General features: G+C 42.1%; 3 protein-coding genes across 10 annotated transcripts in view; 2 read left to right on the top strand and 1 right to left on the bottom strand.

Annotated features, from left to right (window-relative positions):
- Window positions 1–50616, top strand: part of LOC142651752 (uncharacterized) — a 296323-nt gene extending 245707 nt beyond the window's left edge. For both annotated transcript variants that reach the window (XM_075826806.1, XM_075826805.1), the window contains 6 exons: window positions 817–904; window positions 27051–27125; window positions 33448–33693; window positions 44118–44840; window positions 47619–47774; window positions 50474–50616. In XM_075826806.1, coding sequence (XP_075682921.1) covers window positions 817–904; window positions 27051–27125; window positions 33448–33693; window positions 44118–44840; window positions 47619–47774; window positions 50474–50559 — 1374 coding nt within the window. In that variant the 3' untranslated portion in view covers window positions 50560–50616. The remainder of the gene's footprint in view (window positions 1–816; window positions 905–27050; window positions 27126–33447; window positions 33694–44117; window positions 44841–47618; window positions 47775–50473) is intronic.
- A 32089-nt stretch (window positions 50617–82705) lies between these two features.
- LOC142651751 (uncharacterized) lies at window positions 82706–183573 on the top strand. Of its 7 annotated transcripts, none has more exons than XM_075826800.1 (16): window positions 82706–82921; window positions 90472–90503; window positions 111092–111173; window positions 112853–112876; window positions 128618–128680; window positions 134833–134860; window positions 155014–155142; window positions 155859–155981; window positions 156847–156978; window positions 158815–158854; window positions 169186–169237; window positions 169851–169901; window positions 171358–171465; window positions 178366–178435; window positions 179990–180253; window positions 180662–183573. In XM_075826800.1, the coding sequence occupies exons 3-16, from the start codon at window positions 111114–111116 to the stop codon at window positions 180751–180753; spliced, it is 1236 nt and encodes a 411-aa protein (XP_075682915.1). In that variant the 5' UTR covers window positions 82706–82921; window positions 90472–90503; window positions 111092–111113; the 3' UTR covers window positions 180754–183573. The 7 variants fall into 7 exon arrangements, with proteins under 7 accessions (XP_075682915.1, XP_075682912.1, XP_075682914.1 ...); XM_075826797.1 differs by having other exon boundaries at window positions 155011–155142; XM_075826798.1 differs by lacking the exon at window positions 82706–82921 and adding an exon at window positions 83040–83122 and having other exon boundaries at window positions 155011–155142.
- A 14756-nt stretch (window positions 183574–198329) lies between these two features.
- On the bottom strand, window positions 198330–215461 carry CHMP5 (charged multivesicular body protein 5). Its single transcript, XM_075826796.1, has 8 exons — window positions 215243–215461; window positions 212295–212399; window positions 206383–206429; window positions 205452–205545; window positions 200512–200583; window positions 199572–199680; window positions 199358–199470; window positions 198330–199092 (listed from the first exon to the last, which is right to left on the bottom strand). Exons 1-8 carry the CDS (start codon window positions 215309–215311, stop codon window positions 199042–199044), a joined length of 660 nt encoding a protein of 219 aa, XP_075682911.1. The 5' UTR covers window positions 215312–215461; the 3' UTR covers window positions 198330–199041.
- Between the last annotated feature and the right edge of the window lie 1377 nt (window positions 215462–216838).

The raw sequence follows: 216838 nt of genomic DNA, 5'->3' as shown, positions 1-216838 counted from the left end.
CTTGCGGCCGAAATTCGTTCCGTCCATTACGGACGTAACATGGTCGTGTGAACCCAGCCTAATAGTTCAGACTTTTACAGACGCTGCGATAACAGTTATGTTAATTTTTATTTATTTTTTTACATATCTTTTGGGGGGAAAATGGGAAAATACTTATTTTATTTAACTTTTAATATTTTTTTATGTATTAAAAAAAATTAACTGTTTAACTCTTATTAGTCTCCCTTTTTATTAGTGGACTTGAACCAGCGGTCGTTGGATCGCTTGCTCGATATACTGCAATACTAATTAGCTATCCACAGGATAGGTGATTATTTTCTGATCGCTAACCCCCAGATCCTCCACTCTTCACCAGCAGCAGTGATGGGAAGCTTAATGGAGTGTCTGAGAATGATCGAAACATCTGAGAACTATACTCTGCTGTTTCTGTCATTCCAGTAGACTCTTAATGGAGCAGCACCCTGCATGTTTGACCGCTGCTCCATTCAATGTTCTCCTCACTTTGGTAGAGCAATGTGGAAGAAACGGGGGGGATGGGGCACCTCGTTCTTGCAATCGATGGGGGATCCATTGGTGGGGTCCCCAGCGATCAGACAATCCTCCCCTGTCCTGTTTATTGGTGATTCATTTTTGATAATGGGAAAACCCCTTTAAGCCTCTCCCTCAATATGTTCCTTTGAGTGCGGTCAGCGAAAATTTTTGAACACAACATATAAAGTGCACTTCATATGCTGACACTGTAATATTCATTTGTATGTAAACCCTTTAAGTCATTTGTAAGGAACTATTACATAGTGACTGTTTTTCTGGTTTCAGACAACCTCAGATTTAAATGACGACAAAAATCAGGAGAAAGGCAAATTGACAATTGCTGGCCCTTTGGAGAGCTTACTTCAACAAGCAGGTATCAAATATTAGATTTTTGTTTCAGGAAATGTACTATATACAATTTCCAAAGTGTTCTGCTAAACTGCACCATACACAATGGAGCAAAATTAGTGTCATTAGATGTTTAATTTTCTGCATGCTACATAATATATTGGCCCTGGAGAACTGGGTGTAACTCAAGCCTTTAAGGCTATGTAAACCTTTGGAGACAAACTTTAAAAAAACAAAAACTATTTTTGAAAATCTTTTGAATTGTTTTTTTATTAAAAATTAGTTTTGCTTTTTGAGAAACCGCTTCTTTTGTATACTTTATACCTAGAAGCTGTATCTTGCGGTCAAACCAAGTCCGTCAGGTCATCGGGACTGACGGCTTTGGTGACCCCTCGCATTATTCCGCTATTATCGGTCTCATCGAAGTTCATAAAACAGCTTTCACCGAAGCATTCAGTCCCGCTGACCTGACAGACTCCTCTTTAATCCCTTCCCGAAATCCGTTGAATATATACGGCGCTGTCGGGAGGTGCTCCCCGCAAAGCGCCTTATAGGTACTGTGCAGCAGGAAGTGGTCACCGGTGCGAATTGCACCGTGACATAGTAAAGGTGGCTGCTTTCCCTGACAGCAGGCCATCTTTACTACTTGCCCTGGGTGCCGTTTTGGCCCCCCCGCATTGGAGATTGCTGCTATTGGTCGGTCAATTCTGACCGGCCAATCGCGGGCATTTTTGTTAAAACTGTGCCCTGGAGTCACAGGGCACAGTTAGACAGTGGTGATTGGTGCTGTCTAAGAGAACACCCATCACCACCAATGTCATCTAGGGAGTTGGCAGTGATGCCACCTCTAGGAGCGCTCTGATTGGTCGGTCTGTAATGACCGACCAATCAGAGCAACGGCGGGTGTTTTGAACACCGAGACCGCTCTGCATGCCGCCATTCCAGTTTGAGGCGGCATGCAGAGCGGTTGAGATACTATCTGTGCGGTCCTGCTGGGATTTGTAGTGCCGATCACTACAGTGTGTAAAATAAGAGCCTTTTTTGCAGCTTCTGTCTGATAACCATCAGTCTTCTCTTTGTTTTTGTTTTGTTTTTTTGGCCCTTTCCCTGTCCTTGGTCCTATCCGTCCCAAACCACCCCCTCCCTGTCCGAGTTCTATGCCCACTGAATGCTGATTAGTGACCACCATTACTGATCAGCACCTGTACAAAATTTTGGGATTTTTTATCTTTATTTTATTTGAACAGTCTCCCTGTGGCCATGAAGTGCTGGTTAGTGACCACCATCACTGATCAGCATCCGTGTTTTGTTTTTCCACAGGTACTTTCTTGGTACCTTTTTTCACCCACACCAAATACCTGTGTCTCCTGCGACCGCTGATGAGTGATAGGCATTTGTGCTCCATTTTTGGTCTAGGAATTATTTATTTTTTTCCAATTACAAATTTGCACCATTTACCTGTGTGCAACTTGCGGCCACAGACTGCTGATTAGTTATCAGCATCTGTGGTAATTTTTTTTAGGTCTTTTCTTTCACCCGCACCTTTTCATAGTGTGCGTCCTGCACTGCGTGCTGATCAATGACGCACATCACTGATCAGCATATTTTCTGGCGCAGGTTTTTTTTTCTAAAACCGTATAACATTTAAAGTATAATAGTAGTTAGGTGTAGCTAGTAGGTAGAGAGTTAGGGGAGCATACACCATCCTTAGAAATGTTAATTTAGTTTTAGATCTAGATAGATATATCTAGAAAATTTCTTCTGCAGTTTTAGTATAAATTTACCGTAGTTCAGTTAGGCCTCATTCACACGACAGGGTCCGAGTGTCGGCCGATAAAAACGGCCGTTTTGCATCCGTTCTGATTCCGTTCTGGGCCATGTTGCCGTTTTTTGACCTGTTTTGCATCCGTTTTTTTCCCCTGTCCATTTTAAAATTGGATGAATTTCATTTAAATTTGTTGCCACACACAGCCTTCTGTAGATAATGCCACCCAGCCCCCTGGAAGGTAATGCCACCCAGCCCCCTGGAAGGTAATGCCACCCAGCCCCCTGGAAGGTAATGCCACCCAGCCCCCCCTTCCAGGAGAAGTCACTGACTTCAATGTCCATATATGGACAGTGTAGTAACTGAGTTTTCCTGGAGAGAAATTCCCGGCCACAGGTCGGGAATTCCGCTTCAGAAGTCCGGCCACAGGTCGGGAATTCCGCTTCAGAAGTGAGTGACGTCACTGTGTCCATATATGGACAGTGTAGTCACTCACTGCTCCTGTAGCGGAATCCCCGGCCACCGGGTCTGGGATTCCGCTTCAGAAGTGAGTGACGTCGCTGTGTCCATATATGGACAGTGTAGTCACTCACTTCTCCTGTAGCGGAATCCCCAGCCACGGGGTCAGGGATTCCGCTTCAGAAGTGAGTGACGTCGCTGTGTCCATATATGGACTCTTACAGGGAGCAAAAAAGACCCTCCTCCTCACATGCACTCTGCACTAGAAGGAGGAGGGGAGAGACCGCGAGTGACGGAATACATGGCCATCACTCGGGACACATTCCGGTGATGGCCATGAATTACCTGGCCCCATAGACTTCTATGGGAGCCGGGCGGTTGGGTAAACGCCCGAAAATAGGGCATGTCCCATTTTTTCACGGCCAGGTTTCCCGAGCCATCAAAAAATCGGTTGTGTGAATAGCCCCATTAGGGGTCTATTGTTCCTAATGCAGACGTGTGACGGCCGATTTATGAACGGCCGTCACCCAGCCGGGAAACCCTGTCGTGTGAATAAGGGCTTAGACTACAGGGTTTTTTTTTTTAGTAATAGCTAGTGTCAGTTACCGATGGACGTTCAGTTGTTTTTTTTAACAGTTTTTTTTTTTTTAAATTCTATTCTTTTTCTTTTATTTTCATTTTTCTTTTCTTCTCCTCCTTTTTTTTAAAATTCTTATCTTCTAATTTCTGTTCACTATACACGTGTAAAAATACTACACACACACACACCCTGTGTTTGTGTAAAAATAAAAGTTGATTACACATGTTAAAACACCACACAACCCCCTGTACTAAATCAAAATGTCTCAATCGTCCAGAAGGATGTATTCAGTCGAGGAGGCATACGCCATCATTGCCTCTGACACTGATACGGCCAGCGAGGGAGACGAGGAATATGCCCCACTCCTTTTAGTTTCCTCCTCTTCCACCTCCTCCAGTGATGAGGAACCCCCTGAAAGGCGATGCAGGAGAGTAGCTGAGGCAACCCCAATGATTGATCCCGTGTGGACGCCACCCCTCAAATTATGAGCCTCAAATTCCTGATTTTATAGGCAGCTCAGGAATTCAGTTTGAGACTGAAGGCCTCACAGAAATTAACTTTTTCAAGGTATTTTTCTCTGAGGAGTTTGTTAATTTAATGGTTACCCAGACTAATTTGTAAGCCCAACAATTTTTAACCCAAAACCCCACTTCATCATTTGTTAGGTGGACCCCTGTAGATGCAGTGGAGATCACATTTTTGGGCCTTGTGCTGCATATGGGACTATTGAGGAAGCCAGAGGTTAGGCAATACTGGTGTGCGGATATTTTGTACAACACCCCAATTTACCGCATGGCCATGTCCCGGACTCGCTTTGAAGCGATTTTAAAATTCTTGCATTATAATGATAATGCACAGTGTCAAATGTGGAATCATCCTGGTGCAGGCAGTCTATTTAAAATCAGGCTAGTCATTAATCTTTTCAGCACCAAATTTTCACAAGTGTTCACCCCCAATAAATCTATTTCCATAGACGAGTCCCATGTTCATTTTAAGGGGAGGCTTAAATTCCGCCAATACCTGCCCAATTAGAGGGCAAGGTATGGAATTATATTGTACAAACTGTGAGAGTACATCTGGGTATACACACAGGTTTAGGGTTTACGAAGGGAAGGACTCTATTTTTGAACCCCAATAATGCCCCCCCCCTGTCCTGGGAGTTAGTGGGGAAAGTAGTGTGGGATTTAATACACCTATTGCTGGACAAGGGTGATCACCTTTTACGTGGATAACTTCTATATCAGCATCCCACTATTTAGTTGCCTTTCCGCCAGAAGTACTGTAGCATGGGCTACTGTGCGCAAAAATCAGAGAGGCTTCCCTAAAACACTGCTTAGCCAAAGCCTCAGAAGGGGTGAAAGCAGGGAACTATGCAGCGAGAACATGCTGTTCGTCAAATAATAAGCACAAGAGGGATGTCCTTATATTGACCACAATTGATGGCAGCAGCAGCACCCCTGAACGAGGTACCACCATAGTGACCCACAAGCCAAATTGCATCCTGGGCTTCAATAAGTACATGGGCGGGGTTGATCTCTATGATCAAGTACTGAAGCATTATAGTGCCCTACGGAAAACAAAGATATGGTCAAAAAAACTGGCCGTGCACGTTGTACAGATGGCAATGTAGAACGCTTACGTGCTATCCCGATGTGCAGGCCGGATAGGGACATTCCTTAAAGAGGCTCTGTCACCAGATTTTGCAACCCCTATCTGCTATTGCAGCAGATAGGAGCTGCAATGTAGATTACAGTAACGTTTTTATTTTTAAAAAACGAGCATTTTTGGCCAAGTTATGACCATTTTCGTATTTATGCAAATGAGGCTTGCAAAAGTACAACTGGGCGTGTTGAAAAGTAAAAGTACAACTGGGCGTGTATTATGTGCGTACATCGGGGCGTGTTTACTACTTTTACGAGCTGGGCATTGTGTATAGAAGTATCATCCACCTCTCTTCACAACGCCCAGCTTCTGGCAGTGCAGACACAGCGTGTTCTCCAGAGATCACGCTGTGACGTCACTCACAGGTCCTGCATCGTGTCAGGACACATCGGCACCAGAGGCTACAGATGATTCTGCAGCAGCATCGGCGTTTGCAGGTAAGTCGATGTAGCTACTTACCTGCAAATGCTGATGCTGCTGCAGAATCAACTGTAGCCTCTGGTGCCGACACGATGCAGGACCTGTGAGTGACGTCACAGATCTGCACTACCAGAAGCTGGGCGTTCTGAAGAGAAGTGGATGATACTTCTCATCAGAAAGCCCAGCTAGTAAAAGTAGTAAACACGCCCCGATGTACACACATAATACACGCCCAGTTGTACTTTTACTTTTCAACACGCCCAGTTGTACTTTTGCAAGCCTCATTTGCATAAATACGAAAATGGTCATAACTTGGCCAAAAATGCTCGTTTTTTAAAAATAAAAACGTTACTGTAATCTACATTGCAGCGCCTATCTGCTGCAATAGCAGATAAGGGCTGCAAAATCTGGTGACAGAGCCTCTTTAACTATCAAAAGGTGGTGATGAAGGCACTGCTATTTGGAAACCAGGCAGGGGAGGGCCCAAACACATCTGGTAGCGATGGTCCACGTATTGTACCAGGTCAACGTTTCCCCAATGAAGTGCCCCAAATTGCAAAGAAGGTAAGGACACAAAAAAGGCGCAGAGTGTGTTCCAAAAGGGGAGTTAGAAAATACACTATTTACCACTGTGAAACCTGCCCCGAAAAGCCAGGCCTGTGTATCAAGAATTGCTTCAAAGAGTACCATACATCCATAAATTAGTCATTTCATGCTTCATTAAACCCTTTATTATACCAAAAGCAACATTGCGTCCACACACATATCCAGCTAAATCCTAGCTTCAAAAGTCAAAAGGTGCTTCTGAGCTCTGTAGTGTGTCCAAACAGCCGTTTATGACCACATATGGGGTATTGTGTTACTAGGGAGAAATTGCTTTACAAATGTTGCGGTGCTTTTTCTCCTTTAGGCCTCATGCACACGACCGTATTTTTTCCCACCCGTAAATACTGGCGTAAATACGGGTCCGGTGTCACACGTATTCCGCCCGTTTTGCACCAGTATTTACGAACCCGTGCTCGTAAATATGGGTCCGGTGTCACACGTATTCCACCCGTATTTACGAGCACGTTTTTGGCGGCAAAATAGCACTGCACTAATCGGCAGCCCCTTCTCTCTATCAGTGCAGGATAGAGAGAAGGGACAGCCTTTTCTGTAATAAAAGTTAAAGAAATTCATACTTACCCGGCCGTTGTCTTGGTGACGCGTCCCTCTCTTCACATCCAGCCCGACATCCCTGGATGACGCGGCAGTCCATGTGACCGCTGCAGCCTGTGATTGACCTGTGATTGGCTGCAGCGATCACATGGCCTGAAACGTCATCCAGGACGTCGGGCCGGATGTCGAGAGGGACGCGTCACCAAGGCAACGGGCGGGAGACCGGACTGGAGGAAGCAGGAAGTTGCCGGTAAGTATGAACGTCTTTTATTTTTATTTTTTACAGGTTTATACTGATCGGTAGTCACTGTCCAGGGTGCTGAAAGAGTTACTGCCGATCAGTTAACTCTTTCAGCTCCCTGGACAGTGACTATTTACTGACGTCGCTTAGCAACGCTGCCGTAATGACGGGTGCACACATGTAGCCACCCGTCATTACGAGAGCTCCATAGACTTCTATGGACTGTCCGTGCCGTTATTACGGCCAGAAATAGGACATGTTCTATCTTTTTTAACGGAACGGGCACCTTCCCGTGAGAAAACGGGAAGGCACCCGTCGCCAATAGAAGTCTATGAGCCCGTTATTACGAGTCGTGATTACGACCCGTAATAACGGGAGTTTTTACGGTCGTGTGCATGAGGCCTAAGTCCTTGTGGAAATGAGAAAAATTAGCTAAACCTAAATTTTCTTTGAAAAAAATTAGATTTTCATCTTCACAACCTACTTCCAATAAATTCTGCAAAAAACTGTGGGGTCAAAAATGCTCAACACCCCTAGATAATTTCCTTAAGGGGTGTAGTTTCCAAAATGGGGTCACTTTTTGGGGGGTTTCCACTGTTTTGGCCCCTCAGGGGCTATGCAAATACAACATGGCCTCCGCAAACTATTCCTGCTAAATTTGAGTTCCAACAGCCAAATGGCGCTCTTTTCCTTCTAAGCCCTGCCGTGTGTCCAAACAGCAGTTTATGACCACTTGTGGGGTATTGTTTTCCTCGGGAGAATTTGCTTTACAAATGTCGTGGAGCTTTTTCTCCTTTAGTCCTCGTGGAAATGAGAAAAAAATAGCTAAACCTACATTTTCTTTGAAAAAAAATTTCAATTTTCATTTTCACGGCCTACTTCCAATGAATTTCTGCAAAAAAAAAAAAAAAGAGTTTGTAAATTTCACCTCTACTTTGCTTTAATTCCTGTGAAACGTCTAAAGGGTTAATAAACTTTCTAAATGCTGTTTTGAATACTTTGAGAGGTGCAGTTTTTAAAATGAAGTGTCTTGTGAGGTTTGTTTTGTTTAGGCCCCTCAAAACCACTTCACAACTGAACTGGCCCCTGTAAAAATAGCCTCTTTAAATTTTCTAGAAATGTGAGATATTGCTGCTAAAGTTCTAAGCCTTTTAATGTCCTAGAAAAAAAAAAGGCTGTTCACAAAACTATGCCAATCTAAAGTAGACATATGGGGGATGTTAATTAGCAACAATTTTGTGTGATATAACTGCCTGTCTTACAAGCAGATACATTTAAATTGATAAAAATTCAAATTTTTGCAATTTTTTACAAAATTTGGGTGTTTTTCACAATTAAATACTGAATATATCAACCAAATTTTACCACTAACTTAAAGTACAATGTCTCACAAGAAAACAGTCTCAGAATAGCTTGGATAGGTAAAAGCATTCCAAAGTTATTACCTCATAGAGTGAAACATGTCAGATTTGAACAATGAGGCTCTGTCAGGAAGGTCAAAAGTGGCCAAAGCAGAGAGGAAATTAAACGCATGGAGGACCTCCCTTCTCAGTTGACTGATCGACATGACATTTTCTCCAAAACATGGTACCACTGGATTGTCTATCAAGACACCCAAGAATATAGGACCATCATGGCCATCTGAACAGAGATTTATGACATTCTGAGTTGTGATGTAGATCTAACTACAATAACCCCATCCTCCTTCCCCTCCATAATTTTATTTATTTTTGTTATTTTTTTCCCCTCCTTCTTTCTTTCTTTGATTCTGATTGCCGAATTCTGTTCGTTGTTTGATGTAATATCTTGGACCTGCGTGTCCTTTATTTGGCATATGTTATTCTTTTTGTCCCGCCCCGTTTTTCTTTTTGTACCCCTTAATGACCAGGCCATTTTGCCCGTTAATGACCAAAGATTATTTTTTGTTTTTTCACGGTCGCATTCCAAGAGTCGTAACTTTTTTTTTTTATTCCGTCGAAGTAGCTGTATAAGGGCTTGTTTTTTGCGGGACGAGTTGTATATAATAAGTTGCTTATGATATATCGATTAACTTTTATTAACTTTATTTTAGGAGAGAATTGAAAATAAGCAGCTATTCCAGCGTTGATTTTCACGTTATACATTTACGCCGTTTACTATGCAGCGTAAATAACATGTTAACTTTATTCTATGGGTCGGCACGATTAAGGGGATACCAAATATGTAAAGGTTTTATGGTTTCCTACGTTTGCGCAATAAAAACCCTTTTAGAAAAATATTATTTGGAAGGCGGCAATGCAAAAATAAGAGCCGTAACAGTTTTTTATTTTTATGTCAATGTGGCCGTATGTGGGCTTGATTTTTGCGGGCCAAAGTGTAGTTTTCATTAGTACTATTTTGGGGTACATAGGACTTATAGATTAACTTTTATTACATTTTTTATGGGGGGAATGGGAGAAAAGAGTTCTGCGATTTTTTTTTTTTTTTGATTTTTTTTTGGGACGCCGTTCATCCGACGGTTTAAATAATGTGTTCATTTTATTAAGTCGTTACAATCGCGGGGATACCGTGTACGTGTTATTTGTTTTGACACTTTTACTAAATAAAACCACATTTTTGGGAAAAAAGTTATATTTTATTTTGCCAAATTTTTTTTTTTTCACAAACTTTTTATTTATCTGATTTACTTTTTTTTTTTTTACTCCTACTAGGGGACTTCACTATTCGATCTGCTGATATACTTAGTATACCAAAGCATTATTGCCTGTCAGTGTATAACTGACAGGCAATCTATTAGGCCATGCCTCCCTCCCTCTGTCAAACACATTAGATGTCGCTATCGTATACCAGAGCATTATTGCCTGTCACTGTAAATCTTACAGGCAATCTATTAGGCCATGCCTCCCTCCCTCTGTCAAACACATTAGATGTCGCTATCGTATACCAGAGCATTATTGCCTGTCACTGTAAATCTTACAGGCAATCTATTAGGATTAGAGTTAGATGCTCTGCTCAGGAACTCCAGCTATAGGAAATCCCTGAAGTCACTGACCAAATGTCGGGAGCAGTGCTGGAGTCCCGAGCAAAGCGCTAGCTGATGCTCTGCTTTGGGACTTCAACAATAGGCAATGTGACAGCCCCTTGCGGTCATGCCATTGATAACACGCCGACACGAACAGCACAGGAAGCAAGCCCTCAGTCACGTGGGGCCGTATCGGCACGTCATCGATATTTGAAATGCTCCTGGACTTATGGGAACAATTCACCGGGTTTGAACTGCACCATTTAGTACTGAATTTTGAATTAAAATACAGTAGTAAGTGACTACTTTTTACATAAAAATATTAATGCAATGCAATTTTTGGTCCCCGGATAACCCTTTTAATAGATGAAAACACCTCCTCCTCAGTTACAGGCAGAATTAACTTGTTTGAGATTAAGTCCTTACCGAGATTCTTATCTCTTTCACAATTCTCCAGTGTGGCTTCCATTATCCCTGTTCTCCAACATCTATAAGGATCTTAGATCTTTTATTTGGGCTGGTGGTACTCCTAGAATCGCTCTAGGCACACCACAGTTGCCCACTGGGCAGGTTGGACTTCTCTCCCCCCCTGAATTTATACCTCCACTTGCTTGCCAGTCAACTGGTGTATGTTTGGTGGTGGTTTACCCATAGACACTTTAATCCCTGTACTGAGCTGGAAGCTTCACCTCTCGGTTCCTATAAAGCCCTGGTGAACTCTATAGATAGACAGCCCCCCCCCTCCGGGATACGTACTTAGTCCCAATAAAAACTACTCCGCAGGTCTGGCAAAGATCTTTGTCGCTCTTTGATTTAGAAGAAGATTCCTGATCACCTAGGACACCACTCTGGCATAACCCGCTTCTGACACAGTTGAGGGGCCTCCCTAACCCCAGTGAATGAGCAACCCTGGGTATATTGACCTCGGAGGATGTAGTAGTAGAAGATAAAGTAGCTACTTTTGCACAACTTCGGTCCAAACACCAGATCATGACTCCTCTCAGGTTCCGCTATTTCCAGCTTAGATATGCCCTCTGGTTGCAATTTGCAGGATATAACGTTTAGACTTTGTACGTACCCGGTGGAGGATTTGGTAATGCAGGAGACGTTGGCTAAACCATTATCCACGCTTTATAGGCAGTTGTTAACTGTATATTCTAAAGAAAACTTGATAGAGCCTTGGATCGTTGTTCACAGACTCTTTCCTCTGTATCCGCTATCCGCTCTAACAGGCCCCTTAATATCTACAAGGGACCGACTTTTTCAATTTAAATTTTTTCACCAAATTTACCACACCTCTTCCAAATTAGTTAGAATGGGACTTATACCTACTCCTGTTTGTCCGCGGTGCCACGAAGCTGAGGGTTTCTTCCTACGTTCTTCTGGGAATGTCAAATTATTATTGCTTTCTGGGCTGAGGTATTATTAGAATTTCTTGAGCTTAAAGTAGGACTTCCTCATATACTTGATCCCAGGACGTCTTTTATTATTGGTAGAAGAGATTATACCTACTGTTGCTGTTAGATCTCTCCTATTGTTCTATGCTAAAAAAAAAAATATACTCCTGCATTGGAAACATCCAAAGGTTCCTACCTTGTCAGCATGGACTGTGTTGGTTAATTCTATCTTGCCACTTCTTAAGCTCACTTATGAAGCATGTGGGTGCCCAGATAAATTTCTGAAAGTGTGAAGCTCTTGGGTAGCCAACCCTCATACTAGCTCATAAATTGCTATTGTGAGTGCAATTTAGCAACCCACTACGCCTTGAGTTCCATCCAGCTCCAAATTAGTTTTTAAAAATCAATTTATGAATACGAGCAGCTCGGAGGAGCAAAAACTGTATGAAAATGCTTCTACTTTATTCTTATCAGCAGCGGATATTTGTAGTCCGACAATAACAAATGAGTCAAAGTTTAGATATAGTTCCACAACTCAATTGGCTCTTAGAGGGGCCGTTCCCTCATCTTACCTATTATTGCTGCGTAGTGTTTTGCACACGGCACTATGATTCTCCATGTTACTTATTTATTGCTGCGTAGTGTTTTGCACACGGCACTATGCCTTAAAGTCCCAGAGCACCTACCTTCTAATATAACTAACTTGTACAAGCCTATAAGGATATGAGTATATAAGATATACAGTAGGTATAAAACACTTTGGAAAATATATTTCCTTTCACATTTCCCACCTTTTGTGATTTTATAGGTCTGGTAATCATTACCTGCCTCTAATTTCACAACAACCTGTCACTTCTTTCCAGGCCTCGCTGTGAAAGCTCTCCGTATCTTATAAAACACATAACAATAAAAACAAGTCATAATGACAAAGACAATCATAATACATATTAGTGGTTGGAATAAGTAGCTTAATACTGAACTGGCAGTCGGTGAAAAGCCTGTAAATATATCATACCAGTGATGAGCCGTGTCATCCTTAATCTGGGATCCTAAATGTCGCAACGTTTTCCCACTTATAACAGTATTCATTTTGACGGTTTGTAGTGTAACATTGTCTCCTAACCATCTCTTTTACCTCTTCTGCGTCTTTTAGAACTTTGTTCAACTCATCTAAGGGGAGGCTAATATTTGGTGTTGGCAATGGGTCCGGTACCCATACTGTGCTTACAATCTCATCCAAATCCGGGAGAAATACAATAGTCTGGTTCTTCCATTCTATATGGCTAACATTAAGTATACATCCGAAAAAGGGTACCTGTAGTGAAAAAGGTTTTAGTGTGTTGCGTCATCCGTAACCATACATATACTCTGTGGTTTTATCTCTATATACAAGAATGTTCCTGTAAGATGGGGGAGGCATTCCACAAGCATATTTGCCACCCTCCCTTCTCACTCCCTGTGCCTTCTCTGCAAGCTTCGTATGGGAGCCAAGGTCAAAGATAAAACATACGAAATCAACATAGACATTGTTCCTTTAACATAAGTTTTCTTATTCACTACAGAAGAACCAAGATGGGAACTCCAGACAAGATGGCTGCTGAACAAAATTAAGTCATTTAAACATTATTATAATCACTTTCACATAATACATATCTTAGTAATTCGGCCTCCTGCTTGATAATTCATAATGTAATTTCATACAGAGAATATAAGCAAATAAACCATCCTTCACAAACCCCCCTTTTTCTCATATTAAATTACAGAAATTATATATTATGATTATAATACTCAAACAATATATCAATAGGGCCACAACTAATATGATGCCATCACCAATGTCCGGTTTGGGTATAGGGTCCCACCAGTGTATTGACAAGTCCTGTACATCATCATCATCCTCTTCTATCTTCTGCTCTTCACTGACTGTCGCCCTCAGGGTAACCCACACAATTAGTAGTAGTCTACCTAAATGGAGAACACCATAAACAAACAGATCCCTGAATACATTAGTAACCATGTGCCATACCTAGTGCATCGTATCTCTATAGGGACCTAGGCATAAAAGCCCATAATGAACATGGTGGTAATGGTGAAGCCCGCTGATAACTAGCAAAACCTAAAAATTGGAGTCTGACACACCAAAGTAAATGTAAAACCATATATCTTTATTGGACAAATAAAATAACACACGTTTAAAAACAGATGATTTCCACAGTGCGGAAAGACAACCAGATTTGTACAAAAGGAATAAGGTAATCAAAATGCCACAATGTGGCCCCAAGAAATCAAAATTACAATATGTTGGAACAGTATTGTGTATATGTAGATAACTGACGTGGTAAGAGGACCTGCTCAGCAAGCAAGTGTGTAAACTCACAATAGAATCACTATACAATCAAACAGATGGTAGAAACTGAGTTTGTACTGATACTATAATGACAATAAATTTAAAAAATATGCATCAAAAATAGACTATCATATGGGGCACCCAGGATAATAGTACCTGTATAGCTATATGATCAATTGAGAGAGAAGAATTATATATCATATATCATATAATAGGATTACATGCTGGAAAGGAACTCATCACATAGGTCACCGTCTCTGGTGTCAACCCCGACGCGCGTTTCGGCCCTCAAGCCTACGTCTGGGTGACGTATGTAGTGCAGTGTATTAGAATTGCGATCAGGGCCTCCTGCCCTCAAGTCCCCTAGTGGGACAAAGTAATAAAGTGTAAAAAATAAAAGTTTTAAAACTAATAAAAGTAAAAATCCTACTTTTTCCCTTATCAGTCTTTTATTATTAATAAAAATAGATAAATAAACAAACTATACATAATTGGTATCGCCGCGTCCATAACGGCATGAACTATAAAATTATTTCGTTATTTATCCCGCGCGGTGAACGCCGTAAATGAAGAAAATAAACTGTACCACAATCACAAATTGTTTGGTCACTTCACCTCCCAAAAAATGGAATAAAAAGAGATCAAAAAGTCGCATGTAACTTAAATTGGTACTGATCGAAACTACAGTTCGTTACGCAAAAAATAAGTCCTCGCGCGGCTTTCTTGATGGAAAAATAAAAAAGTTCTGGCTCTTAGAATAAGGTAACACAAAAAGTGAATGATTTTTTACAAAACGTATTTTATTGCGCAAACGCCATAACACATAAAAAAAACTATAAACATCTGGTATCGCCGCAATCGTATCGCCGCGCAGAATAAAGTGAATAGGTCATTTATAGCGCACGGTGAACGCTGTAAAAAAATAATAGTAGAATTGCTGTTTTTTTGTCACCACGCCACCTAAAAATAGAATAAAAACTGATCAAAAAGTCGCATGCACCCCATGAAAACTGCAATGAATTCCTCAAGGGGTCTAGTTTCCAAAATGGGGGTCACTTTTGGGGGGTTTCCACTGTTTTGGCACCACAATAACTTCAAACCGGACATGTTGCCTAATAAAAAGGATGCCACAAAATCCACTAGGTGCTCCTTTGCTTCGGAGGCCGGTGCTTCAGTCCATTACTGCACTAGGGCCACATGTGGGATATTTCTCAAAACTGCAGAATCTGGGCAATAAGTATTAAGTTGCGTTTCTCTGGTAAAACCTTTTGTGTTATAAAAAAAATGGTATAAAAAGGATTTTCTGACAAAAATAAATATGTACATTTCACCTCTACTTTGCTCTAAATTCCTGTGAAACACCTAAAGAGTTCATAAACTTTCTAAATGCTGTTGTGAATACTTTGAGGGGTCTAGTTTCTAAAATGGGGTGTTTTATGGGGGTGTCTAATATATGGCCCCTCAAAGCAACTTCAGAAGTGAACTGGAACCTAAAACAAAATAAAAGTTAGGCAATACTTCACTTCTCCTAATGAGCATTGCCTACTCCAAGACGACCCCAGTTTTGACCGTTTGTATAAACGGAGACCCCTATTAGACCGTTTCGGTGCCCGGTTTTCCCAAGCATACACCACCGAGACATGTATTTCTATTGATGAGTTCTTGGTACATTCTAAAGGGAGGCTTCAATTCCGCCAGTACCTGCCGGGTAAGAGGGCAAGGTATGGCGTGAAGATGTATAAGCTGTGCGAGAGTGCATCAGGGTATACCTACAAATTTAGGATATATAAAGGGAAGGACACCAGTATTCAGCCCCCAGAATGCCCCTCCTTACTGAGAGTTAATGCAAAAATTGTGTGGGATTTGGTGTACCCACTGCTGGACCAGGGTTACCACCTCTACCTGGATCATTTTTATACCAGCGTCCCACTCTTCAACTGCCACGCTTCTAGAAGTCCTGCGGCATGTGGCACTGCTAAAAGAAATCCGAGAGGCCTCCCTAAGACTCTACTTGGGCAAACACTTCGAAGCGGTGAGAGCAGGGCACATTCTAGCAGCAACATATTGTGTGTCACGTACAAGACCAGAGAGATGTCACACCAGTACCCATGTACCTGTACGAGGTACCAGTACAGAGACCCCCAAACCAGACTGCATCCTGGACTACAATAGGTACATGGGAGGGGTGGACTTGTCAGATCAAGCCCTGAAGCCCTACAGCGCCATGCGGTGTGGTATAAGAAACTGGCCGTGCACATCCTACCGATGGCATTGTACAATGCATATGTGCTACGTCGATGTACAGGCCAGACGGGAATTTCAAGAGGTGGTTATCAAGAAACTAATTTTTAGGGACCAAGAAGGGGGGGCACCCAGTACTTCTTGAAGCGAGGCCACACGCATCGTACCAGGGCAACACTTTCTAGGAGAAGTTCCCCAAACTGGCAAGAAGGGAAAAAGTCAAGCGGTACAAAGTCTGCTATAAGAGGGGGATAAGGAAGGACACAATATATCAATGTGACACGTGTCCAGAAAAACTAAGGCTCCGTATGAAAGAGTGCTTCAAAATGTATCATACATCCCTTGATTTTTAATCGACCCCAGTTTTACTTACCCTGTTGCACTCCGCACAGCTTATCCCCCTCATCTTTCCCTTCTGAGCCCTGCTGTGTGCCTAGGCAGCTGATAACAGCCACATTGAGGGTATTTCCATACTTGTGGGAACCCACATTACAGTTTTACGGGTTGTATGTCTCCGTTCAAAATGCTCACTACACCTCTAGATGAATGCCTTAAGGGGTGTAGTTTTTAAAACGGGGTCACTTCTTGCGGGTTTCAACTGTACTGGTACCTCAGGGGCTTCTGCATACATGACTTCGCCAGTAGGCCAAATGGTGGTCCTTTCCTTCTGAGCCCTCTCATGGGCCCAAACGGCAGTTTATCACCACAAATTGGGCATTGCCGCACTCAGGACAAATTAGGCTACAAAATAGGGTATTTTATTTCTTGTGAAAATAAGAAATTTTCAGCCAAAACTACATATTATTGGAAAAAATTAATTTTGTTTGAATTCCCAGCCCAATTCAAATAAGTTATGTGAAAAAACTATGGGGTCAAAATGGTGACCACCAATAAATGAATTCCTTGAGGGGTGTAGTTTCCAAAATGGGGTCACTTCTGGTGGGTTTCCATTGCTTTGATACCTCTGGGGCTCTGCAAATGCGACATGGCACCCGAAAACCAATCCAGCAAAATCTGCTCAAATTAAAAACACACAGCGCTCCTTCCCTTCTTTGCAAATTTCACCTCTACTTTTATTTAATTTCTGTGAAATGCCTGAAGGGTTAAATAAACTTTCTAAATGCTTTTTTGAATACTTTGAGGGTCTAGATTTCAAAATGGGGTGTTTTATGAGGGTTTATAATACAAAGGCCCCTCAAAGCCACTTCGAAACTGAACAGGTACCTTAAAAAAAAGGCTTTTGTAATTTTCTTAAAAATATGAGAAATTGCTGTTTATGTTCTAAGCCTTGTAACGTCTAAGAAAAATAAAAGAATGTTCAAAAAACGATGCCAATCTAAAGTAGACATATGGGAAATGTGAACTAGTAACTATTTTGGGTGGTATAACCGTCTGTTTTACAAGCAGATGTATTTAAATTCTGAAAAATGCTATTTTTTATAAATATTCTCTCAATTTTGCAATTTTTCACCAATAAACACTGAATATATCGTCCAAATTTTACCACTAACATAAAGCCCAATGTGTCACGAGAAAACAGTCTCAGAATCGATTGGATAGGTTTAAGCATTCCGACGTTATTACCACATAAAGTGAAATATGTCAGATTTGAAAAATGGGCTCTGAGCCTTCAGGCCAAAACAAGGCTGCGTCCTTAAGGGGTTAAAGATAAGAACATACAATATAGATCTGCTTTATTGTGGCCACTAGTTTCAAACTTAACACGTTACATTACACTCCCCCTGTTCTGACTCACATTAGTCACTGCAATGTACCCGGCTGCTCCGTTTTCTTCACTCTTCCTATCAAAATGTACACCTTTTTCTTGTAACCACCTGTAATCACCTACTTTGTCATTTTAACTTCTGCCTTGTCCTGGCCACTCCACTCCCTTTCTCAACTTTCCACAAACCATTCTATTTATCACATGCAAACATCCATCTTACGGCTGCCAGCCTCTTCAACAAATTATTATTTTTTTCTACAGTATTATTTTGCCTTCACATACTTTACAAACCTCCATTGAATCAAACAGGAGCTGGTGACATTCATTTCAAACATCAACAAACCCCTCACTGCCGGGGTATAGCTTTTGGTACTACAATCCTTTCATTTCAAATACTTCAACTTTTCTCCACCATGCGCTACGTCACTGCATTCCAAAGGGGGGGTGGGAGGTCTTACACTTCTCACAATTTTTTTTCTGGTTAACAATGTCATTGCTGGCAACAATTCTCATGTGTTTCATATTAACAGTTCAAGATCACGTACGCACCTGCAACCTTTCATCACACAAAAAGTTTCAACGTACCTTTTTGGATCCGTCTTTCATTCGACTGCTGGATAAAGTGCCAGCTAAATTTTGAGGTTTACGCAATACATGTGTGAATGGTGTAAGAATAAGCTCCTTACCTACCGCGTTTTTTTGTTTTTTTTGTAATCCACAGATGCAAAGCCAGATCTCTCTATCAGACCAGCAATCTTCCGGGTTTTATTTTTTCAGCACCATTACGGTCGTGGAAGTCAATGGCTCAAAATATATTTTAGACTGAAATTTAGACGAGTCCAACAGACACGCACGCTCATGCAAACAACTTCTAATACTACTACTCTGGGTCTCTTTCAACCCCAAAAATCTTCGGTCACTGATAGACCGGCAAACAACTTCTAATTCTACTACTCTGGGTCTCTTTCAATCCCAAAAATCTTCGGTCACTGATAGACAATCTCTTACTGTCTATTTTCGACCGTTACCGGCAAACAACTAAACTAAAATTGTTCTGGGTCTTTCAACCACAACAATTTTCGGTCACTGATAGACCGGCAAACAACTTCTAATTCTACTACTCTGGGCAGAGATTTACATGTTTTTTATGGGTATCCTAACAAAGCAATCATCACACAAATGGAGATGGAAGTCAGGCACTTAGTTTCTAAGGGAGTACAGGGTTCTGCAACTGCGGCTTTATACATTACTCCCTAAGGTGGAGCCTTAGTCATCCGAAAATAGGGGGGGCCAGACGGGAAAATGCAGAGCAAAATATAAGAATCAAATCTTCTTCCATTATGCTGCAGCTTTTGGTCTACACGTTCCCGTCCGGTCTCCTCTGCCTGGTTCGGGTGGTCTCAGGGTCCTAGTGCCGCAGTCCCTGTTCGGGCGCCATAAACTGTGAGTGAAATTTTGCAACCCACTACGCCTTGAGTTCCATCCAGCTCCAAATTAGCTTTTAAAAATCAATTTATGAATATGAGCACTCGGAGGAGCAAAAACACACAGACACGTTCCTGTATGAAGATGCTTCTACTTTATTCTGATCAGCAGCGGATATTTGTAGTCCGACAATAACAAATGACAATAACAAATGAGTCAAAGTTTAGATATAGTTCCACAACTCAATTGGCTCTTAGAGGGGCCGTTCCCTTATCTTACCTATTATTGCTGCGTAGTGTTTTGCACACGGCACTATGATTCTCCATGTTACTTATTTATTGCTGCGTAGTGTTTTGCACACGGCACTATGCCTTAAAGTCCCAGAGCACCTACCTTCTAATATAACTAACTTGTACAAGCCTATAAGGATATGAGTATATAAGATATACAGTAGGTATAAAACACTTTGAACAATTGGGTCGGGAATTGGCTGACGTGCCTCTGCGGTCCCCCGTTCCTTCGTTAACCGCTGCTATTGACTGGTCCTCACCTAATTTTGTCTCACATTTTCTTCTGATAAGGAAAAGGCTGTTTCGTTTTTGTTTTCCATTATATATATACTTACTGATATGTGAATTTTTACATCCGTATGTTTTTGTTAAAATTTACCTTGTACTCTCGCTACTGCTATGCTATTTGCAAAATTTGTTTTCTACTTCATTTTGTACCGCTATTTAATATGGGGTTTTAAAGCTACCTTTAAAAAAAAAAAAAAAGAAGTTATCTGGTTTATCCCAAAGACACCGAAAGTCTTCAATGACCATATTGTGGTCTGTCCAAGAGTATGGGATAATTTTGGCCTAAACTAACTGGGCCAGTAAGCGTGTTGGCACAAATATGTGGTCAGTTCTGAAATATGCCGCGTCATCTGAGAAAATGGAGAAATAGTCCCATTTAGTGGGAATAAAGTTCCTTCATGTATCAGTTAAATCATGATTAAACAGGAGTTTAGCTAGCTGATGACCTACCTTTTAAGAGTGGGCGCAGGCACGAATAATCCGGATTTGATTTATCCAAGATGTGATCCAGAGCCAATTTAGAGCCACTATCAATGAAAAAGGAGCCCTCAACTTGAGGGAGTAGCTCTCTGAACAGCTCATGAAGAAAAAAATTAATCTGATGAGAGTTGGGGGCATAATAAGATAAAATAGAATCCAAAATCTCACCTGTGACCAACGTATATCTACCCTCTGGGTTCTTAACCGTGTTGTGAAGTGTAAAGGAAACTGTTCGATAAGCAAATGGCTACTAGATTCTAGGTAGATGGGAGTTAAACCTTTTGGGATGAAGGTATAGAGGAGAGAAGACATACGTCCCAGCAAGCAGGTCGGTCTCTAGTATACAACATATACACAGTCGAGTCGCATTGTTATGACCACCTCCTACTTTAGACGTCGGCAGCACCTAGCATATGAAGAAAGTGATGTGACATGGGTGTTAAAGGAGACTGTGGGTATCTAAGGTGTTCGATAGGCTGTCTGAACACATATCACTCGTTGTTGCCATGGTTAAAGGGCGATTTATCAGAGTTGCAGAAAGGGATGATTATTGGCTTTCGGTCCAAGGGTGGCAGTCTTTCTCAAACAGCGTAGTTTGTGAACTGTTCGTGTGTTGCTGTGTTGAAAGTATAACGTGAGTGGACAAATGGCACCATTGGAAATAACAGACGTGGAAACTACGGAGCACCAAGTGCCATTGATGTGAGATGTGAACTTTGGCTACGAAGGTGCGCGAGGGCCAAACGACACGCTACGTTGCAGCAGCTCACCGTGAAAATCAACCAGGAGGCTACCAGACGTCTGTCTTAAACAGTTCAGCGAACCCTACTGCTTATGGGGCAGACGGATGGTCACTGCTCCTATGCTAACAAAGGTGCATCTAAAAAAGGCTTCAGTTTGCACGGCAGTATTGGATTTGGACCACCGATGATTGGCAAAGGGTTGCCTTCTCCGATGAGTCACATTTTCCGTTTTATTGAACGGATGGACGTTGGCGTGTCAGGCGAGAAACATCCGAGAACAAACACCCTGCAACCATTGCTGGAAGAACACAACCTGGTGGCGGCAACGTTATGGTCTGGGGAATTTTTTCATGGCACCCTCTGGGCCCACTTATCCATGTGGAAGGCACTCTGAACCGATTTTGGTATGAATCCATAGTTTCAGGTAATGTCCACCGATACATGCGGTTTGTCTTCCCTGGGGCAAATGGAATCTTCCTGCAAGACAATGCGACATGTCACATGGCTAGAAATGTCAGACAGTGGTAGGAAGAGCACGACCAAGACTTCACTGGGCCCCTAATTCACTGAACTTAAACCCAATTGAGCATCTGTGGGACCACCTCGATCATCTTGTTTGCTCTATGGATCCTCCCCCAAGCACCCTCCAGCAAATTTGGCATGCACTGCAGTCAGCATGGCTCCAGATACATGAGACAACCTACCAACACCTTTATTAAGTGACTAATAGCCCGTCTAGCTACTGTCCGTGCTGCACATGGCGGTTACTCTGGATATTAGCTGGTGGTCATAATAATGTGACTTGACTGTCTATATCATCCATCTGAGATGCGCACAGAGTGCCCCCAAAAAAGATAAAGTAATAATGAGAACATCAAAATGCAAGTAATGGTACTAATCGAAAGAGATATTAAAAAAAAAAAACATTTGCTGTTGCTTCGCTTCGCAGGAAGGAACCATCACAAAACAATCACCGAGTGGTTAACATAAGTATCAGGTTGGAGAAGAAAGAGGAGAAGCTAGTCTTGAAACAAACCTGATCCAACGAAGGCAATGGACTATCAAAAAGTAATGTTTTACCGTCCAGAGCAAACTTAAATTTGGCCGGATACAAGAGACTGAAGCGTATATTTCTTTCCAGCAGAATTTTACAGGCTGGAGCAAACTCTTTGTGCTTCGTCTCCACTGCAGCAGAAAAATCCTGAAACGGTAGCAAGTAGTCATTTTCAAATAGCAAAGATTGCATATTCCTGTAAGTGTTCATTAGTTTTATTTTATACTGGAAACTGAGCACTTTAAAGATCACAGTCCTAGGTCTATCACAATCTCCCCTTTTCAGCCCGATTCTAGTAGCTCTTTCCACAGTAAAAGATCCTGAAGGATCCACAACATATAAAGTCTGAGGGAGCGAAACGGAAACAAATTTAAGTAATTGCCAGGTCGCACCGATTCAGGTACACCAATGAGGCGAAGGTTAAAACTACCAGACCTTGTCCACTCCTTATCCTGCTGCCTTTCGCCGCTGATCAAGCAATACAATTGGAGCTGGCGCTATTATTCTCCTTCAGGCACGGGAGCTAGTCTAAGAAGCAGCCAGACTGAAGTCATTTTTATTTATTTTTTTATTACATTTTAGGAAATAATGTGTCCCTAGCGTGCTACTTGACTTACATACAGGTCTCAAAAACAAATGAGCATGTTGTGGATTTTAAGACATCTTTTTTTATTAGGATGTTTACCTTCATGTTTTAATTTAATGTTAATTTCATGTTTGAAGAGGCCTTGAGGTACCAAAACATAAACACCCTAAAGAAATACCCCATTTTAGAAACCACACCCCCTCAAGAAATTTATCTAGGTTTGTAGTGCGCATTTTGACCCCACAGGTGTTACAGTGAATTTATAAAAATTGGGCAATAAAAATGGAAAATCTAAATATGTAGTTTTAGCTCAAATGTTTCATTTTCATAAGTACTTTTGAAGAAAAAGCAACACAAAATTTTGTTAAGCAATTTGTCCCCAGTACAACCATACTCCATATGTGAACGAAAATTTCTGTTTGGGCACATGGCAGGGCTCGGAAGGGAAGGAGCGACAGTTGAATTTTGGGAGGCAGACTTTTGCTTGAATGGTTGTCTTACACTACGTCATATTTGCAAAGTCCCTGATGTACCAGTTTAATTTTTCACAGATCTCTAATTTCAGTGCCACTGTAGACACAAACCCCATAAATAATCAGGTTCTTCAGAGTATGGTAATACCTCGTATGTGGTCATAAACTTCTGTGTGTCACGATCCGTGGGTATGTGGACCCGCTAGGCCGTAGCGGAGTAGCAGCTGGCCAAACAACGGTCCTAGTACAAGAGTACCTTTTAATAGTCCAGACGGTAATGGAGGCTCGGCACAGATGAACTTGCAGACACCAGACGTTTATATCAGCAGGCGTGACAGGTGGCACAACACGACTCCAACACTCTAAGGCACAGGAACAAATATAGCACGGGATACAGGTAGCAGGGCACGGGAACAGGATAACACTAAGGCACCATTTGCTAACACTAACATGGGTATCCACAACAACGCTCAGGCAATGAATAAAAGGGCAGAGACTTTTTTATAGTCCAGGGTGATCATGGGCTAATTACAGATTTTCCTCATGTGTGTGCACTGGCACTTTAAGGCCGGGCACGCGCGCACACCCTACGGGAACTAGTGCAGCAATGTGGCAGTGAGTGAAGGCCTCGCCGTCGGGGGGCAGGTAAGCATGACGGTCCGCGGCTTTTGACGTTACACTGTGTCCTTCCCTTGTTTGGGGAGATTCAATCGTAAAGTGTTGCCCTAGTACAATACGTGCGGCCTTGCTTCCCACAGAGATCATGACCTTTTGGGGCAGATGTGCTTGTTCCCTCCCCTTCCTGGTTCCCAAATATTAGGGCCTTAATAACCACCTCTTGAAACTAAAGGAATGTTCCTCTCTGGTCTACATATCTGGATAGCAAATAAGCACGATACAATGCCATCTGTCACGATTCGTGGGTATGTGGGCCCACTAGGCCGCACCGCCATAGCGGAGTAACAGCTGGCCAAACAGTCTAAAGTCTATGCAAAGTCCTCGCACAAGAGTACCTGTAAGAGTCCAGACAGTAGCAGAGGCTTAGGCACAGATGGAACTTGATGTGGTAGATGACGCCAGACATGGCGTATGATACTAAGTGTGGCCGATGAAACCAGACGTGGTGTATGACAGCAGGCGTGGCAGATGGCACAACATGACTCCAACACTAGAAGAGGCACAGGAACAAACACAGCACGGGATGCAAGTAGCAGGGCACAAGAACACTGGAAACAGGATAAAACTAAGGGACCATTTGCTAAGACTGACTTGGGAATGCAACAACAACGCTCGGGCAAAGAGTGAAAGGGCAGGGCCCTTTTTTTTTATAGTCCAGGGTGATCTGGGGATAATTAATGATGATTTGCATGTGCGCTGGCACTTTAAGGCCGGAATGAGCGCGCGCACGTACCCTAGCGGATACTACAGCGCAGAGCGGCCGCATGTGCTGGCGTCTCCATGGAGGGAGACGTCGGCAGGAGGAGAGGGATCTGCGGTCACGGCCGTCAGCATGTACAGAGGGGCGGCGGTCCACGGCCGCTATACCATCTGTACAATCTGCACGGCCAGCTTTTGGTACCATGGGACGTGGTTAAGCGGGAAATCGGGGTATTGATTAAAATATCTGCACTCCAGTATGGCTTAATCTTCGGCTTTTTCACTAGCCCCATATGCAACACAAGGCCCCAAAACATCCTCATCTCTGCTGCATCAACGTGGTTCACCTGGGGGTTCTAGCAAACGTGGGTTTTTATGTGAGGAAGTGCTGGACATTTAAACAAGTCTGTGCCATCAGCTTGCATTGTGTTCCTGAAGTCATACTGGATTAATTTTTCCATCTACTTACCAGTATGAGTTTTTTTGGTTTATTTTTGCGGGATGTGTTGTATTTTTAATGTATTACAGCCGGCTCCTGCTGTGACCAGTGCAGGCTGAGCCTCACGTGTGACATGTCCGATCGTGCAAACCCCTTTCCACCCATGACGTATCCTGTCGGTCGAGAAGGAGTTAATATAAAGTTTGGCTACATTGAGAGGTCTTGATCACAATTTACAATAGTCTAAATATGCAGGAGGCAGGTTTGTTACTGTCGGCAATTAAAAATTTGAAATCATTGGTGCTTAAATGAACAAAATAAAAATGTATGCAACTTTTGTAATTTTCACCTTTATCGATAGGATTTTAGATTGCATATTGTTGAAAATAAATTAATGCTTCTCAAAATTTGCAAGTAACTAATTCTGTTGCTAAAAATGCATATTGGAAGCATGAAATCCAATATACAGTATGTGATAGAATTAAATAAGAAATATACATTTTGTTTTCTTGTTACTGGGTATTTACTGTTGCTCTTTTATATCATAGGAGAATTCGAAGCTCATGATAGGATTTGTATCTAAATCACAGCGGTGATGGGATTGCAAGAAACCGATTCAATGATTTCTGGCACTTAATGATTTATTTATTCATCCTCCTAATTTTTGTTTTCTTACCTTTTTTTTCTGGCTACCGATGACGGCACATTAGTGGATCAATTTAAAATTATTTTTGGATTTATATATATAGTTAATTTTCTTTTCTTTTTTTGCCACAAAAGTTAGATGATTGTCATTTTATTCATTTGCAGTTTATACTTATTCTATTGCCATTAGTGTATTGATTGAGCTGGTCTTGCCTTAGGTTAAACTTGTGGATGCATCCCTTTTCTCAATATTATTTTTTCACTGTGTTAAATGTTGATTCTTAACAAACCACTACCATAGATGTTTTGCTGTTGGTTATTTATGTAACAATTTATGTAAGCAATCATGTTTTTGCTTTGTACTTATGGTCCTATGTATGCAGCAAGTGTTTTTTGAGGTTTCTATCTTTCAGCCCTTAGCAGCTTTATTAATATGTCTAAACCATAATGTAGAATTGTATTGTGCTTGTTCAGCTTTACATAGTAATGTAACAAGTAGAAGTTGTGGCACTCACCGATTTTAGTTCTAAACGTTCTTTTTTTTTTTTTTTTAATCCGTTCAAATATACAGAGTGCTAGACACTATTCTCTGACACAGGTGGCAGTCGCTTCTCGCTATGCGCACTTTATCGTAGCGCTCAGATCCAGGAGTGCCGCAACTTCTACTTGTTTGGAGTGCTGCACTTATTCTCCTAATTGTTGTGCACTGCTGAAGCTTATCCCTGTTTTACATAGTAATGTGTTACACTGAAAAAAATAATTCATAGAATAAAGCAGTATTTAAGTGGATTGCTTCCAGTCTTTCTTTACAATGTGATTAGTTTCATACTAGCCAACCAAACTACACGAAAATGTACTTGTAAACATGCTCTGTTTCACACTTAGGGTATGTTCACATGCAGTGTTTCGGGCATTTTACGCCTCGAATTACGCCTGAAAAAAACGCTCTTAGGGAGAAAGCTGCTGCCAAGCTCATCTGGCAGCGGCTTATCTAATAAACAAAAGGATTGGGCATGCAGAAATTCAAATTGCTTGTTACTGGCCACGCAGTGTTATGGGTAAAAGCTGCTGTTTACCTGTAAAATCGTGTAGTCATTAATCAATAGATCCTAATGGCTGCACGGTTTTGCAGGCATCGCGACCACGTCAATGTTGCTGCCTGGGGCCTTTTAATTACTGTGCACGTTTATATTCGAGATATGTGTCATTTAGTCTGCCTTTTCCTACAAAATATCTCCATATTTCTGATTTAAAAATTTAATCTAAAACAACATGGTTTCTTGTGACAATAAAAATATGAAACCTAAGTAGGATCCAGAAGCAAATTCTTGAAAATGTATAATTTTAACTGATTTTGTGTTTTTGTTTTTCTAGATTCTACAACCACTTCAAATGCAAAAGAAAGTACTATATCTAAAAGTACTGAAGATATAGGGGATCACTGTGAAGGTGAATTTACAGCAAGGAACATTAGTAATTCAAAGCTGTGCAATCATATGATAACAGGAAAAAGACTAGAAGATGTGCATACAATTTATCGTTTACCTGAAATGAATTCCTCAAAAATAACTACGACCAAAGGTCAGTAATTTAACCCGTTAGTGACCGGCCCATCGTGTTTTTACGTCGGTCACTAACGGGCCTTATTCCGATGCCATAGACTTTTTACGTCGCGGCATCGGAATAAGTAAACAGAGCAGGGAGCTGTCAAATCTCCCTGCTCTCAGCTGCTAGAGGCGGCTGGGGGCGTCCCTGCTCTGCCGGGTGAGATCGATATTGGTATCGATCTCACCCGTTTAACCCCTCAGATACGGTGCTCAATAGCGAGCACCGCATCTGAGTGGTTTTGGAGAGAGGGAGGGAGCTCCCTCTCTCCCCCACCGACACCCGGCGATACGATCTCCCATGGCAGCCGGGGGCCTAATAAAGGCCCCCAGGTCTGCCAGTAATGAATGCCTTCTAGATCATGCCGCAGGCATGACCTAGCAGATGCCTGTCCGTTTTAAACGGACAGGCAGTAATGCACTGCAATACAGAAGTATTGCAGTGTATTATAATAGCGATCGCAGAATCGCATATTAAAGTCCCCTAGTGGGACTAGTAAAAAAGTTTTAAAAAAAGTTTAATAAAGTTAATTTAAAAAAAATGAAAAACCCACTTTTTCCCCTTACAAACTGCTTTACTATTAAAAAACCAAAATAAAGTAAAAAAGTTACACATATTTGGTATCGCCGCGTCCGTAACGACCCAGACTATAAAGCTATTACATTACTTAACCCGCACGGTGAACGCTGTAAAAAATTAAATAAACAACGACAGAAAAATTGCTGTTTTCTGTGAATCCTGACTTTAAAAAAATGTGATTAAAAAGTGATCAAAAAGTCGCATCTACTCCAAAATGGTACCAATGAAAACTACAAGTCGTCCCGCAAAAAAAAAGCCCTCATACAACTGCATCGGCGAAAAAATAAAAACGTTACGGCTCTTCAAATATGGAGACACAAAAACAAATCATTTTGAAAATAAAGCGTTTTTACTGTGTAAAAGTAGTAAAACATACAAAAACTATACAAATTTGGTATCGTTGCAATCGTAACAACCCGCTGAATAAAGTTATTGTGTTATTTATACCACACGGTAAACGGCGTAGATTTAGGATGCAAAAAAGCGTGGCGAAATTTCAGATTTTTTTCTATTTCCCCCCCAAAAAAAGTTCATAAAAGTTAATGAATAAATAATATGTACCTCAAAATGGTGCTATTAAAAAGTGCAACTTGTCCCGCAAAAAACAAGACCTTATACAGCTATGTCGACGAAAAAATAAGAGTTATAGCTCTTGGAATGCGACGATTGAAAAACGTAAAAAATAGCTTGGTCATTAAGGTCTAAAATAGGCTGGTCATTAAGGGGTTAATAAAAGATGACCTAATATTAATAATTTAGTACTAACATATTCTGCAGATCTTTGCAATTTAAAGGGTACATGTACAGACATCGGATATTACAATGAACAATTCAAACAAGAGGAAAGAGGACCTGCTTGCAAGAACTTACAATCTATGAGAATAATTGGCTACTGCAATCCTGACCAAGCTTTCTGCAAATATCCCCACCATCCTGCCTCCGTGCTTCAAGTGAGGTGACCCAGTCTGCTGGGAGTCACTTACTTTGTTCCGCAACTCTCCCTGCCCCCCTCCCCTCGGCACTTTCTGGGAGACAAGAGTGCCTGACTGTTCTGGGCTGCAATCCTCCACTGTTGGACGCCTCGGTAGACGTCACGTCGGCGGGTCTACACAGTGGACAGTGTGGTAAGGGGGGCCTGTGGGCCCCCTGGCTTAGGGACCCGGTCGCAGCTGCGACTCCTATAGCTATGCCACTGTCCTTCCCGCTGCAGCCACTTTTGACCTTCCTGACAGCCTTATTTTTCAAATCTGACATGTCTCACTTATGTGGTAATAACTTTCTAATGCTTTTACCTATCCAAGCGATTCTGAGAATGTTTTCTCGTGACGCATTGGACTGTTAGTGGTAAAATGTATTCGATACATTCCGTATTTAATTGTGAAAAACACCAACATTTTCTAAATTGAAATGTATCTGCTTGTAAGGCAGATGGTTATACCACACAAAATAGTTGCTCATTAACATTTTCCATATTTCTACTTTAGATTGGCATCATTTTTTAAATATCCTTTTATTTTTCTAGAATGTTACAAGGCTTAGAACTTTAGCAGAAATTTCTCACTTTTTCAAGAAAATTTCAAAAGGCGGTTTTTACAGGGACCAGTTCAGTTGTGAAGTGCCTTTGAGGGGCCCATACAATACAAACCCGCATAAATAACCCCATTTAAAAAAAAAAACTGCACCCCTCAGAGTATTCAAAACACATTTATAAAGTTACTTAACCCTTTAGGCATTTCACCAGAATTAATGCAATGTAGAGGTGAAATTTACCCAAAAATTTTTTTGCAGAAATTCATTTTTAATCCATTTGTTGCTGTAATACAGAAGGGTTTACCAGAAACACAACTCCATATTCATTGCCCAGATTCTGCAGCTTTTTCCCACATGTGGCTTTAGTGTGCTAATGTACTGAAGCACAGACCTCAGAAACAAAGGAGCACCTAGAGGATTTTAAGGCCTTGATTTTATTAATTATTTTAGGCACCATGTCAGGTTTGAAGAAGTCTTGTGGTACCAAAACAAAGGAAAAGCCCCAAAAGTGACCCCATTTTGGAAACGACACCCCTCAAGAAATTCATCTAGGTGTGTAGTGAGCATTTTGACTCCACAGATTTTTCATAGATTATTAGAATTGGGCCGTGAAAATGAAAAATTGTCATTTTTTTTTTCCCAATAGAATGAATTTATTTTTAATGGAATGGAAGGAGCACCATTTGATTTCTAGAGCTCAAATTTAGCTGGAAAAGTTTGTGGAGGCCGTGTCGCATTTGCAAAGCCCTTGAGGGGACAAAACAGTGGAAGCACCCACAAGTGACCCCATTTGGGAAACTACACCCCTCAAGGAAATTATTTCGGGGTATGGTGAGCATTTTGACCCCACAGGTTTTTTGCAGACATTTTTGGGAGTAGGCCGTGAAAATGAAAATTTTTATTTTTTTCCAATAAAATGAATCTCCCAAAAAGTGACCCCATTTTGGAAAAACCACACCTTTCAAGGAAATTATTTAGGGGTATAGTGATCATTTAAATGATTCAATTAATAATCCATGAGTGTGAGATATATTTTAAAGCACTCCTTTATGCACAGGCCTGTTTTTCAGGGCCGTTTCGCACTTATAAGTTGTGTCTCGTCTTCACCCCCTTTTGTAACACACTTTGCACCTTTTTTGGGTCCTTCCCTTTTTACCAGTGGATGGAATTTCGCTGGGAAACTTACCCTGGTACTATACGTGGACCATCGCTTCTAGAAATACTGGTTCCCAAATACAAGAGCCTTGATAACCACCTCTTGAAACTGAAGGAATGTCCCTGTCCGGCCTGCACTTTTGTATACAATGCATCTGTACCATATGCACGGCCAGCTTTTTGTACCACACCTGTTTTCCGCACGGCACTGTACGGCTTCAGTACTTGATCAGAGAGATGAACCCCTCCCATTTACTTATTATAGCCTAGGATGCAATCTGGCTTGGTGGTCATTGTATTGCTACCTTGAACAGGGACGGGGGTGCTTCCGCTGCTTTGTATTGTGGTCAACATAAGGACATCCCTCTTGTCCTTATACTTGACCAGCAACATGTTTTTGCTGTTTAGTCCAGCTGTGGGTGCACCAAATTCCACACTATTTTCCCACTAACTCCCAGGACAGGGGGGGCATTCTGGAGGTTCTATCCTGGTATCCTTTCCTTCATAAACCCTAAACCTGTAGGTGTACGCTGAGCTGCTCTCACACAGCTTGTACATTTTAATTCCATACCTCGCCCTCTTGCTTGGCAGGTATTGGTGGAATTTTAGTCTCCCCTTAAAATGTACAAGAGACTAGCCTATTGCAATGTTCTTTTTAGGGTGCATGATTGTTCAAATGTGGTGCAAAAATGGTCAATGACTGGCCTGATTTTCAATAGGTGGTCATATGTGGGGTTATCATTATGATGCAAATATTTCAGAATTATTTCAAAACGTGTCTGGGGCATTGCCATGCGGTAAAATGGGGTGCTGTATAAAATGTCCGTACCCCAGTATTGCCTAATCTCTGGCTTTTTTACTAGGACCATATGTAGCACAAGGCCCCAAAATGTCATCATCTCCGCTGGCTCGATGGGGGTCCACCTAGTAAATGATGACCTGCAGTTTTGGGCTAAAAATTGTTGGGCGTGTAAATTTGTCTGGGCCATCATTAAATTAACAAAATCTTCTGAGAAAAAGACCTTGAAAAAGTCAATTTCTGTGAGGCCTTCAGTCACAAACCGAATTCCTGAAGCTGATTATAAAATCTAAAATATGAAGCTCATCATTCTCACGGGCGGGTTCCACATTTGGAGGGGTTGCCTCAACTGTTGTATTGGGGTGCGTTTGCAGAGGTTCCTCATCACTGCATGAGGAGGAGGTCAAAAGAAATGGGGCAATTTCTTCTTCTGCCTTGCTGGCCGAATCCATGTCAGAGGCCACGATTGCGTATGCCTCCTCGGCAATAGACCATTTGGGATGATTGGGACATTTTTATTAGGGGGGTATGTAGTGCTTCAACACGTGTAACACTAACTTTATTTTTACAGAGGTTATTGTGTGTATTGTGCTTTTACACATGTATATCAAATTTCAAAGGAAGAAAATAGAAAAAGAATAAGATAAAAATTTAGGAGAAATTTACTGAATGTCCAATATAAGGTCTTATTCAGATGAAAATGGTATCCATGGTGACGGAAACATTGCTAATGGTTTCTGTTCGTCACCATTTTGGCAGGTTTCCGTTTTTCCGACGGAAACAATCGCGCAGTCGACTGCGTTATTGATTCAGTTGTTAAAACGGAAACCTGCCGAAATGGTGACGAACGGAAACCATTAGCAATGTTTCAGTCACCATTGATATCAATGGTGACGGAAGCTGTGGTTTCAATTTGACTTTCCGTTGCGGGGTTCACCCGACGGAAACCTCCGACGGAACCTCGGAACGGAAAGCCAACGCTGATGTGGAACAGGCCATAACGCTGTCAATTTACATTAAAACTGTCGCTACGCTATCAAAAATGTAATTTAGTTTTTAATGAACTTTATTTTAAAAAACATAATACTGTAAATTTACACTATAAAACTGTAGAAAAATAAATAGCTGAAACTTTTGCTATATATTTTTTATTCCAAAACGGATGTCCGCTACTCGAACGCCCTACATATGCAGATACTAGCTACAGCTAGGTAATAATTTATTTTTTTACAGCTTTTATATACACACACAAAAAAAAGCCTGGGTCAACAAATTACCGCTGAGGCTGATTATGGACTCCGCACTCAGTGGCCGCAGGGCGCACATAGGTAGATCGTGCAGTAAAAAAAAAGGCCAAAAAAATAAAAAACCTGCGCCAAAAATTGAGCACGGATGCCGATTAGTGATGGCGGTTACTGATCAGCAGTACAAACTAAGAAATTTTCCTGTGAAAAAAGGTCTATTTTTTTTATTTTATTTTTTGTTAAATATTTTTTAGTCCCACTAAGGAACTTGAAGATCCAACTGTCTGATGTCTTGTGTATTATACTGGAAAACAGATTATACCTGTCAGTTTTACACTGATAGGCAGCCTTTCTTTAGATGGCAGACCTGTAGGCCTTTGTTAGGTATCCAGTTGCCATAGCAACCATTGGCACACCGCAAATGGGATGGCGTTCTAACCTTCGATATTGACTGCGGCTTCCAAGCGTTTTTGACAGCCGGGATTGGAGTTAGCTCCAGTCCCTGCCGTTACAGCAGTGTCTCAGCTGTAATATACAGCTGACACCCACTGGAGGTGGCGCGTGCTCAGCTTCTGAGCCTGCACTATAACAGTCACGTAGTTTTGTTGCATTGCGCTAACATCTAGGCAGCAGCGATGTGACTCTAAGTGACATGTCGTTGACAATAGGTAACTAGATTCCTTTTAAAGTTTTATTGTAATACAGTATTAGAAACCAGGGCTTTATCCTTTTCCCACTTGAGGATGTTTTTTTTGGGTGGTTTTTTTGTGCCCTTACTGATTTAATGTTACAGTAATTTTACTGAATATGTATTTTCTCTAGTATATTTTGTAATAGATTTTGTTTGTTTTTTCTTTAGACTCGGCCAGACATTCTGTTTTATTGTATCAATCTTCTGATATGACATGTCATTCTACTAAGAAACCTGTAATCAGGCCTTCAGTTCTAACGTCTGTGCTGAAGTCACATTGCCAGTCCATTGCATCCATTAAAAAGGAACCAGATGTTGCGGTTGAAGAACTACAGCCGGTCTGTACAAGCCAATTGAAATCCTTAACAAACGCAGACATATTTAGTGGAAATACTAAAGAAGCTATGACTACAGGTAAACATTTACTGACTTTATTTTATTAAAGTTTGTAAAGTTTTTATTATTAAGCCCTTAAGGACGCAGCCTTGTTTGGGCCTTAAAGAGGCTCTGTCACCACATTATAAGTGCCCTATCTCCTACATAAGGAGATCGGCGCTATAATGTAGGTGACAGTAATTATTTTTATTTAAAAAAACAATCTATTTTTACCACTTTATTAGCGATTTTAGATTTATGCTAATGAGTGTCTTAATGCCCAAGTGGGCGTATTTTTACTTTAGACCAAGTGGGCGTTGTACAGGGGGGGGGGGTGTATGACGCTGACCAATCAGCATCATGCACTCCTCTCCATTTATTTACTCAGCGCATAGGGATCCTGCTAGATCCTTATGTGCTGTTTTATACTAACACATTAACAATACTGAAATGTTTAGACAGTGAATAGACATTCCACGGGATGTCTATTCACAATCCCTGTACTTCGTTACTCTGTCTGTGGTAGTTACAGCAGAGGAAGCGTGATCTCGCTGTAAATGACAGGTTACAACGAGATCACGCTTCCTCTGCTGTAACTATCATAGAAACAGTAACGAAGTGCAGGGATTGTGAATAGACATCCCCCCCCCCCGTCATGCCCCCCCTCCCTGTACAACGCCCACTTGGTCTAAAGTAAAAACACGCTCCCACTTGGGCATTAAGACACTCATTAGCATAAATCTAAAATCGCTAATAAAGTGGTAAAAATAGATCTTTTTTTAAATAAAAAGCACTGCTGCCATCTACATTATAGCATCTCCTTATGTAGGAGATAGGGCACTTATAATGTGGTGACAGAGCATCTTTAAGGCTCAGAGCCCATTTTTCAAATCTGACATATTTCACTTTATGTGGTAATAACTTGGGAATGCTTAAACCTATCCAAGCGATTCTGAGATTGTTTTCTTGTGACACATTGGGCTTTGTTAGTGGTAAAATTTGGTCGATATATTCAGTGTTTATTGGTGAAAAATTGCAACATTTTGAGAAAATTTTGAAAAAATAGCATTTTTCTGAATTTAAACGCATCTGCTTGTAAAACAGATGGTTATACCACCCAAAATAGTTACTAGTTCACATTTCCCATATGTCTACTTTAGATTTGCATCATTTTTTGAACATTCTCATTTTTCTTGAGCGTTACAAGGCTTAGAACAAAAACAGCAATTTATTTTTAAAATAATTTCAAAAGCCTTTTTTTTTTTAAGGCACCTGTTCAGTTCTGAAGTGGTTTTGAGGGGCCTATGAATTAGAAACCCCCCATAAAACACCCCATTTTAAAAACTAGACCCCTCAAAGTATTCATAACAGCATTTAGAAAGTTTTTTTTAACCCTTTAGGCATTTCACAGGAATTAAAGCAAAGTGGAGGTGAAATTTGCAAATTTCATTCTTCTTGCTGAATTTCAATTTTATTAATTTTTTTTCTGTAACACAGAAGGTTTTACCAGAGAAAACTACTAAATATTTATTGGCCAGATTCTGCAGGTTTTTTTTTATAAATTCTTTTATTTTGATTTTGTAATATGAAGATCAACAGACAATCGGACAAAAATCATCAGAATACACTCAAATGTGCTATTGACCGTGGCCACAGGCCCGTTACATACAGTGCATAAATTCAATAAGAACAACAAGAAGTGCAATATCTCTGAGTGATTTTGGAAGGCATGCAGCTATGCACCCTGAACCCGCAGCGATGCATAAAACTCAATTGCAAAACAGAAATATAGTGAAGGAAACCAGAAAAGCGCAGAGACAAAAGGAAAGGAAAGGAAGGATAGACAAGTGTCTGACATACTTGAGCCTAGGGAGGGGGACCCTGAGCCATGATGACCTTGTATTCCTCGGAGGATTGAAACCTGATCCATTCCCGCCAGGTTTTGAGGAAGGTAGAATGAGACCCTTTCATTGATGCTGTGAGGTCCTCCATTCTCATGATCTCCTGGATCTTGTGACACCACATGCCAACCGACGGGGGACATGTCTGTCTCCACAACGCTGGTACACATGCTCTCGCCGCGTTCACCAAGTGGCGGACGACGGAGCGTTTGTACATGGGCAAAGGCATCTCAAACAGATGGAGCAGAAAAAGGTCTGGTGATCTTGGCAGGGAGAAGTCCGTGAATTTAGAGGAAATGCGCCACACCTCAGACCAAAAATCAGCCAAGAGTGGACAGTCCCAAAAAATGAGTAAGATTGTACCCACCTGGTCCCCACATCTCCAGCACAAAGGTGAGACCGCTGGAAACATAGCGTGCAATCTGGAAGGCACCCTGTACCAACGAGACAGTATTTTATACCCTGCCTCCTGATATCTGCTGGCCATGGAAGACTTGTGTGTCATAGTAAACAGGCGATCTCGCTGTTCAGGAGTGAACGTGAGCCCCAGATCATGTTCCCAGCTAAGCAGGTAGGAAGGGGGGTGCTGATTAGATGGTGAGACCAAAAGCCTGTATAATGTGGACAGGGAATGTCGCATTGTGCCCATGCCTGTGCATAAAAGTTCAAACGGAGAGCTATCCCGCGCATACGCCGCTGGGTTAGGTAAGCTCACCAGGAAATGTTGTAGCTGGGTGACCTGCCATGTAGAAAAGGGGACAGGGTCTGTCAAGGACTGTATGTGTGTGCCCGACATCCAACTGTCCTCCTGCATGAAGTGTGTCGCACGTCCCTGTCCTGCCCTCAGCCATAACAGGAAGGGACCACCTTCCTGCCCCGGTGGAAAAGCAGGGTTACCCAAGATCAGGTACATGGGGGAGGGGGACGGAGAGATCTCTGCCCTAGGGAATATTCGCGCCGCTACTGCCAAGGTGGGCCCGATCGTCGGGTAGATTCTGCAGTTTTTAGGAATGTCCCACATGTGTCTCTAGTGCGCTTGTGGACCAAAACACAGGCCTCAGAAGCACCTAGTGCATTTTGGGGCCTCTTTTTTTAATTAGAATATATTATAGGCACCATGCCAGGTTTGAAGAGGTGTTGAGGTGCCAAAACAGTAGGAATCTCCCAAAAGTGACCCCATTTTGGAAACTACACCCCTCAAGGAATTTTTGGGGTGACTTTTTTTAGAATAAGTTGTCATACCGGTGTACGTGAGGGAAAAATGGTTTCTGACCATTATATGAAAGGCATATGGTATTTTTTATCAGTTTTCCAAATTCCTCTTATGTGATAGCAACACTTTGAGATGCCTTTTTAGAATGAGCTGTCATGTGTACACGAGGAATACAACCATTTTTTGTCATTATATGACTTGTATTCTTTATTATTTTTTTTAGCAGTTTCTCTCTCTTCAGACTATCTGTACTTCTCTGTTTTCTCTGTCTTCTATACACTGCACATATAGAAAAGGAGAATCCTACTCTCCTATCTCTATACACAGGGGGTGCATAAGTAGGTATAGAGGGGGGGATTTTTCAACAGTCTAATTGCAATTTTGAATGTAGAAACATAAGTTGACGGCATTATTAGAAAAATAACTTGGTCCGATGAAGCCAACTTCAAACTTTCCGGTGCTTTTAACCCCTTAATGACCGCCAATAAGCCTTTTCACGGCGGTCATTAGTGGGCTTTATTCTGATGCAATAGCCTTTCTACAGCGCTGCATCAGAATAAAGTAAACAGCAGGGAGCTGTCAAATCTCCCTTCTCTCAGCTGACAGATGTAGGGCTGGGGGCATCCCTGCTCGAACGTGTGAGATTTATATTGGTATCGATCTCACGCGTTTAACCCTTCAGATGCGGTGCTCAATAGCGTGCGCCGAATCTGAGTGGTTTTGGAGAGCGGGAGGGAGCTCCCTCTCTCTCCCACCGACACCCGGCGATAAGATCACCGTGTGTCTGTGTCTAATAAAGGCCCCCAGGTCTGCCTATAGTGTATGCCTGTTAGGCTATGCCAGAAGCATGACCTAGCAGATGCCTGTCCGTTTTAAACGGACAGGCAGTAATACACTGCAATACAAAAGTATTGCAGTGTATTATAATAGCGATTGGATGATCGCATATTAAAGTCCTCTAGTAGGACTAGTATAAATGTAAAAAAAAGTTGAATAAAGTTAATTTTAAAAAAATTTGAAAATAAAATGAAAAACCCACTTTTTCCCCTTACAAAATGCTTTACTATTAAAAAAAACCCACAATAAAGCAAAAAAGTTACACATATTTGGTATCGCCGCGTCCGTGACGACCCCGACTATAAAGCTGTTACATTATTTAACCCGCACAGTGAACGCCGTAAAAATAAAATAAAAACAATGGAAAAATTTGTTTGCTGTTTAATCCGGAGTTAAAAAAAAATGTGATAAAAAGTGATCAAAAAGTCGCATCTACTTTCAAATTGTACCAATAAAAACTACAAGTCGTCCCGCAAAAAAAAAGCCCTCATACAACTGCACCGGCGGAACAATAAAATAATTCCGGCTCTTCAAATATGGAGACGCAAGAACAAATTTGAAAAAAATGGGTTTTTACGGTGTTAGGCCCCATGCACCCGAACGTGCTTTTTCGGCCGCAATTCCCCCGAAAATCCACGGGAGAATTGCGGCCCCATTCATTTCTATGGGGCCATGCACACGACCGTAGTTTATACGATCTGTGCATGGCCCGGGAGCCCGCACCGCAGAAAGAACGGACATGTCTTATTACGGCCGTCTTCTGCAGTCCGGGCTCATTGAAAATAATGGCCATGTGCATTGCCCGAGATTTGCTTGCGGCTGACAGTCCGGTGCCGGCCGACCTGAAAATCACGTGCGTGCACATGGCTACGGTCGTGTGCATGAGGCCTAAGTAGTAAAACATACAAAATCTATACAAATTTGGTATCTGTGCAATCGTAACAACATGTTGAATAAAGTTATTGTGTTATTTATACCACACGGTAAACGACCTAGATTTAGGGCGCAAAAAAAGAGTGGTGAAATTTCAGGTTTTCTTCTATTCCCCCCCCCCCAAAAAGTTAATAAAAGTTGATGAATAAATTATATATACCCCAAAATGGTGCTATTAAAAAGTACAACTTGTCCCGCAAAAATCAAGACCTTATACAGCTATGTCGACGCAAAAATAAAAAAGTTATAGCTCTTCGAATGTGACGATGGAAAAACTTAAAAAATGGCTTGGTCATTAGGGCCCAGAATGCAAGCAGGGGGAAGGGGTTGATAGGCACAACTGTGTTTATTACTCAACAGAAAACCTCCCTGCAACAGTTGAAGAACAGTTGAATCAACCCGGAGTTACAGTTTGGGCGGCCCTTTCATGTAAAGGGGTAATTGGACCGATCTTCTACAATACAACGGTTACCTCATACCTGTACCTTAACTCCTTCCCTCTTTGGCCACTTTTGACCTTCCTGACAGAGCCTCATTTGTCAAATCTGACATGTTTCATTTTATGTGGTAATGACTCCGGAATGCTTTTACCTATCCAACCGATTCTGAGATTGTTTTCCCGTGACACATTGGCCTTTGTTAATGGCAACATTTGCTCGATACCTTCAGTATTTAATTGTGAAAAACACCAAAATTTTGTGAAAAATTTCAAGAATTGGCATTTTTCTAAATTTAAATGTATCTCCTTGTAAGACAGGCAGTTATACCACACAAAATAGTCGCTAATTAACATCCCCCATATGGCTACTTTTGATTGGCATCGTTTTTTGAACATCCCTTTATTTTTCTAGGACGTTACAAGGCTTAGAACTTTAGCAGCGCTTTCTCACATTTTCAAGAAAATTTCAAAAGGCTATTTTTACAGGGGCCAGTTCAGTTGTGAAGTGGCTTTTAGGGCCTTATATATTAGAAACCCGAAAAAAAATCACCCCATTTTAAAAACTTCACCCCTCAAAGTATTCAAAGCAGCATTTAGAAAGTTTCTTAACCCTTAAGACGTTTCACAGGAATTAAACCAAAGTAGAAGTGAAATTTACAAATTTCATTGTTTGTTGTTGCAGAAATTCATTTTGAATCAATTTTATTTGGAACACAAAGTTTTACCAGAGAAACACAACTCAATATTTATTGCCCAGGTTCTGCAGTTTTAGGAAATATCCCACATGTGGCCCTAGTGTGCTTATAGACTGAAGCACCAGCCTCAGAAAAAATGGAGCACCTAGAGGATTTTGGGCCTCCTTTTTATTACAATATATTTTAGGCACCATGTCGGGTTTGAAAAGCTCTTGAGGTGCCAAAACAGTGGAAATCACCCAAAAGTGACCCAATTTGGGAAACTACACCCCTTGAGGAAATTATCTAGGTATAGTCAGCATTTTGACCCTACAGGTTTATTGCAGGAATTTATTGGATTTAGGCAATGAAAATGGAAATCCAAATTTTTTTCAAAGAAAATAATAATAACAATAATCTTTATTTATGTAGCGCCAACATATTACGCAGCACTTTACAATTTAGAGGGGACACGAAACAAGCAGACATTACATAGTGACAAAGTTCATTTACAATTCAAACCTGGGGAGTGAGGACCCTGCTCGCAAGAGCTTACAATCTATGAGGACATAAGTGAGACACAAAGTGTAATAGTGTTTGTTCTGTACAATGGTCCGGCCATTTTTATACACATGCGGTGGTAACATAAAGCTGCATGAGCCGGTCACCAGCCAGTATCCGTGTATGATGGACATGAAGAGAAGGAGTGTGAGGGAATCTTATTCTGATGACTAATCTAAAAGGAGGGCCATGGAAAGGAGTCAGATTAGGGAATGTTATAGACCTGTCTATGTGGGTTTAGCAAAATTTTTCTCATTTCCACAAGGACTAGAGGAGAAAAAGCTCTGCAACATTTATAACGCAACTTCTCCCAGGTAAAACAGTACCCCATATGTGGTGATAAACGGCTGTTTGGACACACGGCAGGGCATAGAAGGGAAAGAGCGCTATTTGACTTTTGGAGCTCAAATTTAGCAGGAATGGTTTGCGGAGGCTATGTCGCATTTGCAAAGCCCCTGAGGGACCAAAACAGTGGAAACCCCCCACAAGTGGCCCCATTTTGGAAACTACACCCCTTGAGGAAATTATCTAGGGGTATAGTTAGCATTTTGACCCCACAGGTTTTTTGCAGAAATTATTGGAAGTAGGCCGTGAAAATGAAAATATACATTCTTTTAAAGAAAATATAGGTTTAGCTAATTTTTTTTCTTATTTCCACAAAAACTAAAGGAGCAAAAGCACTACAAAATTTGTAAAGTAATTTCTCCCAGGTAAAACAATACCCCACATGTGGTCATAAACGGCTGTTTGGAAACACGGCAGGCCTTAAAAGGGAAAGAGCGCCATTTGGCTTTTGGAGCTCAAATTTAGCAGGAATGGTTTGCGGAGGCCAGGTGCATTTGCAAAGCCCCTGAGGGACGAAAACAGTGAAAACGCCCAAAAAGATACTCCATTTAGGAAACTACACCCATTGAGTAATTCATCTAGGGGTGTAGTGAGCATTTTGACCCCACAGGTGTTTTATAGAATTTATTGGAATTGGGCAGTGAAAATAAAAAAAATATTTTTTTTTCTTCAAAAAGACGTAGCTTTAGCGCCAAATTTTTCAATTTCTCAAAAAATAAAGGAGAAAAAGAACCCCAACATTTTTAAAGCAATTTCTCCCGAGTACGGCAATACCCCATATGTGGTTATAAACTAATTTTTGGGCACACGGCAGGGCTCAGAAGGGACATCAGGAGCATAGTCAGGTGGTATAATAATGGGGTAAACAATAAAATAATCCATAGATGTGTGTTACGCTGTGAAGCAATCCTTTCTGCACAGGCCGGCGTCGCACTGATAAATGGTGTCTTTACTTATCCCCCTTTTGGTCCACACTTCGCACATTTCCAGTTTGCGGAATTTTGCTGGGAAGTGTTGTCCTGGTATAATACGTGCACCCTCGCTTCCAGCAGATATGTTTGGGCCCTCCCCTTCCTGGTTCCCTAATTTTAGGACCCCGATAAATCGCCTCTTGAAACAGACGAAATGTACCCCTCTGATCTGCACGACCGCATATTTTTCTTTCCTGACATATTGGAGCCTTAACTAATTTTATTTTTTCATAGATGTAGTGAGAACCATAACTTTTTTTAATTTTTTTGTCGAGGGAGCTGTAGAGGGGCTTGTTTTTTGCAAGACGAGCATTAGTTTTTTATAGGTTACATTTTTGTATACATGCGACTTTTTGATCACTTTTGATTTCCATTTTTGTAGGGCAAAGTGATAAAAAACAGAAATTTTGGCATTGTTTTTTACAGCGTTTTTTATGCCATTCATCGCGTGGAATAAATAACATAATATTTTTATAGTTTAGGCTGCTACGGACGCGGCGATACCAAATATGTATGGTTTATTTATTTTTTTCAATAATAAAGGCCTTGATAAAGGAAAAAGGGCGATTGTGGTTTATTTTATTACTTGAAACTTTTATTATTTTTTTATTATTATTTTCTTTAGTCCCACTAGGGGACTTGAAGGGCCAACGGTCAGATTGTTTTTTCTAATACATTGCACTACCTATGTAGTGCAATGTATTAGATCTGTCAGTCATTCACCGACAGCAAGCCGATTAGGCTTCGCCTCCGGGCGGGGCAAAATCGCCTTCCGTAATGGCAGACAGGAGGCCATTGTTAGGTCTCCTGTTGCCATAATAGCAGTCGGCAGTCGTGCAATTGCAGGGCACAGCTGCCGATTTGCTAACAACCACGAAGATGCAGCAATCGCATCCGATCCCTGCATCTGAGGGGTTAATGGCAGGGATCGGAGCTAGCTCCGGTTCCTGCCGTAACAGGTGGATGTCAGCTGTAACATACAGCTGACATCCACCGCTGATGACGCTGGCTCATCTCCTGAGCCGGCGCCATCTTGCTGTCAGCTACGGAAGCCTTTCAGGCCCCGTCTCCGGGTTTTCCGTTGCTGGGGTGTCGATGAGCTGCAAACACCTTGAATGCAGCGATCGCTTTTGACGGCTGCATTTAAGGGGTTAATGGTGGGGATCGAAGTTAACTTCGGTCCCCGCCATTACTTCAGGATGTTAGCTGTAAGATACAGCTGACATCTGGGGATGATGGCACCGTCTCCGATTCTGAGCTGGTGAGATGAATTTGTTGTAAGTATACGACATTTTGCGGGAAGCACTGGCTTCAATGACGTATACTTACGACAAATGTCGGGAAGGGGTTACATGCTCCCAGAAAATGTAATGCCACAATTATAGTTGGAGCATGAAAATGAAGACTTCTATTATCAGGAAGATGGAGCCCTCCACACTATGCTTTAGCGGTGCGTAATTTTCTTGAAGAGAAATTACCCAATAGGTGGATAGATAGACGAGGCCCAGTTGAATGAGCACCAGACTTTACCCTGATAGACTTTTTACTTTTGGAGAGTTATGAAATAAAAGGTATATTCAAGAAAACCACGCACGGTTGAGAAAATGATTCGGTTCATAAAAGAATCTTGCCAAAAAATGAATGCCAATAAAGAACTTTGTGCCAAAGACAGAGCTTGAGTGTAAAAACTGGATTACAGCAATGTGTAAATAGTGAGGGCCGCCATTTTGAGCTTATGAGAGACTGTACTTAATTGTTTTGTTGTTCTATAAATAATAATTGAACTATACCTATAATATTTACCTATTTAAACTGTATATCTACTTATGCACCCCCTGTGTATATATGTATGTATGTATATATATATATATATATATATATATATATATATATATATATACACACAGATAGATAGATAGATATACACAGGTAGAGATATATATATATATATATATATATATATATATATATATATATACATACATACGCAGGACCCGCTGTCACTGAATCAGTCAGTACGGAGTCAGGATGGATTCAGTGAATAGCGCTAGATACAGCTGCTCTGTATAGAGAATACAAAGCAGCTGTATCTCAAAAAGTAAAACCATTTTTTAATAAAAAGTATTTATAAAATTGCACCAAACATGCTGACTAACTTTTTAATTTAAAACAAATGTTAAATTGGTTTACATAGCCTCTAAGGTCAGGGAGAAACCGAAAAGTGACCGCATTCATGAAGATGCCATCCATAAAGTGCAATATTTCGACCCACACAGAGGACTTTGTCAAGCAAGGGTTTGTGTGGGTCGAGACAATGCACTTTATAAGTGAGTGATTGACTAAAGACACTGGCATGGGAAATCGCAAAGAATACTGAAGCTTATACAAATGAGGTAGCTAGTACTTTGGCACGTTCATGTCTAATGCTGAGCACGTGAGTTGTGGGAGCAGAGATCAAATTGTGCAATAAGTGCATGTTCAGACTAGTAGTCACTTGGTCACCTATGCCTCATACATCCTAGATGAAACAAAGTGCTGTATTTTTTGCCATACTTTCTGTATTTATGATCTAGTTTATTTTTATTCAAGGTCAATCTCAATTACCTAGCGAAGCTAGTTTACGTTGTCTAGCACTATCTGTTAACAAAGAACCGGAGTCCGTGTTTTCACCTCCGATCCCAATTTTAAATCCAAATTTCGACCAGTCGATATTGAAGAAAACTACTAAACCTCTTTCTGCATCGTCACCCCTGTGTTCAAGAGAGTCATCTGAAAGAAAGAAGAATTTCTTCGCATTTTCTGTGCAAAACACACCTCTTGGTTTACCAGATATTGCATGTCAAGATCAGCTACCAGTAAAGAGCTCAGTCACACCCTTATCTATTAAAAAAGAACCTGTGCTGTCTTATACAGATATCACGTCTACATCAAGGCCAAAAGTTGCAAACGCTACTTTAGTGACATTAAGTCATTCAGATATCAATACCAGTGATATTTCTCCTACATCAAGTTCACATCATTCATGTTCAATTCAATCTACTGCAGAATTATACTCCTCTTTTAGAGAAGTGCCAAGAATGGTCGCTACTAACGTTCAATCAGTTCAAGATCGGTTTTACACATCACAGGAGAACTCGGATTTCTCACCATCTGTTGAAGAACAAGCAATTGCTTCCTCAGTTTGTATTTTCCCAACTAACTACAACAAGCCATCTCCAGAACCCTCTCTTAAGTTGTCTCGACCTGATAAGTTAAAACCCTGCACTGTTTTCGATGAACTACACGTGTCCATCGCTGGCTCATCTGTAACTTGTAAGTATTTTTCTAGTTCAAACTAAAGATATCTTATTATTGGATTTAGTTTAACTGCTGATGCTTAGATTCTGGTAAACCATGTCTTCATTTAACCCCTTTAGAACTTATATTTCTGTCAAAAGAGTGGTGTGAGGGCTTATTTTTTGCGGGAGGAGTTGTAGTTTGTAATGGCACAATTTAAAGTACCATATAATGTACTGGGAAACTGATTAAAAAAAATCTTTGCTGGCTGAAATTGGAAAAAACAGCGATTCCTACATTTAGTTTTTGGTTTTAATTTTTACAGCTTTCACCATGTGGTAAATACGACAATTTAACTTTTTTTCTGCGGCTCAATACGATTACGGTGATACCAAATTGATACAGTTTTTATATTTTACCACTTTTAAAAAAATAAAAACTTTGAATGACCATTCCAAGAGCCATAACTTTTTTTATTTTTCAGAGGATTGAGCAGTATGAGGGCCTATTATTTGCGATACGAGCTGTAGTTTTTATTGGTACCATTTTTTTGGTACATACAACTTTTTGATCCCTTTTTTTTTTTTTTTTTATATTTTTTTAGAGCTAAGGTGACCAAAAACAGTGATTTTAGCCTCCTAAATGTTTTCGTTTTTACAGCCTTCACCGTGCAAGTTAAATAATGGTTTATTGTAATAGTTTGGACTATTACGGACGCAGCGATATCATCCTTATTATTTTTTAAACTACTTTAGAGGAAAAATGGGGAAAGGGAACTTTTGTTTTTAACTTTTCATTTATATTTTTTCCCTACTAATCTTATTAAACTTTTTTTTTTTAAACATTCTATTAGTCCCCCTAGGGGACTTGAACCAGCGATCGTTGGATCGCTGGTACAATATACTGCAATACTAATGTATTGCAGTATATTGTCATTTTTACAGGCTTCTGTTAAGCCGTGCCAGAGGCACAGCTTAAGAGGCGAGTGGAGGCCTTCATTAGGCCCCTGGTCTGCCGTGACAACCATTGGCACCCCCCGATTGTGTTGTGGGGGCGCTGATGAGCTGTTGGAGAGAGCTGCCTCCCTCTTTTGAGTGCCTCAGATTCTGCGGTCACGATTGACTGCAGCCTTTGAGGGGTTAAACAGCCAGTAACAGCGCGATCACTGTTCCTGGCTGTTAGTGCCAGTTGTAAAACACAGCTAACACCCGCAGCGTATGGAGCGCGCTCCATACTTCCCCATAGCGCTTATCACGTACATGTATGTGATTATGCGTTAAGGGATTGTTCACATAAGCATGTTTCAAATCTGTATTTCTATCCATATTCTATTTTGGTATGCAATCGTATTTTTGAATAATAAAAATACAGAAGGGAGTACAGACCTGAAATATGCAAGCAAGAACTAACCCGAAGCCAAAGACCACATGCGTAAACTATAGACTACTATAAATAGCTATCTATAGTTAAACAACAGTTAGGTATTTTGGTTAACCCCTTTACGATCACCACCGGGTGATCCTGCTCTATACGTTTCTGGTGTCTGTTGTATATTACAGCTGACACGCTGCTCTAACTGTTGGGATTGGAGATAACACCGATCCCAGCTGTTTAACCACTTAGATGTCGTGGTCAATAGCGACCGCTGCATCTAAGCTGTTACAGGGAAGCGGCCCCTCCCAACAGCCCGATGGTTGTTATGGCAGCCAGGTCTGCCAGCTTTGTGCTTTTATTAAGCCCTTCCAATATAGAAGTATTGCAGTATATTGCGCAATGATCCATCACTGGTTCAAGTCCCCTAGGAGGACTAATAAAAAAAAGTTAATTTAAGGTTTTGTTTTTATAAACAAAAATGAAAAGAAAAAAAAAAATAACTTTTCGCATTTCCCCCCCAAAGTAATGTAAATAACAAAAACCAAACTGGTATCGCCACGTCCGTAAAAGTCCAAACTATTACAATCTAACATTATTTAACCCGCATGGTGAACGCCATAAAATAAAAATGCCAGAATTGCAGTTTTTTTTGGTCACCTAGCCTCCCACAAAAGAAACTAATAAGTGATTAAAACGTTGATTGTACCCAAAAATGGTATTCGTATAAACTACAGCTTGCTCCGCATTATATGGTACATGAAATTATGCTATTAGAAACCAACTCCTCCCACACAAAAAAAGCCTTGATATGGCTGTCAATGGACAAATAAAAAACGTATGGCTCTTAGAAGATGAAGAGGGAAAAGAGAAAATGAAAAATCGCCTGGTCAGTAAAGGGTTAATTTGATGCTTGTTGACATTTTTAGGCTAGCAACCGATACATATTTTTCTACCCTGCGCAGCATAAGGCTCCCTAACATTATCGTCTATGGCTAACAGAGCCATGACCGCTATCCCTTTTCAAAGACCGGTGAATTCCAACAGACCAATCGACTTTTTGGTATTTTTGACAGTTCGACTTCTGTTGCACACTGTGCTATTCTTGCTGTCAAAAATACTATAAAGCCCAACAGAATTTCTAAAGGTAGCAGAACCACGAACTGAAAGATCAGCGAAAGAGGAAGCCATCTGGTGCAAAGATGTGATTTAAATTTCTAAACAATGGCGGAGTTTAACTTTAAAGAAATATTGTAAATTACACAGACAAAAATGCTAATATATACCTAAGTTCTGGATGATCGTCTATGAATTTCTGTGTTTCATAAGACACACTAAAGAGTCTGGGTCACCCTTCAGTGGCAAAGTTGGGCAGAGTACAACCATCATCTGTGTACTTAGCGTCTTCCATCACTGCAAATAAAAATAAGCTTGTTCCTGCAGCGGAGAAACCAAGAATTTCTCATTTGAATTGTCCTCCTTCTCCACTCAACACATATGATGCATATCGTATAACATTTGGAGGAAAAAAGAACATGCATATTTCAGAAGTGATTGCAGAGGTTGTTAAATTTGCTGAAACCAAACCAGTTCTTAAAGGTAATACAATGTTTTTATGATCATTTTTATCACTATTATAAATTCAAAAATTATAGGGGTTGTGACACACACATTTATGCCATTTCCACAGGATATGCAATACATGTCTGATAGGTGCGGCTCCCACCTCTGTGACCAGCACCTATCTCCTGAACAGGTGTCCCCCACCCCCCGACCCTGGTTAGGTGTTCGCTAGCCGCCGCATCCAGGTGGAGCATAGATACATAGACAGAACGGCAATCCGAAAACAGCGTAACTCAATGAGCTACGCTGTTTTTGTAACTCCCATATAAGTGAATTGGAGGTTTGGAAACAGCGAAGCTCGCCCTACTACGCTCTTTCCGTAACTCCCATTCACTTGTAAGGCAGTTACAGAAACAGTGCAGCTCCGCTAGCTACGTTTCCACGTTCCCATCCTTTACCGCACCTTTGCTCCGCCTGGATACGGGGGCTAACACCCGTCCCCCCCCCAAGACATGACATGGGGTCTGGAAAACCCGTTCAGGAGATTGGTGTGGGATGGGCATCTATCAGACATTTATAGCATAAATGTTTGTGGTGCACAACCCCTTTTTAAGGGGTGATCCGACTAAAATAAAAACAATTTATTTTGCTTTTCTAAAATGTAAAAACTTTGTAATATACTTTTTATTTTTCAACCCTGTACAGATCGCAGGTATTCATTTCCTGTCACGTGGACCCAGAAGTATGGAGCTGCTTTTCTTGCTGTAACGCTCTGACACAGTCTCCTAGAGGGGGGGGGGGAAGAGTTCCCCCCTCCTCACTGCGTGTCGATGACTCATATGAAGGGGTTGGCTGCCAGGCTTAATTAATCGGCTAAGCATACTCTGTCACGGCTGAGTCATAGACCGAGAAGTAGGCTGGCTTAACTAATTAATTGAGCCAGGCAGCCAGTGCCTTCATCCGTTTCATCGACACACAGAGGAGGGAGGAGCTAATTTTCCCAGGGAGCCTGTGTCAATGCGTCACAGCGAGAACGGCAGCTTTAAACTTCTGGGTTCACGCCACGGGACTAAAAACCTCCGTACAAGTTTGAAAACTAAAGTATATTACAAAGTTTCTTCATTTCAGAAAAGCAAAATAATGTTTTTGGTTTTTTTATCAGTTCTCCTTCAGGAGAAATGTCTTTGTCTTCCTATTTCCAACAGTTATAAATGATAGTATAAACTTGTGGCGCCAGGGAAATTTGCTAAAGTTGGCCATACACTTTAGATAGCGGTCTGCCAAATTAGCTATTCCTCCCAACTCCCCATACACGTGTTTGCTCGTCTGAATGTGCATGTGTTTTCAATGGGGATATGCGAAAAGGCCGCTGCTAGACTTCACTGCTCATCTCCTGTGGGAACAATTGATGAGGCATGGTCAAAATCGATGGTGAAGAGTCGTGACACCCCATGCACTTAGATAGTCCGCCGGTCCTGCCGAAGACGGTGTATGAGCACCTATAGGCTGGGTTCACACCTCGTTTGTAAGTTGCAATGGCAAATGGATTGAAACCTATGGGTATGTCTAGACTTTGTATCCATGTGAATATAAAGAAGTAAAATAGTTGGTTAAGGCCTCATGGACACGAATGTGTTTTTGCGTCCGCAATTCACCCGCATGTCTGCGGGTGAATTGCGGACCCATTCATTGCTATGGCACCATGCACACGACCGTGGTATTCACGGTTCCTTCCAGGACCGCAAACATGAGCCGCAGAAACTCAGGACATTTCTTATTACGGCCCACAAATTCGCTATGGACTTGCCCATAGAAGTCAATGGGCCCGTGGAAACTGCGGATACACCTCCATGTGACATCCGTAATTTGTGGATTTGCAGAAGTGTTGCGAAGCGATGACAGGAAGTCAGCATCCTTGTTTTCCTTGCATTTTTTTTTTTATGATCCGCATTTTATGGATAACACACGGATGCACTATGGATGACATTTCATCATCAAAATACGGACCATGATCCGGGAATTTGCGGACCAGAAAAACACTACAGTAGTGTGCATGAGGCCTAAGAGTTGCATCCCCCCTTTCTTTTCCTTTTTTTAAAGTATAATTTTTCGATGCTTTTTTTTGGTCACATGGGATAGGTGAAACGTGTTTAATAACACTGTAATTATCATGGGGAAATAAACGTGGTAATTTGCGGTAATAACTAATGCAATTTTTGCCCGTGCCACACACTATGGGTGAGTATCGGCATTTGTGAATACACGCAATATTTTTTTTTAAACCACCAAGAAATCATTGGTGCTTTGAAAAATCGTTGCCAAGGATGTGATGGATATTTCCCATCGTTTTGATCCATGCTGCTGGCAGGCAGGTGTTTCCTCCCCGCAAGCCAGGGAATATTGTTTTTGTAAAGGGCTTTCTTGGGAGCCTGGTCTAGTTAGTAACATTTACATGAGGCATTGCTATGTGCCGCATTTACCAATCATGCCGCCAATAAAAATAATTTTCCATTGTGGCATGATCAATCAATGATAAAGAATAGTTTTATTATTCTAGCCCTGCATTCACACTGGCCAGTTATGGTCGCTCGAACAAGTGAATCGTGATGACGGTTGGCCAGTATGAATGAGAGTTTAACAGAAAAATGACCTGATGCACCGACTGCCTTTTCTTCACATTTGCATCAAATAGTGTTGTTTTGGGACAATATTCATAATTTTTCTTATTATTTTAGGAATGGACATTAACCAGGTGGTACGGATATTGATTCAAAATAGAATTGAGAAATACAGAAAAGGAAGCCACAACATTACTCCGTGAAATTCTGTTTTCCACAGCTTAACAAAATAAAGAATTTGTAGATTTTGCTTGTTATAATGTTTCATGTTTTTTTAATGTGTCTGACATTCAATATAGTTTTAATAAAGTATTTTATTTTTTCTTATTGCAATAGGAATTTTAAAACTTTGTCATGGCTGAAAATAATAATCCAACCCCTTTTTCCTCTTATCACTGTTGAAGGTCCGATATCTCATATACATCTTATTTTTCAGACTATGAGCTTATAAATGTTAATTATCTTTTATTTTTCCTATACGCTTTGCTTAAAAACTCTATTTGGTTCAATCACACTTAATAAAAACACCAAAAAGTACTGTAGAGATACAGCAGTGATCCAGGAATAGATATATTCAGGGAATGCTCACGTACTAAAACAAAACTGTAACGATTGACGTAAGGAAATATTGGCAACGCCGCAGGCAAAGACTAACATAGGTAAACACATGATGGGGAGAGTTTGTTCAAATCTCAATGCTTAGTTCATGGCTATCTCAGAGAGCCGTGTGTTAAAATGAGCTGAATTCACACATCATGTAGTTGTCGCAGAATTTGGTGCAGTTTTTAAATCTGCAAAAAAAAAACGCGATGTGTGAATACCGCATCATAGAAGCAAATCTCAAGGAAAGGGTAAAAGAACGCGTGGTTTACCATGTATTGAAATCTCAAAAATAAATTTAAAAATTCAGTCTCGTGTTTCTTGGGTCTATAGGCTTAGTGTAAGTGGCCCCCAACTTCACACTTGCTGACTTAGAGAAGTGCCAACTAGCAGTCTGTATGGCATTTAATATATACATGTAATATGTTTATTTTTTATCATCCTCAAACTTGTCAGGCCTCAACCACACATCTGTGGCCATTTATAAGGCCACAAATCACGGATCAGCAAAACACAGACCGCACACTGATGGCTTCTGTATATGGTCCGTACTTTTAAATGAATAAAAGGGCCGAGACTGATCCGCAAAAACGGACTGGAATAGGACCTGTTCTATCCTTTGCGGGTCGGCCACACGGATCCGAAAAAAAATGGATGTGTGCATGGCCCCATAGAAATGAATGGGTCAGTGTGCTGTACATTAAACAAACAGATAGCACATTGAAGCGTTTCACTGGAGTGTGCTTGAGGCCGTGGAGTGCTAGTGCTCAGACATTATCATTGTAAATCATCATTACAGTAAGGCTGTACATACGGGTCCTTTGTCACACGTTTTTAACCTCTATTTACGGACCAGCGCCCATAAATATGGGTCTGTTGTCATCCGTATGCCGCCCGTATTTACGGACCCGTAAATAAAGGCTTGGAAATGATGGCACATGATCGCTCAGACGCCATTTTCCCTTCTTCTCTTTGTTCAAAAATTGAAATCCCCTGACGTCGCCTAGCAATGCTTTCGTAATTCTGGGTGCACACACATAGCCACCCGTAATTACGGGAGCCCCGTAGACTTCTATGTGCCTGCCCGTGCCGTAATTACGGCAGGAAATAGGACCTGTTCTATATTTTTCAACGGCCCGGGAACCTTCCCGTACGCAAACGAGAAGGTACCCGTGGCCAATAGAAGTTTCCCTGGCCGCAATTATGGGCGTTTTTACGGTCGTGTGCATGGGGCCTCAGACTGATATTCCTGAGTATATGCCAAGTCCATGCTTTATATAATTATTATTGCAGCAGAATCGTTACTTTGCTCTACGATATGGGGATATTAGCAATGTGGTTTGTAGTCTGACATCCCCAATATTGCTGAGCAGTGAAGCTTTAGGCTATGTTCACACAGGGTATTTTGCCAAGTTCTTGGACGTGGAAACCGCGTCGCAAAAACGGCCCAAAAATGCCTCCCATTGATTTCAATGGGAGGCGTCGGCGGCTTTTTCCCGCGAGCAGTAAAACTGCCTCGCGGGAAAAGGCGACATGCCCTATCTTCGGGCGCTTCCGCCTCTGACCTCCCATTGACTTCAATTGGAGGCAGAGAAAGCGTATTTCGCGCTGTTTTATGCCCGTGGCGCTCAATGGCCCCGGGCGAAAAACGGCGCGAAAATCGGCGTGCAGGGAGAGTAATATCTGTCTCAAACATCCAAACGGAATTTTGAGGCAGATATTCCTCCTGCAAAATACCCCGTGTGAACATAGCCTTAAATAGTTTTAGGATTGTTTATTTCGGTACTAAATTCCTGCTGAAAAGGTAAGGGGACAAAGTGTGTGGCAGTATATTTGGACAAAAATAACTTTTATTAGGTATTTTAAAACAAGCCAAATGATTTTAAAAAAAATCTCCTACACGTCAGAATATTTGAGTATGTGTGAGTGATTCCCCACTATAACACTGTAAGGCCTCATGTACACAAATGTGTTTTTGCGGCCGCAATTCACCTGCAAATCTGCGGGTGAATTGCGGTCCCATTCATTCTATGGGCCCATGCACACGACTGTGGTTTCCACGAGCCGTGCATTGCCCGGAAGCCTGGACTGCAAAAAGATAGGACATGTCTTATTACGGCCATGTTTTGCTGTCTGGGCTCATTGAAATAAATGTGCACGGCCCATGATTTGCAGGCGGCACCGGGGGTGACACTCCGCGGCCGTCAGAGCCGCAAATCACGGGCCGTGCACACCATTACGATCGTGCGCATGAGTTCTAAGACTGGGGAAAATTGGCCAGTATAATAACTGTGTAAGACTTTATTCAAATTACATGTATATAAGATGACAGGTTAAGGCAGCATGACCAGAAAAATGTTGTAATGTCCTAGGACTAACTGCATTTAAATACAAGACTGTTGTGTAAAAAAAAAAAAAAAAAAAGTGGTATGTGAATCCAGATGTTGATTTAGATAGCATACAACGCTCTAGGAATAGTACTTAATAATAAATGTTGCCCATAGCAATGTGTGTATATATAGCATCAAACAGTGATACATTTGTCCTGTGGTGCATAGTACAGCATCACAATGTAAGTGTAATGCTTAATTTAGACACACGATGTTGTTCACTTGATGCTTGTCGTCCCCACAGTAGAAGCAGAGACCATTCTTCCTGCGGAATTCTCTGTTGTTGGGGGGACACGGAGGCCCCGAGTTGCATAGGTATCTCTGAATCTTTCGGGGAGGAACGAAGCAACGGAGCTTCGGGAGGCATCATGGGGGAGTCGGAGGAGAAAACACATAAACGTTCACGTTGTCGTTCCCTGAGACGTCGGTCAAGTCGTACCGCTAAAGCCATAACCTGGTCTAGGGAGTCAGAAGAGGGATAGCTAACTAGCAGGTCTTTCAGGGCATTCGACAGACCCAACCTAAACTGGCACCTTAAGGCAGGGTCATTCCACCGAGAATCTACGCACCACTTCCGAAAGTCAGAGCAATACTCCTCAACAGGTCTCTTACCCTGACGTAAGGTCACCAGCTGACTCTCGGCAAAGGCAGTCCTGTCAGTCTCGTCATAAATAAGTCAGAGAGCAGAAAAGAAACAATCAACGGAGGAAAGTTCAGGGGCGTCAGGAGCCAAGGAGAAGGCCCACTCTTGGGGCCCTTCCTGGAGCCGGGACATAATTATACCCACCCGCTGGCTCTCAGAACCTGAGGAATGAGGCTTTAAACGAAAGTACAGCCTACAACTTTCCCGAAAGGAGAGGAAAGCCCTCCGGTCCCCTGAGAACCGGTCGGGCAACTTGAGGTGGGGTTCAAGAGGTGCGGTGAGGGGAACTACCAGGGTAGCATCAGGCTGGTTGACCCTCTGAGCCAGGGCCTGGACCTGTAGGGAGAGACCCTGCATTTGCTGAGCCAGGGTCTCACGGGGATCCATAGTGGTGTCAGGGACCAGGGGTAGACTAGGTATGGGCTTGTGATTATGTAATGGCAGGGGGTAGGGAGACGGACAAGTGAGCCCTAATCTACCCGCCACTCTGTCCCTGCCTACTTGCAACGACCCGCCCTAGGCGACGGGGTACAACTGGGCGGCGGTCCCTGCGCTCAGTAAGTGCACGACAAACATACAAAGGAACACAAGCAAGAAAAAGGGGCCGTTGCCCACGGCAACACCGTGAGCAACCAGAGTGGTGAACGAGCCGAGTCAAGCCAGGAGTGTGCGAGGTACAAAACGAAAAGCAGAAGAGTAGTCGGTAAGCCAGGGTCTGTATGGAGCAGGATCAAAAATAGCAGGAGCTGTAACTGGGCCAGGAAACCACAAGGAAAGAATCACAAGCACCGAGGGACAGGAAGTGCAGGCTTAAATAGACCGAGGGCGGGAGCTAGCTGAGTCTGGCCAGGTTACGATAGGTTCTCCCACTCCTAAGCCTGCCAGCCTGAATGGTGGAAGCAGGAGTCAGTCTCAGGGATGTATTCTCAGGTGCTGACTGATTAGTTCTGGGAGTTAACCCCGAAGCTGTGCCTGGCAGATCCTTTACATTCTAAATGTATGATGGCTTGCTTTTTGTGGGACGAGTTGTTTTTCTATGGTACCATTTTGAGGTACATATAATTTATTCATTAAATCAAATTCATCATTTAGTTTTTAGTTTAACTTTCTTTCTTGCTGTTTATCGTGCGGTATCAATAAAAATAACTTTATTCTATGTGTCGTTATGTTTACTCCGATACCAAATATATATTTAGCGCTTTTTTAATATTTTACTTCTCTTGCTCATTAAAAGCATTTTTTATCAATTCAAAAATATCGCCACATTCCATGAGCTATTATTTTTTTTAATTTCCATCTACGTCGTTTAATGAGGGATGTTATTTTGTAGATCAGGTTATATTTTTCAATATAACTCATTGATTCATTTGTATGATTTGAATGGGACTGGACCTGCCATCCCAGGCACAGTTGTAATGGAAGTGCATAACCGCCGTGTGTCCTTAAAGAGGCTCTGTCACCAGATTATAAATGCCCTATCTTCTACATAATCTGATCAGCGCTGTAATGTAGATAACCGCAGTGGTTTTTATTTTGAAAAACTATCATTTTTGAGCAAGTTATGAGCAATTTTAGATTCAGTTTCTTAAACACCAACTGTGCGTGTTTTTACTTTTGACCAAGTAGGTGTTGTAAAGAAGTGTATGAGGCTGACCAATCAGTGACCAATCAGCCTCATACACTTCTCATTGTTCCAGCCTAGCATGATCCACAGCACAGTGGGCTGGAACAATGAGAAATTGCTCATAACTTGCACAAAAATTATCGTTTTTTAAAATAAAAACCACTGCCGTTATCTACATTACAGCGCCGATCATATTATTATACACAAAAAGGCTCAGGCAAGCAATTACAATAATAGGCTAGGAGCTAAATAGGTAAAGCATCCTCCTTGAGTGTAAAGAATAGGCAACTCCCATATATTGAATATAAACAGAAGAACAAAAAAGGGAGCTAAGATAGCCAAAGATCATTTAAATAGATATCTTTATTAACATATAAATACAAATATTAAAAAGTTTGCAACAGGACATGAAGACACTGTAATAACCACTACAACACGACAGAATAGACTCAACGTAATGATCCAGGGTAAGTCTAATACTGGTATAGGTGTGTGGTGGAAGAGATATGGCATGGAGCTAACAGGTTACTAAGATCAGTGAAGCCCTAGTGCAAAGCACAATGGGTGGGTGACACAGGAAAAGAACCAATGTTACCGACAAGAATATATAGCAAGAAATGCCCACTCATCTAGACTCAGAAGAGCTTACCCATAGTGTCGGGACCAGGAGAGTCGATCAGGCGTGTTGGTGAACCCCGACGCGCGTTTCGCCGTATGCTTCCTCTGGGGGTGTTATTGTGTCTCAGATGGGACAGTCTTTTATGTGGTACGTCATGTCTAAGATGACCAATCGCAATTCTTCCTACACACCGTCACTCCAGCGCGTCACGGCGCGCATCCCCTGCACAGAACCAGAAGCGAGGCATCCCCCACTTCCTGCCCCCGGCGCCATAGCGCAGGTCCGGCATCCCCGACGCGTACAGGGATCCCGAGCATGCGCAGTGCACCATAGGAGGCAGGAACGGGGATGAGCCAAGCACCCGACACGCACAGGGAAGGCGCGCACCTCATTGGAGGAAGATGGGAGGGAGTGTATCGCTGAGGAAAAGAAGAAAAGTAAATATAGTAATAAACATTGTATATAAAACGCAAATCCAATTAGATTTAGAACGGAAAACATGAACCATATAACTCAATAGTAAAGAAGAAAGATAAAGAACATAGAATGGTCATATATACGGTTCGTGGCCTGTGCCGTGCATGTTCATAATATACGTGAAATGAAGAACATTATATGTGTTATATGAAAAAATAATAATGTAGGATAAACTAACTTAACATAAGACTAGGGGCACAGATGTTAGTCTGGAAACCTAGATATGAGGGAAATAAACAAATATATTCCCAAATAGAAGTGAGGAAAAAATAAAATAAGTGAAAAAAAATAAATAAATAAATTTAAAAAAAAAAAACAATTATGAAAAGTGTATGTGAACATATTTATCTACAACACAGGATATGACAATAACCATAAACATAAATATTATGTCATAATTAGATACATTGTTTGTAAACAAATGCCTAAATAGCATTCATGTGTCCAATAATTACTATAATGGGCTAAAAATACATAGAAAGAGTATAATACTACTAGAAACATCATGTTCCCAGAGAAGATACATGTGCGTAAAGACACACATGCATATTGTGCGTCATAATATATTCAAATTCTCTTCTTTATTCTCGGAAGTGCAGTCAAGTATTGATGTCCAGGATCGCATCAGAGATAGAAGAGACCGTCCCAGGGTAAGTAAATAAAATGCCTATATAGCAAAAATAAGACACAACTGTTAAAAAATTAAAAACAATAGGTGGTAGGAATTTTTTTAAATTTTTTTTATTATAGAAAGGGACCGAAGTTGAGTTGTTCATTGAGTCCGCCAGGGACCATGGTTCCCAGTTTAACAATCCACATACACTCTCGCTGAGCCAAAATCTTCCTCAAATCACCCCCTCTGATGCCACAGTGTATACGATCAATTCCGCGAATCATGAGCGACTTAGGGTTACAATCGTGAAATTGTTTAAAGTGTCGCGGTAGAGTCTTCAGTTGTTGGTAATCAGTTATTTTTTTGGCTCCAATGATATCCCGTATGTGTTCCCGGGTGCGTATTCGCAGTTGTCTGGATGTCAGACCTACGTATATTTTGGGACACCCGCACATCGCGTAATAAACAACGTGTGTGGTACTACAAGAAATATAGTCCCTGATCTCAAAAGTTCTTATTCCATCAGCGGTTATAAAATCCTTAGCTCGGCTCATGTTGGGACATGCACTACAGTCACCACACGGGTAACATCCAGTCTTGGGTTTACATGGGCCAAATGGATTAACATATTTGGGCACGTAATGACTATTTGTTAGAAGGTCTTTGAGGTTTTTGCTCCTTTGGCTGTCATAGACGGTCTCGGAGGTAGGCATTGAGCCAGGGCAGGTTCCGATCTTAAAATGGGCCAATGTTGCCCAAGGATTGACCTCATCATATTATGTAGGAGAGAAGGCATTTATAATCTGGTGACAGAGCCTCTTTAAAGAGGCTCTGTCACCAGATTTTGCAGCCCCTATCTGCTATTGCAGCAGATCGGCGCTGCAATGTAGATTACAGTAACGTTTTTATTTTTAAAAAACGAGCATTTTTGGCCAAGTTATGACCATTTTTGTAGTTATGCAAATGAGGCTTGCAAAAGTCCAAGTGGGTGTGTTTAAAAGTAAAAGTCTAAGTGGGCGTCTAAGTCCAAGACTTAGTGGTATGAGGGCTGTTTTTTTGCGGGACAAGCTGTAGTTTTTATTGGTACCATTTTGGGGTACATGCGACTTTTTGATCTTTTTATCCTATTTTTTGGGAGGCCAGGTAACCAAAAATCCGTAATTTTGGCATATTTTTTTTTATACAGCGTTCGCCATGCGTTATGAATTACATGTTAATGTTATTCTGTGGATCAGTACGATTCCGGCGATACCTGATTTATAGCACTTTTTTTATGATTTACAACTTTTTAACTTTTTAGTCGACGGAGCTGTATGAGGGCTTGTTTTTTGCGAGACGAGCTATAGTTTTTATAGGTACCATTTTTGGATACGTGCGACTTTTTGATCGCTTTTTATTCCAATATTTGTAGGGCAAAATGACCTAAAAACCAAAATTCTGGTATAGTTTTTTTACTGGTTTTTTTTTTACGCTGTTCACCGCGTGCAATAAATAATATAATATTTTTATAGCTCAGTCCGTTATGGTGGCAGCGATACCAAATGCATATGGTTTCTTTTTTTTTCAATAATAAAGGACTTGATAAGGGAAAAGGGCGACTGTTTTATTTTATTACTTGAAACTTGTTTTTTTTTTCCCTTTTTTTTTTTTATATACTTTTTTTTTTCCAAGTCCCACTAGGGGACTTGAAGGTCCAACTGTCTGATTTATTTTTTTTTCTAATACATTGCACTCCCTGTGTAGTGCAATGTATTAGATCTGTCAGTTCTTTACTGACAGCAAGCCGATGAGGCTTCGCCTCCGGGCGGGACCTAATCGGCTTCCGTAATGGCAGAGCAGGAGGCCATTGGGTCTCCTGTTGCCATAGCAGCAGTCGCCAGTCCTGATTGCCTGTCAGGGCTGGCGATCTGCTAGCAACCGCTAAGATGCAGCGATCACTTTAGATCGCTGCATCTAAGGGGTTAATGGCAGGGATCGGAGCTAGCTCCGGTTACTGCCGTTACAGGTGAATGTGAACTGTGACATACAGATGACATCCACCGCTGATGACGCCGGCTCAGCTGCTGAGCCGGCAATATCTTTCCAGCAGCTACGGAAGCCGTTCAGGCGGGTCCTAAACGGCTTCCATGCTAGGCAGACCGGGAGGCCAGTATTAGGCCTCCGGGTGCCATTGCAGCCACCGGAACCCCAGCAATTTCATTGCTGGGGTTTCAATGAGCTGAAAACACCTTAAATGCAGGGATCGCGTTTGAGCGCTGCATTTAAGGGGTTTATGGCTGGGATCGAAGCTAATTTCGGTCCCCGCCATTACAGCCGGATGTTAGCTGTAAGATACTGCTGACATCCGGCGATTATTCTCCGCTTCTGAGCCGGTGCCCAGCATTTGTCGTATGGATACGGCAAAATGCGGGAAGCACTAGCTTTCCATGACGTATCCATACGGCAAATGTCTGGAAGGGGTTAAGGCAAATGATTTGTTTTTTATCGGTTTTGCTGATGGGGTGACAGAGGGCGCCTTGTGGTCAATAGCACCTGAGGGGTTAAACGTCCAGCATCGGAGTTATTGCCAATTCCGGCTATTAGAGCTGCCACCCACTGGTGATGGCACAAGAAGAGGTCCTACACATCACCATGACGTAATAGTACAGCTGTTCGCAGGAATGATCCGCTCACTGTGACATACTATTTCTGTGAGACTCAAATTAACCCATTAGTGACCAGCCTATTTTAGGCCTTCACCCCTTCCCTCTTTAGCCACTTTTGACCTTCCTGACAGAGCCTCATTTTTTCAAATCTGACATGTTTCACTTTATGTGGTAATAACATCGGAATGTTTTCACCTATCCAAGCGATTCTGAGATTGTTTTCTCGTAACACATTGGACTTTATGTTACTGGCAAAATTTGCTCGATACGTTCAGTATTTAATTGTAAAAAACACCAAAATTTTGCGAAAAATTGCAAAGATTTGCATTTTTCTTAATTTAAATGTATTGGCTTGTAAGACAGGCAGTTATACCACACAAAATTGCTGCTAATTAACAATCACCCATATGTCTACTTTAGTTTGGCATCGGTTTTTTGAACATCCTTTTATTTTTCTAGGACGTTACAAGGCTTAGAACTTTAGCAGCAATTTCTCACGGTTTCAAGAAAATTTCAAAAGGCTATTTTTGCAGGGGCCAGTTCAGTTGTGAAGTGGCTTTGAGGGCCTTATATATTAGAAACCCCCAATAAGTCACCCATTTTAAAAACTGCACCCTTCAAAGTATTCAAAACAGCATTTAGAAACCCTTTAAGGCCTCATTTACACGAACGTGATATACGTCCGTGCGACTCGTGTACTTTTCACGCGGGTCGCACGGACCTATACAAGTCTATGGGGGCATGCAGACAGTCCGTGAGTTTTGCTCAGCGTGAGTGCGCTGAAAAAAACTCACGACATGTTCTAAAATTCTGCGTTTTTCGTGCATCACGCACCCATTGAAGTCAATGGGTGCGTGAAAACCACGAAGGTCGCACGGAAGCACTTCCGTGCGAACTGCGTGATTCGCGCAAGAGCTGTCAAACTGAATGTAAACAGAAAAGCACCACGTGCTTTTCTGTTTACAAACATCCGAACGGAGTGTCTTGGAGATGAGCGAACCGAACTTCACCGGGTTCGGCCGAACTCGTTTTGACCGAACCCGGCAGGATACAGTCACTGTCCAGGGTGCTAAAAGAGTTAAACTGGTTCAGCACCCTGGACAGTGACTTCCGATCCCAATATACGTGAACGTGTAAAAAAAAAAAAGTTCTGACTTACCGATAACTCCCGGCTTCTTCCTCCAGTCTGACCTCCCGGGATGACAATTCAGTCCAAGTGACAGCTGCAGCCAATCACAAGCCAAGCACAGGCTGCAGCGGTTACATGGACTGCCGCGTCATCCAGGGAGGTGGGGCCAGATGTCAAGAGAGGAGCGTCACCAAGGACGCGTCACCAAGGCAACGGCCGGGAAGTTCTCGGTAAGTACGAACCTCTTTTTTTTTAAACAGGTTACTCGATATGGTGATCGGAATTCACTGTCGAGGGTGCTGAAAGAGTTACTGCCGATCAGTTAACTCTTTCAGCACCCTGGACAGTGACTGACGTCGACTAGCCTCATCTCTATGATGGCGGCTGCGCGAAAATCACGCAGCCGCGCATCATACACTGATGGCACACGGAGCTGTCAAGTGCCTTTTGCGCACGCAAAACACTGCGTTTTTTTGCGTGCGCAAAACGCACACACTCGTGTAAATGAGGCCTAACTGTTTCACAGGAATTAAAGGGTGAAATGTACAAATTTCGGGGGTTTTTTGCAGAAATTCATCTTTAATCCAGTTTTTTTTCACCAGAAAAATGCAACTCAATATTTATTGCCCAGATTATTCAGTTTCTAGAAATATGGCCTTAGCTTGCTTATAGACTGAAGGTAGGCCTCAGAAGCAAAGTAGCACCTAGAGGATTTTGGGGCCTTGTTTTTATTAGAATATATTTTAGGCACCATATCAGGTGTGAAGGACTCTTTTCGGTGCCAAAACAGTAAAAACCCCCCACAAGTTACTGAATTTTAGAAACTACTCCCCTTGAGGAAATTATCTACGGGTTTAGTGAGCATTTTGACCCCACAGCTTTTTGGCAGAAATTATTGGAAGTAGGACGTGAAAATGAAAATTTACATCTTACACAATAAAATGTAGGTTTAGCTATTTTTTTTTCATTCCCATTAGTACTAAAGGAGAAAAAGCACAACAACATTTGTAGAGCAGTTTGTCCCGAGTAAAATAGTACCCCACATGTGGTCATAAATGGCTGTTTGGATACACGGCAGGGCTCAGAAGAGAAAGAACACCATTTGGAGTTCAAATTTAACTGGAATGGTTTGCGGTGGCCATGTCACATTTACAAAGCCTCTGAGTGGCCAAAACAGTGGAAACCCCCCCCCCCCCCCAGAGTGACTCCATGTGGGAAACTACACCCCTCAAGGAATTTATCTAGGGATATAGTTGTCATGGCGCGGGGTGTGGACCCACTGGGCCGTACCGCGTAGCAGGGTAGCAGCTGGCCCAACAAGGTCTATAGTTCAGAACGGGTACCTAAGGCAATGTAGAATAGCGGACGCAGGACTTGACTTTCACAGCAGGTGACACCGTGGATGCAGCGGGAAGATACGACTTGACTTTCACTTGTAGATACGATAGCACAGGATACAGGGTACAGGCAGCAGGAACGGGTAACACTGGGAACTGGAAAACACTGGGAGACCATTTGCAAGACAAACTAGGGTACACAACAACGCTCAGGCAAGGAACCAGTGGGCAGGACCCCTTATTATAGTCCAGCAGCCATTTGGGCTGATAATGGATGTTTAACAGCTGGACGCGTACTGGCCCTTTAAGGCCGTGCACGCGAGGACGCGCGCGCCCTGCGGGAAACAATCCGAGGACCCGGAAGAGAGTTCCGGCGTCTCCCTGGAGGGAGCGGACGCCGAAAAGAGAGATGTTCATGGCCGGGATCGTCAAGGGGTAAGTCTGAACGACGACCCCTGGCCATAGACGTAACAATCGTGAGCATTTAAAAAAAATGTTTCAATTAAAAATCTATGGATGTGTGATAAACTTTGAAGCACTCCTTTATGCACAGGCCATGTTTGTCGGGGCACGTTTCACAATGATAAGTTGTGTCTCGTCCCCCTTTTGTAACACACTTCACACCTTTTTTGGCTCCTTCCCTTTTTACCAGTGGAGGGGATTTCGCCAGAAAAGTGTTGCTCTGGTACAATACGTGGTCCATCGCATCTAGAAGTACTGGGGCCCTCCCCTTCCTGGTTCCCAAATACAATGGCCTTGATAACTGCTTCTTGAAACTGAAGGAATGTCCCTATCCGGCCTGCACATTGGTATAGCACGTAAGAGTTATACAATGCCATCTGTACCATGTGCACGGCCAGCTTTTTGTACCACACCTTTGTTTTACGCATGGCACTGTACAGCTTCAGTACTTGATCAGAGGGATCAACCCCTCCCATGTACTTATTGTAGCCGAGGATGCAATCTGGCTTGGGGGTCATTGTAGTGCTACCTCGGAGAGGGACAGGGATGCTACCGTGTATTGTGGTCAACATAAGGACGTTCCTCTTGTCTTTATACTTGACCAGCAACTTGTTCTCGCTATTTAGTGCTTTCCCCCTTTCTTAGGGGTTGCCAAATCAGATTTTTAGAGAGGCCTCTGATTTTTGTGTTGCCGCATGCTACAGTACTTCTAGTGGAGAGGCATTTAAATAGTGGGATGCTGGTATAGAAGTTATCCACGTAAAGGTGAATGCCCTGGTCCAGCAGTGGGTGCACCAAATCCCACACTATTTTTCCACTAAGTCCCAGGACAGGGGGGCATTCTGGAGGTTCTATCCTGGTGTCCTTCCCTTCATAAACCCGAAACCTGTAGGTGTACCCTGAGCTGCTCTCGCACAGCTTGTACATTTTAATTCCATACCTCGCCCTCTTGATTGGCAGGTATTGGCAGAATTTTAGTCTCCCCTTAAATTGTACAAGGGACTAGTCTATTGCTATGTTCTTTTCGGGGGTTTACACTTCCTGAAATTTGGTGCAGAAATAATCATTGGCCTGATTTTGAATAGGCGGTCGTATGTGGGGTCATCACGGGGCGGGCACTGTGCATTGTCATTATAATGCAAAAATTTCAGAATAATTTCAAAACGTGTCCGGGTCATTGCCATGCGGTAAAATGGGTGCTGTATAAAATGTCCGCACTCCAGTATTGCCTAATCTCTGGCTTTTTTACTAGGCCCATATGTAGGACAAGGCCCCAAAATTTCATCATCTCCACTGCCTCTATGGGAGCCCACCTAGCAAATGATGACGTGGAGTTTTGGGCTAAAAATTGTTGGGCGTATAAATTTGTCTGGGCCGCCATTAAATTAACAAAATCCTCAGAGACAAAGAGCTTGAAATAGTCAATTTCTGCGAGGCCTACAGTCTTAAACCGAATTCCTGAGCTCCCTGTGAAATCTGGAATGTGAGGCTCATAATTATCAGGGGGTGGGTTCCACAGGGTATCACTGATTTGGGGGGTTTCCTCAGCTGTTGTCCTGGGGCGTCTTTGCGGGGTTCCTCATCACTGGATGAGGAGGAGCTCAAGAGGAATGGGGCAATTTCTTCTCCCTCGCTGGCCGATTCAGTGTCAGAGGCCATGATGGCGTATGCCTCCTCAGCTGAGTAGACCTTTTGAGATGATTGGGACATTTTTATTAGGGGGGGTATGTAGTGCTTCAGGCCTCGTTTACACGAGCGTGATATACGTGCGTGCTTTTCACGCATGTCGTACGCACCTATATTAGTCTATGGGGGCATGCAGACAGTCCGTGAGTTTTGCTCAGCGTGAGTCCGCTGAAAAAAACTCACGACATGTCCTAACTTTGTGTGCTGTTTGCGCATCACGCACCCATTGAAGTCAATGGGTGCGTGTAAACCACGCATGCCGCACGGAAGCACTTCCGTGCAAACTGCGTGATTCGCGCAACAGCTGTCAAACTCTGAATGTAAACAGAAAACCACCACGTGCTTTTCTGTTTACAAACATCCAAACGGAGTGTCATAATGATGGCGACTGCGAGAAAATCTCGCAGCCGTGCATCATACACGTGTAATACTCAACACGTGTAATACTCAATTTATTTTATAGAGGTGGTTGTGTATGTTGTGCTTTTACACGTGTATATGAAATTTATAGGAAAAAAAAAAGAAAAGAAGAGAAGAATAAGAAAAATTTAGGAGAAAGAAATTTATTGAACGTTCAATATAGAACTGTAAAAAAAATTGAGCTACAACTGTGTCGCTACGCTATCAAAAATTTAGTGACGGAACTTCAGTTAACAAAAACTGAATGTCGGTCTCTAAACGGACGCTGACTATAGGCTGTAAATTTATACTAAAACTGTCGCCACACTATCACAAATTTAGTGAACAAATTTCAGTTAAAATAAACAATGTCTGTCACTAAACGGACGCTGACTATAAGCTGTAAATTTACACTAAAACTGTCGTTACGCTATCACAAGTTTAGTGACCGAACTTCAGTTAAATAAAACCTGAATGTCCATCACTAAATGGACGCTAACTAGAAGCTGTAAATTTACTCAAACTGTATAAAAAATATATAGCTATAACTGCTGCTATATATGTTTTTTTACAAAACGCATGGATATTTTTGACACTTTTTTTTTTACAGTTTTATAAAAACAAAAAAAAACCTGCGGAAACAAATTACCACTGATGCTGATTATTAGACTCAGCACTCCGTGTCCGCAGGGCGCACGCAAAAAAAAGGTGCAGTAGTAAAAAAGGCCAAGAAATAAAAAACCTGCACTAATAATTGAGCACATATGCCGATCAGTGAAGACAGTCACTGATCAGCGCTCAGCGGCCACAGGAAGCACACAGTGAATTGGTGCGGGTAGAAAAAGATTTTTAAAAGAACTTGCAGCAAAAAAAATTACCACGGATGCTGATCAGTGATGACGGTCACTGATCAGCACTCGGTGGCCGCAGGGCGCACACAGGGAGGTGCAAAAATACAAAAAAAAAAATAGTCCTGTGCCAAAAATTGGCAGTCAGTGATGGCGGTCACTGATCCACACTCAGCGGCCGCAGGACGTAAGAGGGGGATGGGGGGGAGGTTACAGGGATAAGAAGTTTAGGAAAAAAACAAGTGCTGCTGCTAAAAAAAATAAAAATCTGCAGCAGCACAGATGATGATGACGGTTCACTCTTCAGCAGGAAGCAGTCGGATGAAGACGTCACAGCAGGATCGCAGCACGGAAGTCCTCAGAATCGGTATGTATGGCTCACAAACGGTCACACCAGCTCTGCTCACCGTTCCTAACCGGAATGAGGTGGGCAGAGCCGGTGGAGGGTGTTTCGAACACCCGCTATGGCTGCGATTGGTCGGTCGATACAGAACGACCAATCGTAGCGATCGGGGGCGTGGCATCACTGCCACTCAATCATCGCTACATGGCAGGGATTGATGCTGTCCTAGGCAGGACCAATCACCACCGTATCACTGTGCCCTGTAGAACAGTGATTGGCGAAAGCCGCAATTGGCCGGTATGAATTGACCGGCCAATTGCAGCGATCGCCGATGCGGGGCGGGTTAGCCACCCCCCTAGCCCTCGTGTAAAGATGGCTGCTGTTATGAACACAAGCCATCTTTACTTTGTAACTTTTATTTTTTACACTGTAACTCCTTCATTTACCGTATGGATACGGCAATTTGCGGCAAGTCATAGCTTTCCATGGGGTACATGGAATTTATTGATTAACTCTTCCTTTTTTGGGGGGGGGGGGATAGAAAAAAGGCAATTTCGCCACAGATTTTTGCCTCCTAAATTTACGCAGTTTACCGTGTGGTATAAATAACACAATAACTTTATTCAGCGGGTTATTATTGCAACGATACCAAATTTATATAGGTTTTGTATGTTTTACTACTTTTACACAGTAAAAACCCTTTTTTTCAAAATTATTTGTTTTTGTGTCTGCATATTTTTATAATACACTGCAATACTTCTGTAATGCAGTGTATTACTTGCCTGTCTGTTCAAAACTGACAGGCATCTGCTAGGGCATGGCTCTGGCATGGCCTAGCAGGCATTAACTAGGGGCAAGCCTTTATTATGCCCCCAGCTGCCATAGAAGACACCGGCACACTTAGATCTTATCGCGGGGTGAGAGAGGAAGCCCCCTCCCTCCCTCCAAAACCACTCGGATGCGGCACTCGCTATTGAGCGCTGCATCAGAGGGGTTAAACGGGCAAGATCGATACTTATTTCGATCTCACCCGTTCGACCAGGTATGCTCCCAGCCCTCCGCTACCAGAGGTTACCTGCTCCCGGCGCTTTTTATTTTTTCCGATGCAGCGCCGTAAAAAGGCTACTGCATCGGAATAAAGCCTGTTAGTGGGCGCCGTAAAAACACTAATGGGTGGTCACTAACGGGTTAAAAAATATATATTTCTTTTTTTTGCTCCTGCAAAGGCAAAGCATGGTGGAATATTGGAAATGGTATAATCAACTGCATTGGAATTAAAGCTGAGAAAATAAATATCACTGTCCACACTTCTCAAGTTGAGCATTAAAATTAAATTGATTTGGTCACTTTCACACTTGCCGTTTGTCTTGTGCTCTAGCCACTGTGGTATTAAAATGTGGTATTAAAATGGCTGTTTAATATGTCCACTCTATATCTCCCTTTATAGGCTGAAATAAAAAAAAGCTGGGATGTCAAAGAGCGGCTCCCATTGTGGTCAACCCGTTCATTTAAATGGCCACCATGTTTTTTACGTCCGAGGTGCATCCGTGCTCAGTGCTGCAAGACGCGATGTCACGCATCCCCCATAGTTGAGTCTATGGAGGGATGCGTGATGCGCGAAAAGAACGAACATGTCCTATTTTCGCACGGACCCTTCACACGGTCCGTTGAAACAACGGCTGTGTGAACGGCCACGTTGAATTACATACAGGTGTAAAGGATCTGCCAGGCACAGCTTCGGGGTTAACGCCCATAGATAATCAGTCTGCACCTGCTTCTATGTCTGTGAGACTGACTCCATCTTCCACCACTCAGGGTGGCAGGCTTAGGAGTGGGAGAACCTATCACAGCCTGGCCAGACGGAGCTAGCTCCCGCCCTCTGTCTATTTATACCTGCCTTTTATGTTCCTCTTTTGCTTGTGATTCTTCTCGTTTGGTTTCCTGGCCCTGCTGCAGCTTCTTGTACTATTGTCCTTGCTTCATATTGACCCCGGCTTGCTGACTACTCTCCTGCTCTGCGTTTGGTACCTCGTTCACTCTCCTGGTTTGACTCGGCTTGTTCACTTCTCTTGTTGCTCACGGTATTGCCGTGGGCAACTGCCCCTTTCTCCCCCTAGCTCTGTGTACCCTTGTCTGTTTGTCTGTCGTGCACTTATTGAGCGTAGGGACCGTCGCCCAGTTGTACCCTGTCGACTAGGGCGGGTCGTTGCAAGTAGGCAGGGACTGAGTGGCGGGTAGATTAGGGCTCACTTGTCTGTCTCCTCACCCCCGTCATTACAACAGGGGTGGATTAAGGGTACCATGGGCCCCGGGCACTTATTCAGGTCTGCCCCCCCCCCCCACGAACTCCGAAGACCCTGTACCATATATATTTGCAAATTTCTGTTTAGGCGGCCACAGACCTGGCACAGTTTTAATTTAGCTGTAAAAGCAGAATGAGTTATACAGAAGAAAGAAAGCAAAATACTTTGAGACACTGAAGTGGTCAGGAGCTTTACAACTTTTTTATTTTTACATCAATGGAGGGGTGTGTGAAGGATTTTTTTTACGGGAGGAGTTATCGTTTTTATTGGCACCATGTAAAGTACCATATAATGGGTGAAATGGAAAAAACTGAGATTCCTTCATGGTTTTTTGGATTTAGTTTTTACTGTATATATTTACCTTCTCTTAAGGTAAAAGTAGATTTAACATATACTTTTACCTTAAGAGAAGGTAAATATATACAGACCCAGAACCAAGCTCAGCACATATATACAGCCCCAGAACCAAGCTTAGTACATATATACAACACCAGAACCAAGCACAGTACATATATACATCACTAGAACCAAGCTCACAACATATATACAACACCAGAACCAAGCTCAGTACATATATACAGCACTAGAACCAAGCTCAGTACATAAATACAGCCCAGGAGGCAAGCTCAGTACATAAATACAGCACCAGAACCAAGCTCAGTACATATATACAGCACTAGAACAAAGCTCAGTACATATATACAGCACTAGAACAAAGCTCAGTACATATATACATCCCCAGAACCAAGCTCAGTACATACATACAACGGCAGAACAAAGCTCAGTATATATATATATATATATATATATATATATATATACACAGCACCAGAACCAAGCTCAGTACATTGGTTCTGGGGATGTATTACACTGTATACACTGCGCTCTTGAATATAATAGTACTATACACTGCGCCCCTGAATATAATAGTACTATACACTGTACTCCTGAATATAATAGTACTATACACTGTGCCCCTGAATGTGTGTGTGTGTGTGTGTGTGTGTGTGTGTGTGTGTGTGTGTATAGGAGACAGCATATCTATTGCACTACGACCCTACAAACTATGGATAGGATTAGATACAGTGGCTCAGTACAGTATCACACATGATAGGATTAGATACAGTAGCTCAACCGACAGTATCACACATTATAGGTTTAGATACAGTAGCTCAACAGACAGTATCACACATGATAGGATTAGATATAGGGACCTGCTCGCTAACATTGCGGTTCCAGCGCTGGACCCAGGAAAGGTAAGTATAAGAATTGTTTTGCTTTTTTATGTGTTACAAATTATTTTTGTGTGTTTGTGTTATTTTACAGGTTCGGGTGTTGGACTACGTCGGATTCAAGGACTACTTCAATGGTAGCGTTTTTTTAAATTAATAAAATGGTTATTGAGGGTTGTGTTTGTTTTTTTATTTCAATAAAATATTTTTTCTACGTCCTTGTATTTTTTTAAACTTTATTATTACCGCCTTGATAGCTGCTGGCTGATTGACAACATCCATTACTAAGGCGAGGCTTAATGTTAGCAGGCAGAGAGGCTAACACTAACCCCCATTATCCCGGTACCCACCGCCACCAGTGGTACTGGGAAGAGCCGGGTACGAACCAGTACCCGACCACCTGTAGTGACGATCGGGTACCGGGTCAGCCACAGGCTGATAATATCAGCCTGGGTAAGGCCAAAACTGTGACCCTTCCCCCCCCCCTGGTAATGCTATGCTGCTGCTTTTGTATCTGGCAGGGTCCCCCCCCCCCATTTTTCATAACCAGCCAGATACAAGAAAGCAGCAGCAGGTTAACATTACCAGAGGGGAAGGGCCACAGTTTTTGGCCTTTCCCAGCCTAATAATACCATCTTGCGGCCGCCCCATTGCCCGACCATCACTACAGATGGTCAGGTATTGGATCATACTCGGCTTTTCCTGACAACCCTGGTGGCGGTGGGTACCGGGGTAATAATGGGGGTTAGTGTTAACCTCTGTACCGGCTAACACTAAGCCTCGCCTTAGTAATGGACGCTGTCAATCAGCCGGCGTCCATTACTAAGCCGGTAATAATAAAATTTAAAAAACAAACACATAGAAAAAATATTTTATTGAAATAAAACCCCCCCCAGACACCCCTCATTAACCATTTTATTGATAATAAAAACGCCGTCATCAAAGTAGTCCTCGAATCCGACGTAGTCCAACGACCGAATCTGTAAAAAAACACAAACACAACAAAAATGATTAGTAACACATGTGGTAGGCTTAGGTACAGGGCCCATGTGTGATATTGTCTGTCAAGATACAGGGTCCACAGTATGTATACAGTACATGTAGTAGGCTTATATACAGGGCCCATCAGACAGGATCACACATGGGCCATGTATATAAGCCTATCATGTGCTTATTTAAGATGCTTATATACAGGGCCTATCAGACAGGATCACACATGGGCTGTCGCTGCAGAATTTAGTATGTCCGTTAACGTTGGACATTATCTGCATTTGTCTATGAGCTCCAAATTAGTGAATGCTCTCTCAATGGTGGATCTGAGAGAGGCTGGCCGGAAAGAGACCATGACACGCAGCTTCAGTGTTCAAATGATCTCTGCCCTAGGGGGCGGATCCATCTTTATTTATAGGAAAATGAGAGTAGGTGGTAACCTTATACTTGCAAACATAAACATTCTATATATGGTAATATCCCAAAACTCCACATATGGTATAATGACAGGAAAGGTGTAGGCTTTGGTTTCAGCCAATCATCTACAATATGATAATGACTCTGATTCAGCCAATAAGAATTATTTCAATGCATTATAATAATACTTCACCCTCCAAGCCCCAGGTGGCCTGAACCTTGTCCCATGGGAAGGACACACATCTCAGATACACAAGTTAATTTGTCTCTACTTCTTATCTCACTAGAGAATGGAGACTGCAGATAAGTTTAAATTAATTAAACAGAGGCCTGAATCCAAGGCTGACATATGGTAAACAGCCATTGTCCATTCCACCAAGGTTATTTGATCTGCTCCTTAAGAGTAATAAAACATTCAATTCAAGAACACATAACATAGAATTGCTTCTAGACATCTGCTGATATTTACTTTTTACTTATTAACCTCAAGATAGCTCCTTCAGGCCAAAAGATAGATTCCAATGATCCAAAATGGATGCCTACCATACAAGATGGAGTCCATGCAAAATGTTATCTTTGAAACCCATTCTAATCACTTTCACAAAAGCAATATATGTTCACACGTATAAAGATAATTAAAAATATTTTTGACAATTCCCTTCTTTTGAACATAAATTTGCTTAGCCATGTATTAGAATATTCGTCCGAGATTACGTTCTGGTTAGCTCCCCTAAACCAGGGCACCGTGTGCCATTCACCTCGAGATGAATACTCAGTATACGTGTCTAGCAATAGGTGAGTGCACAGCGTTACATACTGTACACACCTGAAGATTTAGGGAATTACAGGTTTCACAATTCGGGCAATACCATCTATCTTGGTGGTTTTCTACGGCTTGACAGATGACTTTATCAGGTATGGAAGCATTTAGTGTCACATAAACAGGTGGCTCTGAATGTTTCCTCCCTCCTCGGTTCTTAGGGTGGTGGGTGGTCTGGACCTCATGCACTTTTATATCCTGCGCTGTTTTCTTAACTGCTGATACTTTTGCAATAAAACATGTTACAAGTTTAAACATAAAATATCTCTATCTAAGTAGCTGGTTGTGGTCTGGCTCGGGTACGTACTCCTGGTCTCCTGGGTGGCAACCACTTATATGCTTTACAACCACATATATGACATACATGTTGGGTGGAAGCACATCCCTGGAGTGCTGAAACTCCTGCAATCCAGGAGAACAAGATCATGCCCTGTCCGGTGGCATTCATCGATACCACCCCCTTTATCAGTTAGATGACCTCGTGTTACACCCTCTAGAACCTGCGTCATCCATTTTCTAGCTGTCTCGGAGCACTAGGAGCTGCCAGTTGCTCTTATCCCCAGACTATACATATTCTGTGTCTCTTCCCTCACAGTCGGTGAGGTCTACAGCATCAAACAACATGTCATTTTTATTAACCTGACCCATGTTTACACATCACACACTGTCATTGGGGTAACATCTAATCATGGACGGCCGTATTCCTGGCCTGAGATCTGTTTTCCGCAGCGCTTCCCTCTTTGAATATCTTACACGGTAAAACAGCCAGGGAACCAATGCCCACGCTGCTATTACAAGAGAAACAACTCCAGGAGAGTAAGGGTTAAGCGCTAGGGAAAAGAGATGGGACCGCAAGGCCAAGGCAATAACTTCATATATCTTCACATATGGCATCGTCTTTGAATGGAGACATATACAATAGTCCAGCAATTTAGTCAATACTGATATCACTTGATGTTTGATAAACTTGTCATTAAACTCTTCTTCCAGCTCATCATTTAGACAATAGGTAATGTAGAGATGACAGGGAAGATGAAGGTCAGCCGGAGCTTGACGAGACCCACAGTTCAGCCTCGTGATTGAGGACCTTCCAGCAGTGACTGGCGTGTGTCCAAGTTAAGTTCTTTCCCTCCAATGTAACGGATGTGGAAGTCGTGAGTTGGACTTGGTACGGACATCACAGTGTGGCTGTGGTGCTTTACGATGTCTTTTTAAACACGTCCAGTCCCCGGCTGTAAACAATGTCCTCCTTTCACTTAGGATCTGGAATGGAATCATAAACATATTTATACATCTGCATGAGCGCCCACATAACGGGTGAGGTCAGAGGGCAATGGGCAGGCTCTCAGTCCATGGTTTATGGGTTTCAGCCATGACCTTCTGGATTTTTAACTTCAAGGTCCCATTCAACCTTTCTACCTTCCCACTGCTCATGGGATACGGGGTGTGAAAAGCTGCTCTATACCCAGGACCTGCAAGATTTGTTGGACTACCTCTCCAGTAAAGTGAGTTCCTCTATCACTTTCTATTGTCTCAGGGACCCCATATCTACACACCACTTCTGAGAGCCATCTTTTACTTTTGCTGTGGCCCACGTTACTGGCCACACCTGAGGCCACCTTGAGAACAGATCTACACAGACCGCTACATGTCATACTGTCCCACCTTTGGTAACTGAGTTAATCTGCAATCGCTGATATGGGTAGTCTGCCTTTAACATATGCCTTTTTGCAACCCGCATAGTTTTGCCTATGTTATGGCAGACACATATCATGCACCTCTGGACAAATCTGGCAGCAGCACTTGCTGAAACCCCGGGGGTACCCACCATTTGCTCACCATTGCACTCATTCCTTCTCTTGACACATGCGTTGGTCCGTGCATTAGTTGGGTTATCATGGGGAAGAGGACTCTGGGTAGGCACATCCTGTTACCCACCTTCCATATTCCATCCTCCCCTTCACTGGCACCTTTTGTCTGCCAATGTCCTTTTTCCTCTTTTGTGGCTAGACTTTGTAATCTACTTAATATTATCATGTCTATGGGACCAGATACTATGCTGGTCAAGAATACTACATCCTCCTCTATGAGGGACATGAGAGCCGCAGCTTTTGCAGCCTTGTCTACTAGTCTATTTCCCCTCACTTCGGGGGCAGCTTGCACTTTAGTAAGAGCTGGCACTTTGAGTATACCTACATGCTTTGGCAGTGTCAGAGCCTCAAACAGTTCTCTCACTCTCTCAACATTATGGGTTTACCCGTGGATCCAGAAAAATCTCTGCTCCTCCAGATTAGGCCATAATCATGTGCAATACCAAAAGCATATCTAGAGTCAGTATATATATATTTGCGGTTTTACCTTCAGTCAGTCTACACACCTCAGCGAGTACCTTCACCTCCACCTCCTGTGCGGACATGGAGGATGGGAGTGGTTGTTTCTTTATTACCTCTGTTTCGGTGGTGACAGTATATACCCAGTCTTGTAGCATCCTTCATGGTGGTACCTGGAACCATCTACAAAAGAAAAACTCAAAAGCTGGATTAGATATTGGATCCCCTGTTACATTTTCTAATGTTTTCATCTCTATTTTCATTAATTCAATACAATTATGTTGGTGACCTGTGTACTGGGGAATCAAATGTGCTGAGAAACCAACTTCCCACCAGGCTGGAAATTCACTGTCTACTGTTTCCTGTGACTTATCCCATTCCCTCTCAAGTCCCCCATTGACCATATAACCTATCCATTTCTTCCTCCTCTGTTGAACCCTGCGGAAGCAATGTAGTAGGGTTTAACACTGTAACACTGTACATCAATGTATGGTTCGGTTATCAATACTTTTCAACTGTGGGAGGCTCGGAGGGCACTGCTTCAACTGGGGTTTGGGGCTGTTTGCAAACAATTTTAACAGTTACAGGGGCCACAGACATGCGTCCTACATCTGTTTACCCTGTGCCCAGAAGGCTTTATTCAGACGAACGTGAAAAACGTCCGTGCAACGCGCGTGATTTGCACGCGCGTTGCACGGACCTATATGTGTCTATGGGGCCGTGCAGACATGTCCGTGATTTTTTCTCAGCGTGAGTCCGCTGAAAAAAAGTCACGACATGTCCGTTCTTTGGGCGTTTTGCACGCATCACGCACCCATTGAAGTCAATGGGTGCGTGAAAACCACGCATGCCGCACGGAAGCACTTCCGTGCAAACTGCGTGATTCGCGCAAGAGCTGTCAAAAGGATGAATGTAAACAAAAAAGCACCACGTGCTTTTCTATTTACAAACATCCAAACGGAGTGTCTTTGAGAAGAGCGAACCCGGACAACCGAACCGAACTTCACCGGGTTCGGCCGAACTCGTTTTGGCCGAACCCGGCAAAAAAATTTCCGGTACGCGACGTCCGGATATAGTCACTGTCCAGGGTGCAGAAAGAGTTAAACTGTTTCAGCACCATGGACAGTGACTTCCGATCCCAATATACATGAACGAGTAAAAAAAAAAAAGTTCTGACTTACCGCTAACGCACGGCTTCTTCCTCCAGTCTGACCTCCCGGGATGACAATTCACTCCAAGTGACAGCTGCAGCCAATCACAGGCCAAGCACAGGCTGCAGCGGTCACATGGACTGCCGCGTCATCCAGGGAGGTGGGGCCAGATGTCAAGAGAGGCGCGTCACCAAGGACGCGTCACCAAGGCAACGGGCGGGAAGTTCTCGGTAAGTACGAACCTCTTTTTTTTTTTTAACAGGTTGCAAGATATGGTGATCGTAATTCACTGTCGAGGGTGCTGAAAGAGTTACTGCCGATCAGTTAACTCTTTCAGCACCTTGGACAGTGACTGACGTCGGCTAGCCTCATCTCTATGATGGCGGCTGCGCGAAAATCACGCAGCCGCGCATCATACACGGATGACACACGGAGCTGGCAAGTGATTTTTGCGCGCGCAAAACGCCGCGTTTTTGTGTCCGCAAAAACGCCACGTTCGTGTGAATCCAGCCGAAGGAGGACAGGACCGCCCTGAATATTTCCTGAGGTGCGAGGTCTTCCTCCTCTCAGTGCAATCCCCATAGAGTGCAGCACACATAAAATTTTGCATATCATCAGTGACTTCAATCTGTCCATCAGACTTATATCGAATGACAACCTGAATTGTTGCAAGGATCTCAGAAACTATAAGATTGACTGGACACGAATCTGACACCATAAACGTGACAACAGCTCCTGTGAATGCTGTAATCTTATTTGCATTTTAATTTCATAAAATATATTCACAATGTTTCTGTGTGTATGTGTGTGTGTGTATGCGCGCGTATAATGTGCATATACCATCATTAAACAGAAAGGATACTCTTATAAATTAATAAGAGGTTTGCAAAATATTTCTTTCCTTCATTAGTTTATGTCAATTATTAAATAAACCAATCTATTAAGACAAATAATGAAACATATCGTGCACTATATGTGTCATCATATGCCAATAGAAACTTTTAATATCAAATAATAATAAACTAAAATGTAACAATTACATAAAAAAATATCTTTCTCGTTGAATCACTTATCATGTGGTGATTTCAAATAAACCATTTCCCTTTAAAAATAGTTCAGCACACACCAGTCACTCACAATACCAGCTGTTACCAGACACTCTCAGTACTGAGAATCCAATCTCACACCTGTATACCTTTTGTGTGTATCTTTGGTAAAACAAGTATACAACTAGAATGACTGTGTATAAACTCCTAATCTTGGATTATTCATCCAATGAACTATAATCTTCATTTAGTAATGCACATCATATTAAATTTAAATATGAATGAAGTTTTTCATTGTGGTCGACACATAAAACACATATAACGTAACATATAATGTTATGCCCCAGTTCCCGGCTGGCCAGCACTCTACCTCGGGCATACTTCGATCCAGATTTCCCCATGCCCTCTGCTAAATCCCAGACTTACTAATGTAGCCAACTTTATCTTGACTTTTCAGGGTCAAGACAAAGCTGGCCACATCCGCACTAACTCTTCAGTCTATTTTCCTGGCCTACTTAACCCTTCGGCCTATATTTAGTCTGTCATTGGGGTTCCCGGTTTTTTATTATTTTTTTTTATTTTTTTTTCCAGGACCCAATGCACTCTGCTAAATCATTTAGTCTGTCATGGGGGTCCCCTATGCACTTCTGCTGATCAGTAGGGCAACCGTGTATATATCTAATCAGTTTAAACAGCAGCCAATTAACTATCGTCAACAAGCACAAGTCCCTCAGTATACTATACCTTAGATTTAAAAGGGATGGGTGTGATTTATAACTATCTTACTGTCACAGGCGCCCATGAATATTCTATAAACTTTCTAGTTACAGAGATGTTACTTAATAATCAGCAACTCATTCAGTCGGGCGTCCGAGGATTAGCCCACATACATACTCTTACTTCCGGCCAGGTGCGCCTCCTATGGGTCACAGTCTGGATACGCGAAAGTCCTAACAATCACTTGGGCGGGGATGGTTACCCGTCACTTCTGCAAGGATCAATTTGCAACCTGATCTTAATACATACAAAACCCAGGGACCGGAGGGAACACTTCGGACAGGCCGTTTAGTTTTTTCTCTGTATTTGGTTGTTTCTGTATGTTTTGGGATTAGAAAACAAACGCTCCCTTATCTCAGCCTCTCACAGATACACTCACAGATTCGTGTCCACTCACACACCTATTCCTATAATTCATACATACAACTCATAGACAAATGGTGTTCATGGTTCCCAAATAGTCAAAAGAGACAATACCTGGACGGCAGCTAAAACAAGAGAGAAGTGCACAGTTAGAATAACATTTCTTACTCACCGGTTTTGTGTGCAGTTCTCCGTTATCTTAGCCGTCATCCACCTTCGATTGTCGCCTTCGATCTGTGTTGAGAATCCCGGACGAGCCCCCATGTAATGTCGCTGCAGAATTTAGTATGTCCGTTAACGTTGGACATTATCTGCATTTGTCTATGAGCTCCAAATTAGTGAATGCTCTCTCAATGGTGGATCTGAGAGAGGCTGGCCTGAAAGAGACCATGACACGCAGCTTCAGTGTTCAAATGATCTCTGCCCTAGGGGGCGGATCCATCTTTATTTATAGGAAAATGAGAGTAGGTGGTAACCTTATACTTGCAAACATAAACATTCTATATATGGTAATATCCCAAAACTCCACATATGGTATAATGACAGGAAAGGTGTAGGCTTTGGTTTCAGCCAATCATCTACAATATGATAATGACTCTGATTCAGCCAATAAGAATTATTTCAATGCATTATAATAATACTTCACCCTCCAAGCCCCAGGTGGCCTGAACCTTGTCCCATGGGAAGGACACACATCTCAGATACACAAGTTAATTTGTCTCTACTTCTTATCTCACTAGAGAATGGAGACTGCAGATAAGTTTAAATTAATTAAACAGAGGCCTGAATCCAAGGCTGACATATGGTAAACAGCCATTGTCCATTCCACCAAGGTTATTTGATCTGCTCCTTAAGAGTAATAAAACATTCAATTCAAGAACACATAACATAGAATTGCTTCTAGACATCTGCTGATATTTACTTTTTACTTATTAACCTCAAGATAGCTCCTTCAGGCCAAAAGATAGATTCCAATGATCCAAAATGGATGCCTACCATACAAGATGGAGTCCATGCAAAATGTTATCTTTGAAACCCATTCTAATCACTTTCACAAAAGCAATATATGTTCACACATATAAAGATAATTAAAAATATTTTTGACTGGGCCATGTATCTAAGCCTACCATGTGCTTATGTAAAATGCTTAGATACAGGGCCCAGCAGACAGGATCACACATGGGCCATGTATCTAAGCCTACCATGTGATTGGCTCAGATACAGGGCCCAGCAGACCGCATCACACAATCTGTGATCCTGTCTCATGGGCCCTCTAAGCCTGCAACATCGTAGGCTTAAAAGGGATCGTCCAGTCCCTAAACATTGATGGCCTATCCTCAGGATAGGCCATCAATAGCTGATGGCTTGGGGTCCGTCTCCCAGGACCCCCGCCACTCACCTGTTTTGAAGGGGCCGCAGCGCTGTTACGACAGCTGCTTCCCCTTCATTTCACTTACTCAATCACACTGTGAATCGCCGACATGGATTCACAATGTGAGCACGTGACCGGAATGAAGGGGAAGCACCAGCTCTCGTACGAGCGCTGCATCCCCTTCAAAACAGGTGATTGGCGGGGGTCCTGGGAGTCGGACCCCGCCAATCAGCTTTAAGCAGACAGGGATATGAAACTTACCCTGCTCTTCAACCGTGGCGGATGTCCTGACTCTGAACTACAGGATGGTGGTGACGTCATGCGCTGCGCACTGGAAACAGGAAGGTAAGTACTGTAGTTACTATAGTAACGGGCCCGCGGCTCCCGTTACTATAGTTACTTTTTACTGTGTAGTGCGGCCCCTATAGCTACGCCACTGGTTGGGTGAGAGGTCCCGCTTCACTCCGGTTCTCTGAACCGGCTGTAATTTTAACAGCTGGTAAGGGAGAACCGGGGCGAACTGGGCCCCCTTCCAGCCTCGGGCCCCGGGCACTTGCCCATATTGCCCTCATTATAATCCGCCCCTGATTACATAGGTCCGTGTGACGGCCGCTGTTTCAACGGACATTTACCACGCTTGTGTAAATAAGCCCTAATACTAAGTTGGTGGCCAGATATGGATTTCCTCTGTGAAAAGCAAACTCAAAAACGTCTGAAAATACGGAGCTGTTTTCAAGGGAAAACCGCTCCTGATTTTCAGACGTTTTTTAAGCCACTCGCGATTTTCGCTGCGTTTTTTACGGCCGGTTTTGGAGCTGTTTTCAATAGACCATGAAAACCGGCTCTATAAGGGTATGTTCACACGGCGGGGGTCCGTAACGGCTGAATTTACGGGGATGTTTCAGCCTGAAAACATCCCCGTAATTTCAGCCGTACCGGCATGTGCAGGCGCTTGAACGCCGCGTCAATTACGGCCGTAATTAGCGCTGCTATTCATTGGAGTCAATGAATAGCGGCTCCAATTACGGCCAAAGAAGTGACAGGTCACTTCTTCTACGCGTGCGTCTATTTACGCGCCGTCATTTGACAGCGGCGCGTAAATATACGCCTCGTGTGAACAGACAAACGTCTGCCCATTGCTTTCAATGGGCAGATGTTTGTCAGCGCTATTGAGGCGCTATTTTCGGGCGTAATTCGGGGCAAAAACGCCCGATTTACGTCCGTAAATAGGCTGTGTGAACATACCCTAAAGGTCCCAAGAAGTGACCTGCACTTCTTTTTCGTGGCTGCTTTTTTTTACACGGCCGTTTTTAAAAACGGTCGCGTAAAAAAAACGGCCCGTCGGAACGGACCGCCGTTTTTCCCATTGAAATCAATGGGCAGATGTTTGAAGGCATTCTGCTTCCGGTTTTTCGGGTGTTTACGGCCCGAAAAATTGGCCGAAAATAGGCCGTGTGAACATACCCCAAAAGGGGTTATCTTAATAAGACAACTCTGTTAAATACAGCACAGAACATTGAGAAAGATTTCTGAAAACAAATTCATGGGGCAAGGCAAAAGTGGAGCTGCTGCCAAAACCGACTAATGTAGATTTCATTTTCTAAAACGCGTCTGACTAATGAGAGAGAGAATCTGATTGTTTGATGTAGGAAACTGATCCACTCTTCACGACACAAGTTTTCATTAACCCCTTAATACCGAAGGGGTCCCACACGGTGAACACTGCAAAAAAAAACCACAACAATACCAGTATCGCAATTTTTTCACTCACCACCCCTCACAAAATAGAGAATAAAAAGTGATCAAAAAGTCACATCTCCCCTGAAATGGTACCAATAAACACTGCAAACCCTCCCGCAAAAAACAAGCTCTACCACAGCCTTTTTGACTGGAAAATAAAAGTTTCGGCTTTCAGAATATGGTGACACAAAAAAATTTTTTTTATAAAATTATTTCATTCAACCCCTTAATACCGAAGGTGTTTTAAACCTTAGGGACCAGAGCAATTTTCGCAGTTTTGCTATTCACAGATGTAACTCTGTATGTGTTTTATGTATCGATGTGAATTTTGCACTGTTCTCTTGGGACATGTAGTGCTTCCTTTTTGTGGTATATATGTATAGGTAACATTTTTGTTACTTTTTTTTATAGCCGTGGAAAGACAGAAAAAAAAGAAACATTTTGATTTTTCATCATTTAAAATGTAACAGTTTGAAAATAAATGTAATTGTATCATACAAATGTATTGAAATATTTTTTTTCATTTATCCTGATTATAAGGACACCTGACTTGAAGGTGTAGTTTATTTTTTTGGACCAGAAATATAGTAAAAAACACAAGTGCCCCTTTTTTCAATTGCGCACTAAACTGTCTTAATTTCGTTTTTTACACCATGGTAGTAATGTATGGGTAATGGACTTGAAGTCCAATAAATAATGGTAAAAAAACATTGTGTTCTACAAAATAGACACTCTAAAGTCTATTTCTAGCGGTTCAATTTCTGTTTTAACGCTTCACACTTTTTACAGAATTTGTCCAAACTTGGATTTTTTTTTACAAAAGTGTCACTTTTCTTAAGCCATTTTGAAACACCATATGACATACTGGTAAAAGTGACACCTTTCCACATTCTGCTATTTCTCCTGTATACGGTGTATAAGTCCCTGCCTCGCTGCGGGACAACTGTCCCGTACTGTAATCATGTTTTCAGTACGAGACAGTAGTTCCGTGGAGAGGCAGGAACGCCTAGCGTCGTACATAGGTATGATGCTGGGAGCCCGGCTCCCTGCACTGTGTTCGGTCCGGGACTTCCGGCCGAAATACGTCCGTCAATTACGGACGTAATGACCTCGTGTGAACATATCCTTATGGGGGTATGCCAGCATGTGTCATATTGAATGTTAGCCACACTCAGAGTTTCGCCTTCTTCAAAGGCATATTCATCGTGTTCCCTCTTCCAGAATTATAAAGCTGCTATATTTTTTACATATATGGTTCCAAATAAAACAGAAAACAATTTTAAATATAGGATATTATAGACTTTTCGATAAAATACTATATTGGAATCTATTCCCTTCCCGGGTTTCCCGTATTAGTAGAAAGTATGGAAGTTATATCATTTCCAAATCACATGCATAAAACCAAGAGATAAACGCCATGTTCCATTGGTAGACTATCGTAAATAATTTATTCCCAGTTCAGTTTTTTTACGCGGAAACTGCGTCGGAATCCGCGTCAAAGAAACTGGCTCCCATTGATTTCAAGCGGAGGCGGTTTTTTCCCATGGCGGCTTTTAGCCGCTCGCAGTTTTTTGCTCACGGGTGAAAATTGCAGCAAGAAATTGCAGGGAGGTCAAAATGTGAAGGGAGATTTTTCTACCTGCAAATAAACTTTGTGTGAACAGGGCCTTATACAGAAGATGTTAATATTTATTTTGTTTATCCCATAACTATCCAATTTCATTCCATTTATTTTCCCTTGAATACACCAGATCACAGAAGGAATATAAGCAAACGTGGCCAATATTCATTTTTGTCATCATGGGTATAAAAAGCTGTCAGTGTCTGCCAGAATGTCAACAACGTCCACAACCATCATCTGTCAGTAGATCGTGGAAGGGCGCAGAGTACAGAGTGGATCTCGGGGGGGGCGGCATTACTTCGCTCCAATAGCGTAGCATGGGAGGAGCGGTACTAAAACGTCATTCAACACGCCTAGACTTTCACGTGACTTACACCGGAAACGCCGCGCTCTAGCCCCGGATTGCGGCAGGCATACGATGGGTTGCTTGAGATTTCCTGTCGTGTGTTAGGTCAGACATGTTTTTGGAGACCAAGCTTATTTACACTTGTTTTATGGGCTCCCCCAGAATGGCAACCTAATCAGGGGAAGTATCTTTATTATGACGGACGTTTTCAGCTCTAGTTTTCGGAGGTGCTGCTGATGTGGGTGAGTTATGTGTCTGTATAAAACGTTCGTGTTACGTGATAGAAGCGTGCAGGATCTCTAGTGATTTCACATGTTCGTTAAGAGTCCGTCGTGCTGGTTTCGCGCCATGTATCGCTGGACTGGCCCTTGTAGAGACATGACCAGCAGATCTCATTGAGCGCTCTACCTGTCCTCGGACGGCTTATGTTGGAAAAATGTTGTGTGAGCATTATTGTGTTTCTGAGGAGATAATTTCGTGTCGTTCAGTTCATATTTATTTTGTAAACTTCCATTACCTACAGCTGTTATTCCCAACCCTATTAGTTGGAGAACCCATACATCTACCACATCCCTACTGTAATAGTCACTGCTGTTGATGGTTTTCAGGGGACAACTATGTCTCACAAAACCTTGGTTGGCAAATATGAATACGTAGTCCACGGCACATCTGGCACGCTGTCCACGAATACGGTCCGTAGTTCATCCGTGTTTATGGATCTGCAAAAAATGGGATTCTACAAATGTCCCAGCCCCTTAAAAAGGTCGCGTTTGCTCAGGCACCATTTTCTTGTGGAATCCCCTGCCGTCACATAGGAACACTTCCGCAATTACGAGCGGCTCTGGATGCACATCGATAGCCGTCCGCGTTTTTGACGCGCCCATAGACTTCTATGGGTGAGTCCATGTCGCTATTGCGGACAGGAATAGAACGTGTTCTATAGTTTTCTGATTTATTTTTTCGGCCTGGACACATTTTGTATATATACGGAAAGTTGTCCGTGGCCTTTAGAAAGAGGTCCACAGATTAACCGTAATTACGGTTAAAAACTACGGTCGTGTGCATGTGGCTTTACAGTCTCAAAGGATTTAAAACCAGTTTGGTGGTTAAGCAGTGTTTGTCATCAGATTTTAGGCTCCCCAATGGCTGACACCACTAGTTAACTATAGGGTAAAGGAACAGGGACATCTCCCATAATCGTGAATGGCTCACCTTTCATTCTCCCCTGGATGTGGTTGGGTTATCCCTGTTCTCTAGATACGTGCGGAGAAGCCATAAATGTCTGAGATGAGAATACCCCTTTAATCTACATACAAGGGGATCCAGCAAAAAAAATAATTAAATGCACAATGCACTATACGTTCTCTATAGTGGGAGTCAACGTATGCTACTCTATGGCATGCGTGAGGGCTGTATGGTTGGCGTATACATACGATTTTTCCGGCATGTACACAGATCGAGCACCACATTTTAGAGTGAACGGAGCCTTCCGCCTCATTCACATCACCGACCCGTCAGTGATCCAAGGAAAGATAGAACATGTCCTATCTTTCCTCGGATCATTTTTCACGGACCCGATTCACCTGCTAAAGTGAATGGGTCCGTGAAGCCTATCGGGGTCCAACTCGGATGCCGTCCAAAACGGCCCGAGTGGCACAACGGTTGTGTGCATGAGGCGTTGGGGTACGCTCACGCGCAGTTTGTTTCAGAAATTTCTGTAACGTTCCCTTTCATCTGAATGGTGCTTGCAGGAACAACCTCATTCATGAATATGGAATGGATTTTCAGTTGCATTAAATTCTGCAAAAAATCTGCCACTTGTGAATGTACCGTTATTTTCTTCAGGGACAGTACCCAAACCACAAAAAAAAAACAGGAATTGAATGGACATCAATTTCCTAATTCAGTAGCTGGACAAATCCCAGGAGCAAGACAGCCAATATGCTGATGCCTAAGGCCTTATTCACACGAACGTGTGCGTTTTGCGCGCGTAAAAGTCGCAGCGTTTTTCCTGTGTTGCAGTTCCGAGTACACAAGTATGTCACACGTTTTTTACGTACGCAAAATAAACTGAAGGAGGTGGTTTTCTTTTTTTCATAATTTCTTTAGCAACTGTTGCGTGAATCACAGACGGCACACTGATGTACATCCGTGTGCTGTCCGTGATTTTTCACGCACCCATTGACTTCAATGGGTGCGTGATGCGCAAAAAAACGCACAACTATAGGACATGCAGTGAGATTCACGCAGCAGAAACGCTGCATGAAAAACACTGAATGGCCCCATTGAATTGCATAGGTCCGCGTGACGTCCGTAGTTTTAACGTGCATAACACGGACGTGAAATACGCTCATCTGAATAAGGCCTAAATTTTTTTCTACATTTTATAGCACTGGGAGCGGTCTGACTCCTAAAGTCTACAAATCTGTATTGTGCCTCTGTAGAAGTGTCCTTTATTTAGCGCTCTACATGGTATCTGATTCCATCAGGCGAATGAAAGAATAATGGTTTTACTGCATTCCCATAAAGGGATCTAGTCCAATTTTCAGTGCTAATTCTGACAAGTTTATTATGACCATTTCATTAGTTTTTTGGGACTGTAGGATTCACCTGATGACAAGACGCGCTAAAGATTTGAAGGTATAAAACTAGAATTTTTTATTACACCATATAGATTAGCATTACTAGTGGCTTATCCTCTGACTGACAAGGTGACAGTGGGTGGTGGGGCAGCGTCATACAGTTGTCTTTACATGGCCCAGAGTGAAAATAAAATGTAACCTCCAATTTGGCTATTAGAGCCAAATTAGCATATGTATAGAAATGATGCTAACTTTTAAAATCTAATAAACTTTTTTCTAAAACCAATCACACTGTAGTTATCAGCAGAAAAGCGCCTATTAGATTTTTTTTTTAACAAATCTTTTTATTGTGATTTTCACCATAAACAATTATTTTACAATGAAACAGAAACATCAAAGCGACAATGGCATTGTGAGAACAATGAGTGATACTATAGCAGAAGATACAGCCAATCCTGTGCATAAAAATCAGAAGTATAGAGGCGTCCGCCATGTCAGTAGCTAGGTAAGGACCAATGCCCCTATCAGTACAGTAGATCATAAGAAAGAGAAAATAACTAAATAACAGCAAATCAAAAATAAATCAGCACTTTACTCAAGTGCAAGCAGGAGGAACTTAGAGCCAGCCATGCTCCCCACATTCCCCAAAACACCGCCACCCAGCAAACATTGTATACCCTATTCCCTTGCGGTAGGCACAGGCATAAATGCCCCAGAGTGCATTAATGGGAAACCTGCGGTCTCGCCTAACAGGTTCCAAACACGTAGCTCCGCGTTTCACATATATTGTGATTATGACATCGGTGGTGATCCCATCAATACCCTTTCCTGGTACCACACAGTATTCTGGAAATTTGGTCTTGATAGCCTCCCTAATTAGTTGTGGAAGAACCGAGATAAAACTACCCCAAGTGTCAAAAAAAGATTCTATGAGCGCCGTCTTACGTATTGAGGTTTCCGTCCAATCCATCTTGAACAAAAATGTGAATTTATCCAAAAACAATTGGAATGGCGGCGCTCGTTTTTGCAACCGCTATCATATGCAATAATTTACCTGCTCCCCATGTATAGTTATAACATCTTTTGTCCAGATATCCAAAAATAGCCCACAAGGCATCATTAGGAACGAAGTTAGGTGTGTTAAAGTAAAAGTTCTTATTCTATCCCAAAATTGTTGTATCACCGGGCATGTCCACAGGCAGTGATGTAGATTTGCGTCAGGCTTGCCACATTTAAAGCAATTAGAGTTAGTATATATACCCATCAGATAACCCCTTGAGGGAGTAAGGTATGCTCTGTGACATATCTTTATTCTCATCTCCAAATACCTGGCAGATGGTAAATATTGATAGGCTTGCTCTAGTGTGTGTGGAGCTTGATAGTTACGAGATATCGCTCCCCTAATACTCAGGAGTGTGTTGAATTTTGCATGTACAGCGGAGTTCCAATCCCTGTCAGTCAGTTTATGTAGCAGAGTGTTAATATAACCTCTCGCCTGAAAATACATGAAGTGAGGGAACGGTACATCCAGATATTTTTGCAGAAGTTCTGTTCTCGTGTACATCCTCTTTTCCGCAGCATGCAGCAGACACTGTATGTTCTGGATACCTGCCCTAAACCAGTTACCAAATATCGCATGGGACCCACCATCCTGAAAGCCAGGATTCTTGACGAAGGTCACATAAGGGGAGACCAGCGGAGAAACTCCCAATATGTGTCTGATTTTATTCCACCCCTTCCATGTAGATAGAAAGAGAGGGTTATCTTTTATTTCTTCCGACAGCATATGATGCTGTAAATGAAGCATGGTGGGTAGTGCACCAATCCCTTATTACCCGAAGTAAAGATGCCAAGTTATATATTCGGATGTTAGGGAAAGCTATCCTTCCATTGAGTTTGGGTTGTTGTAATAATTTGTATGCTATCCTTGGTCTCTACCCCCGCGTGCCCCCCCCCCCCCCCCCTGCCTAGATAAAAGCACAAAATGTTTTTCATCCCCGGGAGTGAGATAAAGTGAGAGTGTATGAAGTAAATTATAAAAGTCTGGGCAATTCTGTCATTTTTAGGAAGTATGCTCTCCCCAGGTATGAAAGGGCCAAGGATCCCCAAATTTTCAGTGCAACCTCCAGCTTTTGTATATATGGGCGGATATTAAGTTTATATAGATCCGATGGATTTTTCGTTATCTGTACCCCCAAGTATTTCAGCGAGTTAGGTTGCCATAGAAAAGGGTATGCAGAAGACCACAAAGGTTTTGACGGTCCCTTAAGCAAAAGTGTCTCCGTTTTAGCGATGTTCAGCGTATAACCCGAAAGGCGTCCAAATGTAGTCAGGTCCCCCATTATCTGAGGTAGGGCTTGTTTTGGGTTGGAGATCATCAACAGTATGTCATCCGCAAATGCTACAATTTTGAGTTCGGCCCCATCTTTTTTTTATGCCCTGAAATGCTGGGGAGGTTTGTAAATGTCCCAACAAAATTGAAAAGTAGGGGTGAGAGTGGACATCCCTGACGTGCCCCCCGGAACATATCTAAATGAGGTGTATTATGTCCATTAACCGTAATTGTGGTCCTAGTGTCAGTTTGTAGTAGCGCTTTGTAGTTCAGAAAAGCAGCACCGAATTTGCACTGCATTAGGGCATCGGTCAGGAAAGGCCACGCCATTTTATCGAACGCTTTCTCTGTGTCTAAACTCATAAGCATAGTTACCGGACTCTGTGGGCTCCGAGCCATCACCGTGGCCGCCACTGCCGCGCGGACATTTTTTATGCATTGCCTTCCCTGAGTGAAGGCTGTCTGTGCCGGACTGCGTATATGCGGTAGGATAAACTGTAATCTATTGGCTAGGATTTTAGACTAAAATTTATAATCCGTGTTTAGCAATGATATGGGTCTGCATGACTGAGGGTTTACCGGATCTTTGTTGGGTTTTGGCAAGAGAATAGTCCTGGAGCCGGTGAAATAATCTGATAAAGCCGACTGTGTGTAAGCGGAATTACAAAGGTTAGTTAAAGAGGCTCTGTCACCAGATTTTGCAACCCCTATCTCCTATTGCAGCAGATCGGCGCTGCAATGTAGATTACAGTAACGTTTTTTTTTTTTTTAAACGAGCATTTTTGGCCAAGTTATGACCATTTTTATATTTATGCAAATGAGGCTTGCAAAAGTACAACTGGGCGTGTTTTGTGTGTAACATCTGGGCGTTTTTACTTGTTTTACTAGCTGGGCGTTGTGAATAGAAGTGTATGATGCGGACGAATCGGCATCATCCACTTCTCTTCGTTAACACCCAGCTTCTGGCAGTGCACAGACACACAGCGTGTTCTCGAGAGGTCACACTGTGACGTCACTTCCTGCCCCAGGTCCTGCATCGTTTCGGCACCAGAGGCTACAGTTGATTCTGCAGCAGCATCAGCGTTTGCAGGTAAGTAGCTACATCGACTTACCTGCAAACGCCGATGCTGCTGCAGAATCAACTGTAGCCTCTGGTGCCGATGTGTCCTCGCTCGTCCGACACGATGCAGGACCTGGGGCAGGAAGTGAGTGACGACACAGCGTGATCTCTCGAGGACACGCTGTGTCTGTGCACTGCCAGAAGCTGGGTGGTAACGAAGAGAAGTGGATGATGCTGATTCGTCAGCATCATTCACTTCTATTCACAAATCCCAGCTAGTAAAAGAAGTAAAAACGCCCAGATGTACATACACAATACACGCCCAGTTGTACTTTAGAAAGCCTAATTTGCATAAATATAAAAATGGTCATAACTTGGCCAAAAATGCTCGTTTTAAAAAAAAACAAAAAACGTTACTCTTATCTACATTGCAGCACCGATCTGCTGCAATAGCAGATAGGGGTTGCAAAATCTGGTGACAGAGCCTCTTTAAGGTTGGATTTATTTCTGGAGACAGCATTTTATAAAATTCAGCCGAAAAGCCATCTGGTCCTGGTGTTTTACCATTCATTGAGGCCCCGACCACGCCACGGACTTCCTCCTCTTCTATAACAGAGTCTAGCATATTTTGCTGTTCCTCTGTTAAAGTGGGCACTTGTAAAGTATTGAGGAAATATATGATTGTTACAGGGTGCACCGGAGCAGCACGGAACAGATCATAGAATATGTGCGTTATTTTGTTCGGGTCCGAGGTCAAGCACTCCGTGAAAGGATCACGTAGTGTCCGGATTGGTTTGTAAGATTTTTTTCCTTTGCCATATTGGCTAGTAAATGAATGGAGAGGAGTGCATGATGCCGATTGGTCAACGTCATGCACTCCTCTGTACAACGCCCACTTGGTCAAAAGTAAAAGTACGCCCACTTGGGCATTAAGAAAGCTCATTAGCATAAAATAAAATCGCTCCTAACGTTGTGAAAATAGATCGTTTTTTTTTTAAAATAAAAAGCATTACTGTCGCCTACATTATAGCGCCCATCTCCTTATGTAGGAGACAGGGCACTTATAATGTGGTGACAGGGTCTCTAAGAAAAGAGAGCATGGCTGGCTACAAACAAACCAACAATTGAAGCATTCGTACATAGTACATCAGCAATTTAACAAGTTGAAAGGACTATGGTAAAGTGGGGACTGTCTATCCCCTAAGTGTGGATTGTCAATCTCCGCCGCCTTCCATGTGAAGATGTCGCCTAGGATCGTAGAATATTAGTGATCCTGTTCCATCTTTTATTCTCAGCTTGGCCGGATATAGTAGTTGAAATTTCGTGTTGTTCTCCACTAGCATTTTACAGATGGGCACAAAAGTCCTTCTTTTTTGCGATACTGTGGCAGGAAAATCTTGGAACATTAAAATTCGGTTACCCTGAATCCGCAACTCCCTTTGCTGTCTATACGCCCTCAGAATTCTCTCTTTCACCGACCAATTTAGATATTTTGCGATAACCTGACACGATTTACCCAATATCTGGGTCGCAAAAGGGAGCGCAACGATCCAATCGGCAATTCTTACCGGAGGTATCACAGTATCTTGTGCATATAAGAGTATTCTCAATATAAACCATGAAGGAATGTCAGTCCGCACATAAAAGTATAGGGCACTCTAATGTCAAGAGGTTCCAGGTTACATGGGTGTGATGCAATTCACCAATCAGCCACTAGATGGCGACCAACACTGCTGTGTCTGTAGTATTCGTTAAGTTGTAACTAGGGATTTCCAGCTCACACGCAGGGAACAATTATTATTTTTATTTTTTTTGCAGGAGCTTCTATTGCCTTAAACTACACAGACAAGGTAAGTTCTATAAGAGCAAATCACATACATATGATGTCATGCAATGAGGCAAACAGGGTAGCAGTGCAGAGTACTTATCTGTATCCAGGCAGTGATTCAGTGTCCGTTACCAGTGAGGTGTCTCGTAATATCCAGCCCGGTCGGTCCTGTGGAAGTCTGTAAGCCGACGTCTGAGGGCAAGCACTGCAGATCCTCCTCGTATACTGAGGGGAGCCTTGCTGCCAAGGGATCCCCACCTCTCACGGCTCTATCTCCAGCGGTCCTCTGCTTCACTTCCCCTCTAGCCTGTCAGGGGAGGAGGCCCGAGGTCTCGTGGCCTAGCGCTCAAGATTGCGGGTGGCGGCTCCTCCGCGTCCCAGAGCGGTCTCACGCCCACCTGTTGGGCAGTCTTCGGCGGTCAATATGGTGCTCCTGCGGCAGAGTAACGCGGTCACTGGGATAACCTGTCGTCTCTGGTCACAAAAAACCTGGGATGCCCAGTCTGGAGATTAGATTCTGCAACTGGGTGCAGGAGCCGAGTTAAAACGCGGCCATCCTCGTGCCTATTAGATTAGTTAGGAGATGGGGAATTCATAAACTAGTGACAGATGCTTTTGAACCTCTTGGCGATATGTCACGTACTATTACGTTGCTGTCGCCAAGGTCTTAAGGCAAAACAACCTACTAGTACGTGATGTTGATGGTGCGGGCTCAGAAGCTGAGGCCGCACCATCGCCAGCGGGTGTTGGCTATATATTACAGCTGACACCCTGCTGCAAGGCCAGGACCGTAGCTAGCCTCTGTTCTGGCCGATTAACCCCTTAAATTCAGCGCTCAAAATTGAGCACTGCATCTATGGGCTTTACCAGCAGATCGGTACCCAGCTATGTAATCGCGGGGTTCCGATAGCTGCTTTGGCAGACAGGAGGCCATTGTTAGGCCTCTGTTTTGCCAAGTACGGAAGCCTGTTAGGGCCTGCCCGGAGGTGGGGCCTAAAACGCTTCTATGCCCAGAAACAAAATGGTACAGGCTCCGAAGCTGAGCCTGCGACATCAGCCGCCGGTGTCAGCTGCATGTCACAGCAGACACCCTGCTGTAACGGCAGGCAACGGAGCTAGCTCCAATGCCTACTATTAAATCCTTAGATGATGAAATCAAAAGCGATCATGGCATCTTAGTGGTTTGAAGCAGATGGGCATCGCTGCGATGTGATCGCAGGGTTGCCGATCATTGCTATGACAATCGGAGGACTAACAATGGCTTCCTGGTCTGCCACGTATGGAAGCCCATTAGGCCCTGCCTGAAGGTGGGGCCTAGTAGGCTTGCTGTCAGTGAATAACTGAGATCTCTAATGCATTGCACTTTGTGGGTAGTGCAATGTGTAAGGCCTAGTTCACACACTTTGCAGACAGATAATTCCGCCTGGAAAAATCAGCTCCATCCTTTTTTTTTTTTTTTTTTTGCACCACACGCGATTTACATCTGGTATCGCCATAATCGTATAGACCCCAGAATAAAGTAAAATGTATTTTATAGTCCACGGTGAACACTATAAAAATAAGACATTGTCAGAATTGATTGTTCTTGGTCAGCTTGCTTGCCAAAAAATGGAATAAAAGTGATAAAAAAAAATCGCATGTACCCCAAAAAATAAAGTTCTGATTCTCAGAATATGGTGACAAAACATGTGCAGTATTCCAAAAACGCTCCTGCAAAAAACAAGCTCTTACACAGCCTTTTTGACTGGAAAATAAAAGTTTCGGCTTTCAGAATATGGTTGCACAATTAAATCACTTTTTTCTAAAATGATTTCTTTTTTGTGCCAACGCTGCAAAAAACAAACAAACTATGTACATATGGTATCGCCGTAATCGTATCAACCTGCAGAATAAAGTAAAATTTGTAGAGCAAGTTGAACGCCGTAAAAAATCATTTAGGGGGGTGCATGCGCGAAGCTCTACGAACAGGACGCACCTGATGTGAGCTCCACTCCGGCAGCACTGATTAAGCCGTATTAGCGCTGTTTTCTACAGCTCCTTCACAGCCAAAAAGTCCGGTAATGTGCAGTATGACCCGGACTAACAAATCAAAGCCACCGGTTATCGGCGACTCCAGCTCCTTCACAAACTATACCGGAGATCTTCCGCACCACGAGGCAATCCATCATGGCCGACCTGGCCGCAGCTCAGATCAGTGAGAGTTCGTCAGCGGCGGATACATCCCTGCCGCCCTCGCCTTCAGCAACCACAACTCACACTGACATTGATGATTTATTCAGGAATATTGCGGCATTGTTCCGAACGGAACTAACACAGGCGGTGGCCGAATTTTCTCGCCAAATACATGAAGTGGGCCAACAAGTCTCTGACATAGAGACTCGAGCTGATGACATGGCGGATGCTCTGGAGACGGACCGCAGGGATATTGACACACACGCAGCACAGTTGGAGGCACTGGAATTGAAAATAGAAGATCTTGAGAATAGGTCCCGGAGAGGGAATCTGCGTGTCAGAGGACTACCGGAAACCGTTACAGAACTGGAACCCACTCTCACCATGCTGTTTCGTACTCTCGTAGCTCAGGCTGCCATTGATTTATTTCGGATGGATAGGGTTCACAGAGCCCTGACGCGACCACGCAACCCGGATTTACCGCGTGATGTGATACTGAAATTTCATTATCCAGAGGCAAGAGATCAAATCCTAATGGCGGCACGGAATCTCTCACCCCTACCGGGTATGCCACCCTTAGTCCACTTGTATGCGGACTTAGCACCCTCTACACTCCAACGTCGGAGAGAAATGCAAGACATCACTCAAGCTTTACAGACGGCTCGGGTCCGTTACAGATGGGGATTCCCCTTTTTGCTTAACTTCCAGGTGAACAACAGAACCTATGTGGTTAAATCGCCGGCAGAGGGTCGAGATGCCTTGCGTTGTGCTGGACTCCCAGGGGTCCCTGCCTCAGCCCTCCCGCCCAGACCTCAACGACTGACTAGGAACTGGACGCCCGGGCCGAGAACCTCGAACTCTACTATTAGGCTGCCCGATCCCCGGGGGCTAGGAGGACAATGTATAAGGATCCTCTTCTTTTGCTTGGCATCCAGATGAGTATCATGCCCTATGGGGAACTATATTATTTCTGTATGCTTCGCCTTACTTAGGCTATGACTCCTCTTTCTTGTACCAAGGAACTTTCCGGCTAGATCCTATCACCAGGCTTAGTGTTGCTGGCCACCATGCTGGCCTTTTTTGGGAGAATTGCTGTAGCAGAGATGTGCACCCCGAGAGGCACTACCTACCTGTCTGCGGAATACTCCACAGAATGGTTGGACACTTGTCCGTTGTTTTTTGTTTAATTTGTTTATTTCGCTCTGCCATATATGAGCTTATGTGCGAAAAGTACCAGTCTCTTACTCCTGCTTCACTGTATTCCTAGTATTTCTCTGCTATATGTAACTGCCGGGCATATGCCACTTCCTTCCTTGTGCTATGTGTAGAGTACTAAGTCATAATGTGAGGGGATTCAATTCACTGCAGAAAAGGAGAAAAGCATTTCTCTCCTATGTTAAGCATAACCCCGATGTTATTTGTTTGCAGGAATCCCATTTCACACCTAAGTCTCATCCTAAATTCTTTCATCCCCAGTATACTACATTTTACTCTGCTACATTTCCCTCTAAATCACGTGGAGTGATCACCTTAATTAAGAATAGTTTTCCTATCCAGGTCACTGAGACTATAGTAGACCCCCCAGGGCAGATTTGTGATCCTACTAGGTGTGTTATATGATAGTCATATGTATAGTGAATTCTTACGCTCCGAATGAAGATCCGCTTCAGTTTTTTGACGGGTTACATGATACCTTACTCACTCTACAGTACCAACACTTGATATGGAGTGGGGAATTTAATTTTGTGATGAACACTACACTAGACCGTTCCTCGGCCGCTCCCTGTAGATGCACGCGTACTCAGGCGGCTTTGATCAATAAGATTCTGGGCTCGCTTTCTATTGCAGATACTTGGAGAGAATATAATGGGGCGCAACGGGATTATACGTACTTCTCTCCGGTGCATAGTCTATACACCTGGATCGACATGATCCTGGCCTCCACTAACTCCCTCCCCTTATTGGCCTATTTTAGACATATCCTGTCGGCCTGGTCGGATCATGATATAGTTCTAGCTGAATTTGATTTTTCTAAACGAGGCGCCTTGCCCTTCTCCTTGAGGCTCAATGAGTCACTCTTATCTAACTCTACAGTTCAACTCCAGATTCAGACTGAACTCTCAATACTTTATGGACAACTCTACTCCTGATGTTAACTCACGTACTGTGTGGCTTGCCCATAAAGCATTTATAAGGGGCAGGATAATAGCACTGGCTTCTCGCTGTAAAAAAGAACGGTCTCGGGCCCAAAATGCCCTTGAAGCTAAACTGGCCCAACTGGTTGCGGCCAATCAACGAAGTCCTTCCTTGTATCTCATTCGTGCTATTAAAGATACCAAGTTCCAGATTGATATGTTACTGACCAACAAGACAGAAAAAGCCCTTAGATGGACTCAGTCATAATACTATAAATGGGCCAATAAACCAGATAAACTTATGGCCCAACAGCTTAAGGCTCGACAGCGAATCAATCAGGTGTTTCGTCTCCAATCACATCCGGGACAGACCACCTCTAACCCGGACCGTATTCATGAGGTCTTTACCAATTTCTACCAAACTTTATATGCCAACCCTTCTCCCCCTTCTGAGGCTGCGGTGAGGGATTTTTTAGCCTCTGTCAATATTCCTCAACTTCCCGAAACGGATATTGATTTTTTGAATGCCGAGATTTCGAGCGATGAGGTGGAGGTCACTATTAAAGAGTTGAAATTGGGGAAGGCCCCGGGACCCGATGGATTCACAGCCTTATACTGCAAAAAATTCTCCCAGCATATAGTAAGCTCTTGTCCGGACCTGATGAATTTCTCTCCGCCGTGATTACAGTTATTCCCAAACCCAACAAGGACCCCTTGATGGCAGGTAATTACAGACCGATATCGTTACTTAACCTAGACACTAAAATATTTACTTCTATCCTAGCCAGACGGTTGAACAGGTATATGTCCCAATTAATTCATAGAGATCAAGTAGGATTTATTCCAGGACGGGAAGCACCTGGTAATGTTAGGAAAATCCTCAATACTATACATTCAGCTAACGCCACTAAATCCAAGATGGTCCTTCTAGCATTAGACATCGAAAAGGCTTTTGATAGCCTTTCCTGGGAATACCTATTTAAAGTATTAGAAATGGTGGGGATTGGGGGTCCCTTTCTTCGAGCTGTCAAGACAATATATCACAACCCTGAGGCACACCTTAAACTACCAGCTACCACACTTCATCCTACACGCATTCGGAGAGGTACTAGATAGGGCTGCCCCCTATCACCAGCTTTATTTGCACTTGCTATGGAGCCGTTAGCGGAGCTCATTAGATGTAATCCAGATATTACGGGACCGTATGTTGGTAATAGGGAACAAAAGTTAAAGGCATGGTGTCGCCCCAAAAACATGTTTTTTTTTTTAAATTTAAACATTTAGTGTGTGGGTGATTAAACATTGTTCAAATTTTTTTTATTTTTTTCGCGAGTCAGGAAATATTATACATTTTTTCAAATTTTTCAAAATTTATAATACTACCCATTTTTGGTCACTAGATGGAGCTGTTTGGAGCTAGTTCCCAAAATTGCAGCATTGCAACATTGGGTTAAAAGCTATCGCTCTAGTGAGCGCTCAGCATCCCCCCCTCCTTTATCCTGGCTAGTGCCGGGATAAACGAGGGGTTTGAAAGGTTTAACCTGCTACACTGTGTGTCGCCATTTTTTGAGGTAACTCACAGTGTAGTAGGTTTACATGCAGTAGTAAACACACACAAACACTAACATACATTGAAATCGCTTACCTGCTCCTGCCGCCGCGGCCCGTCCGCTCCCTTTGCTGCCGCTGTCCCATGTGCACTTGTCCGGAAGCCGCGACCGGAAGTAGTAATATCACTGTCCGGCCGCGACTTCCGGTCCACAGGAAAATGGCGCCGGACGGCGCCAATTTCGAATAGGACTGTGTGGGAGCGGCGCATGCGCAGTTCCCACACAGACGCCGTACACGGCAGTCAATGGGACGGGAGCCGTTCGCAGTCCCTATGGGACTGTGGCTGCCGTGTTCCATGTCTGTGTGTGTCGTTAATCGACACACACAGAAATGGAACAAAAAATGGCAGCCCCCATAGGGAAAAAAAAGTGTGAAAAAAAGAAACAGTAAAACACAAACACACAAATGAAAATAAACGTTTATATTAAGGCACTAACATCTTTAACATATAAATAAAATATTTGTGATGACACTGTTCCTTTAAGTCTCTTTGCTGATGACCTCATCCTCACTCACATTAAAGCCGTTGACTTCCCTCTCGAATCTGATGGCGGGCCTCGGCTCCTTCTCCGCAGTCTCTGGTTCACACGTAATCCCATCTAAATTGGAGGCCCTGTATTGTAATGTCCCACCACCCCTGCAAAAACTGATAGAACTGAATTTTGGCTTCCACACCCAAAGGCAATACCTTCCCTACTTGGGCATAGCTCTTACCCCCTCCCTAGATATACTGTACAATTACCCACCGTTATTTAAGACCATTAGGGCTGATATGGCAAATTGGACTAAACGTCCGATCTCCTGGGTGGGTAGAATTAATACGATCAAAATGGTGACCCTTCCCAGATTACTCTATTTAGAACCCTTCGTATCCCCCTTCAGAAGGGTGATCTGCAACTCCTCCAGAAAGATATTTTTAAATTTATTTGGAACAATAAACGCCCCAGGATATCGACACGTGTCATGATGTATCATAAAAGAGTGGGGGGGGCCTCTCGGTTCCCAATATGCTAAACTACTACAAGGCGGCTAGGGTGGCTCAACTGTTACTAACACATCTCCCGCCAGATAAGGCGCCGGTGTGGGTCTCATTGGAGGCGGCTCTGATTACACCTTATTCATGTTCATGGGGCACATTGCTCTGGATGGTATCACCCCTACCGACTACGTTAAGGAATATCTCCCTCCTTTCATATCATTCCCTAATCCTACGGCGATCAGTTAGATTCAGACATGGTCTGCAATCCCGATGCTCCCCACTGCTTTCTATATTTGGAAATCCGGGGTTTCCCTCGGGTCTTCAGAGCTCAAACTATCGCTGGTGGTTTTCCAAAAACCTAACAAAAGTTCATGATTTCATTAGGGCTGACCATCTGATTTCGTATGCGCAATTCAATGAGGCCCATACCCCCCCTGGCCCTGAGCATTATAGGGCTATCCAGATGTTTTCTTTTATGCGCAAACTACTACCTGCCCAAACTAATGTGTCATACACCCCTTTGGAAAAAACATTACTCTATTCACCCTCTCGACTGGGTTTATCTATGGTATATAGTATTTTTAATACTCCACACCCCGATACCAAATTACCGTATATGTTGAAGTGGGAGGGGGACATGGGTACCGCGCTCTCACCTGCACAGTGGAGACAATGCTGTGACACTATCAGTAAGGGAAGCTGGCAGGTATCCTTGGTTGAGACGTCCACGAAATTGCTACATAGAGCATACTACGTCCCGGCAAAGCTCCACGCCATTTATCCAACGGTTTCGGCCGGGTGTTTTAGAGGATGTAGCATGGATGGTACTATGTACCAAATATGGTGGTCTTGCCCACGAGTCTCAACTTTTTGGTCGGATGTCTGTACTTTGATCTCTAATATCTGCCAGTTTACCGTCCCAAAACAGCTTCCTACGTGTCTACTGGGAGCCATCCCTCCCAGAATGTCGAATTCTAAATTTTAAGCTTGCCCAGTTTATATTCCTAGCTGCTCGAATCTATATAGCGTCCAAGTGGCGTACAGCTGATCTTGATATCTTTATGGTTATTAATAGGGTCAATCGTATAGCTATATTTGAAAAACTTGAGGCTGTGAGAACTGATTCACTCCACCTCTATCGTGTGGTGTGGGACCCATGGCTTTCCTCCCCTCATTCACCCGACTTTCGGCATACTATTACCCTATAATTTGTGATCCAATACTGTGACACTAGGCTCGCTCTACAGCCATATGTCTGATATGTGCAATTTTATGGCTCAGTTGGTTGGTTTATTTTTACCCTTCCTATGTCCTTCCAAGACACTTATTTCCCTGTTAATGTCTCCCTGTTTGATGCAGGCACTTTTTTTTTTTTTTTAATAACTGTATCCTCCTGTGCGAGGATTGGTTAAATGTAATTGTGTATCACATTTCTGAACCGATATACCAATAAATACCTTTTGAAACTAAAAAATCATTTAACATGCCAAAGTCACAGTTTTTTTTGTCAAAAAAATATAATCGTAGTGATCAAAAATTTGTACCAATAAAAACTACAGCTTGTCGCCCCAAAAATAAGCCCTCACACCGCTCAATCAACCAAAAAATAAAGTTATAGCTCTGATTGTTAAAATAACCCAAATTGGTTTATTTCACCACAAAGTTATTTCTTTGTAAAAGTAGTAAAATATAAAAAAATATATATAAATTTGGTATCACCGTAATCCTATTTAGCCGCAGAATCAAGTTAAGTTGTCGTTTTTTAGCGCACTGTGAAAGCCATAAAAACGAAACCCAAAAAACAATAGAGGAATCAGTTTTTCCCAGTTTCAGCCCGCAAAGAATTTTATTTTCAGTTTCCCAGTACATTATATGGTACTTTAAATGTTGTCAATAGAAATTACAGCTCCTCCCGCAAAATATAAGCCCTCACACCGCTCTATTGACGAAAGAATAAAGTTATGGCTCTTGGAAGGCGGGGAGTGAAAAACTAAAATGGAAAAGCAAAAAGATCAGTCCTGAAAGGGTTCATTAATTTCTAATGAAAAAACATTTATAACCACATGTGGGGTGGGGGGGGGGGGTATTGCCGTAATCGGGAGAAATTGCTTTACAAACTCTTGGGTGCTTTTTCTCCTTTATCCTTTGTGAAACTGAAAATGTTAACTTTTTAGTGCAAAAATGTTGATATTAATTTCCACTGCCTAATTCCACTAAATTCTGCAAAAAATCTGTGGTGTCAAAATGCTCACTATGCCCCTAGAAAAATTCCTTGACGTAGTGCCTAAAATATATTCTAAAAAAAAAAGAGGCCTGAAAATCCACTAGGTTCTCCTTTGTTTGTGAGGCCTGTGTTTGTCCATAAGCGCACTAGGGCCACATGTTGGATATTTCTAAAAATTCCAGAATCTGGGCAATAAATATTGAGTTGTGTTTTCTGTGTTGCACACAAAATTGTATTACAAATGAATTTCAGCCCAAAAAATGACACTTTGTAAATTTCATCTATACTTTGTTTTAATTCCGGCAAAACGCCTAAAGGGTTAAGAAACTTTCTGAATGCTGTTTTAAATACTTTGAGGGGTGCAGTTTTTAAAATGGTGCGTGTATGGGGTGTTTCTAATATATAGGGCCCTCAAAGCCTCTTCAGAACTGAACTGGTCCCTAAAAAAATAGCCTTTTGAAAATGTAAGGAATTGCTGCTACAGTTCTAAGCCTTGTAACGTCCTAGAAAAATAAAAGGACATTCAAAAAACGATGCGAACATAAAGTAGACATATGGGAAATGTTAACTAGTAATTATTTTGTGTGGTATTACTATCTGTTTTCCAAGCAGATACATTTAAATTATGAAAAATGCTACATTTTGCTAGTTTTCACAAATAAATATTAACCTAACCTAAAGTACAATATGTCATGAGAAAACAATCTCAGAAACGCTTGGATAGGTAAAAGCATTCCCAAGTTATTACCACATAGGATTAACACATGTCAGATTTGAAGAAAATCGTGTGTCCACAAGGCCAACACAGGCTCAGTCCTGAAGGGGTTAAGCAGATGAATAACAGGCAGTTAAAGGGAATGTGTTGCCAGAAAAACATGTGTTTTTTTTTTTAATTAAACATTTAGTGTGTGGGTGATTAAACATTGTTCAAATTTTTTTTATTTTTTTTCACGAGTCAGGAAATATTATAAATTAATTCTAATTTATAATATTACCCATTTTTGGTCACTAGATGGAGCTATTCCCAAAATTGCAGCATTGCAAAATTGGGTAAAAAGCCCTCGCTCTAGTGAGCTCTCAGCATCCCCCCCTCCTTTATCCTGGCTAGTGCCGGGATAAACGTGGGGTTTGAACGGTCTATCCTCCTACACTGTGTGTCGCCATTTTTTGAGCTAACACACAGTGTAGTAGGTTTACATACAGTAGTAAACACACACAAACACGAACATACATTGAAATCGCTTACCTGCTCCTGCCGCCGCGGCTCCCTCCGGCCCGTCCGCTCCGTTTGCTGCCGCTGGTCCAAGTGCACAAATCCGGAAGCCGCGACCGGAAGTAGTAATATTACTGTCCGGCCGCGACTTCCGGTCCACAGGAAAATGGCGCCAATTTCGAATTGGACTGTGTGGGAGCGGCGCATGCGCAGTTCCCACACAGACGCCGTACACTGAAGTCAATGGGACGGGAGCCGTTCGCAGTCCCTATGGGACTGTGGCTGCCGTATTCCATGTCTGTATGTGTCGTTAATCGACACATACAGAAATGGAACAAAAAATGGCAGCCCCCATAGGGAAGAAAAAGTGTAAAAATAAGAAAAAGTAAAACACAAACACACAAATAAATATAAACGTTTTTAATAAAGCACTAACATCTTTAACATATAAAAAAATAATTTGTGATGACCCTGTTCCTTTAAATATAACAAGGGCAATGTTACTAAAGGGCATGTATTCATGTAGCAGGGAGGTGCACAAAACTTTGATGTACCAGGTGTTCCATTGCATAGGTCACCTAAATAAGGTAAAATAATGGATGGACAAAAAGTCTCCCGCAGACAGCGATAACAAAAATCTGACCAATATGTAGTGCCTATGAAACGATTGGTCTCTCAGGGCCAGTATGAAGTAGCGGTGTATAGTCCGATAGCTTTGTAGGGAAAACAATGGAACGATTCTGGGCCACAAGGAACATATTGATGGAGTCGCAAGGGCTGGAAACCCCCTTTTAAGTGACCATAAAAAAATAACATTCTTAAGATAAAAAGGGGGGATAAAAAAGAGAAAAAAACGGCGCTCCTCTAAGGTGATATCGTTCTGGTATTTGTAAGATATTGAGTAACTTAATGAATGGAGCTCACCTTGGTGAGTTGTGCAATGTCGCCAGCACAACTTAACTTTGTAGCTTGTACACGCTTGATCACACTGTGCTTGCCTCTGGAGCCATAACCGCATGGGGTGAATTCGTGTCAGGAACTCCTCTCCTTGCGGTTTTGAAGTAATGCAGATTAGGAAGAAAAAGCTGCTCCTCTGAACGGGCGCTCAGGTGTGGATTGTACTGATATCTTCACAAAATCGTCAGGGTGTATTTTCAACGATTTTATTATTAAAAAAGAACAATATAAAATTTGATTGCTGCAACGCGTTTCAACCACGCACTGTGGTCTTCATCAGGCATATAAATTTGGTTACAATACATCATCTTATATACTTGTATCATATGCTTCACTTCCAGGTTAAACTGGCAAGGTGAAGGTTCATCATGGGTGTTTCAGCACAGGTGTGTGTATGTTTTTTCCTCAGACTGATTTTCTCTTAATTGCTATTTCTCCTCTTTTCTACCTTTTAACCAACTATTCATCATCGTCCGCGTATTCTCGCCGCTGACAGACAGTGTGAGTACTCTTAGTTTCTTTGATAATTGTGTTTATTCTTTTTGATAGTTTTGATGCTATCCTTTATTCTAACTAAGATAATTGTATTACTGGTAAAAAATGCTTCTAGTTTCATTGCTGTTCGTTTGAATCTAATTGTCGGGAGCCAGGCGCTCCTGTTTTTTATGTATATATATATATATATTTAATTTTAAGAAGAGAAATATTCCCATTATTATTTATTCTTTGTAGGTGTATCACACTCAATCTTATCCTATCATTTTTAATACAGATGTCATTGTATTTTAATAGATCGTTCAAACTACACTTGATCAATTTTTTCATTGAGTCCGTTTGGGCTCAAGGTCCCAAATTTAAATATCCAGAAGGACTCCCTTTTATTCAGGGTAGAGATTCTGTTGTGTGTTTTAACATTTACTTGTTCGATTGGGGAAATTTTTATTTTAGAAAAATCAGATGAATGGTTATATAGTAAATGCCTTGATAAGCTATGTTTGAGAAAACCGTTTTTTGCATTAAAGCGGTGACCATTTAATCTCTTTCTTAGTGTCTGGGTTGTTCTTCCAATATATTGCAATCCGCACTCACATTCAATCATATAAATTACATAATCAGTTTCACAGTTCATATAAGTATTAATTTCAAATATTTCTTGTGTTACATTTGATGTAACTTGAGTTTTTCCTTTGTTAATATTAAAACAACACAAACAGTTTCTTTTTCCACATTTATGGATCCCTGCCGGTTTATAATAATGATCTTGGGTAGAGGTGGGGATATTCGTTTTCAACCTACTAGGTGCTAATATATTTTTAATAGTTCTCCCCCGACGGAATGTTATCCCTGGTTTTATAGGGATAATTTTATTTAAAATCGGATCGTTTAAAAGTACATTCCAGTGTTTTTGCAATGCACTTCTAATAACATTATGATCTTTATTAAATGTTGTAATAAAATTGTTTGAATGTCTTTTCTTTAAAATATCTTTGTTATGTGCTATATGTACTTTTTCTACAAGGCATGCTTCTTGAGATGTATCTAAATTTTTTTGATACGCATGTTTAAGGAGATCTTGAGGATATTTTTTCTCCTCAAACTTTGCTTTGAGGATTTTGGATTGTTCTTTGTATCCATTCACTGAGGAGCAATTTTTTCTTATTCTCCTATACTGACTGTGTGGGATATTTGTTATCCATTTTTTATAGTGTGCACTTTTGAAATTTAAAAAACTATTTTTATCTGTGTCTTTAAAATGTGTTTTTGTTAAAAATTTATTATCAGAATGACTGATTTCTAAATCTAAAAATATTATTTTTTCTTTTGATATATTTTGTGTAAATTGTATTCCCCACGTATTCTTATTTAAAATATTTATGAAGCTGTTCGCTTCCTCCCTAGTACCAGACCAGATTAAAAAAAGATCGTCAATATACCTTTTATAATAGACAATTTTATTCCGATATATATGAGCATTCTCTATATGTATTGATTCAAAATGCCCCATGAATAGGTTGGCATAGCTAGGGGCAACTCGTGTCCCCATAGCTGTGCCCCTTATCTGTTTATATAATTTAGAATTATGTTTAAAAATATTGTGGGTGAGAATAAAATGTAATCCTTCTAATAGAAAATCATTTTGTTTTTTCGGGAGTATACCTCCATGTTCTAAAAAAAAATGTATGGCCTTTAATCCAAGAGTATGATCGATATTCGAATATAAGGAAGTCACATCCAATGTTATCAATACGTAATTTTCATTCCAGCTGTATCCTTGTAATTCTCTGATCAGACTCGTAGAGTCTCTCAGATACGATGGTAATTTTTTCACTAGATTTTGCAAATGTAAATCTATATAATGTGAAAGCTGACTTGTCAGGGAATTGATACCAGATATTATTGGTCTACCTGGAGGATTCGTTTGATTTTTATGAATTTTAGGTAGATGGTAAAAAAAAGGGGTTTCCGGATTTGCTGTCATTAAAAATGATTTTTCTTTTTTATTTATAATACCCTCTTCGAAGTTAATTTTTATAAAATCTGAAAATTCTTTTTCATATTGATCTGATGGATCAGAGGTTATTGTTTCGTAATATTTTTTATCAGAAAGTATTCTCTCAGCTTCTTGGATATAAGTTTCTCTATCTTGTATTATAATTCCTCCTCCTTTATCCGCTGATCTTATTACAATATTTTTATTATTTTGAAGGTCTTTGAGTGATTTTTTCTCTCTTTTATTAAGATTACATTGGCTAGGTACGCTTTTTTTCTTATTGATTATTTTCAATTCATTTGACACTAATATATAAAAAGTTTCTAAAAAATTGCCCTTATGATGCAGTGGGTAGAAGCTCGATTTTCCATTGACTTCAAGATGTGTATATGGGTCTTCTACACTATTATCTTTTTCCGTTTGTTTGGATTTCCCTGTTTCTATAGAAAAATGACGTTGCAATGTGAGTTTTCTAATAAAATTATTTAAATCTAAAAAAAGTTGAAATTCATCAGCTGATTGTGTGGGACAAAACGACAAGCCTTTAGATAGTAACTCTATTTCTCCTGTTTTGAGTATATATTGTGATAAATTAAACACATTACTGGATTTTTCATGTATATTCTCAATTTCAATAGATTCTTGCAAGTCGGTTTCTAATCCTCCCTGCTTTTTTTGTGGGTTTCTTTTTTTCCCCCCTCTGCATCCTCTGATCTTTCTTTTCTTTTCGTAGATCTGGATAGATGCATTTGATTTGGGAGGGCTTGAAAATATTTTGTGATTACATGATTCCCTATACGAGTCTGATCAGAGAATTACAAGGATACAGCTGGAATGAAAATTACGTATTGATAACATTGGATGTGACTTCCTTATATTCGAATATCGATCATACTCTTGGATTAAAGGCCATACATTTTTTTTTAGAACATGGAGGTATACTCCCGAAAAAACAAAATGATTTTCTATTAGAAGGATTACATTTTATTCTCACCCACAATATTTTTAAACATAATTCTAAATTATATAAACAGATAAGGGGCACAGCTATGGGGACACGAGTTGCCCCTAGCTATGCCAACCTATTCATGGGGCATTTTGAATCAATACATATAGAGAATGCTCATATATATCGGAATAAAATTGTCTATTATAAAAGGTATATTGACGATCTTTTTTTAATCTGGTCTGGTACTAGGGAGGAAGCGAACAGCTTCATAAATATTTTAAATAAGAATACGTGGGGAATACAATTTACACAAAATATATCAAAAGAAAAAATAATATTTTTAGATTTAGAAATCAGTCATTCTGATAATAAATTTTTAACAAAAACACATTTTAAAGACACAGATAAAAATAGTTTTTTAAATTTCAAAAGTGCACACTATAAAAAATGGATAACAAATATCCCACACAGTCAGTATAGGAGAATAAGAAAAAATTGCTCCTCAGTGAATGGATACAAAGAACAATCCAAAATCCTCAAAGCAAAGTTTGAGGAGAAAAAATATCCTCAAGATCTCCTTAAACATGCGTATCAAAAAAATTTAGATACATCTCAAGAAGCATGCCTTGTAGAAAAAGTACATATAGCACATAACAAAGATATTTTAAAGAAAAGACATTCAAACAATTTTATTACAACATTTAATAAAGATCATAATGTTATTAGAAGTGCATTGCAAAAACACTGGAATGTACTTTTAAACGATCCGATTTTAAATAAAATTATCCCTATAAAACCAGGGATAACATTCCGTCGGGGGAGAACTATTAAAAATATATTAGCACCTAGTAGGTTGAAAACGAATATCCCCACCTCTACCCAAGATCATTATTATAAACCGGCAGGGATCCATAAATGTGGAAAAAGAAACTGTTTGTGTTGTTTTAATATTAACAAAGGAAAAACTCAAGTTACATCATAGTTACATAGTTACATAGTTAGTACGGCTGAAAAAAGACACATGTCCATCGAGTTCAACCAAGGGAAGGGAAAAGGGAAGGAAAAATTTCTACACATAGGAGCTAATATTTTTTTGTTCTAGGAAATTATCTAACCCTTTTTTAAAGCCATCTACTGTCCCTGCTGTGACCAGCTCCTGCGGTAGGCTATTCCATAAATTCACAGTTCTCACTGTAAAGAAGCCTTGTCGCCTCTGCAGCTTGAACCTTTTTTTCTCCAGACGGAGGGAGTGCCCCCTTGTTTTTTGAGGGGGTTTTACAAGGAACAGGATTTCACCATATTTTTTGTATGTGCCATTAATATATTTATACAAGTTAATCATGTCCCCCCTTAGTCGTCTTTTTTCAAGGCTAAATAGGTTTAATTCTTTCAATCTTTCCTCATAATTTAAATTCTCCATGCCCCTTATTAGCTTCGTTGCTCTTCTTTGTATTTTTTCCAACTCCAGGGCATCCTTTCTATGAACTGGAGCCCAGAACTGGACTGCATATTCTAGATGAGGCCTCACTAATGCTTTGTAAAGTGGCATTATTACATCCCTGTCCCGCGAGTCCATGCCTCTTTTAATACACGACAATATCCTGCTGGCCTTTGAAGCAGCTGATTGACACTGCATGCTGTTATTGAGTTTATGATTTACAAGTACACCCAGATCCTTCTCAACAAGTGAATCCGCCAGTGTAGCGCCCCCTAGGACATATGATGCATGCAGGTTGTTGGTACCAAGATGCATAACTTTACATTTATCTACATTAAACTTCATTTGCCAAGTGGACGCCCAAACACTTAGTTTGTTTAAATCTGCCTGTAATTCATGAACATCTTCCATAGTCTGAACTATATTACATAGCTTGGTGTCATCTGCAAAAATAGAAATAGTGCTATTAATCCCTTCCTCTATATCATTAATAAATAAGTTGAATAATAGTGGTCCCAGCACTGAACCCTGGGGTACACCACTTATAACCGGGGACCATTCAGAGAAGGAATCATTGACCACAACCCTCTGGATACGGTCCTTGAGCCAATTCTCAATCCAATTACAAACTATATTTTCTAAACCTATAGTCCTTAATTTACCCATTAGGCGTCTATGGGGGACAGTGTCAAATGCCTTTGCAAAGTCCAAAAACACTAAATCCACAGCGGCCCCTCTGTCTAGACTTCTGCTCACCTCTTCATAAAAACAGATTAGGTTAGTTTGACAACTTCTGTCCTTAGTAAAACCGTGCTGGCTGTCACTTATAATGCTATTTATTGTCACATAATCCTGTATATAGTCCCTCAATAGCCCCTCAAACATTTTCCCCACGATGGATGTTAAGCTTACTGGTCTATAATTACCCGGGGAAGACCTAGAGCCCTTTTTGAAAATAGGCACCACATTTGCCCTGCGCCAGTCCCTTGGCACTATACCAGTCACTAGAGATTCTCTGAATATTATGAAAAGGGGGACAGAAATAACTGAACTAAGCTCTTTAAGAATTCTAGGGTGTAACCCATCTGGTCCCGGAGCCTTGTGCACATTTATTTTATTTAATTTAGCTTGGACCATCTCTACATTCATCCAATTCAGTATATCAACTGATATATTAACAGCACTGGCACCGGCTACATCAGCTGCTCTTTCTTCTGTTGTATATACAGAGCGGAAGAACCCATTTAGTAACTCTGCCTTCTCTTGATCCCCTGTGATCAACTCCCCATTACCATTATCTAGGGGTCCTACATGTTCAGACCTTGGCTTTTTTGCATTTATATGCTTGAAGAATTTTTTAGGATTTGTTTTACTATCCTTGGCCACCTGCCTTTCATTTTGTATTTTTGCTAATTTTATTACATTTTTACAGATTTTATTAAGCTCTTTATATTTTACAAAGGCTACAGATGTACCCTCAGATTTGTATTTTTTAAATGCCCTTTTTTTGTCATGTATTGCCCCTTTCACAGAAGGTGTAAGCCATGTGGGGTTTAATTTGAGTCGTTTATACTTATTACCTGTAGGAATAAATTTTGCACTATAATAACTCAAAGTAGATTTGAAAATCTCCCATTTATCATTTGTTCCATTATTTGACATTAGTTCTTCCCAGTCTATATCCTGAATTGCAGCCCTCATCCTGGGGAAATTGGCTTTCTTAAAATTAAATGTTTTTGCCCTCCCAGCCTGCGTTTGTTTTTTACAGTATAGGTAAAATGTAACTATATTATGATCACTGTTACCGAGGTTTTCACGAACATTGACATTCCCAACAAGATCTGCATTATTAGAAATGACCAGATCCAACAGAGCTTCACCTCTAGTCGGGTCTTCCACAAACTGGCCCATAAAATTTTCCTGCAATAGGTTGAGGAAATGTCTCCCCTTTGCAGTTGAAGCCGAACCATGACACCAATTAATATCCCGGAAATTAAAATCTCCCATTATCACTACAGTACCCGCCTGTGCAGCCCGCTCCATCTGTTTATATATCTGACCTTCCATCTCCTCAGTTATATTGGGGGGTCTATAGATTACACCAAAAGTAATTTTTTCAGTGTTTACCTCCCTTTCTAGTTCCACCCACAAGGTTTCAACCTCCTCACAGTCTTGACCCACTATTGTCTCTTTCACACTCGCCTTCATATCACTTCTCACATACAGACATACACCACCACCTTTCCTATTTGTCCTGTCTTTACGAAAAAGTGTAAAACCCTGTAGATTTACAGCCCAGTCATGTGAAGAGTCCAGCCATGTTTCAGCAACACCAACTATATCTATATTTTCTTCCAGTATCAAGGCCTCCAGCTCCCCCATTTTGCTTGCTAGACTTCTGGCATTTGTGAACATACACTTTAACTTGCCTGTCAGTTTTTCACTTTTATTATCAGAAATGTGATTTGACATTAATCGGTCCTTTTTATTTACACTGATGTTTTGTAACGAAAGGATCTCCTTATCTTGTTGTCTAGTCCTCTCCCCACATTCTGTTTCTCCCCCCACCAATATAGTCTGACCCCTCTCTAACCTGGCTACCCCTTTTTTTTCTACATTGACCTCCCTCCTCAGCCCTAGTTTAAATACTCCGCCACCCCAGCTAGAATTCTCTCCCCCAGCACAGCGGACCCCCTTCCATTTAGGTGCAAATCATCTGCAGAATACAGTTTGTACCCCAATGAAAAGTCAGCCCAGTGCTCTAGGAACCCAAATCCTTCTCCTCTACACCAAGACTTCAGCCATGCATTTAACTCCCTAAGCTCCCGCTGTCTTTCCTGTGATGCGCATGGCACAGGCAGTATTCCTGAGAATACAACCTTGGAGGTCCTTCCCTTCAGCTTGTAGCCTAGTTCTTTAAAATTATTCTTAAGGCTCCTCCACCTACCATTTATTCTGTCGTTGGTACCGACATGGACCACGACAGCTGGATCATCACCAGCCCCTCCCAGCAATTTGTCCACCCGTTCCACCACATGCCGAACCCTGGCACCAGGGAGACAGCAAACCATTCGGTTGAGGCGGTCTTGGCGACAAATTATTCTATCCGTCTTCCTGATTATAGAATCCCCTACATCAAATGTAACACAAGAAATATTTGAAATTAATACTTATATGAACTGTGAAACTGATTATGTAATTTATATGATTGAATGTGAGTGCGGATTGCAATATATTGGAAGAACAACCCAGACACTAAGAAAGAGATTAAATGGTCACCGCTTTAATGCAAAAAACGGTTTTCTCAAACATAGCTTATCAAGGCATTTACTATATAACCATTCATCTGATTTTTCTAAAATAAAAATTTCCCCAATCGAACAAGTAAATGTTAAAACACACAACAGAATCTCTACCCTGAATAAAAGGGAGTCCTTCTGGATATTTAAATTTGGGACCTTGAGCCCAAACGGACTCAATGAAAAAATTGATCAAGTGTAGTTTGAACGATCTATTAAAATACAATGACATCTGTATTAAAAATGATAGGATAAGATTGAGTGTGATACACCTACAAAGAATAAATAATAATGGGAATATTTCTCTTCTTAAAATTAAATATATATATATATATATATACATAAAAAACAGGAGCGCCTGGCTCCCGACAATTAGATTCAAACGAACAGCAATGAAACTAGAAGCATTTTTTACCAGTAATACAATTATCTTAGTTAGAATAAAGGATAGCATCAAAACTATCAAAAAGAATAAACACAATTATCAAAGAAACTAAGAGTACTCACACTGTCTGTCAGCGGCGAGAATACGCGGACGATGATGATTTCTTTGAAATATACGGTCACCTGCATGTGGACATATGTGTATATATATATATGTATGTATATATATATATATGTATGTGTGTGTGTGTGTATATATATATATATATATATATATATGTGTATACAAAAAATCAATCCTCTTTTACACTAAAGCTAAGAATATCTACCATTTGGCAGAAAATAGTTGGTTAAAAGGTAGAAAAGAGGAGAAATAGCAATTAAGAGAAAATCAGTCTGAGGAAAAAACATACACACACCTGTGCTGAAACACCCATGATGAACCTTCACCTTGCCAGTTTAACCTGGAAGTGAAGCATATGATACAAGTATATAAGATGATGTATTGTAACCAAATTTATATGCCTGATGAAGACCACAGTGCGTGGTTGAAACGCGTTGCAGCAATCAAATTTTATATTGTTCTTTTTTAATAATAAAATCGTTGAAAATACACCCTGACGATTTTGTGAAGATATCAGTACAATCCACACCTGAGCGCCCGTTCAGAGGAGCAGCTTTTTCTTCCTAATCTGCATAAAAAAATAACAGCCAGTTGCAAACGGAGAGGTTTTTAATTAATTATTTTTCTGTTTTAGCTACTGCTTGCTAAAAAGGACTATGTATCGACCGCGAAAACGCTATGGAAAAGACATAAATGCTAGATATTCTAGACGCTATGTAAGTATTATTGTTCGTTATTTGATTAGACGCAATAAATGTAATAGTTAGCATTTATTTAAAAACATTACAGTAAATTTATAAATGTTAGAAATTCAGATATTTGATGTTTCCACCATCTGAATTTTACACAATCCACTTATTAAAGGGTTATTCCCAATTTAGGCAATTATGGCATATCCACAGCGTAAGCCATAAATGTCTGATAGACGCGGGTCTCCGCTCTGGGTCCTGCATTTATATAGCCAACGTGGGTCCCCCAATTGGCTTGATGAGGTGGCTGCCGATACCAGTCCGGGACTAGCGGAGAGGGGGCCGCGCATGTAGGAGGCTGTTCTATGGAAGTTACGGAAGGAGGTGAAGCGGGGGTCTGGTAACCCCTGTTCTTAATAAAGGTGTGGGTCCCAGTTCTGAAACTCGCATCTACCAGACGTTTATGGCATATCCTGTGTGTATGTAATAAATGTCTAAATTGGGAATACCCGTTTAAATCCTCTTAAAACACGTCTTGAAAAGCCACTGCCAATATCAAAACTGTCCAGTTATGCTGCCAGTTTGCTCCCCGAAGAGCCAGTAAAAAAAAAAAAAGAGGCCTGGTGAAACATCGAGCAGTGAAATTGATATAGGGACTATCTACCAGAATAGTATAGAAGCTCTGAGTCTGGAGGCCACTATTGTCAGAGCAAACCAGCCTCCAACATATACAGAGGAAAGGACTACAACTCCCACACAAACTAGAGGACTTGTGATCAGGGTCCAGGCCAGTGTGGGAGTTGTTTAGATGTTAGTCGGTCCAAGTGCACACAAAAAAAATGACACTAGTGGATACAGTCCTGAGACTCTAAGGGTCAGTTCACACTGAGTTTTTTGACGTGGAAAATTTGCCAATAAACGGCGGAGGCGGTTTGTTTTTTTTAGTGTGTTTTTTTTCCCACGATGGCTCGCGGGAGAAAGAAGCGACATGCCCCATCTTCGGGCGTCTACGTCTTTGACCTCCCATTGACATCAATGGGAGGCAGAGTAAGCGTATTTCGCTGCGTTTTTTGTCCATGGCGCTCAATGGCTCTGGGCGAAAAACACAGCGATAATCGGCGTGCAGGGAAAGGAAAATCTGCCTGCAAAAAACTCTGTGAGCCCTGCCTAACTCTGGTCAGTATTATATTTTAAACACTTTCACACCAGGGTGTTTATTTTTTTTGTATAGTTTCAAGCAAATCCAATAAAGGTTACGTTTTAGATTAAGGGTCACGTCCTGCCACTATTGTATGTTATTTAGCCCAGCAGGGCAATCCGTTAAGTGAACACTACTACAATCACTTAATAAGTACATTTACATCTTGAAAATCAATCAAATTGAAATGTCACTAGTGTCACCTACAAGTCATGATAAAATTGGTAGGTGACTACGAAGGTGAAGTTTTAGGGCGTGAATTATTGGTTAGGGTTTCTGGATGGGTCCTTATGTAAGCGGTATAGAAAGGTAGCTACATATAGAAATGTTGGTCATTTCCGGGCTGGTTTATCCTCCCGTTTGTTTGTTTTTTTTCCCCCAAAAGTGGGGACAAATTCCAGCAGGGAGAACAAGAAATGTGCTTTTTGTTTTTCCGTAAAATATTGAATGTTAAACAGACAACAAAACCACACTAACAATAATAATAATTATTTTTTTTATATTTCAGGAAAGCTCACGTTATAAATGTCAGGTGAGTGGATCTCTAATAACTAAACGAATTTTGGACTTGAAGTGTTTGTATGATTTGGTCATCCCATTACTACATAACCGGTCCATTTCCCTGCCCAATATTTTACTCATTTAAAGCAAATCGCTGTCTATAATAAATATATGAGCTAGATCCTCCAGTTGAAGAGTTTCACTTCGCAGGGAAGTACTAAAATGTTTTTATAATTCAATTATAGAACATGTTGTTAGGGTATCACTCGCTAACTCCCTTCCCACCTTTGATGACACCGATATCACATTTGATCACCGCGTCTGAAGGGCTTTGTGTTGTCTCTAATCTTGGCTGTAAATCGCAGCCACTTCCCCACGGGTGATCATGTAGGCACGACTGCTGTGCTCGCACTGCAACCAGGACATAGATGTATGGCACTATGCAGGAAATTATTCCTGCTCACAACATACAAGACATTGGATGCCCAGATGCAGTGAGGACCTAGAAGAAACACAATCCCTAGAGCCAAATATCAAACCTAAATTAACTTCGGAATGGCCTAACAGATAACTGCATATTTCTAAGCATAGGCTTAATCTACTGGAATTTATACATATGCCAATATATTACAAGTAAAAAAAAATAAAGTTTTAAAACAGAAGTGTATTTAAAGGCATTTTTCTGGGAATTTAAAGGGGATCTCTTGTTTTATGCAGTTTAAGCTTAAAGAGGCTCTGTCACCAGATTTTGCAACCCCTATCTGCTATTGCAGCAGATAGGCGCTGCAATGTAGATTACAGTAAAGTTTTTATTTTTTAAAAAACGAGCATTTTTGGCCAAGTTATGACCATTTTCGTATTTATGCAAATGAGGCTTGCAAAAGTACAACTGGGCGTGTTGAAAAGTAAAAGTACAACTGGGCGTGTATTATGTGCGTTCATCGGGGCGTGTTTACTACTTTTACTAGCTGGGCGTTCTGATGAGAAGTATCATCCACTTCTCTTCAGAACGCCCAGCTTCTGGCAGTGCAGACACAGCCGTGTTCTCGAGAGATCACGCTGTGTCGTCACTCACAGGTCCTGCATCGTGTCAGACGAGCGAGGACACCGGCACCAGAGGCTACAGATGATTCTGCAGCCGCATCGGCGTTTGCAGGTAAGTCGATGTAGCTACTTACCTGCAAATGCTGATGCTGCTGCAGAATCAACTGTAGCCTCTGGTGCCGACACGATGCAGGACCTGTGAGTGACGTCACAGATCTGCACTGCCAGAAGCTGGGCGTTCTGAAGAGAAGTGGATGATACTTCTCATCAGAACGCCCAGCTAGTAAAAGTAGTAAACACGCCCCGATGTACGCACATAATACACGCCCACTTGGACTTTTACTTTTAAACACGCCCAGTTGTACTTATGCAAGCCTCATTTGCATAAATACGAAAATGGTCATAACTTGGCCAAAAATGCTCGTTTTTAAAAAATAAAAACGTTACTGTAATCTACATTGCAGCGCCTATCTGCTGCAATAGCAGATAGGGGTTGCAAAATCTGGTGACAGAGCCTCTTTAAAGAGGCTCTGTCACCACATTATAAGTGTCCTGTCTTCTACATAATGTGATCGGCGCTGTAATGTAGATTACAGCAGTGTTTTTTTAAATTTAGATAAACTATCAATTTTGACGGCGTTACGACCTATTTTGGATTTATGCTAATGACTTTCTTAATGCCCAACTGGGCGTGTTTTTAATTTTTGACCAAGTGGACATTGTGGAGAGACAGATCCTCTCTGATGGGAGTCGTTCTCTCTTATTCTCCATCTGACACAAACCGGTATAGCGACTTCTCTTGATGAGACATCTCTGCTCCTCTTCTGCAGACATTTCCAGCCTCTCTAGAAACACAAAAATTCAGACACCAAGGCCCAGGACCATAAATTAAAGGGGTTGCGTTCCGGTTTTTCATACTGATGACTTATCGATGTGACCGGACAACCCCTTTTACTCAGACTAATAAATTAAAGTGCATACAGACCCCCAGAACTTCTAAGCTATTGCCGTCCCCAGACCAGAACCCCCTTAGCAAAATACAGACCCCAGAACAAGCACCTTAAATACAGACCTTGGTCCCGACCTCTAAATACAGACCCCAGACCTGTCTCCCTAAACTAATACAGACCCCAGACCAGGCCCCCTAAATACAGACCACCATAAAGAATGCAGACCCCATACCTGACTCTCTAAACGAATACAGAACCCGACTCCCTACGTACAGACCCATATAAACTAAGAGACCAAACCCCCCCCCCAAATGCAGACCCCCTAAATATACAGACACCAGATCCCCTTAAACTAACAGACCCCTTGAATACAGACCATACCCACTAAACTAATACAGACCCCCTAAATTCAGACCCTTTAAACAAATCCATGATCCCCTTATACTTGCCCAACATTGCATAGTCGACTACGCTATTGCTTCCGGCAAAACGACGGGTCCGGTGCACAAAAGACTCAAACGTAAACCACGGGCACCGGCTCCTTCACCATTGAAATCAATGGTGATGGAAACGGAAACCTCTGGTTTCCGTCTGTGTCTGCTCAGTGTCCCGTTCTGATAGGGACCCCTGACTGAACGTCAGAATGGGACTCCAATGCAGATGTGAACAGAGCCTAAGCTAAGTTAATTGTGAATTAGAAAGTGATCATCGTTAAAAAATTATGATAATAGGTTCAGTTCAACTCTGCATTTTTACTTTTAGTAATGTTCTGGTTCAGTTCAAGGCTGCGGCACTGAAACTTGCAGACAAGAAGCACCCAGCTCTAGGTAGATCGGTTTAATTTATAAAGAGTGTAACATGGATCACCAGAGATATAGCTACATACTACATATACACGCACTACATACATACATACTGCACACACACTACATATACATGCACACATACTACATATATAGACAGAATATACCGATTAATATATATATATATATATATATTACATACACACGCATACTACATATACACACAAATGGATCCAACACACAAACCTCTTTGGCTTTAGACACATTGACACTGATCTCCTTCCTGTAATCTGCTCTTTGGGCAACTTCTGTCTCCTCTCACTTCTTCAGCACAGGGTGGTGCTCCAGTGCTGGGGGGAGAATATACAGAGGGAGATTAGGAGCTGAAGGGGATATCAAGGGAGTACTGGGCTGTACAGGGTTCAGGAGACCTTTCAGCAGCAGCAGCTATACAGGTCAGCAGTGCAGACACCGTGAAGGAGCCGGGTGCTGCTGACCTGTACAGCTGCTGGGCAGTGAATTGCATACAGAGCAGGCCGCCGGGCAGGGGCTTCACACATCTGCAGTACAAGCTGAAGTAACAGCAGCCCAGCATATTCTCCTGTGCCACCTGTCAGGTCCCAGCCAAGCCGCACTCTCTGCTGGCTGTCCAGGATTTCCTGCTCTCCGTTGTCGTCCTTCCGCTCCTCTCTGGCGGGCAGGAGGCCCCTGCTAGTACTACACACCAGACACGGTGCACAGAGGCTGGGAGGCTGCTAACAATGTACTACATGAGGTCATCATGCAGCCTGCGTGGGACGAAGGCACATACAACTTTCACATGCGCAGCACTTTGGATAACAAAAAAATATAGAAATCACTGACACATTCTTTTTATTCCGGACACAACGGACAGTTGCCAAAAGTCCTGTAATTTCACTGACTGTCCATGAATTAACGGACGGTTAGCAACCCTGCCTAGGTATTCTATATATAACCTTAGTATCATACTACGCCGGTAACACATTTAAATGCCACAGACTCCCTATTATACACTTGAATATGTTCAGTATTGATAACCTAGTAGATCGGAGGGCATTACCCTTTAGCAGAACACAGACAGATATGCCTATTAGGTAAGTAAACTCTTCAGCTTTAATCCCTGGACCCATCAAAAAATAAGTTCCGACCATAAATTAAAGTGATTAAATGGCATCACAATTTGTGCTGCTTTTGACAGGTCTTCGATTTGACACTTAAAGGGAATGTGTTGCCAGAAAAACATGTTTTTTTTTTAAAAATTAAACATTTAGTGTGTGGGTGGTTAAACATTGTTCAAATTTTTTTTATTTTTTTGCACGAGTCCAGGAAATATTATAAATTATTTCTAATTTATAATACTACCCATTTTTGGTCACTAGATGGCGCTGTTCCCAAAATTGCAGCATTGCAGCATTGGGTTAACAGCCCTCGCTCTAGTGAGCTCTCAGCATCCCCCCCTCCTTTATCCTGGCTAGTGCCGGGATAAACGAGGGGTTTGAACGGTGTAACCTCCTACACTGTGTGTCGCCATTTTTTGAGCTAACCCACAGTGTAGTAGGTTTACATACAGTAGTAAACACACACAAACACGAACATACATTGAAATCTCTTACCTGCTCCTGCCGCCGCGGCTCCCTCCGGCCCGTCCGCTCCGTTTGCTGCCGCTGGTGCAAGTGCAGAAATCCGGAAGCCGCGACCGGAAGTAGTAATATTACTGTCCGGCCGCGACTTCCGGTCCACAGGAAAATGGCGCCGGACGGCGCCAATTTCGAATAGGACTGTGTGGGAGCGGCGCATGCGCAGTTCCCACACAGACGCCGTACACTGCAGTCAATGGGACGGGAGCCGTTCGCAGTCCCTATGGGACTGTGGCTGCCGTATTCCATGTCTGTATGTGTCGTTAATCGACACACACAGAAATGGAACAAAAAATGGCAGCCCCCATAGGGAAGAAAAAGTGTAAAAATAAGAAAAAGTAAAACACAAACACACAAATAAATATAAAAGTTTTTAATAAAGCACTAACATCTTTAACATATAAAAAAATTATTTCTGATGACACTGTTCCTTTAACATTTATATTTCCCCATATATCTAACTTCACCACACAGTGGAGTTTCTGTGTTGATGGGCAAGTCAATCTAAGGCTCAGTTCACATGGAGTTTTTTGGCGCTGATTTTGACACGGAAACTACGTCGGAATACGCACCAAAAAATGTCCGAAATCGCCCCAGATTGATTTCAATGGAAGGCAGAGGCGTTTCTTACTCCCGGGCAGCTTTTGGATATTCGTGGGGAAAATAAATGTGGCATGTTCTTTCTTGCCACGATTTCCACCTCTGACCTCCCATTGATGGGAGGCAGAAAATACCTGCGACATTAGTTTCTGAGCATTTTTTCCACTGCGGTTTTCCTGGAGGCAGATTTTTATTTATTTTTTGCCTGCAAAAAACTGAATTAGGACTAAGGTTGAACATTTTTTATTGAAATTAGTAAAAAGACAATGAGGGAGAAATCAAAATAGCTGCAAAGGAAAAGGGGAGTTGTTACCCATCGCAGCCAACCAGAAAATACCTTTTACTTTTCCTTTGCGCCAGTTTTGATACATCTCACCGAATTATTGCCGTTAACAAAATAGAGAATTTATTAATACATGATAGAATGAAGGGAAGTATAATTCTCTCTGGAATTCAGAAATATATCTTGTTTATCTATAAATATGCCACAAATGTCTGATTGGTTAGGGTCTCTGATCTAAGGATTATTCCGGCAAAATATCATAGAGATGTCATACATTTCTGAAATGTGAGGTCCAGTGTCACTTAATACTCCAGTAAACCCAGGGCAAAAAGGGAGAGGATCAGCACTTCCATCACGCAACGGTTTCCTTCACTATCCCTAGACTTCAATGGCGACTGTCACGCAGATACGTGGCAGAAAGTCAGGTCCTCTTACCTATTTACATGCAGAGATAGGATTATTTGATGGGATGGGAAAGGATTCCTGTCTTAGAAAAATGTATCTCTAATATTCCTCAATTGCCATTTACACAACACTATTGTAATGATTATTGAGCCAGGTACATTTTTATATAGGTCAAACAATGATCAGATTGAACGGTCCAGATTATTATGACATTTACATGTGGTGATTATCTCTACAATCCAACATTCTTTGGTTGAATCGTAGGAATAATTGATACTGGATGTTACAATTAGTAGACATTTTATAGATTATCATTTTCTATGAACCCTGCCGACAGGCGGAATTTCTCATTATGTGGCCAAGAGCTATTATCTGTACTTGTTTGTCACAGGCGAATATCTAGGAATCCTTATCGTCATTATTGTGCAAAATTTATGTTGGCTATAGATGGGAAGATCTTTCCTTCGTCCAACATGTGTCCCATTTATTGTTAATATACAGTATTTACGGACCATGGGCAAACATCTTATGAAGTAATAGGAGACTAGAATATATAACATTTATATACTAGTTTATTTAAATTTACATAATTACTAATACAGAGGGTTTAAAGGTATTCCCAACACACCGCTTGTATCTATTTTAACTACCTAATGAGATTATCTAAAGATTCCAGTTCAACAGAAGTCTTCCTACCTAGCTTCAAATGGAGTTCTGGTGTTTCATTTAATATCCAAAAGACGCCGCAACCAGAGGTACTGATAAGGGTGGCAATGCATGCGTGGTAGAGGTGTCCCTGTTTGCTGATTCGGCTACTACATTGGCCTCTCATCTAAATGAATAGGATGGCTCCAGGCATGCACTGTAGCTTGGAAGGCATCTAATGCTTCGTTCACCTCTGCGTCAGGGCTCCGTTCCGTCTGAGCTTTCCGTCGGAACGGAGCCCTGACTGACACAAACTGAAAGCATAGGTTTCTGTTTCCATCACCATTGATTTCAATGGTGACCGATCCAGTGCCAATGGTTTCCGTTTGTCTCAGTTGTGCAGGGGTTCCGTCGTTTTGACGGAATCAATAGCGTAGTCTACTATTGAATGAAGCCTTGCTCCTCTCTATTTGTAAAGCTTAGCACTTATTTGTTACCCTGTAGTCCAAGCACACTGCTGTGCTGGTACGTGGGGCATGCTATGAGCCCTCCCACTCACAGAAATAATTGGAAGACTGCAGAGACGTAGCAGGGGTCTAAAACAAGGGGATTTTCAACTCTTCGGTTGCCTGTTACTTATTTACTTTAATTTAGCGGTGTATGCTACCAGGGCCGGCTCCCGGTTTATATGGGCCCTTTGGCGACAGAACCTTAGTGGGCCCGTTTGCAGTGCAACTCGAGCGGCGGCAGTATAAAGGCAGAAACATAATGCCAGAAGGATGTAACCATGGATCACTTAACATTCACATGTAAGTCTTGGGCTAATGAATACAGATAGTGCCGTTTCTGCGATGTGTGAATCTTGACGTACCTGTTACACGGAGGTTGTGATTTCCGGAAGACCTGGTATCTGTAGGCTTGAGTATTTCAGTACCTAGAGGAATTAGAGGTAAAAGTGTTGTTTATAAACGGCCTCTACCAATACCACCTATACTGTCCCTTACAGGGCACCAATCCCCCCAAAAAAGGTGAACGATAAGAAAATAGTTATGGTTCAGTTTTAGTGCCACCTTTCTACTCCCTACACAGTAAGGGTATGTTCACACTTAGTGTTTTCAGACGTAATTCGGGCGTTTTACGTCTCGAATTACGCCTGAAAAAACGGCTCCATTATGCCTACAAACATCTGCCCATTGCTTTCAATGGGAATTACGATGTTCTGTTCCCACGAGCTTTTATTTTACACGTCGCTGTCAAAATACGGCGCGCAAAATGACGGCTCGTCAAAAGAAGTGCATGTCACTTCTTGGGACGATTTTGGAGGCGGTTTTCATTGGCTCCATTGAAAAACCGCTCCAAAAACGGCCGTAAAGAACGCCGCGAAAAACGCGAGTTGTTAAAAAAAATAAAAATATCTGAAAATCAAGAGCTTTTTTCGCCTGAAAACAGGTCTGTATTTTCAGACTTTTTTGGTCACTACGTGTGAACATACCCTAATATCTCCCTATGTGCTCCCACACAGTAGTAATGTCCCATTTTGCCCCTAAAGAATAGTAGTTCTCTTTCGTGCCTCCATATATTAGTTGTGTCCCTATATATTAGTAAGGCCCCCTTAGTTAGGCCCAGGGGCGCTGCTAGGATCCTAAAAGATCAGGGGCAGAAAGCCCTGAGACATATTTTCCCCGCGCCCCCTGAAAAATAAACTTTTACATACATATCGGAGATATCATATCTATAAGACTAAGGCTCCTATAGCTACACCGCTGGAAATAATTGGATGCATTGTCTCAGCATACAGTATCACACATGATGATAGGCTTGGATACATGGCCCAACAGACCGTATCACACATGATAGACTTATATACAGGGCCCCAGCAATAAGTATCCTTGTACTAACATATGTCCACCCCCCAAAAACTCTGTGTGTGTGTGTATATATATGTGTATACGGTACCGCATACCTGTAGCACACTGCAGCTGTGTTGTATCTGGCTGGTTATGAAAAATTGGGGGGAACCCTATGTCGTTTTTTCCAATTATTTAAAAAAATAAAAATTACTTGGGGTCCCCCCCATTTTTCATAACCAGGCAGATACAACACAGCAGCAGCAGGCTAGCAATACCAGGGTTGGAAGGACCACTGTTTTTGGCCTTCCCCAGCCTAATAATACCTGCCTGCGGCCGCCCCAATGACTGGCCGTCGTTGCAGATGGTCGGGTACTGGTTCGTACTTGGCTCTTCCCAACGGCGGTGGGTACCGGGGTAATAATGGGGGTTAGTGTTAGCCTTTTTAATGGCTAACATTAAGCCCTGCCTTAGTAATGGACGCTGTCAATCAGCCAGCAGCCATTACTAGGGCGGCAGTAATAAAAGTTTTAAAAGAAAATACAAAGACATAGAAAAAATATTTTATTGAAATAAAACCCCACACACACAACCCTTATTAACCATTTTATTGAAAATAAAAAAAAGCAGTCATCGAAGTAGTCCTTGAATCCGACGTAGTCCAACGACTAAACCTATAAAAAAACAAGCACAGAATTTTTTGGGTAACATATGTGGTAGGCTTAGGTACAGGGCCCATGTGTGATACTGTCTGTTAGACCATGTATCTAAGCCTACCACAAGGTAGGCTTCGATACAGGGCCCCAGCAGACAGTAATCTCATACTGTATAAGATTACTGTCTGCTGGGGCCCTATATCTAAGCCTAACATGTAGTAGGCTTAGATACAGGGCCCACCAGACCATATCATACATGGCCATACATACATACATGCCCCCATATGGAAGGTAGTCCGTTGTCTGTGCTCCTATATAAAAGCTAATCCCCCAGTTTGGTGCCTTTGCTCCAATAAAAAAACTTTTTCAGAAAACTCACCTAACACATTCCCACGCCGAGCTGAATGGTCCCGTCACTGCCTTCTTACTGGTACTTGGCGCCGCTCACATCCACAATAACAAAGCGGTGGGCGCAGATGACGTAATCACATCAGCGTGACATGATTACGTCATCTGCGGCGCAATACATTGTTGTGGATGCGAGCGGCGCCAAATACCAGTAAGAAGGCAGTGACGGGACCGTTCAGCTCGTTGTGGGAACGTGTTTGGGTGAGTTTTTTTTAAATTATTTTTATCTGCTCCTCCCTGCAATCTACCACGGACGGCTATAGTTAATTTAAGCAGGTGGGCGGCGTAAACCACACGGCGGCCTAGTGGGCCCCGACATTTGCCCGGGTGCTGACGCCGGCCCTGTATGCCACAGTCTAAAATTTGCCTGTGGTGAAAAAATACTATGTGCATCTGTATATGCAAACACTTCATTCTCTCTCCTCTCCATGTCTGTCAATCTTGTGTATATTCCTTTCATCTTGCTTCTGTGGCTGCTTAGTTCAAAGGAATCACTTGCACAACTATATTACAGGCCAAATGCACCCTTGGAGATAGCGGTGCAAGCTGCTCCTCCTAGGCTTTCTATTTATTTCATTATTTATAATTAAAAAATAATAGTAGTATGATGATGCATATTGCTGCAAGATAGATTAATAGATCAGCTGATGGGAAGATAAATAAAAGGTTGGAGCAGCACTGTGGCTTCAACCTCTCCTTGTAAGATATATAAAAAAAAAAATGAGCAAGGAAGCAGCACTCAAAATTAAAGAGAATTTATTCACCAGACATCCAATGCAACGTTTCACCACCTTCATTGAGAAGGTGAACCGTTGCATTGGATGTCTGGTGAATAAATTCACTTTCATTTTGGGTGCTGCTTCCTTGCTAATTTTTTTATATTATATCAGCTGATGGTATGCTTTAGGAGTTACATCTGCGGTGGATGGTTTTCGGTCCGTCCCCCCCCCCCCTTAACGAGTTGGTTGTATGTATCCGTGGAGGTCTTGAGGCTGTGATTGATAAAGCTCCGTGCACATTGTCTGAGCACTATGTTTAATGTATATGTCAGGAACGTCTCCCTGTTAAGAGTATCTATTTTGGTCTCTGCCGGGCCAGTATGCGTTGCTTTTTTTATTTTATTTTTTTTCCCCAACTGTATAGGAAAGTGCAGCAGCCTGCACTTTCCTAGACAGAGGTCCACCGCAAAAAATGTATACCGTACAGAATAGGTTTTTGTCCAATGTGATTCTATGGATAACATATTCCGCCCTATGCCTATACAGTGGTATAAGATTGTGCCTTCCGAGCACTGCGTATACAGAGTCTGAATGAGCTCTTATCCTTTCAAAATTATGTAAATAAAATAACTTTAAAAACCATGGGTACAGCAACCATTTTTCTACACCGCCCCCTCATTTCAGGGCTCAAAAGTAATTGGACAAATTAACATTACCATAAATAAAATAAAAATATTATTTTTTTACATACTTTGTAGAGAATACTTTGCAGGGAATGACTGCCTGAAGTCTGGAACCCATGGACATCACCAAACGCTGGGTTTCCTCCAGAGGCAGCTACATATTAAAGAGCTGTAATTCCTAAACCCTTCCTCAAATTAGGATGTAAATACCCTTAAATTAAAGTTGAGTGTCTGCACGTTAAGCCCATATTGATTATAAACCTGTATATTCAATATATTTTGGTAAACCGCTAAAATGCCAAAACTTGTAACTGTCCAAATAATTCTGGCCCGAACTGTATATGCTGTTGCCACTACAAGGCGTGACACTAAGAATATGAAAATGTTGGCCCCAACTTCAGTATATACCCCTCCTACAGACACCGAGCTAGTCTGTCTTCGCTCAGTGTCCATAGGAGGCAGGTACCCCTGCATGTACAGCAGGCTGTGTTGCTTTTTTGTGGTTTTTTTTCTCTCCTCTTATATTCCAGCAGGTTTACGGGTGACTCTGTCCCCCTATTTTCCCCAACGTCTGGCGGGCGTACTGTTGTCCCACTACCATGCCAAAGACAAAAGGGACAAAAGCGCAAGCTCCTCGGTCGTCCCCCTTTGCTCCCCAGCAGTGTACCACCTCACTGCAGCTGGCACATGGCAGGAACTTCCCTGCCTCTTGCAGTATATTGAGTGGGCTCAGTCACTATATATTTTTTTTTCCCAGTTGTAACTGAGGAACATGGTGACTTTTTATACTGCCATGTCAGAAGCTAGAGGAAAATCCTTCCGACAGCTGCCTTATGTAGTTCACTCTGCCTGTTTCACATGTGGCCAAAAATTCTCATGTGGTCAACCTACTCCTCTGTGCGATACAGGCCAGCCTCCAGACCAAGCATCTGAAAAATGCTCACCCTGTGGTCCAACCATGTCAGCCAACCCCAGCAATGCCCACGCCTAATGCTGAAGTTGAACTGCATTTGGCGCATTCCCTTTCTAGTGTCATCGATGACCTCTCCAATGTCACCCAGTCCATTATGAACCTCTTGGTTGAAGTTGATGACCAACCTTCTGGAGAATCTCCATCCAAGTCTTCCCGCTGCAAGCCACGTAAAGTAGTAAGAGCCATGCCGTCTCACCTGCCTCAACGCACACGCACAGTGAACTTTTGGATTTCAGTTCAGAGCTGGATTACAAGCTGTCCTCAAACGGTGGACACTCTTATCACTACAGTGAGAAACCTTACATATCACAAATGTGCACCTATCTCTCTTGTGGAGATGGTCACCTTCCTTAGCCCCAGGCGATTGCACCAATCTTTGCCCTCCTACTCGTTTGAATAGGTAGTCTCCAAGGAATGGAAACCTCTTAATAAGAAATGTAGCTAGATGCCTGGATCTTGCGTAGCTTTTTTCCAGAGCATATTTCCTGCCTGGCCGCGACCACTACCCTTCCTATGGCAGACTCTGTCTCCTTCCTTGATCCTTTGTCCCGCCCTATTGACTCCTACTCCAGGTCCTCCTATGAGGCTACTGGTTTGGCCTTGTGGCCAGTCGTTGCTTCCGCAATAGTGAGCAGAGCCTCTACTGAATGGATTCGCCAATTCTGTCATGGTCTCCTTTCAAGGGCGCCCACTGAAGATCTGGGGAATCTCCTTTCAACAGCTATCTGATGCTACCAAATATCTGTGCAAAGCATGGCTCAAATTCTGGTCTGCCGATACAGCTTCTAAATTCTCCTTGGCGACTCTTTACTTTGTTGGCTCCCATCTCTTTGGAGCCTACTTTGACGCAATCCCCTCGGAAGCAGCAGGTAGGAAAAGCACTCACCGGCCTCAAACTAAGGCCCGTCGTGCTCCTAATCCCAGAAAACCGGGACCTTGGCCCTTTCGCAGATTCCTCGGTTCACGGGCGTCTGGCTTAATTGGACAACTGGGTGAGAGAAGTAGTCTCACCCAACAAGTTCTTAGTCCACACTCCCTCGGTCACCTGCCAAGGCAGCTGACTCTCTTCGAACCGTGAACTCTCTCTTTCAAGGTACAAGAGTTTCTTGGGTTTTACTCATCTTTTTGTTCGTCCAAATCTGGGCTTAAAATGCCTGAACGCCTTTGTCAAGATCAGACATTTCTACATGGACTCCCTCCCTTAGGCGACCGCCTCCATGGACCGGGGGGGGGGCGACTTCCTCTCCTCAGTGCACATCCATCGGGGATATCCCCATTTGCCCATCCCACCGGTGCTACCTGTGATTTGCAGTTCTTCAACACCACTACCTGCTTGTGGCCCTCCCGTTCGGCATGTCAGCGGCTCGTGGGTTTTCGAAAAAATTCCTTTTGCGTCATGGCTCTGCTTCGTTCTGGGGGCATTTCAGTTGTCCCCTATCTGGACAACCTCATCATAAAGTACCAGCTTTATAAATTATTCTGTATACCCTTGAGATAGTTTGACAACCAATCCAAATCCTGCTGACACCCTGTCGGAGACTCCCTATACTGAGAATCGTGTTCGACACCCGGCTTGGATGTCCATTCCTCCAGGGAAACTGCAGCAAGGAGTCCGTACTCTACAATGGGGCACTCCCATCTCCACCTTGTATGAATGTTCTTCCATCTAGGCCATTCCCTTTTGCCCGGTTTCACACTCGTCTGCTTCAGAGGGCGTTCCTCTCCCGGTAAAAAACGTCCTCTGGATTCCCTAGACTGCCAAATCCTTTTTCAGGAGCTGGCAGGTCCTCTCCAGAATCATGGATGCACCACGTAGTCTGGTCCCTGCTCTCTTAGCAAGTCCTTATTCTCGGTTGTCCACAATTAGTTTGTGGATTATCTGTTGCGAATGGGTCGACCCTGGGGAGTGGGACCTTCATCACGAGACAATCAAACAAGTCTGTTTCAGGTGGGGATTTGCTGGCATATCAACTCAATTGGCAGGTCCCCCTCTTAATTTCCAGGTTTCAGGATCCTGAGGCATTTGCAGTAGACACTCTCCCTCCATGGGATCACTTCAACCTGATTTACGTGTTTTTCCTCTGCTGCCTCTCCTTCCTAAGCTCCTCAGGAGGATCAAGGCCGAAGGAATTCTGACAATGCTCGTCTCCGCACTGGCCGTGCCGTTGTTGGTATGCCGATGTGGTGGCGTTACTAGCTGACGTTCCCTGGTGCTTACCTCGTCGGCACGATCTGCTCTTGTCAAGGGCCTCTTTTATACTCATTTCAGCAGGTGATCCAAACTATGTTGAAGGCCTGGAAGTCTTCTTGGGCCCACATTTATCACCGAACTTGGAAGACAATTGCAGTAAAGATAGACACCTTCCTCCGTTGGGACACCTTCCTCCGTTGGTTTTCTTTTTGCCCAGGCTCTTGGTGTTCCTCCTGTGGTAGGTTCGTGCGCTTGCCCTCCGTTTTCTTGAGGTGCAGGTATCCGCGTCAGGGTTTTGGTTTGTTTTCTTTTGCGGGGGGGGGGGGGGGTTGCACACGTGGTGTCCCCCAGTCGGCCCTAAACTCTGTCTTTGGAAATGGACTTTCATTCCCTCTGCAATGCAGTTGGCTCTATTTGAACACCTCAGTGAGAGCTGACAACCCTCTTGTTGTTTGCCTCATCTTAATGGAGCGTCAAATATGGGGGTGCGCTTCACACAGTGCCCTTATTTCAATGTGGTCCACGCCTTGCGGGTCAACCGATCGGTCACTTCCTCCTTTCACCACTCCGACTCTATGTCCGTGATCCTAGAGGGTCTGAGGAAGGGCTTGGTGGCCTCTTAGGCTACAATCGCTTGATGACCAGACTTGGCTATTCGCAAAGTCTACCTGCTCAAAGGGCAGGAACCCTCATTCTGGATTATAGCCTATTCCACTAGGTTGGTTGGTACTTTCTGGGTTATGGGCCATCAGCTATGCAAGGCGGCTACCTGGATGTCTTTTCACATGTTCACCAAATTTTACAGGGTGCATACCTTGATGATTCCCTTGTTCACAGGGTGTTGCAGGCATCTGTGGGGTAGATGCTTTTTTCTTTTTTCATTTCGGTTCAAATTGAGACGTCCCATGGTCTGTGTCCCCTAATGAGACAAGCAAGAAAATATGATCTTTTGAGCAGTTGCTGTAAAATCCCTTTCTTGTCCAGTCCATTGGGGGACACAGATCCCATCCTTTTTTGTTATGAAGTTCATAAGGCTGTCTGTTGGACGTGGGTTTTCTTCTATGGTTCTGGCATTAACATTCTTTTGTGTTCTAAATCTCCTACTGCTCCTGTGCAGACTTTCTAGCTCAATGCCCGTAGGAGGGGTATATACTGTAGGAGGGGCCAACACTTGTCTATTCTGAGGCCCCATGAACGCGACCGTGCCCGTAATCCCAGTCTGTGATTACGGGCACGGCCAGCCGCTGACATCCACAGGTATTTCCGGGCCGTGCTCTCATATCAAGGAGCACGGTCAATAAAACCCAAAAAATAGTAGGTCCTATCTTCTGCGGAGCCTTTCTATAGCATTGCCGTAAATATATGGGAAGGTGTCCGTCGGCCATAGAAATGAATGGGTCCGTAATTAGACTAAATCTACGGTCGTGTGGATGGGGCCTTAGTGTCACGCCTCCTAGTGGCAACAATATAGGTCAATGGTCTGTCACCCAATGTACTAATGCACCAACTTTGCAAATAATTTTTGATTAGAAATTTCCAAAGGTGAACAGCAGATTTCAGGGGTAAGTTCAGACATAACAGATTTTTATTTTTTTTCTTACGCAAATACTGTGGCGAATCTGCAGCAAAGTCTGCAATAGGCAAATCCACGTCATAATAGGCATGGTGCACATTTGAAAATATGCTGCATGCTCTCAAATCCACAGCGGAGAAACAGCTATGTGTGAATTGCGGTTTTGAAAACCCTATTCGCATGTATTGTACTGTACTTTGTTTCAAATTTTGGGTACGGAATCTGAACGTGGCCCAAGGCAACCAAGAAATGTAAAGCATTTACAGATTGTCTTGTTGTCCGGTATGTATTCCATCGTCTTCATGGATAGTGATGTACTTTTCCTTCTCTGTAGGATTGCAGAATTGCGTGCACATCCCCCTACCAGCTAGAACAACATCTAAATGGAATAAAACATGTAAGTTTCTTGAATATTTCAAGGTCGATCACTAAAAAGAATAAGGGGAGAATTAATCTAATTAAAACAAAATCATTACAAACAGACACTTGTTCCGTTTATGTTCAGGCATGTGTATATGATACAAATATGTGTATCAGAGGTTGGCAGTGGTGTACATGGAAATCTGAGTCTCATAGCAAAAGTTAGAAGGGCCCCCTTCCAAAAGTAGTTATAACTTATCAATAGCCCAAGTAAATCTGCAGCTTTTGTATTGTTTATAGCGTAAGATCAAAAAATTTAATTCATAGTAAGTAAATTCTACATGACATTGTATTAAATTGGTAGTGATGAGCTCACTGTACACTTGCTATCTAACTTGCACTCCTTGTCACACCTGCTTATTCTATCTATACTCTTGCTTAAGCCTTTCATTGTCATGTTTGCATTTACTGTTAAACAAGCATAATTAACCAATATGTCATACTTACAGCAGTTTTACACTCTGAAACCACAGAAATACACACAGCAGACTAAGTACCGTATGCTTTTTATACAGTAAATATGGCCAGTTTATTATGACCAGTAGGACAACTTAAGTAAAATTAGTATTACACAGAAATTGCCGATGTCCGATGACTGATCACTGAGAAAGTGAGTGTCGGCAATTATCAGAATGTTTTGTACAAAACTGGTGTAAGCATAACTGACAAAATTAATGTTTTCATAGACTGGACCATGCGACAAAAAACAAGGACTGAACGCAATGCCTCACAGTTATCAATGTGTTCGCTCCAGTTTATGGCATAAAATGTAACTTTTTAAAAGTACCATTGAAAATTTTGTGACTTTTTACTTACAGTGAAGGAAATAAGTATTTGATCCCTTGCTGATTTTGTAAGTTTGCCCACTTTCAAAGACATGAACAGTCTAGAATTTTTAGGCTAGGTTAATTTTACCAGTGAGAGAGAGATTATATTAAAATAAAACAAAACAGAAAATCACATTGTCAAAATTATATATATTTATTTGCATTGTGCACAGAGAAATAAGTATTTGATCCCCTACCAACCATTAAGAGTTCAGCCTCCTCCAGACCAGTTACACGCTCCAAGTCAACTTGGTGCCTGCATTTAAGACAGCTGTCTTAAATGGTCACCTTTGGCAAACAAGACTTAATACTTGGTGGCAAAACCCTTGTTGGCAAGCACAGCAGTCAGACTTTTTTGTAGTTGATGATGAGGTTTGTACACATGTTAGATGGAATTTTGGCCCACTCCTCTTTGCAGATCATCTGTAAATCATTAAGATTTCGAGGCTGTCGCTTGGCAACTCGGATCTTCAGCTCCCTCCATAAGTTTTCGATGGGATTAAGGTCTGGAGACTGGCTAGGCCACTCCATGACCTTAATGTGCTTCTTTTTGAGCCACTCCTTTGTTGCCTTGGCTGTATGTTTCGGGTCATTGTCGTGCTGGAAGACCCAGCCACGAGCCATTTTTAATATCCTGGTGGAGGGAAGGAGGTTGTCACTCAGGATTTGACGGTACATGGCTCCATCCATTCTCCCATTGATGCGGTGAAGTAGTCCTGTGCCCTTAGCAGAGAAACACCCCCAAAACATAATGTTTCCACCTCCATGCTTGACAGTGGGGACGGTGTTCTTTGGGTCATAGGCAGCATTTCTCTTCCTCCAAACACGGCGAGTTGAGTTAATGCCAAAGAGCTCAATTTTAGTCTCATCTGACCACAGCACCTTCTCCCAATCACTCTCAGAATCATCCAGATGTTCATTTGCAAACTTCAGACGTGCCTGTACATGTGCCTTCTTGAGCAGGGGGACCTTGCGGGCACTGCAGGATTTGAATCCATTACGGCGTAATGTGTTACCAATGGTTTTCTTGGTGACTGTGGTCCCAGCTGCCTTGAGATCATTAACAAGTTCCCCCCGTGTAGTTTTCGGCTGAGCTCTCACCTTCCTCAGGATCAAGGATACCCCACGAGGTGAGATTTTGCATGGAGCCCCTGATCGATGTCGATTGACAGTCATTTTGTATGTCTTCCATCTTCCAGTGGTCTCCTTCTCACCCAGCATCTTACTTATGATTTTGTAGCCCATTCCAGCCTTGTGCAGGTCTATGATCTTGTCCCTGACATCCTTAGAAAGCTCTTTGGTCTTGCCCATGTTGTAGAGGTTAGAGTCAGACTGATTAATTGAGTCTGTGGACAGGAGTCTTTTATACAGGTGACCATTTAAGACAGCTGTCTTAAATGCAGGCACCAAGTTGACTCGTGGAGGAGGCTGAACTCTTAATGGTTGGTAAGGGGTCAAATACTTATTTCTCTGTGCACAATGCAAATAAATATATATAATTTTGACAATGTGATTTTCTGTTTTTTTTTAATATAATCTCTCTCTCACTGGTAAAATTAACCTAGCCTAAAAATTCTAGACTGTTCATGTCTTTGACAGTGGGCAAACTTACAAAATCAGCAAGGGATCAAATACTTATTTCCTTCACTGTATCAGACTTGAAAATGTACATTAAAAGTGGGAGTGAGCTTCCAGAAGACCTAGTTTAGGCTAAATATATTGGTTTTTTTTGCTTGACGGGTTAAAACGTGCCAATTTTTTTTTCGATGTGTGCGACTTTTAATGCATTTAGCACATATCTCACCAACTACTCTCTCCACTTTGTCATAAAATACTGTGGGCCGTTGTCTGTGATAAACGGCTATTGGATGCTGGTGCTGAGCAGGAGGTTGATAGACTTGTAACGACGTGTAATATTTCGTCATATGGAATAAAACTGGGGATAACGGAACAGGAGAAGGACCTGGGTATTCTGGTAACAAGCTAAGCAGCACTCCATGTCAGGCAGCAGCTGCAAAAGCAAGTAGGATTTTAGGGTGTATAAAAAGAGAGATAAAACACGGGATTCAAATGTAATATTACCTTTCTATAAATTCCTTGTAAGGCCACATCTAGAATATGGAATTCAGTTTTTGGGCTCCACATTGTAAAAAGGACATAGGAGAACTGGAGAGGGTTCAAAGGCGGGCAACGAGATTATTGAATGGGATGGGAGGTGTCACTTACAATGAAAGGCTAGAAAAATTGGGCTTGTTCAACTTGGAAAAAAGGCGTCTTAGATGGGACCTTATTAATATGTATAGGTGTGGTCAATACAGAGAACTAGCACATGATCTGTTCCTTCCAAGGAATCTACAAAGGACCAGGGGACACCCATTGTGTGTGTGTAAGATGTTTCAGACATCCATAAAGAAAAGGGTACTTTACAGTTAGTGGTCAAGCTATGGAATGCCTTTCCCCAAGAGGTAGTGATGGCAGATACTATGTCAGCATTTTAAAAAAAAAATGGCTAGATGCATATTTATTTAAGATGGGCTTCGTGTTATAGTAAATTAAGCAAAGAATGCCGTAATTTATTGAGAGAGGTTGAACCTGATGGACCTATGTCCTCTTTTTTTTTTTTTTTTTTTTTTTTTAACCTATGTATGTAACTATATAACAGATAATCTGACTAATTGGTGGAGGAATTAAGAACCTGAAGGATTATTGGTTCAGTGTTTCAATGGCGGTGAGGCCTTTACTTATAGAAACCTACTTGTACATACAGGAAACTTACTTGTACATACAGGAAAATGTCTCAAATACGTTTTATAAACCAAAATAGCATGTAGCAAAGGGTAGTTCTACATATAGGACATCAAAGTGTAACCAAGTATTACTTGGTGCATTGACCCAAACAAAACTGAATAAATCCCTCAGAGGTCAAATCGTGCACATATGACATAAGTGAATAGAAAATGTAGAATAATCACGTTATTGAAAGACTTATGCAAAAATTTGTAAAAATGAGTCATACATTGCACAAAAAATGGTATATACTGTATATCAATATATGGCTTTTGGAGCAAACGGGTGTAGTCCTATTTCAAGTGCGGCTGTCCACAAATGACAATATAAACAAAGCAAAAGGTTGTTTCAATTCATGAGCGAAAGACAGTAGATGCACTTCAACACAGATCATGCTTAAACCAGGTCAGTCAAATAAAGGTAACCCATTATGTGAACGTCCAAATGAGAATAAATAAGGTAAATTGCCATAAAACCGTGAAGTTTAGTTGTTGGCGGTCATGCAGTGGATACGAAGAAGGCCGCCACCACACTTCCGGCTTACGTATTCAGCGGGAATGTGATGCGACGTCTGACGTCCCCACCATTTTATGGCAATTTATCTTCTCTAAAGACTGATTTGGATAAGCGTACTTTACAAGGGATGACACCACCCCCGGACGAAGGCATTAGCCGAAATGCGCATTGGGCTTGGCGTCATTCCCTGTGCAGGAGCTTTACAATGGGTATGTGATGGCGTTCCTTATCTCTCCAGCTACTATAGAAATATGATGCCCACATTATGTGTTATCCTTATTTGGCAGTTTGTTCTAGTACTCCACTTCCAGTCATTATAGAAGTTTGAACCTAACGTGTTATCCCGATTACCAAATATGTATCCTTAATCATATTGACGTTCACATAATGTGTTACCTTTATTTGACTGACCTGGTTTAAGCATGATCTGTGTTGATTTGTAAGTGCATCTACTGTCTTTATCTAATGAATTGTAACAACCTTTTGCTTGGTTTGTATACCCATTTGTAGACATCTGTACTTCATATATGACTGTGCGCTCCAAATCCCATATATTGATATATACGCTCCTTGCACAGGCTGGCACTATTTTTTTGTGCATTGTGTGACTTCTTTTTTTTTTTTTTTGTACGTCTTTCAAGAAAGTGTTTTTTTTTTTTGTTTTTTTCCTATACACTTATATAATTTGTGTGCTACTTTACATATAGAGTAGAGTTTGGAGGTCTTTACTCTTCCAATACAACCTTTAAACTGCTCCACCTCTTCTAAATTTATTTGATATAATCCTATGTTCCCTCCCTGGCTTGGATGCTAGGTCTTCCCCATGGTGGAAATCCATCCGTATTCTCCGAAACACCATTTCCAATATAATAACTATATAAATGATCCTGAAGAAAACTTCTCCCCACCACATCAAGAGATTCTGTATTTTGTGCGCTCGCTCACCAGACCAGTCACTAATCCCCATCCCTCATTTGAACAGATTTGCAAGAACAACCAATATTCTGAGGGCATTATATCTGTACTTGATCTTTAATGCTCCCCTTCCTTATACAAAGCTAAATATATAAGAGCCATGAAAAGCTGACATTGGGTATGTAATGTCATCTGAACAGCGGCAACATTGTTACACTACCCTGACTATGGGTAGTTACTAAGTTTCTCTTATGGAAACCACGATACTATTTACTTCAGTCAATTATGTACCCACTTTTTTTTTTCTCAAAATATTTCCAAATGTCCTTGACTGACTGGTGTTTTAGGAGATGTGACTCGTCAGGAGACATATGGTATATCTGGTGGGATTGCCCGGTGGCTAAAGATCCTTGAAGTTGTCTACACTCAATAATTGAAAGAATTTTTAACTAACACTTCCCTCTGTTACCTAGTGCACTGTTATTGGGTGACAAACTCCCTGGCACTAATAATAAAGCACATAGAGTCATACAGTTCATCACCGTTGCTAACAGTATTTATATTACCTCAAGGTGGAAATCGCCGACTTTCACTTCCAGTTGTTCAGCGCAGAATCACTCCTATTCTGATAAGGAATGTGAACGAATCGTTACCCGACATGACCCTTTTAGTATCCATTTGGCAACCTTGGCTTTCTTATATAGCACAAGCTATGGTACGATGAGCCATTGATTTGTCTCCATGATACTTTTAAATATATAAAATATAACTATATATAATTTTTAACTCTCTAAAGTAAACCTCTTTTGTAATGTAAATTCACTCCCCAGGAATTTTTCATGCGCTTTCTATACAAATGTCTAGTATTTTTATACTGTATTTTCAGTTTGCTCTTCTTTATCATTAGTGGTTGTTTGTTTTTTTTTGTTTTGTTAATACGATTTGATTTTCTTATAGGACGTAGCCGATTACGTCCTCCTTGTTGCACGCAAACTCAATTAAAAAAATATTTTGAAACTAAAAAATCTATTATAATGTGTACGTGTAAACCTTTTTTGTGTTTTTTCTTTTTTGTGTTTTACAGCAAAAGACATTATATGGATTTTATAAAGGTAATGTGCCCCAGTCTTTAATAATTATTCACTAAAGCATTACTTAAATGTGACTTTATATTTAGTCAATCAACCCCCCCAATTAGGCTGGACTACCCATAGACTGTTGTTTTTGTTTTGTTTTTTAGTGCATACATGTAGTTGCAACACTTTTCATAGCAGATAATCCGAATCAGGGACTAAAAGACCTATGCCTCTGAATGTGCATTACAATTCTGGACGTTACACAGTTTACCTGTCAGTGGTTTTAATGTTATGACTGAAGTGAATTACATTGATTATATTGTTACCATTGTACCCGTCAAGGGGTGGGATGTATCAGGCAGCAAGTGAACAGTCCGTTATTGAAGTTGTTTGTTGGAGGCGGGAAAAACAGGCATGCATAAGGATCTGAGCGTCTTTGACAAGGACCAAATTGTGACGGCAAAAATGGATCAGAGCATCTCCAAAATGACAGTTTTTGTAGGGTGTTCCCCGTATGCGGTGGTTAGTTCCTACCAAAAGTGGTCCAAGGAACATCTAGCGACCGGGTCATAGACGCCCAAGGCTGATTGATGCGTGTGGGTAATGAACAGTGGCCTATCTGATCTCATCCCAGAAAAAAGCTATTGTAGCACAAATTGATAGTTAGTGCTGGCACTCTTCTCGAAAGGTTTCGGAAAACGTGCTTTTAAAGCTTGCATAGCCACAGTGCAGTCACAGTGCTCATGTTGACCCCCTGTCCACTTCTGAAAGCGCCTACAATGATTACAAAAGCATCAGAACTGGACCAAGAAGCAATGGAAGAAGGTGGCCTGGTCTGATGAAGTACATTTTCTTATACAACATGTGGACGACCGGGTACGTATGCATCACTTTCCTGGGGAAGAGATGCCACCAGGATCCTCTATGGGAAGAAGGCAAGCTGGCGGAGGTAGTGTGATGCTTGTTTGCAATGTTCTGCAGAGAACCTTGGGTCCTAGCATTCATGTGGATGTTACTTTGACACGTATTACCTACCTAAATTTTGCTGCAGATAAAGTACACCCCTTCATGGGAACGGTATTCCCCAATAAGTGGCCTCATTCAGCAGGATAATGCGCCATTCCACGCTGCAAAAATTGTTATGGAATGGTTGGAGCAACATCTCCGAGTTCAAGGTGTTTACATGGCCTCCAAATTCTCCAGATATCAATCCGATTCAGCATCTTTGGGTTGTGCTTGAAAAACAAGCCTGATCCATGGAGACCCCACCTCGCATCTTACAGGAGTTCAAGGATCTGCTGCTAACGTCTTGGCGCCAGATACCACAGGACACCTTCAGAGGTCTTGTGGCATCCATATCTCAACGGGTCAGAACTGTTTTGGCGGCACAAGGGGGACCTGAACAATATAGGATGTTTTTTGTTGTGTTTTTTTTATTTTTTATATATAAGGCTGGTTATGTTAAACCAGCCTTATGGTTTAGAGTGCGTTATAGCACCTTAACCCAAGTAAGATTTGTCCAAGCCTGAATTAAAGGAGTTTTTTGTTCAGAATAGGTTCTTAACAACTATTATTATATTCAAACAACTTCCAGTTCTAATCATGATGAAAGGTGTGTGTGTGTGTGTATATATATATATATATATATATATATATATATATATATATATATATATATACAGTGAAGGAAGTAAGTATTTGATCCCTTGCTGATTTTGTAAGTTTGCCCACTGTCAAAGTCATGGACAGTCTAGAATTTTTAGGCTAGGTTAATTTTACCAGTGAGATATAGATTATATATAAAAAAAATAAAAATAAAATCACATTGTCAAAATTATATATATTTATTTGCATTGTGCACAGAGAAATAAGTATTTGATCCCTTTGGCAAACAAGACTTAATACTTGGTGGCAAAAGCCTTGTTGGCAAGCACAGCAGTCAGACGGTTTTTGTAGTTGAATGATGAGGTTTGCACACATGTTAGATGGAATTTTGACCCACTCCTCTTTGCAGATCATCTGTAAATCATTAAGATTTCGAGGCTGTCGCTTGGCAACTTGGATCTTCAGCTCCCTCCATAAGTTTTCGATGGGATTAAGGTCTGGAGACTGGATAGACCACTCCATGACCTTAATGTGCTTCTTTTTGAGCCACTCCTTTGTTGCCTTGGCTGTATGTTTCGGGTCATTGTCGTGCTGAAGACCCAGCCACGAGCCATTTTTAATGTCCTGGTGGAGGGAAGGAGGTTGTCACTCAGGATTTGACGGTACATGGCTCCATCCATTCTCCAATTGATGCGGTGAAGTAGTCCTGTGCCCTTAGCAGAGAAACACCCCCAAAACATAATGTTTCCACCTCCATGCTTGACAGTGAGGACGGTGTTCTTTGGGTCATATGCAGCATTTCTCTTCCTCCAAAAACGGCGAGTTGAGTTAATGCCATAGAGCTCAATTTTAGTCTCATCTGACCACAGCACCTTCTCCCAATCACTCTCAGAATCATCCAGATGTTCATTTGTAAACTTCAGACGGGCCTGTACATGTGCCTTCTTGAGCAGGGGGACCTTGCGGGCACTGCAGGATTTTAATCCATTACGGTGTAATGTGTTACCAATGGTTTTCTTGGTGACTGTGGTCCCAGCTGCCTTGAGATCATTAACAAGTTCCCCCCCGTGTAGTTTTCGGCTGAGCTCTCACCTTCCTCAGGATCAAGGATACCCCACGAGGTGAGATTTTGCATGGAGCCCCAGATCGATGTCGATTGACAGTCATTTTGTATGTCTTCCATTTTCTTACTATTGCACCAACAGTTGTCTCCTTCTCACCCAGCGTCTTACTTATGGTTTTGTAGCCCATTCCTGCCTTGTACAGGGCTATGATCTTGTCCCTGACATCCTTAGAAAGCTCTTTGGTCTTGCCCATGTTGTAGAGGTTAGTCAGACTGATTAATTGAGTCTGTGGACAGGAGTCTTTTATACAGGTGACCATTTAAGACAGCTGTCTTTAATGCAGGCACCAAGTTGATTTGGAGCGTGTAACTGGACTGGAGGAGGCTGAACTCTTAATGGTTGGTAGGGGATCAAATACTTATTTCTCTGTGCACAATGCAAATAAATATATATAATTTTGACAATGTGATTTTCTTTTTTTTTTTTTATATATAATCTATATCTCACTGGTAAAATTAACCTAGCCTAAAAATTCTAGAAAAAGATAGAAACTGGGGAGGGAACCTCCAGCTCACCTTAACACTCCAGTGTGATGTGGATTTGTAGGTAGCGCTCGGATCCTCGTGTCGGCACAACGGTAGTTTGACAAGCAAGGAAGAAGGTAGGATCCAGCGCTGGGTGCAATTAAAATGGATTTTTCTTTTCCAAGTTTAATGGAACGAAGTTAAAAGGGAGAAGTCCAGTTGCATTTTAGTCCTGGGTGTGTGGAAATGTGGAGGTGCGTGTCCTCGGGGGCCTACGCGTTTCGGACGGCTGTCCGCGTCCTTAAACTTGGCTGTGATCAAAAATTCTAGACTGTTCATGACTTTGACAGTGGGCAAACTTACAAAATCAGCAAGGGATCAAATACTTATTTCCTCCACGGTATATGTAGAGATAAGCAGCACTCTGCGACAGATTCCAACACGGTAATGGGTGCAAGCAGGTAATCCAGATCCGTGGATTATAAACATAAGCAAAAGAAATCCCACAGCACTCCGATGGTTCCAAAAAGTATGTGATTTATTCAGTCAACGGCTGCAACGTTTCCGTCCTGCTGTTTCCATGCTTGAAAAAGGTCCTATAGCAGGACGGAAACGTTGCAGCTGTTGACTGAATAAATCACATACTTTTTGGAACCATCGGAGTGCTGTGGGATTTATTTTGTGTGCATATATATACTCCATGTATCTTTCATCATTGGGTCTATCTTTAGAAAAAGTTCTATCTTTTTGGATAAAGTATTGCGCAGGTACGTAATTGAAGTGCCTTCCTACATTCGGGATACCTCAGATTTTCTACTGAAAATCAAAGATATTCAAGTCCCTACTATGGCCCTACTTTGCTCGTTCGACGTAGTGAACCTATACACGTCGATTTTGACCACAGTCAGTACCTACTCAATTTAAAGGGCTCTGACAAATAGTGAATATACACCAGCATGTATAGAGTTCTTACTCTTTATTGGATGCAGTTCTGAGATGTTATTTCTTATTTCCGGATCAATTTTACATACAACTCAGAGGGACGGCAATGGGTGCCAATGTGGCACCAACCTATGGCAACATTTTTATGGCGGCATTGGGGAGAGAGTCGATCTATGTATCGCACCACTTCAGGCATGTCCTGAGGTCGTGGAGATACATAGAATATTTTTTTTTCATTTGGCTAGGCACAGTGGAAGAACTGGAATGGTTTCATAATTTTGTCAATAATATCGATATAGACATACAATTTACATTAGTACAGTCAAGTACTTCGATACAATTCTTAGATACTACAATAACCAAATCAGAATTAAAATTATCATCCGATCTTTATACTAAAACTACGGACAGTAGTAATCTCGAGAGTTGCCACCCAAGGGGCCTAGTAAGGGCGCTCCTGTACAGTCAACTACTGAGGGTGAGACGAATTGCGGATAAAGAAGAGATAAACAATGAGGTTGGATGAAATGGGTGAGAAATTTATCTCCCGTGGCTATCCAAAGAAACTAATTCAACATCACAGGGATAGAGTATCTAAGTCCAACAGAGAGGGGCTCTTATCCATACAAACGTCCACACAGACCATTGTAAAGAACATTGGTAAGAGAATACCATTTGTATCCACGTACAATGAAACCAGCAATGATGTAGCAAAAATAATACGCAAACACTGGTCGAAACTCAATGGCAACCCGAGACATGTCCCAGAATTTTTGGTACACCCACTAATGCCCTATAAACGTTCTAAAATTCTAAAAGACAAATTCGTAAAAGCGGATCTAGTCTCTAATCAGAAACTAACACAGACATTCCTCGGGAAGCAAAAGTTGGGATGCTTTCCCGGTCTAGGTTGTGTAAACTGTAGATATATGATTAAGGGGGAGTCTTTAATTCACCCCATAACTGGAAAAGAGTTTAGAATTAAACAATACTTGACTTCCACATCGGAATGGGTCATTTACATGCTACAATGCCCTTGTAATCTTTTTTTACATAGGGGAGACCACACTGGACTGCAAAACACGCATAAATAATCATAGGTTTACAATTCGCTGTAAAAGACTAGATTTACCAGTGTCAAAGCACTTTGTGGAAGCTAATCGTACAGAAAGGGATCTACGCTTCAGAATTATAGACCATAGTGCCAAGCCTAGACGAGGTCTTATATACAGTATGGGTTAAATGCTCTCTTAATATTTGATGAAATACGATCATTATATCCTGTTCATGGCTTTGAAGATTTTTTCACTATATACTATCTATCTGAATTGATGAATTATACAACGTTGTATTTATACTGTTTTTTTATTCTGTACTTTGGTAAATCATGTAAATATATGTGCACTGTTCACTGAGATGTATTGCTTGAGAGAGGCCCCATGGAGTAGGGCTGAAACGTCGCAAGTGGTGATTAAAGTGATCCTATTCTTTCACTGAATTTGGAGCGCTGTCTTGTATTTTGAATTCTGATATATACACACACAGCTCTGTGTTCAAGAAAAAAGATGACCTGGGTGCAAGCCCATGGATGCCGATCCTATGTCCAAATCACATCTAAAAATGGCACCACTCGAGTAAATGTTGGTGAAGGTGTTCTTTATTCACCCTGCAACGTTTCAGCTCACTCAATGGAGCCTTTACTTGAAAAATGCTTCATTGAGTGAGCTGAAACGTTGCAGGGTGAACAAAGCCTACCACCTTCACCAACATTTACTGGAGTGCTGACACATTATATATATATATATGTGTGTGTGTGTATGTATGTATGTATATATATATATATATATGTATATATATATATATTATATAATTTGTGTATGTATACTAGTCCTTCTCAATGAATTAGAATATCATTAATTCAATACGAAAAGTGAAACTCATATTATATAGATTTATTACACACAGAGTGTTCTATTTCCAGCATTTTTTTTTTTTTAATGCTGATGATTATGGCTAATAGTTAATGAAAACCCAAAATTTAGTCTCTCCGAAAATTAGGATATTTGGTAAAGTTGAAGATTGTAGACTCATGGGGGTCACACTCTAATCAGCGAATCAACACAAAACACCTGCAAAGTTTTCCTAAGACTATAAATGGTCCAACAGTCTGGTTCAGTAGGCTACACAATCATGGGGAAGACTGCTGACTTGACCGTTGTCCAGAAGACAGTCATTGACACCCTCCACAAGGAGGGTAAGCCACAAAAGGACATTGCTAAAGAATCTGCTGTTCAGAGTGCTGTAGCCAAGCATATTAAAGGGATCCTGTCATCAACATCTTACCTGTTAAACTCGCCTGACCCCTCAATGGCCGCAGCTGTCCAGAGTGCGTTCCTGTTCTCTTCTTTCCTGAAGTCCTCCTCTGTCAGTAAATATAGTCGTTTAAACTTTTCCCGCCTTTTATGGTAATTATTTTTCCCTCTGGTATGCAGCTTCTTAACCACGCCCACTGCCACCGCCTGTCCGGCCCTGACTGGCTAAGGAGCTATCAATCAAAAAGAAGGAGGTGGAGTCCACTCTGAGATGCTGGAGTAATGAAAATCTGACTCTTTTCAGATGAAGATTTGACTCTTTTCTGCTCATTTGCATACGGTGCGGGACCACTGAAAAACGGAATACTAAAGCTACAGAGCTTACTTAGAACATATTTATAGCTTAGATGACAATGATTTTTCACCCACTTTCATCAGGTATTGCTGGCTTTATAGCTAAAATGCTGGTGACAGGTTCCCTTTAACCCCTTCCCTCTTTAGCCACTTTTGACCTTCCTGACAGAGCCTCATTTTTCAAATCTGACATGTTTCACTTTATGTGGTAATAACTTCGGAATGCTTTTACCTATCCAAGCGATTCTGAGATTGTTTTCTCGTGACACATTGGACTTTATGTTACTGGCAAAATTTGCTCGATATGTTCAGTATTTAATTGTGAAAAACACCAAAATTTAGAGAAAAATTTGCATTTTTCTCAACTTAAATGTATCTGCTTGTAAGACAGGCAGTTATACCACACAAAATTGTTGCTAATTAACATCCCCCATATGTCTACATTAGATTGGCATCGTTTTTTGAACATCCTTTTATTTTTCTAGGACGTTACAAGGCTTTGAACTTTAGCAGCAATTTCTGACATTTTCAAGAAAATTTCAAAAGGCTATTTTTACAGGGGCCAGTTCAGTTGTGAAGTGGCTTTGAGGTCCTTATATATTAGAAACACCCAAAAAATCACCCCATTTTAAAAACGTCACCCCTCAAAGTATTCAAAACAGCATTTAGAAAATCTCTTAACCCTTTAGACTTTTCACAGGAATTAAAGCAATGTACAGGTGAAATTTACAAGTTTCAGATTTTTTTGCAGAAATTAATTTTTAATCCAATTTTCTTTATAACACCAAGTTTTACCAGAGAAATGCAACTCAATATTTATTGCCCAGGTTCTGCAGTTTTAGGAAATATCCCACATGTGGCCCTAGCGTGTTACTGGACTGAAAGGAACAGTGTCATCACAAAAAAAAATTTCATATGTTAAAGATGTTAGTGCTTTATTAAAAACGTTTATATTTATTTGTGTGTTTGTGTTTTACTTTTTCTTATTTTTACACTTTTTCTTCCCTATGGGGGCTGCCATTTTTTGTTCCATTTCTGTATGTCTCGATTAACGACACATACAGACATGGAATACGGCAGCCACAGTCCCATAGGGACTGCGAACGGCTCCCGTCCCATCCACTTCTGTGTACGCCGTCTGTGTGGGAACTGCGCATGCGCCGCTCCCACACAGTCCAATTTGAAATTGGCGCCGTCCGGCGCCATTTTCCTGTGGACCGGAAGTCGCGGCCGGACAGTAAGATTACTACTTCCGGTCGCGGCTTCCGGACTTGTGCACTTGGACCAGCGGCAGCGGACGGGCCGGAGGGAGCCGCGGCGGCAGGAGCAGGTAAGAGATTTCAATGTATGTTCGTGTTTGTGTACGTTTACTACTGTATGTAAACCTACTACACTGTGTGTTAGCTCAAAAAATGGCGACACACAGTGTAGGAGGATAGACCGTTCAAACCCCTCGTTTATCCCGGCACTAGCCAGGATAAAGGAGGGGGGGATGCTGAGAGCTCACTAGAGCGAGGGCTTTTTACCCAATTTTGCAATGCTGCAATTTTGGGAATAGCTCCATCTAGTGACCAGCAATGGGAAATATTATAAATTAGAATCTAATTTATAATATTTCCTGACTCGTGAAAAAAATAAAAAAAATTTGAACAATGTTTAATCACCTACACACTAAATGTTTAATTAAAAAAAAAACAAACATGTTTTTCTGGCAACACATTCCCTTGAAGCACCGGCCTCAGAAGCAAAGGAGCACCTAGTGGATTTTGGGGCCTTATTTTTATTACAATATATTTTAGGCACCATGTCAAGTGTGAAGGTCTCTTGAGGCACCAAAACAGTGGAAATCCCCCAAACGTGACCCCACAAGGACTAAAGGAGAAAAAGCACCACCAAATTTGTAAAGCAATTTCTCCCGAGTAAAACAATACCCCACATGTGGTAATAAACGGCTGTTTGGACACACGGCAGGGCTTAGAAGGGATGGAGCACCATTTGGCTTTTGGAGTTCACATTTAGCAGGAATGGTTTGCGGAGGCCATGTCACATTTACAAAGCTCCTGAGGGGACAAAACAATGAAAACCCCACACAAGTGACCCAATTTTGGAAACTACACCCATTGAGGAAATTATCTAGGGGTATAGTGAGCGTTTTGACCCCACAGGTTTTTTGCAGAAATTATTGGAAGTAGGCCCTGAAAATAAAAATCGAAATTTTTTTTTTCAAAGAAAATGTAGGTTTAGCTAATTTTTTCTCATTTCCACAAGGACTGAAGGAGAAAAAGCACCGCAAAATTTGTAAAGCAATTTCTCCTGAGCAAAACAATACACATGTTTTTAGGGATCTGCCAGGTACTAATTTACATAATTACAAGCCCCTACCTAGTCTACCATTTCTCCTACGCTGACGCTATCATGGACCCCCTTGAGACCCTGACCCAGCAGATGCAGGGCCTCTCCCTACAGGTCCAGGCCCTGGCCCAGAGGGTCAACCAGGGTGACGCTGCCTTAGTAGTACCCCTCACCTCACCTCTAGAACCCGACCTCAAGTTACCTGACCGGTTCTCAGGGGAGCGTAAGACGTTTCTCTCCTTCCGGGAGAGTTGCAGACTGTATTTCCGCCTAAAACCCAACTCCTCAGGTTCCGAGAACCAGCGGGTGGGTATCATCATATCCCGACTCCAGGAAGGGCCCCAAGAGTGGGCCTTCTCCTTGGCTCCTGACGCCCCTGAACTTTCCTCTGTTGATCGTTTTTTCTCTGCCCTCGGACTCATTTACGACGAGACTGACAGGACTGCTTTAGCCGAGAGTCAGCTGGTGACCTTACGTCAGGGTAGGAGACCGGTTGAGGAATACTGTTCTGATTTTAGAAAGTGGTGCGTAGCTTCTCGGTGGAACGATCCGGCCCTAAGGTGCCAGTTTAGGTTAGGATTATCTGACGCCCTGAAGGATCTGCTGGTTAGCTACCCCTCTTCTGACTCCCTTGACCAGGTTATGGCCCTAGCAGTACGACTTGACCGACGTCTCAGGGAACGTCAGCTTGAACGTTTCAATGTGTTCCCCTCTGACTTCCCTGCGATTCCCCCCGAGGTCCCGTCTCCTCGCTCTTCCAGGGAGGACTCGGAGGTACCTATGCAACTCTGGGCCTCCATGTCCCCTCGACAACGTAGGGAGTTTCGCAGAATGAATGGTCTCTGCTTCTACTGTGGGGACGACAAGCATCTACTGAACACCTGTCCCAGGCGCAAGAATAAGAAGCCGGAAAACTTCCGCGCCTAAGTGATCATCGGGGAGGTCACTTGGGCGCACAGGTATTTCCCGTTAATGTGAAACGCAATAAAAGTTTGCTTCCCTTTCAGGTCTCGTTTGCTGGCCGGTCTGCCACGGGCAGCGCTTTCGTGGATTCTGGCTCATCTGCTAATATCATGTCTGTGGAATTTACTATGTCTCTAAAGATGCCTTTTATTGATTTACCTTATCCTATCCCTGTAGTAGGTATCGACTCGACTCCCCTTGCTAATGGTTATTTTACTCAGCATACTCCTGTTTTTGAACTCCTGGTTGGCTCCATGCATTTGGAGCAGTGCTCTGTACTGGTGATGCAGGGATTATCGTCTGATCTGGTATTAGGTCTTCCTTGGTTGCAGTTGCATAATACCACGTTTGACTGGAATACTGGGGATCTCACCAAATGGGGTAGTGATTGCCTGATGTCATGTCTTTCTGTTAACTCTATTTCTCCCCGGGAGGAGGTAAACACGCTTCCTGAGTTTGTTCAGGACTTCGCCGATGTGTTTTCTAAGGAGGCCTCCGAGGTGTTGCCCCCCCATAGAGATTACGATTGCGCCATCGATTTGGTGCCTGGTGCCAAGCTTCCTAAGGGTAGGATATTTAATCTTTCATGTCCTGAACGTGAAGCTATGAGGGTGTATATCCAAGAATGCCTGGCCAAGGGTTTCATTTGCCCCTCGACTTCTGTAGGTGCTGGCTTCTTCTTCGTGGGGAAGAAGGATGGTGGTCTTAGGCCGTGCATTGATTATCTTAACCTGAATAAGGTCACCGTAAGGAACCAGTACCCACTTCCTTTGATTCCGGATCTTTTTAATCAGGTTCAGGGAGCCCAATGGTTTTCTAAGTTCGATCTACGGGGGGCATATAACCTTATCCGCATCAAAGAGGGGGATGAGTGGAAAACTGCGTTCAACACACCCGAGGGTCATTTCGAATACCTGGTCATGCCCTTTGGGTTGTGTAATGCCCCTGCTGTCTTCCAGAATTTTATTAATGAAATCCTGAGAGATTACCTGGGTAATTTTCTTGTTGTGTACCTTGATGACATACTGGTGTTTTCCAAGGACTGGTCCTCCCACGTGGAGCATGTCAGGAAGGTGCTTCAGGTCCTTCGGGAGAATAATCTGTTTGCTAAGACTGAAAAATGTGTCTTTGGGGTACAGGAGATACCATTTTTAGGGCAAATCCTCACTCCTCATGAATTCCGCATGGACCCTGCCGAGGTTCAGGCTGTGGCGGAATGGGTCCAACCTGCCTCCCTTAAGGCGTTAGTGTTTTTTAGGGTTCGCCAACTATTACAGGAGATTTATTGCCAACTTCTCGGTCGTCGCTAAGCCTCTTACGGACCTTACTCGCAAGGGTGCTGATGTCCTCCATTGGCCCCTTGAGGCCGTCCAGGCCTTTGAGACCCTCAAGAAGTGCTTTATCTCGGCCCCCGTGCTGATTCAGCCCAACCAAGAGGAGCCATTTATTGTGGAGGTTGACGCATCCGAGGTGGGAGTGGGGGCCGTCTTGTCCCAGGGTACCAGCTCCCTCACCCATCTCCGCCCCTGTGCTTACTTCTCTAGGAAGTTTTCGCCCACGGAGAGTAACTATGATATTGGCAACCGCGAACTTCTAGCCATTAAATGGGCTTTTGAAGAGTGGCGGCACTTCCTGGAGGGGGCCAGACACCAGGTAACGGTCCTTACGGATCACAAGAATCTCGTTTTCCTAGAATCGGCCCAGAGGCTTAATCCTAGACAAGCTCGGTGGGCACTATTCTTTACCAGATTTAATTTCTTGGTTACCTATAGGGCTGGGTCCAAGAATATTAAGGCTGATGCTCTGTCACGTAGTTTCATGGCCAATCCTCCTTCCGAGAAGGATCCTGCTTGTATTTTACCCCCTGGTATAATCGTTTCTGCCACGGATTCTGATTTAGCTTCTGATATCGCGGCTGATCAGGGTGCAGCTCCCGGGAACGTCCCTGGGGACAAACTGTTTGTTCCCCTGCAATACCGGCTAAGGGTACTCAGGGAAAACCATGACTCCGCTCTATCTGGTCAACATGGCATCTTAGGCACCAAACACCTCATTACCAGAAACTATTGGTGGCCTGGGTTGCTTAAAGACGTTAGGGCTTACGTCGCCGCTTGTGAGGTTTGCGCTAGGTCCAAAACCCCTAGGTCCCGACCTGCGGGCCTACTACGTTCCTTGCCCATTCCCCAGAGACCTTGGACCCATATCTCCATGGATTTTATCACCGATTTGCCTCCATCTCAGGGCAAGTCGGTGGTGTGGGTGGTAGTAGACCGCTTCAGCAAGATGTGCCACTTTGTGCCCCTTAAGAAGCTACCTAACTCCAAGACGTTAGCTTCTTTGTTTGTGAAACACATCCTGCGTCTCCATGGGGCCCCAGTCAATATCGTTTCTGACAGAGGGGTACAATTTGTTTCCTTATTTTGGAGAGCTTTTTGTAAAAAGTTGGAGATTGATCTGTCCTTCTCCTCCGCCTTCCATCCCGAAACTAGTGGCCAAACGGAAAGGACTAACCAATCCCTGGAACAATATTTAAGGTGTTTCATCTCTGACTGTTAATTCGGTCTCATTCCTTCCCCTTGCTGAATTTTCCCTGAATAACCGGGTCAGTAACTCGTCAGGGGTCTCCCCGTTTTTCTGTAATTTCGGGTTTAACCCAAGGTTCTCCGTTTCCCCTGGTTGTTCCAATAATCCTGAGGTAGAGGATGTTCATCGGGAACTGTGCACGGTCTGGGCCCAGGTTCAGAAGAACCTAGAGGCGTCCCAGAGCGCACAAAAGATTCAGGCGGATAGTAGACTTTCTGCTAACCCCCGGTTTGTCGTCGGGGATTTGGTCTGGTTGTCGTCCAGGAACTTGCGCCTTAAGGTCCCGTCCAGGAAGTTTGCTCCCCGATTTATTGGACCTTATAAGATCATTGAAGTCCTCAACCCTGTATCCTTCCGTCTGGAGCTGCCCCCATCCTTTAGCATACATGACGTCTTCCATGCCTCCCTCCTTAAACGCTGCTCCCCGTCCTGGTCCCCCTCGAGGAAACCTCCTGTTCCCGTTCTCACCCCTGAGGGGGTGGAATTCGAGGTGGCCAAGATTATGGACAGTAGGATGGTCCATGGCTCCCTCCAGTACCTGGTCCATTGGAGAGGATACGGGCCGGAGGAGAGGACTTGGGTACCTGCCCGTGATGTTCACGCTGGGGTATTGATCAGGAGGTTCCACCTTCTCTTCCCTACTAAACCGGGTCCTCTTAGTAAGGGTCCGGTGGCCCCTCATAAAAGGGGGAGTACTGTTAGGGATCTGCCAGGTACTACGTCTAGGTATACTCCTGGGATTAATCAATCCACACCTGAGGCCAGACCTGTTCGACTGACACCATCTCCCACCAACCAGGGTGGCAGGCTCAGGAGTGGGAGAGCCTATCGCGGCCTGGTCAGTCGAGTTAGCTCCGCCCCCTGTCCTTTATTACCTGCCGTGTTCTCTTCCTCAGTGCTTGTAATTCTTCTGGATTCCTGGCCTCACTGCTGCTTGCTCCAGCCTGCTTCTGCCGTGCTTCTGCCTTGCTGCAGTTCCGCTTAACCTGCTTTGCTTTGCCCCTGGCTTGCTTCCTTCTCCGTGCTCTCGTTGGTATACTCCACTTCATCCTGGTCCTGACTACTCATTCACCGCTCCGTTTCCTCGCGGCGTTCCGTGGCTACTGCCCCTTCCCTTGCGTGTTCCCTGTTTGTTCTCCCGTGCACTTAGACAGCGTAGGGACCGCCGCCCAGTTGTACCCCGTCGCCTAGGGCGGGTCGTTGCAAGTAGGCAGGGACAGGGCGGTGGGTAGATTAGGGCTCACTTTCCCTTCACCTCCTTCCTGCCATTACACATGTGGTCATAAACGGCTGGTTGGACACACGGCGGGGCTTAGAAGTGAAAGAGCGCTATTTGACTTTTGGAGATCACATTTAGCAGGAATGGTTTGCAGAGCCCCTGAGGGGACAAAACAATGAAAATTCCCAAAAAGTGATTCCATTTAGGTTGCTACAACCCTTGAGGAATTCATCTAGGGGTGTAGTAAGCATTTAGACCCCATAGATGTTTCATAGAATTTATTAGAATTGGGCAGTGAAAATAAAAACAATCCTTTTTCTTCAATAAAACGTAGCTTTAGCGCAAAATTTTTCATTTTCTCATCAAATAAAGGAAAAAAAGAAACCAACATTTGTAAAGCAATTTCTCCCGAGTACGGCAATACCCCATATGTGGTCAGAAACTGCTATTTGGGCACACGGCAGGGCTCAGAAGGGAAGTAGCGCCATTTGGAGTGCAGTTTTTGCTGGATTGGTTTCTGGGCGCCTGTGGGACCAAAACAAGGGAAACCCCCCATGTAAGCTGGGCAGAGTATATCCGGGGCATAGTCAGGTGGTATAATAATGGGGTAAAAAAACAATAAAATGATCCATAGATGTGTGTTACGCTGTGAAGCAATCCTTTCTGCACAGGCCGGTGTCGCACTGATATATGGCGTCCTTTCTTATGCCCCTTTTGGTCCACACTCCGCACCTTTGCAGTTTGGGGAATTTTGCTGGGAAAGTGTTGTCCTGGTATAATACGGGCACCCTCGCTTCCAGCGGACAGGTTTGGGCCCTCCCTTTCCTGGTTCCCTAATTTTAGGTCCTTGATAAATCGCCTCTTCAAACAGAAGAAATGTTCCCCTCGGGCACAACTGCATATTTTTTATTTCCTGACTTATTGGAGCCATAACTAATTTTATTTTTTCATAAACGTAGTTGTATGAGGGCATTTTTTTGCGGGACGAGCTGTAGCTATTATTGGTACCATTTTGGGGTACATGCGACTTTTTGATCACTTTTTACCCTATTTTTTGGGAGGCCAGGTAAACAAAAAACCGCAATTCTGGCAAAGTTTTATTTAGTTTTTTTTTTTATACAGCATTCACCAAGCGTTCTAAATTACATGTTAACTTTATTCTGCGGGTCAGTACGATTCCGGCTATACCTATTTTATAGGACTTTTATATGTTTTGCAACTTTTTGCACAATAAAACTACTTTTGTAAAAATAATGTATTTTTTCTGTCGCCAAGTTGTGAGAACCTGTATGAGGGCTTGTTTTTTGCGAGACGAGCTATAGTTTTTATAGGTACCATTTTTGGAATACGTGCGACTTTTTGATCATTTTTTATTCCAATATTTATAGGTCAAAATGACCAAAAAACACACTCTGGTATAGTTTTTTACGTTTTTTTTTTTTTTTTATGCGGTTCACCGCGTGCAATAAATAATATAATCTTTTGATACCTCAGGTCTTTACCGTCGCGGCGATACCAAATACGTATGGTTTATTATTTTTTTTCGATAATAAAAGGACTTGATAAAACGCAATCCCCCTTTTACTCTTATTTTATTACTTGCAACTTTTATGGTTTTCAAACTTTTTTATTTTTTTCACTTTTTTTTACACTTTTTCTCAAGTCCCACTAGGGGACTTGAAGGTCCAGCTGTCAGATTTATTTTTTTCTAATACATTGCACTACCTGCGTAGTGCAATGTATTAGATCTGTCAGTTATTCACTGACAGCAAGCCGATTGAGCTTCGCCTCCCGGCGGGGCCTAATCGGCTTCCGTAATGGCAGAGCAGGAGACCATTGTGTCTCCTGTTGCCATACCTCCAGTCGCCAGTCCCGATTGCCTGTCAGGGCTGACGATCTGCTAGTAACCGCTACGATGCAGCAATCTCTTTCGATTGCTGCATCGAAGGGGTTAATGGCAGGGATCGGAGCTAGCTCCGGTTCCTGCCGTTACAGGTGGATGTCAGCTGTAACATACAGCTGACTTCCACCGCTGATGACGCCGGATCAGCTCCTGACCCGGCGCCATCTTGCCGGCGGCTACGGAAGCCGATCAGGCTCCACCGCCGGGCGGATCTTGACCGGTTTTCGTGCTAGGCAGACCGGGAGGCCAGTATTAGGCCTCCGGTTGCCAATGAAATTGCCGGGGTTCCGATGAGCTGAAAATACCTTAAGTGCAGCGATTGCGTTTGAGCGCTGCACTTAAGGGGTTAATGGCGGGGATCTAAGCTAATTTCGGTCCCCGCCGTTAGTCGGATGTCAGCTGTAAGATACAGCTGAGATCCGACGATGATGGCACCGGCTCAGCTTCTGAGCCAGTGCCAAACATTTGGTGTATGGGTACGGCAAAATGCGGGAAGTCAATGCTTTCCATGGCATACCCATACGGCAAATGTCGGGAAAGGGTTGAGGGGAAGGAAAAAGTGTGGTAGAAAAATGCAAAAAAGCAACCGGGATAACCGCAGTCTTGAAATGATTGTCAAAAAAAGGACATTAAAGAATCTGGGGGAAATTCACAAGGAGTGGATTGCGGCTGGAGTTAGTGCTTAAAGAGGCTCTGTCACTAGATTATAAGTGGCCTATCTCCTACATAATCTGATCGGCGCTGTAATGTAGATAACAGCAGTGGTTTTTATTTTGAAAAAAGATATTTTTTGCGCAAGTTATGAGCTAGTTTAGATTTATGCTAATGAGTTTCTCAATGGACAACTGGGCGTGTTTTTACTTTTTACCAACTGGGCGTTGTACAGGAGTGTATGACGCTGACCAATCAGCGACCAATCAGCCTCATACACTTCTCATTGTTCCAGCCCAGCTTCTTTCACTGCACAATCACACTGTTACATAGTTAGTACGGCTGAAAAAAGACACATGTCCATCAAGTTCAACCAAGGGAAGGGAAAAGGGAAGGAAAAATTTCTACACATAGGAGCTAATATTTTTTTGTTCTAGGAAATTATCTAACCCTTTTTTAAAGCCATCTACTGTCCCTGCTGCGACCAGCTCCTGCGGTAGGCTATTCCATAGATTCACAGTTCTCACTGTAAAGAAGCCTTGTCGCCTCTGCAGCTTGAACCTTTTTTTTCTCCAGACGGAGGGAGTGCCCCCTTGTTTTTTGAGGGGGTTTTACAAGGAACAGGATTTCACCATATTTTTTGTATGTGCCATTAATATATTTATATAAGTTAATCATGTCCCCCCTTAGTCGTCTTTTTTCAAGGCTAAATAGGTTTAATTCTTTCAATCTTTCCTCATAACTTAAATTCTCCATGCCCCTAATTAGCTTCGTTGCTCTTCTTTGTATTTTTTCCAACTCCAGGGCATCCTTTCTATGAACTGGAGCCCAGAACTGAACTGCATATTCTAGATGAGGCCTCACTAATGCTTTGTAAAGTGGTAATATTACATCCCTGTCCCGCGAGTCCACTGTGCTGTGGATCATGCTGGGCTGGAACAATAAGAAGTGCAGGACACTAATTGGTCACTGATTGGTCAGCCTCATACACTTCTCTGTACAACACCCAGTTGGTAAAAAGTAAAAACACGCCCAGTTGTCCATTGAGAAACTCAGCAAGCTCATAACTTGCTAAAAAATGATAGTTTTTCAAAAGTGCCCTTTCTCCTACATAAAATGATTGGCGCTGTAATGTAGATAACAGCATTGGTTTTTATTTTGAAAAACAATTATTTTTGAGCAAGTTATGAGCAATTTTAGATTTTTGCTAATTAGTTTCTTAATGACCAACTGGGCGTGTTTTTACTTTTGACCAAGTGGGCTTTGTGGAGAGAAGTGTATCACGCTGACCAATCAGTGTCATACACTTCTCATTGTTCCAGCCCAGCATGATCCACAGCACAGTGTGATTGTGCAGTGAAAGAAGCTGGGCTGGAACAATGAAAAGTGTATGAGGCTGATTGGTCAGTGTGATACACTTCTCTCCACAACGCCCACTTGGTCAAAAGTAAAAACACGCCCAGTTGGTCTTAGATAGGGCCACTTATAATCTGGTGACAGAGCCGCTTTAAAGGGAATGTGTTGCCAGAAAAACATGTTTTTTTTAAAAAAATTAAACATTTAGTGTGTGGGTGATTAAACATTGTTCAAATTTTTTTTATTTTTTTCACGAGTCAGGAAATATTATAAATTAATTCTAATTTATAATACTACCCATTTTTGGTCACTAGATGGAGCTGTCCCCAAAATTGCAGCTTTGCAAAATTGGGTAAAAAGGCCTCGCTCTAGTGAGCTCTCAGCATCCCCCACTCCTTTATCCTGGCTAGTGCCGGGATAAACGAGGGGTTTGAACGGTGTAACCTCCTACACTGTGTGTCGCCATTTTTTGAGCTAACACACAGTGTAGAAGGTTAACGTACAGTAGTAAACACACTGAAACACGAACATACATAGAAATAACTTACCTGCTCCAGTCGCCGCGGCTCCCTCCGGTCCATCCGCTCCGTCTGCTGCCGCTGGTCCAAGTGCACAAATCCGGAAGCCGCGACCGGAAGTAGTAATATTACTGTCCGGCCGCGACTTCCGGTCCACAGGAAAATGGCGCCTGACGGCGCCAATTTCGAATTGGACTCTGTGGGAGCGGCGCATGCGCAGTTCCCACACAGACGCCGTACACTGAAGTCAATGGGACGGGAGCCGTTCGCAGTCCCTATGGGACTGTGGCTGCCGTATTCCATGTCTGTGTGTGTCGTTAATCGACACACACAGAAATGGAACAAAAAATGGCAGCCCCCATAGGGAAGAAAAAGTGTAAAAATAAGAAAAAGTAAAACACAAACACACAAATGAATATAAACGTTTTTAATAAAGCACTAACATCTTTAACATATAAAAAAATAATTTGTGATGACACTGTTCCTTTAAAGAGCCACCGCACACAGACATATCCAGGACATGGGCTACTACTGTCGCGTTCCTTGAGACAACGTCCGAAGTGTCTCACCTGGGCGAAGGAGAAAAAGGACTGGTCTGTTGCTCAGTAGTCCAAAGTCCTGTTTTCAGATTAAAGTAAATTTTGCATTTCATTGGGAAATCTCGCTCCCAGAGTCTGGAGGAAGGTTGGAGAGGCTCAATCCAAGTTGCTTGCGGTCCAGTGTGGAGTTTCCACAGTCAGTGATGGTTTGGGGGGCCATGTCATCTGCTGGTGTTGGTCCACTGTGTTATATCAAGTCCAGAGTCAACACAGCCGTCTACCAGGAAGTTTTCGAGCACTTCATGCTTCCCTCTGCTGACAAGCTTTATGGAGATGCTGATTTCATTTTCCAGCAGGACTTGGCACCTGCCCACACTGCCAAAAGTACCAATACCAAGTTTAGTAACCACAATATCACTGTGCTTGATTGGCCAGCAAACTCGCCTGACCTACACCCCATAGGGAATCTATGGGGTATTGTCAAGAGGAAGATGAGGGACACCAGACCCAACAATGCAGACGAGCTGAAGGCCGATATCAAAGCAACCTGGGCTTCCAAAACACATCAGCAGTGCCACAGGCTGATCACCCCCATGCCACGCCACATTGATAACACCTCAGTAGTGCCACAGGCTGATCGCCTCCATGCCACGCGCATTGATGCGGTAATTCATGCAAAAGGAGCCCCGACCAAGTATTGAGTGCATATACTGTACATACTTTTCAGTAGGCCAACATTTCCGTATTAAAAATAATTTTGAATTATTTAATATTCTAATTTTCTGAGAGACTACATTTTGGGTTTTCATTAACTGTTCGGCATAATCAACATTAAAACAAAAAAATTCTGGAGATCACTGTGTGTAATGAATCCTATATAATGAGTTTCATTTTTTGTATTGAATTATTGAAATTAACTTTTTGATATTCTAATTTATAGAGGTGTGTGTGTGTATATATAATATAATTTATTATATATTTATTTTCCCGGTAACCTCTTTAGCAAGATTTGTGGGTGTTAAAAATGAGTGATCATACATTCTCTTAAAAACCAAAGAACCATTAAAGGGGTTATTTCCATTGCAGTATGTGATTTATTTCTATGATATTCCATCACGAACTGATCGATGGGACTCTGGCTGCTGAAAACCCAACCAATCTCTAGAAAGGGCCTTATTGTGCAACCGTAGAGGGTGCAGCCTGTTCTTTCTAGTGATTAATAAGGGATCTAGCAGTTGGATCTCCACTGATCAGCAAGTTGTAGCTTATTTTTATTTGGTTTTTTTCGTTTGCCTTTCAAGCAGAACAGAACACTTTTCCTATGGACCATATGGTTGTTTTAGATCAGACTGAAGAAGATATACAAACTGTCAATGCTGCTTCACCTGCTTCTTGTGACTCTTCCGAGTCGGCGACTGCTGCATCTGCTTCAGGTAATAGTCTGATTCCGGCAGGTCTTTCACCGTTACTTATGTTATTCAAAATACAGGCTCCTTTCGGCTCCCCCATGCAGTCACATGATCTGTAGACTGACTCGCCGATTCACACAGCGTCTCTTGTGGATGGGAAGCTAGTTTCTCTATGTAAGTCTATGAGACTTACAGATCTTGTGACTGCATGGGGAGCCGAAAGGAGCCTGTATTTTGAGCAAACAAATATAATTTACATTTACAAGATGCCCATTCATGTTTTAATAGTCCCACCCTTCAGTGCAATATCTGGCTACTACAGAGGCAATACTGCAACATGTGATTGCTGCTTAACTGTTTGTTTTTTTAAATTATTGTTTACAAAAAATATTTTTGACCGTTAACATTTTTTTTTTTTAATCTTTTTCTATCAAGAAATACAATTATATTTCACTAAAAACTCCAATACATGAATAGTCTGAGCTGTGTTTCATTATAAACCGCATACATTATAAACCGTTTTTGGATGTACTCGTGTATTTGTGATCCCTGCTGTGACTAGAACGACATTTTTGGCTATTTCAAGGTCTTATAGAGCAGAAGCATTACTAGAATTTTATGTAACCTTACAGTAACGACGGTTGTTTTATCCTAATTTAGAAAGTTTATATTTTATTACATTTAGAGAAGATGATATTTTTAAGTTTGACATTTTCTTCCTAATTTTCTTGCTGGCAAAGATTTTCAAGCGACAGACCTTTCCAGAATGGTTATTTTAGATGAGACAAATGACGACAACTATCATCCCGCTTCTCCGGCATCTTGTGACTCATCTGATTCAGAGTCCGCCCCATCATGTTCAGGTATCATTCCCTGGACTACCATATTTTTCTTGACTAATTTTTATTTTTTATCATCCACATTTTGCTCTTTTGTAAATTTTGACGATATGATCCATATGTAGCAATAATGCATGTTTTCCCTCTAACTCCTTTTACACACAATAATGTCCATTTACAATGCTGGTTATCACTGGTATTAGCAGTTGAAGGTAGAGCCATCATTTCTCATCCAAAGGCGTTCCTCACCACCAGTGTGTGTTGTATTTGATGTGATGAAAGGCTATATTTGACCATCACCTGTAAAATCCTACCTTCATAGTATAGTATATTTTAAAAGGACATGAACATTTAATTTATCATAATGCTAAGTCCGTTTTCACGGATCCCTCATAGACTTGAGTCCTTTGAGAGATCCATGAAACCGGACGAAAATAAGACGTAGTGTTTTTCCGCAGGCCCTTCACACGGTCCGTTAAAACAACGACCACGTGAACGGCCCCATTGAAATACACGGCTGTCACGCGGACGAGATATACGCTCGTCTGAATCTGGCCTTACACTTATTTTCTGGAATGAGTATTCTATTTTCAAGTCAACATGAGACAAGTGAGACAGTAAGTGTAAATTTGCCAAAAATACTGCATATAATAAGGAAATAATGCAAGGCTAATTTAAAACCGCATAGAGGAGCAGTGGTTACTAGTTGAAGCGAACGGGTATATACAGCCAATTTCTAAAATATATAAGCAACACAATCTGCAACCCTGAAATTATATTAAGTTATAAGTATTGAAGTTGAATTTACAGCACTCTATATCAGATGTTTTGTTACTACATCTTTAAATACAATGTAGTGGTAACATTTATATGAAATACTTTTCTTTAGCTACTGTAAAAACGCCAGATGTAACCCCGAAGAAGAAGAAATCTAGGTCCAAAACGCCGGAGGGTGATGAAACTGCAGCAATGTCACCGTCATCTGTTCTTTCCAGCTGCTCATCTTCCAACTCTGCCCCAGGTAAATTAAACAGAGTATTTTCATTGGTAAAGGTCCATTTGTTAAATCTTTCAGAGTGTAACGTGCATAATTGCCAACCGTCCTGAATTTGCCAGGACTGTCCTGAATTTACAGACGCAGTCCCGGCAGCTGGCGACTGCCATATTCAATTGTATCTGCGTCCTCAGGATGCAGATACCATTGAATACTATGGCAGAGCAGGAAACTATCTGCTCTCTGCTTTGCCATTCACTAGGCTATAGGACTTGTTAGGCCTGCAGCATATATGAGACGCCAGCAATGAAGTCAATGGATCACACCAGACTACTCAAGGATCACGTTTTTGCGCCTCATAGGCTGCATGACTGAGGAGGCTGTGAAGCTCCTTTCTCCACAGTAGTGGTCAGCACATATCACCAAGCCCTAGTGATAAAGTGAGATCACCTGCCTGTATACCACCAGATAACCAGAGAGATATACTGGCCACCACAGTAGTTGTCAGCCAAACTATTGCAGACATTTTTGTTTATTTGTATGCAGAAATTCAGGGAAGAAAGCCACACCCTATTAGACACACCCACCAGATAAACCATGCCCCAATAAGCCACACCCACCAGATAAGCCACACCCTAAGTGTCCCTGGAAAAAAAATCTCAAATGTTGGTTAACTAAGAACGTGATGGATGTAGAATGTAGGTAGAGTGGTTAGTTGGTTGAGTTCCAAGCAGAAGGAACAAGGAAAGCTTTTAAACATGTGCTTTCTTTTTCCCACTGACTTTCACTCCATGAAGTCATTCAATATTACTAATGCTGGCTTCACTCAGTACAGGTTTTTTTTGCATGCCTTTTTAAGTGTACTTATCTTGTTTTTGTTCCAAAGCCTTTTGTAGCAAAATGTTCTCATCTTCACTATCCATCTTCTGGAGGGAGATGTAACTTGATAAAGAATTATTATCCTAAAGCTCTGTCTGTAGCCCGGAGAGGTTTAGGTTGGAAGTATTCTGCGATCTGTTACAACTAGCTATACTCATGAATGTTCTTTAAGTCCCGTTTTTTTCAATATGTGCAAGGTGTCATCGGACACTGTTGCATCAGGTTTTGTGTTTTGTTTTTTTTATTGCTGTTTTTCTGTGATCAAGAATTTACAAAAAAAAATTACAAATGTTTTTATCAACAATTTAGGAATGAAAGGGAGGGACGTAATGAGCACAGTATAATTCCATATTACACATCTTATCATGCAAAACCGTTTTATAATGAAAAAAAAAGTCATGTAGGCTGCCAATGAAAAATACAATTCTCAAACGTTGGGCATCTACAGCTTGCATGTATTCCAATACATTGCTAGCTGCTGGATGACGTTCGCTATAAATTCTGCCGGACGAGCTCCCTCATGACTCTCCATCTTCTTAATGTCTCCTCCTGAAAATTTATCTAAGCTGAATTCTGATCAAATCAGAGTTAATTTTAACTGGATCAGAATTCAGCTTAGATGACCTTTCAGATATAGATAGGTGATGGAGAGTGACAGGGAGCTCGTCTGACAGAGTTGATAGTGAATGGCACCCAGCATCTTGTAATGTTTTGGAATACTTGCAAGCTGCAGAAGATAAACAGTTGAGAATTCTAACAAATTACTGAAGTGTATTTCATCGCATAATAGATGCATTGCAATAACAAAAATATGATGTAAAGGTCTCCATACAAAAAGTACGGTAGCATTGCCTTGCTGATTTCAGAAGTTTTGAATATGGTGCAGTTTCATAGGGTCTGCGCATACATTTATAAGTGATAGTAAAAATTTTATTCAAAACGAGTTCCATTTTTGCTTATTTTAATTCACTTTGTTTTTGGCAGAGGCAGAAAATGTTCAGGACACACTAAAGGAATCAACTGGGCAAGTTTCTTTAACCACTTTTTATTTTTTTTTTTAATTATTTATGTAAGGACTGTTTTTTTTAAAGGGAATATGTTGCTAGAAATGTTTTTTTTATTTTTTTTTCAGTTAAACAATTTAGTATATAAGTGATTACACGTTGTTTTAATTTTTTCACACGTCTGGAAATATTATAAATTAGATTCTAATTTATAACATTTCCATGTGCTGGCCACTAGAGGGAGCAGTTCCCAAAATTGCAGCATGGTCAATGTGGTAAAGCAACCTCATTGATTGATGCTGCAAATTTGGGGTGGACACACACTCCTCTAGTGTCCTCACACAATCCCCCCCCTCAATTCTTCTGCCTAGTGCCAGGAGAAGGAGGGGGTTTGAATGTCTTCAAACCTCCTACACTGTGTGCCGCCATTTTCTGAGCGACTGCAGTGTGTAGGAGGATCAGATACAGGGCTCAGCAGACAGTATCACACGAACATAATACACACATCATACATGAACATAAATTGCCTGCTCCCGCCTCCGCTGGTCCACATGAAAATGGCGCCGGATTTCGCTCTACGAACGAGCTTCAATTACGTCTGTGTGGGAACTACGCATGCGCCGTTCCAACACAGACGGCGCACGCTTCTGAGCATGGAACGGCTCCCGTTCGCATTCTCTATGGGGTTGTATGTGCCATATAGCATCTTAGTATGTGTCGTTAATCGACACAAACAGAGATGAAAAAAAATGGCAGCCCCCATAGAGAAGTAAAAGTATGCATATAGTAAAAAGTAGAAAGTGACAACACAAATAAATTTTTTGTTTATATTATATTAACCCCTTCCCGACATTTGACGTACATGTACGTCATGGAAAGCATTGACTTCCCGCAAAATGCCGTACATGTACGTCAAATGTTTGGCACCGGCTCAGAAACTGAGTCGGTGCCATCATCACCGGATCTCAGCTGTATCTTACAGTTGACATCCGACTGTAACGGCGGGGACCGAAATTAGCTTCGATCCCCGCCATTAACCCCTTAAGTGCAGCGCTCAAACGCGATCGCTGCACTTAAGGTGTTTGCAGCTCATCGGAGCCCCAGCAATGAAATTGCCGGGGTTCCGGTGGCTGCAATGGCAACCGGAGGCCTAATACTGGCCTCCCGGCCTGCCTAGCACCGAAGCCAGTCAAGATCCGCCCGGCGGCGGAGCCTGATCGGCTTCCGTAGCTGCCGGCAAGATGGCGCCGGGTCAGGAGCTGATCCGGCGTCATCAGCGGTGGATGTCAGCTGTACTGTACAGCTGACATCCACCTGTAACGGCGGGAACCGGAGCTAGCTCCGATCCCTGCCATTAACCCCTTCGATGCAGCAATCGAAAGCGATTGCTGCATCGTAGCGGTTACTAGCAGATCGCCAGCCCTGACAGGCAATCGGGACTGGCGACTGCTGTTATGGCAACAGGAGACACAATGGTCTCCTGCTCTGCCATTACGGAAGCCTATCAGGCCCCGCCGGGAGGCGAAGCCTAATCGGCTTGCTGTCAGTGAATGACTGACAGATCTAATACATTGCACTACGTAGGTAGTGCAATGTATTAGAAAAAAAAAAATCTGACCGTTGGACCTTCAAGTCCCCTAGTGGGACTTGAAGAAAAGTGTAAAAAAAGTGTAAAAAAAAGTGCAAAAAATAAAAGTTTGAAAACAATAAAAGTTTCAAGTAATCAAATAAAACACAATCCCCCTTTTACTCTTATCAAGTCCTTTATTATTGAAAAATAATAATAAACCATATGTATTTGGTATCGCCACGACCGTAACGACCTGAGGTATCAAAATATTGTATTATTTATTGCACGCGGTGAACAGCGTAAAAAACGTTACCAGAGTTTCTGTTTTTTAGTCACTTTGCCCTACAAATATTAGAATAAAAAGTGATCAAAAAGTCGCACGTATCCAAAAATGGTACCTATAAAAACTATAGCTCGTCCCGCAAAAAACAAGACCTCATACACCTCCGTCGACAAAAAAATTAAAACGTTCTGGTTCTCACAACTTTGCGACAGAAAAAAAATACATTCTTTTTACAAAAGTAATTTTATTGTGAAAAAAGTTGTAAAACATAAAAAAATGCTATAAATTAGGTATCGCCGGAATCGTACTGACCCGCAGAATAAAGTTAACATGTAGTTTATAACGCATGGTGAACGCTGTATAAAAAAAACGAAAAAAGCTGTGCCAGAATTGCATTTTTTTGTTTACCTGGCATCCCAAAAAATAGGATAAAAGGTGATCAAAAAGTCACATGTACCCCAAAATGGTACCAATAATAACTACAGCTCATCCCGCAACAAACCAGCCCTCATACCGCTACGTCTATGAAAAATAAAATCAGTTATGGCTCCAATAAGTCAGGAAATAAAAAAATATGCAGTTGTGCCCGAGGGGAACATTTCTTCTGTTTGAAGAGGCGATTTATCAAGGACCTAAAATTAGGGAACCAGGAAAGGGAGGGCCCAAACATATCCGCTGGAAGCGACGGTGCCCGTATTATACCAGGACAACACTTCCCAGCAAAATTCCTCAAACTACAAAGGTGCAGAGTGTTGACCAAAAGGGGGATAAGAAATTACACCATTTATCAGTGCGACACCGGCCTGTGCAGAAAGGATTGCTTCACAGCGTAACACACATCTATGGATTATTAATTTTTTTTCATACCACCTGACTATGCCCCTTATATACTCCGCCCTGCTTACATGTACCCCCACATTATAAAACACCAGCAATACTCAAACAAATTTAGTACCAAGCAAAATCCGCTCTCCAAAAGCCAAATGGTGCTCCCTCGGCTCTGAACCCTACAGCGTGCCCAAACAGCAGTTTCCTTCAACATATATGGCATCGTCATACCCGGGAGAACCCTTTTAACAATTTTTGGGGTGTGTGTCTCCAGTGTCATAAGCTTGGCATGACATATTTGCCACTGAATGGCATATCTAGGGAAAAATATAAATTTTTAATTTGCACCATCCGCAGCGCATTCATTTATGGAAAAGACCTGTTGGGTGAAAATCCTCACTACACCTCTTAATAAATGCCTTGAGGGGTGCAGTTTCCATAATGGGGTCACTTCTCAGGGGTTTCTTTTTATTATTTCACATCTGAGCCTCTGCAGTTGTGAACCAATACTTTGTAAATCGCCAAATTAGGCCTCCACTCCGCATGGTACTCTTCACTCCTGAGCCCTGTCATATGTCCAGGCAAAAGATTAGGGCCACATGTAGGGTGTTTCTAAAACCGGGAAACACCACATAATAATTAGAGGGCTGTCTTGTTATGGTGGCACAAGCTGGGCACCACATATTGGCATATCTATGGAAGAAAATCCCATTTTCACTCTGCAACATCGAGTGAACACTAATTTCTACAAAACACCTGCAGGGTTAAAATGCTTACTACACCCCTTGGTAAATGCATTGAGGGGTGTCGTTTCCAAAATGGGGTCACTTCTGGGGGGTTTCCACTGTTTTGGGCCCACAGGCGCCCAGAAACCAATCCAGCAACATCTGCACTCCAAATGGCGGTCCTTTCCTTCTGAGCCCTGCCGTTTGCCCAAACAGCAGTTTATGACCACATATGGGGTATTGCCGTACTCGGGAGAAATTGCTTTACAAATTTTGGGTTCTTTTTTTCCTTTATTTGTTGAGAAAATGAAAAAATTTGCGCTAAAGCTACGTCTTATTGAAGAAAAAGGACTGTTTTTATTTTCACTGCCTAATTCTAATAAATTCTATGAAACGTCTGTGGGGTCAAAATGCTTACTACACCCCTAGATGAATTCCTCAAGAGGTGTAGTTTCCTAAATGGAGTCCCTTTTTGGGCGTTTTCATTGTTTTGTCCCCTCAGGGGCTTTGCAAATGTGACATGGCCTCCGCAAACCATTCCTGCTAAATGTGATCTCAAAAAGCCAAATAGTGCTGTTTCCCTTCTAAGCCCTGCCGTGTGTCCAAACAGCCGTTTATTACCACATGTGGGGTATTGTTTTACTCGGGAGAAATTGCTTTACAAATTTTGTGGTGCTTTTTCTCCTTCAGTCCTTGTGGAAATGAGAATAAATTAGCTAAACCTACATTTTCTTTGAAAAAATTTAGATTATCATTTTCACAACCTACTTCCAATAATTTATGCAAAAAACCTGTGGGGTCAAAACGCTCACTATACCCCTAGATAATTTCCTCAATGGGTGTAGTTTCCGAAATGGGGTCACTTGTGGGGGGTTTCCACTGTTTTGTCCCCTCAGGGGCTTTGTAAATGTGACATGGCCTCTCAAACCATTCCTGCTAAATTTGAGCTCCAAAAGCCAAACGGCGCTCTTTCCCTTCTAAGCCCTGCCGTGTGTCCAAATATCCATTTATTACCACATGTGGGGTAGTGTTTTACTCGGGAGAAATTGCTTTACAAATTTTGCGATGCTTTTTCTCCTTTAGTCCTTGTGGAAATGAGAAAAAAAATCGCTAAACCTACATTTTCTTTGAAGAAATGTTGATTTTAATTTTCACGGCCTACTTCCAATAATTTCTGTAAAAAACCTGTGCGGTCAAAATGCTCACTACACCCCTAGATAATTTCCTTGAGGTGTCTAGTTTCCCAGATGGGGTCACTTTTGGGGAACTTTCACTGTTTTGGCACCGCAAGAGCCCTTCAAACCTGACATGGTGCCTAAAATATATTCTAACAAAAATAAGGCCCCAAAATCCACTAGGTGCTCCTTTGCTTCTGAGGCCGGTGCTTCAGTCCAGTAGCACGCTACGGCCACATGTGGGATATTTCCTAAAACTGCAGAAACTGGGCAACAAATATTGAGTTGCATTTCTCTGGTAAAACCTTCTGTGTTATAAAAAAAATTGTATTAAAAATTTATTTCTGCAAAAAAATATGAAATTTGTAAATTTCACCTCTACTTTGCTTTAATTCCTGTGAAATGTGTAAAGGGTTAAGACATTTTCTAAATGCTGTTTTGAATACTTTGAGGGGTGAAGTTTTTAAAATGGGGCCCTCAAAACCACTTCACAACTGAACTGGCCCCTGTAAAAATAGCCTTTTGAAATTTTCTTGAAAATATGAGAAATTGCTGCTAAAGTTCTAAGCCTTGTGATGTCATAGAAAAATAAAAGGATGTTCAAAAAACGATGCCAATCTAAAGTAGACATATGGGGGATGTTAATTAGCAACAATTTTGTGTGTTATAACTGCCCGTCTTACAAGCAGATACATTTAAATTGAGAAAAATGCTAATTTTTGCAATTTTTCACTATATTTTCGTGTTTTTCACAATTAAATACTGAATGTATCGACCAAATTTTACCACTATCTTAAAGTCCAATGTGTCACGAGAAAACAATCTCAGAATCGCCCGGATAGGTGAAAGCATTTCAACGTTATTACCACATAAAGTGAAACATGTCAGATTTGAAAAATGAGGCTCTGTCAGGAAGGTCAAAAGTGGCTAAAGAGGGAAGGGGTTAAAAGCAATATAAAAAAATAAATAAATCATGGCACCTTTCCTTTTAAAGAGGCTCTGTCACCAGATTCTCAAACCCCTATCTCCTATTGCATGTGATCGGCGCTGCAATGTAGATAACTAACGTTTTTTTTTAAAACTATCATTTTTGGCCAAGTTATGAGCAATTTTATATTTATGCAAATGAGCCTTTCTAATGGACAACTGGGCGTGTTTTCTCTTATTTCCAACTGGGCGTCTATTGTGTTTGTAACATCTGGGCGTGTTTACTTGTTTTATTAGCTGGGCGTTGTGAATAGAAGTGCATGATGCTGACATATGATGCTGACATACACTTCTATTCACAACGCCCAGCTAGTAAAACAAGTAAACACGCCCAGATGTTACAAACACAATACACGCCCAGTTGGAAATAAGAGAAAACACGCCCAGTTGTCCATTAGAAAGGCTCATTTGCATAAATATAAAATTGCTCATAACTTGGCCAAAAATGATCGTTTTAAAAAAAACGTTAGTTATCTACATTGCAGCGCCGATCACATGCAATAGGAGATAGGGGTTTGAGAATCTGGTGACAGAGCCTCTTTAAGCTCTTGCTAGCATGGAACATTCCCACTTATTGAAGCTCTTCCCTTTAAATTGCTTTCGCTTGAGTGAGCATAAAATAAATATTTTTGGATAGCCCTGGGTTTGGATATCATTAATGTTTTGCTTAAATTTAGTAAATGTACAAATGCTTAACGGCTCATTCAGATGAGCATGTGACGGCCGTTAAAACAATGACTGTCACACGGACTCATGTATTTCAGTGGGGCCGTTCACACGACTATTTGTTTCAATGGAGCGTGTGAAGGGTCCTTGAAAAAAATAGGACATGTAGGTAGGGAAATATACAATCCTAACTTTTAATCGGTTTTAACACTGAAAACCTTAAAACGAGACCTAACCACGAATTTCCATGTATACTTTTTTTTTTTTTTTTTTTAGCACTGCTATCTTTTTTTTTTTTTTTTTTTTTTAAACTCCACTCTCTTCCATAAGTACATTTGGAATTTTGCTGGTTTAGTGTCTCCCAGAACCCCTTTACTGATTTCATCATTTGTATAGGGCTTGTTTTTCTGGTTAGCCTTTTGGAAAATCTAGGGCTTTATACATAACTAGTACAGAAAAAGTGTTGTAATTGTAGAATCGCAGATACCAGCTTTCGTTTTTCAAGTGCAAGCTGAAAAGGAAAAATGGTGTAGTTGCTATTGGATACTCTTACACAGTAATCTGATGTATGTGCTGCACCCTGGAACTAATTGCGCTTTAAAAGAAATAATAAAAAAATGATTGTATACTAAAATATCAAATTAACCCCTTAATGACCGGGCATGTTTGTACCTTAATGACCAAGCCAGATTTGTCAAATCTGGTATGTCTGACTTTATCAGAGAATAACTCTGTGAAAGTTTTGAATATCCAAGTAATTCTGACATTGTTTTTTCGTCACATGTTGTACTTTATTTTAGTGGTAAAAATAGACTGATACGATTTGCGGAAATTTAATTAAAAAATAGAAAAATGGAAGAAATTTTGTAAAAATTACCATTTTCCCCTATTTTTAACTGCAATATGTCACATATGTACACACATACTGTACAATTTTTTTAATTAAATATATATTTCTATCTCTTTACTCTATTTTGGCAGCACTTTTGAAAAAATAAAATAAATTTTCAGCAATTTAGAGGACTTACAAATTGAATAATAATTGTATAAATTTTGAAGTACATTTTGTTTTCCTGCACCAAGCCAGGTTTTCAGAGGCTCATAGGTCTCAGAGTGATGGAAACCCCCACAAATGACCCCATTTAGAAAACTAGACCCCTTAAGGTATTTACCTAAGGGTATAGTAAGTATTTTGACCCCACAGTTTTTTGCTAAATTTAATCCATAGCAGGTGAAAAAAAAAATTCACTTTTTTTCATAAAAGTATCAGTTTGAAGACCAATTTCTTTGTAAAGCGACCATGAGAATGAAGAAACACACCACAAAAATCTATCACCCTGTTTCTCCTGTTTTCAAAAATACCAACATTGTGGCCCTAATGCGCTGCCTGGACACACGGCAGGACCCAAAAGGGAGGCAGCACCCGGAGGCTTTCAGGACTCATATTTTGCTTGAAAATGTTTTAGGCCCCACTCTACATTTGGAGAGGCTTTGAGCTGCCAGAACGATAGAAACTCCCCATAAACAACCCCATTTAGAAAACTAGACCCCATAACATAATTATTTAGGTGTATAGTAAGTGTTTTGACCCCACAGTTCTTTGCTAAATTTAATGCATATCAGGTGAAAAAAAAAATTATTTCACTTTTTTCATAAAAGTATTAGTTTGAAGACCGATTTCTTTGTAAAGCGAACATGAAAATGAAGAAACACACCAAAAAATCTATCACCCTCTTTCTCCTGTTTTCAAAAATACCCACATTGTGGCCCTAATGCGCTGCCTGGACACACGGCAGGACCCAAAAGGAAGGGAACACCCGGAGGCTTTCAGGACTCATATTTTGCTTGAAAATGTTTAAGGCCCCACTGTACATTTGGAGAAGCTTTGAGCTGCCAGAACGATAAACTCCCCATAAACGACCCCATTTCGAAAACTAGACCCCTTAAGGTATTTATCTAGGGGTATAGTTAGCATTTTGACCACACAGGTTTTTTGCTAAATATATTGGAATTAGTCTGTAAAAATTAAAATGTACTTTTTTTCTGAAACAACATAGAAATTTTTATTATTTACAAGGAATAACGAAGAAAATGCACCCCAACATTTGTAAAGCAATGTCTCCCGATTACGACAATACCCCATATGTGGTAATAAACTGCTGTTTGGACCCACAGCAGGGCTCAGAAGGGAAGGAGCGCCATTTGGATTTATGATTTTGCTGGAATGGTTTTCGGTGCCATGTCGCATTTGCAATGCACTGGAGGGACCAAAACAGTGGAAACCCACGAAAAGTTACCCCATTTTGGAAAAACCTTCAAGACATTTTTCTAGGGGTATAGTGAGCATTTAGACCCCACGGCTCTTTTGCAGAGTTTATTGGAATTAGGGCGCAAAAATTAATATCAACATTTTTTCCACAAAAATGTTGCATTTTCTCATTTTCACAATGGATAAAGGAGGAAGAAAACAACCATTTTTTATAAAGCAATTTCTCCCGAGTACGGAAATACCCCACATGTGGTCAAAAGTTTTTTTCATTAGAAATGAATTAACCCTTTCAGGACTGATCCATTTTTTGCTTTCATATTTTAGATTTTCACTCCCCGCTTTCCAAGAGCCATAACTTTTTTATTTTTCCATCAATAGAGCGGTGTGAGGGCTTATTTCTTGCGGGACAATCTGTAGTTTTCATTGGTTGCATTTTGGGGTACATGCGATTTTTTTTTTTTTATTTTTTTTTTTTTTATTTTTTTTTTATCACTTTTTATTCAATTTTTTTGCAATCCTGAGCAAAAAACAGGAATTCTGACACAGTTTTTTAGGTTTTCTTTTTGCAGCGCTCACCGTACGCTATAGGTGACATTTTTACTTTATTCTGCGTGTTAGTACGATTACGGCGATACCAGATGTATATAGGTTTGGTCCTTTTTTTTTGCGTTTGCGCAATAAAATGACTTATTTATAAAAAAAAAAATTTCTGTGTCACCATATTCTGAGGGCCATAATTTTTTACTTTTTTAGTCAAAAAAGCTGTGTAAGGGCTTGTTTTTTGCGGGACGGATAGAAGTTTTTATTGGTACTATTTTCGGGTACATGCGACTTTTTGATCACTTTTTATTCTCTATTTTGGGAGGGGTGGTGACAAAAAAAATTGTGATTCTGTCGTAGTTTTTTATTGATTTTTTTTTGGGGTGTTCATCGTGCTGGAAAAATAACATTATAGTTTTATAGTTGGGTTCGTTACGAACGCGGTGATACCAAATATGTGTACTTTTTTAACGTGTTCATTTTTTTTCTATAATAAAAGTCTTATTATAGGAAAAAAAGCATTTAGTGTTTATAGAACTTCTAACTTTTATTTGTACACTTTTTTGAAAACATTTTTATGACTTTTTTTTAACTTTTTTTTTCTTGTCCCACTAGGGGACACTTAGTCTTGCAGCTTTGATCGCTGCTAGAGTATATTACACTACACACGTAGTGTAATGTACTCTAACTGTCATTGTGACGTGACTGTCACACTGACAGGAAGCAGAGGAGGAACGGCCGGAGGCTGTTCCTCCGAGGCTTCCGTACATGGCAACCCGGAGGTCATTATCTGACCTCCGATTGCCGTGACAAGCATCGGTAGCCCCCACGATCACTTCGTGGGGGCTGCCGATGTGCTTCAAACCACTTAAATGCGGCGACGGCAATCCGTCGCCGCACTTAAGGGGTTAATTGCCGAAATCAGCGGCGATGGTCCGCTGTCCGGCGAGACTGATGTCTCAGCTGTCTAGGACAGCTGTCAGCGCGGGTCTGTCACTCTGTGTTTACACAGAGTGACAGTTTGAAATGCGGACGAAAATGAACGTCATGGTGCGGGAACTAGCAGCCGACCATGACCATGACGTTCATTTTCGTCCTTGGTCGTTAAGGGGTTAAGCGGTCATGATGGTGGGTCTGTTAGCAATAGTTGTCCGGTTTGCTAGTGGCAGCTAGTAGAATTCTGCGCTAGTTTCTGATTTGACAGTTTGTTCCCTATATCTGATACATAATTTCTGAAAACTCATGCACATTATATCTACCATATGTCACACTTACTGAATATGGGTTATTTTTACATCTGTACTACAGCAAAAAACATCATGCAAAGAGTGACAAGACACAGTCTAACATGTCCAAAAAGGTATGCATATTTTATATTATATTGTTTTTGTGATGTAAGATTTTGAAGCAAATGAGTCTGTTGTAAAAAAAAAATAAATAAATTTACTTGAAGGGGTCGTCCCATGAATGCAAGTGCTCCATTAAATAAATAAATAAAATTGTCCGATTGGCTCCACCCGCTGTTCATTCCAAATAGGTCTCTGTATTTCCATAGAGTGAGACTACTGCTGGACACGCATGTGCAGTAAAGTGCACACTGTACAGCCGGATCTAGATCTATAATCCCAGAGAAGGAATCTGCAGATTTATTAGCCGAAGTCAGGGAGACGGAGACTGCAAGCAGCGATGAGGCCGCTGTGGGAGGACCAGTCAGGAGAAGGCACATGCAAGGCATTATGGGACCTGCAGGAAGCAGCCTCTCTAGTGGATTCCTCCTACTGTCTCTACCGTTCGGCGTGGCAGAAAAAGCCGATCATGTATGAGCAAAAGATACCGCTGCAAAATAATATTCAATGTTAACCCTTCATGTAAGCATTACTTGCAGTTGGGGAGAGTTTAGGAGTAAAGGCTTTTGTGGGACAACCCCTTCTCCAAATCTCCACTATTTCAATTAATATGTGTGTATTTTACAGACTTTTCCTATAGAGCCAGTAAAAAGCAACCAAGATGTATTCCATTTTCTGGTATGTACTCCTACAATAATTAGTTCCATTTAGACCAATGCAACATCTTCGGATTTCCGAAATTCACCAATTTTTAGTCTCATGCACATTTAATTTTATTTTCATTAGATTTAAATGGGTCTTCTGGGTCCTTAAAGTGAATGACCGATCATTAAGATAGGTCATTAAAAGAAGAATGCTGGAGGTCTGACTTTCGGCACCCCCACTATTCATCTGTTTTAAATAGCCACAGCGCCGCGTTCCCTTCAATATTTACCGGACACCACTCCTTATTTTTCGTAAAGTCAAGTGAATTGGACAGAGCTGTAATACCAGGTAAAAGTATGGAGCGGTACTGTACGGAGCAGTGTAAACCATGAACGGGATGCGGCGGTTGTCAGGGGTGCGAAGAGTCTGACCCCCACCAATCTAATATTGATGGTCTAAGGGCAGGCCATCAATTTTTAAGGAACCAAAAAAAAAACATAAGGGTCAATGCACAAGATGCGTATTTACGTGCGGCTTTGCGTGCAGCAAAACCGCAGCGTAATACAGTACCAGCATAGACCATGAGATTCCAGGTAATCTCATGTCCACTCTGTGGTATTGTTCAGGGCGTAAATTGACCTGTGCGTATTTTCGAAGCCGCGGCAAGTCCATTTATCTTGCGATTGCGCTTGCAAATTCTATCCCTGTAGTTCTACAGAAATCCGCGGCAAAACCCTCAGCATGAAGACTCCGCGATTTACGTAGCAAAAACATAAAAGCCGCACCAGAAAACGCATCAAAATACGTGTGGGTTTTTTGCTGCTTACTTTCCGCAGCAAAATGCACAACAAGTGCATGTGGCCTGAATGTATTACAGCAAAATAACGGGGCAGATTTACTAATGAAAATGAGCACTAATTCTTTCTCAAATTGAGTCAGAATTCTGGCATACATGCCGTGCGTCACATTACATAGTATTTTTGATACTTTTTGGGACTCCTCGACAAGGGTGGTTGGTCAAGTGGAAAAGGGGTCTGTCTTGAGATGCAAAAACAGGTCTAAAGTAAGCCGACCCTGAGGTGTTATAAAGTGCGACAAGTGTGTAAAGTTTCTTCATATTGATCATCCAACATGAGCCTCTGATAAATGTGGCACGTCTAGTCTAATGCTAAGCTGTATAAATTTAGGATCGTATTAGTAGACCTGCCTCCAATGTTTATTTGGTGTGTTTTTTTTTTTTTTTTTGTTGTTTTTTTGTGTTCAAATATTGTAGCTATTTATTTTTACTGGGTGTGACGATATTGGGGACACACCTTTCTTTCTGAATGTATCTCCCAAAGTTTAGATCTACTTGTACTGCAGTGTAACAGACCCAATTTTTATCAGTATATATCGTTTTATCCTACAATAATATATATATATATATAATGCCACTTTAATAACTGTATAGTATTCTAAAGCCTGTGTTTGAATGTTTTCCTTTTATTAGAAAACCTTTGCAGTTGCAAATGAGTCTGATGTAGCATTTGCGAAAAAAGTCAAAGAAATGTTCTCCAGCGCCCTAAGGAAATACAAAGAGCTGAAACTAGAGGAAATAGTAAGTCTTCCATTCTTCTTTCAGCTTTTATTTCTAGAAGTATATTTGTGTTTTTATTGTTGGCTTTGATCTGTATACATTCTGCTTTTATAAAGGGACTCAATGAAAGAAAAAACTATTAGGCCTCATTCACACGTCAGGGTTTCCCGGACGGGTGCCGGCCGTTCATAAATCGGCCGGCACCCGGCTGCATTAGGAATAATAGACCCCTAATGGGGCTATTCACACGACCGATTTTTTGACGGCCGGGAAAACCGTGTGGCAGGGCCGGGGTGTACAGCAGGTGGAAGGGAGCGCTGCGCTGGCTCCCTTCCCCTGCTTGTTTTAAAAGCGCCCTGGCCCGGCGACACCTTCCATGGCACCGCTAGCAGCTGCTGCGGCTGCTACTACTGTAGCGACGCCACTATAGCAGAGCAGGGAGGTATCTCCCCGCTCTGCTATGTGCTAGCCCCACTTTAGCTGCCTGAAGGAGCGGAATCCCCGTGTGTTCGGGGATTCCGCTCCTGGACAGAGCGCTTGATGTCTCTGTCCATATCTGGGCAGTGACATCAGGGGAAACTCCTGAAGCGGAATCCCCGAACACATGGGGATTCCCCTTCAGGAGTTGCCGCTGATGTCACTGTCCAGATCTGCCCGGCCCGAAACGGATGCAAAACTTTATGCAAACCGGCCGGGCAAAATGGCAGATTTTACCGGCCGACACTCGGGCTCGGGAACGACCCGGTCGTGTGAATCCCGCCTTAGTTACTTATCTTTGCTAAACTCCGCAATGTGGAAATGCTTATAAATTCTGTACTCTTCTGTTATGTTAGAAGCAGAGAACATAATTTGTAATATTTAACGATAATCATTAAAAAGAATGAGGCGCACAAGTTGGCACAAATTCCTGTAAAGCTGCTTCTGTCATGCCCAGCGCACCTTCCCAAAAATCCTTGTGACATACAGTGTAAAACCACAAGATCTTGCTAGGTATTGCGAGATTTTGCGGCTCTGACTAAAACAAGCTCTTTAGATAGCAGATATATAGTAGTTAGTGCGATAACTGCTACATACATCTTGCGATAACTAGCGAGATCTCAGGTTTCACACTTCCAGGGTTTATGGGGAGGTGCACTGGGCATGACTGTAGTAGCTTTACGGGAAGTTTGATACCAACTACTTCGGTGAGTCGCCTGTTTACATAAACGCCCTATAAAGCCTTTTTATTCTATTTGTATTTTTTTTTTTTTTGTGAGGCTAACGATTCTTTAAATAAAAACTATGGTGATTCCCCTGTGATTGGTTCTCTTTAAGCCAGCCATATATATTAGATTGCTCGATTCATATGTTTTGCACATATCCCAAGCGAGCATGTGCATTTCAATAATAAGGGGGAGATAAGCTGCTCACGGACATCTTTGGCTCCCGGGCGAACAAATTATCAGACATGTTTTAAATCAAGCATGCCCAATCCTCCTTTCCCCCAATGGAAGAAAGTGTGAGGCTGTTGGGCTGCCCCCATATACATTGGCGGATTTGGCGAACATTCATCTACTGTGTATGGTCAGTTAAATTTTTGAAAAGGGGAGCAACCTCTGTGAATACAGTTTGTTTAACCTGTGTAAAGTAAACTCCAGGGAAATATCCATTCAATGATAATAAAAATTATTGTATGAGTATACTCAAAACCTAAAATAAGTTTTACTGTTGAAGTCCAAAATGTTGTGCTAATTAAAGGGATTGTCCATGATTATGAAATCCAGAGACGGTCCATGGTCTGTGTTTTGTGTTCCTTTCATTTTGCTATTACTAAATATTTTCTATATTATATTACCTATAAAAAAAAGTCTACGCGTATTTTCCCATAAAAGAAACGTGATCGTATTCATTTTCCACTTTAAAAAGTTTAAGAAATACAACAACAATAGATGCATCAAAAAATGAAAAAAGCAAACCAGCGTCAGCAGATTACCATATTTTTCGGACTATAAGACGCAGTTTTTACCTTCGAGTCTGTGTTGTAATCATCTGCTGAATCTTATCTCCTGAAGGCAAACCGCTGCGAGTTTATGAAGAAGCCAGACTGAGCTCCGTGATTCAAAGGTTCTTGCAGTGCAGTGTAATAGAAGCAGCATGTCCTGTGCGGGGAAAAACAAAATCTGTTATATGCTCACTGAACAGTTACATTTTACACACAAAATTCTGTCATCCCACTGTTCCACACAGCACAGTTAGGCTCCATGCACACAAACTTATTTTTGCGGTCGCAATTCACCCGCAAATCTGTGGGTGAATTGCGGCCGCATTCATTTAAATGGACCCATGCACACGACCATGATTTCGACGGTCCGTGCACGGCCCAGCACTGCAAAAATAACAGACATGTCTTATTACAGCTGATTTTTGCGGTCCAGGCTCATAGAACTTAATGCACGCGGCCATGTTCATGGCCCGCGATTTGCAGGCGCCCCGCAGGTGACACTCCGCGGCCTTCCGACCCGAAAATCACGGCCGCGCACATGGCTATGGTCTTGTTCATGAGGCCTAAATCTGTGCAGGTACTGATCTGCAAGGACCTTCTAGCCACGCCCTCTCCTATGAACAGAGCAAGAGCAGATTCAACACCATTAACCCCTGCCTGTCCACACCTATAATGTCTGGTGAGTTCAGGGGAGGGTGAGCGCACTATAGTTGCCAATATCTTGTAGTTGTCTGTCTGACATTGTTATGGAGCACTTTGTCTGGCATTGTTATTGGGCACTGTGGTACCCTATTGTCTCAATATTACCCAGGAAATGTACAGATAAAGGCAAGATCTTTTTTTTTTCTTCTCTTTTATGCTACAATTTATGGTTGTCTTATGGTCCAGTGTGTCCTATAGTCCAAAAAATATGGTATATTACTATGTAACTACCATTAAAGCACAATCTTGACTTGAGTATAGGGGCATGGGTAATGTGTAATCAATATCTTGTCCCATCCTTCTGTCACCTTCCATCACCTGGAAGGTCATCCTGTAAGGGTACAGAGGTACCACACAATGGCCGTTGTCTCGGCGGGACCCGAAGCACCACGGCCACGTCACAAATAACATTCTAAGATGGACAGACGCACTTGCCCCAGCCCGGTTTGCAATCCACATGCCAGGAGTGGACAATTTGGATTGCCAATTATCTCAGTTGAGAACGGATCAACCCGGGGTGAGTGGGCTCTCCATTCTGATGTACTCAAGAGACCTCTGCTTCTAGACATGGACCTCATGGTGTCCAACCACAAACAACCTGTCTTATCTCGGTCCCAAGACCCACTATTACTGGCGGTAGACGCATCGGTCTGAATCCTCAGTCAAGGTGAAAGGCAACACAGTGATTCGCACCACTCCAGATTGGCCCCATCCGACGTTGTACGCCAATCTGGTCACACTCCTGGCCAATGCTCCCTGGTATTTCCCCTTCGGAAAGATTTCTCTCTGGATCCACTCTTCCATCCGAGTTTAACTACTCTGAGCACTGGGTTTCACTGAGCAGGTCATTGAGACTATACTTAAAGTGAAGAAACAACCTTCCTCCGGGATCTATTCCAAGACTTGGACATTTTTTTTTTTTCCTGCTGCTGTGAAGAGAGGCGCTTCCAGCTAATGCAGTTTTACCTCACTCGTTTACTTAACTTTCTCCAGGAAGTTCTGGATGTGGACGTGGGCCTAAGCTCCCTCAAGGATCATGTTAACCGTAATCTTTCAACGTCCCTTGGCAGCTAAATCCGGTGTCCGTACATTCATGCAAGGTGTGGCACATGCTGTGCCTCCCTACTGCCAACCCACAACACCATGGTATCTTAATCTGGTCGTTGATGCTCTGTAGTTTCCCCTATTAAACCTCTAGAAGTCATTTCATTCCTTTCTTGGAAGGCCGCTTTCCTAGTGGCTATCCCTACAATCAGGCGTGTCTCTAAACTGGCTGCCCTGTCCTGCAAAGCCATATTAAAGGGAATGCGTCGCTAGAATTTTCTATTTTTTTTCAGTTAAACAGTTAGTATTTAAGTGATTAAACATTGTTTTAATTTTTTCACAAGTCAGGAAATATTCTAAATTAGATTCTAATTTATAACATTTCCATGTGCTGGTCACTAGAGGGAGCAATTCCCAAAATTGCAGCATTGCAATGTGGTAATCAACCTCATTGCTTTATGCTGCAAATTTGGTGTAGACACACACACGCTCTAGTGAGCTCACACAATCCCCCCTCCCTTTATCCTGGCTAGTGCCAGGAGAAGGAGGTGGTTGAATCTTCTAATCCTCTTACACTGTGCATTCGCTCAGAAAATGGCGGCATACAGTGGTAATCAGACCGTATAACACGAACATAATACACACAAACATAACTTACCTGCCGCTGCTGCTGCCTCCGATCCTACTCCTTGCATCTTCGCTGCCTGGAACATATGTCCGGAAGCCGCGACCGGAAGTAGTCATCTTACTGTCTGGCCGCGGCTACCGGTCCACATGAAAATAGCACCGGATGACGCTCTGCCGAAGACCTTCCTTTTGGACTCTGTGGGAGCGGCGCATGCGTACACTATAGTGAATGGAACGGCTCCCGTTCGCATTCTCTATGGGGATGTATGTGCCGTATTCTATCTCTGTATGTGTGGTTAATCGACACATACAGAGATAAAAAAAAAATGGCAGCCCCCATAGTGAAGTAAAAGTAAGAAAAAAGTAACACAAAAACACAAATAAAATGAATTTTAATAACATACTAAAAGCAAATTTTTTCGCGACACCTTCCCTTTTAATGGTTCCTTCATTTATACCTAAGGTGGTGGTGGCATTTTCTATTAATGAGGATATGGTATCCTCACTTTCCTTCCCATCCTAGGGAACGGTCCCTCCACAAGTTGGATGTAATTCACGCATTGCAAACTTATTTTGCTCCAACTTCTTTGTTCTGCCATTCAGACTTTCTCTATGTGATTCAATAAGGTCCCAGATGGGGTCTGGTGGCATCCAAGGCCACCCTAGCCCACTGGATTCATTCAACCATTGAGGAGGCATACCTGAGAGAGACAACAACAGAGCTTTTTTTTTGGGTGTCCACTCTATTGTTTCTTTGGCTCAGTGGTTAACGCTGTTGCCTTCCCGCACTGGGGCCTGGCTTCAAATCCGACCAAGGACAGCTTTTGCATGGTGTTTGCGCGGATTTCCTTTAAGTACTTCGGTTTCCTCCCACACTCCAAAAACCTAAAAAAAGGAGTTTAGAGTCGGAGTCCCACTAGGGGCAGTGAGTGAGGACAACTTCTGTACAGCTCTGCTGAATATGTTGGCACTATATAAGTAACCGCAATAAATAAATTAAGATGTTGAAATAAAGATATTTTTGCTTTTAATCTTATCTGATGCTGGAGTAACCCTTTTTTGTTTTATCAGTCATTTAGGAGGCGTACAAATTAAATGACACAGCCCACCTTTCGGGTAGCTGCCACTCCACTCGAGTGATGGGTGGTTCAGTAAAGAGCTTCAGCTCTACAGGTGTATAAGCCTACGATGCGGTCCTTTCTACACACCATTCCTAAATTCTACAGAGTGCATACTATCGCAGCCTCTGATGCCGCTTTCAGTTGTCGGGTTCTGCATTCGACCGTGTACCATCGGTACTAATTCTTTGTTTATGCCACTTTTGGACTTCCCAAGATAATCTCTTTCCCTCAATGACACGGACGAGAAAATGTGATTTTTGTTACTCACCGTTAAATCCTTATGTTTGTCACGTTCGTTTGGTGACACCGCACTCACCGAAGATTGTTCCTTTCGGGTATTACGACCACTTTTTCGTTGAGTTTTTTTTTTTACTCTGTTTCTCAAATGTTTTTTGTTTTCATCAATATTTGTATCAGTTTCACACTCTACTTCTACTACTGCTTGTGTACAAAACTGGCTTAGATCAGTATCTACAGGGCTATAGTTGGTAGGTGGAGCTAACACTTTTTTTTTTTACATGCAAGGTCATCTGTGTTCCTCAAAAACCGTTATGAGAAAAGGATTTTCACAGTAAGCAGGCAAAAAATTAGATTTTTGTTAGAGTGGCCCTTTAAGGTGTGGAGCACTATATTGCAGAATTGAAGTCACCTGACATTCTATTCCTACAGGCTACAGATATGTGAATTGTACCGCACCAAGATTTTCTTAGAAACTGACATATCTAAAAGAAAAATCACAGATCCACAAAGAATGGAATAGAATGGCCGAGACTGATCTGTAAAAACAGACGAATAGGATCTGTTCTATTGTTGGCTGACCTGCCACACGTTCTGCAAAAAAAAAAACTGAAGTGTGCATGGCCCCATAGAAATAAATGAGTCCGTGCTATGCTTTAAATGGATAGCACACTGAAGCATTTCCCCGAAATGTGCTTGAGGCCTGAGAGTGACAGAGGATCTCGGGCAACCACTGGATTTACAAAGCAGCAGACAATGAAGAGCTTTATCTTTTTCAATCCAGGTCTATAGCTATATATTTTATTGGCCGCACTAGGGGGGAATTAAAGGGAACACCAGGGGGCGCGATAACACGTAACGGCAATATCCAGACAAAGCAGCATTTTTTTTAAATTATTACAATTGAAAAATAGTTATGTTTTGTGTGATCCAACCGAGAAATGTAACATTTAATTGTGGAACAATCACCAAAGCTGCAAATAACACAGAACTTTTTTCCCACAGCGAACAGTATAATCGAGTAGTAACTTTCATTGCTCAGTGTAAACGGCCTTTAGTTATAAAACCAGGAGTACTGGAGCATTGTTTTGTGTGCAGTTACTTTATAAAATAAATATTTAGTGAACAGTTTAGTGATTTCCTTAATGGAAATGACAGATCCTGTCGTAATTGCTGCATATTTCATTAACATATTGTGTTTGTGTTTAGTTCTGCACAGAAGCAGAGCACAGTTCAGCTGAGGAACTTCCGGAATCGACTGATGTTTCCAGTGATCAGGGTAAGTTTAACACGCTAAATGTTTATTCATTCGTTCTTATGCATGCACTTTACAAGCTAAATATCATGTTGCGTCTTTACACAGTAATGGAAGTTAAACATCTTTATAGAGTACAGAGCATAACTTAGAGACCACCTTTTCATTTATTTAATTTCCATTCAAAACCATACAAATTCTCAAGAAGAAAGAACAAGAAACCTGTACTGTAATCTTACAATGCTGCAGGCAGTAGACAGCTGTGGAAGATCCAGCCACCTTTTCCCTTCATTTGATGTTTTCATCAGAAACTTGTACAACCCCTTTAACCTCAAGAAATCAGCTGTTCTCGCCAGGCGAAGCCGTGTCTGTGCCAGAACTATGCAGAATAAATGTATTGCCAAATAGGGGATCCGGTATTGGGGTATGTTCAGACGAAAACAGCTCCTGATTTTCAGATGTTTTTGTAACTACTCGCGTTTTTCGCGGCGTATTTTACGGACTTTGTTGGAGCTGTTTTTCAATGGAGTCAATGAAAACGTCCCAAGAAGTGACATGCACATTTAGCGGGCGTCTTTTTACTCGCCATATTTTGACAGCGACGCGTAAAATAACACCTCGTGGGAACAGAACACCGTAAAACCCATTGCAAGCAATGGGCAGATGTTTATAGGCGTAATTGAGCAGTTTTTTTCAGGCGTAATTCGAGTCGTAAAATGCCCGATTTACGTCTGAAAACAGTGCATGTGAATATACCCTCATGTTTGTAACACCTGAACTTTAGATCACCATAGAGCACTATAGTGATTTCAGTTCAGTTGATCCACAGGAGGTCCAGCTGTTGGAGTAATATGGATGCTAAAATTGATCCATGTTACAGCCGTGTAAAAGCTGCCTAAATGCACAGTTTTTTTCCTTTTTATTTTTTTAATTTAGCATTTTTTTATTTTTTTTTATTTTTTTTTGAAACCACAAAAATCTAAAGGTGTTTTATAAAGCTTTCCCCTATTCTTGTCATTCTTTAAGGATCCACTACTGGTTTTAACTAAAAAGTTAATATTATAGGGACCATCTCCACACGTGTTGGAACTGCCCAGTGGCTTATGCACTATGCTAACAAGTCTATACCATCATCTCCTCCTCCTCCTCTGCACAAACAATTATCTTTTTTTTTTTTTTGTCCCGCTGCCATGCTTTTGGGCGCTAAGCTTCCAGGGATAAACTTATAAAAGCCATGGCGACCAAGATTAATATAGCGGCCAATTGGAAATCCTCTACACTCAGGCTGTGAAGCTTAGATTAAAACTTATGGTTTTTGAGGAAATCAAAGCCAGCAGGTGATTTTATTTTACTTGTTTGATCAACGAGGCATTACTACCGTACAGTTTGATGCTTTTGTACGCTTTTTTTTTTTTCTTCATTGCATGGGCGGTGGCATAGGTACCCCACGTACGGATTGTCCTTTGGACCATTTATGTTCATACTGCTTTTGTACTCTGATGCCTTTTAATAATTTATTTGAAACTAAAAAGTAAATATTCTAGATTTATCTAAAGTTGTGTTAAACCTCTCTTTCAGAACAAATGGATTCTGCTATGCCCCTGGCAACAAATAACAGTGAATGTGAAAGAATAAATTCAACCCCAGGTTCTCCAGCTAATTCCTCAACATCTCAATGTATCTCCAATCCCTTGTCCTATGCAAACTGTCAGACAGATTCTCCTACCGTGAACCAATCAGTGAATCCAGATGTTTCATCCACCTCTTCAAGATCACCAACTAACATATGTGAGGACTTCGACACTTCAAGCAAGCCATCTGTTACAAACTCCACAAATGACAGTGAGTGGCATAAGAAACCAAATTAAAGGGAAACTGTCAACAGGAAAAAATGGTGCTCTATCTGAGGGCACCATATAATAGCTCTAGGGACCCGAAGTGTAGGCATGTAAGTGTGTAAAGATTTAAGAGGTAAACTACATCAAACCATGCAAATAACGTTCGGGGGCATTCCCCGTAAATCGAATCTTATCATACAAATTTATTCCAAGTATTGCTATATGTCGTAAAAGAGAAGAGCGAAAAAAATAAGGGAGGGAAAGACAGGAAAATGAGGGTCAAGTGTCCTCTAGGCAAAATGAACCTAAGAGATCGTCCCGAGGTTTGATCTTTTTATAGTCATTCATTTTTTTATTTTATTTTTAGTGCTTATTTTTCAAATAAATGATTTATATTTATTCATTTTTACAGACTTCTATACAACTACTGAAGCAGACCTGTTGATGGAAAGTGAAAATTGCGTTACTGCCGAGGCATCTTGCAGTGATGATGAAGATGTATAGAATATGTACAGGTTTAAAAAAAGTAGTAATGAAATGCTAAATCCTCATGTCTTAGGCCCCAAACACATTTCACAGTTCTAAGAATTTTTTGGTGCAATAGTTTTTTCTGTTTTCGCTTGCAGCGTGACTGGGCTAGAGCCACACCATGTCTGGTGGTTATAGTTTGAACATATGCCCCTGACATATGAAACAGAGTGCCACTACAGTAGCATAAGTCTGCACAGTAGGTATGTTTTGGCATACAGTTGTATTGAAAAGCATAGTCAACTGCACTTTTCAATATAGTTGAGACCACAGCACCCCAAATATACTTGGCAAACATATGCCTAAAGGGCACTCTTTTGCCATACGTTTAGATAATTAATGTCTATGGGTGCACATTAAATGTATACGTTTGAAGATTTAGTAAATTTTTTTTAATCGTGTATATGTTGCTGTTTTTACGCTCTGTCACATTTTTTTTTCTTATCACATCATGCCCTGCTTCTATTTCCCCCTCCTTCCCGTTTAATGCACCACAAAATAACCACAGCAAGGCTTTAACCACATTGGTATAATACAGGGCAAGCAGTATATTTAGCAGCAAAAATCTGATTGGATTCCATCAGAGGCATGCATTAAAATTAATCCCTAAAGTTTTTTAAGCTTGGTAAATTTTTGCTGCTTTCTAGGAGTAAAAAAACCCAAAAGAATCAGATTCAATCTAAATATACAGTAATATGCCCATGCGAGTAAAGCCTCTGTTTTGTGCTTTTAGTTTTGCCTGCAGGACTGTGCTTTTACCCTACAACATTGCATTGCTTCTTTAAAAGAACACCCTTAGGGTATGTTCACACGCAGTAGTTTCAGGCGTATTTCGGGGGGGTTAACGCCTAAAAAAAACGGAAGCTGAACGCCTACAAACATCTGCCCATTGAAATCAATGCGAAAAACAGCATTTAGTTCATACAGGGCGTCTTTTTGCGCCTCTGTTTTAAAAAACGGAGCGTAAAAAGAAGTATTATGTCTCTTCTTGAGGTGTTTTTTGTAGCTAATTTTCCATCGAACACTATGAAAAAAACGCCTGAAAAGAAGCTCCAAATTAGGCCTCACACGAACGTGTTTAACGTCCGTGATACGTGCACGGACCTATGTTGGTGAATGGGGCCGTTCAGACATTCCGTGATTTTCACGCAGCGTGTGTCCACTGCGTAAAACTCACGACATGTCCTATACTTGGGCGTTTTTCGCGCATCACGCACCCATTGAAGTCAATGGGTGCGGGACAATCACGCGCAGCACACGGAAGCACTTCCGTGTGTCGTGCGTGATTCGCGCAACAGTAGATCAAGAAATGAAGGGGAAAAATAAAACCACTTCATTCATTTCTTTTTCTAAACATCAAAACCGCGTGTCATAAGGATGGCATATGCGTGAAAATCACGCAGCAAACACTTATAACACACGGAACTGCAACGTGCAAAAAACGCAGCGTTTTTTGCGCGCGCAAAACTCACACGTTCGTGTGAATAAGGCCTTAAAAGAAGCTTCATTTTCAGCTTAAAAAACGCCTGAAAATCAGAGGCTGTGTTCCCTTGAAAACAGCTCCGTATTGTCAGACGTTTTTTGCTAAGCCGTGTGAACATACCCTTACCCTGCAGTAGCAGCAAAAAAACAGGCTGTGTTTTGTTTTCTTTTTGCGTTAGTGGTGTGGCTCAGCCACGCATTTTATGATTAGATTCTATGTTTTCTATCAATTGATATGGTTTCGGAACACCTATTTTTTTACAATTTTAATTTGCTTATTTTAGAGATACATGAACACACAAACTCATTTTTTATTTTTATTGTGAATAAACAACTGTTTTCTTGACAAATACTTTTTAAAGTTTTTTGTATAAAATGTTGTGTAATGTTTATTTTGTTTTTTATTACTTTTCAAATATTATATCATGTAAATTGTTTGAGGAAACTTTCATTTAAAGAAGACCTCCAGTGGAAACAACTTTCCATGTCTGCATTCCCCACCTCATTCTATATCACACTCTACACTTTTATGTATTCTGTTACTTACTTTTTGAACTGCTGCCTTGTCTGTTCTTTAAAAAAAAAGCCTCCATCTTGATTCTTAGATTTCCCCAGATTTCTCTTCCTCTCTGCTTTGCTATCAATCCCATGATGCTTCAGCACAGCATCACGTGACCACATAAAGACCATACTATTTCTGTATGCTGGGGACACTGTGATTAACATGCTCTCTATATTCTCCTTAATAAGCTAAATATCGCCTAAAGAAACCGTAAGTATACAGACAGGGAGGCTGCAATATATTCTTCTACATTATACCTGTCTGACAGGAACCTAAGTATCAGTGGTAGCTGATGATAGAAGTTTGTTGAGAATAAATAGCAAGAAAATTGTCAATAAGCTAATACAGTCTTCAGGAAGTGAGCGAGTATTGTCCCTGCCTCCAAAAGAGAACAAACTTTCATGATGTTTAAATGTATCACATCCACATGTGGAACAATTGGTCCAGTATAGGAGCGTGATTTCTATTTCTTGAGCGAAGTGCTGGCTGGAAGGGAACACCACCTTCTAAGTAAGTGCCATACTGTTTTGACTGACTTTGCAATCTCCTTATTTTGCCTACAAAGATACTACCAGCTGTAAGGGTATGTTCACACTGCTTATTTTCAGCAGTTTTTTTGGGCTGTAAACGCCCTGAAAAATGTCTGGAAGCGTTTAGCTTCCGTTTTCTCAAACATCTGCTCATTGATTTAAATGGGGAAAAAAAATTAAAGTCTGTTCATTTTTGTAATGCTCCACTGCACCGAAAAATAAAAGCCATTTTTCAAATACTCCAATATTTAGTGTCTACAGCTCCTATGCAGACCTATGTGCAGCCATGGTTTCAAACTACAAACTAGCCCTGTGTAGTTTGATCCAGTCACTATCCGGGGGCTCAGCTGTCTGATGGAGCAGGAGCCCGGCTTTCAACGGCCGCGATCGAAGTTTTCTTCTATTGCGGCCGTTTAACCCGTTAAATGCTGCGGTCAATAGCAACCGCAGCATTTAACTTGTTTACAGAGGGAGTGAGCTCCCTCTGTCACCCATCGGTGGCTCTCAAATGCAATCGCGGGCCTCCGATGGGGTGTCATGGCAGTTGTGGGCCTGATAAAAGCCCCCATGTCTGCCCTGGGCATATGCCTATTAGGATGTGCAAGAGGCATTTCCTAATAGATGCCTGTCAGATTTACACTGACAGGCAATAATGCTCTGGTATACGAAGTATAACAAAGCATTATAGCAGCGATCTGAAGATCGCATAGTAAAGTCCCCTAGTTGGACTAAAAAAAAAAGTAATGTGAAATAAAAATTACTTTTTAAAAGGAAAAAATGTTTTATTTTTTTACTGTATTTTTATTTAGTAAAAGTGTAAAAAAAAAATAATAAAAGTAGACCTATGGTATCGCCACGACCATAATGACTCAAACAATGAAGTTAATATGTAATTTAAACCGACAAAATTGCAATTTTTTTTCCATTGCCTCCCAAAAACTCATAATAAAATTTAAGTCCCATGTACCCCAAAACAGTACCAATTCAAAACTACGTCTCGTCCTGCAAAAAAACAAATCCAAAAACTTACGGCTCTTGGAAAGCGACGAAGCAAAAACAAATAATTTTAGTTCAAAAGTGGTTTTATTGTGCAAAAGTTGCAAAACATAAAAAAAAACAAAAAACTACACAGGTGTGGTGTCATCGTAATCGTACCGACTCATAGAATAAAGATAACGTGTTATTTACACCGCACAGTGAATGACGTCAATTTAAAACGCTTAGAACGATGGAGTTTCAGGGTTCCCCCCCCCCCAAAAAAAGTTTACAAGTTAATCAAAAAATTATATGTACCCCAAAATGGTGCCATTAAAAAGTACAGCTAATCCCGCAAAAAAACAAGTCCTTCTACAGCTATGTCGACAGAAAAATAAAAAAGTTATAGCTCTTTGAATGCGACTTATAGAAAAACGAAGAAAATGGCTTGGTCATTACGGCCTAAAATAGGCTGGTCACTAAGGGGTTACTGGTAGTCCAAGGCAAGGTCTTTGATATTACTCTGAGGGTATGTTCACACGGCCTATTTTCTGCCGTTTTTCAGGCCATAAACGCTTTGAAAAACGCAGAACGCCCCCAAACATCTGCCCATTGATTGCAATGGGAAAACTGCGTTCTGTTCCGATGGGCCGTTTTTTTTACGCGGCCGATTTGAAAACGGCCGCGAAAAAAGTGCAGGGCACTTCTTGGGACGTATTTGTATCTGTTTCATAGACTATTGAAAAAAGCTCCAAAAAACGCGGCGAAAATCGCGGGTGGCTTCAAAAATATCAGAAAATCAGGAGCTGGTTTCCCTTGAAAACAGCGCCATATTTTCAGACGTTTTTGGTTAAGCGTAATTGTGAAGGTATAAGGTTAAAAAAAAACAAAAAAAAAAACCGTTGATTGGCTGTGCCTGGTCTGTTAATTAGCTTCACCTGGGCCTTGTTTGCTGCCTGAGCTATAAGGTGAGTGACTACAAGCGCAGCTTTCCTGAGTGAAGCGACTGTACAGCAAAGTGCGAGTTACAGATAAGTGCATAATTAAAAAAGGGGACATAGTTTAACTAAAGGACATAGGAAAATAAGGTTTAATACATTTTCTTTGTGCATTTCTCTGTATTCTGTACTACAAACATGTTTATCTTGCTATACTTTTTATCCCCGTTTTAAAAACGTGCTCCATGGACAATGCCACCAGGTGTGTGTCTTGTGCAATGTATGCAGCCGTTTGAGGGTGAAATCTCTGCACTAGATGCACGCATGTTGTCTATATGTTTGCCCAGGTACTGGATCTACATATGCAGCTTACAACACTTAGGAGCGTTGCAAACCTGGAGAGGAGTTGAGAGCTCACTGAGCAAACACTGGCTGGGGCCAGTAAGGTGGGGGGGTGGGCAAGCCCAGGACTTAGAGATTAGTACTGGGTAATCGGGGTAGGGGGGGGGGGGGAAGCCAGGGAGGCTAGTCCTGAACTGGCACAACCATTCCTGTTTGGCTGATATTAGGGGTGCAAGTCCAGAGCCAGCATCACTGCAGCCGGGCTTTGCTCCTAGCAACCAGGACAAGGTTTACTGTAGGAGTGCAGCAAAGGTTAGACAAATACTGGTGGTAGGGGGATTCTATTAATAGTCAGAGGGGGGGGGGGGGTCATCTGTATCTGTCGCCGCGACCGTGAATGCCGAACAGTGTCTTGTCGGCCGGGTGCTCGTGTTCGGCGGATTGAATAGAAAGATTGCTGGGTGCGGCTGGGGAAGACCCGGCGGTCATGGTATACATCGGTACCAATGACAAAGTCAGTGGGCGATGGAAGGTCCTTTTAAAAATGATTTTAGGGAACTAGGAGAGAAGCTAAAGTCCCAGGACCTCCAAGGTAGTGGTTTCAGAAATATTACCAGTGTCACTAGAAAGACAGCGGGACATTAGGGAGTTCAATAAGTGGCTTAGAAATTGGTGCAGGAAGGAAGGGTTTGGGTTAATGGAGAACTGGGCTGACTTCTCTGTCGGCTACAGGCTCTATGGTAGGGATCGGCTGCATCTAAATGGGGAGGGTGCAGCTGTGATAACGTATAAAAGAGGGAGAAACTTTAAACACTCCCTAGTACATAGTCACCTACATACAAATGGATCAGGACAAACATTGCTTTCAAGTAGACCAAATGGTTTCTCTAAGTGCAGCGATTGTAAAGCATGTGAACAAAATTGGATGTGTCAAAGGAAGTCTTTTGATATTCCAGTAGATAAAAGAATCTATAACATCCGCAAATGTATTCAAATGTCAGACTGAGGGCATAAGTTCCGTAGCACAATGCATCTGGTCACTCCTTTATGTTGGCAAGACCGTTCAACGGATGAACGGTAGTCTTGACAATCTTATTGAAAACAAGCAAAATGGATTTACAGATTAGATTCGCTCTACCGTAAAGGACTCAAATGAAGGGTTTACCTGCACTTCCATCTTTATAAGTGGCATTATTTATTAGAGTATTAGCGTACTTATAAAAATAATTTTGGCTCTTTTTAGGTTTACAATTATGATAAAATTATTTAATGTGCGGACTATAAATTGTGGGTAATATGAATGAACATAAAAAATGAAGATGATTTAGCTTGTGATTAAAATAAATAAATAAAATAAATAAATAAATACTAAAATCATCTAGAATAAAAATTCAAAAGTAATCTAAATTGTGTTATGTTTCTCAGACATAATAATATTGGCCTTTTGCAATGGCTGGTTGGCTCTCCCTCTGTTGTGATAGATTTGCTAGATATTAAAGGGTATATCCCAGTGAGCCTATCGGGAGCTTCCTCTGTATTTGCAGTGACGTGCCGCTAGCTCATCCAATCCCTTCTCTACCCTGCAGCCACTTCTTGGCAAGCATGATGCTCAGGGCTGCCATCAGGAATTTCAGGGCCCCCTACAGCTAAATTTTCTGGGCCCCCCTACCGTGGCACCGCCTGTTAACGGTACTCCGTCCAGCACTATATCATGGTACCCAGGGCCGCCATCAGGGGCGGTATTAGGGGTACTGATGTGAGAGGCCCGGCCAAACCTAATTGAAAGGGGGGCCCGGCAAACTGCCGCGACTTGCCTTTGGTAGAAAAAAAAGAGGCCCCTGCAATGGGGCCCGTTTTTTTCACCAAAAGAATGTTGTGAGCTGCGGGCCCCCCTTTCAATTAGGTTTGGCCGGGCCTCTCACATCAGTACCCCTAATACCCCCCCTGATGGCGGCCCTGGGTAGCATGGGGGCCGTCAAACACCGCCACCCGTGCGACCGATCGCGCGCACCCGCAAACTCCCGCGCATGCGCACCCGCGACCGCCTGGAACCGCGCACCGAATTTTGAGGCAGATTTTGACCTGCCCACACTATCTTGCCGAGTTTTTTTGCCCGCGGCGATTGAGGACAGCAGACAAAAAACGCAGCGAAAAATGCATTTTCTGCCTCCCATTGAATTCGATGGGAGGTCAGAGGCGGAACCGCGGCAAGAAAGGACGTGCTGCTTTTTCTTTTTTCTGCGACTGGCTCCCATTGATTTCAGATTAAAGGAACAGTGTCACCAACATTTTTTTTTTTTTTTTTTTATATATCTGTTTTATGTTAGGGTTTTATTAAAAACGTTTATATTTGTTTGTGTCTTACTTTTTTCTATTTTTACACTTTTTCTTCCCTATGGGGGCTGCCATTTTTTTTCCCCATTTCTGTATGTGCGCCGCTCCCACACAGTCCGATTTGAAATGCGCGCCATTTTCCTGTGGACCGGAAGTCATGGCCGGGCAGTAAGATTACTACTTCTGGTCGCGGCTTCCGGACTTGTGCACATGGAGCAGCGGCAGCGGACGGACCGGAGGGAGCGGCGGCGACTGGAGCAGGTAAGTGATTTCTATGTATGTTCGTGTTTCAGTGTGTTTTACTACTGTATGTAAACCTTCTACACTGTATGTTAGCTCAAAAAATGGCGACACACAGTGTAGGAGGTTAGACCGTTCAATCCCCTCGTTTCTCCCGGCACTAGCCAGGATAAAGGAGGGGGGGATTCTGAGAGCTCACTAGAGCGAGGGATTTTTTCCCAATTTTGCAGCATAAAGCAATGTGGTTGCTTTACCACATGCAATGCTGCAATTTTGGGAATTGCTCCATCTAGTGACCAGTGCTGGGAAATATTATAAATTGAATCCAATTTATAATATTTCCTGACTCGTGAAAAAAATAAAAAAAATTAGAACAATGTTTAATCACCTACACACTAATTGTTTAACTAAAAAAAAAAAAACATGTTTTGCTGGCAACACATTCCCTTTAAATCAATGGGAGGCGGTTTTGGAAGTTGTTTGGTGCTGATTCTGACGCAGTGTCCGAGTCAATATCAAGGCCCAAAAACTCTGTGAACTGGGCCTTATTGTTAGCGCTTATTCAGACTAACGTGTAATACGTCCGTGCAACACGCGTGATTTTCACGCGCCTCGCACGGACCTATGTTACTCTATGGGGCTGTTCAGACTGTCAGTGATTTTTCATGCAGCGTGTGTCCATTGCATAAAACTCACGACATGTCCGATATTTGTGCATTGTTCGAGCATCACGCACCCATTGAAGTCAATGGGTGCGTGAAAATCACGCCCAGCACTTCCGCAGCAGTATAAACTATGAATGAAAACAGAAAAGCACCACGTGCTACAAACATACAAACAGAGTGTCATAATGATGGCGGCTGCGAGAAAATCACGCAGCCGCGCATCATACGCTGCTGCCACACGGAGCTGTTATGGACCTTTTGCATGCACAAAACGCCACGTTTTTACGCGCGCAAAAAGCATGCGCTCGTGTAAATCCGGCCTTAGGGTAGGAACACACTAGGCATGAACACTGCGGATTTTATGCAACACATTTTATTGTGGAAAATCCACAGCGTATCAGTCGCAGCAGAGTGGATGAGATTTGAACAAATCTCATTCACACGCTGAAAAAAAAAGTGACCTGCAGTGTGGCTTTTTAAGCCGCAGCATGTCAATGTATTCTGTGGAATCGCTGCTCCTCTGTTGTGGAAATGCTGCGGTTCTGCCGCAAAAATCACACATGAGAAAAAAAAAAAAGGCACTTTTTTAAATTTATAAAAAAGTTTAGACTTACCCCGGCTGTAGTCCTGGTGACGCGATCCTCTATTCTTAGCGCAGCTCGGCCTCCTGTTATGACGTTTCATCCCATGTGACCGCTGCAGCGGTCACATGGTCTACAGCGTCATCTCAGGAGGCGGGGCTACGTTCAGAAGAGAGAGATGCGTCACCTAAACTACGGCCAGGGCAAGTCTAAACTTTTTTTTTTCCCTACAGGATTCCCGCAGCGGACATGCCTCACGAAACCTGCGCCACTATTTGGTGCGGTTTTGCTGGCAGAATTCCCTGCGGCTACAGGGGCGGATAAGCTGTGTAGTTTTACTCAGCATATCTGCCTAGTGTGTCCCTTATGATGTCGCTCCTGGAGCTGCTGCCTGTCTCTAAATAGGCAGTTGGTCCAGTAGAATTTGGAATTATTTTTTTTTGTGAACCAGCTTAAAAAAAATACAAAACTTTTGTGTTAGGGCCTGTTCACATCACCGTTCGCTTCCGTTCCGGGGTTCCGTCTGAGGTTTCCGTCGGGTGAACCCCGCAACGGAAAGTGACAGCACAGCTTCTGAAATCAATGGGAGTCAGTCGCGGAAAAAAGAAAAAGCAGCACGTCCTTTCTTGCCGTGGTTCTGCCTCTGACCTCCCATCGAAATCAATGGGAGGCAGAAAATGCATTTTTCGCTGCATTTTTTGTCTGCTGTCCTCAATCGCCGCGGGCAAAAAACGCGGCAAGATAGTGTGGGCAAGTCAAAATCTGCCTCAAAATTCTTTAAGGAATTTTGAGGCAGATTTTTTTTCTGCCTGCAAAATACTCTGTGAGAACAGGGCCATACTTAAACAGCACTTTGAGACATTTTACTCACTGTGTCAGAAGAGCTGCTGGCTCCCACTCCAGTCCTCTTCAGGCGATGTCTTCGGTCCAGATGTCCAGTCCTTCACCTCCAGCCAGGCTGTCGCATCTGGGAGCGCCCGGGCCGTCTCATCTGGGAGCGCCCGGGCCGTCGCATCTGGGAGCGCCCGGGCCGTCGCATCTGGGAGCGCCGTCATGGCCGTCGCATCTGGGAGCGCGGTCATGGCCGGCGCATCTGGGAGCGCGGTCATGGCCGTCGCATCTGGGAGCGCGGTCATGGCCGTCGCATCTGGGAGCGCGGTCATGGCCGTCGCATCTGGGAGCGCGGTCATGGCCGTCGCATCTGGGAGCGCCCGGGCCGTCGCATCTGGGTGCGGGCTGTCGCGCGTGCGTGGTCTTGAGTGCGGGCGTTCTCGGGTGTTTCTCTTGAGTTTCCTTGTGTGCGTGATCGGTCGCGCGTGGGCGGTTCGACGACCCCCATGACGAGAGGTGGGGGGGGCCCGCAGCTCACGACATTCTGTGGTGACAAAAACGGGGCCCGTTTTTTTTCTACCAAAGGCAAGTCGCGGCAGTGGCCGGGCCCCCCTTTCAATTAGGTTTGGCCGGGCCCCTCACACCAGTACCCCTAATACCCCCCTGATGGCGGCGCTGATGACACTAGTCACCCGCTGCACCCAACAGGGAACTAAAATACTGTCATCACATTTGTTATCGTTCTGGTTGGATAGAAGTCATTCTAGGGAAGTAGCGTTTGAGGATGGGAGAAGGAAAGGAGTGGCAAATCTGTAAGGAGACGCCAATGCACCGGCGATTGTAACACAAACAGCCATCGCCCCTGAAGACGCCACTTAGGTGGTGAAACATGTAGGGAGGCTGATTAGGGAACTTTGAATTCACACATGCATGTAGTCTAGCCAGGCAACTTATAGGTACTTAGTTAGGGCAAAGGCAGGAGCTAGCATTGAGCTCAGCTCGCTGTATGAATGAGAGGAACGCCTCCATTCTCTACTTCGAAACTCACCTATCCTGAGGAGCCTATAAACCCACAATTGTAATACGATATTTTTGATTACTCATTTGCATTAACAACAATGGGAGGAATGCCTCAATTTTTAGGTAGCAAGTTTCTCTGACTTAGGCCCCATGCACATGACCGTGGAAAAACTCTGTAATTGCGGACCCGCCCGGTTCTATTGGCCGCGGACACCTTTCTGTTGCGCTATGGAAAGGTGTCCGTGACGGGAAATATGGAGCATGTCCTACTTTTCAGATTTTGCGGGCTGTGCTCCCATACCTTTTATGGGAGCATGGCATGAAAATGTGGCGTGTTGGCGGCCAACCGTGCCAGCAATCGTGGGCTATGATTACAGGCACGGTGGTGTGCATGAGGCCTTAGTGAAAATTTCAACGTTCACAATTAACGAGTAATATCAAAGAACCTGCCCATCTGTATTCGCGTATAGTACCATTGGGAGGAATGCCTTCATTTGCTATTTAGCAATGAATTACCCTACAATGCTATCAGTATTAGCCTCTGGTATTATTTAGGGCTAAAATCCTTTTGACTTAGTAACATTTTCAGCGTTCATAATTATAGGGCAATATCAAAATATTTGTCCGTCTTTATTGGTATTATTCTCTGGTACAATTGGGAGGAATGCCTCCATTTACTATCAGGTAGTTCATCAAACGCTTCAGGAAAGTGAAAACATCAAAAATAAATTTTTCAATAAAATAAAGGCTGTTAACCGCAAATAACTATCCTCTGACACCCTTGTCGAGACTGCAAAAATATTGTCAATCAATGGTAGTTCACGGACACTTTCTAACACAATTGTGTGTTTTGTATGTGGTCAACAACTTTAATTAAAGGGGTTTTCCAGGAACACTTTTTTTTTTTTTCCCAGGCTGGGCAGTGCACGAGAATTTGGAGTTTTTAATGAGCGGAAAATGGAGTGCGCATTGAGGCATAAGCAAAGAATTTAACAGGGTGGGCGATGAGACTGTGGACCAATAGGATGCCTCACATCCAGGTATACGTCAGAAGTCCCAGGTTTGAAGCATCCTATTGTTCCACAGTCTCCACAATGTCCGCTCCGTTCATTCTTTGCTTCTACTTCAATAGTAGCACCATTTTCTTTGCGTACATGCTATTCCTCCGTGATAATTGAGGAATAGCATGCGCGCAAAGAAAATCATGCTGCTATTGAAGTAGACGCTAAGAATGAACGGAGCGGACATTGAGGCGGCTGTGGACCAATAGGATGCCTCAAACCCGGCTGTACGTCAGAAATTGTCCACAGCCTTCTTAATGTCCGCGCCGTTCATTCTTTGCTTCTTTCTACTTCAATAGTGGCACCATTTTCATCAGTGCCTGCCCCGATAGTATCTACAGTTATGATGAGGGTTACATTAAATATCTGAGGTGCGGTCACAGGATTCTGTGACCGCACCTCAGATAAAGCAGGTGGGCGGGATAAACTAAAGTGGAAGGGAGAACTAGTGGGGAGTGCCAATAGACACGGAAGGGGCGGAATAATTAGTAAAGAACAGCCCTGTGTCGTTACGTAGGTCAGTGAGGTATTGACACAGGACTGTGTGTATTCTAACTAGTGCATGAGCCTGTGACGAGAGAAGAAAATACACAGATGAAAAGAAGAACTTCCGGCCGGGCAGAGGTAGGGTGAGTAGGAAGAAAAGTGTGCAGATTTAATACAGAATGTGTAAATATTTAATAAAGTTCCTAATATACAGAGTATTAGTTCAAAAATGTTGTGTCCCTGGAAAACTCCTTTATTAATGTCACTAATATAATATATTTAAAGTTTTTCTTATTTTATTGAATTTTTTGCCATACAGCCAGTGGGAGTAAAAATTTTTTGGCTTGTGTGTTTTTGCACAATCCTGCAGTCCAATAAATCTGTAACCATGGAGATACATAGGTCTGCATAGGAGCTGAAGACACAAAGCACTAGTATATTTTTAATCTGGACTATACAGAACATCGTTTTCTACCGAGATGTACAACACTGATCTGTAGTATGGCCACGTGCCTGAGCCCTTAACTCTATAACTGGACAAGATTTTTACCGCAGATTATTTTAGCTACAACACTATTGCATAGAGATACATTGTAGCAATCCAAGCAGGTGTGTTTTACAAGTCAAGTTTTTTGTGGCTTAGAATGTAAACAAACCAAAATGACAGTAGTGATAAATCAATATACTGTGGGCAGACTGTAACAACGCTTCTTTGCCAGTTTTCTGAAGTCAAAATGTTGCATACTGCTCAAATGTCACAAAAAAGTAACTTTTGGGTAGTTACCCCGCCAGGACCGCCATCAGGAATTTCTGGGCCCCCCTCCATTACCTGGGGGGGGGTTTAACGGAAAATGTGGTGCTCACTTTTGTATGCTATACGCAGCAACTGATTTTATTACTGACGTCAAGTTACAGTGAACGAAACCATGGAGTGTTTTTTTTTGTGGGATCTCAGGATGGAATAGCAGAGTATACTATGCTATTCTATCCTTAAAAAAAAGGTATACCGAAGTATACCTACCGGACGGAAACCAAAAGGACATAATGGAGCCCTATGAACACATTTATCGTGTACATCGGGAGCTTTTACGACGTACAAGATAAACACAGGGCGATAACACGATGTGGAGGGCGCCTTAAAGGGAATGTGTCACGAATTAAACCTTTTATTTTTTTAAGTAAGTTACTTATTTCTATTATATTTTTACGTTTTTTGCTGTATTTTTTTTCTTTCACATGGTGGAAAGTATTCAAAATTAAATAATAATTTTACATGTTTTCCTATGTTGGCCACCAGAGGGAGCACTTCCCAGAATTACAGCAAGGTGAATAAGGCAAAGCAACCTGACTCACAGCTGCCGTAAATGTGGGAGGGAATCTCACCCCCCCCCCCTCCCCCTCCTACAAGCCAGGAAAAGATGTCTTCAAATTGCTAAGCAGTGTCCGGCTGCCATTTTGGGTGTGATTGTACAAATTCAGAGGCTATAGGATACACAAAGGCTAAAGGTATCTTCACACGCTTACTCAAAAAGGGAAAACAGCTCCTGATTTTCAGCCATTTTTTAATCAAACTCGCGTTTTTTACGGCCGTTTTTGGAGTTGTTTTTCTATAGTCAATGAAAAACTGCTCCAAAAACGTCCCAAGCGGTGATATGCACTTCTTTTTGGCGGTCGTCTTTTTACGAGCCATTTTTAGAAAAACACCCGCGTAAAAAACGCCCCGTCTGAACAGAACGCCGTATTTCCCATTGAAACCAGAGAGCAGATGTTTGTAGGCGTTCTGCTTCCAATTTTTCAGCCGTTTTTCGGGACGTTTACAGCTCGAAAAACATTGCGTGTGAACATACCCTTAGAATGATGAAAGTGAATGACTTTTCAGTTGACAGGTTCACACGGCGTGTATTTGACAAGTTTTTTTGCGCAATTTACCTGCAAAAAACCACATTAAAAAAAACCGCTTGATTAACAATTATGTAAATAAAAAGTGTAAAGTGCGCTGCTAGTACAAACGTGTTTTTTTACACACGCGTTTTTAAAAACGCGTTGTGTAAATAAAGAAATGTTGAATCAAAGCCGTGAGTTTTTTACGCAAGCGTTTTTAAAAAACGTGTTGCATAAAAAAGAACAGTGGGTGGGGTTGTGTGTGGCGTAGTTGCATGTTTAGGGGGAATTGTGTGTATGGGGGGGGTGCTCACCGCTGATTCTTCAAAACAGCTGATAAGCGGCTATGAAGGATCAGTGGCAACCGTGCATAACACACACACACACACGCGCACACCCCCCCCGGGAGTGGACCAGTCCAGTCACCTGACGGCATTGTGGCGCTAAGTACAAGGGGGAGTGTGGTTCAGTGGTGCCAAGTACAAGGGGGGGGGGGGGGTCAGTGGCACTAAGTTCAAGGGGGGACAGGGGTTGTGTGGCACTAAGTACAAGGGGGAGGGAGGTTCAGTGGCACTAAGTACAAGGGAGAGAGGGAAGTTATGTGGAACTAAGTACAAGGGGAGGGGGGTTGTGTGGCACTAAGTACAAGGGAGGGCTGTGTGTGGTGCTATGTGTGTGCCACTATCTAAAGAGGGCTATGTGTGGAGCTATTTACAAGAGGCTGTGTGTGGCGCTGTCTACAGGGGGGGCTGTGTGTGGATCTATCTACAAGGGATGTGTAAGCCACTATCTACAAGGGATGTGTAAGCCACTATCTACAAGGGATGTGTAAGCCACTATCTACAAGGGATGTGTAAGCCACTATCTACAAGGGATGTGTAAGCCACTATCTACAAGGGATGTGTAAGCCACTATCTACAAGGGATGTGTAAGCCACTATCTACAAGGGATGTGTAAGCCACTATCTACAAGGGATGTGTAAGCCACTATCTACAAGGGATGTGTAAGCCACTATCTACAAGGGATGTGTAAGCCACTATCTACAAGGGATGTGTAAGCCACTATCTACAAGGGATGTGTAAGCCACTATCTACAAGGGATGTGTAAGCCACTATCTACAAGGGATGTGTAAGCCACTATCTACAAGGGATGTGTAAGCCACTATCTACAGGGGGGCTGTGTGTGGAGCTAGCTACAGCGGGGTGTGTGGCACTATCTACGTGGGGGCTATGTGTGGAGCTATCCACAGGGGGACTGTGTGTGGCACGGTCTACAGGGTGGGCTGTGTGGATCTATCTACAAGGTGTGTAAGACAGTATCTCGGGGGGGGGGGGGGCTGTGTGTGTGGCCCTATCTACAAGGGGGGCTGTGTGTGGCGCTATCTTCAGGGGGGCTGTGTGTGGCGCTATCTTCAGGGGGGCTGTGTGTGGCGCTATCTACAGGGGGGCTGTGTGTGGCGCTATCTACAGGGGGGCTGTGTGTGGCGCTATCTACAGGGGGGCTGTGTGGCGCTATCTACAGGGGGGCTGTGTGGCGCTATCTACAGGGGGGCTGTGTGTGGCGCTATCTACAGGGGGGCTGTGTGTGGCGCTATCTACAGGGGGGCTGTGTGGCGCTATCTACAGGGGGGCTGTGTGGCGCTATCTACAGGGGGGCTGTGTGTGGCGCTATCTACAGGGGGGCTGTGTGTGGCGCTATCTACAGGGGGGCTGTGTGTGGCGCTATCTACAGGGGGGCTGTGTGTGGAGTTATCTATAAGGAGTGTGTGTGTGGCACTATCTACAGGGGGGCTGTGTGTGGAGCTATATATAAGGAGTGTGTGGCATTATCTACAGAGAGTTGTGTGTGGAGCTATCTACAGGGGCCATGTGTGGCACTATCTACAGGCGGCTGTGTGGCGCTATCTACAAGGGGCTGTGTGTAGCGCTATTTAAAAGGTGTGTGTGTGGCACTATCTACAGGGGGCTGTGTATGGAGCAGTCTACAGAGGGGCTGTGTATTGTCTCTTTAATTGATTATGTTAAACTACCTTATAGAACTATATTTCTTGTAAAATGTAGAAATGGTTTTATGCTTGAATTACATTAAAAAATTTGTGAAAAAAAATTACACCTAATTGATTGGTAGAGAGCAAACATGTTGAGGGGGAAGGAGAGGTCAGGAAAGAAATTGGGGGGCGGGGGCGCCAATCTGAATCTTTGCCCCGGGTGCTGGAGAACCTAGCTACGCCTCTGGCAAAGTTTCCGTCACGATTGAGATCAATGGTGATGCAAATGGAAGCAAAGATTTCCGTTTGCCTTTCTGTTGAGGGGTTAATCCGACGGAAACCTCCGCTGGAACCCCTCAACGCTGATGTGAATACAGCCTTAATAATGGAAGCAAACTGATGCAATTAAAAATCCCATTGATTTTTACCGCATCGTAGTTATGTACGACGCTAGGAGTCCCTGCCTCTCCGTGGAACTACTGTTCGTGTGCACATACCCATAGGCCTTAGGCCTTATTCACATGAACGTATTTCACGTCCATGATACGCGCGTGAAAATCACGCGCGTCGCAGACCTATGTAAGTCAATGGGGCCGTTCAGACATGCCATGATTTTCACGCAGAGTGTCCGCTGCGTAAAACTCACATGTCCTATACTTGAGCGTCAAAGGGAGCGTGAAAATCGCGCACAGCACACGGAAGCACTTCCTTGTGTTGCACGTGATTCGCGCTACAGTTAAAGAAATTAAGGAAAAAAAAAAATCAAACCACCTCCTTAATATCTAAACATAAAAACAGAGTGTCAAAACGATGCCATATGCGCATCTGACTGAATTACCAAATTAAGACCATGTAGTATTATGAGGTCATGGTGTTGGCGGCACTTGTCTCTTGTATAGTGGTATCAATGGTATTTATGGTCATGGTATACTGGGTTTTGTTCAGTAAAAGTAAAGGTGATATCTGTTCCTTGTATAGGGATATTATGTGGTAACTTTACAACTATATAACTTAGAGGTATAAAATTGCCTTATATCTACTATATGTTGTCTTTGAGACTAGCAATGCCACGGGGGCCCATGCTTTCAAGCTGCAAGGGTGGGGGGCCAGGTGCAAAATTTGCCCTGGGGCCTATAGGACGCAAACCAACAAGGGCATAATTAGTCTCTAGGCCTGGCTTTGGATAAATAGGCATCTGGTTCTGGGTGGATGTCAGGGTAAGTGAACAAACAACTTGTTCCCGTGTATCTTAGTGGAAAAGATCATTAGCGGTCAGCATAAGCAAGCGCCTGACCCTGGCTGTTTGTATGAGCAAGACCTGGGCTCTGGTAGTGTGAACAAGCAGGTGGGGAGTGTGGGGCAGGGTGTTATTTGCACACTGTATGGGGCTATAATTCGGATGTTATGTATGCAGTGTATGGCATTATTATTTGGAGAATTACACAGTTATTCGCACACTGTATGGCATTATCTAAACAATAATTAGAGCTGTTATCTGAACATTGGCGCTGCTCATATTGCACTATTTGGGTACTGCATGTTTTTTTATTTTCACGAACACGGTTTGATGCTCTTATTTGCCCACTATATGCTCTGTTCACACCTGCATTTGACTACAAAGAGAGCAGACAAAATAATTTTAACAGCAATCATACTCTTTGTTTATTAATGTACTTAAAACAAGCAATATTTGGATTTTAATCCTCTTGTAACCATGACTATTAATTAAAAAAAAAAATAATTATGAGAAAAAATATATACACACACACAACAGCAGTTTAAGAGTTGTTAAACTATGGTTATGAAGCTGTAAATGAAGTATGACACTATTCTGGATGCAACAAGGATTGAGGTTTCATGGACTGTATAATCCACAATCTTTTCTGTTAATGAAACATTTAACATTACAGTTACGTGACCTGGACAGAATTAGAATGGGTTTATAGGAAATCGTTGCTTGTTTAGACAGTAGAGATGCTTTTTTTCCCCCAAAACTAGCACATATTGGAGGTTGTATGAAATCTCTTCTCTTCAGGTCTCCCAGTCAGATGTTTTTATACAAAAAACAAGTTGTGTCAATTATGCCTGTTCCACGCCCATGTGAAGCGATGGTAGCACCGGCTCCGCTCTTCATTGGGGCTGTGGACACCTGCTCGCAAGTCACAAAAGTACATTAAATATTTTTTCCCCATGAATGGGGATGTAGTGACTTTAGCAAAAGTTAAAATATGAAAACAAAGTTCTCGATTTTTGTTCTGTTACAAAAAAAAGTAACTGTTAGATAAATTTCAAAAAAAAGAAAAAAAAGATGAATTTGTTTACTTCAGCAGTTTGTAACATGGTGCACAATTATGTCGCAGGGATCTGTGGCAGTCCAAATTCATCTACCAACACGCCGTCCTGTGGAAAAATGGAAAACAAAGAAGTCAGTAAAATATTCCCCTGATCTACCATTTGTCTTCACAGCACGTACAGTATAGTAATGTTTCTCTTTCACACACCCAGATAACTGTCAAATATATTTTTTTACACATCTACTTTGTTTCTAAAAACATAATTACAGGGGTTGTATGAGGAAAGAAAAAAAGTGCTGTTTTGAAGATAAAAGTAGTTTTTTTTTTTTCTAATTTCATACAATCCCTTTAAGTAAACAGCGGTCTGTTACCTTATTTTTCGAGTCGCTTGGAACCCCTTCAGGAATTGAAGGGGCTGAGGCTGCTTCATCCAAGTAGGAGCTGTCCTCATCTGCCAAGAATTCATCTCCCAATGCATCCAGCTCTGGAATTAGAAACAAAACCGTTAAACTGTTCCCCCGGAGGTGGGGGACAAACAGAAAATGTGTAGTTGTCCTAAAAATTAATAGGCACATGATTCCTTACCAGCTTCAAGATCATCTTCATCAATTTCAGGTGTCCCGTAACTACGGCTCAGTGATTCCTGGATATCATTTGCATTCTCCATCATATCTTCTAACTGATCTTGTAAATCCTGTAAAGGTACATTGTTATTAAACACAAAACATAAATTTGTCTTGCAAGAAAACATTAAACTAAAGGTTACATTTTAACCTGAGACATTGACATATGGAAAGGCGATCAATATCTGATCAGTGAAGGTCTGTCCGATGTGACCCCTACCAATCGCTAGAATGAAGTGGCAGCGTCTCTATAATGGCGCAATCATGCGTCCTCCGAGTGCTGAACCTAGAGCCGGTTATAAATACAGTATAACATGGCTGGAGGTCAAATACTCATTAGGCTAACCCCATCTCCTGCTGACTCCAACGTAAACGTGCAAGCTCAGATCAGCCAAACATTTATGTTTATTTTAATAGGGAGAGTGGGTTAAAATGGATCATGTCGGAAATCCAATCCTGTAGACGCAGCAGATTTGTTGATGAAATTTCGGCAACTGTCTAATTCATCAGAATGGAGCTTGTGGAAATACATCCAGATGCTTCAGAAATAAACCCGTTCATAAGTATGGAATACATTTCTGTACGGAAATATTTTGGGATGTTCTCATAACTAGGAGACGTGTGATCATGTTGTCCTGGACTTTGTCATTAATCCCATTGAGTGACGATATAGGAGCTTTTCTCCAGCCTGAAATGTCTGCTACAAAGTTGTATTCAATCTATAGTTGTATGTAGGTAAATATGACCAGCGCAGAAACCGGGTTTAGTATCCAACAGGAAATTACGGAGGCTGCATCTTCTTTTCTATGTAGAAAATCATTGCTTAAATCGGTTCCTAAATTCCATGAGGAGGGAAATGCATTATAAAGAAAGAAAACTGGTGTATATATATTTATATTTACCTCAATCTGATCAATTTTGACTTGCTTGTATGCTTTCTTCATTTCCTTTGCACCAATTTTCATTGCTTCCACCTGAAGTTGCAAAATAAAAATACAAAAAAACAGTCATACATTTATTTTTTTCTTTGACTGTATAGGCGACTGCAAACAGCATCGTCAAGATGTGAGGTACTCATCCAAGACCCATCAGCAAAAAAAACACAACACATTTCTGGCAGTTAAACTAACTAGATGTGGAAAAAAAATACATTTCCCATTTGTAAATAATTTCTGATTTACTAATGGCAGGGAAAGTCCCTCTTAAAATGTAACTTTTATTAAATTATAAATAAAATGTGAAAAAACAAAACAAAAAACACCCTGATGTTGGTGGTCTGTTGAATACTGTTAGGTAAATCAGGACGTACCAGACTGAAAAATATAAGTATTGCAATACTTGATACTAAATCTATGAAACAAGTATGCCCTATCGTTCAGTTAGCTCTCAGGCAGAATGGCATTTATCCTCCTTAGTGTCCGCCCTATGGATGTTAGGCTATTGGACACTCCCACCTGTATAAGCGCTGTCCCTGATAGTAAACAAAGGCTATTCAAGCACTCTGAAAAGAGCGACTGGTGGTTGATTTGAGTCCTGTATTCTATACATCCCTATAATCTAGCTTCAAACCAGACAACCACTTCAGTAGGGCTGAGCAATATAGTCTAAAAATAAAATCTAGATATTTTTTCAAGCTTATGGGCGATTCTCTATTTTAGTCTCAATTTTCATTTTTTTTTTATTAAGTTCAGTGAGCTGAATAAGTACAAGTCTGATATACTTGATGCATGTTTCCTCGTCTCGCCACTCAGCTACGACTGACTAGAGAAGAAACTGTTAATAGCTGGTGGTAGTAGTTTGAAGAACGCACAGAATATATCGGACTCCTCCCGGCGCCAGATCACTGAACTGTACACGGAGCATCTGAGCCGGAGGCAGCCACATTAAGGAAATGTAGGGCAACGTTTTATAAGAGACATGACAGATATACTTTTATGAATTGCTGTACATTCATGCAATTCCCTTATGCAAAAAAAAAAAAAAAAAAGGTCAATAACACGTGTATATTACTTTATTGAAACCAATTTTACATAACGGAATTGCATGCGCAGCAATTCCTTAATATTATTATACGTACCGATTATTTATAGAATGTGTATGTCACTTTACTGAACCGGATCCTTATACAGCATAATAAATGGTACGTGTATAGATATATGAGCGCTATTAGTGTCTATAAGGGATATAGAAGGCCTGATCTCTACGCATTTGCAGTAACTTGCTAGAAGTGCATAGAGATTAGTCCATAATACACCATTATCAGTTACATAGCGATCCATGGCTCCCTTTGGACAAGAAATATATTTTTGCACACAGACTAGCCCCCATAAATATTGGTAGGGCTAGACTGTGCAGGAATACATTTGTTTTATCCCCGTTGGGCAGTCCCTGATTCTCTATGACCAAGGAGCACTGACACTATATATCTTGCTAAACTGTTCAGAACTCCAGGCTTAAAATAATAAAAAAAAAAAAAAGGACTTGGGCGTCTTTGGCCACTAAGTTTGAAAATTTTTAAATAAAAATTAGCATTAGTCTACCATTTACACTAGACTCAACGGACCATCGGCAGTGTTTACACTAGATTGTGGCCTGACCGGCGGCAGCGTTTATCCTAGAGGGTGTGGGAGGGGACGTTACTGACCTTTTTCTCGCTCAACCCATTGAAGAACACTTGTCAACCTCTCCCTTGAACAATAGGCTAGGGAGAGTTTGAATGTAAAATAGGTTAATATAATCTGAAATGGCTGATAGCAGGGAACAATAGATTGTATTTACCTGCACAGGCTTGCCCTTGAACATGTGTGAGCTGGGGGGTAAATAATTATACTACCCTTGTCCTGAGCTGTAAAAGTGGGACCAGCTTAAAGCAGCTCTGTCACCAGATTATAAGTACCCTATCACCTACATAATCTGATCGGCGCTGGAATGGAGAAGTGTTTTCTATTTTGAAAAACAATCATTTTTGAGCAAGTTATGAACAATTTTAGATTTATGCTAATTCGTTTAATAAACTGGGATTTTTTTACCTTTTTACCAACTGGGTGTTGTAAATACAAGTGTATGACACTGACTAATCTGCGTCATACACTTCTCTTCATTCATTTTTAGTTGTGCTGTCACATACTCCCACATTAACTTTACCAGTGTCTTGAGAGTGAAGACATCGCCTCCAGGCAGGATGTGAGGTCTATTCAGACTCCCGACACTTCGGTAAAGTTTTTTTGTGGACTTACACAGCACAGAGTGATCTCGTGATCTGTGCTGTAATTCACAGCGTGATCTCGCAAGATCACGCTGTGCTGTAATTAAGTCCCACAGAAACATTACCGAAGTGTCGGGAGTGTGAATAGACCGCATCATGGCTGGAGGCAATGTCTATTCACTCTCCAGACACTTCGGTAAAGTTACTGTGGGTGTATGTGACAGCACATGCTGTGCTGGGAGTACAGATGGAAATGAATGGAGAGAAGTGTATGACGCTGATTGGTCAGCCTCATACACTTCTATTTACAACACCCAGTTGGTAAAAAGGTAAAAACACGCCCAGTTGTCGATTAAGAAACAAATTAGCATAAACATAAAATGGTTTATAACGTGCTTAAAAATGATCGTTTTTCAAAATCAATACCAATGTTATCTACATTACAGCGCCAATCAGATTATGTAGGAGATAGGGCACTTATAATGTGGTGACAAAACTTCTAAGTATACATCCGAAGTTGCTCAGCGGTTCCGCTCTGGTGGCCTAGGACAAGAGTAATAAGTATATAGAAAGCTGTCGCGGTGGTCACAAATGCTGACTGCTGCAAAAATTCTGGTGGCACTTGTAAATATACGGGCTGCGACTGGCCTTAATAACCGTGCAGGCGGTTTTAACTGGAGGCTGATAAAATAGTTGAGCTGCCTCCTCCTGAATCCACACTCATTGACAACTTGAGTGGTGGGGCGGGCCCTAATTACAGCATGGGCCACAGGGACTGGAGGCGGAAAAAGCTGCTAGGCCGCCTCCTCCTAACTACCACGCCACTGCCGCTGATCTGCCTAATGACGCATTACGTAACTGCCAGCATCAGAACACTGCTGGGGAGGGGCCAGTAGGAACAGGGACTAGTGTGGCGCAGCGCTTGCCATATTAATGCAAAATAAAAGCGATTTTGCAATTCTGATCAGAAACAGAATCTTCTGGTGAATTAATCGAAATGTAATTAATCTTCTAGCCCCATTTACAACTGATGAATACAAACACACACAGCTAACAACATGGTTTCATAAAGGACATAGTGCCATGTTAAAATTGTCCAAAATCAATATAAATACAAATGAAAAAGCAATATAAGCATATAAAAAAATGTGCAAAAAAAATACACGTTCCCTTTGATTGCTTGTCACATTGTTAAAGTGTAGTGTATATCTCCCTATTAAGGCCCTGTTCACACGGTGTGTATTTGACGTGTACTTTGTCACGTTTTACGCTCTGAAATACAGGTCAAGAAACACAAATCAATGGGAAAGCGCAGTTAGTATACACACAACGCGTTCGTTAAGCAAGTGTATTTAAAAAAACGTGTAGTGTAAAAAAAGAGGTCAGATCAATTCTTTGGGAACATTTGGCGTGTTCTACAAGTCATAGTCAAAGGGAGTCCTGATTGCGCACCAAAAAAGGAGCACAAAATGCACGCAGAAAACGCGTAAAAGAAGCCTGTATTTTAAAAAGCGCTTCACAAGAAATCCTAGCCTTTTTGACACGTTTACAAAGAAGTTTGTTTTTTTGCTCCGTGTGAACATGCCCTAAGGGTTTGTTCACACTGGCTATTTTCAGCTGTTTTTCGGGCCATAAACGCCCCGAAAAACGGCTAAAAATGCGGGGGCTGAACGCCTACAAACATCTGCCCATTGATTTCAATGGGAAAAACAGCATTCCGTTCCCACAGGGAGTTTTTTGTTTTTTTTAAAAAACAGCCGCATAAAAAAAACGCCTCGTAAAAAGAAGAAGTGCATGTCACTTCTTGAGCAGTTTTTCATTGACTCAATAGAAAAACAGCTCCAAAAACTGATGTAAAAAACGCAAGTTGCAATGCCTATAAATCAGAGGCTGTTTCCCTTGAAAACAGCTCCGTATCTTCAGCCGTTTTTTGTTAGCCGTGTGAACATACCCTTAGGGTATGTTCACACGCACTAATTACGGACGTAATTCGGAAGTTTTTGCCCCGAATTACGTCCGAAAATAGTGCCTCAATAGCGTTGACAAACATCTGCCCATTGAAAGCAATGGGCAGACGTTTGTCTGTTCACACGAGGCGTATATTTACGCGCCGCTGTCAAATGACGGCGCATAAATAGACGCCCGCGTCAAAGAAGTGACCTGTCACTTCTTTGGCCGTAATTGGAGCCGTTATTCATTGACCCCAATGAATAGCAGCGCCAATTACGTCCGTAATGGACGCGGCGTTCAAGCGCCTGCACATGCCGTTACGGCTGAAATTACGGGGATGTTTTCAGGTGGAAACATCCCCGTAATTTCAGCCGTTACGGACGCCCTCGTGTGAACATACCCTTAGTGTACAAATATTCATCCAAAAGCCAACCACATGAAAAGAGGGGGATGGTCAAGACAATTGGGAGCAAGAACCCAACTAGTACCCTTAGTGGTTGTTTCCTGAGAGGTTCTCAAATCACGCTGGGACATCAGTTCAACTGCACGCTATCATTACAGCAAAAGAGGGACGTACCAGATTATTCTTCTAAGTAGTCCATAAGCGGCTAATGCCAGTATACTTTTGTAATCCATTAGCTTCAACTGCACTTGTGTGGAAACTATATTTAAACACCAATTGCCTACCGTTGTTTTTGTGTCTTTTAGCGTTTGAATGGTGTAATTGGCTTGCTCCATGTTGAAGGATTGCTGATTTAGATTATCTTTTTGCTGTTCATACCTGAAACATATATTCATACATTTAGGAAAACTTTGATAGATGCAGCAGAATATACAAGGATAACTTTTGCTAACTCAGACATTTACGGCACATCTACTGGATCTAGGACCAACACCTATCTCCATAACGATCCCATCCCACCTGGTGAGGCGGTCGCTGAACCCAGGCGTAGAACGAATGGCGAGATGGCCTCCACTCACTTCTATGGGAGTTACGGAAACAATAGAGCATGCGGTAGCCCCCTCACCAGGCGGGACGGCGATCTCCAATGTGGAGATCGGTGCGGATCACAGAGATGGGACCCACATCTATCAGACATTTATGGTATTTTCCATAAGTATAGAATAAATGTCTATGTAAGAAATACACCCTTTATTGAATAAACCTGAGAGTCATCACTTCAAACCCCCTGGAACCTGACCTCACTGAAGGATTTACTGCGTGGTACTGGCTCCTCAAACATTCAGCCCCTATTTTAACATGCACTATAACTAAACCCAATTGGGGACTTGCCAGTTTTAATACGGATTAGGTTAAAACAATACAAATAATAGAAGGCTATGTTCACATTTGCGTCGGAGTCTCCGACAATAAAATATTAAAGGTGAAAGTCTGCAATTCTAAGCAATCCCACTGCCACAGACATTTCCCCCCGATAAAGACATCTGATGGCTTGTTATTTGCAGGACAAGGCGTCGTTTAAATTAATTGGGATGACTAGAAAGGCGGTTGTGATGCGCTGACAGCTACAGGCTGCCATCATTTGATTTCCATATTTGCATTACCCTAATAGTATACAAGCGGTGTCATTTATACAAATCACATATCTCTACTTACATTCTTTTCTGCTTCAAAACTCGCATGGCTTTTTGCTTGACCATGTTCTGAAAAGGAACAGAACGTTTTAGCCGCATGTACACATTTGGAATCTCCTAACTATACATCACAACTATAGTATTACATTGTTATGGTTTAGTTCAGTTGTAATGAGCATCCGGTAAATAGCGGTGCAGTTAATTATAAAAGAAAGCCATCTGTAAATCTAAATTATCAGCTACGTTCCTTTGGTTATACCACTTGACCCGCACCCCGACTCTCCAAATCATACAGCGTGTCCGATGTGGACCGAAAGTCTACACGGGAGCTTCAATGGGAGTCTCACAGACTGGAAATAGAAGGTTAAATGGGTTGTCCAATTTTAGCAACTTAATGTTATTTTTTTGTATAGTTACAAATTATAAAAATTTTGAATGTACTTTCTGTATTAATTCCTCGCGGCTTTCAAGATCTCTGCTTGTTATTCAGTAGGAACATTTATTAATTACTTCCAGTGGATAAAAATCCTGTCCATGGTCATGTGATGGACACACAGGTGCATGGCTCGTTAAAAGCTCTGATACACATACTGTAATTGTACTTAGTAGTACACCTGTGTGTCCATTCCATGACCCTGTAACAAGACCTGCACCTGTGTGTCAATCCCATGACCAGACCATGAACAGAAATGCATCCGCTGGAAGTTAACAATGAGAGTCCCTACTAAATAACAGCAAGCAAAAATCTTCAAGACGTGGGAAGTGGATAGTGAAAGTGTATTGGAAAATTATATTGCCTAATTATAAAACAAAACATAGAAATTGTAGGTATGGGAAAAGGCAAATCGGGCAAGAGTAATCAGTGTTGTCGCCTTCAATTATAGTTTGTTGATACCGACAGTTATAGGAAAAGGAATGTACAGTGCAATGATGTCCCCTTAAGTTGCACTGACAAGACGATTCTATTTATTTTTAATTTTTACTTCGATGTTTCTTATATTATTGTTAATATTTGTATTGTTATTTTTATTATTTAATATTATTAAGTTTCAAATCCCATTGATCCCTTTATGGACTGATGTTTAATTCAGGCAACCGTGAGCGCGTTCAAATACTAAAGCTACCTAAATCTAGCTTACTCTAGAATTTTCCCCATTGAGATGGATGTAGCCATTCATACAGGACGGTCTTTTTAATCAATGGGATTTGAAACATAAATAAAAATAACAAAAATATTAACAATAATATAAGAAACATCTAAGTAAAAATAAAACATAAATAAAAATAAATAGAATAGTCTTGTCAGTGGAACTTAAGGGGACATTGCACTGTACATTCCTTTTCCTAGAACTGTCGGTATCAACACAAACTATAATTGAAGGCGACAACACTGATTACTCTTGCCCTATTTTCCTTCTTTTCCCATACCTACAATTTCTATGACTTACATTGGTGGTGCACACCAGGGCAAGAATTGTCATTTTAATAAATTAAAAATATATAAATAATAAAATAGGAGGTTCTCCTTTTTCAATTTTCCTAAAACAAAAAACATTCAATTTGCTGAAACCGGGCAACCCCTTTAACTTTAAAGTAATCATTTTAAACCATGGAGAAGGAAATAAACAACCAAAAAAAAAACACACCTACACATTAACTAACAGCACTTCAGGAGTGAAAAAACTAGCAAAAACAAAAACCATTTCCCCTTAAAATTTGAACTGTACATTGTGAAAACGGTGGCCAGCTTCTCTCCAGTCAAAGTAGACAACAGGTTAATACAAAATAATCAATATATTGAAACAGACCCGTGACAGTTTAGGTGCCCATACACCTTCAATAGCTGTAGGCCGAATGCAGGTTTAGCCGACAGCTATTCTCCACCCACCCCCCCCGTACACATGCAGGCCAAGGGTGGGGGAGGGGGGGGGATCCTGCGGGAACAAAGGATCGGACATGTCTCAAGGGAGGGTCGGGACACCGCCACACACACTAGTCGTCTGATCCTACCGGAATTGGTGGTTTTGGTCAGCTTTCCTCTAATGTGTATCATCACCCTTAGGGCTTATTCAGACGAGCGTATAATACGTCCGTGCTACGCGCGTGATTTTCCACGCGCGTCGCACGGATCTGTGTTAGTCAATGGGGCCGTTCAGACAGTCCGTGATTTTCACGCAGCATCTGTCCGCTGCGTAAACTCACGACATGTCCTATAGTTGCCCATTTTTCACACATCACGCACCCATTGAAGTCAATGGGTGCGTGAAAACCGCGCACCGCACACGGACGCACTTCCGTGTGATGCGCGCTACAGTAGTCAAAACTATGAATGAAAACAGAAAAGCACCACGTGCTTTTTTGTTTACAAACAGTGTCATAATGATGGCGGCTGCGCGAAAATAGAGCAGCCACGCATCATATGCTGCTGACACATGGACCTTTTGCAACGCTCATGTGAATCCGGCCTTAGTCACAGCCTATTTCTGTCAAGCAGCTGAGAAGAAAGGTTGGATACATTGTATTGTCAATAACCCAAACAACCAGTTAATGACATCAGTCCAGTTCTTAGTCACATGACTTCACTATAAACCAGCTGATCAAAACTGTACATTATAAGTGTTCCAATATCGGAAACCTGACCCACACAACACACCTACTTACTCAGCAGAATGGTATGTTCTGCCTGTGATGCAGGGAATAGAAGATCACTTCAGCTTTCACCAGATAAGGCTTAGTAATCTGCTATGCTTCCTATAGAGAGAGTCATGAGTGGGGGAGCAGCTGACCTATGAGGAAGAGCCTTGAGATAGAGCTTAGGCTGCTATCCACATTAGTTTCATATTAAAAAGGTCCTGAATTCACAGGTAATATTTAGATAATGCCGCTATCCAGACAATTGCCCCTCTCTACGTCCATACTGTCTGTGTCTATTAAAACATAAAGCACGATCTGTTTGAGGCCCTTAGGCAACATTTGCATGGGGGGGGGGGGGGGGGTGTGTATGTTCTGCTTGTTTCCTCATATACCATAAAAGAACCTACTGATAGGTTAAACCTTTTATAAAGATCGGGGATATTTTGAGCCTTAGAGCATGAAGCAAAATTTCGAGACTGCATTTTTTTTTTTTATTTCTTAGTCTACCTTAACATTTTTTTGCAGGACACATAGGGCTTTCTAATTATTAAAAATTGAGCCAATATCAATACCTTTTGTAGGTCTTAAGTAGAGAGAAATGGTCTGTTTTAAGGCAGTTCGTTCAATGAATAATATTTACCCTGAGAATTAATCCTCTAATCTCCAGTAGGGATGCACGATGCATCGAAACTGATACAGTTTCAATACCGTGCACCCCAAACGGTTCGATACCGTTATTTCATGTATTTCGATACGAAGCTGTGCGGCCGCACAGCTTAGCATTGTAACACGTGAATGTATGAGAACAGGGCTGCGTCTGTGATAGTCATTGCCCCACTCCCAAGTCCTAACAAGTGCGCGCTGTCAGGATGATGTGATGCGGCCGGCGCTGCACTAATGATTGCCGGCACTGAAGACAGAACATGGCGGGCGCACTGCAAAACACCCCCATGTTGTGTTCAGTGCCTGCGCTCATTAGTGCAGCGACGGCCGTATCACCTCATGCTGACCGCACGTGCACTTGTCAGGACACGGGAGCGGGGTAATGACTATTACACAGCCGCAGCCCCGCTCTAACGGCAGAGATCAAAGAAACCGCTCATCTCCGCCGCTATTCCCCTGAATGCTGCGATCAAAGCGGACTGCAGCATTCAAGGGGAAAATGCAAAGGGAGATGCCCCTTGGATCGCGTCACAGGCAATCCCCGTGACACGATTGAGTCGATTGAGGGACATACCATATATGGGCAGACAGCCCAGGGTCCATTGAAGGACCCCAGGGCTGTCTTACCATATTTTCTGTTAGGGAATACTTAGGTATGTCCTAACCACTGCCTGTGTACTATCCGTACACAGGCTAATGTATTGGCATATAGATATAAGCCACTACATTAAAGTTTAAAAGTAAAACAAAGTAATGTTAAATAAAAAGCATACACATTTTTTACAATAAACATTAAAATAAGTTTCAATACATTAAACATACACAGATGGTACGGTATTGGCGCGGATGTAATAACCTGCACAACAAAATTTTTGCGCCATTTATGATGTGTACGCTATAAAATAATAAAATAAAAACTTTTCACTTATTAATATAAGGCACAAGGTGTGATGAATTTAACCCCATCATGTACCTCAAACATTAACCCAATGTTGTCCATTATGACTGAGAAACATGATGGGGTTAATTACTATTCATGTGAGGCACATTCAAAATTCATCAAAGCACGCGCCTCACATCAGAAAATTGAACTTTTTTTTTACTTTTACAACAGTAATAAAAATATCGTTTGGGTATCGAAAATCACAATACTACACAAAGTATCGGTATCGAAGTCCAAATTCTGGTATCGTGACAACCCTAATCTCCAGTGCATAGCGATTCCAAATATGGCAATTGGTGTATCTAATGGCGTAGCTGTAGTGCCCAGAACACACACCCTATTTTAGTGTATCTTCCTCCCTTAGCTTTCGACGCAGGGCCGCGGGTAGAACAGCTAAAAATTGGTGGTTAGGGGTAATGCACATTCTGTGTGACATGAGCGTTTTAATACCGGACGCCCATGCAATATGTATTTGTGTCATGCAGAATGTCTAATACTGGTGCGTGTGACTTCAGAGAGGTGTGCATTTTTTGGAGGTATTTTTTCTATTTTTATTTAACTTTTTTTCCCCGTTTTCTCATTTTACATTTTACTAGCTTTATTATTCTTTTCATTTTTTTTTTTTATTATGGCCCACAGGTTAGCAGGTTTACATAGGGTAGACTGGAAGGGGTTAATTCACTTCTATGAAACTAGTCCTATTGTATGTGTGTTTCAAACATTGTAAAAGGGCCTTTACAATGTAGTTTCACAGGCCAATTATCGGGCAAATGATCATTCATAGAACACTTGTTGCCGATAATTTCCCTGTGTAAACAGGGCAGATCAGCAGATGAACAAGCAAATGCTCGATCATCTGCTGGTCGTTTAGTTTTAAAAAAGGTAAATATAATTGTTGTCAGCAGCAGATCTTGTTGTGTAAACAGAGAGATGCACTGCCGACAGCATAATGTATGGGGACGAGCGATTGGAGTAACGACCGCTCGTCCCTAGCCATAGCTCCGTGTGACAGGCGCAAACGAGCGCCGATCAACAGGCTGTCTCATTGATCGGTGCTCGTTTACATGGCCCAGAACGGGCTGTGTAAGAGGACCTTAAGCCCCATTGGGGACAGAGACTGGTATGACTGCGGACAATCTCTGCGTAATAATAATTGCTGTCAAATATAAACCGCGATCACAAAACTCCCTGCTGTTTGATCCTAAAATGTCAAATGAAGGCACTTACTAATACACTTTCATTTTTAAAGTCCACAGATCGCCCGATTTCAGCAGCGGTCACGCGGGCCTGGAAGTTGTGTAATTTTCCTGAATTCTGTGAGGTATCGTCAAAGCCATATCCAGCAGTGAACTTCCTCCCCCTCCCTGTGTCAGTGAGTAATTCTGTGACGTAGCTGAAGGGGCTGGCTTAGATACTGAACTAACTTCTGCGATGTCATAGAATCACAAGCCAATACACAGGGAGGAAGCTGTTCTCCTTTGCGGCTGCCTCTGCCCGCTAGATTATGGGTGGTTAGTGGAGAAACAGGAATAAAGAGGGTAAAAAAAACCTGACGGGAATTGTAGTCTTTCAGTGCTAAAAGACTGAACTATATGGACTTGCACATTCTTTCCATCTTCCCAAGTGAACTAAACTTGTGATATTCCTGAACACGGACGTAGCACATTTATATGAGGTGGACGGGGAGTTCTTACCTTGGAGGGGCCTTCCTTCATTTTCTTCATCTGGTCTTTATATTTAACAAGTTCAGCATCAAGCCGGGCAATTTTTTTGTCAATTGACTCTGCTCTGTTGTCAACCTTTAAGAAGAAACAATATAGACTTGATCAAGAAATAACGTAAAAAAAGCATGTGGTATGCTCAAGTGACTATCAGCTTGTAGGAAGCGCCAAATAGATATTTAGATGTATAAGGTATTCATACTCCTTTACGGAGAGATTCTTTTTGCGCTTCACCCTTTCAAGGAGTTGACTGATTTAGACAAACCTTTCTCAAATGCCATTAGGAGGAAACCAGTCTATTCGCGAGAGCAGAGAGTGACTACAAAGAGCGCTCTTTCCTCTGGAGGACCGGTCACCTGGACAATTCCTTGGTCACCATGTAATGCAGGCTACTGCCATGTTACACCAATTACAAGTACAGATGAATGCAGGGGGCCACAGCAGCAGAACACACTGATCAGCTTAAAGGGGTTATGCAGGGACCAAAAATGATTAGCAGTGTACTCACCGCAGTATGTGACTACACTCGCTAATATACATTCCGGTCCCCCGTCGCACTGATTCTGAGATTTTCATAGATATTGATAGCGCTGCCGGTGGACCGGAAGTCCAGTTGCACATTCTTCTTTGATGACGATAAGACTCTTCGTCCGGTGACTGATCCCGCTGAACTATATGTACATGCTGGAGCAGTAGTACATCGATTACATAGCACACGGGGTCGGTCACGTGACGAAGAGTCATATGGAACTAGACTTCTGATCCCCCGGAAGCGCTATAAAAAAAAGTCTATAAATGTCCCGGAATCAGCGCAACAGGGGACCGGAATGTATATTAGCGAGTGTACTCACATACTAAACTAATAAATCTTGGCCCCCACATAACCCCTTTAATATCGGGGGACCCCTCTAACAAAATGGTGTTGTCGAAATAATTAATACAATGCCAGTGTTGTATACTAGATATGAACTATAATGTTCTGCTCACGGTACATGATAATCCTCATACATCTGTCTCGAGTGGAGCACAACAAGCGACTACCGAAATGTGTACACATGAAATCACGTTACAATCGTAGACAAGGTCCATTTTGTATCGCCGAGGCCGATTGTAATACGCAATTTAAAGTCACCTTGATGTGACATTCCCAAGCTCACACACATTTAGGATTTTACCCGCGCGGTACATTTTGGGTAATGCCAACACCGGCAGTAGCCGATAATGCAGATGATAACTTTAAGAGTTAAATATCTTAGCGAAAAAAAATCCTCTCTCGATCGATTGCGGCATTGTTTTCCTATTGAAAAGAGCTTTCAAATAAGCCCCCACTCGACCCCCCCCCGTGCCATTTAAGATTTTGCAACTCTTGCCCACCCCACCACACCTAAGGGGGTAGGGTCTTTTTTTGGGGGCATTAACTGGTAGATATTATGACCCCATTAAATCCAACCAAATTTCAACCCTCTACCTCGAGCCATTCAAAAGTTATGAGGGTGTTCCGGAACTTTTGGTGGGCACTCTATAACTAACAGAAAATTTGAAATAAACCTTTTAATCTTTCATAAAGTATGTGGAAAATGTTTAGAAACGCAAATAAAAATTCTGCTCACGCGTGACACGTCAATATATACTAATCTACACATGAAGGGAAAACGAAAGTAACATTTAAAGGAGCCGGTCCATTAAGCTGGCAATACACATTACGATTGACCGTGTAGGACTTCTGTCTTCCCCCCACAGCAAATGTCAGGGAGAATGAAGGATCAGGGAGTTTGTATTCAACATGGCGGCCCTTTTTTTCCCCGCAGGAGATTAGTTGCGGCCAAAAGGGTCAGGCAACAGCATATTCTCCTCTTCACATTAAAATAAACATACGTGCCAAGCCAAGCATGCACTTTTATGCGGAGGTCACGGGCGATAGCGGTCGGCCAGCAGCGATCCAATGTTTGTGTCTGGTCTTAGACATGGGCCTGATTGGGACCCCACATTTCGTGACACGAGTCCTGGTCCCAGGACCAGCCATTAATAGAGAAGAAGGCATGAATAAGCTGTCCGTCTGCATTGACACTAAATATATCCCCTTGTGGAATTCCACCATGTTTGAACGTGCACGGATGACGACTCGTCCACTGATGGCCAGGACTGATCGGTTTCCACTAGCAGATCCCCAATGTCTAAGTGACAGCTCAAAAAAAAAAATCTCTTGTGGTACATAACGGGATGTTGAAGGGTCAATGATATTTCGCATAACTTTTGACATGTCATAGGGAAGTCAGAAGCAGCTATGGATAGGAAGACCTCTAAACAGCGACACTGGAGATCATTTACATGTAAGGGAAACCACAAGAAGAATATATGAAGTAATTAGAACAATGGTTTCCATGGTGACAGATATGGCAGCACTCAATGCCCCTTCCAGACCTGCATCCCAATAATAAATATTAGAGATGGCCACCCTATGGAAGATTAGAAGGGAATATTAATGGGGGGGGGGGGGGTCAGTAGATCCATTGTCGATTACAAGACAATTTTTTAAGCTGGGTGGTCACATTGGTAAGCAGCCACAAGCATAGAGCAGAATGATTCAGTGGTAAGACGCTGATCAGGTGACAGGCACGTGACGTCATCGTCCTGCCTATAGGGCCCTCTTCACCTGGAAAACCGGACAATCAGGAAGTGTTTACTGTCACACGTGACTAATAACCCGTGATAGTGACGAGCAGCGTCCCCGCCCCCGCTTCATAACATGGGCATGAAACTGGCATTGTTATGGTGGACACAACGGCGGAGGAAGGGGGTACTGTTACCCTCCGCCAGCGTTGTCACAGAACACTGCTATTCTGCCGGGAGCTATAAGGGTTTATTATGCGGCTGTGTCTCCCCTCCCCGTCTCCATTGTGTCTGGTTATCCCGTCACTTACACTTCCGATACAGTCTGTCAGGTTTGGCGGGGGCCCTTTCGGCTTCGACTTTCCGAAGATCCTGTTCATTTTGTGCGGTGACTAGACGGGGTACGATCACTGTAGAGAGACGCCTTCTGGTCCGTCACTACCGATCTGACACCGACCCCGGAAACAGCAGCTAAACTAGCCTGAGTATTGCCGGCCCCGTGACGTCATGTAGCCCGGCCTTGTCATTGAGCTGCCCCGCCTTTCAGTCCGCTTCACAGAACTCTAGAGGGAAACCTGTATGATTTACCTTCCTCCCATACAGGCGCCATTTTGGTAGAGCCAGTACCTCGTGTTATCATGTGTTTACCTCTGTGTAAATCCGCTCTCACCTCATACAAATACACTATTATCATACAAAAAAAAAAACAGTTCACTGCACATGAGTGGTATTAGAAAATGTGAGGATAATAAGAAATGCATAAAAAAATCCACAACTTTTGTCAAAATAGGAGTCCAAGGCTGAGAAAAACGCCACAGTTTGATACAATTTGGAAAAAAATGCCACCAAGGTTAACTCCTTAATGACCGGGCATGTTTGTACCTTAATGACCAAGCCAGATTTGTCAAATCTGGTATGTCTGACTTTATCAGAGAATAACTCTGTAAAAGTTTTGAATATCCAAGTAATTCTGACATTGTTTTTTCGTCACATGTTGTACTTTATTTTAGTGGTAAAAGTAGACTGATACGATTTGCGGAAATTAATTAAAAAATAGAGAAATTGAAGAAATTTTGTAAAAATTATCATTTTTCCTTATTTTTAACTGCAATATGTCACATATGTACATATATACAGTACAATTTTTTTAATTAAATATATATTTCCATCTCTTTACTCTATTTTGGCAGCACTTTTGAAAAAAAAAAATATTTTTTCAGCAATTTGGAAGACTTACAAGTTTAGTAATCATTTTATAAATTTTGTAGTACATTTTGTTTTCCTGCACCAAGCCAGGTTTTCAGAGGCTCATAGGTGTCAGAATGGTGGAAACCCACACAAGTGACACCATTTTGAAAACTACACCCCTTAAGGTATTTATTAGGTGTTGTAAGCAGGCGTAAAAAAATATAATCTCACTTTTTTCATAAAAGTATCACTTTGAAGACCGATTTCTGTGTAAAGTGACCATGAGAATGAAGAAACACACCCCAAAATATATCACCCTGTTTCTCCTGTTTTCAAAAATGCCCCCATTGTGACCCTAATACATTGCTTGGACACCCGACAGGGCCCGAAAGGGAGGGAGCACCCGGAGGCTTTCAGGACTCATATTTTGCTTGAAAATGTTTTAGGCCCTACTGTATATTTGGAGAGGTTTTGAGCTACCAGAGCGATAGAATCTCCCCATAAACGACCCCATTTAGAAAACTAGACCCTTTAAGGTATTTATCTAGGGGTGTAGTGCGTACTTTGACCCCACAGTTTTTTGCTAAATTAAATGCCTAGCAGGTGAAAAAAAACAACAAAAAACACTTTTTTCATAAAAGTATCACTTTGAAGACCGATTTCTGTGTAAAGCGACCATGAGAATGAAGAAACACACCCCAAAATATATCACCCTGTTT

Source organism: Rhinoderma darwinii, chromosome 5 (assembly GCF_050947455.1).
Source record: "Rhinoderma darwinii isolate aRhiDar2 chromosome 5, aRhiDar2.hap1, whole genome shotgun sequence".
NCBI classification, from domain to species: domain Eukaryota; kingdom Metazoa; phylum Chordata; class Amphibia; order Anura; family Rhinodermatidae; genus Rhinoderma; species Rhinoderma darwinii.
This window is presented reverse-complemented; position numbering and strand designations above follow the sequence as displayed.

What these genes read in the sequence shown, in the direction of transcription:
- LOC142651751 (XM_075826799.1), top strand. Translation starts at nt 111,114, where the DNA reads ATGTATCGACCGCGAAAACGCTATGGAAAAGACATAAATGCTAGATAT. An exon ending in ATTATATGGATTTTATAAAG is followed by an intron (nt 134,861 to 155,010) that starts GTAATGTGCCCC and finishes TTGCCTTTCAAG; the next exon opens with CAGAACAGAACACTTTTCCT. An exon ending in GACTGCTGCATCTGCTTCAG is followed by an intron (nt 155,143 to 155,858) that starts GTAATAGTCTGA and finishes TTGCTGGCAAAG; the next exon opens with ATTTTCAAGCGACAGACCTT.
- CHMP5 (XM_075826796.1), bottom strand. Translation starts at nt 215,311, where the DNA reads ATGAACAGGATCTTCGGAAAGTCGAAGCCGAAAGGGCCCCCGCCAAAC. An exon ending in TGACAGACTGTATCGGAAGT is followed by an intron (nt 212,400 to 215,242) that starts GTAAGTGACGGG and finishes TTCTTCTTAAAG; the next exon opens with GTTGACAACAGAGCAGAGTC. An exon ending in TAAAAGACACAAAAACAACG is followed by an intron (nt 200,584 to 205,451) that starts GTAGGCAATTGG and finishes TTGCAACTTCAG; the next exon opens with GTGGAAGCAATGAAAATTGG.